Source organism: Myotis daubentonii, chromosome 4 (assembly GCF_963259705.1).
Source record: "Myotis daubentonii chromosome 4, mMyoDau2.1, whole genome shotgun sequence".
NCBI lineage: Eukaryota > Metazoa > Chordata > Mammalia > Chiroptera > Vespertilionidae > Myotis > Myotis daubentonii.
The window spans coordinates 58,391,443-58,679,800 of NC_081843.1; the positions used below are offsets into that span (position 1 = coordinate 58,391,443).

At 38.0% G+C, this 288,358-nt stretch overlaps 1 protein-coding gene and 2 pseudogenes across 1 annotated transcript; all 3 read left to right on the forward strand.

Annotated features, from left to right (window-relative positions):
• The first annotated feature begins 34,430 nt into the window (after positions 1-34,430).
• LOC132234026 (U2 spliceosomal RNA) lies at positions 34,431-34,533 on the forward strand (annotated as a pseudogene).
• Positions 34,534-109,537: 75,004 nt separating this feature from the next.
• On the forward strand, positions 109,538-207,255 carry ST8SIA4 (ST8 alpha-N-acetyl-neuraminide alpha-2,8-sialyltransferase 4). Its single transcript, XM_059694018.1, has 5 exons — positions 109,538-109,992; positions 117,554-117,685; positions 134,461-134,718; positions 158,623-158,916; positions 202,905-207,255. The coding sequence occupies exons 1-5, from the start codon at positions 109,880-109,882 to the stop codon at positions 203,185-203,187; spliced, it is 1,080 nt and encodes a 359-aa protein (XP_059550001.1). The 5' UTR covers positions 109,538-109,879; the 3' UTR covers positions 203,188-207,255.
• A 31,704-nt stretch (positions 207,256-238,959) lies between these two features.
• On the forward strand, positions 238,960-239,175 carry LOC132232408 (probable protein BRICK1; annotated as a pseudogene).
• The last annotated feature ends 49,183 nt before the right edge of the window (positions 239,176-288,358 follow it).

Consider the following 288,358-nt stretch of genomic DNA (forward strand, 5'->3'; position numbering starts at 1 on the left):
GCTGCTCTCAAGGTGAACTCAGCTGAGACAATGCCTTTTGTCTTGCTGTGGAAGAAGGGCCATATTCTCAAAATCTCCCAACCCAGTATCCTTCTAATTTCAACCTGATGTTGGTTTTACAGAAAGAAGGCTTGAAGCAGTGAGACCAGATTGTTTTATTTCTCTCACAACGGGGTTTCTGTGTTTGGCTGTCAGAGTTGAAACTAAGAAAGGTGCATTATAACTCTTTCGCTTTGTCACCCTGAGCTGAGCATAAACCATCATCTGTTTCCAAGAGAGGTCTTCATTTGCTCTGCATGGGTTCTCCTCCTCTTCCACTCTTAGCCTGCGTGAAATCCCTTACTACTTCTTGCTATTTGCCCCCCACTCCAAAAACAAAGTAGTGACCAAAAACTCAAAATAAACCATGACAGTTATTTGTCTCTATAGTTTTAGTTCAAATTCATTGTCTTGGATTTAGTAGTATATTTTAAAATAAAGTCTGTATTTTACAAAAGTTTTGAGTTCACAGCATAATTGGGCAGAAGGTATAGAGAATTTCCATAATATCTTTGCTCTCACATATGCATAGTCTCTCCCGCTATGAACGTCCCCATCAAAGTGGTACACTTCTTATAATAGATCAACCTACATGAACACATCACTCTCACCCAAATACAGGATGTCCCAAAAAATGTATCCACACTTTAATAGCTGATAGCTTAATCTTGAAAATAAAATGTATTTTAATAAACATCGCCTTTATAATTATGCAAAGTGTGTGTGTACATTTTTTGGGACACTGTATACAACATTAGCTTACATTAGAGTTCTCTCTTTGTGTTGTGTAATCTATGAGTTTTGACAAATGTATAATAACATGTATCTACCATTGTAGTATTATGCCGAATAATTCCACTGCAAATAAATGTTCCATGCTCTACCCATTTACCCCTCCTTTCTCCCCAGAACCTGGCAACCACTGATCCTTGACTGCCTCAATAGTTTTGCAGGATGTCATACATTTGAAATTATACACAAACCTTTTTAGATTATCTTCTTTCACTTAGAAATATGCATTTAAGGTTTATCCATGTCTTATCACACACATCTCCTGTTGTGCTATCACAAATTACATCTTTATACATTATCATAGATTTCTAACTATTGGTTTATGTATGTGTCTTTTTTAATTTATAAAAATTACTTTTACTTTTTAGTCTTTATTGTTGAAAGTATTACATATGTCCCCTTTTTCCCCCTCATTGACTTCTTCCAGCCCACCTCCACCCCCTGCCCCAGGCCTTCACTATCCTATTGTCTGTGTCCATCAATGCATATATGCATACAAGTTCTTTGGTTGATCTCTTACCACCCACTCACCTTCCCTTACCTTCCCTCTGAGGTTCAGCAGTCTGTTCCATACTCCTATGTGGCTGGATCTATTTTGTTTATCAGTTTATTTTGTTCATTATATTCCACAATTGAGTGAGATCATGTGATACTTGTCTTTCTCTGACTGGCCTATTTTGCTTAGTGTAATATTCTCCCGGTTCCTCCATGCTGTCTCAAAGGGTAAGAGATCCTTCTTTTTTACTGCTGCATCGTATCCCATGGCGTAAATGTACCACAGCTTTGTTATCTACTCATCTGCCGATGGGCACTTGGGCTGTTTCCAGATCTTAGGTATTGTAAATTGTGCTGCTATGAACTTAGGGATGCATATAGTTTTCTGATTGGTGTTTCAGGATTCTTAGGATATATTTCTTAGGATAAATGCCATTTTAGTTAATAGTGGTCAATGTAGCAAATAAAAGTCATGTTAACTAACTGTATTTTAAACATTATGTTTCTGAAAAGGTAAATGGTCTCATATTCCCACCAAAACTAACTCAATGTTACCTTTTTTTTTAATCCACTTTTAATACAGGAGCTCCCCTTTTCTGTGGTTTCACTTTCTGTGGTTTCAGTACCTGTGGCCAGAAAATATTAAATGGAAAATTTCAGAAATAAATAATTCATAAGTTTAAATTGCTCACCATTTTGAGAAGTATGATTAATCTTTGAGCCTTCCAGCTCTATCCTGCCTGGGAAGTGAATCACCACTTGTCCAGTGTATCCAGGCTGTGTACACTACCCACCAATTAGTCACTTAATAGACATCTTGATTATCCAATCTATTGTCATTGTATCTTAGTACTTGTTCAAGTAATTTTTTTTTCTTTTTTAATTATTGTTTCAAGTATTACATATGTCTCCTTTTTCCCTCATCAACCCCTCCCCAGCCACTCCCACCCCCCCAGGACAAGCCCCCACTGCCCCAGTGTCCATATTCATTGGTTATGCTAATGTGCATGCATACAAGTCCTTTAGTTGATCGCTTACTCCCACCCGGCCTCCCTCCCCTGCCTTCCCTCTGAGGTTTGACAATCTGTTTGATGCTTCTCTGTCTCTGGATCTGTTTTTTGTTCATCAGTTTATGTTGTTCTTTATATTCCACAAATGAGTGAGATCACATGATATTTATCTTTCTCCAACTGGCCTATTTCACTTAGCATAATGCTCTCCAGGTCCATCCATGCTGTTGCAAACCATCAAAAAACTACTAGATGTAATAAATGAATTCAGCAATGTAGCAGGATATAAAATTAAAAACCAGAAATCTATGGCTTTTTTATACACCAATAATGAACTCACAGAAAGAGAAACTAAAAAAACAATCCCATTTACCATTGCACAAAAAAAATTAAAATACCTAGGAATAAACTTAACTAAGAAGGTAAAAGACCTGTACTCTGAAAACTATAGGACATTGAAAAAAGAGATCAAGTAAGTTTTATAGTATCCTAAAGCTACATCATAATGCCTACCTCATTCACCTCACTTTATCTTATCACACAGGCTTTGTATCATCTCACATCATTACCAGAGGTGTGAGTTCAGTACAATAGATATTTTGATAGAAAGATATATCTCACTTACATAACTTAATTGCTCTCTTTGATTGTTAGTTATTGTATTAATTTATTACTGTGCCTAATTTATAAATTAAGCTTTATCTTAGGTATCTATGTATAGAAAAAAAACAGTATAGGTAGGGTTTGGTATTAAGAGCTGTTTCAAGCATATTCTGGGGGTCTTGAAATACATTCCCTGCAGAGGAGGGTTGGGGCTACTTCTATACAAGGTCAGTGTCATTTGTGGCAAAATTTTTTTCTGAGTGCATAAGTACTTATAAATATATATAAAATAGAAATGAATAAAAAGTAAATGTGGTTACAGCTGATTCTTGAATAATGACCTTTTTTGTTCAACATCGCTCTGTTATAACATCGAAGGAAAAAGTCAGTTCCAGGGCCATGGTCTGTGCACAGTTTCTACATTCTCCCCATGAGTGCATTGGTTTTCTCTGAGTACTACAGTTTCCTCCCACATCCCAAAGACATGCATGTTAGATGCCTCGGCATATCCAAGTTGTCCCAGTCTGAGTGAGTGTGGGAGGGGGTGTGAGTGCTCCCCAAGATGCAAGGACATCCTGTCTGTGGTTGGTTCCCAAGTGGTGCCTTGAAGCTGCTGAGATTGACGTTAGCCACATGCGACCCTGAACAGGAATAATTGGGTTGGAAAATACTTGTTTATGTCAATTAGATTTGTTGTACATCGTTTCTCTTAAAGTCAAAGTTATCAAGAACCTATTGATGATGTCAAATGAGAACTTACTGTATGTAGAATACACACCATTTGATTATATTGCTTATCAACTAGAACCAATTTGAATATTTCAGTCACATTTTCTTTACAATTATTTTACTGTTTTAAAATTACAGTAATCGAAATAGTGAATTGCTGAATATCATAAAGCAAAAATTCAAAATAAGTTGCCTTCAGATAAGTTAAAGCAGATTATTTTGAAAAGGCAAATATATTTATAATAGATAGCAGTTACATTGAGACATTTAAAAACAGGGTTCAGACTCAGCCAGTTGTTTTCTGCACGTGTTTGGCACTAAGATAAGTAAACTCAGGAGTGGTGGAATGGCAGAGTTTTGCTAAGATCACCAAGAAGCAGGAGAAACCAATGTGTGAAAAAATAATGTGTAGAAAGGAAAAAGCCAAAAAAAAAGCAGAGAGAAAGTATGTCTGATATTTCTGATTACTTTTCTTCTAAATTCAGTCCATCTTGAACAATGATTTATCCCTAGCCTTGCATTCCAGACAGTAACTTTGTCCATCTAAAAACTCCTATGGTTTTTAAATATGCTTCAGTATATTTCTCTAATATGTAACCAAAAGACTCTTAAAAAAGACACAGTACCTTTCAAAATAATACATTATGACTGGCCTGGCAAACTTGCTTATCTGTGTGCCCTATGATTTGGCCCTGGTATTTCTAGGGCACTCTCCATCTTCCAGGAAGACTGAGCTACTTTGAATGATCAACAGAAAGATAACCTCAAATTTATTCCAAAAACTAAAAAAAAAAAAAAGTTATGATCTAAAATAAAATAATAGCAGGACAATAGGCATTTTGAGTAGCTATAGAATTGCTGATGCAGGCTCAAAGGCTATTTCATTTTTCCCATTAAATTCAGTAATAAAATGATGAGCCAAGGAAAAAGGAGAGCTAAGGAAATACACTCCAAGTACAGTTTTGTTATTACTCTCCCATTGGCTTTATCTCATTAGTAAATCAAGAAGAGTATTGTATTAGCGCCACATCTAAAGGATACATTCCTTTATATAATGTTTTTATTGCTAATATTCTTGAGTTTTCTATGTCATTTCATAGGGTTATAAGATGACCAAGTAAGTGGCAGAAAATTTCATACTGTTACTGATCACAGTATGAAAGAAAACAATAAAAACACCAAGAATACATGGTACTGGATGACATCTTTATAGCATGGCTAATAAAGATGATTTGAAACAGTCATTGACTTTGTCTATGTCCAGAACCTAGAGTAAATATATAATTTAATCTTAGTCTCTGAGTTAAAGGGATTTTTTTTTTAAGTGTCGTGACATTGTGTTGTTAAAGATAAGGCCTTCCCCAGCTTTCAGATTTTAAAGCTCAGTTATTAAATTTGGCTTCATGGTGAAATGTGGTGTGGTAAATGGAAGTGATTGAGAGATTGGGGATGAAAGTTGGATCTCTGGTTACAGAACTGAAAGAAGAAATCAAAGTCTGGAGCAAGACAAAGTTGTGGCATCATGCACTATTCAGTAAACATGACCTTCAAATTGTAACCCCAGCTGTCTGTCCCTGAATATATTTTGTGAGACCCTTTGACTTTATATTAGCACTCAGGTGGAATGATTACCTGGGATTCATATGGAATTTTCAACAGATAAAATAATATATTCAATTATGTTCATCAGCTATTATATATTTAACTAGAGGCCTGGTGCACAAAAATTTGTGCACTCGGGGCGGAGGGGGGGTCCCTCAGCCCGGCCTATGCCCTCTCACAGTCTGGGACCCCTCGGCAGATAACAACCTGCTGGCTTAGGCCTGCTTCTGGGTGGCAGAGGGCAGGCCCAATCCCTAGGTGCAGCCCCTGGTCGGGCTCAGAGCAGGGCCGATTGGGGAGTTGGGGCGCCACTCCCTGTCATGCACAGAGCAGGGCGGATTGGGAGGTTGTGATGCCACCCTCAGTCACACTCAGGGTAGGGCCGATCAGGGGGTTGGGGCACTGCCACTCTCACACCAGGGCAGGGCCGATGGGGAGGTTATGGCTCTACCCCATCACACACAGAGCAGGGCCCATGGCGTGGGGGGGGTTGGGGCGCTGCCCCCTGTCACACACAGAGCCGCAGGGTGATCAGGGGGTTGGGGAGCTCCCCCCTATCAGGCACAGAGCAGGACTGATGAGGGGGTTGGGGCGCCTTCCCCTGTCACGAACAGAGCAGGGCCGATAGGGAGGTTGTGGCCCTGCCCCCTGTCACACACAGAGCCACAGGGCGATGAGGTGGTTTGGGCGCTGGCCCCTGTCACACTGATCCCGGTGCCGGGAGGCCTCTCAGCTCCACTGATCCTGGTGCTGGGAGGCATATTACCCTTTTACTATATAGGATAGAGGCCTGTTTCACGGGTTGGGGCCGGCTGGTTTACCCTGAAGGGTGTCCTCGATCAGGGTGGGGGTCCCCCCTGGGGTGCCTGGCCAGCCTGGGTGAGGGGATTATGGCTGTTTGCAGCTGGTCACACACCCTTCAGGATGGGGGTCCCCACTGGGATGCCTGGCCAGTCTGGGTGAGGGGCTGAGGGCTGTTTTCAGGCTGGCGGGTGACTGAAGCTCCCAACTGCTCCTTTTTTTCTTTTTCTTTTTATTCTGGGCCAGCTTTAGCTCTGAGGCTACAGCTCTTAGGCCTCCGCTGCTGAAAGCAGGTTTCTGGCCTTTGTTTACCTTCTGTATTTGAAACAATGTTGCGATCCTGCTGGCTGAAGCCCGGCGACTAAAGCAGGTTTCTGGGGTTTTGTTTAGCTTCTGTATTTGTAACATAGTTGCTTAGAATTGCAGCTCAGAGGCCGGCAGTGGCAGGCGGGGAACGTTGGAGTCCTCCGTCACTGAAGCAAGCAAGCCTCATGTTCGCTTCCAGCTGCCTGGCTGCCGGCCGCCATCTTGGCTGGCAGTTAATTTGCATATCGCCCTGATTAGCCAATGGGAAGGGTAGCGGTCGTACGATAATTACCATGTTTCTCTTTTATTAGATAGGATACCTATCCAATATAGATTTTTTTTTTATGACAGGAAACCATAAATGTCCAGTCCATAAAGAAAACAAACTGATCTGCTATATAGAAGCACATTTTTGCCTAGTGAATAAATTCTATTCTTAAAGGTACCATAAAAAAAGAGTATTTTACAGAAAATTTTATTCAGTGTTTTAGGGTATTTAAAGAAACAAAAGCATCATAGCTGGAGGATTCCTCTTAATTAAATACAATTTTTGTATATTCTATAAAAATAATTCATCATATTTTACTACCACTAAGATTTATGATCATATTATAGAACGTATCTTGAACCAACCTAAAGCATAATAATAAATAAAATCTGTATGAATACAGGACATATTTGTCACTGAAAAATGTGACAAAGCTTAAGCACTATAGATTGCTTTGAGAACAATTGACTGAGAGGAGAAAAGTGATAGAGGTGATGGACATTTAAAGGCAAAGTATCTTTGTTTTAGTTTGTCTGGTTTGGAGGAGGGAATAAATGATAGACGATATCCCTCCTGGGTGGGTGGATGTGCACTCCAACATGGAAGCTCTCTGAACCCCATCCTGTTGGGGTTTTTATGCAGGCTTCATCATGTAGGCATGATTGATCATTTACGCCATTTTCAGCCCCTCTCCTTTCTTTAGAGAAGTGGGGATGGTGGGGACTGGACATTCCAAGCTTCTAATGATGGCTTGGTCTTTCTGATGACCAGCCCCACTCAGGAGCCATCGAGGAGCTCAACCAGAGTCACTTCCTTAAAACAAAAGGTGCTTCTAGTGCTCTTATTACTTAGAAATTTACAAGTGGGAGATGGGAGTGGGGTGGGGGAAAGAGGACAGAGACATCCTATATAATAAAAGGCTAATATGCAAATAGACCAAACGGCAGAGCAACTGAACAACCAAACAACCGGTTGCAATGATGTGAGCTGACCACCAGGGGACATGTGCAGAATATGGTGGCATTGGCTGCCTTGGATGGTGGAGCAGATGAGCGGAGGCACCGGACCAAGGCCAGAGCCGTCGCTCGCACCACTGCCAGTGCCCGGAACCAGTCCCGATCACTTGGCGCCATCAGTGGGTGAGAGCGGCAGCTGCCTGCCCTGATCTCCCTTGAGAGCCTCTCCACCTCCCCTTGCTCCTGGGGGGTGATCAGGGCAGCAGCCACTGCTTGCTCCTGCTGACAGCGCCGGTCCCGCTCACACCCACTGATGGCACCATGCCATCAGTGGGTGCAAGTGGGGCTGGTGCTGTCAGTGTGTGGGAGCGGCAGCAGTGGGAGCTGGGCTGCCTACAGACAGGGGACTGGGGGCCACAGTGGGAGGGGCCGGGCAGGGGAGCAGAGGATGGGCCAAGACCCACCCCTGTGCCTACTGCAGCCTCGTGGCCCACAGTTCCTTTCAAAGTGCACAAATCCGTGTACTGGGCCTCTGGTATGTATGTATGTATGTGTATATTAATATATATATATATTTCATTTGTACCACATGTTAATGTACTGATAGTGGTGAGGGAGCGGGCAGGCAATTTGATATTTTGGAGCTTACAGTAGAATGTAAAAATACCCTTATTTACCTAAAATACACTGAATGGCCAGATTATTATGACCACCTGACGTTTGTAGGCAAATTAGTTATAATTTCATGCTGAAGTTGCTAGAGGGCCAGGTCATTATAAATAGGGAAGCAGGTTGTTTACCACGACAGTAGAAGTGATTTTTTTCTGAAGATATGGGTAAACAATGCAATTTAACAGCCTTTGAACATGGGATATATAGATAGATAGATATACTGATTGGCCAGATTATTATGACCACCCCATCAGTACTTCATTGGGCCACCTTTTGCCTTCAATACTGCGGCAATTCTTCTTGGTTGAGATGTTGAAAGGCGATGCGAGGAATCTGACACCATGCCTGATGAATAGCACTGTCCAGTTCTGTGAGATTTGATGGTTGTGGAACGAGCTGCCTGATGGCTCTTTTAACTTCATCCCACAAATGCTCAATTGGATTGAGATCTGGTGATTGTGGAGGCCACCTAAGCAAGGTAAAGTCTCCCTCGTGTTCTTGAAATCACTTCTGCACAATACGAGCACCTTGGCATGGCGCATTGTCTTATTGGAAGAAGGCACCTCCATTGGGATACACCATCAACATGATAGGAGGAACCTGATTAGTAATGATACTTAGGTGTGTTGTGCTATTCAGACGTTGTTCCACACGAATTAAAGGTCCAAATCATGTCAGGAAAACATGCCCCAAACCATAACACTGCCCCCACCAACTTGAAGGGTTGTTCTCATGTATGTGGGATGCATGCTTTCATGCTGTTTCCACCAAATTTTCACTCTGCCATCTGCATGATGCAACTGGAAACATGACTCATCGGACCACTTGACTTTTTTTCAATGTCCAACTATCCAATCCTTGTGTTCCTGTGCGAATTGGAGACGTTTTATCTTGGTAACTGCAGACAGCAAAGGTTTCGAACAGGCCTTCAGCTTCCATATCCCATACGATGCAGTGTACGGCTAATTTGCCTACAAACGTTAGGTGGTCATAATAATCTGGCCACTCAGTGTATATTTTAAAATAGATTACGAACAAAATCACAGAAATTCTTTAGTTGTAGTTCGAACCCTACCTCTGCTTCCCAGATGGCTTTACGCATAGACATCTCCTCTACCTTTGAATTTTTGAGTATTTACTGTCTCTATTATTATTTGATAATAATAATATACTGTCTTATGCTGGAAATGATCTTCATAGTGTTTTTGTTTCATTGTCCTTGCTTATACAATGTGATATATTACCTCTGTGTTATCACATGGCTTCATATTTATATCAATTCTTTTTACACATCAAATAGTAATTACTTCATGAATATATAAAATTATTGATTTCCTTTTTTCGACTAAAGTTTTGTCTAAATAAATGAGTCCTGAAGTCCTTTTCCTCTTTAAGTTTCTAAGATATTATAACTTCACAGGAGAACATGTGTAGGTTTTTAAAAATGGCATTTATCCTCATTTTCTAAAGAAGCAATTAACCTTGAAATTATAGTAAATTACACACAAATAAACCAGGGATTTCACATTTGTTGTCTTATTATATTGAGTGAATAACTTGGGATCATTTGTGAATTTACTGCTTTCAGTGGAATACTATATTTTGATAATGTTAATCAGGTTCTGACTCCATAATATCAGTACAATGGGTCTCCTAATATGACTTCCTCCTCTATCAGTAGTTCCATGACCTGGTAAACCTACTATATCAATTTAGATATGTTTCACCCAAACAAAAAACATGTTTTACATAGTATCACAAAAAACCTGGGAAAAGTAATAGACATTTTTAGTGACAAGGAAGGAATTTAAAAAAAGAAAGAGAAAAAGATAGGAAGGAAAGAGTGAATTAAGACTAGATTGAGGGAAGAAAGAAAGGAAGAAAAGAAGGAAGTATTAAAGAAAAAAATTATTAATGACTTGTTAAAGATGATAAGGCAGCCTTTATTCACAGGGACCATCATGATGGGTGTAGGGACCACTGAAATGAGGTTTATGCAATAGGGGAGAGAGAATGGGCTCAACTCTGAATACAACAAGGAAAAGAGGGAATTTATCACTAAGAATCTGCGGTGTGGTAGGGATATACAGTGAATAGAAATTAGTTAAGTGGAAATATCAGGTATTAGAGGGGACTCTGTCTAAAGAGACCCAACAGGACTCTTGCCAAAGGCAGGCCAAGGTGATCAGATATCATCTGGAGATGGTGGAAGATAAGGAACCTGATCAAATGTCAAGGGTGATCAGATGTTCAGTGAGGAATTCTGGCTAAACTCATTTAGTAGGATTCTTGCTAAAACTGGACAATACAGAGGGGCCAAAATTTGAGGCCCTGTTACTGAAGAGCTCAGAAAAACCTGATCAGAATTTGGTCAAGCCTTGAATCTTTATCACAAGAAAAAAGAAGGAAGATATATGGAATCATGAAGGTGTGTAAACTCTCTAGAAGCAATGAGCTGCTTTAAAAGAAAAAAAAAGGGGGGGGGGGGTGACCCTGTGCATTTCTACAGTGCTTGCTAGAACATTTTGGAATGGTTTGAGGCCTTGCCCTGCTGCATCCGGAGCAAGGTTATAGAAATTTCAGTTGAAAAAATAAAAAATAAAATAAAATAAATTTTAAAAAGACCAAATTGAGCAATTTTTAAATTGAGAACATTTGTACTACCATGATTTTGTGATTTCTGTTTTGCTAGCAAAAATTCCCAGTGACCTTGCACCTGCAAAATTGCATGCTGCAAAATATGTTCAGCATGTCATGCTGTGTGCACAAAAAAACAGGTTATGCATTTAAGTAATATTAAGGTTTAAAGATATCATCATTAATACTAGAGGCCCCATGCAAAAATACTACAGGCCTGGTTGGCTATTTGGGGCAATCGGGGCTGCCTCCCCCAGTCCCGCTGATGTGGGCCGGCGTGCCTGGGAGGGACTGTAGGAGGGCTCCAGGGCATGGCAGGCCCTCTCGCCTAGTCCCGATTGGCCAGACCCCAGGAGCAACCTAACCTACCAGTTGGAGCATCTGCCCCGTGGTGGTCAGTGCGCATCATAGCGACTGGTTGAGCGGTCGACCAGATGGTGGACCTATTGGTCAGATATTTAGCATATTATGCTTTTATTATATAGGACTAGAGGCCCAATACACAGAATTCATACAAGAGTAGGCCTTCCTTCCCCTGGCTGCTGGCACCGGCTTCCCTCTGGCACCTGGGACCCAGACTTTCCTCCAACCGCCGGCCAGCACCCAGGACCTGGGCTTCCCTTGCAGCCCAGCTTCATCCAGAAGGTCGTCCGGAAGGACGTCTGTCCAATCAGCATATTATGCTTTTATTATTATAGATTACTACAGGCCCGGTGTATGAAAATTCATGCACTGGAGGGGGGTCCCTCAGCCCAGCCTGCCCCCTCTCACAGTCTGTGAGCCCTCAGGGGCGGGAGGCGACCCGGTGATCAGGGAAAGACGACACCCCATCACCCCTCTGCTGCTGCCACTGCCACAGCGCAAACCTCGGCCAGCCCTGATTACCTGTGCCTCAGGCGGACCTGGGCGGCTGGGGGGCTGAGGGGACTGGGAGACTCCAGAGGCAGGCACCCCGGCAGGGCTGAGGGGACTGGGTGCCACCATCTTGTGGCTGTGGGTGCTGCCATCTTTAAGGGCATGGCAGTCAATTAGCATATTCCCTCCTTATTGGCTGTGGGCGCCACCATTTTGTGACAGCGTGAGGGTCAATTAGCATATTCCCCTTTATTAGATGGGATAACTGTCTTGAAAGGCATAAAAGCTTAACTTGGAGTCCTGGGAGCTGGTAAAGTGCTGTGTGCATGTAATTTTATTTGACAGACTTTCTACCAGTCATTCCTGTCTGCGTACTTGTAAAAAGTATTGAGGAAAATATCCAAAATTTCCTTTGGAGTTTCATTTCCAACCAGAATAAGGCTTTATTTTTCTTAATATGATACATTTATTTCTAGTAGGACCCACGCTAAAGATGCTTCCATGATTTTGAGAGCTGTCTTTTATAATAACTCAGATACTTTGGGAGCTATTTTATTATTGATTCTCTGCCAAGTTTCTTGGAAGTATTAGCATATAGAAGCCCTGGCCTTAGGATTATAAATGGATTATGTGCTCTGTTGTTTGCACTTTTATTTAACTCACTCCACTAATAGGTCACTTCTTAAGCAAACAGTGCCAAACTCACTGTAGATATTACTATCAAGTTTTGCCTTCCCAAAGCTCCCGGAACTGGCCTCTCTGGCTGGAATATTTATAGAATATTACAACATCCCTCTGGATTCTATTTTTCCAGATCTTTAGTAACTAGTGTAATTATTTTTTTGTATAGCAGAGGAATATTCATAACATGTGCAGAATATTTTAAATACAGTACTATCCAGTATGTTTTTGCATATATGTATTTCCTTTCTGCATTTGTTTTCAAGCATTCTTCCTTTCCATTACATCAAAATTGATATTTCTACCTGTGAAATATATAATGATCATATGGTACTGTGCTATTTTATTCATTGATTCCTAGTACAAGTGCTGTTAAGACCTAGAATGAAAAAACAGTGAAAACTCTGCCTCGCTGGGGCACAGATGGAAATGCTTCTTTTTATTTTATTTTAAGGAAATAGGAAGACACGGTTTGCTTTTTTGTTTGTATGACCATGCATAATATATAAAATTAGTAAGAAGTTTGCCTTTATTATAAACTAGGGGCCCGGTGCACGAAATTCGTGCACTGGGTGTGTGTGTGGGGGGGGGAGTGTCCCCTCATCCCAGCCTGCCCCCTCTCACATACTGGGAGCCCTCAGGCATTGACCCCCATCACCCTCCAATCGCAGGATCGGCCCCTCGCCCAGGCCTGACGCCTCTGGCTGAGGTGTCCGGCCCGGGCAGTGGGGACCCGCAGCTGCTGCGGCCCCGTGATCATGGGCTTCGCTTTAGGCCCAGGCAAGGGACCCCTAGCTCCTGGGACTGCCAGCTTTGACCATGCCCAGCTCCCATCGCTGGCTCCACCCCTACTTCCTGCTATCACTGGCCAGGCGGAAAAGGCACCTGATTCTCTGATCATGGCTGGGGGGCAGGGCAAAGGCGGCCCCAGGGCTGCCTTTGCCCTGCCCCCCAGCTCTTAGCTCCCCTCTGGGTTTCCGATCACTGTCAGTGGCAGAGGGCTTCTTCCTGCTTTCCCTTTCGCCTCCCTGCATTGTGCCTACATATGCAAATTAACCGCCATCTTGTTGGCAGTTAACTGCCAATCTTAGTTGGCAGTTAATTTGCATATAGCCCTGATTAGCCAATGAAAAGGGTAGCTCGTACGCCAATTACCATTTTTCTCTTTTATTAGTGTAGATGGCCGTATTCTGAGTCACTATCAGAATGGAAAAGTGGGAGATTTTTGTTTCTAAATCTGCCTTTAGTAAAACTAATGATATGATTCAACAGAATTATGCTCTTATAGATAGAGACTCATGTTGCCTTCTGGTCTAATGCATTTTGTAAGTTTTCAGAGATTATTTTAAACCAATTTTCAGGCTGATGGTTTCTTTTTTAATGTATTTTGTTGTTGTTGTTGATAGTATTACAGATCACTCCCACCCCCCACTCCCCCCACTTCCCCCACTCCACCCAGCCACTACCCCCCCACCCCACCCCCAGTCTTCACTACCATATTTCCCATGTCTGTGGGTTATGTATATAAGTATATAAGTTCTTTGGTTTTATTTCTTCTCACCCCCCACCCCCACATCTGAGGTATGTCAGGCTGATGGTTTTTTAAATGCAATTGTTAAGGAGGAGAATATGCAAAGAACATACATTGTATCCGTTTCACTTCATGCTTTACTTGTTCTTCCTTGAAATACCTTAAATAGTGTGTGTGTGTGTGTGTGTGTGTACATAGTGTGTGTATTTAGTACAGTAATATATATTTATAGTGTATGTATATATATAGTATATAGTATAGAATATATACAGTATATATTATATATATGGTGTACTATATAGTATGTTATATGGTGTATACATATAGTATATAGTAATAGTACACACACAAATACATTGAGGAGGAGAGAAATATTTGAAGGTGTAATGCACATGAGTAGGTGTCATGAGTTGAATTGTATCCCCCACAAAAAAATCATATGTTGAGATCCTAATCCCTAGTACCTCCAAATGTAGCCTTACTTAGAGATCATTATTTAGGGGTGATTAGAATAGTCTTTGTTGTTCATGGACCCAATTCCAACAGCAGTGGGTTGGGGTCGTTCTTCCCACACACAATTAAGGTGTCCTACAATTCAATGCAATTCTGACACTGTCTACCAAGAGACTACAAAAACGAGTCAGAAGTTCACGTTGTCACCTGTGCTCTGACTGACGGACAATGGAGAGGGTTCCCATGACCCCCTCCTTGGACTTCACATGCTAGTTACATGTCCAGGTTGTTACCTGTACTTCTGATCAATAGGCTTTACATCAGAGGTTCCCCTGACTCCCTTCTTCCTTGGGTTCAATTAATTTGCTAGAACAGCTCACATAACTTAGGGAAACATTTTGCTCATTATATCTCTGGTTCATTATGAAAGTGTATAACTCTGGAACAACTAGATGGAACAAATCCATAGAGGAAGGCATGGGAAAAGGATACAGAGCTATTATGCCCTCTCTGGGGGCACCACTCTCCTCAAATCTGCATACGTTCATCAATCCAGAAGCTCTCCTACCCTGTCCTTTGGGGCTTTATGGAAGCTTTATCACATAGCCATAATTTATTAAATCCGTGACCATTGGCGATTGGGGTTGATCCCTAGCTCCTCTCCCCTTCCCAGAGATTGAAGGTACGTGGGTGAGACTGAACATTTCAACCCTCTAATCCTGTGGTTGGCTCCACAGGTAACCGGCCCCCAACCTTACATGAACTTCAAAAGCACTTGATTAATACAATGAAAGACCATTGTTGCTCTCATCACTTAGGGAACACCAGGGTTCTAGGAGCTCTGTGCTAGAAATGGGATGAAGACAGACTATACATCTCTTCTTGTAACTCACAGTATCATAGGAGCCTTAAACCCAGTATAACTAGGGTCCTTATAAGAACAGGACATTTGGGCACAGACATGAATAGAGAGATGATGATGTGAAAAGAAAGGCATAGGGAGAAGATCACCATTTATAAGCCAAAGAGAAAGGTCTGGAACAGATTCTTCCCTTACAACCCTCAGGAGGAACCAACTCTGATGACACCTTGATTTGGGAATTCTAAACTCCAGAACTGTGATACAACAAATTTCTATTGTTTAAGCCACCCACTCTGTGGTCTGTGTTACAGTAACCTTAGGAAAGAAACAAATACAGTATCATCTGGAAATAATGTCACAAACTTTTCACAAATTCTAGGACATTGTAATTCAATAATAGGTAACTATGAATACATCATAAGATTATTGCTATTGAACAATCTTAGAAAATCATTTTCTGACATTTTTACTGTCATCTGAAAGCATGTATTTTAGCATACTGGTAGTTAAAACACAGGCAACCAAATGAAACATAACATTAAACATAAAATGCTAATAGTTTTGCAAGGCATAGTTGAAAATAATTTTATATTTTACATAATTCACCATATATTGTTCAAATTTAGATGGGGGAAGACGGAACTTAGGCTACACCCTATAAGTTAGGCATGGCCATTACCAAAGAACTTTTTGGACAGGCAGGACAGCAGTGTGATTCCATCCGTTGCCACTCCCAGATTGTTGAGTGCTTAGTGAACTTGGGCAGTGACCTGCTGTTCAGACTGAAAGAAGGCCCTGAGTTTCTGCTTTTCTCTATTTGTTTTTAATTCAAACAATAAGGAATGTTTTATCCAGGTATGTAGAGAGAATGATTTACATTTTTATAGACTCGTGTGTTGTTCACCATAAGAACTGTTGAATAGTTAAAACATTATTATCAATATTGTGTTAATATGATTATGGTCTAAATCATACTATTTGATAGAACTTTCTGCAGTGATAGAAATAATCTACATCTGTGATCTCCTGTATGATGGCCACTAAACATATGTGGCTCTTGAACAATTAAAATATGAGTAGTATAGCAAAGGCATTAACTCAAACACACACATATAGGGTTCATTAATGTTTAAAGAGAGAGCCATAATACTCAATGGGGAAAGGATAGTCTTTTCAATAAATGCTATTTAGAAAACTGGATAATCACATATAGGATGAAATTGGTCCCCCATCTTACAATACTACAAATTTTAACACAAAATGAATGAAAAACTTACATTTGAGACCTGAAACCTTAAAACTCCTAGGGGTGGGGGGGAACAAGAGGAAAGCTCCTTGGCATTGTCCTTGACAATACTTTTTTGGCCTTTGACACCAAAAGCACATGCAACAAAGCAAAAATAAATAAATAAGACTTCATCAAACTAAAAAGCTCTGGCAACAAGAACAGTTAGCAAAATGAAAAGGCAACCTACTGAATGGGAGAAGATATTTGCAAACCATATATCTTATAAAGGGCTAATAATATGTATAAGTCAATGGCAAAATAAAAATCTATTAAAAATGGGCAAAAGACCTGAATAGACATTTTCTCAAAGAAGACATAAAAATGGCCAATAGATACATGAAAAGATGCTGAATGTCACTAATCATCAGGGAAATGCAAATCAAAATCACAACGATTTGTCATCTCACAAATGGCTGTTATAAAAAAGACAAGATGTAACAAGTGTTGGCAAAGATATAAAGAAAGAGGAACTCTGTACACTATTGGTGGGAAATTAAATGGTTCAGCCGCTATGGAAAACTGTATGTAATTTCCTCAAAAAATTAAAAATAGAACTACCATTTGACCTAGCAATTCCACTTCTGGGTATTTATCCAAAGAAAATGAAATCATGTTCTCAAAAAGACATCTGTACTCCCATGTTTATTGCAGCCTGATTTACAATAGCCAAGATACAAAACTTAAGTATATGTCTATGAATGAATAGAGAAAATGGTGTATATATGTACAAAGGTATATTATTTGGCTATAAGTGATTTGCATGTCTCTGTAGGTGTTTCAGGGTAGTAACTAACTATATTCTCATTATTACTTTAGGCTCAACTCCATTGGTCTTGGACCGATATGTGCAGCATTCTCATTATAAACTTACTATTCTCTCCCTTCCCTCCTCAACTATGTCCCATGTTTTACCAGTCTATAAGCCATAATCTTACAGAAGCCTGCACACTGATCCAGATGATAAAGTGCAACCAGTGATAATCATAGTACTTTTTCCCAACAGTGTATTTAGCAATACTTTTTCACAATTACAACTGAACTACTTGCTCCTCCTTCATCATTGTTCATACCATTGACAACGTTGATTGAAGAGGAATTAACAGAATACAGAGTATTGTCCCAATAGGTTATTTGCATTTATTTTGCTGAAGTTCTTGTGTTTACTTATCTCCAATCATGGAGATATATACTCATGTGTTCATATATCTTATTTTCCATGAGAGACCAGAAATCTTGATTTTTTAATTCAAACCCTCCAAATTAATCTCTTTAAGTTATTAAGAAATCCAAGGAAAACATGCTGGTGACCTTGATTTGGACAAGTGGCCACCAGTTTGCCACCTATGCCACCTAAGATTCTTCTTTCCAACCCCCACAAATTCCTGATTTCACCAATTGTGTACTTCTGAAGTTTGTGAAATTAGTAACACATTCACAAACTCAATGATGAGTTTATTTAGCTGGTCCTTGACTCAAGGCTACTGTCCAGCACATGCATTCTATTGAAACTTCTTAAACTTTTCTCCTGTGGCAGGTATAATAAGTTCATATAAGTAGCAGTGCTCAAAATGTAAGTGAGGAAAGGGATGAGATGGTGATAGCACTTAGCCAGCAAACATTATTTCTGCAAAAGTCGTAGAAAGTTCTCTTTGTATTTGTACCGACACAAGTTTTTTAAAATATCCCTTATGAATGCCAAAGATTCGATGTGACCATATCACAGCATTGCAGATCATCAGAATACTATGAAAATGGAAAAAATGATGTCACAATATGTAAATTATGTGTAAGTCACTTGTAAAACTGAAGGTCTTAATTAAACTTTAAGACATTTCTATGCTACTGTTTGTCTACTGTCAGAACATCTCTGCTATCCATCCATCCTTTATTCTGTTTTTTACAAGGACAGTCATATAGGCATGTAATGAAACATGCAAATTATAACTTATAAGCAATTTTGGAAGTCATGTTACACAGTCTGTTCTTTATAGCACAGTAAGCTCTGGAATATCTCTCTCTATATCTATAACTTAGAGAAGCGACTGCCACATAGAAAGGTCAGAAAATATCAGTTATGTTTATTATGAGTATACTCATAAATTTTAGGGATGTATTTGATTTGTTAATTTGTCCTTTATATCCCTTTTGAGTGCAATAATAAAACAAAAACAGTGTAGGAAAACTAGCTAGTTAAGTAAATGGAGATTTACTATGTATATTTTTTCTTACGATTAAAGTCCTCCTTGCTGGTAAGAAAGCTTTACATCCATCTTCCTTAGCTTAAGAGCTTTTGGATATAACCATGATTTATGATCTACATTAGAACAGTAGCCAATATCTGAAAACATCTGCACTTGAGCCATCTGTTTATGCCTAAATACCAGATGCTATATATGTTGAAAATTTATATTTACCGAAATTGCTTAATACATGTACTTAGCCTACTTACAACGCTGCAGCTAACAAAAAACATAGACTGGAAATGTTCTTGAGTCATGGATGGATTAAATGCATCCCATAATATCTCTCAGGACATTGAACATAATGCCCTGGCAGGTTAATAGGGAAAATTTAATGGAACTTTATCTAAGCACTTAAAGGTTTGTGGCTGGTGAAAATAATTGAGTTCTATGAATAAGAAAATTTTGCCTCAATAGAGAAAAATAGGGAAGACTGCAGTACCAAAATCCATAGAATTGATAACCCTAATAAATATTTTAATGTGCTGATAGGCATTGTGTGTGTGAAGGGGGGTAAGTACACTGTATTAGACATAATATAAATCGAAAACATTCTCTACCATGGTAATGACAGTGAGTATTCTTATAGAAAAAAAAAGAACTATTTAACTTTCCCTGTTTTCTCTCACCTATCTGACAACAGAGTTCGTTTCAAGTTTATATCATGTTGAGTGATATACAGCAGGTCCTCGAGTTACGTCAGAGATCGGTTCCTATGGTATGACATAATGTGATTTTCACCATAAGTCGGAACCCACCTACATAAGCACCTATGTCACTCACATGGAGCACGTACACAGCAGTAATGAAGTCTAACAGTAAAACAAAATCAAAAGAAAGATAACAATTCCTGACTTCTACTTGTGGTAAATAAATAATAAAAAACATAAAGCACATATGTACATACATCAAAATGACGGAACTTTTTTTTTTATAAATAAGTGGGAGATGGCCACATAACCACGAAATAACATACATTGAGTCTGATGTAACCCAAGGACTGTCTGTATGGTGAAAGGTTATTCATAATTATGTGTATATATATATAAATATATATATATATGTATACTAGGGGCCCGGTGCACGAAATTCGTGCACTGGGTGTGTGTGTGGGGGGGAGTGTCCCTCAGCCCAGCCTGCCCCCTCTCACATACTGGGAGCCCTCAGGAGTTGACCCCCATCACCCTCCAATCGCAGGATCGGCCCCTTGCCCAGGCCTGACGCCTCCGCCAGAGGTGTCAGGCTTGGACAGGGGACCCCCATCTCCCCCTGATCACTGGCTCGGGCCCCCGCCCAGGCCTGAGGCCTCTGGCCCAGGAATCATGCCTGGGCAGGGGACCCCCATCTCCCTCTGATCGCTTGCTCCACCCCCCCGCCCAAGCCTGACGCCTCTGACCCAGGCTTCAGGCCTGGGCAAGGGGACCATCCTATCCCCCCAATCCCCGGCTCTGCCCCCCACCCAGGCCTGATACCTCGGCCAGAGGAGTTGACCCTCATCACCCTCCGATCACCAATCACCGGATCGGCCCCTTGACCAGGCCTGAGGCCTCTGGCAGAGGTGTCAGGCCTGGGCAGGGGACCCCCAGCTCCCCGTGGTTGCAGGCTCCGCCCCTGCCCAGGCCTAACACCTCTGGCCTAGGCGTCCGGCCCGGGCAGCGGGGACCCGCAGCTGCAGCGGCCCCGTGATCGTGGGCTTCGCTTTAGGCCCAGGCAAGGGACCCCTAGCTCCCGGGACTGCCAGCTTCGACCGTGCCCAGCTCCCATCGCTGGCTCCACCCCTACTTCCTGCTATCACTGGCCAGGGCGGCAAAGGCGCCTGATTCTCCAATCATGGCTGGGGGGCAGGGCAAAGGCGGCCCCAGGGCCGCCTTTGCCCTGCCCCCCAGCTCTTAGCTCCCCCCTGGGTTTCCGATCCCTGTCAGTGGCAGGGGGCTTCTTCCTGCTTTCCCTTTCGCCTCCCTGCATTGTGCCTACATATGCAAATTAACCACCATCTTGTTGGCAGTTAACTGCCAATCTTAGTTGGCAGTTAATTTGCATATAGCCCTGATTAGCCAATGAAAAGGGTATCGTCGTACGCCAATTACCATTTTTCTCTTTTATTAGATAGGATGTGTATATATATATATATATTTTTTTTTTTCTATATCTATCTATCTACCTCTCTTGTTGTTGTTCTATGGCATACATGCAGGCATTTCCTGGATTTTAAATGGCTACAAAGTTAAGCTATATTACCTGAAGTGTAATTTCATATTCAAACTATGGCCCTAAAAGATGACTGAACACCACTCTTCCTTCACTTGGCTCATTCTGTGTGTGTGTGTGTGTGTGTGTGTGTGTGCGCGTGCGCGCGTGCGCGCACATGCACACATGTGTGTTATTATGAGCATGTCAGATTAACCTTTTTCTAAATATTCTAGGTTCAAGGGGTTTTTTTTTGTTTTGTTTTTTAAGGTTATGAAATGTTTATTCTGTCATGCTGCCTAAAATACATTGGGAATAGAACAAAATAGAGAGAAATGGTTTAGAAGACCGTTCTAACAGCTATTACTCTATTGGAAATTAGTTTAGAGATATTCTAACACTTTAAATAGACAACGTGAAATAACTTTACATTAGAACAGTGTTAAGTAAAAACAGTGATAGCCTCTTTTTAGACCAGTGGCTTCATTTTTTGAAACCACTGGTATTAAGGAACTCGGTGGGCAATCGCTGGGTTCTTGGCTTTTTATCAAGTCTTTCGTGGCATAGCCTTTGGAGCACATAATGAGGTAGGCAGAGGTGCACTGTTATGGCTGCAGTGTTGGGGCAGAGAGTGAGTGACAGCATATTTCTCTTAAAAATGAAAACAGTGTCATCCTCATGGAGCCGCTGGACTGCACACTGTGGATGGTTAAGCGAGTGTGGGAAGTTCACTTGCAGGTATAATGGATGCCGACCTGAATATGAAATAGTCATTATGTGCCATATTGCTGTGTTTGGACGCACGCTGCAGGCCTGTAGGTGGGTCTGGCCTGCCTTCCCCTCTGACCTGCTTCCTCTCTCAGGAAGCCCGCTGCGCAGTGTCCCTGGGGTATGTTAGCCCCGGAGCCACCTCACTGGCCTGCCTGTTGTCCCCTTTTTCCTCACACAGTGAAGGAGTCACTGTCTGCATCCTACCATCTGCCTCCTACAACACACTTTATGACACAGAAGGAGAATTTTAGTAAGACCTCCAAAGGGTCTGCTGCCAATTGCAGAGGGAAGGTTTCCTGCAAAGGAAGCGCAGGGAAACTCCCCAGAGAAGGAGAAAGCTGTTGAAACCCCACCCCCACCCCACCCCCCAGCGAGAGGCACCAGTGTCATCCCGTTTTATTGTCTACCTGTCACCACGGCCCTCGCCTGATTCTGACAGGCCGCTCTTTTCTCCTGTAGCCAGTGCTGCTTCATGTCATTTTCTTGGTCCAACGTCTTCATTTCTGACTTGTTACAAACCATTAACTAGTTCCAGTTTTCAATGTCCTGGCTACTTTTGACTAGTAAGTCATTTGGCATAACAAGGTTTCCTTGATCTTATTTTTTTTTTATTGCTTAAAGTATTACAAAGAGTATTACATATGTCTCCTTCTTCCCCCCCCCCCTTGGCATTCCCCCGGCCTCGCCTACCCCCCAGTGTCTTATGTCCATTGGTTGTGCTTATCTGCATGCATGCAAGTCCTTCAGTTGATCTCTTACCCCCCCTTCCTGCCCCCCAACCCTCCCCAAGGGTTTTGATTACATAGAATGAGACAAAAATACTGAATATATTTAGAAATATTTCATTTTAATAAAACAATAACAAGAAAGAAATTTGAAAATTACTTTATTTCAAGCCTGTGGGCTAAAAATAAGAAAGGGTAATATATAAACCTGCTAACTTTTATACATTAAACCCATGTTGAGAAAAAGCCAGGGGAAACCACTCTGTCTGAAGGTGCCCCACCCTGGCACATTTTTGACAACCTATTTCTTCCCAAGACACTTCACCTCCAGTTGGGTAGAGAACAAAACAGAAAATGACCAGAAAAGCATGTTTTAAGCCTTTCTTCAGTTGTGTGGCTGAGAAATAAAAGGTGCCAATATTTGACTTTTATATTTCCAGAAAATGATTTTTCCAACTTGAAAGTTATGAATAAAATGAAATAAAAATTATATTTAAATTTTTACAATTTGTTTTCTATTGATTAAAATAAATACAATGAAGGACATGAATGTACATTTATGTTTTATGTAACTATCTCTTAGGACCGTGGTCAGCAAACTGCGGCTCGCGAACCACATGCGGCTCTTTGGCCCCTTGAGTGTGGCTCTTCCACAAAATACCACGTGCGGGCACGCACGTACAGTGCGATTGAAACTTTGTGACCCATGCGCAGAAGTCGGTATTTTGTGGAAGAGCCACACTCAAGGGGCCAAAGAGCCGCATGTAGCTCGCGAGACACAGTTTGCCCACCACTGTCTTAGGAAAGTAAAATTTCTTAAAACCTACATTTCTTGGTGGCACCACAATGAATTTCCTCTGAATCATTAACAAGTAAAGTAGAACTCTTAGCAATCATTCTGTCTCTTAGCTACTTGTACTGTCACTGTGATGGCAGCTGAACTTAACACATCATTTGTTTTCAAAATGATGTCTTTCAGGCAAGAAACTGGCTCAAAGTCTGCTTTTCTGCTGTATTTATGTGTTTGTATTTGTCAAACAATCTCCATTAAGGTGGTTGCTTTGAGTATTTCAAGTGTCAGATTTTAGACATTTATAAATTGACCAAAAATAAAAACTTTTCATTATGTACAGTATGACACAGATAAAAAAATTTATAAACCTGATTTAAAATTCTATATTTTAACATAAGATATATAATGCTTATTTTATATATCAAAGCAGCTCATTACTGAGATATTTCAGGGGAAATAGCAGTGCCATGGTGAGAGATATTTTATTCATATCAGAGACGGAATATGTTACTCCAGATGTCAAAACCTATATGGCACTGTCATCAGCTTTCAAGTGTCAGTAACCAATCTGGGATATTGAGCTAAGTAATGAGATATCTTCTTTGCTGACTTTAGCAAGATTTGTGTATATCTTTGGTAAAGAAATCAAATGATAAAGTGCAAATACAAAAAATACATTGATAACTGGCCCAATTATACAGGCATAGAGGCTTCCATGAGAACTCATTTTTCTGTTTGTCCTTGTAAGTCTAATTTAGGCAATCTCTCAGATGCGTAATGTTGGAAACTTAGTGTTCTGGGGGAATCTGGCCCGATAAGTGAAAGATGGCACAGCAAGTAATAGAGTAAGCGGACCCATTCAGCAAATCCCAAATAGTTTACCTGCTGTGCCTTCATACAATGACATGAAGAGGGTATTTTTCCTTTTTTAGCCCCAGAAAGACAGTCTCATTGGTGGAAGAGAGAACTGGTACTCATATACATGACCTTGGGAAAATGTCCAACAAGAGTTAAATGCACACACACACACACACACAGACCCTGGAGGAATAATCTTTAGTATGAGTTGTCTGAATATATGAGATAGGCCACGTAACTCTTTCAGTGGTTTTAGATATCCTTATTGTACCCAGGATTTGGAAGGTTACTAATTTGACATTACTACAGATGTGGCTCATAGCAACTGTTGAACTTAAGGCTTCAAAGAGATACCTTTATTGTTTGCAAGTAGTTAACTAGAAACAAGGTAGTATGAACACTATTGAAGGCAATGGAGAGCACATTTTTCCAGCTTGTGCAAAAATATCTTAAAGAGCAGCTAGTCTAAGGCAAGTGGATGAATTTGTAAAAGCTGAAAGGAACTTAGATATCAGTGAATCCATCCAGGCTATGCTTATTTAAGAGGCATAGAGGCACGGCCTATGTGGCTCAGTGGTTGAGCATCAACCTATGAACCAGGAGGTCATGGTTTGATTCCCCGTTGGGTCACATGCCTGCGTTACCGGCTCGATCCCCTGTGTGGGGTGTGCAGGAGGCAGCTGATCAATGACTCTCTCATCATTGATATTTCTCTCTCTCTCTCCCTCTCCCTTCCTCTTTGAAATCAACAAAAATGTATTTTTTTAAAAAAGAGGCATAGAGCCCTTACCGGTTTGGCTCAGTGGATAGAGCGCCGGCCTGCGGACTGAAGGGTCCCAGGTTCGATTCTGGTCAAGGGCATGTACCTTGGTTGCGGGCACATTCTCAGTAGGGACTGTGCAGGAGGCAGCTGATCGATGTTTCTCTCTCATCTATGTTTCTAACTCTCTATCCTTCTCCCTTCCTCTCTGTAAAAAATCAATAAAATATATTTTTTAAAAAGAGGCATAGAGATGCCAAACACCTTGCCAAAGGTCACAATTAATCAAGGACAGACTCAACACTAAGAATAAGGTAATCTCTTTCCTTATCGTGTAGTATGCCTTCTTTGCAATTGGATCATCCACAGTACTCTGCGTTGTAAAACTGCCTGAAAGTTTAGATATGTTTCTTTTTCCATCTGTACTATTTGACATGCAGAACTGATTCAGGCTGTATAGGACTTTGAAGTCTTAGTAATTCCCACCTGTAATTATTCTGGAAATTTGTAGATCTAAAAACAGCAGCTGTAGAAATCTGTTGTTGTAATTCAGAAGGTCATGAAGCAATAGTGACTCAGGTAAAGAGGGTTTTTAACATAGCTTTTACTACTTACCTGCTGGGTTGCCTATGGAGACAAGACCCGAGAGGGCGGTTAATTTCTTAGTAGCTAGGCCAAGGAATGCATGAAAATGGTGGTAAGAGTTCATGCACTTTATCTCGTAATTGGAATCTTCCAAGTCACCATAATTTGTTTATTGTTATTTGGTAATAGTTCTTGTCAATATACAATTTGAATATCTAGCAAAATATTGTAAGATTTATATACAATATGTTAGTTTGCCATTATTTTAACTACATTACTACTATTCTTTCTCCTACAGAGGGGGAAAAAATATCATGAAGTCATTTTTTCAGACTCAGTTAAGGTATTAGCAGACAAGTAACTTTGGATTTGCGCTTACTGATATCAAGAGCTATGTGCATAAGGTGGAATGACAAATCTGAAAGTTTGTCTTTTTTGTACCAAAATTTTTGCTTAAAGATTATTTTTCCCTTTTTCTATCACTTCTACTTTTTCTTTTGCTGCCATATCTGTATAGCGTCATATCTGTATAGCCCGTGGTATACAGATACCTATAAATATGATGACAAACACTATATGAATGTGTTTACTGATATGTATTGACAACAAAACTCTTCCTTCACCTGGAAGCTTTTAAATCTCACCTTTTCTTATCATCATCCCCACCATCATTGTCATTAACAGGCATCCACATTCATGGCTAATGTGTTCAGTAACTAACCAGAAAGGGAAGGTCTTAGAGGAAACAAAATATTTTTCTTACAAATAGCTTTTCTGTGAAAATATCTCTGCTTCTTAGGAAACTATAATAATCAAAATCATCTAGTTGACAAAGAGCACTTCAGGGATGGAATGGACAGTGTTTTTGGATAAGCTATTGATAAACAGCTCTGAAATAAGTGTAATACTTTTCTGAAAACTTAAATTAGCATGGTGAGTCCAAACTAGTTACACCTAAATCTTTAGTTCAAATAATCTTTTCATTCACTTAAAGACTCTCTACATAAAGTTTTATACATGAGAAGAAAATATAATCCACTAAATATCCTTTTATTAAATTTGACAAACTAATAAATGAATTTTTATTAAGCCATGTTTATAAATTTGTACTTTAATTATTAAGTTAAAAAACCTGGCCGAAACTGGTTTAGCTCAGTAGATAGAGCGTTGGCCTGCGGACTGAAAGGTCACAGGTTCGATTCCAGTCAAGGGCGTATACCTGGGTTGCGGGCACATCCCCAGTGGGAGATGTGCAGGAGGCGGCTAATCGATGTTTCTCTCCCATCGATGTTTCTAACTCTCTATCTCTCTCCCTTCCTCTCTGTAAAAAATCAATAAAATATATTTAAAAAAAAAAAAAAAAAACCTTGAAGCTGGTTTAGTGTACACAGTATTAATTTATTACCAGAAAAAAAAATCTCCTGTTCTCTCCATTAATCACCATACTACTGTATCCTACCCCTGTATATGACATGTAATCCCAGATTTATTCATACCAATAAGGATAAACTATAAAAATGAGGTCAATAGAAAGTATGGAGTTGAGAAATATAATAAATGAAATGAAAAATTTATTAGAGGATCTCAACAACAGTTTTGGACAGCCAATGAAAGATTCAGAAACTTAAAGATAGGCCAATGGAGATTATCCAGTCTAAGGATAAGAATGACAAAAATGAAGAAAAGGAAGTCGCATATCAAAGACCCATGGTAACCATCAAATATGTCAATTTGCTCATAATGATCACAGAAAGAAATGAGAGAAAAAGAAAATTATTTGAAGAAATAAAGGCTGAAAACATCAGATTTGGTGAAAAGCATTATTATACCTCTACAAGAAGCTCACTAAACTCCCAGAAGGAAAAACTCAGTGGACTGTACCTAGACTCATCAAACTCAAACTGTTAAATGTCAAATCAAAGAGAGAATCACAATCAGCAGGTGAGAAGCAACTCAGTAGCATAAAGAATAGGGCGGGTTGCTGGTGGGAATGCAAAAATGGTATAGGCACTTTGGAAGACAGTGGTTTCTTACAAAACCAAACACATTTTTATCCTATGATCCACCAATTGCATTCTTTGGTATTTACCCAAAGGAGATGAAAACTTATCTATAATAATAAAAGCATAATACAGGCAGTCCTCGGGTTATGTCAGACTTGACGTACGTCATTTCATAGTTACGTCACCATCTCCCATTTATTTTTTTTTTAAAAAGTCTGTCATTTTGACGTATGTACATATGTGCTTTATTATTTATTTACCACAAGTAAAGGTCAGGAATTGTTATCTTTTGAATTTTTTTACTGTTTTACCTCATTACTGCTGTATATATACTCCATGTGCGTGACGTAGGTGCTTATGTAGGTGGGTTCAGACTTACGGCAAAAATAGCGTTACGTTGTGCCATAGGCATGGATCTCCTATGTAACCTGAGGACCTACTGTATGCAAATTAGAATGGACAGCCAGAACAACCTTCTGGAAGTCCTTCCGGATGAAGTCGCGGTGGCAGGGGCCGAGGCAGAGGCAGTTAGGGGCAATCAGGCAGGCAGGTGAGCAGTTAGGGGTGATCAGACAGGCAGGCGAGTGGTTAGGGGTGATTAGGCAGGCAGGCAGTGGTTAGGGGCAATCAGGCAGGCAGGCAGGTGAGCAGTTAGGAGCCAGCAGTCCCCGATTGTGAGAGGGATGTCCAACTACCAGTTTAGGCCTGATCCCGCAGGAATCTCTGCAAATTTGGGCATAAACCGGCAGTTGGACATCCCCCAAGGGGTCCCGGATTGCGAAAGGGTTCAGGCTGGGCTAGGGGACCCCCCCCCCCGCCCCCCATGCATGAATTTCGTGCACCGGGCCTCTAGTATCCACATAAAAACCTGCATACAGTTCTCTATACGAGATTTACTTAAAATTGGCAATACTTGGAAGTAAACAAGATGTCTTTAAGTAGGTGAGTGGATAAATAAACCATAGTACCAGTATACAGACAGCATAATATTATTCAGGACTAAAATTGTATGAGCTTTCAAGCCACAAAAGACATAAAAGAAGTTTATATGACTATTACTAGGTAAAAGAAGCCAATCTGAAAAGGCTATGCTCTATGATTTCAAGTATATGACATTTTGGAAAACGCAAAACTATGGAGACAGTAAAAAGTTCAGTGGTTGACAGTGGTTAGGGGTCAGAGGAGGGATGAATAGGTGGAGCACAGATTTGGGGGATAGTGAAAATTCTCTGTATGACACCATAATGATAGCTTGTTATACATTGTCCAAATCCATAAGAATGTGCAACACTAAGTGTAAACCCTATTTCAAATTATAGATTTTGTATGATTATAATGTGTCAGGGTAGGTTCATCAATCGTAACAAATATACCATTCTAGTAGAAGATAACAGTGGGGAGTCTATACATGTGTGTGGGTAGAGAGTTATCAGAAATTTCTGTATCTTCATCTCATCTTTGCTGTGAACCTAAAAACTGTTTTTTAAAATAAAGTCTTTAGCCCTGATTAGGTACCTCAGTTGGTTAGAACATCACCCTGATACGCTAAGGTTCTGGGTTTAATCCCCAGCCAGGGCATATACAAGAATCAACCAATAAATGCATGAATAAGTGGAACAACAAGTTGATATTTCCTTCTCTCTCTCTCTCTCCCCTCTCTCTCTTTCTCTGTATGTCTGTCTCTCTCTAAAATAAATTTTTAAAATTAAAATAAAAAATAACATCTTTAAAAAATGAATTGGGGAGAGCATAGAGCTATATAGGAACCAAGTTTTTGTATATCACTTACATTAGTGTGTTAGGACTGTCTTAACTAAGTGCCACAGACTGGGTAAGCTTAAACAACAGATATTTATTGTCTTATAGTTCTGGAGGCTAGAAATCCAAAATCTAGGTCTGGGCAGACTTGGTTCCTTCTGAGGGCTGTGCGGGAAGGGTCTGTTCTAGGCCTCTCTCCTTGGCTTATACCTGGTCATCTTCTCCCATGTCTTCATTGTCTTTACATTGTCTTCATTCTATGGACATCTATGTCCAAATTTCTCCTTTTTGTAAGGACATCAGTTATGTTAGTGCAGGGCCTACCTTAATAACCTCATTTTAACTCACTTCTTATCTCCAAAGATAGTGTCATTCTAAAATACTGGGATTTAGGACTTCAACATATGAATTTGAAGGGCTGGGCAGGGATACAATTCAATGCATAACACTATTGAAATTAAATTAGTATGAATCCAAACTGATTGTTGTAAGTTATTAATTGTAACCCCCAGCAATCATTAAGAATATAACTCAAAAATTAAGTAAAACAAAGAGAAGATAATTAAAATGACACACTAGAAAATATCTATAACACAAAACACAGTAAAAAAGGAATAATAGTGGACCAAAAAAAGATAACACATTTGTAAAACAAAGAACAAAATTGCAGACATAATCTACTTTATAAGTTATTAAAGTAATAGATGTAAATAATTATCATTCCAATTAGATTAATTAGCATTTTAATTAAAGGACAGACATTGGCAAAGCAATTAAGAACATGCTCCAGCAATACGCTGTCTGCAAAAGACACAATGCATATTCAAAGACAAAATAAAGGAAAGGGAAAAGATGTACCATATATACATTAACCAAAAGAGAGTTGGAGTGGCTACAATAATATCAGACAAAATAGAGCTAAGACAAGGCAAGTATTTTTACTAGTGAAGAATGGCATTTTATTTTATTTTTTTAATATATTTTATTGATTTTTTTACAGAGAAGAAGGGAGAGAGATGGAGAGTTAGAAACATCGATGAGAGAGAAACATCGATCAGCTGCCTCCTGCACATCTCCTACTGGGGATGTGCCCACAACCCAGGTACATGCCCTTGACCGGAATCGAACCTGTGACCTTTCAGTCCGCAGGCCAGCACTCTATCCACTGAGCCAAACCGGTTTCGGCAAGAATGGCATTTTATGATATAAGCATCACTCTTTCAAGAAAGTATAAGAACTATAATCATATTTATATCTGATAAAGACTCAAAATACTTTAAGTAAAAACAGACAAAATTGAAAAATTAAGTAGACAATTCACTAATAATAGAGACTTCAACGCCTTACTATTAATAATGAATAGGGCAACTAGAAAAAAGATCAACAAGGAAATAAAAGATTTGATCAACAGTTTATACCATCTTCACCTTACAGACATCTATAAAAGATTTTATTCAACAACAGAAGAATATGTATTTTTTAAAGTGAACATGGAATATTATTGTAGATAGACCATATATGAGCCCATAAAACAAATCACAATTAGGTTTAAAAGGATTGAACACATACAAATCATGTTCTCCAATCTCAATGAAATGAATTTAAAAATCAATAAAAGACAAAGAAAAAAAGAATGAAATTTCAAACGATTGAAATCTAGAATACAAGGAAGGACATTATTAGCAACCTTACAGAAATAAAAATGATTATAAAGGAATGCTGTCCACATTGTATGCAAAAAAATTACTTAACCTAGATGACTTTAGTAAATTTCTAGAATTACCTAGAAATATATAGACAACCAAAGCTGACCCAGAAGGAAGTTAAAATTGAATAGACCTACAAGTAAGGAGATTTAAATAGTAATTTTAAAAAAACAACATAACTTGGACTTCTTCAAAAACAAAAGTACAACAAATGATACTACCAAGGAATTAAATTATTGTGAATGGGATAAAATATTTGTAATTCATATATCTGATAAGACATTTTTAAAGAACTCTTTCAATTCAACTATACAATGATAGTAACCCAGTTATAATATATGCAAATGATTTAAATAGACATTTCTCCAAAGAATATAAACTAATGGTCAATAAGATATTTAGAATGCTGATAATGTCATTAGAATACTTCAAGCCAAAACCACAATCTGATACTATTTCACAGCCACCGAAATAGTTACCATTAACAAAACAAAACAAAAAGGCAAATAAATGTTGGCAAGGAAGTGGAGAAATTGGAGCTCTCAAACATTGCTGATAGAAGAGGAAAACAGAGCAGACAGTGTGGAAAACAGTTTGGCAATTTCTCAAAAGTTTATACATAAAATTACCATGGGACCCATCAATTCCACTCCTAAGTATATACCCAAAAGAGTTGAAAACAGGTACTCAAATAGTTGCATGCAAAATGTTCACTACTGCACTACTCACAATAGCCATGCGGTGGAAACTGGAAAAGCCTTTTTTTGAGGAATGACTGAGTGAGGAAATAGGGGAAAGAAAAGTAAAAATCGCCTGGATTATATAGATGTGGTATTCATAACCTGTCTAGAATCCATTTTCCAATAATTAGGAAGTTATCAATTAAAAATCTCTGCAAATGACCCTAGCCTGTTTGGCTCAGTGGATGGAGTGTTGACCTGCAGACTGAATTGTCCCAGGTTCAATTCTAGTCAAGGGCACATATCTCAGTTGCAAAGCCCCAGTAGGGACCATACAGGAGGCAGCTAATTGATGTTATCCCTCTCTTATTGATATTTCTATCTCTCTCTTCCTCTCTCCCTAAAAATCAATAAAAATATATTTTTAAAAATCTCTGCGGATGGAAAGCAGGCATAAACGTTAGAAGAAAAACAATTATTTTTATTTAAAATATTTCAGAAGATTTTTAGTTTGGAAGTGATGTTGACATAATCTGAAGTGCCTATGATTAGCTATGCTTAGCTCTGCAGCAGAGAAAATGAATTCTAATGGTATAGTTTATGGTCTCCATTGAGATAGATCATGGAAATTGAAGGACTTGTCCCACTTGTGAGTTGCAGTGTTTAGAAAAAATAAATAAATGTGGAGTAAGTGATTAATCGTGTGCACATATATATTCTGTTTTTTTCTCATATGTGAATTTTTCTGCCTATTTATGCAACTTTCCCCCAGAAAATTGTGAAAACTATAGTTTTAAAATTCTGTAACTACTCTGTAATTATCTAAGTTAGAAAAGATTGTATTTAACATTATGAAATACTGTGCATAATTATTTAGCAGCTGATTTTTGAGTCATAATCAAGGTCTAATGTAGATAATAGACTTAGAAAGGGTTTTGAAGATGTACAATTTTTAAAGATTTTTAGATTACTTCATATTTAATATTTTCTCATCAAATAAGATAACTATAAAATAAATTCAGGATTAATTTTTTCCCCTCATGACTCTTTGTTTAAAGGCATTAACTTGTTTTAGAGCAGGATGCCACAAGGAATGGAGCTGGCCTAATAATGAATATTCTCATGTAGACATTTACATAGAGGTAATACATATCTTTGGTGGAAAAATATTCAGATTCCAAAATGTTATTAAATTTAGGAAATGGATAAAATAATTTCATAGGCATGAAAGCAGAATTAAGAGCACTATTTTGTTGGTTGGTAACTTTCAAGCATTGCCTCCGTCTTTACCAGGGTAAATATCTAAAATGAAATGCAGTATTGTTAATTGTCATCATAATGTCACTTATTCAGGGCTGGAGAGAGAAATTCATTCTAGGACAACTAAATTGTTCCTCAATTTTGGTTTTCCCAAACAGTTGTAGTTTACATATTTTGCTCTAGTGTAATTATTTATAGCTCCCAACATTACTCTCATGGCTTTGATAATAATAATTTATAAGGTCTCTCTGGGTGTAAATTTACATAACTTAGCAAGGGACTAGTGAGGTTTCTAATGCCAGTGACAAAATATCCATAGACTTTTCACAGAGCTTGGTTCACATTGATTTTTTTTCTCTTATGTTTAAACGCTTCAAATTTACTTAGCTTTGTTTTCAGAACTCTGTTGTCTTCCTTATTATCAGCAAAAATTCCTACAACAAAATAAATAAGTTGCCTAAAAAATGTTTTTAAAAAATAGATTTGATATCATTTGAACAGAGACTGCAAAAGAGGGTCTACAGGAAATCAATGTTTTTAATTTATTTTGCTAACATCAACCCTCTTCTTTTAAGCTTCTGCTTCAGTGATAATGTTTGGAATGAAAAATGAAGGGATGAGTCTAAATCTCTAATTATAGCACTTATTTTCCTTCACTATCAGTTCTGCTTTATTATATAACTTTCTCAATAATATCAGTTAAATTCACTCACCATTCCTTCAGTTCATTTGATAGTAATGTTAAACTAATTTAATTTTTAGGTTATTAACCTCTAAAGTCTATAGTAGGTTTCCCTTTATAAAAAATAAAACATTCCCAATATTCTCTATAACTTGACCACCCAAAATATTTAAGAATTTCAACTAACCCTTATATGAACCTTATTAATCATGAGCCAAACAATACGCCCCCCCTTCCTGTTTATCCATTAAAATTTCCATCATTGACTCCACTCCATAAGACCTTCTCCATGAATACTTCCCAGTACATCTGAGTTAGAAATAACTTCCTCATTTGAATTCAAGTAACAGTTCATTGAACTCATTGTACATGGTGTATAGACATTTAACTTTAGTCATCTATCTTAAAAAATATGTTTTTATTGATTTTAGAGAGAGAGAGAAACATCAGTGAGAGAGAAACATCGATTGGCTGGCTCCTGCAGATCCCCTACTGGGGATCGAACCAGCAACCTGGACATCTGGACCTGTGCCCTGACCAGGAATTGAACTGGCAACCTCTTAGTGCATGGGACAGTACTCAAACACCTGAGTCACACCAGCCAGGGCCATAGTAATCTTTAGATGATTTATTTTTCTTGTTAGATCAAAACCCTTTGTATCATTCTGTTGTTTAGGCTTTCATGGTGCAGTGACAATCACAAGTTAATATTTGGGTACCTCAATACACTTATCAATCTCATTCTAGTATGACATAATCCTTAAATATTGCTTCAGCCCCCTCAGGTGAAAAATTTGCCTATAAGTTTCTGAATGACTTCTGGTTATAATAACAAATTTTGTATCGCTTCTCGGCCTTTTGGCTAAGATCAAGTGTAGTATCTGTTCTTATAAGTTTAATAACAAATTGTGATCTTAGAGCATTAAGTAAAATAAGGGATCTCAAATACATTAAATACAGCAAGAGCTTTTATATTAACTGGGCAAATTATTAAGAATACAAGTACCTGGGCACATTTTCAGAGGTTTCAGGTGAACCAATCTGGAGTAACTACCCAAGTGATTCTAAAGCACACCAAGGTCAAACAGAACCTAAAGTCCAAACAAAATTCAGTATAAGTCCTTGACCCAGTGTTCACACATTAGTTTGTTACCAGTCCCCAGGAGTAGGAGCTCTGGTTTTAGTTGCTGATGTCCTTTTGTAGCTATCATTATACCTGGAGTCCATCTCTTTTCTGTAACCAAATGGCTTTACTTTTCATCTAAAAAGCTTGGACCCTTCCTGGTCACGTTCTTTTAAAGCTATTGCTATAGTGTAGATTCTGTGTAAAAGGAAGTGCTGAATCTCAGCTTTATTTTGAATCAGCCAAATATACAGTGGATTGAGGGACACTTTTCTAGAACCAAAGAATCAATTCAGATAAATTGATAAATACACATTTATATATGTTGTTTATATATATGTTTTATATATATATATATATATATATATGTATATATATATATATGTATATATATATATATATATATATATAGAGAGAGAGAGAGAGAGAGAGAGAGAGAGAGAGAGAGAGAACGAGAGAGAGAACGAGAGAACAAATGGATACAGGAATAGGGAAGAGTTAAAGGAAAATCCCAAATGTGGGAGATAGCTATGATAATTGATGAATAGATTGGAGGCTGATGTTTCTAGAGCTCTAAGAGTAGAAAGTAGTAAGTGGGATTATAGTAGGAGGTGAGTCATTAATCAAAATAGAAAGGATACCACTTCTAGTCTGAACACTTGGCTCTATACCTTTCTCTGTACAGTAATTGTTAGCATATGTGTGTAGCTTTGGATATTGCATAAGTGTCCATAGTCCTTGATGATGTCATCTAGACAATGAAAGTGTTTTATTACAAACATAAAAACAAAGTTCCTTCCAGCTTTTAAATATTGACCACGGTACTTATCTAGACCCACATAGAGAATTAATAATAATTTTCATGTTTATGAAAGTAGTGTGATATTTGGAAATGAAAGGGATCCGATAAGTCATCCATGACTGCATATCAAACCTTGTGACAGTGATGATGAAGGTAAGCCCACACAACAGCCACTTTGCAGGTCTCTTCTCTCTTTGTCACCACCAATGTCCTAGGAGTCCTTAAACATATCATATTAAATGACTAGAGAAAGAAAGTACCATGTAAACAAAAAAGTTTATAAAGGTTATTACAGCATCCATGTCACAGGTATGGTGACATGAAAAACACAACTGATTTCAATATATGTCCATTTTTATTACACATTCAAAATAGAAGTCTTCCAGATAGTAAAATATGTAATATTTGGCCTCTATGACAAAACAATATTCCAAATGGTGTCATTGCAGCATTAAATAAGAAAAATAATGCAAAATGAAAATGTTTACATAAGAAAAATATAGATTTTACATTTGGCAGGGTTTACCAAAGGTGAAAGGATTTTACTGCTAATTTATGTCCTGCATCTAAATTTCTGTTTTATGTTATTGGAAATAATTTGAGAATGGTAGCAGAGGTTCTAATACATGTGTCAACATCAATTTTAATGACTTTTTTTCAAATATTTTAGACAGCACCAAAAATTTACAAGAGTATAAATGTTCTTGAGGGAGTAGGTTTGCATCTTGTTTCACTTTGTAGGGGTAACCTCGAATCTCTTCATGCCGTACTATTTTTTCCTTAGTAATGTGCCTATGAGAGTAGATTTGAAATGCCTTTAGACATAAGACATTTAGTTAAGTAAATTAAAAATAAAGGCCATATGATATTTTTTTAAATTGTTCCCTTGGTGTCACCAAATTTTTCTTTTGTGTATTTGAGTTCTAAAATTTCCATCTTTCATTTTCCTTGTGCTGTTGCACCCAGACTCTTAATGCCCTCTGCTAATTCAATTTCCTGAAACTTCAATTTATAGAGTAAGAATTCCATTTCCAGCCATAGCTTGTATATACTAGTACTGTAAAAGCAAACCTTAAAAGAACAAAAGCCAACAATTTAAATGTTTTAGGATTCATTGATATAATAAATATATGCTTGCAAACTCTAAAAAATATTCTGTAGACTCTAGATGTAAACTTTTTGAAAAATGGGTTAATGAAAAAATTACTCTGAGCTTCTGAACCAATGACCAAAGGGAAATTAAGGTTAATGGTATTCTAGAAATAAAACCATTTGTGTTTGGTTAAGCTATTAATCCTATTATGTGTTTAAATTAGTGATTTGATTCTACTGATTTGACTTTGAAACCAAAGAGGAAACATTAAGAACAGGAGGTGGCAGGGCTGTTTTTGAAATGTGTTCCTGCTAATAAATATTTGCATTGCCCTTAGATTTTTCCCCTTGCATAATATATACCAAAATGTTCAGATTTTCATGCTCAGCTCTGCAAATATTAAAGTGATACTTCAATCACACTGGATTAGGCATGCCATGGTAACCATAACTTCTTTTATAATCCTCAGGTATATATTTTCCAAGTTTTAAATGTTTAAAAACAAAAAATAAGTCGCTATTTTAAGCATTGAAAATGCTTGCCAGGATAACTTCATATTTGTGTTAGAGTGATATGCCATTTGCACATTCCCCCCTTAAAAACTTCTTAATGTTCATTTTATAAACTCTGACAATATTCTTTTAATTTATGACTATATTAATTTTGGTTAGTATGATGTTGTGATCCTTTCTAATATATCAGGTATAAAATAGACTTGCCATGAAAATATTCCTAATGTTATTGGAACTTAACCCTATATTTTAGTGTAATAAAAGAGAAATTTCTAGTTTTATAGTAACTAAATAGGTAGTATGGAATTATTTTAGTGAAGACTAGGTAGAACTGAGAAGTCCGCTGAGTAAAGTAAAAACAGAGTTGTTAATCTGAATAGTCTTTCTATTAATTCCAAATGAAAAAAGAAAAAGGAAAAATAACAAAAAAAATAATGTGGTTTTTATTAAGCAGATAATCAGCCATTGCTTTGATTCACATTCTCTTGATGTTTGATTAACACCAAAATATTTTTATTAATTACCCCAAATAACCATGCTTTTCATAAATTACTGATTTTTTTTCTTTGATGGCATTACAGTTCAAGCTAAAATTGCCATCTTTAATGGCATCACATTTCAAGCTATCTGAAATTATCCTTTTTCAAGTCTCAGAGAAAATGTAGTCTATATTTGATTTCTTCATTCTCTAATTTTAAATACATTGGTAGTAAGGATAAGAATTACCTAATTTTTTTCACTTATTTTTACCAATATTCAATCATAATTCTTATCCTTACTACCAATGTATTTAAACTCAATTTATTACATATAATTGTTTTTATATCAAAAAGTGCAACAAAATGGAAGGACCTGTCACCTCCCATGAACTGTACATCTCTGCTACCCAAGATGATATCCAAGAAAATTCCAAACAGGTAAATAAGCATAAGATGACCATGAATGCCTCAAAATGTCTGAAATATTGGCAAAAATAAACTACATTGATTTATATTTAATAAGGAAATTATTTCTTATCAATACTGTCAAATATTGGCAACAAACGATTATTTATATAACAGTTGTGACTGAATTTTAAGAACAAATATTTTCCTTTTATGTGATTATAAAATTAAAATTACCATGCAGAAAATTAATATCAGCATTAAAATGTCATAGGAACTCATTATTGTCTTGCCAGAACAATGCAGTTTGCATCCTAAACTTACACAATGTATATGCCAATTATATTTCAATTAAGAAAAAGAATGAAAGAATGTAAATTCAACAGTGTTTGGTATACCTTATTTCTCATCTAATTATCTTATGAATATTGCTTTGTATAAAATATATTTTAAACAAAACCCCAATCTATCTTTGTACTGTCTTTACTAGAGTAATAGAATATTTGATGCTAGTAAATATCATACTTAATTAACCTACCCATTTTTTATCACCAGCCTTCATCCTACTATGCTTAACCATGCCATGTTTGTGTTCTTCTTGTCTGCTCCAGTTAAGTTTCAAAATGTCTGTTCAGGGCCACAGCAAAACCCCTTGTTACTTTAACATATAACTTTTTGGCTTATTTTCCACAAAGAATGAGAACATTGTGTGTAAATGTGTACTGATACATCAGGACATTATTTTTTCCAAGGACACTCTTTATGTTTCTAAAACATTGTAACTGCTCTCATTTTAGTATTCAATGTTGAACACAGTATTGGTTCTTTATTTCTAGCAGAACATTTTTTAACTTCAACCTCCAATTTCATTGCTTTTAAAATATATTTTCACTTTTTTTTTCATATGAGTGAACTATTCCCTAGCCCCCACATAGTTTTTATAATTGGGTAGAATGTCTCATTATATATTGTAACCTATTTTCTCTTTGTGAATATCTACTTAAGCATCATTTCCTTAAGATAGTGTCCTCTCTCTACATCTTTTCTAAATCTACAAAAGCAATAAATCCTTTTTCTTTAGCTAACTAAATTTATCATTGATGTCCTGATGTTTTAATTCTGAGTTCGGCTCCAAGTTAAGGAAAATAATAATTGCATTTCATAGTTGGATGGCACTTTGGGATTTCAAAATATTTTCACTGGAACCTTCAAAACAATCTGGAATGTATAAATTAATATCCTTTCTTTTATTGTTTTACCAATGTCATAGCAAAGCCCAGAAAGGTTAGATGACATTTCTGTGGCCTCATCTAGTACAAGTGAGTTATTGTTACTCCACCTCCAGTATGCTTTTCTTCCAACCAAATCTGACAGCTCCTTAAAAAATACACAATATGCAAAGGCTTTGATGTATTTAAACAAGATGCATGTCAAGGTTGCTTCCAACTGTAAGGTTATATAATTACAATCATGTCTAGAGAAAAATGAGAAAAATATGCTGGAACTTATTTAAGTTATTCCTTGTTTACCTTATATAAAGCTAGCCTTTATATAAGATAAACAAGTCTTTATATAAGATTAAACTATAGCTAATCTTTCCTGATTTCCACTTGTACGCATCCGCTTTTCTTCTTTCACCTACGAGCCAAGGGAGAAAACTACGGACATCAAGGGGTCCCCCTCTGCGTGATCACGCTCTGCGCACGGCCATTCTTCCGCAAGCAGGCCTGGTACTCAGTTTTAAACACCAGTCGTGATGTTGAGTGGGAAAGTCTATGGGAACTTGGGTCTGCTTTTCTATAGGGCACACTCCACGGGAATCCAGGGCATGGTTTCTCTGCTACACTGGGATCTGAGACCTTAGGCTGTGTTAAACATTTTCCAACTGTCAGGACAAAGCAACTCATTATATTTGTAAAAGTTTAGGATAAGAGAACATAGGGCAACATGGTTCTCTTTACCTTTGTACAGTTGAGAAAAAGGTCATAATGTTAGAAGTCCATTTGAAACCGGACAGTGAATGGGTCTGGGCTGCCTGTCACTTCCTGAGCCAATTAAGCAGAGACAGGGTTGAATCTTGTATGAGCATTTATTCCAGTAATGGAATATGGGAGAGCAGCGGGTGATCCAGGAAAATCTGCTTCCCCTTTCCCTCTCCCAATAAGCCAGCTGTTTATATTGGTTTGAAGGACATAGACTACATGGGAAAGTAAGAATTACAGGCATGGGGAAGTAGGCAAGGTATAATGGTTACAGGTTACAGGCAATGTGGGCTGGGGGCAAAACGGGTGAGCTCCTCAGTGACTCCATTGTTTCCGTAACAAGGTTGTTAATCTTTCCATGATAACAGGCAATTCTCTGAAAAGGAGAATGGACTGCATTCCAGAGTTTTCTCCCATGTCCCAGGGCCATGCTTGTACATCTCTCAGCCAGGTCAGAATGTGCTTTCTCTAATCAGAACAGAACAATCATTGTTAATAGAGCATGATTAATACTACTTATAACAGTCCGCAATATTTTATTTCTGCCCTAAGTAGTATAAGGACATTGAATTTACCTCGTTTTTAGACTCCATTATTCCCAGAAGATTAATAATAAGCAATATATTTTTGATGGCATCTCCAATTGTATCTTTGCTCATGTGCATGGATTTTCAGATGGATTTTCTTATTGTAATTTTTAAATTAATAGATTTTTGTGTTGTCTATGTGAACAAGAGAGGATGAATAAGCCAATGGGGTTTTGAGTGGTTATAAACAGAAAACACAGATGGCAAAATTTACACAAAGCATAGAGCTACGATAAATTAAATAGCATAGGTCAGACTTTCAAACTAAATAATTTTGTTCCCCAGCTGGTCAATGAAATTTCAAGTCATTACCAACAAAGCAAATTCCACAACCTTTTGTACAGTGCCAACTCTGTAGAAAAATATATTTTAACTAGAGGCCTGGTGCATGAAATTCATGCACTAGAGGGGAGGGTCCCTCAGCCCGGCCTGTGCCCTGTCACATTCCGGGACCCCTCAGGCGATGTCTGCCTGCCAGCTTAGACCTGATTCTCCCAGGGGATCAGGCCTAAGCCGGCAGGCAGACATCCCTCTCACAGTCCGGGCTCTCACAGTCCGGGACCCCTCGCTCCTTACCATGCACCTGCAGTGGAGGCGGGAGAGGCTTCTGGCCAAGCTGTGCTCCCCCTGTGAGAGCGCATTGACCACCAGGGGGCAGTTCCTGCATTGAGCATCTGCCACCTGTGGTCAGTCCGTGCCATAGTGACTGGTTGTTCCACCAGTCATTCCACTGTTTGGTCAATTTGCATATTAGGGTTTTATTATATAGGATGCCACAGTTATAGTTTGATGGTGCTTAAGACATATCTACATTAACATTTTAAAATTTGAGAATTGAGAATCAATTTTGCAGTAACTTGAAATTTTTATTTTGAAGAAAAATTACATAGATGCAATTTCATTCTTAGGCCAAAATCAGGTTATAATTATGACTGTATCTATAATTTTATCTGTAGGTTTTCCAAGCAAGAAGATCATTGGGAATGCTTGTAAGTGTATAATAAATTTACTAGGTGTACCGGTTAATAATGGTGGATTTTTTAATCAAAGGACACATGATAATTTCAAGAGAAACATCAAAAGTGCTTTATTCAAAGTAATGTCCATCGCCAACTACACATTTCCCCCATCTTTCAGTTTATTTGTGGATACTGTCCCAATAGAACTTTTCTTGTTTTGAGGCAAACCATTCAGAGACTCAATTTTCCACTTCTTCATATGTTTTGAAGTGCTGCTCAGGAAGTGCATGTGCGATCAATTGGAACAAGTGGTAATCTGAAGGAGCAAGGTCTGGTGAATACAGCGGGTGGTTTAATACTTCCCAGGCAAGATATTTTAACATGTCTTTAACTGGATTTGAAGTGTGTGATGGTGCGTCATCATGAAGCAAAATTACTTTGCCATGTCTTCTGGCACATTCTGGTAATTTCACGATCAAAGCGTGGTTCAAATTGATTATTTGTTGTCAGTAGCCATCAGTATTAACAGTTTCACCTGGTTTTAGAAGCTCATAATACACCACACCTTCCTGATCCCACCAAACGCAGAGCATTGTCTTCTTTCTGAAGCGATTTGGCCTTGCAGTCGATGTTGATGGTTGACCTGGATCAACCCATGATTTTGTGCATTTGGGATTCTCAAAATAAATCCACTTTTCATATCCAGTTACAATTCGATGCAAAAAATATTTTCTTTCATGCCATTGAAGCAACGTTTTACTGATGACGTTTCAATTTTCTATTTTTCTTTCATTCAGTTGATGTGGCACCCATTTTCCTTCCTTTAAAATTTTCCCATTGCTTTTAAACAATCAGAAATTGTTTGCTGAGCAACGTTTAATCTTTCTGCAAGTTGTTTTTGAGTTTGACATGCATCTTCATCCAATAATGCGTGTAACTTTTTGTCTTCAAACTTTTTCGGTTGACCTGGACATTCGTTGTCTTTCACATCAAAAGCATCACTTTTAAAGTGTTTAAACCAGCGTTCACAAGAGGTATAGAAACCTCAGACATATTCTGCGTCTTAGTCAAAGAGACCTTGAAAAACTGCAACAAACAAAAAAGTACTCCAAACATTGATTTATGACTTACCTTTCCTGAACAAAAATCCTGATGATGTTTTACTCTCTCTAATATTTAAGGTTAATCCTGGGATCAAAGCAAGCCGCATCTACCTCATACTTTTGCAGAGCACAAATGTAAAAATTTAAGAATAGATTGGATGTAGTGGCAATTAATACTGTGTTCTTATTCTATCGTGTTTGACTAATTGGTCAACATTGTTACTTTCTTCACATAATTAATGAAACAGACCTGGAAATTTGTTGAAGCAAGTTTTACAAGGCAGAAAAACATTATGAAATAAAAAGGCCACAGCCAGTACAACCCAGAAACCACCAGAAAAAATAGATATGTGAGTTCCATATTATCTACTACACATGACATTGTTATCTAGGCCTAACGAACAGCTTGGCCATGACCTGGCGCTCAGTCTCTGTACCAGGTTCCAAACTAAACTTTCCTATATACAAGTTAAGTTGCAATTGTACCCCATTCTTTTTCTGCTCTGTTATTTCAAAATAATATTCTTCTGTTTATTAACTTCTGTGTACATCCTAACTATAAGCCCATGCATTTTTATACTTTTGTAAAGGAAAGTGGTATGTCATTTCAAAGTTTACTTGCAGCATATGTATCCATTAACACACATGGACTTTATGAATGCCAATAGGGAAAGTATAATTGTTAGTTCTTTTTTATAGTTGAACAAAATTCATGTTCATGGAGACTAGATATCTTTAATAAAATTTCATTGCTGGCAAGAACTAAACCACAATTCTCACTTTCTTTTTATTGTTCTGTTAATTTTCCTTGCAAAAAAAAGTGTGGCTCTTTTGTACCTGAACATGTATAAAGAATTATATTTCCCAAGACTATAAAAGAAGAATATTTCAATCTATCAGAAAATGTTTTATGTCCCAAAATCTAACAATTTTTAATGATAGGGACCAAAACTTATATATTTAATATGATTTGTCAATGTTAACGCAGATATCTTTAACTGCTCATGTAAAGCAAAGCTCATCACAGAACCCAAAGATGGCTTCTGATACTATGATATATTAAAAACATTCATTTTATTAATACAGTTAAGTTATGTTATTATTTTGTCATTTTTACATAAGTAAATGAATAAAGGACACTTGGAGAAAATAACATAACTGAAGAGAAATACCATTAAACTCTTCAGAATCAGTATCTGTAGGAAAAGGAAAGGACCTGGAAAACAAGCTAACCAAAATTTAAATTGGTGGTTGAAACTGAAAGGAAAAATGAAAAAAAGAAAGGACAAATTAGCAGGTGGAACCGCATACTGTTTTTTCATTAACTATTGTGATTCACAGAGCTCCCTTGATATTTGTCTCAGGAAAATAGCTATTTTGGGCATTCAGTCAGTTGAGTGTTCAGGATATAAATAAAGTACTGAGAGAAGGCAGGGATTGAAACTTAGGCATTTTAAGGTCACTAATCTTACACACTCCCTTCCTCACATATCATCTCTTTCCCCGGGACTGGGACAGAAATCTGAACAGAAATAGTAACTAAGTTCAACAAAGAAAATTGCATACACACATTGTATATAAATATGTGTGTGTATGGCAAGAATGGAGTGGTGGAAAGTTGTGAGAGTCCCTTGAGTTTCCTAGGCTTTTGAATATATTTTTAAACATATTTTGGAGAATTCTATAAATACTCCTGAACAGTATGAAGATGGTTGATGAAGGTGGCTTTCCTCATGGCAGCTTCCTACCAGATGAAGTCTAAAACAAATTCAAGCATGGGAAGGAGGGATGGAGTACCCAGGGGGGCAGGGGGGGGGCGGCGGGGAGAGGGGTAAGGGGCTGGTTACTAAAATGGCAGAGAATCAGGAAGTAGAAAGGAGCAATTTTCTCTTAACATTCTTCAGAGGAACACATAAATAGTCATTCTCATTAAAATATTTTCAAATGGTTTGATTTTTTACAAAATTTTTCAGCTGTTCCATAGTCTCCTAGAAGAATATGCTTGACTGGCATAAGATGGTAGATAATTATTTTTCTTGAAAAAAACTCTATACTACAAAATATTTTTATGAAAAGAAATGATTCTATTCCGGCTAAGTCAAATACGCATCTATATTTTCAAAAATATATACAGTTGTATATTTGGGAAAATGTGCTATTATGTGCTAAAAAATGTGCCTGTGAAGATCTAGAACTTTAGTGACTGTACCATTCTAAATGTCTCCCTATTTTGCTATCCATAATGAATTACAGCTTGAAAAATACTATTTCTCAATGGCAACATCTGGTCAAATTTTGATTCTGAAGAGCATTAAAAACTACAAATTTCAGACATACTATATAAATACAGTATTACAAATATACTTTATAACTACATTACCATTCACACTTCATAGCTAAAGTTAATATTATTAAGTGATTTTATTTTATTTTTTTTAATTAAATCTTTATTGTTCAGATTATTACATTTGTTCCTCTTTTTTTTCCCCCCCATAACTCCCCTCCTCCCAGTTCCCGCCCCACCCTCCGCCCTCACTCCCCACCCACTGTCCTCATCCATAGGTGCACGATTTTTGTCCAGTCTCTTCCCACATCTCCCACACCCCTTTCCCCCCCAAGAATAGTCAGTCCATTCCTTTTCTATGTCCCTGATTCTATTATAATCAACAGTTCATTCTGTTCATCAGATTATTTATTCACTTGATTCTTAGATTCACTTGTTGATAGATGCATATTTGTTGTTCATAATTTGTATCTTTACCTTTTTCTTCCTCTTCCTCTTCTTAAAGGATACCTTTCAGCATTTCATATAATCCTGGTTTGGTGGTGATGAACTACTCCTTTAGCTTTTCCTTATCTGTGAAGCTCTTTATCTGACCTTCAATTCTGAATGATAGCTTTGCTGGATAAAGTAATCTTGGTTGTAGGTTCTTGGTATTCATCACTTTGAATATTTCTTGCCACTCCCTTCTGGCCTGCAAAGTTTCTGTTGAGAAATCAGCTGACAGTCGTATGGGTATTCCCTTGTAGGTAACTGAGTTTCTTTCTCTTGCTGTTTTTAAGATTCTCTCTTTATCTTTTGCTCTTGGCATTTTAATGATGATGTGTCTTGGTGTGGTCCTCTTTGGATTCCTTTTGTTTGGGGTTCTCCGCGCTTCTTGGACCTGTAAGTCCATTTCTTTCACCAGGTGGGGGAAGTTTTCTGTCATTATTTCTTCAAATACGTTTTCAATATCTTGCTCTCTCTCATCTTCTGGCACCCCTATAATTCTGATGTTGGTACGCTTGAAGCTGTCCCAGAGGCTCCTTACACTACCCTCGCATTTTTGGATTCTTTTTTCATTTTGCTTTTCCGGTTGGATGTTTTTTGCCTCCTCGCATTGCAAATCATTGACTTGATTCTTGCGCTCCTCTGGTCTGCTGTCGGGCGTTTGTATAATATTCGTTATTTCAGTCCATGTATGCTTAATTTCTAGTTGGTTCCCCAATATAAGATTGAGGGTCTTATTAGTTTTCGTGTAGATCTCATTAAGTTTATCGGCAGCTTCTAAACAATTCTTGAGAGACCTTAAAAGTGTGGTTCTGAACTCTATATCTTCCATTGACAATTTTGTCCTGTTTCTTTGTCTCCGCATTTTGTTATGCTTCCTTGGTGCACCCCCTAGTGGTCTTTGTTCGCAGTCTTATAGTTAAATCTTGATTGTTGTAGCTAATCCCAGGGAGGGTTTGACCTCCAGGCCAAGTGGCTATGAGAATCAGCTGTGTCAGCAGTGAGAGAACTTCTGTCCTCTAGGGAGGTGCTAATCTAGCCTTTGCCTGAGGCTATCCGGCAAATGCCTCTGTGCAGGGCTTGGGCGGGGCGGGTCGCACAGGATCAACAGGGTGGGCCGGAAAGAGCAGTTATGGCGGCTCTCAGTCCTGTCCCCAGGGGCTCTGCCTGAGTCCCAGCACCCGCTGCAAAGCTTGGAGAGAAAGCTGCACTCGCTCTGACCGAAGCCAGACAGTCCCGCTTCTCCCATTTGAGTCTGGGTCCCTAAAGACTCGCCCGGATCTGGAGCTCAGAGTCTGCGACTCCCTCCCGATTGAAAACAACAACCGCGCCCTCCGCCGCCAGGCTGCTCCGCGCACTCCGCACCTCAGAATTTGACTTCAGCACTGCGCCTCCTCTGAGTGTCCGTATGCGTTTCTCTTTCCTCCTAGTTGTAGGACTTCCACTCAGCCAGCGTTCCTGTGGTTCTGGGTGATGTCCCTTCCGTTTTTTGGTTTCACTTTTGAAGTAGTTGTTCAAAGCAGCAAACTCCGGCGTTAACCTATGCCGCCATCTTGGTTCCTATTAAGTGATTTTAAATATTAGATTACCCCTGAACCTGTCTAAAGAAATTAGAAGGGCTTTTCATTTTTTCTCTGTTTTTTATTTTTCTGTTAAAGACTCAATAGCTTACAATGAGATTTGTGATTTCAGCTTAAATAAGGTTGAACCTGGAAATGTTTGCATTTCTAACATGAGAATTAATCCTAATATATAAAAACCCAGGGTCCGTAATGACCAAAGGCCTGACTGACCAGAAGTCAGTCCTGCAGTCAGTGCTGGGTTGCTGTGGCGACCCAGCACTGTCTGCCGCGGGGGCTGCAGATCAGGCCCGGAGAGAGTCCCGAAGAGAGAGGCAGGGTCTGATCTGCTGCCTCTGTGGCAGCTGTTGATCAGCCGTTGCCTCTCTCTTTCTCTCCAGGCTTCACCAGCAACCACACCTCTGTTTCTCTCCGGGCCTCCGCAGGGGCTGCTGACCAGCTCTGCCTGTCTGATCAGGCTGGGAGATAGGCCCGAAGATACTAACTGGCATAGAAACTGACCAATCAGAACCTAATCTGGGTGAACTGCAAAAGCAGAACCTAAGGTGGGGGCTGAGGAGGGGTTTTAAGGGGAACAGCTGTTTGGTGTAAGGTGTAAGAAAATGGTTCAATTTTTTAATGACCGCTTTGGCAGTATAGTGCATGTGGCTGGCTATCAGTCCAGATATAGTGATTATGTACTTTTGTCTGCCAAGAGCACCTACTCCTGCTGAAAACGGCTTCCCTCCCCCCCTCATTTAAGCAATCCTATCCTATATAATCTATCTATACTAATAAAAGGGTAATATGCTAATTAGACCAGGTCGACTGGCCATCTTCCAGATGTCGGACTTCCTTTCAGACAAAGCCATCGTGGTGGGGGCTGAGACAGAGAGGGCAGTTGGGGGCAAGATCAGGCCGGCAGGGGAGGGCCATTGGGGGCGAGATCAGGCCGACAGGTGAGGGCAGTTAGGGGTGATCAGAGGCGGAAGGTGAGTAGTTAGGAGCCAGCAGTCCCAGATTGCAAGAGGGATGTCCTATTGGAGAGGGTGCAGGCTGGGCTGAGGGAACGCCCCCCACCACATGCACGAATTTCATGCACTGGGCCACTAGTGAAGAAATAAAAAACTCTTAATGATAAACTCCTCCTCCCTGTATTCTTGATAATTTCTTTATAATCTATTTTGTACTTTGCTCTTATTCACTGGGTGGTAAAGTTCTGTGACATTGCTTGAAGAAGTACTCCCAATCTTCCTTTATTCCCTACTCTTTTGTACATGTCATCTCTTCATATATAGTAGCTTTTATGTGCTTCCATTTTACTCCAAAGTTTTAAAATTGTATACAAAATGAATTCTTTGTAAAGAACTTTAAGAGGTACAACAAATTGTGAGTTCCTCTGTTAAATGAGTTTATAAAATATGGACAGAGATATTTTCTTAATCCAGATATCTGAGCCTGTAATAAACTAATAAACAATATGATGTCTAAGATAAATATAGCACATGCCAGTGTGTGAATGATTCACTGGAATTTTCTGTGCAGCTAAAAGCAGGAAATGAGAAGCCTAGTATTGGGGTTTGTAGGCCAGCTATTTTGTTGTTGAATCTGACATTCAACTATCAGAATCAGACACTGAATATGTTTTGCTCAGATAAAATTTATGTGTAAAACAAAGTACTATTGTAAAAAACTTAACATAGTTATTAATTGAAGATAATCAAGAGATGGTTATTTAATTCTACTGAGAATTGTACACTATTCTAGATCAAGTCTACAAATGTAAGGAGAGCCTAAACAACTTATTTCCTCAAGGTAATCTAGTAAAGGCATACATTGTAAATAATCTCTTGTTAGGTTGAGAAAATAGTGCTTGGTTTCAAAATTTAAATTTCATGATAATGCTTCATCTTCAGTAGAATTTGTAAGAGATTAGTAAGTTGGATGACCCTAGAATTTTACAGATTTATCATTGTTAATAATGTAAAATTGCAACCTAACTACCCATTTCTGGTGTACTGCTTTGATTATTTTGAAAAGTACTTGCTTCTTGAAAAGTTTACATAGAGAAGTTTTATTGTTTTTACCAATGCATCGCAGTAGTGATTGTCTACTTTGTTTTCAAAGTAGAGGAAAATAAAGTAAAATGGAAAAACATGATTTTTTCGTATACAATTTTATATTCCCTGAACAATTTCTAACTGTAAATTACAAGAAATACCTTGTATAGGCTGTGACACTCACTTTCTATATCTCAACCTGGGACTCTACCCCTAGGTGGAGCTCTCGTTTCTTGCTGAGCCAGGAATTACTATTATCTGAGTTACTGGGGGACACCACAAAAGAAAGAAAAACCACCACGAGAATGAATAAATAACTGAAGAGAAGGTAGTCTATGGAACTCTAAGCTATTAACATTTTCATATAGTTCCATCAGTGCTACACTCAGCTTATTATTATAAATACATTTCTAATGTATTTCTCCTGTGGTTTTATATAATACCTTTTACAGAGAGACTGATGTAAGAATACATTATTTGTAATTTCATACTCCTGCATACACTATTGGGAAATCTATCCTGAAAAATACAAAAACAGCATTCTAAAAAACTAAATATGCTATAGAATTCAGTGGTTCTCAACCTGTGGGTAGCGAACAAAGAAAATACATCCTGCATATCAGATATTTACATTATGATTCATAATAGTAGCAAAATTACAGTTATGAAGTAGCAACGAGAATAATTTTATGGTTGGGGGGTCACCACAACATGAGGAACTGTATTAAAGGGTCGCGCCATTAGGAAGGTTGAGAACCTCTGCAGATGAAAGTTAAATACACATCAATCTAAAATTGAATCTAATATTGGGTTGTATGTATTATTTCTATTAACATTAAAATGATTTGTAAATATTTTATTGGAGTCATATTATAATATATGCATAATATATTCTTAATACTATATTAGATATATAGATATTTTACATTAGATAACATATTAGGCATTTCTAATATATGTTTTAGATATAGATATGCATGAATATATATTCTGGACATATATAAATTTAGAAGTAAATTAAAGAGATTAAAAAAATATATTTTTGTGGGGTTTTTTTTACTACATTGAAAGAAAATTGATGTATTAGGATCTTGATACTATAAGAATGGTCAAAGGATTAGCATTGGCATCACCTGGCAGAATTGGAATTGAACAATTCCCAGGTTTTCCATGCAACTTAAATATTTTCTCAGCTTGTTTTAAAGTTTATCTATTAACAATAAAATTTACCAAGTCTAATATATTAGTTTTTAAATATATAAAGTTTGTGCCTTTTTTATCAATGTAGTAATTACTTGTCTGTCTAAAAATTTGTTGTGCTACTGGGTTACTTATATCATTTCTAGTATTTTTGTATTCATACCATCCAATTTACTACTAGCTGAGTGTAATTATGCCATTTTTTTCTAATGTAGTTTACCAGAATATGAACACACTGAAGATAAGCTTGGTCAGGCATGTTTATTGAGTACTTCCAGTGTAGTAACCAGAAACAATGACAACAACAAAAGCTAGGCTGAGAGAGTGGCAGAACCCAAGGATAACAGCAGAATAATGAAATATACAACCAGAAAAAGTTCCCAAGAGGATATAGGAGATTGGTCTCAGAAGGAGTTCTTGAACTGCCAAACATAAATACACATACATTTTACATGATGTTTACAGTTTCAACAGTAAGTGAATGGGAGTTCCTAAAAGAGTTAAAGTTGTTCACAGGCGCACACACACACACACACACACACACACACACACACACACACACACAGTTACCATAGAGGAGTCAACAGATTTCGTAGGAAGTGGTAATTTCCAGCTAATCAGAGAAACAGCTAATCTCCTTTATTTTTTCACTCATATTATTCTATCATTGTACAACTACTTTTAAATCCATATCATCAAGCACCTTGCTGGTTACTAGAGAGCCAAGGATGACAAATGTAGGGCCCTGCCATCAAAGGTATTATCTATACTAATGACAGCATAATATGCTAATTAGATGGGACAGCTGAACAACCCTCCAGACGTCCTCTTGGACATCCTTCTGGACAATCTTCTGGATGAAGCCAAGGCTGCGAGGGCCCAGGCAAGCCAGCGCGGCTGCGAGGGCTGACCCCTTGTACGAATTTCGTGCATTGGGGCTCTAGTTGCTTTATAAGAAAGTAGTACACAGTCTTAAGACACATGTTCTGTGGCCTATGTTTCTATGGATAAATCATGTGTCAATTTTTCCAGGAAGCTTGAAACAAAACATTGTCTGTTCCTTTGTTCAATTACATAGTACTGAAAAATATAATAAAAATGTGAATCTTCAGCTGGTCAGTGTGGCTCAGTGATTGAGCATTAACCTATAAACCAGGAGGTCACAGTTGGATGCTGGGTCAAGGCACATGCACAGGTGTAGGCTTGATCCCCAAAAGAACCCACAACCTTGGTGTATCAGGATAATGCTCTAACCAACTGAGTTACCATGGCCTGATTCAAATTTTTAAATGATGTCTCAGGGCAAGGTAAAAGGAAGCTAGGGACAGTCAATGTCCTTTGGAATTTTAGCATTCCTATGAAACAAATATTTCTACCTTTGAAGTCCTGCCTAAAGCTTTCCAAATTAATAGTTTTGAGTTTGACTTTCAGTGCTCTTCATAAATACAGAGTTGGCATCTTTTTAATATTTGTAATGGTACACACCATTTAGTACTCTTCAAGTACTAAATTATTCTTTTCATTCAATTTATCTCATATCTTTAAATGAAGTTATTGCATCTATGAACAATAAAATTACAATACAATTTCCAACTTAAATTTTTATTTCAGATATTTCCAAATCCTTAACTGCTTATTTTGTAGCTTTTCAATATATTTAATGATCTCAGATAAAACATTATTTGTTTCAGTAGAATAATGCTATTATGTGTAAACAAATAATGACATATAAAATATATACTCGCATCTCTCTAAAGCAGTGATTTTCAACATTTTTCATCTCATGGCACACATAAGTTAACTACTAAAATTCTTGGCACACCAAAAAAGGTATAATTTTGATTCACTCACGCTGGTATAATACAGATATAGGTATAATTTTGATTCATTCACACCAGACAGCTATTGTTGTGTTGGCTGGTATCATTTTTTATTTGACAATCTCAGGGAAATGAGGTCAGTGCCCTGACTAAATAGCCAGGAATTGCATGTTTTAAAAATTCTTGTGGAACACTGGTTGAAAATTGCTGCTTTATAGCAATTTATAGAAAGAGAATTATTTAAAATCACCTTGTACATATCCTGATTGTATCAGTCAGTATTCACCCAGGAACCAGAAGGAGATATTAGTAGGGATTTGTTTCAGAGAATTGGTTTACCCAATTATGGGAGTAACTTAAGCAGTCTTTGTAAGGCTGTTGGTTTAGTATCAGATGCTGAAGCTTGAGGTACACAGGACAGGCAATCAGGAAAAGATTGCTGACCAGGCTGGAGCCTATGTGTAGTAGCAGGAGTTCAAAAGGAATGGACTAGAATCTGTGTCTATTACCATGGCCTAGGTGACAGTGCTGTCCTCACGAATTCAGTGTGCTTCTCCAGGGCTTTTCACCTCAAAACGAGCACCTCTGACCCAGTACTTATGATAATGTATAGGTTCTTTTTAATAAGCTTGAATTTTTTTCACTAATTGAAAAATCACAATTTAAATAAAAGAGCAATCAAACAATAGATGTTATTTATTGAAAATACATACACATTTACAAGTGTAAGTGCCAAATCATTTGTACTAAGGGCTGATGTCTCAATTGTCTTTGACAGTAATGGAAACCATCTTTACAACCCAGTTGTAACTACGTATCTAATAAAAGAGAAACATGGTAATTGGCGTACGACCGCTACCCTTCCCATTGGCTAATCAGGGTGATATGCAAATTAACTGTCAGCCAAGATGGCAGCTGGCAGCCAGGCAGCTTGAAACTAACATGAGGCTTGCTTGCTTCAGTGACGGAGGAAACCAACGTTCCCCGCCTGCCTTGCAGGCCTCTGAGCCTGCAGTTTGAAACATTTTAACAAATACAGAAGTTAAAAAAAACCCCAGAAACCAGCTTTCAGCTAGCCGGGATCTCAGACCTGGAGTTGATACAGTTTTGATTGTAGAACATAAACAAACCAGATACCTGCTTTCAGGAGTGGAGGCCTAAGAGCTGGAGCCTCAGAGCTAAAGCTGGCTCAGAATAAAAAAAAAAGAAAGAAAAAAAGGAGCAGTTGGGAGCTTCAGTCACCCGCCAGCCTGAAAACAGCCCTCAGCCCCTCACCCAGACTGGCCAGGCACCCCAGTGGGGACCCCGACCCTGAAGGGTGTGTGACCAGCTGCAAACAGCCATCATCCCCTCACCCAGGCTGGCCAGGCACCCCAGTGGGGACCCCCACCCTGATCCGGGACACCCTTCAGGGCAAACCAGCCAGCCCCCACCCATGCACCAGGCCTCTATCCTATATAGTAAAAGGGTAATATGCCTCCCAGCACCGGGATCAGCGGAGCCGCGAGGTCTCCTGGCACCGGGATCAGCATGACAGGGGGCAGCGCCCAAACCCCCTGATCGCCCTGTGGCTCTGTGTGTGACAGGGGGCGGGGCCACAACCTCCCTATCGGCCTTTCTCTGTTCCTGACAGGGGAAGGCGCCCCAACCCCCAGATTGGCCCTGCTCTGTGCCTGATGGGGGGAGCTCCCCAACCTCCTGATCACCCTGTGGCTCTGTGTGTGACAGGGTATGGCGCCCCAACCCCCCCACCCCACGGGCCCTGCTCTGTGTGTGATGGGGTAGAACCATAACCTCCCCATCGGCCCTGCCCTGAGTGTGAGAGTGGCGGCGCCCCAACCCCCTGATCGGCCCTGCTCTGTGGGTGATAGAGGGCGGCGCCCCAAGCCCCCTATCCTCCCTGCTCTGTGCGTGACAGGGGTGAGCTCCCCAACCCCTGATTGGCCCTGCTCTGTGGGTGACAGGGGGGAGCTCCCCAACCCCCTGATTGGCCCTGCTCTGTGCGTGACAGGGGGCAACGCCCCAACCCCCTGATTGGCCCTGCTCTGTGCATGACAGGGGGCGGCGCCCCAATTCCCCAATCGGCCCTGCTCTGAGCCCGACCAGGGGCTGCACCTAGGGATTGGGCCTGCCCTCTGCCACCCGGGAGCAGGCCTAAGCCAGCAGGTTGTTATCTGCCGAGGGGTCCCAGACTGTGAGAGGGCATAGGCTGGGCTGAGGGACCCCCCCCCCCCGAGTGCACAAATTTTTGTGCACCGGGCCTCTAGTATCTAATATTAGTACAGATTTGTAACTGCAAGAAGTTCTAACTAAACTATGACCAAAATAATGATTCTTAGAAAAAAAAAATCCAAAGTGAATGAAAGTATACATCAGCTCAAATTAACATAATTTTTTTCCCGCTAATGCAACACAATGGGTATTTTAAAATGTTGAATTGGATTTTCAATGACTAGAATAATGCTAAGAATATTCAGAAAAGATGCAATAACTCCCGAATTCTGTAATATTATTAATTTTAGCATTTTATTGAAGTCTTTTTTATTAAATAAATAAAAGAAAAATTACATATACTACAAAATATAACAAAACTAGATGTAAACATTTGAAAGATTTATCTTCATGCAAGTTTACTCTTAAGTAGAATATGCTAAAACAAAAGAAATTTTTTCACATAGCAAAGACTCATGTTTTCTATATGTTTGTCTCTTAATGTACTTATTCATACAGAGATTTTCCTATTCACTCTGTCTATCCTCTCTCCTTCTCCACCACTCTCTCTCTTCCTTCTTCACTCCCTCCATCTCTTTCTTGACTTTCTGGACCAACACAGGAATAAAATATGTAAGACAAATCTCCACTCTGCCGTGTTTGCTCAGAAAACAATGTGCTAAAGGAGATGTGAGAGTTTATGATTTTTATAAAGCCTATCTGTTAATATAAATTTAATCAGCTCAGAGAAAGTTGTTCTTTTGGTAAGTGGTTATTCTGTGTGTTTCTTTTCATTCATGATTTCCCACTATAAATCACCCCATTCTCTTTATTATTATTGAGTTATTCCTCATACTCGCAGCAACCTCAAGACAAAAACCTGGTCATCAAAATCCATAAGGTACAGAGCACTCTGGAAATATATGTGGGTTCCAATTCTTGGGTCAACAGTTTGGGGATGTTACCTTTACTGCTTCATAAAATAAATTTTGAGAACTTGTTTTTCTTACTCCAAAGCAATTTCTATTAAATTTGCACAAGAATCTTCTAGGACAAATAGCATGTCACTTACCCTCTCTTTCTTAGAGAAATAAGATGAAAAGGATGAAGAAATGCACTATAAATATGATCACAGAAGGTAAATGATAAAATCCCTATAAAACTAGATTTAACAAAGCAGCTATTTGCCCACAAACATCTGGCTGGTGAGCCTGCATTCTCTAACATCTATTAAGAAAATTTGTAATGTGTTCTTAATATCCTTTTCACATAAGAAATTTATTGATTTTTTTAAATGTTTTCTACATTGACCAATTTGAACCAAAGCTCTACTTAATATAAAAGGTGGATAATTATAAGTGACTGAATGATAAGCTGAATGACACAGTGGTATTAGTACCTGTTGTAGATTCCTCAAAGTGAGCATGCAAAGCTTTCATGAGTAAACATACTATCATCATGTGACACAAGGTTTCTGCCATTTTACCAAATAAGATAAATTAAACCTCAATCCATTTCTGAGTTAGCAAAGGCAAAATAACTTTTTAAAGTTACCTGTAAAATTGGAACTGTTTGTTCATACACCCCAGCCCAGACACACACGTGCTAGTGTTATATAGAACCACAACCTGAGCCCCAAGGCCTATTATCTTTTGTTTTCATTAAAAATAATGTCCACATCCCCTACCATATTAATTTCCACAGGATAATATTAGTTAAAATTAGGAGTGTTTCTTTCAAAGCATAATCATGTTAAATATTTTAATTACAAACATCCATCAATAGGTAAAATCTAACATTTGAATATTTTCAACTTAACTGTTGAAAATATAGAAGAAAATGTAGAACACTGAAATTAATATCAAAGATTTTGAAAGACATGACATTATGTGAGTGTGGTACTAACAATTAGGAAAAAATGACATTTTAATAGAATTAAAAGAATTGTGAAAATTGAGCATTTTAAAACCTTGTAAATCTTAATAATCTGTGAACTAAATTATAAATCAGAAATTGAATATCTTCCACTTGAATACATTGTCAAAATACCAAAATCTGAAAGTATCTATTGGGAGAATAAGCTCCCTTAAAATCGTCAACTGAAACTGTACAGTGCCTTTATTTTTTTATTTTATGAATACCATGGATAACATTTATGAATAACATTTTCAGGTTTTCATTGTGAAAAAAAATCACTGTAAGATAATGAGTGTAATTTAGGAAAGTATATTCATATTTGCTCACAATGGTATCGATTATCATCTTATTTTCTTTCATTTGGTCCTTCAACTAAAGACAAATGTTTAGTTGCAATATACAAACTGAAAACCATATCAGGGAACTTTTCATAGTCTGTTACGTTAAAATTCCTTAGCCTACCTTGAAAGACTTCCCCCTCAGGTTGCTGGTTTCTCTTGAAACCATGGAACCGGGGGCAACTTAGAGCCTACATTCCTAGGGCAATACCTGGCTGGCGCTCGGTACTGGCTTGCCCTTTAGAAAGGGTTGTACATTGCAGTTAATCTTTAAGAAAGTTCCACTTGTTGAGTTTTGATAGCGTAACAAAGAAAAATATTCATATTTGATAAGGAATTAAAATACTCTTTCCTTTTTCTAATTACATATCTGTGTACAGCTGAATTTTCTTCATATATGTCAGTTAAACCAATATTTCACAAAAGAATAAATGTAAATGTCTTTATAATGTCTATCATGACATTGAAGAGATTTTGAAAAATGTAAAATAAAAAACAGGTGTTCAAAAGAACAAGTAAAGCTTTTGGTAAAGAATATTTGTAGTAAAATCAATTTAAAGAAACTCAATGCAGATTTCCTTTCAAACTGTACAGAGAAAGTGAAGAAAATACAAATTATGCAAATAGAAAAAAACATTTTTCTAATGAATACATTTGTTAAGACAGATAAAATCTTTAAAATTTTCAAACTGTTTGTCAAAAAACATTAAACTAATTTATTTTAATTTACTCAGAATAGCATCTCTGCTTTGATTAGCTTCTGTCTTACTAAAATGAAAGCATTTTCCTAAAAGTAGTCTGATTTCCATGAATCCATGCATATTCATTCCAATTATTACATCTAAGTTTAACATGTTTTACTCCCTAGCAACACGAGCTATTTGTTCACATATACACAAAATTATATTTACTTACCTAAGTACATTTTCCTGCTTGCTGTGTTTAGTTTACTTATTACCTGTCATAATTACTATATCCTGAAACTCATGAAAATCACACATCTGTTTTTGATGTTTTTTATTGTTTTCCAGTGCATCCATCTACTGAGTGTCAGAAGGCTGAATAAAATATGTAAAATAAACAAACAAAAAATGTACTTTTATGGGAAAAAAAGAAACGAAACAAAGGATTTCATAATTCCAACTCTCATATCAAAGTAGCAACTGCTCACCATCTGCCTGTCACAATTTATTTACTGCTGTTATTTGGTGCAGATATTTTGCATATACTGCAAAATTATATCCTTACAATAATATAGTATAACTAGAGGCTAGGTGCATGAAATTTGTGCATGGGGGTGGAGGGTTCCCTCAGCCCAGCCTGCGCCCTCTCTTAGTCTGGGACTCCCTTAGAGGATGTCTGACTGCTGGCTTATGCCTGCTCACCACAGAGGGAGCACCTCTCAGCCAGAAGCCAGGCTTATTGGCTGGCAAGCCCAGCGGCAGTGGCGGGAGCCTCTCCCACCTCAGAGGCAGCACTAAGAAGCAGTGAGCCGGGCTCAAGGCTGAAAAGTGCAGTGGAGATGGTGGGAGCCTCTCCCACCTCCACTGCAGGTGGGCGGTAAGGAGTGAGGGGTCCCAGACTGCAAGAGCCCCGAACTGCGAGAGGCCCAGGAGGATTGGGCCTAAGCCAGCAGTCAGACATCTCCTGAGGGTTCCCAGACTGCGAGAGGGCACAGGCCAGGCTGAGGGGACCCCACCCCCTACACACTCCAGTGCACGAATCTCATGCACCGGGCCTCTAGTATACAATAAAAAGCTTCCAGGATTCAGTTCAAGAAACAGAAACTACTCCACATGTTTCAATGAGAATCAATTTAGTAACAAAAATTAAATCACTTTATAACAACATGCTGGAGAATTAAGTGACATTTGGTTTCAATGTAAATGCAGTTGTAAACTAGCAAAAGGGAATGCTATTATTGCTATTACTACTGCAGCCACCACACACTCATGGAGCTGATGGCTAGACTCTGGAACATGGAAACTGGTCATTGTCAACCTTCATATACGAATGAGCTTGCTAGCTGACACAGGAATAGATAAGAATGGTCTTAGCTTTCTTTTAACTGCCAATTCTAAAATATATAAATATCATATGTATAGTCAGAACACTAAACACAGAGCAATCTGAGGAATATAATGTTTAGCTTTATATACTTGGTGGTGAGTAGGAGAATACAGAAGTGGTGGGAATGCTGAATTATAATGGTCTGTATTGAGCACAATATTATGTATTTCCTTAGGGGACTTTCCTCATCTTAGAGGGCAACATAAACAAGTGCAGCATAAATTCTGGCCACCCGTTAGATATTCAATTTACTTTGTTGAAATAATGGTGTAAAATAAACATCAGGGCTGTATGACAGAGAGCACTTGACCCTGGCATATATACTGCATGTTTGACTTAAGGATTTTTTATACTTCATGCTGAAACGTGCGAGAGAACAGTCTTAGCATATGACGACAAAGAATCAGAGACATCCAATTCTTCAGTGCACCTCAGATATTTAAATAGTAGAACTCACTTCTTTTTGAGGAAAAGCTGAGGTTCAGTTAGTCAAAGAGAGTTTTAAGGGGAAATAATCTATTTAAATTGGGATAGGTAATATCTTTTATTTATCTGAATTTTATTTATGATTTGGCAATGTTTTTACATCCTGTCCTTTATGCAGCCCTGCTACAGTTGTCATCAGGGGATGAAATAATAATTCCCTTATTGTTCTAGAAGGTGTTTCATCTTTTGACTACTTGATTACGTATAATCTACATAGTTTGTGAGTCCATTTAAATGATTGGTACAAAACATAAGGAATAGTCAACTTGTGTGAGGAAAATATCACAAACTACCCAGCAAAAGAAAAAGTAATGTGTAAAGGAAGAAGAAACAGATTGGAATTATATTTCTTATCTGAAATACTGACGACTATGAGATAAAGCAACACTAGGTACAAATTACAAAGAAATAGGACTGCAACCCAATCCTAGACTCAATCTAGCTATTGTCCAACTATCAGAGTTACAAGATTTAGACTGTGTCATCCACATACCTAAACTAAGGAAAATACATGAGAAAGTACTGCAGTCAAAATTTAAATAACTCAGAGGGAAGACTTCATTACAGAGAAAATGAAGCAAGTAAAAAGAAAAAAGGTGAGTAATGAATTTTGCATTATATGTTATTTAATCTAAATGGCTGATAATAATTGCCTTGGAAATTTTCCTATAAATCAGTTTGAAATAATGTCAATGAAACTAACTTGTTTTCCAAAAAGAACCAGACTTGGGTTTATAAAAGACATTACCCTCATATTGTGCAGTGTAATTTACCAGTAATAAGAGCATCCATTTATTAAATCATAGAACTATACCAAAATAGATTAACGTGGGATGTAAATACCATTATATCCAGTTTAAACTCCGAAAAGTTTTGTTACAATCAGGTGGAATAATATGAAATATTGCTATTAAATTACAACCATGGCTCATCATTGCAGGAAAAGTAAATTAGCTCTTATTTTAATCCACCAATGCTCATGTTAGTAACCACCGGAACTTTTAGAGAAGTCTAGTTCCAGAAAAAAGACTCCTATGCAGACCCACAAAAGTCATTTATCCCCTAAATTACATTGAAATGTAAAATATACATAGCAGTTTCTAGATGGCTAAAGACTATGTTTTCATCAGCATAAACTCCATTATTATCAATCATTCTAGATAATACATTGATAATGATAACTAAAGATGTTTGATCAAAATCCAGAATACTCAAAGACAATGGCTAGAGATCAAAGCCCCAACATCAATATTTTTGGGGAAAAAAAAAAAATCCTACTTTTGAAGTGAATCTAATGGTTTCAAGACAGGAAAAGGTTGCTGAAATTTGAAACAGCAGTCTAATTCCTCAGGCTCCTAATTTGTAGTTCTTTAGAGTCCATATTACTATGAGAAAGGAGGAAAAAACTAGACATGATGATAACCTTCAGAGTTCAATAATTTTCAAAAAATTGCTATGAGCCTTCTTTAGCAGACAAAAAAATGAAATTATTTTAATAAGAGGTAACAGAAATTAATACAAAAGAGTAACCTGAGCGTGAATTAGGTGTTATATGACTTGAGTTGGCCCCATTTAGAAGCATGGCTTCAAAGCACACGAAGGGCTCTGATAAAAATCTAGGGAACATAACCATAGTAGTTAAAAAGTGGCACAAAACCTCTGAGAGAAGCAGTGTTTACGTTGTTCTCCTTTATTCAAATGAAATAGGGGTTGAAAATCCCCTAACCTCAACGACAGCCACCAAGATTTTCTGACACATACTGTGAAATGTATGGAGAGTTAAAAAAAAAACAAAACACAAGCGAATCTATGTCACGTCTGTAGCATTTTGGAGATAAGTGGTATAGATAGTCAAGCCAGAGCTGGGAGACCTATATTCAAATCTTGGCTTTACCATTGTTATGGTCAGTTAGACGAACATGAAGAGAGCAAGTGAAAGGATTTAGAAATAAGAGAGGCAGTTAGGGTAGGGTCCATGAGAAAGGAATGCGTACATGATGGGCGGAGCCAGCTCCAAACCACCAGAATGTTTATCTTACAAGCCCAGAGGGCAGCAGACTGTTACCAGAGAAGGGGGAGCACCTGGTGAGCTTTGAAACTGATAGTAGGCAGGGAAGGGGGAAATCAGCCAATTGGGGAAAAAAACACATGAAGGGACATGAAATGAGGGAGGGTCCAATTAGAAAGTAGCATGAACAGACAAAGAAGCTGCCAGCATTTATAAACCCTTAGACAAAGAGACCTCACTGGTTACCCATTTTGGGCCCTCTCCACAGGCAGGAGTTTGTATATGCTTGCAATAAATTTCTACAGTTTTTGTATAAAACATTTTACTCTGCAATTTTTATTCTTCAGACTTCATAGGACAAGAACCTGGAATAAGAACTACAGCTTGCTGTCCCGGGTAACGCTAGAAGAGTGGGCCAGGTACAGACTCACCAGAGCAGAAAGCCCTGGATGCCTAGCAAGGAAAAAAAACTGGGAAAACAAGAGCCTCACCCCCAGGTGACCGTGCCTCCCCTAGTATATTGCTGATTATGTGGCTTGGATCCCCTGACTTCTCAGATCACTAGTTGTGCAGTTTAACCCCCTGACCTTTTCTTCCCTTGAGATAACATCTAGGCCTCAGTTGTATTCTAGCTCCAGGTCCAGAAAAGCAGCAAAACCAGACAAGTGACCCTGGCTGCCTCAGGACCAGCTACACTGACTGATGACCCTCTGCCCTCGCACTGATCCGTCAGTGGAGTCCCCGACCCTGAAAGTGCGCACTGGACAGCTGATGAATTCATCTATTGAGACCCTCCCCTGAAACATCCCCTAAGATTTCCACCTGCAAAAGAGAGATACACTCAGGATGAAAGACCCAGTGTGCGCTCTCTCCAGGGGAGCACGCCCATGCCATTCCCTTCCCTCCTTCTTACCTCTAAGTACTCTGGAGACTTGCAACCAGGGGAGCAATGGGCAGTGGCAGCTCGTCCTAGGCTAACCCCCTGAACCTGTCTCCAAACCCCCCTTTTCTCTGGCTTTCCAGTGAGCCAGAGCAGCCCAGCCCAGGCTCTCCTGCTATTTCTATGTCCTTCTTTATTTCTCTGTCCTAAGTATATTTTTGCTGCAGCCAATAAATTATTACTTACTTTGCTACACTTTGTCTCTTGATGGACATCTTTCCTTCAAGAAGACAAAAACTGAGTTCTCATTGTCTCCCCAGTAACACCCTGGGTAAGGTGTTCAAACTAAGTGAGCTATTTCTCCATTTGGAAATAATAATAATAATAAAGTTGTTAATATTATAATCTAGTTTGGAGAGTATTTGTGACAATTAGTGAGAATGATCATGAAGTGCCCACCACAGTACCTAAATACAGTAGTTTTTAGAAACATGGTTATTTACAGATGTGTTTAAGCCTCTCAAAGTACATATCATTTTTAACTCATTGTTTAATAAATAAAACTTCATTGTCCATTTTCGTAAGGTAATATAGTATTCTGTGTGTATATATACATAAATTATAAATATTACATGAATATAGATATTATATTATATATTGATATACACAAATGTTATAAATGTATGCCAGGAAACTTGTTCACTCACAATGTCCTAAGACTGAGCACTTTTATAAATAATTCCTAAGGTATATCTCATTGATTTTCATTTATGGCCATTCATCTACTGATTTTGTGTCATTAACATTTTCAAACAGAACTACATGAGCAAAATACACGCTTCTAAGTGACATTTTTTCCTGACCATGTTTTCAGAGGACACAGAGAAGTTTGATAATATGACCAGCTCTGAAATGTTTAAGACTTTTAAACTCAGAACTTGTTTGGAAATGACTAGTATGAGTAATTCTTCAATTTACAATGCCCTCTTTTTTATATCCTACTAGTGGCTCGTTGCACGAAGATTCACGCATTAGGCCTTCCTTCCCCTGGCTGCCGGCACTGGTTTTCCTTCGGCACCTGGGACCAAGGCTTTTGGTTTGACCGCAGCAGCAAGGCTTGGCTTCTCGGCTCCAGCTGCTCCCAGACCCTCCTATTTTTTCCAGCTCCTCCAGCGGAGCTCAGGGTGGACTGGAAGCCTGGGTCGGTGACCCAGGCCCCCAGCCCCTCCTTGAGCAGAGCCCAGCCAGGCTGGAGCAGAGTACAGGGCCAGTGGGAAGCTTGGCTTTCTCCATCGCCGGGAGCAACCCAAGCCTCCTGCTCACACCAGCTCGGTGGCTGCCGCCATCTGCCATCTTTAGTCGTCTTTAGTCTTCACTCCATGCCTGTGTATGCAAATTAACTGCCATCTTTGTTGGCTTAATTTGCATAGTTTCTCTGATTGGCTGGTGGGTGTAGCGGAGTGATGGAATGATGGTTAATTTGCATGTTTCTCTTTTATTAGTGTAGATTACTACTGAAGCATTTAAAGTTATGAATATTTTATATATGAACTAGAGGCCCAGTACATGAAATTCATGCACAGATATAGTCCTTAGGCCTGGCCTATGATCAGGGCCATCTTCCCCTGCTGCTAGCAGCCTGCCCTGCTCTTCACCGCCATCCACTCCCAGTTCCCAGTTTTGCCATCAGGAGATCAGAGCCTGAGGACTGGGGGGTGAGACCAAGAGGTAGGCTGTTCCCAACTGCTCACCGGCCCCACTCCCCACCACCACCAGTCACCCTCTGTGTGTGGGGCAATCAATGGGGCAGGAGACTTTGTCTGGCACCACCCACATCTGCTGCCACCCTCCCCCAGTTCCCCATTCCCCATCGGGTGATCGGAGCCTGCCGGCCAGGGGAAGGGACTAAAAGGTTGGCCAGCAGGCCCCGATTGGGCGATCAGGGCCTGCAGGCTGGGGGCAGGTCCTGCATTGAGCATCTGCCCCTGGTGTCAGTGGGTGTCATAGCAACCAGTCGTTCTGCCGTTTGGTCTATTTGCATATTACCCCTTTATTATATAGGATAGAGTGATATTTTATGTACAAAAGGATATAGTTAAATTTCTGATTTAACTTGCCCTGAAGAAGGAATATTTCAATAGAAGGAAAACAGGAAATGGCACCTACATATAAAACAGGAAATCCAAACCTGTCAAAATTACCCCTAATCCACCAGGACACTTGGTTTACCTATGCAACATAGCAGATTCTGATGTCTTAAAACCAAACATTGAAAAATAAACATCTCTTCCCTCAGGTGGTGTTCAATTCTTAGTTTAAGATGTAAATCTATCACAAATCCACCATATCCATGTCCTGTACTGTTCCATCATGCCCTCACACAAAGCATTATATTATTTATCAAACCTTGATGTAAGTACAGAATATATAGATAACAAATATAGTAACCCTAGTGCAAAATTAAATTAGTTCTTTTCTTGATTTATTCTTAGTAAAATGATCCCAATGATCATCTATCTTTTTTTCTTTAGTAACTATAAGTTTAATATGCCATGTTAAAATGTCTTCATGTGAATTACAATAAAGCTAAGAAGTATATAATTTCTGGAACATACCTAAAACCCATATATAAAAGTCTAGACCATCTTTTTTTGGGGGGGGGCGGGGGACTCTCAATCTCCATGATTTCTCAAGTATTATTTAGAGTGACCTTTAGCTATGAGAGATTCACTATGGCTAATTTCTCTTCTCAGAATAAGCAACAACAAAATGTACAAAAGATATGAAATAATGTTTTCAGATATTGCATATAAAACAGAGAAAGTAATAGATGGGTGCTCTTTTATCATCCTAGCTTTCTGCATGGAGACACTTCTAGACCATGTTACAAGAAGGATGGTCCCAAGCAAAGCATGTGAGTATTGCTGAATTAAGGGGAAAGATAGTATAGTCAAAAAGGATGAAACAGCTAAAAATTGCAGGGCAGACAACAGGACCTGGGATAGTTAGGCATTTAAGAAGCTTCAGAAATCTGCATATGGATAAAATTAAGTGATCTAGTCATCCAGTTAGGGTGTCAAATAAAGGACAGCAGGAAGGAAATAATCAGGAACTGAACAGGGAAAAAAAGAAAGAAAAGGAAGGAATATGGGAAAAGGATGGGAAATTCCAAGAGACAAATATTGAGCTTTAAGAAATATTTCCTAAACACTCTCAGTTTGGTGCTGCCCAATTCAAATCCATGCTTGCCCTAGTAAACTCTTAGAAATGTTGATGTGCCTCTGTTTATCATTTATCAAGATACTATCTTTGGGGAAGGGTGTGTTAAATTTTTCTGTGATATTGCAACTTACTGTGTGTTTATAATTGTTTTAAAATTAAAATTTATAATAAGAGCATCTTGTCACTGTAACTCTCCATTTCAACCGTTCGATCCCTTATAAAACATTAGGTTATCTGCCTGTTCTGGAGATCATGCTGACTACACCAAATTTTGCACTTGAGTTTAAAGAAGGCAGGTTTGGCAGTAGTTCCTGTTAGTCTTGCCCATCAAAGTTTGTAATACTTAAGCATGATGTGAAATATTTCTAGAGAAAAAGAGAATTGTATATAAGAGTAAAGATACTATCAAACAGCAAAATATCAATACTACCTTTTCCATTTCTATTTTCTTCATTTTTTTTCTTTAACCGTGTAACCTTATTTACAAATGTGAGTTTTTAAGTGTAGAGTAAAAAAGAGTAACTGCTAAAATATGAATGGTTTATTTTAATATCAATTATTTTTATTTTAAAATCAGAGCCAAATTTTAACATCTTGGTTACAGTACTAATAATGCCCTTCAATTATAAAAGACATTGACTATCTCTCTCAAAATAAAAAATCACATCTAAAACTCAAAGCATTTTTATAACATTTGAAAGATATGTTAAATAACACTTCTTAGATAACAGCTGAGTATGGTTGTACATTTTTTCATTTTGTTTTTTTGCTACAGAACTCTTTTTCAATGGAGCAGGGAATTACAGTGGCCTGAAACTCTTCTGGAATCGGTCCCGTGGCTTTGGAACCTATGATTTTTTAATGTGGCTACAATGGTCAACCAGCCCTAGCTATTATTACTCGTGTCTATATTTATGCTCAGCTGTTTTTTTGTTTTTGTTTTTTGTTTGTTTGTTTGTTTGTTTGTTTTTTAATTAAATCTTTATTGTTCGGATTGTTACATTTGTTCCTTTTTTTTCCCCCCCATAACTCCCCTCCTCCCAGTTCCCGCCCCACCCTCCGCCCTCACTCCCCACCCACTGTCCTCATCCATAGGTGCACGATTTTTGTCCAGTCTCTTCCCACATCTCCCACACCCCTTTCCCCCCCAAGAATAGTCAGTCCATTCCCTTTCTATGTCCCTGATTCTATTATAATCAGCAGTTCATTCTGTTCATCAGATTATTTATTCATTTGATTCTTAGATTCACTTGTTGATAGATGCATATTTGTTGTTCATAATTTGTATCTTTACCTTTTTCTTCCTCTTCCTCTTCTTAAAGGATACCTTTCAGCATTTCATATAATCCTGGTTTGGTGGTGATGAACTACTCCTTTAGCTTTTCCTTATCTGTGAAGCTCTTTATCTGACCTTCAATTCTGAATGATAGCTTTGCTGGATAAAGTAATCTTGGTTGTAGGTTCTTGGTATTCATCACTTTGAATATTCCTTGCCACTCCCTTCTGGCCTGCAAAGTTTCTGTTGAGAAATCAGCTGACTGTCGTATGGGTATTCCCTTGTAGGTAACTGAGTTTCTTTCTCTTGCTGTTTTTAAGAATCTCTCTTTATCTTTTGCTCTTGGCATTTTAATTATGATGTGTCTTGGTGTGGTCCTCTTTGGATTCCTTTTGTTTGGGGTTCTCTGAGCTTCTTGGACCTGTAAGTCCATTTCTTTCACCAGGTGGGGGAAGTTTTCTGTCATTATTTCTTCAAATAGGTTTTCAATATCTTGCTCTCTCTCATCTTCTGGCACCCCTATAATTCTGATGTTGGTACGCTTGAAGCTGTCCCAGAGGCTCCTTACACTATCCTCGCATTTTTGGATTCTTTTTTCATTTTGCTTTTCCGGTTGGATGTTTTTTGCTTCCTCGCATTTCAAATCATTGACTTGATTCTTGCGCTCCTCTGGTCTGCTGTCGGGGGCCTGTATAATATTCGTTATTTCAGTCTGTGTGTGCTTAATTTCTAGTTGGTTCCCCAATATAAGATCGAGGGTCTTATTAGTTTTCGTGTAGATCTCATTAAGTTTATCAGCAGCTTCTAAACAGTTCTTGAGAGACCTTAAAAGTGTGGTTCTGAACTCTATTTCTTCCATTGACAATTTTGTCCTGTTTCTTTGTCTCCGCATTTTGTTATGCTTCCTTGGTGCACCCCCTAGTGGTCTTTGTTCGCAGTCTTATAGTTAAATCTTGATTGTTGTAGCTAATCCCAGGGAGGGTTTGACCTCCAGGCCAAGTGGCTATGAGAATCAGCTGTGTCAGCAGTGAGAGAACTTCTGTCCTCTAGGGAGGTGCTAATCTAGCCTTTGCCTGAGGCTATCCGGCAAATGCCTCTGTGCAGGGCTTGGGCGGGGTGGGTCGCACAGGATCAACAGGGTGGGCTGGAAAGAGCAGTTATGGCGGCTCTCAGTCCTGTCCCCAGGGGCTCTGCCTGAGTCCCAGCACCCGCTGCAAAGCTGGGAGAGAAAGCTGCACTCGCTCTGACCGAAGCCAGACAGTCCCGCTTCTCCCATTTGAGTCTGGGTCCCTAAAGACTCGCCCGGATCTGGAGCTCAGAGTCTGCGACTCCCTCCCGATTGAAAACAACAACCGCGCCCTCCACCTCAGAATTTGACTTCAGCACTGCGCCTCCTCTGAGTGTCCGTATGCGTTTCTCTTTCCTCCTAGTTGTAGGACTTCCACTCAGCCAGCGTTCCTGTGGTTCTGGGTGATGTCCCTTCCGTTTTTTGGTTTCACTTTTGAAGTAGTTGTTCAAAGCAGCAAACTCCGGCGTTAACCTATGCCGCCATCTTGGTTCTCCCTCCATGCTCAGCTGTTAAATGTCTCTTTGAATTAATAATCTGTTAAACCCAAATAATCTTCTTATGTTAAGTTATCCAATAAATTAACAATATTTTATTATAAATTTAAAATAATTTTTACCTTTTATTCAATGAAAAATAATTCTATCTCCTTAGATATAAAATAAGGAGTGCCACAGGTTTTCCTTTCATATCTATACTAATCTCTTTATATTAAACTAGAGGCCAGGTGCACAAATTCATGCACAGGTGGGGTCCAGCTGGCCCACTTCAGTGGAGCCTATCAGGCCAGGCCAGCAGGGGGGGGAGGGGCCACAGGTGGTTGGTGGCCGGCCCCACCCCCGATTGGCATGTTGGGGGCCATTTGGGGGCTTGGCAGGCCAAGGCTGGGGGCGGGGGTAATCGGGGCCTGGGTCAGGCTTGTTGGCTGCCACAATGCACCTCATAGCCACCGGTTGTTCTGCTTGTTCCAGTCATTCTGCCCTTTTGGCTTTTATATATATAGATTTTTTTTTTTAATCCTTTGGAAAAATTCCTATATCCAAAAGACCAACATTTTCTTTGCAAGTTTACTGGAGTGAATGAGTGCTTACCAAAATAAAAAGTACTTGTTCAGGACATTGTAATGGATGACAAGGAACAGCCCAGTGCCACTAAATGTCACCGGCCTAGGCTCAAGATCTGAAAGTGGATATTTTCTTTCTTTTTTTTTTTTGAAAGTGGATATTTTCATATCAAAGATGATTTTATTTGTTGGATAAGGTCTTTTGTACTGTTATTTTTTCTTTTTATTTAACAACTTAATATTTACTGTTATCTCTAGATCAACCAATGATAGCACATCCGTGGTGGATATTTTTTTTAAATTTTCATTTTCAACACCCTAATATTTATTTTTTTCACTGTAGACAGATAAGTTACTAATTTAATGAAATGGATAATAATCACAGAAAAAGCAGAGATGGCACAGCCAAAGCATGGGCCTCAAAGTCTTGGAGCACATTTCACATTCAATTAGATATATATTTGAATTTGAGGCTTGACTAATAAACTCTTCATAGTAAGCTCACAGTATTCTTTAAATCATTATTATTCTTTTCCAAAGTCAGGCCTACATGAAAAATACTGACACTATATTAAATCTCTTAGTTTGAATACTAATTAATTGTGGTTTCTTTATAAAATCACATAATATTCTTCAATGCCAGTGCCTTCATCATAAAGGGACTGTGCTGAATGATACACCCTGCAAGCAGGGCATTGGTGCAATGGCTTTCTACCCTTATCAGAAAGTAATTTAAAATCTCTAGGCTGAAATGATTTCTGGGCAGAATGCTCTTGGTGGTGATATTTGGGAGTGGAGTTCAGGAATGTAACACTAACCTACTTTCTTAGAAAAGGGTATTGAAGAATAATGAAGCAATGCAAAATGTATTTTTCTTAATGAAGTTATAAGGTGAAACTTTGGAATGGAAGTCAGCCTATGAAATAAAATTTTGAATAAAAGTTTAAATTGTAGCCAAAACCGGTTTGGCTCAGTGGATAGAGCGTCGGCCTGCGGACTGAGGGGTCCCAGGTTTGATTCCGGCCAAGGGCATGTACCTGGGTTGCGGGCACATCCCCAGTGGGAGATGTGCAGGAGACGGCTGATCGATGTTTCTCTCCCATCGATGCTTCTAACTCTCTATCTCTCTCCCTTCCTCTCTGTAAAAAATCAATAAAATATATTTAAAAAAAAAAGTTTAAATTGTAAAAGCTATTTATAAATTCAAATAATGAAAAATATATTAATATTCACATAACTTTTGAATTAACATATAAAATTCAATAATATATATACAATTATTTACCCATAATTAAAATGTTTTATAATAATATATTTATATATGAAATGATATTGAAATATGAAATTATATTAGCTATTAGTATAATAAGGGTAGAACTTTGAATATTCCTTCCATTTGACAGTTTGTAAAAATTTGCAATATGTATGTACCATTAAGGCTGTTTCTTCACACTTTAATGTGAATGGGAGATTTAGAAAGTTATGGAATTTATTTTATTACTTATCCTAATAATTTAAAACACCATTTTGCATCAAAGACATCTTAAAGTTTTGATTAGTTGAGGATTTAGACTAACCAAATGTAGTTGTCAGATTAGCACTGTTTATTAGAAACTTGGAGAATGCCTATAAAGATCTTTTAAGTAAAAACAGAATGGTAAAACTAATTGCAATTTCATAAGATTACATAATATCTTCTTGCATATGCATTTATCAATATTACCTTTATACAGAATGTTTATAAAATGGCTTAATTACATATAAGGCAGGAAAAGTTCGAAATTATTTTAATACCAAAATAATTTAAGCACTTTTATTTTCTTTTCTTTATCATTTAAAGTACATCCAACCTCACTTGGAAATTGTAAAAATTGGTCCCCAGACCCAACTATAATAAACTACTTTTTTCCCATGAATGTTTGTTTTTTTAACCTTTATTATTATTGCCAGGTAGTATTCCATTGTGTAAATGTACCATATTTTTTATCAACTCATCTGCTGATGGGCACTTAGGCTGCTTCCACATCTTAGCTATTGTAAATTGTGCTGTTATGAACATAGGGGTGCATATATTATTTCTGATGAGTGTTTCCAGTTTCTTAGGATATATTCCTAGGAGCGGGATCACTGGGTCAAATGGGAGTTCCATTTTTAATTTTTTGAGGAAACTTCATACTGTTTTCCAGAGTGGCTGCACCAGTCTGTATTCTCACCAGCAGTGCATGAGGGTTCCATTTTCTCCACAACCTCGCCAACACTTGTCCTTTGTTCATTTGTTGATGATAGCCATTCTGACAGGTGTGAGGTGGTATTTCATTGTTGTTTTGATCTGCATCTCTCGGATGATTAGTGACTTTGAGCATTTTTTTCTTATGTCTCTTGCCTTTCTGTATGTCCATTTTGGAGGAGTATCTATTTACGTCCTTTGCATTTTTTAATTGGATTGTTTGTCTTCCTTTAATTAATTGTATGAGTTCCCTATATATTTTTGAGATTAACCCCTTATCAGATGTATCAGTGGCAAATATGTTCTCCCATGCAGTGGGCTCTCTTGTTGTTTTGTTGGTGGTTTGTTTTGCAGTGCAGGAGCTTTTTATTTTGATGTAGTCCCATTTGTTTATTTTCTCCTTAGTTTCCATTGTCCTAGGAGATTTATTGGTAAACATATTGCTATGAGAAATGTATGAGATTTTAGTACCTACAGTTTCTTCTAGGACTTTTATGGTTTCCCTTATTACATTTAAGTCTTTTATCCATTTTGAATTTATTCTTGTGTATGGTGTAAGTTGGTAGTCTAGTTTCATTTTTTTTTGCATGTACCTGTCCAATTTTCCCAACACCATTTATTGAAGAGACTGTCTCTGCTCCAAAGTATACTCTTGCCTCCTTTGTCAAATATTAATTGAGCATAGTGGCTTGGATTGATTTCTGGGTTCTCTGTTCTGTTCAATTGATTTATATGCCTGTTCTTGTGATAGTACCAGGCTGTTTTGAGCACAGTGGCTTTGTAGTATGATTTGATATATGGTATTGTGGTTCCTCCAACTTTGTTCTTCTTTCTCAAGATTGCTTGGCTACTTGGGGTCTTTTTTGGTTCTATATAAATTTTTGGAGTGTTTGTTCTAGGTCTGTGAAATATGCCATTGGCATTTAATAGGGATTGCATTGAATCTGTAAATTGTTTTGTGTAATATGGACATTTTAATGATGTTGATTTTACCAATCCATGAACATGGTATATTCTTCCACTTGTTTATGTTTTCGTCTATCTCTTTTTTCAACATCCTATAGGTTTCTTTTTAATTTTCTCTTTCTGAGAGTTCACTATTGGTGTATAAAAATGCTATAGATTTTTAGGTGTTAATTTTGTATCCTACTACATTTCTGAATTCATTTATTAAATCTAGTAATTTTTTATGGAGTCTTTAGGGTTTTCCATGTACAGTATCATGTTATCTGTGAATTATGAGAGTTTTACTTCCTCCTTTCCAATTTGGATGCCTTTTTTTTTTAATATATTTTATTGATTTTTTACAGAGAGGAAGGGAGAGAGATAGAGAGTCAGAAACATCGATGAGAGAGAAACATCGATCAGCTGCCCCCTGCACATCCCCCACTGGGGATATGCCCGCAACCCAGGCACATGCCCTTGACCGGAACCGAACCCGGGACCCCTCAGTCCGCAGGCCGACGCTCTATCCACTGAGCCAAACCGGTTTTGGCAGGGATGCCTTTTTTTGAAATATATTTTATTTATTTATTACAGAGAGGAAGAGAGAGAGATAGAGAGTTAGAAACATCAATGAGAGAGAAACATCGACCAGCTGCCTCCTGCACACCCCCTACTGGGGATATGCCCACAACCAAGGTACATGCCCTTGACCTGAATCGAACCTGGGACCTTTCAGACCACAGGCCGACGCTCTATCCACTGAGCCAAACCAGCCAGGGCTTGGATGCCTTTTATTTTTTCTTTTTGTCTCATCACTATGGCCAGGACTTCCAGTATTATGTTGAACAAGAATAGTGAAAGAGGTCATCCCTATCTTCTTTTTCTTAGGGGAAACCGTTTTAGTATTTTCCTATTTATTGATTATGTTGTTGGCTATATGGTTTGTCATATATGACCTTTATTATTTTGAGGTATGATCCCTCTATTCCCACTTTGCTGAGAGCTTTTATCAAAAAAGGGTGCTGTATTTTGTTGAATGCTTTTTCTAATGTCTTTGATAACCCATTCATTAATATGATTTTTGTATTGCAATCTGCTTTTGTGCTATATCACATTTATTGATTTGCGAATATTGTACCAGCCTTGCATCTTCATGAATAAATGCAACTTGGTCATGATGTATGATATTTTTAATACATTGCTAGATCCAATTTGCTAATATTTTGTTGAGGATTTTTAACATCAATATTCATCAGGGATATTGGCCTGTAGCTCTCTTTCTTTGCCATGTCTTTTTTGGTTTTGGAATTAGAGTAATGCTGACTTCATGGAAAGAGTTTGGAAGTCTTCCTTCCACTTGAACTTTTTGGGATAGTTCAAGAAGAATGGGTGTTAGTTCTTTGAATATTTGGTAAAACTCTTCTGGGAATCTGGACAAGGGCTTTGGTTTGCTGGGAAGTTTTGTTTGTTTTTAAATTTTTTTTTTATTACTACTTCAATTTCATCAGTAGTTATCAGCCTACTCAGGTTTTCTGATTCTTTCTGATTGAGTTTTGGAAGGTTGTGTTTTTCTAAGACTATGTCCATTTGTCCAGGTTGCCCCATTTGTTGGACTAAAGTCATTCATAGTATTTTTTTAATGATTCTTTGTATTTCTGTGGGGTCAGTTGTTACTTCTTTAATTCTGATTTTATTTGGGTCCTCTCTCTTTGTTTCGTAGAAAATCTAGCTTGAGGTTCATCAACCTTGTTTATCCTTTTGAAGAACCAGCTCTTATTTTTATTGATCTTTTGTATTGTTTTTTGTTTGTTTGTTTGTTTGTTTTTTGGTCTCTAGTCATTTATTTATACTCTGATCTTTCTTATTTTCTTCCTTCTACTTATCCTGGGCTTTTATTGCTGTTCTGTTTCTAATTCTTTAAGTTGTAGTGTTAGATAACTTACTACCAGTTTTTCTTCTTTTCTGAGGTAGGCATGTAGTGCTATGAACTTCCCTCTCGGGACTGCTTTCACTGTGTCCCATAGATTTTGGATTGTTGTGTGTTCATTTTCTTTGTTTTCCAGGATGTTTTTAATTTCTTCTTTTATCTCTTCGGTAACCCATTCATTGTTTAAAAGCACACTAGTTAGCCTCCATGTATTTGGTTGTTTTTGAGCATTTTTTATTGTAGCTGATTTCTAATTTCATGCCATTGTGGACTGAGAAGATGCTTGATATGATTTCAATCTCCTTGAATTTGTAGAGACTTAGCTTGTGTCCTAACATATGATCTATCTTTGAAAATGGCCCATGTGCACTTGAGAAGAATGTATATTCTGTAGCTTTGGGGTGGAATGTTCTGAAGATGCCAGTTAGTTCCATCTGTTCTAGAGTTCCATTTACGATTGCTGTTTCCTTGTTGATTTTTTGTCTATAATATTTATCCAGTAATGTCAGTGGGGTATTAAATTCCCCTACTATGATTGTATTGCAGTCAATCTCTCCCTTGATATCCTCCAGAAGTTTGTATTGGGTGCTCCTATATTGGGTGCATATCTATGTCAACATATATATATGCACCCAATACCAAAATCAAAAGTCAAAAAATTAAGTGTCGTTTGCTTCAGCTGAGTTTTAGTGCCCCATGGGGGCTGGCTTAGGACCCCACTCTTCTGTCTGCCAATTCCGGGCTTTCTGTTAGATATTTAGTTGCTAACCACTGCCAGGCACTGTCTTTTGGCGTTTAGCAACCTCCTTGAAGCTCCAAATGATCTGCTGGTCCACTGCTTTTGTCTGTCTCCATAGGCCTTGGCTTCACGCAGGAGGGGCCAATCTGCCCTCTTTACCCGTCTGCCACTGTCAGTCTTAAACACTCAAGAGTCTGTTTCTGACAGGGCTTTAGATGCGGTTGGTGTTGTTTCATTTTCAGGGACTATGGTGGGTGTTTTTTCCTGTCCCAGAACTACTCCTCTGCCAGTGGCCCAAAATGTTATTCTGCCCTTTGCCTGATGGAGGTCCTTGTATGGTCCAATGGAGTCAGATGGGACTCTGGAGTTTTTATCAGTCTGATTCCTGGAATAGTGGGGGGTGGGCTCCCTGAGACTATTCAGACCTGTGAGCTTGGCCTCCGCTTTTGTTTCTTCAGTAAAGCTCAAAATGCCAGGTGTAGCAGGCTGTCTCACAGTGGGCAGGTGCTGTTTTTTATTTTCCTTTACCTGCCCTTTCAGTGTTTGGAGGACGTAGCTTCTCCCAGGGTAAATGGCCATTTAAACCGTATGAATGACCCAACCGGGACTCCTGGCTACTACTGCTTTTTCAGGTTTCCCTGCCCTGCTTCTCTCCCCCACCTGTCCTCAGGCACCTCAAGTCCATGCCTCTCTCACTGAAACATTGCCTGGGGTGTGTAGTTGCAAGTGGAAACTCCTGTGCTCTAGGTTTAGAGATTTTAAAAAGTGTGTGTGGGGGCGGGGGGCGGGTGTCAAAACTTCAGCTTTCTCCCGGACTGGCTCTGTTCTGCTGAGCCTAGACTCCGCTGCTGCCAGCAGTCTTGCTACCTTTCATAGCTGCTTGTATATATGATACGGGCGATGCGGGTACTGCCACAGCAGGCGGGTGTGTGTGCTCCTGGCAACCCCCCTCTCGTGATCTCGCCCTTCCTACTGGTCTCCAGGTGCCTTCTGTTCTTCCTTGTTATAAGTCACCTCCTCAGCTGGACCACAGTTGGAAATTCCAGATGAATGTTCTCCAATTTAGTTGGATTTCCAGTCTGCCCCTTGGACTAGTTACCAACAGCTCTGCATAGTCAGCCGTCATTTTCTCCTCTGCCCAACTATACTAAACTATTAACATGGTCTGAAGCTATATGTTTTTACTCGAAGGATACTATTTGTTTTTATTAAAACTCTAACAGTGATTTCAAAATTGTGTTGATTACACTAACATCTTAGAATTTCAGGGGTGTGTGAAATGCTTTTATGTGATTTGCCCTCTACTCAGAAAAAAAAAAAAAAGGAATTGATTTTACAGTGAAATTAATATGAACTATTTTTCAGAGAATTTATATTGAGTCTTGCAGACCCCTGGTGACCATTTAGTCACATAATGGTGCTATTTACTAAGAGTCATTCAGGGACCTTAAAAAGTCTGCTGAATTATATATAAGTCAATAACTCTGCAATTGACTAACACATATTTGTGTTTAATTTTTTGGTAAATATAAAAACCAAAAAGAGTGCATACTTAGATGTTTAACAAGTTATAACTAATTGTCAAACAACAAAAATTTTAAAAGTTGTTCTTGAACAGCTAATTATTATTTATTTGTATACATTTTCCCTGAGAGACTATTTGCTTCTCAGTCAGTTGCTTTTCTACACCTAGAATCTCTGAACTATCTTTCTCCAATGATCTTCATATATATATATATATATTAAATGTTACAGCAAAAGCAAGCATTTTGTACTAAATAGTACAAAATAGCAAATCCAAACTGGGTGGGGCAAAGTAGCTGCAGTCAATGTTTACAACAATGCTGAAGACTAACTTTCCTCCTCCCTATTTATCTCTGTCATCGGAACCAAACACTGTTCTGTTGGTTAGAAGGGCCAGAAGAATTATCTACTGATTTATATCATCTGTACTAGTAATAAGCTGAGAAATTACACCGCAAAAAGCTTAGATAAGTAAGAGAAGGCTGAATATCTCTTCTCAGTAATGAATAATCTATAAGTTCCCATCCTTCTGAATCATGAAATGCTTATCCAGCAATTCTGCTACAGACACTGTCGGGTTCAGCATTCACCAGGCTCACAGAGACAGGGTCTAATTGGAGAGCCTTTAGCTAACTTCTTCCTTTGCTTCTCCACATTTCATAGACAGTGCTTGAAAACAAACACATACCACAGAAAAACAATCATGCATGTAATCTGATCATTTTAATGTTATTCAAGCTAGCATAACCATATATTGCAGTTTACCAGTTTTTACTTGTTTTTTTCAGAATCCCGTCTTGTCTATTAATTTTCATCCTAGACAAATGTAGCATGGTTTAGATATCTACCCAAAAGACAAAACAATTTTTGGAAATATTTTTATTTTCTTTGAATATGTTGAATATGTGTGTAGAAAAACATACAAATATATTGAAACAAACCAAGTAGCTATTACATATCCAAATGAGGGATCCTTCAAAATTATCCTGTTCTAAAATTGTATTCATAGTGGATTTTAGGTCAAATGATGGACTAAATATATACCGAACTGTCTGTTGCTCAAAATTTGTTAAGATTTTTATGTTTACAATTTCATAAAAATTCCCAAAAAGCATTAACCATAATAATAATAATAAGTATTATCATATGAAAAATTAAGCATTTCTCATGAACCATAGGCAACATAAGTGAGGCTGACAAGTAAACAAGCATATGAATAGCTTATCAACTGACAAGTATACTTTTCTGAAATTTTAAAATAAGATAACAAGTGTTAATAGAATATTAAGAAAGGCAAACATTTATTCACTGCTAGTAATAAATATCATAAATCAGTGTTTTAGAGATATTTCTGGATTTTCTTTTTATGAAATTAGTATATGTTTTGAAGCTTGCCTCTAAGATACAATCCTTAATGGGTTCATGAGGATGTTCTCAGCTTGTTTATACGGCAAAAGTTGGAAAAGACTGAGCCACCATCATAAAGAAAAATATTAATAAAATGTTTTATGTCCATATACAGCAATACTATTTATTATGCTTAAACCATAAAACCGAGTTTTAAAAAATCAGAAAACTATTTAGCACTATTTGGTTCAGATAAGCAAAATTATAAATCAAACTAATATATTTTTCAAGTATATTCTTATTTAAAGGTATACATTAATATATTAATAAGATTTCTTATTTGAGGTATGGGAGAGAATAGTATTGGGGTAGAGGCAAGAAGAGGAAAATAATTAAATGTAATAATAATAACATTTTACATATTTACAATAATGATATGCCATGAGCTAAAGAATTTCATTAACTCAATACTCAATATAAGAACCATAATAAACAAATTAAATATCAATAAATTAAACATTGATGTTTAGTCTATAAAAAGATTTCCAGTATAGGGTATCCACTAAAATATGCACTCATACTCAGGGTAGAGAGAGTAAAAGAGACATAGATAGAGAGATGTAGTATATTTTACATAGCATATGTCTAACATAGCATCTATGATATCCATATCATTTATGTTAAATAAGTGCATTCAAAGATAAAAGGACATTTAAAAAGTTTTTTATAAAATAAAAACAGTTTTTTCTAAAAAACAAAAACAAAACAAACAAAAAACTTATTTCTGGGAATGGGTTTAATTTCTAAAATGGCAGTGTTTGCTTCGAAATTACTAGATTAAGTGTCCTCTTTCTGGGGAATATAAAGACTTAGTATTGATACAACTATTGTTTCAGTTATATAGAAATAAAGTCTAATGTGCTACTGGAATTCAATCTGAGATATAAATTAAGTTAAATAAAGGGAACTCATCTAGGTCTCAAAAGGATTATTATGCAACACATGATTTCACCACACAACAACAACAAAAAAGGAAACAAAACAAGAAACCCTACACATAGAGATAAATTATCTTAAATATTGGTGATATGTAATCTATCTGATAGTTTGAATAGCTGACAGAATGGAATGTCTTAGTAAAGAAGAAATACTAACTCTAAAAGAACCATTTCAGGTTATAAGTTTGGTGACTTTGGGCAAATTGGAAGAGACAGTACTTTGAGGAAACAGGACTGTGAGATCCTCTCCCAGTCATAGAGCAGATAGGATGGCTTGCAGAACTCAGGACCAAGAGACTGCTGAGCCATGAGATGCCCACAAAAGCAGAGCCGGTTCTGTTCCTTTCAGATCCCAATGACACAGCACAGTCAGTTTTTTTTTACAGTAACTATAAAGTGAAGAAGTATTCATGGCAATGTAAGTTCATTTTTCCAACCCCAAAAGAGAAAATATCTGACTATGTGGCGAAAAACTGAGGATCATAGTGGGTGTTTATACAAAAAAGCAAACCTGCATCTCCCTCTATCTTGTGGGGCTCTTGGGCAAGTAGGTGTCATGCGATATCCATCTATACTAATAAAAGCCTAGGTGCCTCAGGACCTCCTGCATGACCTCATCACAAGATGGCTGCCACCAGATGGCCGCCACAAAGATGGCCGCACACACAGCAGAGGTGGGGCCCAGCGGCCACTCCAGGCGGTGAGGCCTGGGTGTCCTGCAGCTCTGCGTGGCATGGAGGTGGCCAGTCCTGGCGTCTATGCTGCCTCATGCGGAGGAGGCAGGTCCCAGCAGAGGCGGCAGGTCGTGGCGGAGAAGGACAGTTGGGGGCGATCAGGCTGGCAGAGGAGGGCAGTTGGGGGCCATCAGGCCAACAAGGGAGCGGTTAGGGGGTGATCAGGCTGGCAGGCAGAAGAGGTTAGGGGCAATCAGGCAGGCAGGCAGACAAGCGGTTAGGAGCCAGTGGTCCCAGATTGTGAGAGGGATGTCCGACTGCCGGTTTAGGCCCTATCCCACAACTGGCAGTCGGACATCCCCCGAGAGGTCCTAGATTGGAGAGGGTGCAGGCCAAGCTGAGGGACACCCCTCCCATGCACTAATTTCATGCAGCAGGCCTCTAGTATCCATATAATTTAGAAGGAGTCTGGAATAAAGAAAAGCAGTGTCTTGTATACCACGTGAAACTTGAGTAAACAAATTAAACAAAAGCAAAATGAAGAAGTAAAATATTTTCTTTCTGTACACCATTAATACCACCATTTTCTTTTGACTATGAAATAGCATGAAAAAGTATCCCCAGGTATTCTATCTCTCCAAAACTTGCGGCTAGGTGTAGGAAAGTAGGCCTGAAGAGACCCCTCCATTGGCTAAGTGTAACAGCACTGAGAGTGACTAGAGGACAAATGTAAGGACAATTCAATTGTTGGTGTGTAAGTCCCTTCCAAGCCTAGAAAAGAGAGAAAAAAATAATGAAGGGAAAATATGGAATTGACTGATTAACCACTAGAAAAGATGAAAAAAGTAGAGAAAAAGAGGGAGGTGGGAAGAGAAAGGAGAGACAAAGACAGAGAGAACTGGTTTGACCTCATGTTGACAATAATTTTCTAATAAAAGCAGAAATTGGGACCCAATACCTAAGTATATTTTGAAAATAAGGTTTTCCTTTGGCAGTCTGTGTTTGCAGACTATGACCTCTACCTGCTCTTCCAGTGAAGACGCCTCAGTACATTAGTGACCATCTTACAAAGTCAGTGTCACTGTATAAAAGCAGCACTAGCACGTTGCACCTAATGCTTTCAGAATATTTGAACAAGAAAAAAATACTAAGAAAAATGCCTAAAAGAAGAAGAATGGGAAAAAGATAGCTCTCCATATTTTAATTTTGGAATAGGGTGACTTGCAAGGTGGTAGAGATGCCATGCATGTCTGCATGAGTAAAAGGAAAAGGGAAAAATTGTATATGATAGCCACTACCTAGACTGCAGTTATTAACCTTTTAGAAGGAGAGGGAATAAAGTAGATGATTTCTCAAAGTACAATCTAGGGCTGTCATTCTATCATACTATGGCTCTTTGATGTCAGAATGCAATCCGGAACTTCTGAAGTATATTAGAAAACCCAGTATAACTTGCTGTCTCCTGGGCCACAAGCCAACATGAGGCTTATGAAAGAAAGTGTCAGGGATGGCATTCACTAAGATGCAAAACTCACCCAAAGAAATGGATGAAGGATACATTAAGAAGGGAAGTAAATAGTGGAGATGTAAGAAACTCAGGCTGAAACAACCTGAATTAAGATGGTGTATAAGGAGTTTGCTTATCTGGGTTTATCCACTTCAGATTACCTGAATTTTGAATGTTAATAGACAAGTACTTTTCAGATACAGTATGAAAAGCTATAGAACTGTGTCTAGAGGAATGTTTTAAAATAGAGTGCTATGAAGAAAAACACTTTATTAAGAATATAAATCCTGGAAATAAAGTGTGTAAGGGGGTGGGGAGAGAGAACGGAAGAGAAAATGCAGACATATATGTGGGGACACTGGCATCACGAATCCTTCAAATGAATGTCTATGAGTACCTACAGTAAACTAGGCATAAGGTAAATATTCTGCAAATAAATTAGTAAACAGGAAAAATTCTTTCTCCTCCAAAAGCATGTATACAATAGTCAATGCTGATCATATGTATCCCCTACTTTCCCCACACCCTGTATTGCAGTGGGGCTGATGCTCACAGAGAGCATTTCCCTGGCTCCCACATCACCAGGCTCCAGTCTAGGTCCTGTTACAGAGAGAGGTGGGGAGAGAGAAGCTAGGATATTCCTTGCCCTCTTTCTCTGGCCATATTTCTAATGGTGGCTGCAACTCTTCAATGGTTCTCACTTCTTCCAGATGGTCCCTCTGCACATGATCCCATATGAGACTGTGGACTCACTACACCATCCTATTCATGCATTTAGCTCTCATCTTGTCATCCTGGATTTGGGGCTCTCCTACCACCACGTTTTTCTTTGGTTCCTCAAGAGTCCAATTGCTACTAATATCATGGTAGCCTTCCTATAGTGTGTGGCTTCTCAGCATTTCAAAAACCTCTATTAAACTATAGAATCTGTTTTCCTGCCTTCACCCCAAATGATCCACCGCCTAATACAGTGGGATTATAGAGGATCTAGGATGATATAGACACATTTATTACTGAGGCCTATCTTATTCTTGGGTCAAAGAAATGTCTTTTAAGTCAACTGGCATTTATGCTGGCACTGATGAGTGGGCATCAGCCAGTTACAAGGAAAGGAAGATTTTAGACCTGGCAATAGCATTCTCAGAGTTGCTGCACACACCCGTGTGTGTGTGTGTGTGTGTGTGTGTGTGTGTGTGTGTGTGTAGTGAGAGCATTTAAGTTCTACTCTCTTAACACATTTTATGTATACAATAGATTATTAAGTATAGTTGACCTATTGTTCATTAGTTGTCTAGAACTTATTCATCTTATAAGTTTGTACTAACATTGCCCATTTTCCCCAGCCCCTAGCAACCAACATTCTATCTACTTTTTGTCTAAGTTCAACCTTTTCACATTCCACATATAAGTGACATGATGCCATATTTGTCTTTCTGTGTGTGGTATATTTCATTTAGAATGATATCCTACAAGTTATTTTGCATTGTCAGAAATGACAGATTTTCCTTTTTTTTTTTTTTTTAAGGCTGAATAATATTTAAATTTAGCTGTCAGGTTCCAAGAGCTGTGGAGATGTTAGGCAAGACTGGAAGAGGAATAGATACAATGCAAGGTAGGCAAGTGAGGAATTTGAATAATGAGAAGGGGGTGAGGCATGGACAGGTAAGGATCTTTGAATTTTTCCTCACTAAGAAAGTGAAGAAAGGTTAATGCTTATTAATCACTATAAAATCTGCTATAATCTTTTCTAATATTCATCTTTCATTTTCTTCCTCCAGATAACTAGATGGCTCACTACATCAACTCATTCAGATATTCAAATATCACCTATTCATTTCTTCATCCTGTTTAAATCTCAAACTCCACCCAGCATGACCTATTTCTCTTCCTGGCTATTTTTCATCTTTGTTTAATTCCTATAATCAGTAATAAGGCAGATTATTTTTACTCTATGTGCTTTGCTGCTCTGTTTCCAAGATCATATCAGTGACATAAAAATATAGTAAAAATTTAATAAATATTTAATTAAGTTTAATTAAATTATCTTCTAATTCTTTTCTTTCTGACAGTAATTTTAATGAGCTATTACCACTAAATACTTATCCTTTGAAACAAACAAAAAACAAAACAAAGCCACAGTTAACTTTAAGTAGAATCTACATTAATTGATTCCATAGAGATATTGCTTCCCTATGAGGTGATCTATAATATGCCAACAGCTTTCCTTGCCAGCCACAGGAATAGTATCTGTCTGTCTGTCTGTCTGTCTGCAGAGGCTGCAGCTCTCCCTAACCTGAAATTCCCTACCTCTGGCCTCTTTGCCATGTTACATGAGGGCCAGAGAAAGAATTTCCCTTGTGTGAGGTTTGTACTAAAAATGGGCTCCCTTTTTATATAGGGCCTTAATGTTTCCTGTGTCATCCCAATAAATATTCCTTGGAAACAATTTTGTGTAATCAGTTTGGCTTGTTCCCAAAATAGACCCAAAGACAGAGATGTGTATGCAGAGATGTTCTACAACAAACTGAATTTTATTTAATATATTATGATCATTTTAATAACTTCAAATATTCTTGCAAAATACTATTTTACTGTTAGACATTATCCTATAACCCGGAAGCATCGGGCCATGTTATCAGGGATGGTGTCTGTGAGGAACACCTGCAGCAGGATTGGGAGAGAGGAGGAAGGAATTGAGTGCAGTAGGAATAGTATCTTCAGACCTCCCCAGAGAGGGTCTGAGATGAGGAGGGCCCTTCAGAGAAGTCCTGAATCAAGGCACAGGGCTGGCCACCTGTAGTCCCACATTAGTCATGTGGGAGCCATGGCCACTCCCCAGGGAGGGATTCTTATATATTGGGTGACTCAACGCCTTTAGTCAAAGGCATTTCTACCAGTTGTCATCACCCAGCACTCCTGGTTTCTAATGGTGCGAGTGTGACGTGGGTGTACACCCAACATCCACCACAAACTTCATACTTATTTATGGGATTAACAAAAGAAGGAAAAAATAGAAAGAAATTAGAGGATTCCTTTCTCAGAGGTAAATAAAAGAATAGGTATAAAATGGAACAGATAGATCGAGAAGTTACAAATATAAGATACCATAATATCTTATTATTTTATCTAGGACATATAAATAATTAGTTAATATTCGTGTGTGATCTTAGAACAAAGCAAAGTCCTTTTCTGTTGAAATAAGGGATTATTAGTATGATATGTTTGAAACAAATACATTTTTCTTCACAGTCATTAGTGAATACTTCACTTGAACTTGTTATTGCTTTATAATCATTATATTCAAAATGACAACATTTAAAAAAAACAATAAGGAAAATAAGAATACATAACCCCATTACCTAGATGATGCTTGCTACCACTGGTTATAATTCTTTCAGAATGCTAACTAGCAGTGTCTATCTGTCTGTTTCTCTCTCTCTTTTTACCAGCACTACATATACATATATATACACATAGGACATTCACCCACACTATTTTTATCGTATCATATATTTTTTGTCATTTTATTTACTACATCATGAACATTTTAAGTACTTCAAATATTCTGATAAAATATGATTCTATTGGTTACACATCATTGTATTACATAGACGCATCTTAATTTCTATGTTCCACAAGATTATCATAATTTATTTAACTGATAAACTACTGCTTTTGATATAGACAGATAACACTATAAACCCTTTTATTTTTTTCTTAAGCCTTGGGCAGGTTTTCCTGAAACTACTGCTTTTGATATAGACAGATAACACTATAAAACCTTTTATTTTTTTCTAAGCCTTGGGCAACTTTTCCTGAAATCCAGTTACTGTGGAATATATGACAACATGTTTTACATGACATGTTTATAATTTCTCAATGTTTCTCAGCATGTTAGGAGGCTTTGAGGCAGTATATATCTTTGAAGGTAATTAACACATTAAAATGTTGAACCACTTAAACATGATTATTTGTATTTCATATTTGGTTGGATCCAATTTTTCATTATTAAAGAAACTCAGCAATTATTACCAAGTTCCCTAAGAGAGAATAGTACTTAAATCTTCCTTCACATAACTGAGAATTATTGGATATAATGTTCCTTTTGCTTAATTTAAATCGTTCATTTAATAAATGCACAATCTTTAAATATTTAATTCTGGGTAACTTGTCAGCACATGTATTGCTATTGAAGTCACCATAACAGGGGGTAATTAAATAAATTGGTGATGCATTAGATAGATTCTTAACATTTTTTACAGTAAACTCGTTTTGTGTAGTAATAAGCTTTGTCATTACAAATGAAATGCACCACCTGGCACAATTAGAGTTTTTCAGTAAGTCTCAGAGTTGTAGTGCAATGTTATAATTTGCATTGTTTAGCTCAAGCAAAATGCTAGCACTTGATTCAAAAATGTCTTTCATACTGGGGTCTAGGCTCATTTAATATATCATATTCTAGTTAGGTGCTATGAACATTTTAAAGATAATACAGGTTGATAAAATTATGGCCAAAGTATCATCTATCTATCTATATATCTATATCTATATCTATATCTATATCTATATCTATATCTATATCTATCTATATCTATGGCTAATTTTCAGGTTTAAGTACTTGAACCATGTAATCCTGTGAAAATTAGAATGCTATATTCTATATTAAAATATAAGCTAATACAATTAATCATGTAATTTATTAAACTATCTAAAGGTAAAATTTTAATAATATTCAACCACAGCATATAAATTATCCTTCTAACATACCATGGACAGATGGGAGGAAATCTTAAAGGAATGGTCTATTCAATGGGCTTTATTAATGTACTTTAGAACAGCTCTTTGCAGGATGAATATAGCACTGTAGCCATTAAACTTAAAACAATGATTATTCCAGTACAATTGTCAAAACTACATATAGTAAATCTCTCAACTATAAAACAGGTTACTAAGCGTATATCAATATCTATCTCCCAAATTTCATTAAAACTGCTGAAAGGAATTTTAAAGATAGGACAGGCTGTTCGAGGGAATAAGGAGGATCCATGGGGAAGGAATGCATATGAGAAGGGCAGAAATAGCTCCAAGCCACCAAAATGCTTATCATACTCTCACAGAGGATTGGGAAAAGTCACAAGATACCAGGAAGAGGGAAAGATTTTCACAGAGGATAGAGGAATGTTGCAAGATAAGGGAGAGAGAAATAGGGGGGCACCACATGGGCTTTGACCTTTGAAACTGATACTATGTAGCAGAATGACCATGAGGAAAGCATTGAGGTCCTAAATTAAGGAAGGGTCCAATTAGAAAGGGTCATGTTCAGACAAGGAGCTACAGCCTTTACTATAAAGCGAAGACAAAGGGACCCAAGACAGATTTTTAGATCCCCCCCCCCCCCATTAGAGAGAGAGAGAGAGAGAGAGAGAGAGAGAGAGAGAGAGCAGGTTTTTCCTATTTTGGGACCGGTTCCCAGAGGGTTCCCCTTTGGGGCCCCCTCCCAGAGAGAGTTTGTATATGCTTACAATAAACTTCCACATTTTTTTTTTAGTATCTTTTAGTCCGCAAGTTTATTCTTCAAACTTCGTAGTGATAACTGAACAGTGAGCCGAGGTGCTTTCCCAGGTTGTGTCTCAGGATACTGAAGAATGGGCTCTGCAGACCAGACGATGTAAGCAAAGTGGAACATTTATTACAAGCAGATTCAGACTCTCTGCAAGGGGAGGGGGACCCAATAATGGGCTGCCCGTTAAAGCCTTATAGTCCAAGGATATATATTTGCTATAAGCCTGCTCTAAGTCTACTGGTGTCGTCACCAGATTGATTCCCTCAGTTGTTCTTGCCCAGCAATGAACCTGAACTTTCCCTGTTTCTGTGAGTTCTTTCTCTGTTCCTATGCTGAACTTTGTTTCTATGCGTTTGTACACTTTGTTGCTACAGGCCCTCCCTTGGTTTCCCATGCCTCCTGCTTTGAGTCTAGAAACGTTTTATTATTTCTGCTTGGTTGGTTCCTGTGGTTAGGCTGCTCAAACTGCCATGTCTGCCCCTGCCTGTGTTTCACCTGCCATTGTTTTCCACTAGACCCCTGCCCTATCTGCCTGTCTCAAGTTAACCTTCTCAATTTTGTCTGCTTCCTCTACTCTGAGCCCTGAGGGGATTAGCAGTAGCTAAGGGGAGAGCCAGTGTGCTTATTAACAACTGCTCTTTTTGTTTGCTGTAGTCTTATGTTGCAAATCTCATGAGGCTGGAAGTTGGGAGTTTCTTCCTAAGTTTGATGACACTCAGCCTGGGGCAGGGTTAATGGCGAGAGTGTGGCTCAGTCTTTCCAAATCCATTTTGATCTGAGTATTTCTTCATTCACCTATGCGCCCCTGGGAGGAAGGAATTCAGGAGCTTAACTATATTGCTATCTTGGTTGAAACCTAAACTTTTTTTTTTTTTAATTTGATGACAGGCATTGTGAATTTTAAATTGTTCGTTACTGAATTTTGTTGTCTGACCTTCAACAAGTTTGGACTTTGTTCTAATAGACTGTTGACTTGCATGAATATCCTTTTGATCAATCTAGAGGAGAAATCAGCAAACGTTCTATAAAAGGCCAGCCCTTATCTCTCTTAAGCTTTGCAAGCTATGTGACCTCTATGTCAACTCATCAACTTTGAGGTTGTAGCACAAAAACCTCCATGGGTAAGTAAATGAACAAGAAGAGATGTATTCCAACAAAACTTTATTTACTGAATCGGGCAGTAGATGAGATTCTGAACCCTAGTCTAGAGTCACCGGTTTTACAAGAGTAGTTCAGCCCAGTTACTACAGCATGACTTTTCTTGTATCTCTACTAAATTCCCCCATATATTTAATGATATTTCTTCAATTTGGTTGCTGAATTTGGAAGGATTCATGACCCTGTTTGAGGTATAACAATTGTTTGGTTTACAAATACCTGGCAATTATTCTTTCCTCTGCACATTTTTTGTTTGCTCGCAGAGTTTCACCCTATCCACACAGATTGGTATTCCACCATAGACTCCAGAGGATGCATATGCAGATGTCCAGAGCTTATTCTCACTGCTTATCAGCTTCAATCATTCTAGTCACCTCAACGCGTAATGTGGAGTGATACTCCAAACTCAACTCCTCAAACAAAAAGTGCACCACGGGTCTTTTGAGTTGGGTTTCCCTGCTCCAGGATTTAGAAATCACCAGCAAGCAAAAAGCCAGAGTGACTGAGAACATTGACCTTTTTTGTTTCTCTTACCTAATAGTTTTGTGTAGACATTTGTTTTGTCTAATTTTCTAGTTGTTTCTAGAGGGAAAGAAGACCTTATTGAGAAGCACAACCTTACTGATATGCACAAGTTTTCTGCCGGGAGCCGGTCCATCCTTGCTGTTTCAAGGGACCTGGCATATATGGCATACGGTTCTTAATATGTTTGCTCACCTTCTTGGCGCTGTGTTTTAACCAAGGTCACCTCTCCGAGAAAGGTTGAATCCCCAGGTAGGGATTTTCCCCTGAAGTTAGGGAGGGAATAAAACCCCTCAACTAAGTGCCAGGCGGGTAATTAATCACTTTAACTACAAACAATCATGCTTAAGCTGCATAATCTTTTCTCCCTGGAATGGAGATAAGAAACGCCCTAACCTTTGTAATAGAGATTGATAGGATTGAATCAACTGGTATAAATACAGATGTAACAAGACAGAAACACTCAGAACTTAGAACACAGAATTCAGAAGACAGAAGAAGACAGAACTCAGAACACAGAACTCAGGAGACAGAACTTAGAAGAGAGCCAAGAAGACAGAACCTACAGACAGAAGAACTTCGCTGGAGAGAACATGGCAAAAGATCCTGGACTGAACCTGACTACAGAAATTGGCAAGAGAACCTGACTAGAACCTAGTACTGAACCTGCCTGGAGAACCTGAGCAGAACCTCTCTGGAGATCAAGACCAGAACTTGGCTGGAGATCCTGGCTAGGCTGCTGATCAACGGAATGCTGTCTCCATGTCATTCCCTCTTCGCCGACTCCGTCTACGCCTTTGGGAACCCCTGGACCCGCTGGGGTTGGACCCCGGCAGTTTTCTACGTATTTTTTTATGAAGCTCTTTTAATAAAATCTCTCTACCAAGACATTTTTTTTTTTCCTGAGGAACACTTTTGGCCACTTTTGATGCAGGTGTCTTACTGTGCATTTTTGCCTTTGCACATGAAAGAATTCAAATTGGAGCCAACATAGAGTTTAAAAAGAAAGATAGTTTATTCGTGAAGCAGTGGGACTGAGAGAAGGCTGCTCCACAGACAGAGCAGCTCTTCCATGAGACTGACTTTTTTTTTTGAGGCTCATTTAATCAAGGGATAGGATGTTCAATAAAGGGAAGAAATGTTCAGGGTTTTTCTCAGAAAGGGTGAATACTTCTAGGAGAGCACCTTGCACCATTTTGTGTCCTTATATGGGCTTTTCATTTCATTTCAATTCATTTCATATCTTAGCAGTTCAGGGTGTGTTAGTCTTACAATTTGCATTTAATAAGGCTAGAGGTTACTGCAAGGTGAAATTAGTCACCATGTTGGATCAAGTTAGTCTTCTGCCATTTCTAAGCCATAAATCCATTGGGGGTTCATCTTATCTCTGTAACCTTTATTGGTTATAGTCATTTTACCAACTACTCTATTTCACTTCTATAAATAAATAAATAAATAAATAAATAAATAAATAAATAAATAAATAAATAAATTTACAGAACAGACAAATTACTATCTTGGTTGAAACCTAAACTTTTGTCTTCCCTACAATCTACAGGAAGTTAAGGGGCTGTAGAGGTTTCTCAGTATTTTAAGATGGTAGAGTCCTACTTTTGAAGTTACCTTAAGAATAGTTTCTCTAGTCCCAAATATTCTTATATATTAAGTTTGTATTTTGCTTCTTTGGAGAATTAAAAACACAATTAATTAAAAAATTATTTTATGTTTAAAATTTCATTGTATATTTTGACTAATTCTCCTAGGTAGAGAGGTGCTAAACAGGAAAACTTAAAAGAAAAGTCACATTTTAACAGTGACTTTAGGAGGTTTTTTTGTTTGTTTGTTTGTTTTTACTTATCTGTCTATTCTATACATATATGTTGTCATTTCCCCCCTAAAACAGATGGTATTAATATTTTTAGTTATTTTAAATTCCTTCTTTCCTTTTCGATTTCATATTGTTGTATGTAGGGATCTCAAATATTAAATAAAGAATGGCTTTCGTTGTCACTTTCTAGAAAGTGATAGCTTGTATGTAATAAATGTGCACTGGCAGTGCCATTATTGAGATAACCTCTCCACTAAGCAAGCTCTGCTGTCCAAGCAAGAGAGTGTCAAACCCTAGATATGACCATGGAGAGATACTAACAATGTGATCATGGTTAAATTTCTAAAATATACTTTTACTTAATTTGAGTATCCAAATTTTATATGAAAGCTGTTTTTAGTCAAGGTTCTCCAGAGAAACAGATCCAATAAGATATATACTGGTATATATATATATATATATATATATATATATATATATATGTACACACACACACACACATATATATATATATATATATATATATATATATATATATATATATAAATAATTAGAGGCCCGGTGCACGACATTCATGCACTGGGGGGGTGTGGGGGTCCCTCAGCCCTACCTGCACCCTCTCCAATCTGGGAGCCCTCAGGGGAGCCCTCTCCAATCCAGGAGTTTCTGTTTGTCTTTACAATCATATGAGCAAATTGTCTGAGACTCCAACCCAGTTTGGTTTGTTGCTCACAGAATAATAGAGGCTTTTTTTTTTCTTAGCTTCATTGGTGGAGATTTCCTGGAAGTTTTAGGATATCTTCCTTTTAATTTTTCCTAGACACTCTGATTTTACTTATGTCTCTCACCTTTGCTTTCCCTCCATCCCCCACCACAACAGTAAGTTGCTCCAGGCTCACTTTGCTCTAGTGCAGCAGTGGGCAAACTACGGCCCACGGGCCGGATCCGGCCCGTTCGGCTGTTCTATCTGGCCGGCGGAGCCGAAAGAGCGGAGGGTTCTCTTGCTCTCCCCTCCGCTCCTTCACCAGCAGCAGTGTTAACATGTATTAGTTCACACAAACACTCCATCCATGCTTTTGTTCCGGCCCTCCGGTCCAGTTTAAGAACCCATTGTGGCCCTCGAGTCAAAAAGTTTGCCCACCCCTGCTCTAGTGCCTAGGAGATCCGTCTGCCATCAGAACTATGATTCCCAGCATTCCTGGTGCTCCCACGCTCTAGATTTTCCCTTCCTGCTCTGTCTCTGTCCCAGGGCCTCCCACTCTGCCATGTCCCCGCAAGCTTCTGGCTCTAATGCTCTGCTCTCTGACTGGTGGCTTGGGGGAGCAACCAAGGTGCCAGTTCTCCCACTTCTGCTATCTGCCTGGGTCCTGTGTATGCATATTAACCCGCCATCTTTGCTGAGTTAATTTGCATATTCACTCCTGATTGGCTGGTGAGTATAGTGAAGGGACGGTCAATTTACATTTTTCTCTTTTATTATATAAGAAGATAGATAGATAGATGATAGATAGATAGATAGATAGATAGATAGATAGATAGATAGATAGATACTAGAGGAGGCCTGATGCACGAAAGTCATGCAAGAGTAGACCTTCCTTCCCCTGGCTGCTGGCACCGGCTTCTCTCTAGCACCCAGGACCCAGGCATCCCTCAGCCCTGGCTTCATCTAGAAGGTTGTCCAGAAGGACATCTGGTCTAATCAGCATATGACACTTTTATTATTATAGATACTAATTAAAGGGTCATATGCTAAGTAGGGCAGACATCTTCTGGATGTCCATTCAGAAAAAGTTATAGCAGCTGCGAGGCCTGGGGCTCAGGCAGCCGTGAGGCCCAGGGCTCAGGCCTTGCAGCCACCAAGGCCGGCAGTGGCAGCAGCAGCAGGGTGATGGAGGCGGCATCTTCCCTGATCAGCCAGGTCACCTCCCACAGAGGGAGGCCAGACTGTGGCTTAGGCCCTCCCACAGAGGGAGGCCAGGTCGCCTCCCACAGAGGGAGGCCAGACTGCAGGGAGCAGGCCTAAGCTGTCAGTAGGACATCCCCTGAGGGCTCCCAGACTGTGAGAGGGGACAGGCCAGGCTGAGGGACCCCCCCATGGATGAATTTTTGTGCATCGAGCCTCTAGTATATATACACACACACACACACACAGACACACACACACACTTGACCTTCACGCTGTTGCAAAGATGGTGGCACCCACAGCCAATAAGGTGGGAATATACTAATTGACCTCCCCGCCCTCAAAGATGGAGGCACCCACAGCCAATAAGGAGGGAAGATGATAATTCACTGCCCCACCCTCAAAGATAGTGGCGCTCACAGCCACAAGATGGCGGTGCCCAGACCCCTAAGCCCTGCTGGGGTGGCAGGCGCCTGCCTCCAGAGTCCCCCAGTCCCCTCAGCTCCCCAGCCACCAAGGGCAGCCCAGGGTGCAGGTAACCAGGGTCGGCTGAGGCTTGCGCTGCCAGCAGTGGTAGCAGCAGAGGTGTGATGGGGTGTCACCTTCCCCTGATTGCCAGGTCGCCTCCCACCCCTGAGGGCTCCTGGACTGTGAGAAGGGGCAGGGCTGAGGGAACCCCCCTCCAGTGCATGAATTTTCATTATATATATGTTATAGAGAAAGAGGGAGATTATAAGGAATTGGCTCACAATTATGGAGGCTGGCAAGTTAAAAATCTGTAGTGTGGACCAGCAGGTCAAGACACAATAGAATTCATAGTGAAGATGAAGTCCAAAGGCAGTCTTCAAAAGAATTCACTACCACTCTGGGGAGCTGATCTTTTTGTTCTAGTTAGGCCTTCAACTGATTTGATGAAACCCACCTACATTATAGAGGGCAATCTGATTCACCCAGAACTCATCAACTTAAATGTTAATCTCATCCCCAAACACCCTATGTATTGACACCTAAAAATTAAACATCATAATAGCATTTATATTAATCCTGTAGACCTTATTAAAATAGTGACAAGAAGATAAACAACTTATAATGAATACGCTTAATAAACTAAAAAAGACATGCTGATTTCATACAATGTAATGGAGTGGAGGTGTTATGAGGAGGAGGAAGTAGAGGTTGTGGAAAATGTATTAGAATATGGAACACTCAAGAAGTTGAGATAAAGAAAAACATGGTATATATTTTTTTGTATTCTATTACTAAATGTCTAGGGTATCTATTATTGTCCCAAAGGCTTTACATACCAATGGTACATAAGGGTAGCTATGATGATTCATGAGTACTAATGGTTTCAGATACTTAAAGGATCATATGTGAAAAACCCACAATTAGTGTGATAATTAATTAGCAGTTTTAATCACACAAGGGATAGGAGATTTTTCAACCGTAGCTTTGGTGTAAACATTATTAAAGAGAAAACAATATTATTCACAGCAATAACTAAATAACTAAACTTTGTTAAAGGAGTCCTTGTTCTGCCTCCCAATCCACAAGAATCAAATTGACTTTTTTTGGGGGGGGAGGGGGGCCTTTTTTTTGAACCTCTCTTACTGGTCCTAAAGCAAGAACCAAATAACTTAGTGTTTCTGACTTTTGTTTTGTGAAGAATTCTTGCCAGCTAACTTATTTTCTTTCTTTTTCTTCTTGCAAAATACTTAGAGTATGTAAAATTACTATTCTCCCTTAATTCTTATCCCCACCCTCAAAACTAAATGCTTTCTCCAGTGACTAGAAATATTTGGTCCAGTTATATAGTTATACTGGGTGAAATAGAGAGTAAAGAAACAGAATCTTGTGCCTTTTAGGTGAAAAATATCACTTTTCCAAGTACTCAAAGGTAATTGAGCCACCTCCATTTTCACAAGGTTTGACACTTTATTTTCAAAGTTTATCTTTAATCTATGAAAAAAATAATAAAATGTTTTTTATTCTGAAAAATATTTTTAATTCTTTCAGAATAAACTGTAAAATATGTGTATAGCTCTCATAGTTTTATATTTGGGAAAAAACAAAGACCTGTATAAACATTAGTGAGTCGATGATGCTAGTATAATATCTACTAGGTCTGTTTTCAGTAATCATCCATTCAGCTGTGCACTTTCAGGCTTTGTATAAGAATCTATCCCATGGCAATATGAAACATTTAGGTAAGTGCTGCTGAACATTATGTGCAACCGGGTGATTATTCATGGATGTTTATATGAATCTTTCATTGCCCATCCAAATAAATGCTACATTGAGCATTCAATATCTTTGGATGTAAAACCTCTCACAAAAATATTCTTTCTTCAAACCATAATGTTATACAGTGTCTTACTATGTGGCTTTTAATATATTAGAGTATCATTCTGCACACATCATCTTTGGGATTTTGTGCTGTGAGCCATGAGATGCTCCTATACAGTGGTGCCCGGATCAATGGACCTGATCTTTATTATCTCACTGCAAAGAGAAAGTCGAAGTGAGGTCCTTGCCACTTATATGACTGTCTCTTATTTTGATTGTTACAATTAGACAATAAATCTCAGTGGCATTAAAGGTGATCTGAAGGTTAAACACTGAAGGATTTCCAAAAATAACAATGAGCTGCTTTAAACCACAAGATTAACAAACAAAACAAAACTATAGAGCTTATTTATTTTTTTATTTTTTATTTTCGTTTAAGTAGGAGGCAGAAGAATTAATTAAATAGCCCATTTTTTTCTAAAGCCTACAGAGATATCAAACTTACTGAAGTCAGCCTTTGTAAGAGGTGTCAGAAATATGTGTTATTTTTGCTATAAAACCCTGAGTTTCTTAAAAGACACACAACATAAATGTAATTCTCATCAAAATGTTAAATAAAACTTTCCAACATGTTTTGCTTGACATAGCCATCATATACATCAACATTGATGACAATACAGAATAAACTTAATAAAACTGAAGCTAACTTACTTATACTCCCAGAAACTATGGTAGAGACAGGAAGAGAGTAAGCCCCTAAAATCTGTATGCATGCAAAATCAAGGTGTGACCAACCAACACAATGTCATTCTCAATCACTTTCTATTGTGGATAATATGATGTGCCATCCAGATTCCCCATATAGGACTAAGACGCTCATTCCCTTTTCCTCTTTTGGGAATTTCAGCAGCTGAGTTCTTCTCAAGAAATTTACTTTACCTGAGAGAACTTCTATACCCAGGTCATGTCCCAACCCAAGTGGGAACCTACCCATCATAAACACAGGAGTATAAAGTCATGGCTCCCTTATCTTAAGGCAAGTCAACTCTAAAGGGCCATCCCAACTCCAGTGCTTTCCATGAAACTATAAAAGTTTATCCCTGTGCCCCGCCAGCATGCCTCAGTGGTTGAGCAACGACCTATGAACTAGGAGGTCATGGTTTGATCCCCAGTCAGGACGCATGCCTGGGTTGCAGGCTCGATCCCCAGTGTGGGGCGCATAGAAGGTCGCCAATCAATGATTCTCTCTCATCATTGACGTTTCTATCTCTCTCTCTCTCCCTTCTTCTCTGAAATCAATAAAAAAATACATTTTTAAGAAGAAAAAGAGTATAATATGCAAATTACCAATAAACATAACATTGAAAACTCTTAAAGACCAGGTCACTAAAGAGGATGTATACATAAGTTCATTCCTATGGAGCTCAAGAGCAAGAGAAACTAAGCTATGGTGAGATAAAGAATCATTGAAAATTATAGATGGAGAATGACTGCAGAAAAGGAAAAAGGGTATTTCTAGGATGATGGCAATGTTCCATGCTCTGATCTGAGTACTGGCTATTGCTTATAGAGTTTACCAAACTCATCAAAGAACAGTACGTTTTGTTACTGGGGACGTTGAGGTATCCCTTCCCCCACTTAGTGCGGGGCGGGGGGGTGGAGTTCTCACAATATCTTGGGAAACAGAATTTTCTGATACTTGCACGGAAGAATGAATGATTTTTATTTTCGTGGAACTACATCTCTGCATTACCAAACTCCCATTTCCCTTAACCAAGTCCTGGAAGAAGAGTAGCTGGGGATTCAGCAGAGCGAAAAACAAAGCCAGTGTCCACAGTTTCCGTTCCATGTTGCAGCCAGGTCCAGTTCAGCATCAGGCTATTTACAGGTCATCAGTCCATTGTGTGTGGGAGCACACATGGCTGTGGGCCACACCGAAGAATGCCAGGAAGCAGGAACAAGAGCCCCACAACACAGGAGGTAATGAAGAAAGCCAACTCCTTTGTTTAGGGGGGTAAACATTTCAAATGGCATGCCCTTGCAGTGGCCATGACAACTCTGGCCAGTGATCTGTTCCAGGTGTGACTGACAGACAAGTACCTTGCCTGCATCACCTCAGCTTTACTGGGCATGTGTCTATCTTCCCTGTCTAGTCCCTTCCCCCAGCGATCTGCAGGGAATAGGCCAGTGGCTCCCTGGGGAGTGTAAAGCTGTAGCTTCCTGGTGAAGCTGTCTAAATGACATACCTATAATATTTGAACTTCCCTTTGCTCCTTTCAACTGTTATCGATAGCTAGGTTAATTACAACAGTATCATTTTCACTGAATGTAAATTATTATATTAATAAAATAAAAAGTAGTCTTATTAAAGTCTGTAGTGGATAAAGAATAAAATAGCTAAAACCACTGTTATACCTTTGTGAACATCTCTAGTCTCATAACTAATTGATCCTTTGTTTAATTAAGCCATTCTGTCTTGATCAAATAAATGTTTGGTTTGATATCCCAGAGCCTATCTTTTGAATACACATTCATTTATTGAGGTGAATAATTAAGGGAAAACTTCCTCTAAGATTGATTCAGGCATATGTGTATCATGTTGGTTTTCTGGGATTATGATGAGGTAAACCCTCTACATTTTTAGAATGGCATGGGGTAAAGGTTGCATTCTGAGAGGGAAACTTTAAAAGGGAAGAGGGGAGAGACAGTGCTATATGAAGGAAATGCCATCGCTACATAGCCATGAATACATAAATGTAACCTGACTGCATGGATAAAAATGCTAAAGAATAAATGTGTCAATCAGAAAGGGTACAAATTAAACCAGGTACTGAAAGGAGTTAAAGCAGAATTAGGTAAACAGGCAAAGGGATGGAAGAAGGAGGAATCATGGAGCTAGCTGAAACAACAACAACAAAAAATGTTTTGTAGAAAAACAGGATGGATAGCAGAAAAATGGGTGTTTTGAAACAAGGATTTTTTCAAGGATGTATAAAACAAAATGTTTCAAAAAGGCCAGGAACCAATCAGAGAGTAGCACAGTTAGACAAAGAGCGGGCCTTCAGCAGATAGAAGGGAAATAGCAGAATGCTTCAGGGGGACAACCTTTTTTAATTCCCTCCCAAGCAGAGATCCTGAGTTTGCAATAAACTCCTGCCTTGTTGAACTCCTCTGGTCTTCGAGTCCGGCTTCATTCTTCAATTCCGTGAGACACGACCCCGGGAAGAATTCCTGCTTACTGGTTCCAGTATCAGTACTAAAGGAAAGAAATGTGAAGATACAAGTTTTGTCAGCTTCTAGTCAAGAACAGTCCTATGGAAAGAGAGCTTTGGCAATCAGCCCTTACATACATTTAGCCCACCGGCTAAACCTTTCTTATGCTGAGATGAATAAAACAAGCTATTAGCTTCCAGCGCTGAATAACCCGTCTGCCCTCTGACACGTGGAGCACTTGTAATGATAAAATCATATATCTGAGTCAGTAAATTTGGTAGCTAGACATTGGATCATGAAAAATTTATCGTACAAGAATTGCCACTTTATACCCTGGCTCGTGTTGCTCAGTGGGTAGAGTGTTGGCCTGTGTACTCAAGGGTCCCAGGTTTGATTCTAGTCAATGGCACATGCCCAGGTTGCTGGCTCGATCCCCAGTAAGGGGTGTGCAGGAGGCAGCCAATCAATGATTCTCTTTCATCATTGATGTTTCTATCTCTCTCTTCCTCTCTAAAATCAATAAAAAATTATATAAAAGAAATGCCACTTTGTGACAGTTTTAGGGATGTGGACTAGCTAACTTTTATTTTCTAATAGTACTGTTCTCTTTTTTGCCTGTTTTAGTTTTCTATGATTTTTACAAAAAATATTCTTGACATTTATTCTGTCTTTAAATATATCCTTTTGGACCCTGCAGACTTTGTTAGCATTTGGATTTCTATCCATGGCAGATAAATGTCTATCAGCCCAGTGTGTATTTATCTTCTGAATATTAGTCTCTTACTCTTTTATCCATTAGACCTTTTATCTTGTGTGAGGTATCAGTGCTACTTTCCAGTGGTAGACCTTATATTTGCTGCTAGTTTTTTTTTTTTTTTCTAAATCTTTGCTTTCTTCTCTTCCTACTAAAAGCTTTACCCAGCCTCATTCATGGACACTTAACATGCAGAGCCCTCCGGAAGGAGGTGCTACATTCCAGTCTCATTGATTTGGGGCTTGGTCACAATACACAAATTAGTCAAAGAAATGTGAGGAATAATAATTATAGAACTATCTGAGAAGAAACTTTAGAAGGCATCAATAGTTTCTGCCAGCTCTCTTTCTGGAGGTCCCAAGTAAGGCCAGCTCTTTGAGGTTAGAATCTGGAATGAGAACACATGTGGAACAGGCATAAGGAAGTTGTCCCACAGCCACTGACAAGTATCAGGAGTGAGAAATGCATGTGTGTGTTATAAGCCACTGTGATTTTGGGGGCCTTATTTTAGTTAATAAAGCTAATGAAATTAATGTACTAGGTTAGGAAATTTAAAAAAAGAAATAGCTTAATAGCAAATTTGAATTGCAAATTTACATCCACTTTTAGATGATCTGTCAAATGAGTGAAAAATATAATGTTTAAACAAGAGTAAAAATAAGATGAAAGTTATTTAAAATTAATACAAAATTAAAAATTTTAAATCCAGAATTACTAAAAAAACATAATTTGTCTGTCTTTTGGCTATAATAATCTAAGATTAAGTTAACTAATCTCATCATTTGATGATCACTCCTGACCATTTGAGGAGAGATCTCCTTATTCAGCAAGGCTTTGCATGTGAAAGTTGATTTTTCTTGACAAGACATGTAAGTCATGGCCAGGAACAGGAACACTGTTCTTCTTGGTTCCCATTGGAGCTTATGCCATCAGTGGTTCTCCATCTGCCACCCCTCATGCTGTCATCTACAGACCACTTAATTACCCGCCAGGAATTAAAGGCCTACTCAACTCATATAATCATTACTTATTTCTCTGCATGATGTTTAGTGACTTCAAATAATCATAATCATGTAGATGATCCAAAATCCTAGTCTCTCTTCAATTGTCTTTTTTATACCTAGCAAAATTTGGTTTCACCTCAATTTAATCTTCCATTAGTTTCTAATTCCCATAGTAATTCTGTATCTTGCACCAGCATTAGGGTTTTTTCCCTCCTCTGAAATCCAAGTTGCAAGTTTCTCACTCTCTGTGCACCTATCACCTTTTCAACTTCTCTAGTAGCCACTTAAATTACTTCATTATATTGAGATTTCATCCTCTTGGGTTGTAGACTTTATGCATCTGTCCTCTTCTGTTTTCACTCCCCTTTTTACTTTTTACCATCTTAGGTTAGGTGGCTCATCATTATTTGCATGATTTTTTAAGCAGTTTAAACTCTTGATTTCTCTCCCTCTCCCATACTTGTCTGGCAAAACCTCAACTCTGGTTGAATGCAAGTATACACATTCTGTGTATACAACCTGAATAACTCAACTAGAAGTACTCATCTAACCATACTGAAAAATCTCTGTTTTAATTCATGAGCTCTAGCCTTAAATAGACAAGTAGCACTTCTCCAAAATAATACTACATGTCCTAAATGATTTTGATTCCCAGGCTTTGGTAAAAATAATTCAGATACTCCCTTTCAACAAATATCTTCTTATATGGTCTCATAGTTTGCTTAATTGGTTATATACAATATAATGGCTTCCATTGAGTTCTTTATTTTCTGCCACTTTTGCCTGGCCAGTCGTTCACTGCCTTGCATTTGCATTTGCTGTACTCTCAGTATCGAATGCTCTTGTACAGTTCTGTGCATTGCTAGCTCCCTCTTATTCTGCACGTCTCTCTTCAAATGTCACCTCCTCCAAGAGCCCTTCCCCGACCTTGCTATTCAAAGAATTTCACTACCTTTAGTTACACTACCCTGTTGAGGCCTTCACAGCACTTATCACAACATGCAATTACCTCCAGGTTTTCCTTCTATTATATATATCTACAGCTAGAAATTAAACTCCTCAAGAGGATGACATTTGTCTACTTTGTACTCTGCTGTATCTTCAATTACAAGTATAATCTCTGACAAAGAGTATATAGTCAAGAAATATTTTTTACTAATTAATAAATTAACACCATATGTAAGTCACTAAATAACACCTTTATTCATTTTTTTAATCTGTAGAGTGAAAAGGTGATAGTACAAGGTTTCCAAAGTGTCTTGTGGGATTCTAGTCCCATCTTTAACTTCTTGACTAGGTTGTGTGCCGGGAGCCGGTCCATCCTTAATGCTTGACACAGTCACTGCAGGGAAGAAACATCTGCACAGCATATGTTTCAAGGGACCTGGCATATATGGCATACTGCTCTTAATATGTTTGCTCACCTTCTTGGCGCTATGTGTTTTAACCAAGGTCACCTCTTCGAGAAAGGTTGTTTCCCCAGGTAGGGATTTTACCCTGATGTTAGGGAGGGAATAAAACCCCTTAACTAAGTGCCAGGCGGGTAGTTAATCACTTTAGCTACGAACAATCACGCTTAAGCTACATAAACTTTACTCCCTGGAATGGAGATAAGAAACGCCCTAACCTTTGGAATAGAGATTGATAGGATTGGAATCAACTGGTATAAATACAGATGTAACAAGACAACAAGACACAGAACCTAGAGACAGAACCTAGCGAGAGAACCTGGCTGAAGAACCTAGAGACAGAACCTGGCTACAGAACCTGGATAGAACATGGCAAGAGATCCTAGACAGAACTTGGCTGGAGAACTGGCTACAAACCTGGCTATGATGATCAACTGAACTCAGCCTCCATGTCATTCATTCTTTGCCGACTCCATCCATACCTTTGGGGACCCCTGGACCTGCTGGGGCTGGACCCCAGCAGTTGTGAATAACTGTACCATAAGATTAATTGGGTACTTCAATCAACTTGAACTTTGAAGTGTCTTTTGCACTAGTTGTACCATTTATCACCAGAGAGTTGATGATATAAGCCCAGTGTTGATGCGTTCTACAGGTGACTTCATCTTTAAAGGGATATCAGTATCCATGTGCAAGAATCATCAACTGCCCAGACACCTCTGTTTACCTTAACAGACATGACAGGTGCCTGTGATACCAAGGACCCACATTCAGATCATCATGGTTCTAAGTTAGTCTCCATAGGAATTCTCCTCATCATAAAAATTATAATAATTCATTCACTTTTGAGAATTCTATGTAAATTTATTCCTCTGTCAAAAAGATTATAAGTGGCGAAATACAATCTACTTTCTTCTTCATATCTTCATTTAACACATATTGTCAAAAGGTAACTAGTTTTACATTTAGGTTACACAAGAGAGGTTAAAATGGCCAAATTTGGATCTTCCCCAAAGGCTTTTAAAATGTATTTCTTTATTTTTCTAATAATAGAAACACAATTGTAACCAACATAAACTTTATAATTTGCATGAGCTGTGAATATCTGAGCATATGTTTAATCATAATACCTATCTTAACTTTAGGTATTTGCATAGTGCAGTTTTCTGGTGAACTGTAGGTAAATATGATTGTGTTTCTGCAGAATACAGATCGATTATTCATATGATGAGGCACAGGTCAGATGTGAATTAGACTCATTATTTTTCCTTTATTTCCACAGGCTCCCTCCAATAAGGATCTATTTATTCATTCTCCCACAGCAGCTTTCTCCTGCTCACAGATTAGGCATCTCTGCACTTAGCTTTCAAAAGTTTAGTTCATAAGGACTTGTTATTTGCTCAACTATTCATTTAACAAGAGCCCAGGTTATCAAATTTTCAATCCATTAAACATAAATCATGAAATCATTGTGTATAGTTTAATAGAATTATTTAATTGTACCAGCTAATAATGACCTGAATATTATTTTTCTTTAAATATTTAAGTGATAAACAAAAAAACCATTTAAAATGTCTGCTTCACAAAGTTCACTTTACACACAACTGTTCAATGTTATAATATATACATCAAAGCAATATTTTCCGGAGATACTTATTATATACTATTATAACTATAAAAGTGATTGCATAGATATGTATTTATCTAAAAAGAGATAGACCTACACAAATAATTTTTTTAGCCTTGAAAAATGTGTAATACTGTTTCCCTTCTGATTCTTTTGTGATAAATTGAAAATAATACAAAAAGAAGGTTGGTTAAGTTAAAAAAGAAATTAAGTGAATGGTTGGATTGGGCAACATGAGAAAAGACAGGTAATAAGAGAGCAGAAAGAAATTGGCTAACACAGATATGAGAGACTTAGAAAGTACCCTAAGGTTAAAAAATTATGACCCAAAGCAATATACTCTCTAGATAGTGACAGAGAGAATTGCTTTGGAAGTGACCACCATTCAATAGGAGAACAGTTTGGGGTAGGTAGTATTTGGGGTAGGTAATAGCTACTCTATTTCTACCAGACAGTTCCTCCCAGCGCCACTGAGCATGGAAACACAGGGAAAGTAGAACACAGAAAATATATCACTAGGTAATAAGGTGATATATTTGAGGACTTCCCAAAACATGTGAGGAATAGTGTATCTGTTTGTTTTCAGGGGTCTTTGCAGAGGGAATAAAACAGCAAGAGTTAGGACTATAAACCAAATAAGATAAGGGTTTAAAAACAATTAAAACATGGACTATAAGCAATTGAAGTCCCATTCCAAATTGGAGTATATTGGACTAGCAGTTGTTAAAAGATATCTCAGAGAACATTTCAAATGGATATTATAAATTGAAGAATATTTGACTAACAGTGTGTAAGAACTGTCTTTTCAAAGACATTTATATTTAAATAGAGCTCAGATACTTAATGCAAACAAAACTGTAAGTGGTGGGGTTAGATAGTGGGGAAGAACTGAGAATGGCAATGATGGGATTTTCCTGTTGTTCCAGAAATTATATTTATAATTGTATATTGTACCTATAGTCAAGATCACCCCTCTGTTATTATTACATTTGCTTATTATGGATGAAAAACAAAACACAAAGTAACAGAAGGACAATGAATATACATACTGAACAAAAATCAGTGAAGCTTTATGCATATTTATATGAGCAAAACGAATTAATTTAGAATAAATTTTTTAAAACTAGGTATTTTGTCCAGAAAAAAAATAAAAAAGACTGAGTTGCCTAGTGATGAACAGCTAAATTTTCATGAACATGTCTCTTGTTTTTCCTGATCATTGACTCATAGGTAATAGGCTTTCATGAATAATTCTCCATATAGTGTAAGGTCATTAACAAGAATTTGAACGAGCCCATCTGCATCTGTGATGATTTTATGTGCCAACTTGATTTGTCCACAGTACCCAAATATTTAGTTAAATGCCAGTCTAGATGTTGGTGTGAAGGTGTTTTTTTAGTACAGAGTAACTTTTAAATCCAAAATTTTTGAGTAAAGCAGTTTATCCTCCATAATCTGATGGGCCTCACCCAGGAAACTGAAGGCTTTAAGAAAATAATAGATTGAGGTTCCCTAAAGAAGAGGGATGTCTGCCTCCAGATGTCCTTGGAGTTGAGCTACAATATTAACTCTTCCTTCTTCCAGTCTACCACCTTATCCTACAATTGGGAAGTGCCAACCTCCACAATTACATGATCAGTTCCTTAAAATAAGTCTCTCTTCTCTGTATTTACACACATCTTATGGTTCTGTTTCTCTGGAGGTTCTGGACTAATACACCAACAATTCCATTGTTAAAATGTCATGGGTACTAACAAGAAACAATTGGAACTTGAAATTAAAATAAAACACATTTATGTTAGCACTCAAAAAATAAAATACTTAGGTGTAAATCTAACTAAACATATGCAAGAGCTATATGATGAATACTGACAAAGTTTGATGAAATGAATCAAAGAATAGCTAAATAAATGAAGAGATTATCCATGTTCATGATAGGAAGGCAATATAGTTAAGATGTCACTTTTTTTCAACTTGATCTACAGATTCAACTATTCCAAGTTATTTTGAAGATATTGACAAACTGATTTTAAAGCTTATATTGAGACAAAAGATACAAAGTAGCCTACATAATATGGAAGGAGAACAGTTGGAGCACTGAAACTACCAGATTTTAACTCTTATTATTAAGTTAAAATAATAAAGACAATGTGATTATTTGTGAAAGAATACACAAATAAATCAGTGGAACAGATAAAGTCACAGAAATAAACCCATTCAAGTGTATTCAACTGATCTTTGAGAAAGAACAAAGGCAGCACAATGCAGATAACATTGTCTTTTTCAACAAATGGTCCATAAACAACTAGATAGCCACATGCAAAAAAACAAAAAACAAAACAAAAAAACCACAAAAAAAAACTTAGACATATAACTTACACTCTTCACAAAAATTAAATCAAAATACATGGTAGACTTAATATAAAATGGGAAATTATAAAACTCCCAGAAGATAACAGGTGAAAAAATCTAGATGACCTTGGGTTGACAATGACTTTTTAGATTCATCAAAGGCAAGATGAATGTAAGGATAATCAATAAACTAGAAGAGTTAATCAAATTTGAAATGTCTGCTCTGTGAAAGATGCTGTCAAAATAATGAGAAGATAAACCATGGGCTGAAAGAAAATATTTGCAAAACATATGTGATAAAGGTCTTTATCCAAATATATACAAAGAACTCTTCAATTCAGCAGTAACAAAATGAAAAACCCAATTTAAATTGGGCAAAAGATCTCAATAGACTTCTCACCAAAGAAGATACACAGATGGCAAATAAGCATATGAAAAGATGTTTCAAACCATATGTCCTCAGGAAAATGCAAATTAAAACAATAATGAGATACCACTAAACACCTATTTAATGGTCAACATTCAAAATACTGAAAATACCAAATGCTGGTGAGGATGTAGAGCAACAAGAACTCTCATTCATTGCTGGTGGGATGGAAAATAGTACAGTTACTTGCAAGACACTACAGGTTTCTTCAAAGTTAACCATAGTCTTACCATCAATCTTACCAGCTACTATACTCATTTGGTATGTACCCAAATGAGTTGATAACTTAAGTCAACACAAAACAACTTCACATGGATGTTTATAGCAGCTCTGTGATTGCCAAAACTCAGAAGTAACCAAGAGTTCCTTCAGTAGGCATTTGGATAAATACTGCAGTATATCCATAATATGGAATATTATTCAGCACTGAAAAAAAGTGAGCGCTTATGCTATGAAAAAAAATACGGAGGAATTTTAAAAGCATATTATTAAGTAAAAGAAGCCAATATAAAAGGGTTACATACTGTATAATTACAACTATATGACTTCTGGAAAAGGCAAAACTGTGGAGACAGTAAAAAGATCAGTGTTTGCTAAGAGTCAGTGGGGAAGGAGGGCAGAGCACAGAGGATATTTAGAACAGTGAAACTACCCTGTATAATACTTTTAAGTTATTACACATCTAGCAAAGTCCATAGGATGAATGTAAAATACCAAGAGTGAACTCTAAAATAAGCTATGGACTGTGGGTGACAATGATATGTCAATGTAGCGTCGTTGATTTTAACAAATGTACTGCTCTCATATGGGATGTTGAGAGTGGGGGAAGCTGTGTATGTTGGAGGTGAGGGTATATGGTAAGTCTCTGTACTTTCTGCTCAATATGCTGTAAATCAAAAACTGTTCTAAAAATAGTTTATTAAGAAAAACTGTCATGGGCCATTAAAAACCCCACTATGAAACTCCAAATGTCTACCCACTTATTCCTAGCTAAAGTTGAGGGCACAGGCCGCAATTAAAACATGATTTACATTAAGTTGAAAGATAAAGCAGCATTTTAAAAGCAGCTGCCATTATTTTCATTATTTATTCATAGGGTGCTGTGTAATTGCAGAATTGTGCTGAATAAAGACAAATGTGTGCTCTTTATTGAAGAACTTAAGTACAAAGATAGAATGGAAATTTAGAAACAACTTGAATTTTTCAGGATCATCAAAACAGCCATTCTAATTCAAAGACGTGAACCCAAAAGACTCTTGTGTGGATATGATTTCTTACACAACATTTATATTTACGGTTCTTATACCTAATTGCCTATTGAGAAGAACCAGGCTGTCCTCGATTTAGACCAAGTGTTGGCCTGTATGCTTTTTATTAACTTGGCAAATACAGATGCATATTTCATGAATTTAATAATATTAGACAAATGACACTAAAATACACTCTAAACACTAAAGTGTTCAAATATGGGAAGTGGAAGCTCTTGAGTCTTACCGATCCATTATCAATCATTCAGAAGTGTTTACCTCAATATAAAAGGTGCCATGCTTAAGGAATTTAGAAATAGCAGCATTATAGAATTCAGGCATTCATCCCCCCCCCCCCCCCCTCCTACTAGAAGTTTACGTTTTCTGTGTTCCTATAACTAGTACTTGGTGTGCTTTTCTTCTGCTGTTGTTGTGTTTGTTTTGTTCTGTTAGGGCCAGGTGAACAGTTTCCCCTAATTTAACTTAAAGCTTCATACAGGAATCAAACCCAATTTCCTCTGGCAGATTTTCTTGTTGCAACTTTCCCATTAGAAGAGACAGCTTGGCATTGTGGAGCTGTAGAATATTCATCCTGAAACCTTTGTCCTACTCCTCTTCCTTTCCACTTTCTATTCCCACAGGACTGAACTACTCCACAGTTCCCCAAAGCACCTGCTCTTTCCTCTGCTTGTTATGTCCTAACCTCCCTCTGTCTGGCTTACTCCTTAGCCTTGCAAACCCCAATTTATCTGTGCCCTCCCTCAGGAAGCTCACCTTCCTTGCTGCCCAAAACTGAAACACTACCTCTGCTTCTACTCAGTAGCTTTCCTAGATGCCATGTACATGCTTCAAATGCTGCTGTTACTCATGGTGCCAGATTGCAACTTATTTGTTTTACAATCTGCCCCCCCCCCTCCCCCACCCCCCGAGTGAGTGAACTTCATGTCTGGCTGGATGCTATATTTTAATCATCTGTATGTTCAGATGTCTTCCATATTGCCTGCCTTTTAGTACTTGCTCAAGATATGTTGGATAAATTTCAGTGATGCACATTACACTATCACCATCAGTGAGTGGCGTTTTATTTAAAATCCAAAATTTATTTGTTCCCTGTTTCAAAATCAAAAGTTCACCTAAGAATTTAGCATCCTAACCAGGCGATGCCCATGTCCTCCCCTTCTAAGTTTCCTTTTTAACTTAAATAAGCATTTTCTTTACTGCAGTTTCTCCAAGTTAAGAAGTCAGTGTGATAGAGATGCATTAATGCAAGGGAGATTTGCCTCAACATCAATAAACTCGAAAGGCTCCCAGCAGACCACTTGTAGTGTCAATAAAGGCTCATAATTACTTGCTCCTTTGAGCATTTTAGACCCAACCCCCTAGTTCCCTAGTTTGTTCTGCTGTGAATAGAGGCTGGTTCTTAACTTCCCAAACCTTAGGCAAAGAATGTCAGACATTGGTGAGGACCTGGTTTCCTATTACGAAAAGCAGCTAGAGGTTATCATTATTTTAAGCCCTCCGGGGACTGGTAACTTATAACTCCTTTTCCTGCTCTCCTCCAGCATAGGATGGGTGGTGGGCCTCACCACTTCTGGTTTGCAGAGGTGTAAACCCCAGGGGCAAGAGTGGATGACTGCTAGAGCTGCTGTAGGCCAGGTACAAAAGGTCACCAGGGTGGAAAGCCCCAGGTGGCTAGCAAAGGACAAAATGTAGGGTGGGACCTCACCCTGGGTGACCTTTCCTCCCCTAGCTTATTGCTGCTGGTCTTGTGGTTTGGAGCCCCTGACCTTTCCCTCTTAGAGATAACATCTAAGCCTCAGTTGTATTTCAGCTCCAGACCCAGATAAGCAACAAAACCAGCACTGCTGAAGTGAGGACCAGCTGCATGGAATAATGCCAATCAATTCGTGGAGACCACAACCCTGAATAGACACACCTGGAAGGGTGCTGAATATTCTGTTAAGATCTTTCCCTGGGACCTCCCCTAAAATCTCTACCTTTAAAACTCCTAGGATGGAGGACCCAGTGCACTCTGCCTCCAGGGAGCCTGCCCATGCCCTCCTCTCCCCCTTTCTGCCCCAGGCACGTTACCATTAGCTTCCTCACTCCCAACTTCCAAGGGCCCGTCCTTTACCTTCATAATTTGTATCCTAAGAATCACTTCTTCTACCTCTGTAATTTACTAAACAAATGTCCTCTTACAGTTTGGGTCTTGCTCTGAATTCTTTCCCAGCCAGAACCCAAGTACCGAGGTTTTAAACCTGGGTTTGGTCTGACCCCACAGGTCAGACACCTGGTGCCCTTCCTGCCACCTGCAGAAGAGCCACTGCTCAACCTGAAGGAACAAAGATTGCAATTGACAAGTTAGGGGTGGGGAGAGGGGAGGGGAAGAACTTGGGATCCTTGCCTGTACATTGGTGAAAATCCTGGGCTCCAGGCACTGTCTCCTGCCAGGGGTGCGGCCCAAAGGACAGTGGAGAAATACTCAGGCTGCGGACTGGAACCGGGGACTGGAAAGATGCCCCTGCATCAGAAGTGAGGAAACAGTTGGAGGGAGGAGAGGGTGAAAATCAGAGGATAAATACTTATTGAAACTTTTGAAGAAGAGCTCCTTCCTTCCTTCTCCCTCCCTCCTTTCTTTCTTCCTCCCTCCTTTCTTTCTTTCTTTCTTTCTTTCTTTCTTTCTTTCTTTCTTTCTTTCTTTCTTTCTTTCTTTCTTTCTTTCTTTCTTTCTCCTTTCTTTCTTTCTTTCTTTCTTTCTTTCTTTCTTTCTTTCTTCTTTCTTTCTTTCTTTCTTTCTTTCTTTCTTTCTTTCTTTCTTTCTTTCTTTCTTTCTTTCTTTCTTTCTTTCTTTCTTTCTTCCTTCCTTCCTTCCTTCCTTCCTTCCTTCCTTCCTTCCTTCCTCCCTCCCTCCCTCCTCCCTCCCTTCCCTTCCTAACTTCGTTCCTGTTTTCCTTCACGTGTGCGGGTGTACTTGTATTTTTTTTTTAAGTTCTTTGGTGATTGCTTTTTCTCAGAATCCTGTTTCTCCTCAATGAAATTTAAGAGGGGTTGACGTTTCCTTGACTTAGGCGAGGAGTTTCCGAATGACAATGAAAGGGAGTCACGTAAATATCCATAACGTGCCCAATGTCATCATTTGTTTCCTACAGGATCCTGAGTGGGGGTCATCCGCCACCCCCCGAGGGGTAATAGGCTGATCCGTGCGTGTGTGTATTTATACTTTCCAGATTGAGCTATGCACGGTTTATAAAACGTCCTCTTTCTACTCTTTCATCCCGACCTCCCCCCGCCCCCCCCCCCCGGGCCCAAGTCACTCTATTTGAGAGGCATGCGGATGCCTAAGTGCGTGCATTTGTGTGTTTTCAAAAGCTTGGAGCATGCGAACCCTTCTTGCAACACACCCCTTCTTTATCTGTACGATTTCGCCACCAGGAAGCCTCTCTAATCTGTCCGCAGCAGAAGCGCCCTCTCCACGCTCGACGGACCGGCGCCCTCAGCGCCTCCCATTCCTGCGAGCTTCGGGGTTGTGGGGCTGCCTGCCTCGCTCTCCCCGCAGTGCAGGAGGGCTGGCTCCCGCGAGTGTGAGTGTGAGTGTGTGTGCGTGTGCATGCACGGCCAGGAGCTTGTTGGCTTCCTCTCCCCGCACAGCGCAGGCAGCGCCTGCAACGCTACTCTCCGAGCAGCCGCCGGCAAGGCGAGGCGGCAGCAGCCTCCGCCTCCTCCGCTGGTGATTGGCTGGTTTTGCTCATCATGTCCCTGCTAGGAAAAGGGAAGGGCCAGTGACGCCCCCGAGCCCAGCTGCAGAAGCGGCCGTCTCCTTCAAAGCACAAGGTGTCTAGTCGTTAAAGAAATCTGAGCCCCAGGGAGGCAGCGCGGAGCGACCCGGCGGGGCTGGCGCGAACCGCAAGGGAGAGCGCAGGGCTGCGCTCCGGCACCGGGGTGAGCGTGGCCGCGGTGGACCCCCGCGACCTGCACCCGAGACCCCGGCTCCACGCTCTCCTCGCGTTTTACAGATAACGCCCCCCACCTCCGGCGACTAAATCTCCCAACACGGAGCTTTTATATCCAGAGAAGGTGCAGGAACCGGGGCAACCACTACTGTCCCAGGCACCCAAGATGCGGTCCGTTAGGAAGAGGTGGACGATCTGCACGATAAGTCTGCTCCTGATCTTTTATAAGACAAAAGAAATAGCAAGAACTGAGGAACACCAGGAGACGCAACTCATCGGGTAAATGCAAAGCTTCATTTCAGGATATGATTATTATTTTTGTTTTTGTTTTTTTTTAAAAAAGTCAAGCCAGGAATGAGATGTGGCTGTAGACAATAGAGTGAAGGCTGGGGTCCTCTGTGTGTTCCTAGGAGCGTGCGTGTGTTTAGTCTCGGGAATTAAATAACAAAGGCAGTTGCCGAGGTGTGCGTGCTTCGCTAGGCGTGTTCCCGGGAAGAGTTCAACTTGCTGTGGGGTGGCCGTGACAGTTGTGTTGGCGGCGGGGCTCGCACGCCAAGGGGGAAGTCACTGCAGAAGTGTCAACAAAGAACGTGTGCCCTTGTCCCTTTAATCCGCGGGCAGAACTCAAGGGAGATGTCTTTATTCGCCATCTGGTTGCCCTCCCTTCTGTATCTTATCGCTGTGGCGATGCCAGGGAAAGCTGGCTTTCCGAAGGGCTGAAGTTACAGCCCGGAAAGCAGGAAATGTGTCTGCACTCGTTACTCTTCTTTGGCGTGGGGTAGGTCTGTATATCTCAGTTTGAATGAGAAACTCCAGTACAACCAAGGATACTTTCTTACTTGCTCTTCTGTTGATAAAACACAGGGGCGTCATGGGTACTGTAGCTTCAAACAGACTATATTTCTGCCCTTTTTTTCTTTCTTTCTTTAAGTTTGTCGAGTTGAGTTCAAAATCTTCCTCCACCCCAGTAAGTTCTCTAAATATCACACTTCCTTCCTCCTTGCCCCTGGCCTCTGTCTCTTTGAAGTTTACCCAGCGGGGTGGCTGCAACTTTGTGTTGCTTTACAAGGCTTGGAAGCGTTTGCTGAGGATATGAACCTGGTTGTCAAAGCACTGTGTTCAAAGTCCTGTTTTCGGAAATCCTCCCTCATCCGGAGGCATCCGCTGTGGGAAACTACACACTGGTCACTGGCAGAGATGCCCGCGTTGCCCGCTCGGTTTTTATTTCCCTCCGCATTTATTAAAACGTAGAATCCTTGTCCCGCTCCCCGTGTGTGTGTGTGTGTGTGTGTGTGTGTGTGTGTGTGTGTGTGTGTGTGTGTGTGGCAGAGGACTGCTAAAACGTGCACAGGCACGCGAACTTCATGCACTCCATTTGTTCCTATTCCTTCTCCCTAAGTAAGGAGCATTTAAGTGAACAAGGCTCAGGCTTACCCTGAGGGAAGTAGTTACTATTTTATAGGAAACTAAGATAGCCAGAAGCACAGCCGAATGGAACTGGAAGATGATGAAAAAGCTAATAAGGAATGGCCTGGATGGTCGCAATGCATCAACAAACCTCTAAGTGGGTCTGTTCCTGCGGGGAGCGGGGGCCACGCTGAACTGTGTGATGAGGTCGTTTGCACATGGAGTGGGTGGGTTGCACATGAGACCGAGCTCAGTTGTCAGGAAAGGAGGACCTCGGGCGGGGGTGGCGGGCTTCCCTGGCCGACCTGCGCTTCCCAGGCAGACAAAGGGGTCTTTCGGAAGGTGGTGAACCAGCGCGTGGGGGCGAGGCGGATGCTGGGGTGTGGGGGAGGCTCTTTGTTCCCTTCTGGGCCGGGCCGGTGGGCTCCGAAGACAAGCCTGAGCCCAGACAAAGCGGCCAAGCCTCGCCGGGACCCAGAGTGCGGGCCCACCGCTGGCGACCCGGGGAGCAGGAGTGGGCGGGGCGGGCGGGGCGAGGGGAGGCGCCACAAGCTGCCCACACGCCCGCCCCGGGCCTCGGGCGGGAAGGAGGCGCGCACCCGGGTCGGGTCCCAATGGGGGAATAACTGACCTAGCACGCTCCTCCTGTCAGGGGCGATGTCGCTCCCGGGGCCCTCCCCGGACCCCGCGGGCCGGTGGGCGCTGCCCTGGACGCTGCGGGGAGGGGGCGGGCCGGCCGGGCGCGGCGGTTAGGTGCTGGGCTGGGTTCACATCGCACCCTTGGCGGGGTGCGCTGCGGTCTCTTCCCGGCTCCCCTGAGAAAGCTGGGACTGGCGCTGGAGTTGATCACTGGGAAGCGAGGTGTACACGAGGTTTCTCCCCTCCTCCCCAGAGCTGGCCGCGAGGGTGGGAGAATGATGAGAAGACGGGAAGCCTTTTGCAGGAATCCGGTCCCTTTAAAAGAGCATCGCTTTTCCTGCTTTCCCGCCACCCTGCTCCTCCTCCTTAATTAAAACCCGCAATTACCGGTGTGCGGGGCGCGGCGCAGTGCCTCGCAGCCATGGGCTTCCCGGAGACCTTGGAGGTGGCGCTGCCAGCGGCAATGCCAGGACAGCCAGGACCTGTAAGCGCTCCCCCTTTCTCTTCAGGATAAAGTGTTCAACAGGAACGCCTGTGGTGTTAGTTCATGACTGCGTTTTCAACTCCCAGACAGTGCTTCAGGTGGAGGGCTGGACGCATCAAAAGATCATTTCCTTGATTCTCTACGCAAGCCATGTGGAGGGGCTAGTTTCCAGAGGAGTAAACTAGAGTGGAGGTTTGGCCCTCGCGCCCAGACCTGTATTCTAAAGTGGGGTAAGGGAGGCAGTGTCTGACCTTTGGGGGGCACTGCGTGCCTTCTGAGTAGGCTGAGTGGATTCAATGAAGGGCATTCCATACTCCTCACATCTTAGGACAGCCCCCTAGATTCTTAATTAGGCTACTTGTTACCATTTTTCAATAGGCAGGCAGTTCCGTTGTCTATTGGACTTCTGCCTTTCTTAACTGCAAGTCCCATCTAGAATCAGTGCAGCGCTGCTCTCATGCACCAGGTTGAGCAGGCATTCCGCGTAGAAGGAGGGAGAACACCAGCACAACTTTCCTACCAACCATCCACATTTTCATCTGTCCACAGGAATACTAGCAGCATGGTTTTTCTAAGGGACTGTTTGAGAATAGATCAAGTAATTATTGGGCATTTAAAACGGAAATCCCCTTCTAGGCAAACCTATTAATAAAGTGGAACTCAAAGGGCATGAAGTGGTCTGTGCTTGATGAACATTTTTTTCTTAATGGGAAAATGACACCTGCCTTGCAATTGGCCCAGGATTTCACTGGCCCTGTGAGTGCTCTCTGGGTGTCATTGGAAACGTGTTACCTTAAGTGTCCTACAGATAACAGTGTGTGTATGCTTATTGAATGCGATAATGTATTTGAGAGTATGACAGAAACTTTAATATCATTAAAATATTTGTTTTGATTGTTATTCTTTAAAATGTGCCACATGCCATTTTCCTGGTTGACCACAAGTGAACTTTAACTTACATTTCTTATCATCTAGAGATCTTTTTAATTTGACTGTGTACCTTGTGTTGTCTTACCAGTATTAGTTCTGAAACTTTTAACTGAATTGACTATGCAGATAAGCATTCCTACTTAGAAAACGATCATTATCAGCAAAGTTCCTTCCAGCGTGTCCTAGGGTAGAACACACTCTTGTAGATCAGGAAACCCAGGGTCTGCATGTCCCTTCACATGTCCCCTTTGGAGCTCTGCTAACAACCATCAAGCAGGGAGTTGAGGTAGGAAGTACATCTCTCATCTTTATTTTTAGTTGTTTGACACTAAGGTAATGAAAACAGAAAACTGACTGCAGTTTGTGTTCAGGCTTACTTGGATGTAAATTCTTTTAAATGATTTTCAAAATTTTATATTAATGAGGAGATTTAACCCAGTCCAAAGGAAACACATTCATTTCAAAGAACAAATCATGAAGAATTTTTCAGTAGAGGTGGGATCTAATTTCATGAAATGAAATTAATATGTGTTATATTCTACAGAATTAATAAATTGTAGTGATGCCTGACAACTCATATTTCAAATAGAAAAATATTCGTAAGTATTAGTAACCTAACTATTGATTAGTTTCTGTCACTAGCATTGCATAGATGAACATCTAGGAGGGCTTCTCTTAGCTTCATACAAGCAGGGAAACTTACATATATTGCTTTATGCTACATTATTTCCTTGATGTGTCTTGTAGTTTTCCTTGTGGAGGAACATGTCGAATCTTACTGTATATAGCCCTATGCCAGTGATGGCGAACCAGGTGACACGCGAACCCCTTTTTTTCTGGTTGATTTTTCTTTGTTAAATGGCATTTAAATATATAAAATAAATATCAAAAATATAAGTCTTTGTTTTACTATGGTTGCAAATATCAAAAAATTTCTATATGTGACACGGCACCAGAGTTAAGTTAGGGTTTTTCAAAATGCTGACACGCCGAGCTCAAAAGGTTCGCCATCACTGCCCTATGCAAATGTTTTCAGCGCAGCTGTTCAGCAATCATGTCTGATATGGAATGAGAAACTAGTAGAGGGGGTGGTTACCTCCTTGCATGCACGGGAAGGAAAAGCCTTTTCTAAGATAGAATGCTACCAAGTCACAAGTGAAAAATCCCTTGGGGCCCATTTAACTTTATACAAAGAAATTTGTTTCAGAGCCTCAGATTGCACTAAGCCAGGCCCTCTCACACAGGAATTTCATTGACTTCAAGAAGTTAACTAGTTGCAGCTGTTTGCATTCAATGATTAAAAACCTGAAATGTGGCTTATCACCAATTTAAATGAAAATAATTCAAATGGAATAGTAACATAGTAGCATTTCATTAATATAAATCTGATTTAAACTTTAAAAACACCCTTTTTAAAATCTGAGAGGTCCTGAAAAGGCTCCACACAGCTACGCACATCATAACAATCATTCTGCCATGTAAAAATGTATCAATAGCAATCTTCCATGGGTATTTTAAAATGTCAGCCTGTGCATATTTTTACTTCTCCCATAAAAGTTTATTGGTGAAAATAATTATCATAATCATAGCAATCTATGGTTGGAAAAAGATGATATTGACAGCCCAGTTATTAACAAGATGAAGATTGGAAAGATTCCTACCCCTGGAAATGGTAAAAGTTTTTGTCATACTCTTAAAGGCATACCTACGAAAGTGTGAAGATTAACTTCTGTGTATATCCACATTTTCATTCATATGTAGTTATTATCATTAGATATATAATGTAAAAACTGACTTCTGGGCCACTGAGTAGTAAATTGCTCCCTATGTTTTCTTGCATCCTAAATGACCGCTATAAAACAGTCACTATTAGCCATATATAGGCATGCCAATGTATCATTTTCATCAGTAAGATAGTTTAAATATTATTTTTTACAGAGTTCTAAATTTTACAGTGAGTAGTTGCAACTCATGCCTTGAGTTGCTTCAAATTGGAAATACATGTTTAAAAAAGAATGCAGACCAAAATACCAAACTATAAACTTCCATTACAGAATTCATCCAACAGCTGTTACACAAGCAGTGTTTCCATTGATAGTAGGAGAGGATTGCCTATGTAATAAACAGATTTAGGCTTTCTGATTGAGCAAATAGTTATGCTATTTTTTAAATTATACTTTTGAGAGTCTTAAAACTTAAAAGGTAATATATAAAGAAATAAATGCAGATGTTGAAAAGGTTATGCCATAAACAGGTGGCTTTCAGATTCTCTAAGTCTGGCTTTACATCTATAAAGTAACAAGAAAATAGTTTAAACAGTGATCTAGACTGCTATTATTGTTCCAATGGCATAAATGTAATCAGAGATACCTGTCACCATCATCATTATTTCCAGCCCCCCTGCTACTACCATGACACATGGGATACTTGATTGACACTACTGATTGAAGGCAGTAGCAGTGTTAATTTCTTTAATGTACAAGAAAATACCAGTAATAATGACTACTCAATGAGTTTTCTCCCCACTAGTCTCTGTCTCCCTACCACCATCAACTATCAGGAAAGTGTCTCTTGTTGAGATGACTCAAAGTAATCTTAGCAAGTAGCATGTTAATAGTGCTTTATAAATTACTTTCACATTCAGAGTCCCACATAATTCTCACAAAGTCATTGCACATTAGATAATTTTATTGCAGTTTCACAAGTTAAGATAAGGATTTAGTGGCCTAGAAAGAAAATATTGTCCAAGGTCATACAGGCTAGCAAGTGATAGAATCACCAACATATCCAGATCACCTGATATCCCAAGGTCTTCTTACTACAAAACAAAAGCTCTTTCCATTATGTGTATATGCCTTCTGTGAAAATAAAATTACAGTCTTGGGAGTCACAAGTATACAGATGCAGAAGAACTGGCAAAACATCCTGTCTCTATTGTCTAAAACAGTGGGGAAGGATGGGCTAAACTGGAACAGGGCTTTGATGAGAATTTATTTTTTTCTTTAAATATCACAAAGACCTTTACTTTTTTTTTTTTCAGGATTCTTTTTTTTTTTTTTAAACCTAGATAGCATTGGCTTTTATTGGTTACCAAGGGTTTATGTTGGTATATAATATCATGTAAGTTTCAGGTGTTCAACATTATAGTTTAACATATGTGTACACTACAGCATGCTCACTACCAAAGGTCTAATTTCCATTTGTCACCATATAATTGACCACTTATACCCATTTCATTTTCCTACTACCCATCCATTCTGCTAACCACCAATGAGTTTGTTTTTACTTTGTTTTGTTTAAATTTTCTTCTTTCCACATATGAGTAAAATCACATGGTATTTTTCTTTCTCCATCTGACTTATTTCACTTAGCATAATACCTTCAGGATCCATTCATGTTGTCTTGAATTTCAAGATTTCATATTTTTCATGGCTAAGTAGTATTCCTGTGTGTGTGTGTGTGTGTGTGTGTGTGTGTGTGTGTGAGAGAGAGAGAGAGAGAGAGAGAGAGAGAGAGAGAGAGAGAGAGAGGCGGGGGAGAGAATATCACATCTTTATCTATTAATCTGTGCATAGACACTTAGGCTGTTTTTATAACTTCTGTATTTTAAATAATGCTACTATAAACATAGAGGTGCATATATCTTTTTAAATTCGTATTTTAATATTCTTTGGATGAATAACTACAAATGGAATAGCTGGATCATATGCTAGTTCTATTTTTAATTTTTGAGAAATCTTCATACTGTTTTTTCATAGTGGCTACACTAATCTACAGTCCCACCAACAGTGTATAAGGGGTCCCTTTTCACAGCATCTTCTCCAACACTTATTTCTTATAATAGCCATTTTTACAGGTGTGAGATGATAGCTCACTGTAGTTCTGATTTTAATTTCCCTAAAAATTAGTAATGTTCAATGTTTTTTTTTTATATGTCTGTTGGCCATCTGAATATCTTCTTTGGAAAATGTCTATTCAGATGCTCTGCCCATTTTCTATTGGGTTGTTTGGGTTTTTTTGTTGTTGTTGAATTGAATGAGTTCTTTATATATTTTGGATATTAACATTTGTATAATTTGAAAATACCTTTTCCCATTCGGTAAGTTGCCTTTTCGTTTTGTTGATCGTTTCCTTTATTGTCAAAGGCTTTTTCTCTACGAAATAGGCTCTATTTCAAAAAGAATAAGTGTAAATGATTGCCCTGATAAAATCATATTCACTTAACCTTTATAATACTCTTTATCATGGTTATTGAACTCTTCTAACTTGTAGAAAAAGTTCTATTTACTATTTGTCACTAGTTATCTAAATCAAATGTATTATGCTACTTAGACAAATGCTTCTTATTTTCACCAAGCTGGCATTTTTATTTTGTTTCAGAGATGGTGAATTGTATTTGAGTCGATCCCTTGTCAATAGTTCTGATAAAATCATTCGAAAGGCTGGCTCTTCAATCTTCCAGCACTCTGTAGAAGGTTGGAAAATCAATTCCTCTTTGGTCCTGGAGATAAGGTGAGTTTCTTTAATTAGGCATAATACATTTCACATCGTGTTCTTGGATATGTTGGGATTGGCAAACTTATAGTGAACATTTAATTTATGGTTTAAGTATGAATACTTTAATATAAGAGTGAACTGAACCAGTTCTACTAAATGTTACTCACTGAAGAATATGAAACCATAAAACTGAAATCATTATGCAGTCAGAAATTTAAGGATGAATATGTGAGTTTGAATATACTTTCTTTATGGTAATGGAATAAGATATTTAAGTGAGTACTAATGTTTAACATACTTTTCTTCACTCAATTACTCAGGATAGCCATATTTTTGTGAATTATCTCTAACTTCCCTGTTAAGTGTTCATACTGATTTTGAGAGTTTTCTCACACTAGATGAAAACAGAACTTATTCAATTCCTATTTTGCTGACAATTATAAATAAATCTGACATTCTATCACTGGGTATTTCTATATGAGCTTCTGTAATAAAAGGCTCAGTAATTATATCTTAAATCAGAAAATAATTTTTCTGGAATACTGATTTATTCTTTGGAATTTTAGGTGAAACAAGCTCTTGAAAACAAACTTGGTGCCTACATATATCCACTATATCTTACTTTCTTCAATTATAATCCTATTATTAATAAGAAAGGTAGGGTCAGCCTTTCCTAATTATGGGGAAGCAAACATAATTTTTCTCTATAGTTTCATTACTGTATTGGTCAGCAGGTTTTAAAAAGAGCATTTTAGTAAATCAGAACTAGTGTATTGATTGATTGATTGATTGATCTTTATTGTTGAGAGTATTACAGATCCCCCCCTCCCTTTTTGCACCCTTGCTTCTCACCATCCGGTTCCCACCCCACCCCAGGCCTTCACCACCCTATTGCCTGTGTTCATGGGCAATATATATACGCATGTAAGTTCTTTGTTTAATCTTCCCACCCCATCTTCCCTCTGAGATTCGTCAGTCTGTTCCATGCCTCTAGTTCTACTTTACTCATCAATTTATTGTGTTCATTAGATTCCACATATAAGTGAGATCATGTGATATTTGTCTTTCTCTGACTGGCTTATTTCACTTAGCATAACCATCTCCAGGTCCCTCCATGCTGTCTCAAAGGTTAATGGATCCTTTTTTTTATAGCTGCACTAGGGACCCAGTGCACGAATGCGTGCACCTTGAAAGGAACTTTGGGCTGCAATGATGCGGTGGGCACAGGGGCGGGTCTCGGCCCATCCTCTGTGCCCCTGCCCGGCCCCTTCCACCGCGGCCTCTGGTCCCCTGTCTGCCAGCAGCCCCGCTCTTGCCTCTGCCACTCCCACATGCTGACAGCACTGGCCCTGCTCACACCTGCTGTTCGCATGGAGTGATTGGGGCCAGCGTCAGCAGCGGGTGTGAGCACCCAGCTGGACCACAATGTGCAGGAGTGAAGAATTTTCAGTAACCACCAGAGGCTTGCCCCTATGACAGTGACTGATGCCCTGCCTTGGTCTAGCGCCCTTGCTCACCTGCTCCACCATCCCCCTGAGGCCCATGCACGCCATGTTCCGTGTGTGCCCCCTGGTGGTCAGCGCATGTCATAGCAACTGGTTGTTCAGTTCCACCTTCAGTCCACTTGTATATTAGGCTTTTATATATATAGACTAGAGGCCCGGTGCACAAAAATTTGTGCACTCTGGGGGGAGGGGGGGTCCCTCAGCCCGGCCTGTGCCCTCTCGCAGTCTGGGACCCCTCGGCAGATAACACCTGCTGGCTTAGGCCTGCTCTCGGGTGGCAGAGGGTAGGCCCAATCCCTAGGTGCAGCACCTGGTTGGGCTCAGAGCAGGGCCGACTGGGGAGTTGGGGCGCCGCCCCCTGTCATGCACAGAGCAGGGCGGATCAGGAGGTTGCGGTGCCACCCCCTGTCACGCACAGAGCAGGGCCAATCAGGCGGTTGCGGCGCTACCCCCTGTAACGCACAGAGTAGGGCTCATCAGGGGGGTTAGGGCTCCGTACCCTGTCACGCACAGAGCAGGGTGGATCAGGGGGTTGGGGCGCCGCCCTCTATCACCCACAGAGCAGGGCCAATCAGGGGGTTGGGGTGCCGCCACTGTCACACTCAGGGCAGGGCCGATGGGGAGGTTATGGCTCTACCCCCATCACACACAGAGCAGGGCCCGTGGGGGGTGGGTGGGTTGGGGCACCGCACCCTGTCACACACAGAGCAGGGCCGATCAGGGGGTTGGGGCGCTGCACCCTGTCACACAGCTGCAGGGCGATCAGGGGGTTGGGGAGCTCCCCCCTATCAGGCACAGAGCAGGGCTGATCAGGGGGTTGGGCACCTTCCCCTGTCACACACAGAGCTGCAGGACGATCAGGGTGTTTGGGCAATGCCCCGTTTCACACTGATCCCGGTGCCCGGAGGCCTCTCAGCTCCGCTGATCCCGATGCTGGGAGGCCTCACGGCTCCGCTGATCCTGGTGCTGGGAGGCATATTACCCTTTTACTATATAGGATAGAGGCCTGGTGCATGGGTGGGGGCCAGCTGGTTTGCCCTGAAGGGTGTCCTGGATCAGGGTGGGGGTCCCCACTGGGGTCCCTGGCCAGCCTGGATAAGGGGATGATGGCTGTTTGCAGCTGCTCACACCCCCTTCAGGGTCGGGGTCACCACTGGGGTGCCTGGCCAGTCTGGGTGAGTGGCTGAGGGCTGTTTTCAGGCTGGCGGGTGACTGAAGCTCCCAACTGCTCCTTTTTTTCTTTTTTCTTTTTTATTCTGGGCCAGCTTTAGCTCTGGCTCCAGCTCTGAGGCCTCTGCTGCTGAAAGCAGGTATCTGGTTTGTTTGGGTTCTATAATTGAAATTCTGTATCAACTGCAGCTCTGAGATCCCGGCGAGCTGAAAACAGGTTTCTGGGGTTTTGTTTAGCTTCTATATTTGTAACTATGTTTCAAACTGCAAGCTCAGAGGTCGGCAAGGCAGGCGGGGAACGTTTGGTTTCCTCCGTCACTGAAGCAAGCAAGCCTCATATTAGTTTCAAGCTGCCTGGCTGCCGGCCGCCATCTTGGCTGGCAGTTAATTTGCATATCTCGTTGATTAGCCAATGGGAAGGGTAGTGGACGTACGCTAATTACCATTTCTCTTTTATTAGATAAGATAGTACTCCATTGTGGAAAGATACCACAAGTTTGTTTTTTGTCCATTCATCTACTCTTAGTACTTGGGCTGTTTCCAGATATTAGCTATGTAATCTAATAAAAGAGAAACATGCAAATTGACTGAATCTCCCCTCTGCTACTCCCCAAGTCATGCCCACCAGCCAATCAGAGCAACTATATGCAAATTAACCCAACCAAGATGGCAGCAGGAAGCCATAGAGCTGGAGCAAGCAGGAGGCTTGGTTTCCCCGGCAATGGAGGAAGCCAAGCTTCCCGCCTGCCCTGGCCAGCTGTGGCCTCTGTTCAAGGCAACAAAGTTTCAATTATAGTAGATAAATAAATCCCAGATACCGGTTTCCAGCCAGCCTCCACTGAGAGCTTGGGTGGCTGGGGGCCATGGCCAGCCTACAAACAGCCATAAGCCCCTCACCCAAGATGGCTACACCCTCATGGAGTGAGGGTCCCCGCTGAGGGGCTTGGCCAGCCTGCAAACAGCCATCAGCCCCTCACCCAGACTAGACAGACACCCCAGCAAGACCCCCCACCCTGAAGGGGGTGTGGCCAGCCTGCAAATGGCCCTCAGCCCCTCACCCAGGCTGGCCAGGCACCCCAGTGGGGACCCCCACACTGAGGGGCTTTGGCCAGCCTGCAAACAGCCATCAACCCCTCACCTAGGCTGGCCAGGCACTCCAGAGGGGACCCCCACACTGAAGAGGCTGTGGCCAGCCTGAAAACAGCCATTAGCCACTCACCGAGGCTGACCAGGCACTCCAGCAGGGACCTCCACCCTGAAGGGGGTGTGGCCAGTCTGAAAACGGCCCTTAGCCCCTCACCCAGGCTGGCCAGGCACCCCAGCAGGACCCCCACCCTGATCCAGGACACCCTTCAAGGCAAACCTGCCGGCCCGCACCCATGCACCAGGCCTCTATCCTATATAATAAAAGAGTAATATGCAAATTGACCCTAACAGCTGAACGACTGGGAATCACTAGTCACTATCACACACACTGACCACCAGGGGGCAGACGTTCAATGCAGGAGCTGCCCCCTGGTGGTCAGTGCACTCCCACAGGGGGAGCTCTGCTCAGCCACAAGCCAGGCTGACGGCTGCCAGTACAGCAGTGGTGTTGGGAGCCTCTCCCACCTCCTCAGCCGCGCTAAGGATGTCCGACTGCAGCTTAGGCCTGCTCCCCGCTGGCAAGTGGACATCCTCCAAGGGCTCCCGGGCTGCCAGAGGGATGTCTGATTGCCAGCTTAGGCTCAATCCCCTTGGGAGCCGGCCTAAGTCAGCAGGTAGTCATCCCCCTAGGGGTCCCAGACTGTGAGAGGGCACAGGGTAGGCTGAGGGACCCCCCCCCAAGTGCACAAATTTTTGTGCACTGTGCCTCTAGTCTATAATAATAAAAGCGTAATATGGTAATTAGACCAGATGTCCTTCCAGACAACCTTCTGGATGAAACCAGGGCTGCAAGGGAGGCCTGGGTCCCGGGTGCCAGAGGAAAGCCGGTGCTGGCAGCTGGGGGAAGGAAGGCCTACTCTTGCACAAATTTCATGCATCGGGCCTCTAGTTGTAAATAATGCTGCTATGAACATAGGGGTGCAAATATTCTTTCTGATTGGTGTTGCAGGATTCTTAGGATATATTCCTAGAAATAGGATCACTGGGTCATATGACAGTTCCATTTTAATTTATTTGCTGTTAATCACTGCCTGAGGACATATTTTCATTGATTTTTAGAGTGGAAGGGTAGAAGGGAGGGAATGTAGGAGGGAGGGAGCAAGGGAGAAAGAAACATCAGTGTGAAAGACACATTGATTGGTCACCTCCCACAGGCATGCTAACCAGGGCAGGGGATTGAACCTGCAACCCAGGTACATGCCTTTGACTGGGGAACTCAAGACCTTTTGGTCTGCAGGCTTATGCTCTAACCATTGAACTTTACTGGCCAGGCCCATTTTTAATATTTTGAGGAAACTCCACACTGTTTTCCATAGTGGTTGTACCAGTCTACATTCTCACAAGGAGTGTACTAGGGTTCCTTTTTCTCCACATTCCCACCAGCACTTGTTGTTTACTGATTTGTTGATGGTAGGTTGTCATTCTGAATGACCATCCTTTACATAATAAAATCATTGGATATTTCTAGTATTGACAAAATGCTAATTATTCATTTATTGGATAGTAATGCAGATTTTTTAAGCGCAGTTAGTGCACTTAAAAGGGTAAGCTGCTGATTTGTTTGGGTTTCTACCTACTCATTTCTTGGATCATACCCACATACTGAATGTTGTAGATTATAAGCAAATTAAAGAAATAATTTTCATACTCATCTTTAGAGTATGGATAGCAATTCATAGAATTAATGACAGCAAAGGCACTCACTTCATGTTAAAATATATTTGACAGAATGTCTGTTAATTAAAGAGATGGGTCAGGCAAATGTAGGAAATGTTAGAATACTTTGTTTTAAAGCTTTGGCAGTGACTGGAAAGGGAAACTGGAATCAACTCACAGCAATGTCAAGTGGTGTTATATTTGGTTGATTTTAGTTTAGTGAGAACGTTATATATTTGTAGGTGGAGTCCAGGAATGTGAAGATAAGTATAGTGTGGAGACAGTGATTATAAATTGGTATATTTTGGGTAGAATGTTGTCAGCATGCAAGATTTATTTCAACCAGGTAGAAAAAAACTTAAAGCCAATATTAAAAATTAGGAGATTCCTTATAAAAGTAAAGATTTTCATTACTCTTGAAAATAAACATTGACAACTCTGGGTTCCACCCAAGCACTATTTGCTTGAGACAACATTAGGCAAATATATGCATATAAATTCTTTGTTTAATCTCTCTAGTTTGACATTTTTACCCATGGAGCATCCTTCTCTCATGATACTTACGTAGTAACTTCCTCATTATCCCAGACCTTTATACCCACATTTGAATTTAAAAACCCTATACATGATGAGATAATTATGAGAAAAACAGCTACAGGATGTGGGACTCAAATGTGGTTGAGTTTAGAACAAAGTAAGGACTCATATTTCTTCGAGGTAGATTGGAAAGAGAGAAATATGGGTCATTATAAAAGGAAATATTTGTAGCATTATTCGTGGTGGCCAAAACTTGGAAACAACTAAAGTATCCCTCAATAAATGATTGGGTAAAGAAGACATGGTACATATATACAGTGGAATACTACTCAGCCATAAGAAAAGATGAAATACTTGCAACAACATGGATCAATCTTTCATGCTTGCGAAATACTAAGTCAGGCAATAAAAACCAAGGACCATATGATTTCACTCATGTGGAATATAAAACTGAAAGCAACAAATGAACAAATAACACAAACAAACAAACAAATAAAACCTGATAGACACAGACAACAGTATGGTGGTTACCAGAGAGGAAGATGGGTAGGGGAAGGTGGGTAGTAGAGAGTAAAGGGGGTCAAATATATGGTGGCTGAAGGAAGGTAATTTGACTTTGGGTGGTAAACATGCAACGCAATAGAATTGTACACTTAAACCTATATAATTTTATTAACCAACTAGAGGCCTGGTGCATGAAAATTCATGCACTGGAGGGGGGGTCCCTCAGCCTAGCCTACCCCCTCTCACAGTCTGGGAGCCCTCAGGGGCAGGAGGTAACCCGGTGATCAGGGTAAGGTGACGCCCCATCACACCTCTGCTGCTGTCATTGCCGGCAGCGCAAGACTCGGCCGGCCCTGGTTACCTGAGCCTCGGCCGGTCCTGGGCGGTTGGGCAGCTGCCATCCGAGGCTTAACTGCACCTTGGGCCGGCCCTGGGCAGCTGGGGGGCTGAGGGGATTGGGTGCTGCCATCTTGTGGCTGTGGGTGCTGCCATCTTTGAGGGCAGGGCAGTCAATTAGCATATTCCCTCCTTATTAGCTGTGGGTGCTGTCATCTTTGAGGGCAGGGCAGTCAATTAGCATATTCCCTCCTTATTGGCTGTGGGCACCACCATCTTTGGGATGACATGAGGGTCAATTAGCATATTTCCTCTTTATTAGGATGTTACCCCAATACATTTAATAATAAATACCTAAATAAATAGGATATATTTGATCTGTAAGGATGTCTCCAAAGAGAATTTTAAAATGGAAAGATTTGAAAAGAAGGGAGACAATTAGGTAAGGGAAAGGTCAGGTAAAGGAAGGTAATGGAAGAAAGCAAAGTAATAACTAATTGGCAATAGTTCAGTTAATGTAACTGGCCATGCCTTCCTAGCATCTGTAGATAAATGAAAATGTAGTTGTGCATGAGGCTACAGAGTTATAGTTTGCTATTATTAAGATATTCAAACTAAATGTATTAAACATAATCTGACCCAAGCAGTTCATTATAGTAATTTTACAAATTAATGAGGGTTGTATCCATATTTTTAGGATAATAGTCTATTTTTAATTATAACACCTGATAATATGTGTAAAATATTAGTATTCTTTTCATATGTTCTTAACAGATAAAGAAATAAACAATAATACAATGAGCAAATATTAACTAATGCATACAAAGTTGTCACATAAAGTGGAATACTACTGAGTGGAATGGAATACTATTATTAGGAAATACTATTCCACACCTACAATGGAATACTATTATTTCTTTACAAGGAAATAATAATTTCTAAAACCATTATTGCACAAAATGCAAACAATTCATTAAAATTATAATTGCCTATAGCAGTAGTGACTAGTGATTATTAATCAGTATGAAACTTGTAATAAAAAATTTAGAATACAAAAATGTCTTATTGTTCACTAACCTTTTTTTTTTTTAAAGTCACACTGGAAGCTAATTTTACAGTGTTTTGAATTAAGTTTTCTATTTTCCTCCCATTATGTAGAACCATATTACTTTGTGTTTGTGAGTGGGTGTGGGCATATTTCATAAGTGTTTTCAAAATTCTTTTTTCAAGTTGTTGATTAAGAAATTACAACTAATAATTTTTTATCTTATGTGATTGAGCCATGCTTACAAACCTTTCTCATTTAAAAAAATCTCATTAAACTTAAAATGCTCTTGTGACATTTCTACTAAATTATCTATTTACATTAAAATGTAAAACAGCTACTGAAAATATTTTCCTTACATTTTCTTTTTTTTAATATTTTTTATTGATTAAGATATTACATATGTGTACCCTCTACCCCCCCCACCCCCCGCTCATCCCCTCACCCCCCCCCCCCCGTTGTCCGTGTCCATTGGTTAGGCCTATATGCTTGCATATAAGTCCTTTGGTTGATCTTTCCCCCTTGCCCCCACCCTCCCCTACCTTCCCTCCAAGGCCCGACAGTCCAATCAATGCCTCTCCGTCTCTGGATCAGTCCTTGTTCATCAGTTTATGTTGTTCATTATATTCCACAAATGAGTGAGATCCTGTGGTATTTATCCGCTCTCCAGTTCCATCCATGCTGTGGCAAATGGTAAGAGTTCCTTTTTCTTCTTCCTCTTCTTAAAGAATACCTTTCAGCATTTCATATAATGCTGGTTTGGTGGTGATGAACTCCTTTAGCTTTTTCTTATCCGTGAAGCTCTTTATCTGACCTTCCATTCTGAATGATAGCTTTGCTGGATAAAGTAATCTTGGTTGCAGGTTCTTGCTATTCATCTCTTTGAATATTTCTTGCCACTCTCTTCTGGTCTGCATGGTTTCTGTTGAGAAATCAGCTGACAGTCGAATGGGTATTCCCTTGTAGGTAACTGACTGTCTTTCTCTTGCTGCTTTTAAGATTCTCTCTTTATCTTTTGCTCTTGGCATTTTAATTATGATGTGTCTTGGTGTGGTCCTCTTTGGAGTCCTTTTGTTTGGGGTTCTCTGCGCTTCCTGGACTTGTAAGTCCATTTCTTTCACCAGGTAGGGGAAGTTTTCTGTCATTATTTCTTCAAAAAGGTTTTCAATATCTTGCCCTCTCTCTCCTTCTGGTATCCCTATAATTCTGATGTTGGTACGCTTGAAGTTGTCCCAGAGGTTCCTTACACTATCTTCATATTTTTTGAATCTCTTTTCTTTTTTCTTTTTCGGTTGGGTATTTTTTGTTTCTTTGTATTTCAAATCTTTGACTTGATTCTTGGGATCCTCTTGTCTGCTGTTGGATCTCTGTAAATTATTCTTTATTTCAGTCAGTGTATGCTTAATTTCTAGTTGGTCCTTTTTCATGTCCTCCATGGTCTCACTATACTCCTTGAGGGATTCATTAAATTTATCGGCGGTTTCCATAAAATTCTTGAAAAACCTTATAAACATGGCCTTGAACTCTATATCCAGTCGTTTGCTTTCCTCCGTTTCTGCCATTTGTGACCTTTTTCTTTGTCTCCGCATTTTGGCTGCTTCCCTGTGTTGATAGAGTGGCCCTGCACGCCAGGTGTCCTGTAGGGCCCAGTGGCTCAGCCTCCCCAGTTACCTGGGGTAGACACTCTTGGTGCACTCTTGGTGCCTTGGTTGTTGTAGGATCACTGGGAGGAATTGACCTCCAGGCCAATTGGCTGTGGGAATCAGCTGTGTCTGGAGTGGGAGAATGGTCCCCCTCTGACCACTGGGTGCAGTGGCTCCTGGATCTAAGGAGGTGCTAATTCAGCCTCTGCTTGAGGCCACACAGCAGGAGCCAAGAAGAGGCTCAGCTGTGAAGCAATGCAAGCCGCTGAGGGGCCTTGGGCCTTCTCTTGGAAGTTCCGGGTCTGCCTGGCTGGGCTGTAGTTAGGTACATTCACATGCAAAAGCCTCTGCCGCAGCCTGGGTGGGGCGGGGTCTCAGGGAGTCAAAGGGCGGTGAAAGCAGCTATGGTGATTCTCCGCGCCCGGAATCGGCGTGTCTCAGTGTCCCGGTAAGGGCTGCAAGCACCTCTGAGGGAAAACCGCCCTCAAGTTCGCCCGCTGCCGCCTGACAGACCAGCCTCTCCCTGTATGAGCCCTGGGTCCCCAGAGACCCGCTGGAACCGGAGTTCAGAGCAGTCGGGAGCTTGTGATTCAAAAAGACAGCCCCGTCCTCAGGCGCCACCCCCTTTCCGCGCGCGCGCGAGCCGCCGCCATACCTCTGCACCTCACCTCCGCAGCTCCTCTGGCTCTCAGCGTGCCTCTCTTTTCTTCTAGTTGTAGAAATTACACTCAGCCAGCCTTCCTGTTGTTCTGGACGATGTTTGCTCTGACCCTTGCGGTATTCTTCAATTGTTGTGTGAGGCGACAATTTCCCGGTGTTTATCTATGCCGCCATCTTAGTTTCTCCCTACATTTTCTTTTTATTACTAATTCTTTCAACCCCATCTGTACTCTGCTACTTTCACAAACATATTAAGTATGCACTCATATATATTCATCAAACAACTCTACCTCTGGGGAGTTACAAAAGAGAGATGGTTTCATGTATTGGTTCATTGTATTTTGGAGATTCACCATGGTTTAGGGAAGTTTATTCACCCTACAGCTAACTTTATAATTAAAATAATTTGCTTAGTTTAAGGCTTGATTTTATTAGTACTGGTTTGTTCTTCATTATTGTAAGCTAAGAAATGGCACCCTTAAGATGTGAGTCAATCTGTGAACATTGTACTGAGATATCATTTGGTTATGTCCAACACTTGTGACTTGCCTTTGCTTTTTCCATGTTTAAGTTGTTTCTTGTCTTTCTTTTTTACTTATTTCTCATATGTTGAATAGAAACCTGAAGAATTATAATGCCAAATATAGATGTACAGAAATGTATGAGCTCAGCTACTCTTCAGGAAAGATTAAGCATGTCATAATTAGTCAGAAAAAAATACTTTCAACTCTTAGCATTACCATATATCAAAGTTTCCAAACAGAAAAGGCTAGCAGAGCAACTAAACATAACCGCAAATTTATATGTGCTTATCTGGAAAAAGAGAATTTTCTGTTGCCTTCATCAGTTTACTTTAGAAAAGGGTCCCCATATATTTTGTTCAGGAAGTGACCAGTAGAACACATCTTGGGTCTCACAGCTTCATAGTGTCAGAGTCAAGCTGCAAAACCAGGCCTAATTGGAAAACGATATTTTACTACTAAAATGTATACTATTAAATGTATCTTTATGAAGTATACAATAGTTTCTATGCACCAAAATAATAAAATACATGTAAGATAATATGAATCCAATATTACCAAATGCTGGGTCAAATAGTAAATGGCCATCTGAGGGGTAAATTAAACCAAGAAATGCTTTTCTTTAAGCAGCTAGAGACAACTCTGCCTTTTTATTTGTTTGTTTTAGGACTTTTTTTTTTTTTTTTTTTTTTTTTTTTTTTTACCATAGAGGACCTTAAGCTCAGAAGCCTGAACAAGCTATAGGTTATGTTCATTTAGAACTCTGAGGCAACGTGCTCATGGAAATAACCTTTTGAGTTAAAAACGTTTGTGTGTTCTCTCTGCTTTTCCTAAGCATAATGAAACACTTGGCACTTCTTAAATTATTATTTTTTTCTTTTTAGTAAACCATGTGAGTAACAACTGATTTAGCAATTTTTGTCTGGAGTTTAAGGTTTGTATGTGTCATAACCTTATTTGCTTCTCAACTTGTGATGCATTCCAACTGTAAGATCTGTCTCACAAGACTTGCTGATGGAGTCAACAATGTCATTTGGATTAAATTTTTGTTGCCATAGCACGTATGTTTGTTGTTGACAAGGAAGCTGCAGAGAAGAAAGAGTGGCACCTGGTGATAGGTTAGCCCTAGTTAACATTTCACAAGTGAAGACAATCTTTAGTAAACTAATTCTCTGAGACTCTGCAGCTGCTATTTGAAGTGATGGCTGTTGTTGAAAGGGAAGTTCTAGTTGAAAATTCAGTTGAAAAGTTTCTGCGTAGAATCTATTTCTGTCAGTTTAACTGTCAGTTTAAGCCAGCGTTGCCTAACAAAAATGACCTTTCTGACTAAGAGTTTAGTCTCACTGAAAGTGAAACAACTATTTTTGGGTTTTTTCAGTCATCGTTAAAACAGTTGCTGAGTTTAGGTGTGTACTTATCTAATGGGATTTCAAAAGTTACTTTATGTTCACAAAATGCCCAAGATATAAAAAGTCTTTTTGTTATTGTTCTGTTAAGTCACACACAGAAAGCACAACCCCCAGCTTTAAATATCTGGTAATAACTTGACTACTTATAGGAAAATTTGTACAGCAGGTCCTAGAATAACGTGGTTTCATTCAACGTCATTCCATTATACATTGATGAGAAAAAAAATCAATTCCTGGTTGGGGCCACTGTTGGTGTGGAGTTTGCATGTTCTCCCCACGTCTGTGTGGGTTTTCTTTGACTCCTTTGGTTTCCTCCCACCGCAGATACATGCATGTTAGGCGAGATGGTATGTCTACACTTTCCCAGTCTGAGTGGGTGTGGGTATGGATGTGAGTGGCCCTGAGCGGGAAGGGTGAACTCTCCAGGGTGGGTGCCCGCCTTGCACTCTGAGCTGCTGGGATAGGCTCCAGCTGCCTGTGACCCTGAACTGGAATAAGCGTGTTGGAAAAGAATTCTCTTACTTATTTTAATTCATCTTTCTTAAATATATATACAGTTCACATTGATTTCAGTGTTTAATATTTAAAATATTTTGGGTTTTTATTTTGAAGTTTGATGATGTTTTTGTGACCAGAAATATCTTGTAGGAACTTCTCTCATATATATCAGTTAGACTATGGCAAAATTGGTTTTGTTATATGTCTTCTCTCTCTTGAAGTCACAGTTTCGAAGAACTTATCCACTCTATTAAATGAGGACTTACTGTAGTGGTTCAGCCTGCATATTAATAAGTAACTTTTGTTGGTTCATGTTTCTTTAGAGCCCAGAAGTTAAACTGAGTTTTCTTTCCATCTCTCTCATTCTGAAGTAGTTTTGTTTAACCTGATCTTTTCATTCATATCAATTATCTTCTGAACAAAATATGTCAGTTATCTTTGATGATACTTAAAGGGTTGTTTCAGTTCCAAGTAAGTTCACTAGTTTTTCATGCTTCCAAGGACATTTAGTTAATTGTATTTAAGTTCTAGTTTTCTTATTTATTTTTTTCTACAGTCCAAACAACAACTAGGCTTAGCAAATCCACAGAACATTTTATAGTCTGTCACATCTAGAATCTAAAACATAGTCCTAGCTGGTTCTTCTCAGTAGAGTGTCGGCCCAAGGATTGAAGGGTTCCTGGTTCAATTCCAGTCAAGGGCATGTACCTTGATTGCAGGCTCAAGCCCTGGCTCCAGTCAGGGCTCTTGCAGGAGGCAGCCAATCCATGTCTCTCTCTCACATCAAGGTTTCTCTCTGTCTCTCCCCCTCCCTTTTACTCTCTCTGAAAATCAATGGAAAAATATCCTCGGGTGAGGATTAACAACAGCAACAACAAAATGCCTATAACCTGCTAAGGAGAAAAAGAAAGAATTAACATTCCTCATTGTTTTAAAAAATAAGCATCGAAATCAAAATATTATTTGCTAAGTAATTATTTTCAGTCTTACTTGTATCCTTCATCAAGAATCTTAGCTCAGATAAAAAGACTGACTAAAAGTTTGGTTCGATATAAGAAAAAGAACAAACTAGAGACCCTCAAGGTCTTTTCCCTTCCCCTTCAGTTTTAAAAACAATACTATGCAATCATTCTGAATTTTGCCTACAAACATATTTTGATTAGCCTATGTGAATTGGTGTCTTTATTCTGTCTTGGAAAATACTTTTACTATTTTTACTGCTGCCAATAAAAAACACACACAACTGTTGAGGCTATATCAGTATTGGAGGAACACACACAATTGTATCATCTGTACTTAATAATTATATATCTCATTAAGCATTCTTTTCTTCCAAGAGTAGGACATTATGATTTTTTTAAAAACGTTTCTGAACTCTAATAATCCACTTTATTATACCAACTTTTCTCTGAATAAATAAATTAAACATGCTCATTGATACTCAGAAATTTAGAAGACTTAATGCTTGAAAATATTTTTACTGCTTTTGATCACATGACAAAGGTTCTGTTATGTGAAAGTCCCTCTCACACCCTCTTGCAATCAGCTGTCAAGCATTTAGCTGTTAATTTTTTTTCACAAGGAAAGGGATTTCCAGGCTCTCAAGAGTCTTCTTTCAAATCTGAACCTGAAATCTATTCACTTCTACTTGCATACTTGTGAGTACATCTTCAGATATCTACTGCAACCCCTTCGAATTATGTTCAAAGGAAAATGATAATATCTCCTTTGGTGATCTGACCACATCCGTGCAGTCTTTATTTTAGAGCCAGTCTTGTCATTTTCACAGGAAATGAACATTTTTGTGTTGAAATACAAATGTCCAAGCATTACTTTTTTTCCTTAAATAAATAAATTGTAACTAATAAGACTGTATAAAAGTTTGAATGGGTTGCAGCTCTTGGTGCTAGTTGTTAACTTTGGTTAAGAATCATATTTACTTAATGAAATGAAAGACTTCTCGATTTTCTACAATTCCTATGCCCTACAGTTGCTAAATTCATTGGGTGTTTTCTTCTCATATAATTTGTACTTTGTTAAGATAAATTATTATAGTGTCTGATAATAATTCTATTAATTTTAAATTTTCATTGTAGTGCATTTATACAGATTTTCCTGTACAAATTCCACTCTTTATGCACCTAATATTCCAAATGTTTGAGAAAATTTTTTCAAAAATCATTTTCTTTTTCAGAGAGATGATAGACATATATATCCCTTATAAAAATCTGGCAAAATAAAGTTTTTAATCCCTGGTTTTCTAATTATACAGCACATTAAATTGGGACTTATTTTCTCCCCTCTTTGCTAGTCATGCTTCTAGCTCTTGTATGATTTGATGAATTGCTCTTTTGGTGGATTGATGGGAGGACACCCATATTTTGTAACAAAGTATATGGATTCTGAGGGAGCTTAAATAGTAACAGCACTAGAGGAAAATATGTCTGTCATATCTTGAATGTTATAATAATGGCATTGTATATCAGCTGCAATAGTCCACTTTATTAAATAATATCTAATTCTCAATCTAGAAAAGAGCTTTCTCAAATTGTTTCTAGCTGGTATATGTTTGGTAGTTAAAGGATAAGCAATCCCAGACTTTGTAGACCAAGTGCATAGTGTCTTTGGCAATATAATTCCCTCAAAAATGTATTACACTCTTTGTAGTTAGTTCCTGGTATAATTAAACCCACCCCAAAATATCTTCTGAACAGGACTCTTCAGTGTTTTGGTTCCCTCAATTTAATGGCAGCTACTCTTACCTCATTTGAATGATTATACTTAGATGGAAAGGCAATATTCCTCTTGCTGCTAGGATGGCTCTAATTTATAGTTGCATCTTTTGCTCACTGGGGTATTAGAAACATTGGGGAGGTCCCAATTACTGGATTTTCACATGGTTTAGATTTTAGTTCATTACCAGAGATTATCCTTTCCATCTTAACTTGCAATTTGGCTACATCATGCCTAACTTTGCCAATCTTTTAGTGCCTTGCTCAAAGGAACAAGCAACATATAAACACTTTTAAACCAATTCTTCAAGATTAACAGGTTTTTACATATAGATTATGACTCCCAAATTATTGCAGATAGCAGTTTTTATCAGGAGCTTTGCTATATTCATGCCAAGGTCACTATCTTTCCAGCCTACTGTATCTATATTTTCATTTTCCATCATCAAACTTACCATATGTATATATGTTTATGTGGCATCTCACATCTTTTATTAATTTCTTCATTAGTTATGGGTTAGGCTAAGCTTTCTTTCAAAAGGCCTTAAAATATAGTGGATTAATTAAACAAATTGAAAATTTATTTTTCTCTCCAATAGCTATGTTCATGATTCACGCGTGTACCATTTAAGAAAACAGACTACATGACCAAACTCAGCTGCACTGGGATTTGAAAACTTAGAAATGTTCTAGTTGACCATCTATGTGCTCAATTAAAACTTAGAGGATTCAAATACTAAAAGGAAGAAGGGGAGAAAGAACGCTAAGGAACAATTAGCTATCACTGCCATGCATGAGTCCAGTGTTTTATTTATCTTTTCATCAAATGTACCCATATTACTTCCTGGATCCTTGCGCTCAGAAGAAAGCTTTTATATACATATAGTGCTATAGTTTTAATTCTTCTTCAAATAATTTTAATATACACATAATTTGGGTAAACGTATATAAGTTCATTGGAGGGTTCAATTATTTTAATAGAGTTTATTAAGGTATAAGTCCAAACAATTTCATGTTATTTCTGTTCACCTTAAGGAGACAATGTTAAACAAAATAGATAACTATAGAACATTAATTAACACTAGTAGAATGTTAATTATGCAAAATCAAGTCATGACAATTGCATTTTATTTATTAAACTAATTTTTCTGTATATTTTGGTAGATGAGGGGCTTTGCCATTCCACAAATAGGTGCAGATACCCTGTTTATCTAGAAAATCATTAAGAAACTATGTGCAAATGATTTTTAAAACAGATACTCTATTTCCTATAGAATCCATTTAAATAATAGGTTGCTTTAATTACCAACTTACAATTTAAGATTAGTAGTTTACCAATTTACATTTCATTATATGGTACTTTGTAAGATATATCACCAGTTCTTTGATATGTTGTCATTAATAGAAAACTTTATATTTCAAATATAGGAAGAACATTCTTCGTTTCCTAGATGCAGAACGAGATGTCTCGGTGGTCAAGAGCAGTTTTAAGCCTGGTGATGTCATCCACTATGTGCTTGACAGGCGCCGGACACTAAATATTTCTCAGGATCTGCATAGCCTGCTCCCTGAAGTGTCACCGATGAAGAACCGCCGATTTAAGACCTGTGCAGTTGTGGGAAACTCTGGCATTCTGCTGGATAGTGAATGTGGAAAGGAGATTGACAGTCACAATTTTGTAATAAGGTGAGCTTTCTTTTTTTCCTAAAGATTTTAATTTATTCAAAGAAGTTTAATTTAGAAGTACAAAGCTGGCAGAAATGTTTAAACCTAACATTAATATTAAGGATTATTGAAAGCCCAAACAAATATTTATCTATTATATGTTTTTCTGTGTCACATCCAAATTTACATTTACCCTGAAATATAAAATTATTATATCATTGAAAGAAAAGATTCATACCAGCAATTTTTTAATCAAATGGCAATTTTATTATATTTAATACTATATAGGAAAATTTTTATTAATATTTATTCTTTATACTTATTAATTTAATATTAAATAATTCATGAGTATGAAAAATTAATTATATGTGTGAATGAATTAATTCACTTAGTTATATTCATAATTCACTTTAAAGGAACTATATTACAATACTTTATTTACAAACATTATGAACATTAATATGCAGTGATGTAATAGATGTAAGTTAAGTTTACTTTATACTGATAATTATTTAGCAGATTTCAAAAACATAATTTAACAAGTTTACATTTGATATATTTGGCCAAATTGTCTTCATTATTCTTTTATGTGGTGTTTGTGTTTGTTAGTATATTTTAAGTTTTGAGTTTTCACACATAATTAAACACTCCTGTTGGTTTGTCATTGATGGTAGACAGATATTTGATGAGTCATGTGCTTGGTTAACTTTTAATTAAATTAAGACAACAACAGTAGACATGGGATTGTGTTGGTATCATAAATATTAGTACTTTTTAATTCCCAGTTTATATATATGAACAGAATTTTTTTGCTTGTTTAGTTTTTTAGGAAATTCACTGAATAAATGAAATATGTATACCAAAATGTGAAACAGAGCAATATAATCCTATATAATAAAAGGCTAATATGCAAACCGACTGAATGGTGGAACAACTGGTTGCTATGACACGCACTGACCACCAGGAGGCAGACACTCAATGCAGGAGCTGTCCCCTGGTGGTCAGTGTGCTCAGCCAGAGCCGGGCTCAAGGCTGTCGGGCACATTGGTGGTGTCAGGAGCCTCTCCCGCTTCCACGTCAGTCAGACATCCTCCGAGGACTCCTGACTGTGAGAGGTCGCAGGCCAGGCTGAGGGACTCCCCACCCTGAGTGCATGAATTTCATGCCCCAGGCCGCTAGTGATAAAAAAGTATGCTGACTTGCCATGTTGACAAATAAACTGAAGCCTTGAATATGCCTTTATTGTGCCTTCCATTTTCCCATTCTTTATTGTTCCCATCTTCCCTTTAGCCTAGACCACTTTCTTCTAAGTGTCCCCTTTTTTCTTTTGTTTCTCAGTTCCTGCCATGCTTGACAAATTCCCTCCTAATTTCCTCTTGGTTCATATTTTTCCCCCTAAAAATATAAGAATAGCAATGAGAGATAGTTAAAATATCCATTTAAATATATCCACATTCATATAAGTAAATCTTTGCTGCTCAAATCACAGTTCTCAACTACCAGCATCGACATCACCTGGAAGCTTGTTAGAAACACAGAATCTCTGAACTTGTACTGGAGCTACTGCGTCCGCATGAGCATTGAGCAGAGTGCTCAGGTGATTTTTATGTGCATTAAGGTTTGGGTTGTACTGAACAGCTCAATATGCCTGGACAATGCTCTAGGCAAGCTGACCTCTCCAACAAATGTACTTATTTGTCCTGTGTCTTAATGATCTAGTCCCAAAATTGGTACATGGTATATGTTATTTATTTATTAAATTAAAGAAGTAATGTAGGATTTGAAAAAATTTTGATTCTTGTTCATGTATTATCTTAGATTTAACAACACTGAATTCCAAATTTAACATGTAAGTAAAGTTCATTTAAACCCTTACAATGAAAAATAGAATACAGGAATATGAAGAGTAGTTTAATAAAATGTCCTAGATATTAAGGATCAGAAAATTGGGTTCCTGACAATTACTAGAAACATAATATTGGACAAATGTCTTAAGATTCTAAACATCATTACTTCCACTCTCTAGTGGTATTAATAACAATATACCTATTATTTCAAAGTGTTTTTCTAAGATTCAGATGGAAAAATATAGTAAATAAATGCATAAACTGTAAAGTTAATAATGATTGATACTAAAGCACATCTTGTTTGAATTGAATGTTGTAGTTAAAAATTAAATTTGTCACTGCATTTCCTAGTAGCAATGTCCATGGACTAGAAATAGAAATTCTCATTGTCTGATATAAACAAAGGACAAACTTTCCCCATATTTATCAGATATGTGTATAGTTGCTGCTGAATAATATGAAATGCAGACACAGGAACACTGCTCAAACAGATAGGAGTATCTATAAAATCCAAATACATAAAATTGGAAATAGTTGTAGTGAATGTATATATTTCTTCAGGAAACTAAAGAAATAAGATACAGGTTTTACTTTATGATGATGTAGCTTCCTAAGAGAAGAGATGATAAGTTTCACAAAAGAAAAAGATGGAGGAATTGACTTGCCTTGATTGATATAATGTGGTTTTATAATTCAATCAAATTTCATTCTCCACTAGTGGATAATTTACAGCAAACTTTAAATCATCCTCTTGATCTTCTATGAATGCCTACTCTCTTATATCAAAATAGACTCTTTTCTGGGAGAGAGAAAAAAATGCCTGCTTTTCTGTGTGTTCACAAAATGGCTTATTCAGCCACTCTCAGAATATGTTTGTTCTTAACTCAAATGTTTTAACTGAAAACAGCTAATTTTCTGGTAGGGATCCAAGTTCAGGGAATTATAAAGATTTTTAAAAATTCTTATTGATTAGAAAAGGTAATTTATACTTTAGGGATAACAACATTGGTTATGTGATATTGCTGCATATATTTTCTACCTTATTTTTACTTAATATATTATTCATATTTTTCAGTGAAATTTTAACATTTCTTTAATTTTCCTTGTGATAGATATTAATTTTAAACTATAGGTAGAAATTAGAATTTTTATTTTATTCTTATTATTTATGATTTGAAAAATTTAATAGTGTGGTGATTATGGGGGTGGAAGGGAATGGATGGAGGTGGTAGAGGACATAGAGGGTATAAAAGGCTATGAAAAAATATAACAGAATAAAATTTAAAAAGTCATCGTCAAACTAAATATGGAATTTCTTATTTCTTGTGATATGAGGTAAGGCTCTAACTTTTTTCTTCCAACCTTGTCACTCACTCCTTGGATAAAGAGATTTTATTTACAGTAGATAATTTTTAAAATGGAAATGACAATGACTGATAAAGTATTTTAAGTTTTGAAACATTTTCTTAAAATGCTTATTCTTCTTTCTAAAACTAGAGTATTATAAACAGATACAGTTACTCTTCTATCAGTCCAGCAAGAACTTTAAAGTCCTGTATATTCAGTACAAAGTTGCAGTGATACTGGAACTCCTGTAAAATACTTTAAAAATGTAAATTGATTAAACTTTTCTAAAAATCAAGTGGATAATTTCAAACAAGTCTTAAAAATAGTATGTTTCTCTACTCAGTATTTTCAGTTCCAAGAACCTATGCAAATGTGTATAACTGTTTAAGTAGAAAGGCATTTTATAGTGCTTGACAAGAAAGGACAAGTAAATCATCATAGACCTGGATGATTAGTCATTCAACACTTGGAAAAGAGGAATCTAAGGCACAGGAACCAGTAAGCACAAAGACAAATGGTTTCCGTGGTCTCTGGATAAAGCAGAGTTTGTGACCATTCTATTATCACATTCATAATGAGCAACAGTGTGAAAGGGGAAATGGCAAGGGATTGGGGCTTAAATAAAGAAGGATTATTACACCATGTTAAAGGATTTACATGGTATTCTGTAGTTCAAGAAAGAACCTTAGAGTTTTTTGGTTTCTTGGCTTGTTTTTGTTGAGGTTTTGTTGCTGTTGCTATAAGCCAGGGAGGAACGAATTTGGAGGCACAGAAGAATGAACATATTTGCAGATGGAAGGACCATGTAATAAATAATCAAAGATAAGAAAGAGCGATCGATAAGGAAACTACTAGAAGAGGCAAAATATGATAAAATCCAAATCAGAGTACTTGGATAGAGTAAGGTGATAAACCAAGCTTATATGGTATGATTGATATTAATGTAAAATATTATAGAGACCATCCTTTCCTGACATCAAATGAGCATTGGTAAATGGGCAATTGATCTGTCCTTCCATAGATTTCAGAGTGTGGCTTCAGTTTTGAGTTTAAGGTATTTGTATCTTTCATCTATCAAACTCATATCTGTAAGTGAACATAGGCCCAAAATATGTACTCCAAAGCCAAATGCAGGTTCCAGTAACCATTGTTTCCAGTGATAGATAGCATTGCTTTGATCTTCCTTATAATTTATTAACTCCTTTGCTCTTTTATTTGCCTATTTTAGGAAGTAGAGATACAGAAATGGAGAGCAGTCTCTACATTGAGATGATCACAGTCTAGTGAAGGCGATAAAATAATGAACTAATAATGTGCAGATTGCTTTATTAGAGTTACGCAGAGAAGTAGGCACTGGTAACAAGGCACGAATGAGACTTAAGGGGATGGCCAAGAATGATTTCCTGAGAGAGACAGCACTTGAGTTGGGTAATGAAGGCCGAAGAGGCAAGTATAGAAAGGAAAAGAAAGCGTGAGACCTAGTCCACACTGAATCTATGATGTGCAAAGGGACCTGGGCCTGGGGACAAGTGGCTTTCCCAGGTCCAGACGTAGTGTCAGCTTGCGGGAATAAAGGGTTGTGTGGACACATGGAAGCAGGCTAGGTTGGAGAGGGAGGCTGGGAGACAGGTTCGTCCTTCCTAAGGGGGTTGGGCTTAATTTTGCATAAGGCCTGTGCAGCCGCTCAGTTTAGGAACGGCGTGACCCAATTTAAACTTCGAAAGACATCTAGGTGATAAATAAATTAGTGGAAGACAAACGTAGTAATACTAAAGAGTTTAAAAGTAAAAATAATGAATGACAAAGTAAGACAGTGACAGTGGGGATCACTTGGAAGCAAATTAGGAAAACCAATGAATGATACATGAATAGTAAAATAAATGGAAAGTGGAAATGATAATGAATATGAGTATGCTTCACTTTAAAATGTAACACTTTGGGGGGGGGGGCAACAGAAAATGAAGACTCCAAATAATATTCCATTATTTGGGTTTAAGGTATTTGTTATTCTTCATCTATCAAACTCATCTGTATGTGAACATAAGCCCCAAATATGTACTCCAAAGCCAAATGCAAAGGTTTCATCTGAGGTACTTAGGATTAGGCTAACAAACTGTATTTTTCCATAGAGAGTTTTGAATGACTTTCCCGAATGTACACAATAAGTTGGAGAAAGAAGCAACAACAGAGCTTTTTTTTTTCCCTCACCTACTCAAAGTCCAACACTTTATTTCCAAATTAAGATTCAAAATACTTATCTTTTTCAATTAGAAATAACAGTCAGCGTTATACTAGATCCACAGATTTTTAGTTTCATGTTTACTCTGAAACATGAAGACCAGTGAGATATTGTCTCAATTAGGGGACATTTCACATTTTGAGGACTTACCACAAAAGAAAGAAAAAGAATGTGTAGGCTAACAAAACCAATTGAACAACAAATAAAACCAGACACACACACACACACAAATATCACAACTATCTTAGGTGATGAATGTGTTAATCTTGTTCTGGCAATCATTTACAGTATATATCCGTATACCAAAACATCATGTTGTACACTTAAACTTACACAATATTATTTGTCAACTATATCACACTAAAACTGGGGGGAAAACAATTTTTAAAAAATCAAAGAAATAAAAAACCAAGCTGACTTTTTAGTGTTGAACAGTTTCTCCAGTTGTGGTCTATGGACCATCTGTGAGAATTTCTTTCTTTTATCACATACTTACTGTGTGTCAAAAGAATGTCTAAGTATTCTAAAGATAGCTAAGTGTGCAGGAGACTCGACCTTTTCTCTCTAGGGAGCTAACACCTCAACCAATCAGGTAGATGTGATTGCAAGTTTCAGCTTTTTCATTATATATTATATTCAATCTTAAGTGATTTGTTTGCTTCTCGAAACCCCAGATTCTTCATGTTTAATATGAAGAAAATAACCCCTACCTTTAATTTTAGAAATTAAATGAGATAATACATGTGAAAGGAGCTATTATAAACCCAAATATAAATTAGTTCTTAAAGAAATATAAAGTTTTCTTTTTCTGATGGCATAGGATTAATATTCATGCTAGGAAAATTGTATCTGTGACCTGGCTACACAGAAAATGTAAATATTTGCAGTTAAATGGCCATTGTTATTAAGCAGTGCATATGCTCCCATGAAGTATAAATGAAATGATACTTATTTGAGAGTTCAGAAACCTGGATCCCCTGCTGGCATTGCCGCTAAATATAGCTGTGCGACTTTGAACAATAAGGTAAACCATTTTGGGTTTCAATTTCCAGATATGCCAAATGCGGCAGTTGAACTAGATGGAGTCATAAATTCCTTTCTGTATCTGAAACTCCATGACTCTATTTTCCTCTGATTCAATAGGTACCTTTGGAATAAGTCCTGTCAACTTGCATTGTTGTTTAGATTGTTTTTCCTTCTGTTTGCCATGTTTTATAAATATATTTCCTCCTCATCAGTCAGCTTGTAGAAATAACATTTCCACTTCTTACTGCATCATCTGATCTGGCTGTTTGTTTCCGTGGGTCCCGGAGTACTGCCTTTTCTCATCATGTTTGCAGGCAACTGGTAAGACTTAAAATCAGGAAAGTATAACTTCTTAGCCAAAGAAAAATAAGGGTAATTTTTAATGATTCATACAGATTATTGAAAGGTCAGGAACTTGGAAAGTCACGGTCTGTTCAAAGTATGTAAAGAAACAGTAAATACAAGTGTTATCACAAGGATAGAGAAGTTATTTCACATCAACATCATTTACTATGTTGTTGACATTTCTCTGGAAGATAAGACCTCCCACTTCCCATATCTACTTCACTGGCAATCTCTGAAATTCTTGGAACCACAGAAAATAATATTTTCAGTATATAATTTGACTCATGCCATTATTGGAAACTTTTTTTAAATAATAGCAGTCAGTATGTTATTAAATATTAACAGTGATTGTCTTTTACAGGGAAACTTATAAGTGCTTTCTGTTGGAAAATTAGTTTAATTTCTGGTTTTGGTATCGATGTTTATGTGTGTGTGTATTTTTTCATGCAGTGAACACAAATAATGCTTTTAAATTGGGAATGATGAACAAAAATAGATACAGAGGCAGAGCAGCATCAAACAGACTGTCAAACTACAGCGGAAAGGCCGGTGAGGGTTGGGGGGAAGGGGTAAGAGATCAACCGAAGGACTTGTATGCATGCATATAAGCATAACCAATGGACACAAGACACTGGGGGTTAGGGGAGGCCGGGGGAAGGTCAAAGGGGGGGGAAGGAGACATATGTAATATTCTTTGAAATACTTTAAGCAATAAAACAAAATTTTTAAAAAAAACCTTAAATTAAAAAAAAGAATTATAAAGTCAAAAAAATAAATTGGGAATGAAAGTAACTTTAATTTTAAAAATTATGTTAAAATCTGGAGTATGGACGAGTAGGATGCTGTACTAGGAGTTAGGAGAATTGGACTCATATTTCAATTCTGACACTACCTGAGTGATCTTAAGCATTATATTTGTTTTTTAACAAATATAAAAAATTCACCGTTGTAGAGTTTTGTAGCCTGTAGTTTTGAGTATTCTCTCTTTAATGTGAGGTGTCTTGTTTATGGTGTGTGTGTGTGTGTGTGTGTGTGTGTGTGTGTGTGTGTGAGAGAGAGAGAGAGAGAGAGAGAGAGAGAGAGAGAGAAAGAGAGAGAGAGAGAGAGAGAGAGAGAGAGAGAGAGAGAGAGAGAGAGACTGTGTATTTTGGATAATCAAAATCACTTGATACCAAAATATTGTACAATAATTTTTGGATTTTTAATGTTTCAGATTTAAAGTTGGGTTCAACTCCCAGCTCTGAAGATTTGTAATCTGAAGCATTTTCCCACCTTATTTGTAAAATATGATTACTGATACTCAATTGTATGGCTATTCTTTAGGTTTGAATAACTTAAATATGTGTAGTATTTGGCATAAGGTAGGTAGTAACTATTAGCTTTCATAATGGTTAGCAAATTATATTGGACTGAACAACACAGCCTTGACACAAAAGCATAATGAGCCTATAAAGAATTGGGAGTAATATTTCTGCTGAGATTCATAAATTGTTTAGGAAAGATGTTCAACATTAGCATCCCAAAATTATTTTTGAGTACTACTTTGATCTTTTACATTAAGTGTATGTCACCTAAATATAATTATTAAAAATAAAAAAAATATTTATTTGAAGTTTAATAATGGAAGTGGTAGTTTCATTAATCTGTCGTTGCATTATTCAACAGATATTTCTTTCTTAAACAAACAATGAGCAAGCAGACACTAAATGCCAAGTTCTGAAGGACCTCAGGAGGGTTTTGGGATACAAAGATAAATTATGTGGTCTATCTCTCTTGGAATTTTCAGTCTGATGGAACAAACAGACATGTGTGAAGAAATAAGAAAATAGTACAATAGCAGTAATAATAAAGCTAGAAACAAAGTATTTCTACCAGGGAGACAGAAGAAATCCTATCTAATAATAGACAAACATGGTAATTGACTATACCTTTGCTATGCCACCCATTTTCTAATCAGTGAGATATGCAAATTAACAGCCAACAAAGATGGTGGTTTATTTGCATACGTAGGCATGATGCGGCGGAGCAAAGACTGAAGGCGGCTCCGGCCAGACCAGCGAAGGCTTGAAGGTGGCTCCGGCCGGATTGAAGGCCTGGGTCCCAGGTGCTGGAGGAAAACCGGTCCCGGCAGCCAGGGGAAGGGAAGGCCTATTGCACAAATCTTTTCGTGCAACAGGCCTCTAAATTATAAAATGAAAGAATTTACGTTTTAAGGCAGTTCCTTTTGGGAGAGGAAAAATAATTTCCTCTTGAGGACTGTCATATTTGTATGCACATACTTGCCTTTATTCTTTGTGCTTATCATCTTAGCAAAGTATAGTGTGGATGTGTTTTTCATGATGCTCTTTAGCCTCAATGATTGAGATCATTAATAAAAATCCTACCCAATTTCTTAACATGCCTTGCCCTTCATTTTAATTTTTAAAATTCTCCAGGCATGATCTTCTATATGTATTTAAGGAAACTATTAATATCTGAGAAGCTTAATTTTGTGCACTTTATATTAAAATATTTTTATCTATTCTTTAATTATCTAAGATATTCTTTAATTTCTTAAGTCTTGGACAATTGTAATGTACAATAGACTTTTAGGAATATTTCAATATTTTATGTGATGTTCAACAAAAGGCAGAACATTTATCTGGATTTAGCTAGAAGTGCAAGTTTCATTTTTACAAACCAAAAACCAAATCTGTAATCCTATCTAATAATAGACAAACATGGTAATTAACCTTACCTTTGCTACCATTGCCATTGGCTAATCAGCACAATATGCAAATTAACCGCCAACAAAGATGGCGGCTAATTTGCATACTGCAGGCAGGGCGGGACAACGGGAGCTGTCATCCAGGCCCCGTGTGCGACCCCAGGAGCCACCAGAAAGCCAGGCTGCAGGCAAGGCGGCCCCCCGGGACCCAGGAGTCGCCTTGCCTGTGGCCCGTGATCATGATCGGAAAGCCGGGCCACAGGCAAGGTGGCACCCCGAGACCCAGGAGCCACCTTGCCTGCCGCCCGTGATCATGATCATGATTGGAAAGCCGGGCTGCAGGCAAGGTGGCCCCCCAGGACCTAGGAGCCCATCAGCGAGGTCTGCAGGCGAAGCAGCGATCAAGCTATGAGGGCGAGGGTGGAAGGAGCTACAGGAGCAGCTCTGGCTGGAGACTGAAGACTCTGGCTGGAGCGAGGAGCAAAGGCTGAAGACTCCAGCCGCAGTGAAGACTGTGTCCAGAGCAAAGATGGAAGGTGGTGGCCAGAGTGAAGGTCTGGGTCCCAGGTGCCAGAGGACAACTGGTGCTGGCAGCCAGGGGAAAGAAGGTCTATTGCATGAATCTTCGTGCAACGGGCCTCCAGTACTTTAATAAAATAAAAGGAGGGAGGGACCCTGACAATTGAAGAATGCTAAACACTGTAGGTTTCCCCCCCACTTGCTATCCTTATCTGCCATCTTTTCTTACGGGTAAATTTTGACTTTTGAGTGTTTTAATAGATCAGGGTGTTTTTTTAAAATCAGATTTTAGAACTTCTCTAGTTTCCTAATTTGTTCTGAATGAGGATGGTTCTGCTTTCAGAAAACACTAGTCGCCTAAAATAGGTATGTCAGTGAAATCGTTTGTATTTCCTGCTTAATTTTAAATCCAGCTTGAAGGGATGATTTAAAAAATGATTTTTGGTCTATTTTAGTTAGCACCTATGGTTAAAATGCAGCTTAACACATGTTTGTTTTCCTTAGTTCAACTCTCAAAACACACACTGTATCGACTTTCTAATGGAACATCTTTAACATATTGAATAGAACTAACATTTAAAAATAAAGATTGAAGTTACTGTCCAGTGAATCAGAAGATTTAGTGCAGAGCTCACAAACTGACAGCCTGGGGGCCCATCCAGGTAGTAGATTTTGTTGTTGTTGTCTGGCATTGATCATCACTGTCCCATGAGAGGCTGCCCCCTTTAAATAGGGAAACAGATAAGCAAAATTACCCATTTTCCAGAGATATGTTACTCTCTGGTCCAGGGGCCTGCATGTTTTCAGACCTGCTCTAGAGCATTAGCGGTACGCCGAGAAGACTAGAGCGATCAAATACCATTGTAAATAGTTCTCATTTCTCATACACAGAATACACAGAGAAACTGTCGTTGATATTACTATGGCTACCTCTACTCATTTCATTAACTATATCAACTCTCTACAAGCAACTAGATATGACAGAATTTAATACATAGTAGAATAACTAAGTATTTTGAACACTACAATGGAAGCAATTAACAAAGAAATCATTGCAATAGATAATAGCCTTTGAGTTTTAACAATAGTTATGACATTTTTTCAGATAAGAGGCTAGAGTGTCCTGAAGGAGGTCATTTCAGGCAAATATATTATCCTATATAATAACAGCCTAATATGCTAAGTGTCCTGTTGACCTGTTGGCCGTTCAACCAATCAAAGTATAATACGCTAATGATATACAGTGGAGCCTTGACTTACGAGTTTAAATCGTTCCAAGACCAAGCTCGTTAAAGAGCTTGTTAACTCAAATTACTCTGTCAACTCAATGTAAAAAATCGGCCGAGAGACAGCTGGTATCTCAAAAAACTCGTTAGTCGGGACACTCGTAAGTCAAGGCCCCACTGTACTAAGGCTACTCAACTGCTTGCTATGTCGTGCAATGACCACAAGGGGGCAGACGCTCCGACCAGTAGGTTAGCTTGCTGCTGGGTTCTGGCCAATCAGGACTGAGCGAGATGGACTGGACACGCCTGAGCCCTCCCACGGTCCCTCCCTGGCTGGCCAACCTTCTGCATCTCTCCTCAGCCCTGATTGTACACTAGTGGGGTCCGTTGGCCTGGCCTGTGCCCTCTTACAATCCAGGACTCCTCGGGGGATGTCAGAGAGCTGGTTTTGGCCCTATCCTGCAGGCCAGGCCGAGGGACCACAATCTTGCACAAATTTGTGCACTGGGCCTCTAGTCATAAATAAAGGGACACAGATAAGTATGTGGAGTAGTCTGATGTCATTCATATGTAACATAAGTAATGGGGGTTGTATAGAGAAAATTCTGGAAAGTACGGGTAGGGACAAGTTATAAAGCTGTGAACTGACATCACTGAAGATTTTTGGTTAGGACAGTAACATTATCAAATGTCCATTTTAATAAGATGATACCATCCTTGAAACAGAATGAAATGTTGGAGTACTTGTATTAAAGAACTGGTTAGAGCAATATTTTCCAAGATGCATAATAAAGATGCATAGTAAGATTATGTGCAAGAAAATTATGTGCAAGAAATCTTTCATTTTCTATTTAATCCATTCTGTTCTTTATCATTTATTTAAAATTGCTGATAAATGACCCCAACTTTAATTAATGCCACCTATGGGTTTAGCTAATAGTTTGAAAAATAATTAAGAAATTATTATAATGATAGTTCAAAGAAATATGGTGTTGCCTATCAATAGAAATAAAGAATATATTCAGGATAAATATATCGATTTGGATAAATATTCTAAGAGGAATTTTTAGCACTTTGTAATAAATCCAATATGGAAGATTAAATAATTATAGATATCAAGACCTTTCAACCAAGTCCAAAATGTGACTTTCTACTGAAAGATGGCATGAGAAAGATTCACTTAGAATAAATATGATGCCTTGGCCTACCTTATGATAACAAAAAATAAAGCATTTATTTTATCCATGATATGATACTTTTCTGAATGCTTGATTGGTATCAGAATGCCTAAGTCTTCTGGGCATTAAACTTACTGTCTTTCCAGAACCAAGTGTCAAATAAATCATATGTACTAAGTTAGAAGTCATTTCTCTACCTTAGATAGTATTTTTTAAAAGGTAAAAAGAAATCCTATATAATAAAAGGCTAATATGCAAATTGTCCCTTCAACCGGGAGTTCGACCATGGGGCAGGGTGGTGGGGCAGGGTGGCTGGCCAACAGCCCATGGCCCCTCCCCCTGGCTGGCCCTGCCCCCAATCACCCCCACCCTGATTGGGGCGGGCTGGCTGGACCCCACCTGTGCACGAATTCGTGCACTGGGCCTCTAGTATATTTACAATTTGACAAACAAGAAAATTAAATGTCAAGGCAATGGTACTGTGTGACCTGTTTTCTGGGTAATCACTAAAAGTTAGAAAACTCAGATGTTTCCTGCAAACAATGTGATGACCCCGTTGTACATAGTTTATTAACTCCATAAATTGGCAAAGAGAAAAAGTTATGGTTTCTCTGCCATGGTCTTCTGGCATGGATGATTAAAGTTTCAGCCATAATATTTCAGGAATTTTGTTTTATTTTTTTTTATTGCACATCAATTTTTAAGAACATAAACCCATGCTGATTCAGTTTTTCCCTCTATAAAACAGTAACCACTAACTACTCAGTAACTACCCAGAAACCACTGATCAATGGAGTAGTCTAGTTCCCTGATTATGACAAGAGAGCCTAAAAAATACATTCTTTCTTGGTTTCCTACCATCTTGCCTTACATATCCCAGTCATGGATTTTGCCAAGACTATGAATAAGAAATTTCTCACCAACAGTCAGAAATGACCCTTCACACCCTTCAGAAAAATTAAAATTATCCTACTTATTTAATTATAAAGGAAGGATTAAGAGGGTATGCTTAGTATTCATTCTATATGCTATTTCAAGGAACATGACATTTATAATAATTCATAATTTATTTTTTTGAAAAGTAAAACAATCACATGCAATTTCTTAATTATAATAAAGGATAAAATGAATAGCTCATATTTAAATTACTTTGAAAATCCATGTAGTATAACAATATGTTTTTCACAATGCTCATAAAGTTTATGAACTTTTATAAATATATTGTGAAGTTCCAGATAGAGAACAGCAGTTAAAGCTTTTACCTTAAAAATCACTTAGTGCACACAACTACACACTGATATCTAGAGGCTATGAGACCTAATTTTTAATGGAGAGAAATATATTTGCAGATTGTTATCCTTCTGATGTCTTATTTTTTCTTCTTGTGCTTCTCCTGTTATTCCTTTTACCCCTCCTCTATTTTTTATTTTCTTGAAAAATATGTGATGACTTGTAAGTCATCACACCACTCAAAATTAATTGGGACCAAAGGAAAAGAATAATAAATGCTAAGTTTGAGCTTGATTAAAAATGTGGACTCATACCCTACCTTGTTTGGCTCAGTGGGTAGAGCATCAGCCCTCAGACTGAAGGGTCTGGGGTTCAATTCTGGTCAAGGATACGTAACTCGGTCGCAGACTCCATCCCTGACCCATGTTGGGGGCTCATGCAGGAGGCAACCAATTGATGTGTCTCTCTCACATTGATGTTTCTCTGTCTCTCCCCTTCCATTCTCTCTAAAAATCAATGGAAAAATATCCTTGGGTAAAGAGTAACAAAAAAATGTGGACTCAGTGGAAAACTGACTACTAGTATAACCACCTTCCCTGATTTCCCCAACTCTTGCCTTTTCATATGCTAGAGTTAATCATGAGAGTCTAAGGCAGAGGCCTCTGGAGACAAATTTGTATCTTTAGCTAAATTCTTGGAATAATTCTTCACTTTTAGGCCTTACTTTTAATCCATTGCTTTATATCAGAGGAGATGCTTGTATTTTTATATCACATTTAAATTCATTGAAGTCACTAACAGTCCCCCAAGTACTCTCTTAATATTTTGAGATAGTTTCAGTATCCTCTCATTATGTTAAGATCTGAGTTCCAATACTAAAGCATATTTCCCCTTTCAGCAATACCACTTGCTCATATGTAGTTTTTCATAATGGGCACTTCTTATAAGAAATAAATCTCCAAAGACAGAGAAAAGATAAGAAAAATAAAAATGTATTTATTTCTAAATTAAACTCAATTGGTAGACTTTACTTCATATTCTCACCTAAGACAATTTCCTTCTTTTAGGGAAGAGAATATAGTATAATAATTTTGCTGTAGAATTTTTATTTGAATTCATGAGTGATTATGGAAGAGTGAGGAAGGATTGAACCTCTATCTTAGCCAACTAGACTTTCACACCAGACTTGTGAATCAATGAAATCAATGAGATGATAAAAGCCACCGCTATATCACATTCAAATGCAACTGAATTTGTGACCGAATTCTCTAAATTTGTTCTGTGGTCTAGTTCTTACTTTTCATTCACAGGGATTAACTGGTGCACAATACTTAAGAGCTTAAAACCTACCTCTACTACTTACAAGCTATGTCAACTTGTACAATTTACCACAACTCAGTTTCTGTCTCATGGGATCATTATGAGAGTTGCATATATCACATACAAAAGAAATAAAACAGTTTCTGTTTTATCATACTAAAAGATCTTTGCTACCTTATATGTAAACTATTTCAAAGTTCTAATTGTAGAGCCTAATTCCCTTGCATACATGTCATATTCTTCTCTTATTGGGGTGATACTGGTTAACAAAACTATACAGGTACACAATTCTACACCATATCATCTGTACACTGTATGGTGTGTTCATCACACCAAATCATTCTTCTTAAGTATACTAGGCCAAATTTATGAGCTCCTAAAGTTTTCACATTGCCTATTATATCAGATTTATTCAAGATGTTATGAAATCAACCATCAAATCAACCATTCTAACCCTAGTTAGTTTCCGGGGTGCCTAAATTCCAAAAAAAATGGTTTATTAAATGGCCTATAAATAATCTTTCTTTCCACACTGTTGCTCAGTAAGTTCTTCCTATTTGACATGCTCTTTAAATTGTTTGATTGCTTTTCTTTTGACTCTCACAATAGGTCGTAAGAGGAAAGAGCATGTAAAAATGATAAACATTAGCTAATATTTATTACTAACTCTAAGCAATCAATTCTGAGGATATTTAGATATTTTGTTCCTTTTTCCTCCCATTATCATTCCAATCAGTGTTAATAGATTCAATTATAGAAAAAGTTTGATCTCAGAGAGGTTATATAACACCTAGTATATGTGAGGTCACATAGATTGGAATGTGAAGACCAATGCCCACATAGCTACTAATTAAAAGATGGCTGAGGGCAGAAACTAAGCTAAATACCTGTTATTCCTTAAAGTGAGCCAAATTTGGATATTTTTAAATGCATATTTAACATTTTATTTGATTAAGCATAATATACCCATTTCTTGGCATCCCTTCCCCTTCAGCCCTCCAAAAAACTGTTATTAAATAATATGTGTGCAGGTGTAGCAGATTTGCCCAGTGATTCCATTTTGGTTTTGACTGAAATGTGGGAATGGCATAGTCTAACATATTCCTGAGTATTCAGATCTTTATATTTTAGAATGAGCTTGATTTTTTTTTCATTCTGTGATTTTCCTAGAAATAATATGACACTGTTCTTCCCAATCTTGCCAGTAATGTAAACAAATCTGGATTTGTGAAAAAGTTCCTTTCCTGTTTAGTCAGTTGTTTTCATGAAATGTGTCCTTAGTATTTATTTCTGTCAAGCTTAGGATTTTATTGATATTTTACCATCAAACATAAAGTGTGATGTGAACATTTTTGTGTTCCCCAACCATACTGAAAATGCAAATCTTCAACATAACATTTCATCTCTATTTCTTACACACTGTGTAAGAAATAGCATGCCAATTCACTTCATATTTCAAAATGACCTAAATTAGAGAGTTTACCCTTTTCCCAACATTTTGAAAAATTTTCCTCAAGAGATCTGAAGTATAAATATTATTTGCATATTTAATATACTCAAAGCCCCTTGTTTAATAACTGCTCAGGATTTGGGGAGTGTTTATGGCTAAGTTGTTTTATATAATATGCTTAAATCCTGGGAGTCTGAGACTGGAACCTGAAACTAAATGGTAAAGTACTCTTTCTCCTACAGGAAATTGGGGTGAATGATGAACATATAAACATTTCCTCTGACTCTGAAAGAAATCACATGTGTAAGTTATGTCATTTAAAACTTCCGTCCTGGAGTGATTCTAAAGTAGCTGTGCTTGTTCTTTTATATATACTACTAGTGGCCCGGTGCACGAAATTCGTGCACGGGAGGGTGTCCCTCAGCCAAGCCTTCACCCTCTCCAATCTCGGATCCTTTGGGGGATGTCGACTACTGGTTTAGGCCTGATCCCAGGATGTCCGACTGCTGGGATTGGGTCTAAACTGGCAGTTGGACATCCCTTTCACAATCCTGGACTGCTGTCTCCTAACCACTCACCTGTGTGCCTGCCTGATTGCCCCTAATTCATGCACGGGAGCGGGGAGTTCCTCAGCCTGGCCTGCACCCTCTCCAATTTGGGACCCCTCAGGGCTGCTGGCACCTAACTGCTCACCTGCCTGATGGCCTGATCCCTCTAACTGCTCTCCCCTGATGGTCTGATACCCTTAACTGCTCTCTCCTGCCTGCCTGATCACCTCTAACCGCCTCTGCCTCAGCCCTGCCACCATGGCTTTGTCCAGAAGGACGTCCGGAACCTCGTCTGGAAGATGTTCAGTCTAATTAGCATATTACCTTTTTATTAGTATAGATGCCACCTTGCCTAAAAATGCAGGTTGTTTGCAGGTTTTCCCATCATGGAAGGAGAGTCCACAGTAGCATCCTGGGTTCTGACCAGGGCTTATGCACTCGTGCTTTATCTCAGCAGATGAGATTCCTAGAAGACTCTTGTTTGTACCTTGAACATTTCTATTGATTTTGCCAAATCATCCTCCAAAAATGTTGAATCACTTTAAACTCCCACCAGCAACCATGCATGTGCCCTCTGTCCTACTTTGATGCCAGTATCATTGATTTCCCCCTAGAAGCTTCCCTCCCCTCAGCCGGGACTGCTTGGCACTTGAGCCAAACTCACTGTTCAGCCCGGGACTTGATTTCCCGAGATAGAATTATGGAGGAGGAAAAATAGTTTTCCTCTACCCTTCTGAGTTCTTAGCGGAGGCCCCTGTAATGAAAGACAGATTACCAAGAGAAAAACCAAAGTTCATTAACATGTGTACCTCATGTATATGTGGGAGATCCCAGGGAAAAATGAATAACTTCCCAAAGTAGCTTAGAATCCAGGTTTAAATACCTTCTTTCTAGGGAAAGGGGGCGGGATATGTAGGCCTCTTAGAGGAGAGTACATGATTTTTAGGAAAGATGTATGGGGGTGGGGGAGATAGTTTGTAACAAAGTTTGGATGTGATGTCAACTTCTAGTCTCCTGTCCTGTGACAGGAGTCAGTCTTCACTGGCTGATGGCACTTTTTCCATCAAGGGAACCTTTTGTGGGGTCCAATTTTAGGCAGATCAGGAGACTTAAGTGAAAACCTCTCCTTGCATTTGCTGTTTTTCAAGCATCTGCAGGTCAAGATCGTCAATATAACAACATGGCATATGTTGGGGTGGTCTGTTCTCTGGTCTTCAGAATAAACCCACAAAAGCTTGTTTCCTCTCTTAGATAATTTGCCACAGTAGCGTTATTCCCTGTAAACAGTATTCTGACCAGTATTCCGATCACTTCCTGGGAGTGATCATAACATACCCTGTGCTTGTAGAAAGGTGTGGGCCATATCACTAAATAATCAGGGTCTGTTTTCTCATCTTGTGGAAAAGGAGATAAAGTTATGATAGTTTATCTCCCTTTCCACAGGTTTCCTGCCGGTTTGTGTCTCTGGTGCAGCCCCAGTGGCCCCAGCGCCTCTGCGGCCTTGGGGTTATGGGCTGCTGGGTGCAGGTCACCCTGAGGGCTGTGTCTCTGCTCCTCCAACCCCAGCGCCAAGGCGGGGCTTGAGGCTGCTGGGTGCTGCACCCCCTGCAGAATGTGTCTCTGCTCCTCTGACCCCAGCACCGAGGCAGGGCTTGGGGCTACTGGCCGCAGGGACCCCTGAGGGCTGTGTCTCTGCTCCCCCAACCCCAGCGCTGAGGCGGGGCTTGGGGCCACTGCCTGCCGGGTCCCCTGAGGGCTGTGTTTCTGTTCCTCCTACCCCAGTGCTGAGGCAGGGGCTTGGAGTGGCTGGGTGCTGGTCCCATTCCGGGTTGTGTCTCTGCTACTCTGACCCCAGCGGCCCCAGCGCCTCTGGGGCCATGGGGCTTGGGGTTGCGGGCTGTGTCTCTGCTCCACAACCCCAGGGCGAGGCCGGGCTTGGGGCGGCTGGGTGCGGCCCCCCTGCGGCCTGTGTCTCTGCTCCCCCAACCCCATGGCTGAGGTGGGGCTTGGGGTTTCTGGATGCGGCCCCCTTGCGGCCTGTGTCTCTGCTCCCCCAACCCCAGCGGAGGTGGGGCTTGGGGTGGCTGGGTGCTAGCCCCCCTGCGGTCTGTGTCTCTGCTCCCCCAACCGCAGCGGAGGCGGGGCTTGGGGCTGCTGGGTGAGGCCCCCCTGCAGCCTGTGTCTCTGCTCCCCCAACCCACCGGCAGCGCTGACCAAACAGGCCCAGAGGCCCTCCACCAGCGGGTTGAGGCAGAACGCCTGCGTCCTCACCAGGCTTCCTCTGCCACTTGGAGCCTATGTATGCAAATTAGCCACCATCTTGGCTGGCAGTTAATTTGCATATCGTGCTAATTAGCCAATGGGAAGGGTAGCGGTTGCACGCCAATTACCATGTTTCTCTTTTATTAGATAGGATGGCCTAGGACCGTGGTTCTCAACCTGTGGGTCGCGACCCCTTTGGCAGTCGAACTTTCACAGGGGTCGCCTAAGACCATCCTGCATATCAGATATTTACATTACAATTCATAAATGTAGCAACATTACAGTTATGAAGTAGCAACGAAAATAATTTTATGGTTGGGTCACCACATGAGGAACTGTATTTAAAGGGCCAGACGGTTGAGAACCACTGGCCTAGGACATATTTCTTAACCACTTTGACCTTAGTTTCTCATCTTCAAAGTGGAGTTAATCCTACTTACCTCAAAGTGTTGGGAAAAGTATTGGTTTCAAGTCAATTGGGGGCCTAATACCCTCACCTTAAGAAAGTCAGAAAGACTGATAGATTGCACGTTTCACCATCTCCTAGCAATTTTGAGGGGGTAACCACAAAACCTAAAACACCCAGGTAACAGAGAGTGTTTATTCTCTTGGTTCTTCAAGCTCAAAAGTAAGATGAGAGTAGATAGGAACCATAAGCTTCCTCTGGGAGCAGAAAAGAGAAGAGGCTATCTCCCTTTCCTGGTTGGTTGACAAATGTGGTTCCATTGGTAACAATGGTTTGGGCTAAGGGATTTTAATGCTAGTACAGAGAAACACACAGTGGAGTTGGTGTTGGTCAAAAGAGACATTAACTAGTAGTGAGGAAGAATATAATTTATTCTGCAGTACACTCAGTTTTGTTTTCTTCTCACTTAATCTATGTTATATGTGTAAAGAAGTAATTAACAACCTTCTATATCACAGTGCATGCTGTTTTACCTCAGTATTGTGGATGACTAGTCCTGTAGGTAGCACAGATGTATAAGATGCACCATGGAATGATTAAAGACGTGGCTAAATCAATGAGAATTATCTTACTGATATTACTAATAATAACCAAAAATATTGTATTTTGGCCAGGTTATATCACTGTAAAAAATTACTATCAAATAGTAAGATAGCTGGAAGAGTTCTGAACATATGGTGCAGTATTTTCAGAGTGAACTCTCAAAAGAACTGTTGAGCTATTGAGAAAAGAACTTCTCAGTTGCTTAGACTGTTGAACTATAACATAAGGAGAGTGCAGGGAATATCAATAAATATAAGAGATATGTCTTCCTAGGGAATTCTGTGATCTTGAGTTATTATACATGAAATAAGCATTTCTTTCCTTATAAATTAAATGAATTAAAATTAAAGTGAACGTTAAAAATTACATAGCCTTGAAATAAACAAAAGTATCTTCAATTCTGCATAGAAGGAATGTTGAAAGGCAATCACATCTAGTGTGAGATCATAGAAGAAATTTCAGAGGTCTAAATTACAAGAGGACCTAGCTGCATCTCTTCAGGATTTTCAGCAATGATGGGAAATAAATAGAAAATTAGGCAGCTTAGAATAAACAGGGAGTTTGGATAATGTATATATATCTTCAGGTTTTTAAAATGTCTGAAACTAGTTGGACAGTTAAAATTTAATTTGGCTAAAGAAATAGAGCTTAAATATATTAAATATTCTTATGCACTTAGTACTTTTGACTCACAAAATCCATCGTTTATAAGTTGTCCACTCTTCAATTTTATGAGATTAAGAATAACATCTAAAATAATGTGTTACTTCATAAATGCTTGCTACACATTCTGGGCACTTTTGAATATTGTGATCCCTATGATTTAAAGAAAGGAAGATGAAGTACATGTGATTGGAAATCTATTCATAATCTTGCTCAATCAGCAGTATTGCTACTAGTATCGGTATGTGGTTCGCAACAAGCCTACTGAATTGCTGGAGTACAACACAGCTGGTTGCTTATTCTGGCTTGCTTAATGCTTGCCCTGATTATGTAGCGTTCAGCTAAATATATGACTAAATATCTGACTCAACCATAGAGTACTTAATTTACTGGCCACATGTGAGCATGATGTTAATCTTTCCTTCCAATGAAAAATTAGACATAGTCACCCCAAGGAAAATGAACCTGTCGAACTCCTGGAGCCAGCATAGATTGTATTTTACTATGTGTCCTTCTGTCATGCTATTTCCATCCCCCGCAAAGCTTGGTTGGGCTGTGCTTAAGACATAAAAACTTTACAATAAAACTCATGTGGATGAATTACTCTTTGATCTCTTTGTTCCCTTTTGTTAGCACCACAGTCATTTAACATTCCTTGATTGCATCAACTATGTTGTTTTGTTTCCTGGATCAACCCTATTCTCCAGAAATGTTCTTCGGTTAGTTTCCTTTGCCTCCAAGGTGGAAAGTACCTGATTTTCAATATCCAACTTTATGGATGAATGTCTTTCTAGCTCTGAAATTATACCTGGCCAGATTATCATGTTTCAGAAAAAGTGGGTGTTAGAAAACTTGGGGTGGAATAGCTTTTAAATATGTGATAAGAAAAAGTAATGAAAAGCATAAAGTAATTAAGTGATTTTTTTTTTCCTGAGAAGATAATTCAGTAGAATGTTATTTTTATTCTCGTAAACTGGGTTGGCTTGGATAATTTTTATAAGTGTAGAGAAAGTGAAGTATAGGTATTGTTTTTCTATAGTGGGAATCCTCTGAAAAGAATTGCTGAGGAATTGTTGTAGCAGGAAGATATATTTGATGCTATCTTTCCTGACAGGAACATGTTAACTGTAATATAGACAAGCATTGCCTATTTTTTATCTATGGAAGTAGAAGTATCTGTAATAAAGATAATAAGAGCACATTTTCCCCCACAGTGTCTAAATTCATCTTATAATCTGCTTGCTTAGAATTTTAGATTATTTTTAAAGCTGGTGTGGAGTACATTTTAGGACCTCAAACTTCACCATGTCCTCGGTCTTCCATGAGTTCCATTGTAAGATGCTCACTTTGGTTTCTGCTCACATGTAGCTGTTCTTTTCCAGGGCAATCCCATCCATAACATTCTGACTGTGGTGGGGATGAATAGTGTCTAATATCAAATAGTGCATGGATCATGGATAGAGACAAAAATACCCTCTCATAATATAGTGGGTGTATTTAAATATGCATAACTTGAAAATATTCTTTCTAAATAATATGACGTATCAATTTTTATTTGTTTTATCTCAGTAGCTCATCTTTGATAACAGACTTTGCTTAATTGTGTAAGATGAAAGATATTTGTTGTGATAGCTAAGTGTTTTTAGAAATCTAAGAAGTAATAATGCATATTAATTAAAAGAGATAAGAAAGGATACATAAGCCAGTATTTTTAATGGCAGAGCACACACTTTACTCTTTAATTAAATTTATCTGGCTTAAGAATTTAATGAATATGGCTAAATGCATAAAGAAGAGAAATGTGAGAAATTTTCATAATGCAGTCAAATCTGTAAAATGCAGAAAGGAGAAACCATTCTATTTTTCCTTCCCTTGAAAGGCTGATATGAGGAGAGAAAAAGAAAAGAAGGAGAATTCTGTGTGTCTGTGTCTATGGGTGTGTGTGTATGCTTGTGTGTGTTTTCATGAAGGTGTACATTGAATAGATTCAAATTATTTTTTTTCCAAATTAGCAAAATCTTGTTTGCTACAAATCTAATTTTTCACTAATCAAAGGTAATTAAAATTTACCTTTCCTAAGAGGTAAAGTACTTTAAAATAAAAGACTATTTTCAAGTAGTCAAAGATCTATGTCACAGAATCAAAATATCATCACAAATTGGTTGAATGCCAAGTTCAAGGTACTTTCCTAAACTTGTAATACAAGAGTGAAATCAGCATACAAGAACAGACCCAGGCGCAGGCACTTTGCAATATCCTGGAACTTCAGATGTGAGAACAGGTCAGCCAATTCTGACCTCCCCCACAGTGGGCAAGTCTTCTGTTAACAGGGAAAACAAGCATTTTGAGTATGTCCTCAGAGAAACAGAAAGGTATTTGTCTCTATAGCAGGGCTTTTCTGCATTATTTAACATCTCAAAAATGCATATTAAATATGATTACTCCATTTTTCTTACCTTTGTTTCCCATTTAGGCCCCTAGAAGGCAATTATAGACATGTTTATGAAAAATGCTATAAGGAATTACAGTTTTCCCTTAACCTTAGAATACAAAAAACCATTGTCACTTACTTATGTTTATAAAGTTGTTGACATGACTTAAGCTTGAGGAGTGGTGCAGATTGGGAGATCAGGTTTTACTTACTTATAGGACAGCATGTGATTAGGTTTCCCACCTGCATGGCGACAGCCAAACTTACCATCATAAATTCACCTATTAGGAATTCACATTGTATGATTTTATGGCGATTACAGCAAAGAGTATCCTTAGACAGCAGGTTGAATTCATGTAAGTGACAATTTGAGCCCTACCCTAGGAGTGCACATCTTTATTGCAGAAAATTCCTGATGCGTGGTGATTTATTGAAAATGTAATTTTCCCAGATTTTTTTTCCTACCTGGTTAAAATAAAAACTATGCTCATTTCTCATTCTTCTTTTCAAGCATATCATTTTAGAAGTAAATGTTTCATATTTATTTCTCACTTTTCCATTAATTTTTCCCTCTTCAGGTGTAATCTAGCCCCTGTGGTGGAGTTTGCTGCAGATGTGGGAACTAAATCAGATTTTATTACCATGAATCCATCAGTTGTGCAAAGAGCATTTGGAGGCTTTCGGAATGAGAGTGACAGAGAAAAATTTGTGCACAGACTTTCCATGCTGAATGACAGTGTCCTTTGGATCCCTGCTTTCATGGTCAAAGGAGGAGAGAAGCACGTGGAGTGGGTTAATGCATTAATACTTAAGAATAAACTGAAAGTGCGAACTGCCTATCCATCATTGAGACTTATTCATGCTGTCAGAGGGTAAGTGTCTGGAAAGGACCAGTCTGTCCTTGGCACAATGGAACACATAACTAAACCTTTTCCCTCGGCAGGTAGGAGCCTCCATAAACTCTCCCAGGGGGTATATGTTTTCATTATTGATAATGGCTACTCAATGTGGTGGTTCCATGGTGTAATGGTTAGCACTCTGGACTCTGATAATGGCTACTCTATTCACCAACTTGACTTTTATTTATATGCTATAATATTTAGTTTATTCTTTTTCTTGAAAAGGCAAATATTTGAACTTGGCACTTACATATGTCTGCTCATGAACAAACTACTGATTTTTATACTTTTCTGTGTTAAAGAATAGTGAGCATTCTTAGTAAAATTGATAAAACTTGGGTAATAAAACAATGGAAGTGCTAAGTGGCTAGTGGTGCTATTGTTGAAGCATACATGTTAAATGTATTTAAGGAGCAGTTAAGACCCATTTGTAGCTAGGAGGCCTACTGGAGATAGAGAAACTGGCTGAAATAATATTCCTTAATGTTTTCCCCCAAAAGTTACAGATTCTATTTTTATGAATTAAGTTAACATTTCCCTTTTATTTATTAACTCAAATGCAGAAGAAAAACCTAAGAAATAGACTCTTGTTTAAAAGTGGCCAATCACCAAAAGGACAAATTTGTGTGATATATATAACACAAAGATAAGCAATAATGTGTGTTTATTGAACTTTTACTGAGTGTCAGGTGCTGTAGATACAAAAATAAAACAGTACTTACCACTGCTTTAAGGAACTCTGGGCTTATGGTGGAATCAGAGGCATGCACAGTTGACTAGGACATAAACAAATGTTAAGGAGGTATGTTGTCAAGAGTGTAGAATTTGTCCCTCAGATTAACAAATAAGTCTTAAAAGTCGGACACTTGAACTAGACCTTAAAAATAGAATAACAATTGTCGGAAGAGAAAAAGAGACAACCAAACAAAGAAATGCTATGGCATCACTAGAGCAAACTGAGGCAGGAAATGATTAAGTACACAGTACACTTGTGGAGTATTGTGGAGCATTGTACTACAGAGTTGGAAAAATTACTTGTGTTCTGGTTGGGAAGAGAATCAATTTTATCCTGCATTAAGCACAGTTAGCTGTGTGCATTTAGGAGAGTAAATCTTGTAACTTCAGACTCTGCATTGGCAAGAAGAGGTGCTAGAGGAATGAAAACCAATTAGGCTTTTTGACTAATTGAACCATAAATTGATAAAAATGTAGGGCAGAATCAGTGGAGATGGAAAGGAAGGGCAAGTCAGGGGACCAACTGAATACAGTGGATAGAAGTCCTAAAAGAAAGTGGTTAACAGCCCCAGAGTTAAAAATAGTTTTCTCCATCTACTATAAGTGGGCCTGGGCTAGTATTTTCCTTTTGTTTTGTTACTGAGATACTCCCCTCAAAGATTTACCATTTCCTTGTTCTGTCTAAAGATAGTTTCTTGGATTGTATTATTCTGTGAACAATTGCATTCTTATATTGGATCATGTTTATTCAACACTTTCTCTTGATGTTTGACACAAAGTTTCAACAAAATGAGATAAAAATATGCCCATTTGGAGGAAAAGTATTTTTTTACGTTACAAAGATTTCTGTTAATTACAATTTGAAAAAAAAAACAATTTTCTTTTTATATAATGTGTTCTTAACAGAATCACTTAATAATGCATTGTGCTAAGACTATATACATTCTTTGAGATGTCAATGTCGAGTATCATTTGATTCAGAGAAAAACTTAAAATATGCTGCTTTACGCATGCACACGCTCTGACACATACAGTCACCACTCATTAAGATTCAAAAACAAATGTTTTGAAGTACTTCCTGAGTATATGAAACTAATTAGAAAATCCATTACTCTGAATTAGTAATTTTTAATCGACTATTTTTACAGCATTTTTAGGTTCACAGCAAAAGCAAGAGAAGGTTACAGAGATTCCCCATATATCCCATGCCTCCCTCTCCAAACACACATAGCTTCCCTCATTATCAACATCTTTCACAGTTATACATTTGTTAAAATTGATGAATTTTCATGGAAAGTTATTATCACCCAATGTCCATAGTTTACACTGCAGTTCACTCCTAGTTTGAACATTCTGTGGGCTTTGGCAGATGTATAATGACATGTCGCCATCAATAGAGTATCACAAAACAGTAGTTTAACTGCCCTAAACAATCCTCTCCGCTCAGCCTATTCACCCCTTCTTCACCATTAATACATGGCAAGCACTGATCTTTTTGTTGTCTCCATAGTTTAGCCTTTTCTAGAATGTTATATGTTGGAATCAGATAGTATGTTGCCCTTTTATATTGGCTTCTTTTACTTAAAATATGCTTTAAAGATTTATCCTTTGTCTTTGCATGGCTTGAAAGCTCATTTCCTTTTAGGGGGGAATAATATTCCATTATCTGGATGCACCAATTTATATATTCACTCATCTGTTGATTCCAAGTTTTGGCCATCATGAATAAAGCTTCTGTAAGCATCTGTATGCAGATTTTTGGGTAGACATAGTTTTCTAGTCATTTGGATAAATGGCAAGGTATGATTGCTGGATCTTGTAATAAAAGTATGTTTAGTTTTGTAAGAAATTTCTAAACTGTCTTCCAAAGTGTCTGTACCATTTTTACATTCCCACCAATAATGAATGTGAATTCCTGTAGCTCCACATCCTCACTGGTATTTTGTTTTCCCAGTGTTCTGGATTTTGGCTATTCTAATAGGAATATAGTGATATTTTGTAGTTATTTTAATTTGCATTTCTCTGATGACATATGATATCCAGTGTCTTTTAATGTGCTTATTTGCCATCTATATCTTTTCTTTAGTGAGATGTCTTTTAAGGTCTTTGACCCATTTCTTAGTCAAGTTGTTAGTTTTCTTGTTGAGTTGTATATATTTAGGATAACTGTTCTTTATCAGATATATATTTTGGACATATTTTCTCCCGGTCTATGACTTGTCTTCTCATTCTCATGACATTGCCTTTTGTAGAATATTATTTATTATTTTTAATGAAATCCAGGTTATCATTTATTTCTTTTATAGATCATGACTTTTGTATTATATCTGAAAAGTCCTTGCCAAACACAAAATTATGTAGATTTTCTTCTATGAGTTATCTTCTAAGAGTTTTATAATTTTGCATTTTACATTTATATCTGTAGTCTATTTTCAGTTAAATTTTTTGAAAGACGTAAGGTCTGTGTGTAGATTCATTGTTTTGTATGACGATGTCCTGTAGTTCCAGCGCCATTTTGTTGAAAATAGTGTTTTTACTCCATTATATTATCTTTGCTTCTTTGTCAAACATTAATTGACTATATTTGTGTGGGTCTGTTTCTGGGCTCTTTACCTATTTTGTTGATCTGTTTGTCTATTTTTCACCAACACCTAGTAGTCCTGATTACTGTAGATTTATAGGAATTCTTGAAGTCAGGTAGTGTCTGCTGACTTTTTCTTATTCATCAATATCCTGTTGACTATTATGGGCTTTTTGCCTTTCTGTAGAATCTTTGGGATTAGTAACTTTGTTCTTTAGATTTTGGTTTATATTTCTCAGTTTACCACCAGTAACAAAACACAAAATAAGAAGCATGGTTCAAATAGGGCATTTTCAATTAATTAGAGTCCAGGTAGGATTATGTATTTATTAGCAACAATGAATTCATATGGGCTTTTTACAGATATGTTAAACTTTTAATAATTAGTTCATCAGACTCTCCTTTTACGTTTTGTACACGTTTCTTCCTTATCTTTATAAGTATAAACTACTTCACTAATTTCTAAGCATTTTATTTCAAAGAGCAAGACCAAACTTCTGACTGCTGGTGGTGATATTAATGGTATGCTTTCTTTTTATTACTGTGCTTTAGGTGTTTTTGACAAGACTTATCTTGAATTCTCCAGAAACAACTTATCTTGCGACTTTCCTGGTCATGTATCTAATTACACATTCCCCCTGAAATGTCAAGTGATTGAGTTCTAAACTGTAGCCCAGGAAATAAAAAGTAGCTGTAGAGATGCCTTTCACATTTCAAATACTTTGGAAATTCAAACACATGGTGTATGTGAAAGGTAATTTCACTTATATAATTAATAACATATTAGTGCATGTAATGTTGCATTTTGTCATAATGTTTGTAGTCTGTGCAGCTACTAAAACGCCCAAAGAAAATAAGGAAGTGATGAAACAAGAGTCACAGGATAAGAAAACAAGAGCAAAATTCCCAAAGTTCTGTTCTTTATGTATCTGTTTTTCATCTCTCTGAAATGGCGTGGTTAATACAATGCAGTAAAATAGTTGAGAGAGTTTCATATCCTCTGCCGATCACTGGAGTTTGTTGTCTCTCATAAAAGGTTTAGAGTACTCTACATACATTTTAAGGTGCATATAATCACCATGTTGAAAAAGCCTTTCCACGTACTGCAGCTACAAGTAGAAAGTTTAAGCTGTTTGGAAAGCAAAGTTTCTTGAACAGAATGGGAATCATTTAAGTAGTTTTCATTTTGTTAAGCTTCATTATGTAAACTTTTTCCTCTCTGAAAATTATGATGGCTTACTAATTTTAAACATCCATTCATTTGCAGGGTTTTTTGAAAAGCTCTAAAAATATAACTATCAATCTTAAAACTCAAAGAGATTCTTACATGATATTTTAATATATGGCCATTCTTCCCAAGCCATATTAAGTGAAGCTGGAGGAAAAAATATAGATATAGTCTAAGTTTTAAAACAGTCAACATAAGGAAAGGGTAATTTAATAGGGACAAATAAAAGATATAATTTCAGCCCTAGCTGGTTTGGCTCAGTGGATAGAGCATTGGCTTGCGGACTGAAGGGTCCCAGGTTCGATTCCAGTCAAGGGCACATGCCTGGGTTGCAGGCTCGATCCCCAGTAAGGGGGCATTCAGGAGGCAGCCAATCAATGATTATCTCTCATCACTCATGTTTCTCTCTCTCCCACTTCCTTCCTCTCTGAAATCAATAAAAATATATTTAAAAAAGATATAATTAAAAATTTAAATGTATCAATTGGTTTGGGATTGCAAGCTTCTCATTGGTATTCTTCAGAAGCCCTACATGTCTACTTATTTTATTTTTTAAAAAATATTTCTTGTAAAGAATGGAACAATTTTCATAATATTTTAAGTGTGAGGAAGGGATTTTGAAACTATAAACTGACTCATTGAAACTTTAAAAATTTTATTATAATATATAAAAATTATCTAACCCATAATATAATATACGATTTTAAATTATTATGTAAAACATTAAAAAATATTTTATAACATATCATGTTAATCAAAAAATATCTATTTTTATAATTAATATTTGATTCATAATAACTAGGTACTGTTGTGTTTTTTTAGGGATGGTTGTATTTAATTTCCTAACTTTTCACACGGTAGCAAGAATAAAACAAACACAAAAAACACGAATAGTTTAAAAAAATAGATCCTCAGTTCCACTATCAATTGCTATAGATAATTACTTAAGAATTCTCCCAGGAACTAGCCTGGCCAATGTGGCTCAATGGTTTAGCAACAACCTATGAACCAGGAGGTAATGGTTTGATTCTGGTCAGGGCCTATGCCTGGGTTGTGGGCTTGATCCCCAGTAGAGGGTGTGCAGAAGGCAGGTGATTCTCATCATTGATGTTTTTATCTCTCTCCCTCTCCCTTCCTCTTTCTGAGATCAATAAAAAGCATATTTAAATTTAAAAAATTCTTCCATGAGATAAATAAATGAGTATATTTTTAAATTATGTTTTACATAACTAAATATTTGTAAATTCTTAGTTGTATATTAGAATCATATGCACACTTATGCAATTTTTTTTGAAGTTTGCACTTTAGGGACTTTGCTCTTATCGTTCTCATCTTCATTCCTCTATTTCTTATTATACTGCTCTTATCTCTATTAAGATATTTATTTTTAAGAGCTTAATTGATTTAAACTTTATATTTGTTTACAATCAGTCCTGGAAAAAATATCTGAACATTTATATTTGGATCCTTTGCCCTCTGGCAATTATTATGACTATTACTAAACTATTTAAAATAAATCAATTATTTTTAATGTATATGACCCATTAGTTTTATTATTTTAATTCTACTGTAACAAAAATAATGTATGTGTCCTATTTTGTCACCATATTCTAACTAATAATTTGTTTTAATATAATTGACTCTACTCATCAAATTAATAAGCTTGTACTTTGTATTAATCAAGACAAACATGATTGAAAATTCACTGGTGATTATTGAGTTTGGTAAAAGTAGATATGTTCTGTGATGTCATTATTATAGTCATTCTAAAGTTATCCAACAATTTTATACGCTAATATCTTCAACAAAATGAATTTTAAGGACAAAATAAATTGAGTGAATATAGATTTTTAAAATTTTGGTACAAGTTCTACTTGTGACATTTGTTCTTTATCTTTTAGTGGAGAATACATATTTATCCTTTTTTAAATATTTGACAAATATTCCAGACGTTTTTTTATTTGAAGGATAATTTAACAGTTATAATAAATGTGCAAGTGTGAGATAAATTGACCACATAACTGCTTTAAATTTTCTTGGAATTAAGAATTTTCATTTGAAATGCTTGATATGCCCCTCATGACCTACAGCAGTGCTTCTCAAATTAGTTTGCAGATATATATTGCAGAGTGTGAGGAAATGTTCTTATTCTCTTTAAAAAATGTTTTTACATTGATCCAAACTGAGAATATTTGCTTACAGAATGTTCAATAATCTTTTAGGAGTTTGATTTCCAAGGATGGTAGACCAAAAAAAAACAAACAAAAACAAAAACAAAAAAAACAAAACAAAACAAAAAGCACCTTTCCTATTCTGACTATAGACAAGACTATTTTCAATCTTGAGTCTCAAATATGTATCTTTTAAAATGTGGATATTGACATAAATAATCATTTGGATTCCTTTGGGCTTACAGTTTTACTGGTTCTGTCCTTTGTTCTTACTAAAGTGCATATTCAAACCACCACAATAAACATTTGTACTTGATTTTCATAAACATCTTCAAAAATGTCTTCTCTATAACCTAAAGAAAGTTCATTTAACTTTTGATCATCACAGTAATAGAGATAGCTCACTAAAATATTCCTACTTTCAAGTAATATCTCTTGGAGTTTAAATATTCTTAATATTTTTAATACCATAATTTAACTAACCCACCCTCATCTGAACGTTTACTGTTGATAGTAAAAGATACACATACTACCAAATGTATATAAATAGATATAGAAAATATAGGCACATATGTTTGTTATGATGCTACATAGTCTATTGATTTTATTCTTTCTTTGGATTTCTGCAATTATGAAACTTTAAAAATCATAACTGTTTATAAATGGAAATTATGGAAAATTATTTCTCAACTAGTATATGTTACATATATGAAAAATAAAAATAGTACATACATATGCTGTATATATACATAATGTATATTTAATATTTAATGTACTATTAATATTTCATATATACTCACAAAGTACATAATATAATGTTATATATATTTATAGAAAATATAAAATATGAATAGTGTGTATATATTCCATACAAGTTGTTTTGTTAGACCTTTTGCACATTAGACACAGTATCAATAATACACTGACTTTCCTTATAATTATGACATATTGTTGATTTATATTCAGTTTGTTATCACTTGGGATTTTCAAAAGTTGAGTTTGTTGTACTTAATATGTAGCAAAAGTCTCATATTTTATATTTATGTTGTTGGTATTTGTTGTGCTATCTTGAACTTATTCCTAGTAATTTCATTTTGTGTTGGGAGGATAAGCATTTTTTTGCACTATTACTGTGACTACATAATTTTTTAGTTATTTCATTTTATTTAGAATATAAGATAAGATTCTAATTAATCTGCATATTTCACAAATAGTATACTTATTTCTTCATTTTTGCCATTAAATAAAATTATGTTGAATAATGGGCTATCACTTAATATACCCTCCTAAATTTCCCAGGGTTTTGCTGGGTTATTGATGTTTTCTTATGGCATGCAGCCAGTAAACTGGCTAATTCACAATTAATGATTAAGGTCATAATTCCTAGCTTGTGGGTATAAATGTAAGCAGAAATAACAAGCCTTAGAGAAATCAAATAAAGTAACATTTCTAGCTCACCTCTTATTTATGTAGCTGTCACTCTGTTGTAAAATATTTCTTTGGTCTAGTATATCTATTAAAAGAAGCATACATTAGTTGCTAAAGTATGTTTTTTATGTGGCTCTTAATAAATAAACAGATTATATTTTTACACATCTCCCAGCATCAACTTCCCCCCCACCCCCAGTTTTAAGATTACAAAATAAATACTATTTCTCAGACTTTAATTACTGCACTTATTTTTCAGATGTGAAAATTTGTCAATTTTAAATGAGTATACAAAAAAGGCTATATAAAATTAGGGTGATCCTCTGCAGACTACCAGTAAATTCATGTGAATGGCGTGTGCTTGCCCAATAATTTGAATCAGACCAGGCTCCAAAAAGAGCCCCCACTAAAAGTGTAGGCTGAAATAGACCATTAGCAGACTTCAGGAAACTTAAGTTCATCACTGTTGTTCAAATGGATTGTGTTAGAATATTGAATCTACTCAGTCACATAAGTAAAAGCAATTTAATAAAACAACTTTGAAAATGGATACATTCACTCCAAATGCCTTCTGGAAATGGCTTATTTGTTCTAAATTTGATCTTATGCCAAACACATTTTCATATGGTTTCTATTTTGACCAATGAGCAACACAGCTGTAATATTTCTTTATAAAACATGTATCCTTCTTTAATGCCTTTGAGCAGATAGATACTGCATTTTGGGTGTTCTAAGCCTCATAATTTTTCATAATGGAATATTTCTTCCCTTACTGGGGACTCTGATATCCACCCTTCTGGCATTGCCCCATTTCCGGATATCTTAAATCTTTTTACTCTCGTGTCACAATATTATTTCCTAGCAGTTCCCATTATTCATATTTCATCCTGGAATGTGAAAATATTCATACCTTATATCTGAGAAGTCATTCACAGGTGTATGGCTTAAACAGGAGCCTGTGAGAAACAGAGTTGCCAGGCTGCCCTTGGCCAGCATGTTCTCTCATTGAGACTAAAAAGGCTCTGCAAATATCTAGAATGTCTTTTGACAAGTGGGGAAGCATTCGTGGCACTCAGTGACATAGGCATATCCTGGTTTTTCTCCTGGGTATACATTTTCTCTCTTCTCCACTCGGATAACTTCTACTCCTTCTTCAAGTCTCCATTGAAAGGTAAGTTCCAGTAGGGCACAATTCCTCACTCTTGTGTCTTTTCTCTGTATTTTCTTCACAGGTAATGAATGTCTCTAATAAAACGTTCATCGAAATGTATGATTATTATTCATTTTGTTCTCTGTTTATATTGTAAATTACTTGAGAGCAAAGATTTATTTATTTATCTCTTTATCTTAGAAGTGTGAAAACCTCATACTCCTTATGGTGAGGGCTGAGGCACAGGTGCAGAGGGGTGGAGAACAGAGTCATGTAAAAGAACAAAGCTGTGTTGAGCTTTGGTTTAGGGTTACTTCTTTAGAACAATCAAAGAAGCAGGGTAGCAAGTAGAATGGAAGAAAAACATTTTTAATCATTCTGGCTACCACCAGAAATCATATTAGCTTATGTTAAAGCAGAGGGAAACCATGCCAGTAAGGAAGGTTTGAATCTCAAATAATGAGAATAGAACCTGGATAGCTTGTCTTCCCAGCAATTTGTTAATTAATCAACTCCTACATATTAAGAACCAACTTGTGTCCAGTATCCACAAAAACCACAAAATTGTGATATCAATGCTTACTAAATTTTACCTGCCTAAGGTGTTGTTAGAATGAAAATATAAGATTAACTTCTGATTAACAAATAAGTGGATCATAATAATAAAGTGTGAAACTTGGGAATATCTATCCTGGCCACCTGAGAAAGTTACCATAGTTTCATTATTTAATACTTAATGTTATCTCTTGAATATTATCTTTTAAATTCTGATATATATGTAAGAGAGAGAGAGAGAGAGAGAGAGAGGAGAAGAGAGAGGGAAATCTATGAATTTTAATAAAGAATTTACTATTCTGCTCTTGAGAAGAAAAAATATTATTTTAAAAACTTTAGCCAGGGAAAAAATGTATTTTCATTATTTCTTTAAGTTCCAAGACTATATTCAGAATAAAGATTTATACTGCTATATTTAAGAGCTACAGGAAAAATTCATGCATTTATTTTTATATGTTATATTTGTTACATGCATTTGGGTTGTTTTTGGTTGTGTTTTGTTTGTTTTTTTGCTTTTTTGCTTTTAAGACCCAATCTTGTAATGACTGGTGGTAGAAAATACATGCATAATCTTAGAAATTCCCCTGTTTCTCTGACCTTTCAGGAAAAAAAGAGGAACACTGATCAATATGCAAAAAATGTACTGAATTAATCTGCATAAAGCTATTCTAACTTAAGTCCAAGTGACTGGGAAATTACTATATTCAGAGATTTCTTATAAACATTAAAATAATTAGTTGTGAATTTAAAATAAAAAGCAAACCTAATGGATTTTTAAGAAGTGAATATCTCTAGATATTGAGTTTGCCAGGAAGGTTATTGAATCAAGTGTCCCATAAATCTTTAAAAATTTACAATTTCTTATCTCCTTGGAATAATTTAGCTCTGGTTTAGCTTGAAGGCAATAGTTTAGATTAGGTGTTTTCAAATGATTGATTATAGGCAATCAGTTAACTCTAGCTTCTAATATGGTTGATCAGATTATCATAGCCTCAGGCTACAACTTCCAAATTATGGCTATAGGTATTTGAAATGCCAACTCAAGATAACATATTAGGAGAGAGTAAAGCAAAAAACTTGGGGTTTTCCCACTAGACTTTTCATGTAGGAAAGAAGTCACTGATAGAGACTTTGGCATATTCATAGGCCTGTGTACCAGACTTCATTACCTAAGCAATGATATTACTATATTTAGTTATATTCCTTGATTAAATTTTCCTGGAGAAAATATGACTGTAATGCTAGCATATCAAGAACTCAGTCACATTCAATTCTACCCTGTTCCACTTTGGTCTTCCAAACCATCACCTAATGACTGTGTTTGGTGGTCAAATGGAATGTGTAGCAGGGAAGATTGGGTTGGCAGTTGCTGTTTTACTATTAGTCTCTTATCAGGAATACACTCATTTTGTTTCAGGCAGTATACATTTTTATGGTCAACACCCAATTGTTTTCAAAACAAAAGTATGGTCCATGGTGCTTGTCTAATTCCTCATTTAAAGCACACTCTTGAAGAAAAGATTGCCATTTGATGTATCTCTAAAGATGGTCAAATCAGTGAAAAAAATCCATTTAACCCTCTGTAAAAAATAAACAAAGTTTTATACGGTAATTGGGAAATCTTAGGTACTTAGTTTGTATAGATTCCTTTGATGAATTATATGAACTATGTTTTCTTAGCCTTTATAACAATTTCAGAGAAATTTTCCAAAATTAATTAGGCTGTAGCACCAAACAACTGAGTTCAGAATTATAGCTTCATTGTTTCAGATATCCAACAATACTTATGCTAGTTAAATTTTAGATGCAATTAAAAGGCTAAAACAATCATGTAACGTCTAAAATGCAAAGAATTCTATATTATACTATTAATATTTTTGATAATTTAGTCTAATAAGAACCAACATTTTTTTTCCTTTGCTCCAGTGGATTTTACTTAAAATTATCACCTGCAGCTAAAATAATCATTTTGGATTTTATTCCATTGATGATCTTACTTCTCTCAGTAGAATTCTGTAAACTTTCTTTTTTATTTATATTTATTTTTATGTCTTTTGTAGAATTAAAATAGCAATTTATTTTAATTCTTCAAATGCAGTTAATAACAAAATAGCAATTAATATCTCAATAAATTATCCTGACATATACTAGGTGTTTTACCTGTGTAAATTAATCTGACTTGTATTACCAATATAGGGTTTTTTTAATTTCAATTCTTTATTGTTTAAAGTATTTCATAAATTTCCTTTCCCCCCATGGATCTCTCCTCCATTGCTTCCACCCCCAGAACATGCCCTCATCCCCCTACTGTCTGTATCCATTGGTTATGCTCATATGCATGCATACAAGTCCTTTGATTGATCTCTTACACACACACACACCCTGCCTTCTATCTTAGGTTGGATGGTCTGATGCTTCTATCTCTGGATCTATTTTTGTTCATCAGTTTATGTTGTTCATTATATTCCACAAATGAGTGAGATCATGTGATATTTATCTTTCTCTGGCTGGCTTATTTTGCTTAGCATAATGCTCTTCAGGTCCATCCATGCTGTTGCAAATGGTAAGAGTTCCTTCTTTTTCACCGCAGTGTAGAATTCCATTATATAGATGTACCACAGTTTTCTAATCCACTAATCTGCTGATGGGCACTTGGGCTGCTTCCAAATCTTAGCTATTGTAAATTGTGCTGCTATGAACATAGCGATGCATATATGCTTTATGCTTGGTGTTTCTGTTTTCTTGAGATATATTCCTAGAAGTAGGAACACTGGGTCAAGTGAGAGTTTCATTTTTAATTTTTTGAGGAAACTCCATACTGTTTTCCACAGTGGCTGCACCAATCTGCATTCCCATCAGCAGTGCAGAAGGGTTCCTTTTTCTCTGCATCCTTGCCATCACTTGTCATTTGTTGATTTGTTGATGATAGCCATTCTGAGAGGTATGAGATGATACCTCATTGTTGTTTTGCTTTGTATCTCTCGGATAATTAGTGACTTTGAGCATGTTTTCATATGTCTCTTGGCCTTCTGTATGTCCTCTTTTGAAAAGTGTTTATTTAGGTCTTCTGCCCATTTTTTGATTGGATTGTTTATCTTCCTTTTGTTAAGTTGTATGAGTTCCCTGTAAATGTTGGAGATTAAACCCTTATCGGAGATAACATTGGCAAATATGTTCTCCCATGCAGTGGGCTTTCTTGTTGTTTTGTTGATGGTTTCTTTGCTGTGCAAAAGCTTTTTATTTTGATGTAGTCCCATTTGTATATTAACTCCTTAGTTTCCATTGTCCTAGGGGCTTTATTGGTGAAGATATTGCTACAACATATGTCTGATATTTTACCGCCTATGGGTTCTAAGATTTTTATGGTTTCCTTTCTTATGTTCAAGTCCTTTACCCATTTTGAGTTTATTTTTGTGTATGGTGTAAGTTGGTGGTCTAGTTTCATTTTTTGTGCATGTATCTTTCCAATTTTCCCAACATCATTTATTGAAGAGACTGTCTTGACTCCATTGTATGCTCTTGCCTCCTTTGTCAAATATGAGATCTGTAAACTTTCTACAGAAATTTATTTTATAGCCGTATATGAAATTTTCACAGTATTACAGATTGACTTACATTAAAATACCTGTTTCTCAGTATTGCTGTAGAAAAGTATATAGTCATTATAAATGTTTGATAGTAGCTATTTTAAAATAATCAAAATTAGAGAAGCAGTGTTTGGATGGGATTGAGCACTTTCCTAAAACTCTCATCTGTGTTTTGCTTGTTACTAGGCATTATTAAAAAAAAAAAAAGAAAAAAGAAAAGAACTTGATACTTTGTAGAATCCATATGTGTTAAGGTCAAATAATCCATCAGCAGGAAGAATCAGTGCTGCTAAGCGCATTTTGTAGTTTATTCAGCTGGCAAATATGTTCTCTTTCTTTTTTTCCCTAGAACAGATGCCTACAACAGAATTGCTATTAGTTTCAAAATCAGTAAGCCGATTATTTTATGGAAAATAATTAACACAGTATATGTTCATACACATATTTTAGTAATGCACGAAGGATGGCATTCCTCTCAGACTGGGTAAATAATAAAACTCAGAATTTTTCATTTAAAAAGTTTATTCTAAAGCAGCAAAGTACTTTAAATCACATAATTCCACAGTTGTAAAATATGAGTAGATGAATTTCTTCACAATCATCCCTTCAACAACCTTAATAGAGTGCATTCTGTGCCAAGAATTGGGGTAGGTCTGAAGTTGCAAACAGATAACAAAAGAATGGGCTTTCTCAAGGATGGGAATCCCCCCCAGAGATTTGCATAAAATAAGGACAAAGTAATTTGAGAATGCAGGCCCAGGGGATTTGGCAAATGCTTGGAATCCCTCTGGTGGGATGTATAAGCAGCGTCACTGAATAGACATGAACAGAAGAGTTTCTAAGCAGGATTAAAGGTCAGCTAAATGTATAGACCAAAATTTACAGTAGTGCCTGTTCATAGCTATATACTGCATAATAGTCCTCTTTTCAGAGAACTACGTGTAATAACTCCAAATCTTTATTATTTGATTTTAAAAAGAAAGAATCCCTAACCAGTTTGGTTCAGTGGATAGAGTGTCGGCCTGCGGACTGAATGGTCCCAGGTTTGATTCCAGTCAAGGGCATGTACCTTGGTTGCGGGCACATCCCCAGTAGGAGGTGTGCAGGAGGCAGCTGATTGATGTTTCTCTCTCATCGATGTTTCCAACTCTCTGTCCCTCTCCCTTCCTCTCTGTAAAAAAATCAATAAAATATATTAAAAAAGATAAAAAAAGAAAGAAAATAATATTAATCAGAGTCCTAACTTACAAAAATCTTCAGGATCCAAACAATGACAATGCTAAAATTTATTCTAGAAAGGTATGGAAGGTGATAAGAGGGAGCATTTATATAACTGCTGAAATGAGTTAGTCATTTAGAACTAACACAAGGTGACAGAACAAATTATGTTCAAATAGGTTTAGGAATCTCTCTTCTTTTTCCACCATGATATATGGTGAATTTGACATTTCCCTTATTCTGGTTTTCTCTTTTAACTTAGTGTGTACTGGAACTAAGTTTTGGCTTACTCACTGCCTGTGGGACACTGAATATGAGAGTGAGGAGGTACTCTGACTTCCAGTAGATTAGAAGGAGGGCAGGTACTTACTGGAGAAAAGAAAAAGGTGACACACTAGACAAACCATCTGCATTTTCTTGGTTCTTTTGCATCTATGTGAATGGTTTTTGGAGATCGGTTTTCTTATATCCTTAAGGAACCTGAGACAGGCATGTGACAAGAGCATATGTAGGCTAACTGGGAAAAAGACTAAAGACAAACTGAGCACTGTTCAAATGGGGTGCTGCCCCTACTGGCCAGGCGATGACAGAGGCATGTGACTTTCTGGAAGTTAGTATGTTAGGAAATGACGGCATTGCACAAGAATTGTGACTCATGATGCAATGAACCCTTTGGGGAATTTGACATCCCCCCCCCATATTCTGGACCTTTTAACACAGAAGTTTGATTGGGGACTTTCTAACCAAGCTGATGGTTGACAATATTAGGGAACATTTTTTCATAGCTTGTTCTTTATTTCATGATAGTAATGCACTGAAAATAGCTTGTATAGTTTCTGAAAATCCCCAATCTTTCACCTTAAAGGAAACTCTAATGTATTCTATATGTTCGTCAAACAACTGCATTCTCTGCTTTGAATTTCTTTAAAAATAGCACTATAATTCTCCCTGAAATATGTGAAAAATTTTGGAAAAAGTGAGGAAATTGATAACTGATTAGAAAAATCCAAACTCGTTTGAAAAACAATGAAGATTCTCATTTTGTACATCAAACAATTTTGCTTTGTCTCACTGATAAACGTAGATTTATATAACACAAGACTATGGATCAAGAATAGTTAAAAAAGATTTTCGGTATAGTGAAAATATTAAAATGATATAATTATTATAAATATATAAATATATGATGCATAGCTAATTTATGTATATCAAAGAGACTTTAGTGACCCTTTGACGACATATCTAATGAAACCCCTCATTTTGCAGAGCAGGATATTGAGGCCCAGAGTTTCATCTAAGACTAGACACTCAGTGGCAGAGCCAAACTTGCTGATCCCAGGATCGGCTCATTTTCCACCAATATCTCTATAGAAGATGTAGCTTTATATTAGTATGACAGTATTTGTGTCATTTCATCATTCCCTTTTCATGTTTATTTTCCAATATAATAAAACCTATTAGTTTATATAGCTTTGCACTCTTTTTCAAATGATATTCAGAAAGTGAATGCATTTCTGTTTATATGTCATCACAGATCTTGAACTCTTTCTAGCTTATGTTTCCTACCCAGAGAGAAAAAGAAGATTATTTTCCAGAGACAAGAAGAGGAAACAACTAAATAAACTGTCTATATAGTTAAGGACTATACTCCAAACTTCAGACACAGTTAGTTGTTATATAATTCTAAAATAGAATTCCTTTTTTTTTTCATTCAACTCTAAAAGAGAGAACAAAAGTCCTAGAGCTAGGTTCTGAAGCATTCCATTAAATTCATGTTCTCTTATCTACTCAGGCTTTCAGCCAACATCTGTAGAGCAAAAGCAGGATCTCTTCTAGAGAATTGATTGTGTGCCATATTATTTGTAAAGCTCAAGCCATGTAAATTTGAAATATTTTATTTTAAATTAAATTTGAAACATAATGCAGAACTTTAAGGTATATATTTAGCTAAAGAAGACATGCAATTTGTATCATAATAAAATATCAATTCTTACACATTCTAAGTTGATGAAAGGTTATAGAAATAAAAAATAATATGTTTTTAGTTCAAGCTTTGTCAACATGATTCAAATAAGTTTGCTGAGAAGTTTAATGTGGATGACACAGTAATAGAATCAGAATGTCACTGTTTCATAATATGCAGAAATTACCTAGTGACAATTTTTTTTCTATTGTACACATTTATTATTCTATGGAAAGCAAATACTGTTGAGGGTATTCCTGAGAAAGGTGGGAATAATTGGGAATCTATTTTAAATAACAAAAATATTGATGACTTGCACTTGAGTCACTTCATTCAGGTCTTTATTTCAAATTTGGATTGAAATAGTAATTGCACTCTTATAGATAAATAAGCAAATGACTTATAGTAGTGTGACTTTTAATATTTAATTAACAAGTTGTTTTCCCTTTTAGTGTTCCCTGAAGTGTTTCAAACATAATAATTTACTAATATTTGGACTAGGATGAGAAAAACATGTAATTTAGATATTATTTTTACTCAAGACAGACTTATAAAATACGTTGTTTTCAGTATCTATTTGGCACTTATCTGATAGCAGTATAAGTAATATCATGTTGGTCTACATTAAAATCCCTGGCTTCTTTCGTTTCTCCTGTAGAAACACCCTATTGCCTTTTCTGTTCCTCTTCCTGGTTGTAGAATAGGGGTAGCAAACTCATGAGTAACAATGTGATGCCAGTTTACGGACCTGTTTAACCACACAGATATTTAAAGATAAAATTTGTGCCCAACATATAAAAACCATGAATTTTCAAATTATATCTCAATTTTTGTTGATTCTTTAGTAAATCAGAAGATCTGGCAATGCTGGAACTTTATCTCTTCTTGATAACTGTGAGCTAGACCTGATTTTTTTTTTCTATAGTGTAAGAATTGTTATTCAGTTTGTCACAACCCACATACTTCCTTTGTCTTTTCCATCCTGACATTCAGCCTGATTCATTTATTTCTGACCACTAGATTTTAGCCATCCTTTTTATTATTCTACCTTTTAGAAGGAGAATGAGGTATAAACATATGGTAATTGATTTCCAGGGGTGGGCAAACTTTTTGACTGGAGGGCCACAGTGGGTTCTTAAACTGGACCGGAGGGCCAGAACAAAAGCATGGATGGAGTGTTTGTATGAACTAATATAAATTCAACGTAAACATCATTACATAAAAGGGTACGGTCTTTTACTTCAATAGTTTTATTCATTTCAAACAGGCCGGATCCGGCCCGCGGGCTGTAGTTTGCCCACGGCTGATTGAGACAGTCTGAGAACTGGAGAAGACTGCACATCATCTAATCAAAGAACTCAATTTCTCTATTATAAATGCCTGAAAGCATTTTACATGAGTAAAAATGTTCCATTTTAATCTAGAAACTTGGTAATTTTGACATTGATTCTCACACTTACATAATTGGAAAAATATGATTTCTTTAACTACTTAACCTAAAAACCAAGATAATATGAGTAAAATAACTTATCCGAGAAAATAAAATTCTATTGTCATTTCCTTTAGTCATAACTAAATATTTAAAAATAAAAATAATTTTTGGTAAATTTTTTTCAGAAAATAAGTAAATTTTAATATTTGATAATACATAATTAAAATATTATAATGAATATATATACATGTTTTATATATGTGCATATGTGTGAATTCCAGTTAATGTGCACCCAATTCTGTATCTCATTCCAGAACTCTTAATGCATTATTTTAGTGAACTAATTGATCTAATTGTTAATACATAGTAAGATTTATTTCCAAATAGGAAAAAATGACGTATATATTCAAAGTAGTTCAGATTTTCAGAAAAAAATTTATTTCATCTGCAACGTTTTATGTTAACTCAGTTATCTATTTCATAGGTGTTTTAGACTAAGAAACTGAAATATTTTTTTCTTCTTCATTCCATAATGAATGGCATCTCATCAGAAAAAGGAATTAGAACCAAATCATTTACAATAGTACTTGAGATCATACATAGTTCATCATTACTCTGTTTCCTAGGAGATTTAATCTTCTATTTGAAGAGAATGATTTTGTCATCTAAAACCTCTTATATTCATCCTCAAGGTTGAACACAGTTCCATCCTAACCACTGCATCTAAAATATTTCACCTCTCTTGCATGAAAATGGCTTGCCCAGTGCCACAGGATTATTAAATACTAGAGGCCCAGTTGGTACACGACATTCGTGCACTGGGGGCCGGGGGTCCCTCAGCCCCACCAGTGCCCGCTCGCAGTCCGGGACCCCTTGGGGATGTCTGCCTTCTTCAGGAAGTGGGCCTAATCCGGCAGTCGGACATCCCCCGTAGGGGTCCTTAGTGCTGCATTGGAAGCAGGACCTCCACAGCGTTCACCAGCCATGAGCCTGGCTTCTGCCTGAGCTGTGCTCCCAAACCACCAGGCGGCAGCTCCTGTGTTGAGTATCTGCCCCCTAGTGGTCAGTGCACATCATAGTGATCAGTCGTTCTGCCATTTGGTCAATTTGCATATTACCCTTTTATTATATAGGATTACAGATGGTGAGTCTGCACCATTTGTTTTCATTATTTTTGTGGGGGCAAAAGAAACAATAAGAAAACAGGCAAATGCAACATTTTTTTAAATATATATTTTATTGATTTTTTTTACAGAGAGGAAGGGAGAGGGATAGTTAGAAAATTGATGAGAGAGAAACATCAATCAGCTGCCTCCTGCACACTCCCCACTGGGTATGTGCCTGCAACCAAGGTACATGCCCTTGACTGGAATAGAACCTGGGACCCTTGAGTCCGCAGGCTGACACTCTACCCACTGAGCCAAACTGGTCAGGGCCAAATACAACATTTGATTTAGAAGAACAAAGAAAGATAAGATATCTAGATGAACATTTAAAAACTTTTAAAAGGTAGCTGTTGCTGCTCAGAGGACTTATATGCCCCATTTATTTTATTTCGTCTGTGAAAAGACTGGCAAAATGTGTGTGTGTGAGAGAGAGAGAGAGAGAGAGAGAGAGAATGTTGTGCTGGAAGAATCACTTGGAATAGTTGTTGAATTCTATCCTCTGAGTTTGGGGTGAGTAGTATATAAAAGAAAAGTAAAATAGGCTATCTTCTAGGATTTGAGAATTACCCTCTAGACAGAATTTGGGGGTAGAAAAGGGTGCCTAAGACTAAGGTATAAATTGGCTTGTTATTTTGTTTGCTGTGTTTTCACCATATTTTGAGAAAGAGTGTGGTATGGAAAATAAGACTGTTGGAATCTATCTATCTATCCATCTATCTATCATCTACCTACCTACCTATCATCTATCTATCTTTTTCTTTCTTTTTTTGTAAGCCAATTCAACACTGGCTCCCCAAGCACCTTTTATACTTATGATGACTCTGATTTTGCAAGTGGAAAGTAGAGCTAATAATCTGAATGGTCTCTTATTTCCCTCAAGTATTGTGAGGTGTGTGTGTGTGTGTGTGAGAGAGAGAGATTTAGCATTAATGAGAAAACTCCCTAGACTTCCTTTAGAGCGCCTATGAATAAAGTCAATAGTGATCATAACTGTCATGGGAATATTACTACCTGGAAATTAGATAGCATGTCTCCAAAGTATTCCATTTTAATGTCAGCATGGAATAGTAGCATTTTTTTCCGATAGATTTTATTCTTTTCCAAGTAACAGTATTATTTCTACCAACTTTAAGTAAACACAGAATCTGGAGATGATAAAATACTTTTCTAATTATATATAGTTCAATTCGATTGTTTTAAATTATTTTTCAGTTTGAAAATATAATTATATCCCTCAGTGAAATGAATAACTTTGATTTGACAGGTTGAAGAAGTCAACATGGGATTTAACATTTGCCATAGAAAAATAAAAGTTTTTAAATTCCAGGTGACACTTAGTAAGGAGCACCATATATTTAACGGGGGGGGGGGGGGGGGAAGCATGTTAACCTTTTGTGCAGTAGGCTTGAGAAGCATTTTTACTTCTCTGTGTTTTCTTTTAGCAGTTAATACAACACACCTAGTGACTAGAATTATACCCAAGAAAGTTATAAAATAAAGTATTGGGCCTTCAGTCATAGTTTACATTTTGGTAATTTAATTATTGATTCTGAAATTAATGTAATGCCAACTAAAATGACATGGCAAATTAATTGCCCTACTAAGATTCCACTTAATGTTTAGGACATTTACCTTGGAGAGCGATTTTTCTTTTTAATTGCAAGTTTCACAGCTTATCAAGTTTAGGACTTTGGTCCAGTTCTTTATTCTCATCGTGCTTTAGTGTTCTGAATTGTAAAACAAAGTTAAGAGTTTCTACTTCACAGGGTTGCTGAGAGAATCATTTGAGTTGTATGTAAACCATATAGAACAGTGCCTGGTACATTTTAAGTGGAAGAGCTTAATGCCACTTGCCATATGGAAAGCAAGAAAGACCCTGGCCACCTGTATTTCTGACCAACTGGCTGTAAATCAAAGGTTTGCACAACCTCTTTCTGGAGTTCGGTGATTTGCTAGAACAAGTCACATAACTCGGGACAGCAATTTATTTGCTATTACTGGCTTATTATAAGGATTGTAACTCAGAAACTGCCAAAGGGAAGAGATACATATGGCAAAGATGTGTTGGGGGAGGAGGGATAAGGGAGATGGCTAGGAGTTTTCAGCACCTTGGTGTGTATACTCACTGGGAAGCTCTGTGGATCTCCTTGTTCAAGAGTTTTTATAACCAAGTTTCCAGTCCCCTCCCCTTTCTGGGGGTCAGGGGTGGGGCTGAAAGTTCTCACCCACTTACTGGTTGGCCTTTCTTATCACCAGCCCCAGGCTTGAGGTTTCTAGAGGCCCCACCTGTGTCACCCCCTCAATATAAACTCCAGGGTAATAATGGAAAGTGACCTTTGATGAATAGCAAAGACACTGCTATCACTCGGGGACTACCAAGGGTCTTAGGGCCTCTGTGCCAGGAAGTAGTGACGAAGACCAAAAGGACCATTTGTTAATAGATCTGAACCTGTGAGTTTCTTTAGAATTTGTGATTGAGAACTTTGTGTGCAAGTTGAAAAGTTAGTATGTCTGGGATGCAAAGTTCAATAGCTATACATGTAAGAATATAAATTGGAAGATTTCCATTTCTTCCTTGTTTTATAGCTTTAAAAAATTAATGCAACCAGGGTGGGTCAATTCCATCAAGAGTGACAACTTGAGAATGAGGAAAAAATATTAAATGTAAAACGAATACTTTTTAAACATTTAGAAATTCAAAACTATCAAATTAAAATACATCACGCAATAATTCCTTGCAGCAATTATGTTTTAATGTCGCCATTAGATGCCAAATTACAGGCGTTTTCACAAATAAGGACTTTTTTCCTGTGTGTGAGATAGATAACCATAAGGTGTCTGTATTTAATATCTAAGTGAGGTTTTAAGAAATGCTAAATCCTACTCTCTTTTCATTCCCTACAAGCTAACAATTGCTCCTTTAGTCATTATATGATTTCATGTTTTATTTTATTCTATTTTTCTGTCACTTTTTACTTCTATTTCTATTAAAAATATACCTCAATGTTATATGCATATATTTTAATTGCATTTTATAGTAATCTTATTTATTATTGTGTTTATACTCATTTGATTAAGAGAATTTCCTAAACTTCAATTTTCTTCAGTAACATCATCTAGCATTCACCTTAAATCAAACATCAGCTGTGTGCCAGGTACTTTGTAGATCTGGGGTGCAAATTTGGATTAAATAGACTTAGTTCTCACCTTCACTGGGATGATTATATCAGTGTAACAAGTGCTGTGACTGGGGAGGAAAGGACAGTGTGGGATAGTCACTTCTAAAAGAAATAAAAATGGGAGATTGATTAAAAGAAAAAGACCTGCTGGATAAATTGATATTCTAGTTAATTTAGGAGTAGGGGGACTGTTTAAGGCAAAGAAAATGACATGTGTCAAGACAGACGACTTTTTGCAAACGTTTCATTGTTTAATTTTAGCTAACACTCATATAACTCTTACTATGTGCCAGCCTTTTTACAAGTTGTTTTCATACTATGTAAACAACCCTGTAAGCTAGTTCTGCTATTACTTTCATTTTTCACATGAGGAAACTGACAGAGGAACTAGTGACGCAACTTGCCAAGTTTATACCACCAGTGAAAAGCAAAGCCCGAGTCCAAGACAAGCAGCTTGAGTCTGTACTCTTCCATAGTGCCTTTCACAATGGAAATGCATCAAAGTAAAAATTTAATTAGTTACACTAGGCATTCATTTTGGAGCCCAATAAAACCAGTAAAATTATTTTGGAGACCAGCTCACAGTAACTGAAATCATAAAAATCACCAAAAATCCAGAGTGCCATTTATAATGAATCATAGTCCACAACAGACTAGGAACTCACTTCACTTCAATAAAGATTTATTGTCTCTCTATCTCTACATGCAACGTTCCCTGCTAGGACCCAGGGACATGAACAAAAATTAGTTTAAGCTTGGAGGTTCTCAATTTTGTCTGTGAGGTGATGCACCAACCAATAAGAAGATAAACAACTTATGGCAAATACAATTGAGCAGACACCTGTCTGATATAAGGGCGAGTTTTTCTTATTTGCCTTTGATTTCAGAGCACAATGTCTAACACATTATGCATGAAATGAATGAATGAATGCAACAATCTATACTAATAAAAGGGTCATATGCTAATTAGATGGGACAGCTTTCGGACATCCTTTTGGACGTCCTTCTGGACAAAGCCAAGGTGGCAGAGGCTGAGGCAGAGGTGGTTATGGGCGATCAAGCCAGCAGGGGAGAGCAGTTAGGGATGACCAGATTGGCAGGGGAGGGCAGCTGGGGGTGACCAGGCTGGCAGGGGAGCAGTTAGGTGGTGATCAGGCTGGCAGGGGAGCAGTTAGGGGGCAATCAGGCTGGCAGACAGAGGCAGTTAGGGGCGATCAGGGCAGCAAGCAGGCGAGTGGTTAGGAGCCAGCAGTCCCGGCTTATGAGAGGGATGTCCTAGGGATCAGGCCTAAACTGGCAGTCAGACATCCCTTGAGGGGTCCGAGATTGGAGAGGGTACAGGCTGGGCTGAGTGTCCCCTGCCCCGTGCATGAATTTCGTGCACCGGGCCTTTAGTGTGCTATAAAGGGAAAAATTGCTTTCATCAGTGTAAACCATGAAATAGTTCATTAAAATAGGCATTTCGAGCCCTGAAGAGTGAATTGGATTTCCCTAATGGAAGATTATAGAGTAGCAGGATAAATGAATCTTGTTTAATATATAAAGGATGAACAAAAGCATTACATTAGATAAATAAATAACTGAGTAAGGACAGAAATAATTACTAAAGAGTTTGGCTAGTGTAAGATTTCAAAAAGCCTTGAAGGATGCACAAAGAACCTTATTCTTTCAAATGTAGAGAATCCTTAGAGGTTTGTGAGCAAGAAGTGGCAAGATCAGAGCTGAACTGTCATAAAATTAGCCTTGTATTGGGTAACTGGAACCTGTAATAATGTTTTAGAGGCTAATTTGTTAAAGTGTGTTCAAATTAACAATGGTCTGAAGCAGGCCAATAAAAACAAGAAGATAAATAAACAGGAAGATGTGGATGTTAGCTAAGCATATACTGAATTTATAGAATGCTGCAATAGGTTTTAATGCTCTAACCTACACTAACTGAAAGAGAGAGGCACACTTCAAAAATAAGGACAATTCCTTCACTTCATTGATGGAAATAGCAAATCTTTATTCTTACTATTATAGTTGCGTGGTCCAAAGCATGATTGAAAATGAAATATCTATGATACCAAAATATCTTCAATAATGAAACATCTGTGATACTAAAATATCCTCAATATGTTTTAAGAATTGGGAAGGCTTCCGTCAGGCGTATGTCCCAGATATACAGTATTACATTTTAGGTCTAATTGCAAAAACTGTGGTGCCCTGACAGAGTCCCCAGAGAAAAAACGAATCCATGTGGAGTTAAGTTTTTTTTTTAAAGGATAAAACTGTGGACTGATTTTATTAAAGTCCTTTCTCTAAGTATAAATGAATAGAGCACATTTAATTTCTCCAGTTATGAAGTCTCTGTTATTGATATTCAGTATGTATTTAGACAAAGTTAAATAGTGTGATGTTCAAATAAAACTAGATTCTGTTGAGAATTCAGAGATGAATTCTAAGTCTTTTCCAGAATCAATATTTTAAACAAAGTTATGATTCCAGTTTCTGAGACCATACTCAAATACAATTCACTTGCATATATAGATTACTGTCATGTCTCAATTCATATGTCACCCATCTATCAAAAAAGAAAAACAACAACAACAACAACAACACACACACACACACACACACACACACACACACACTGTAAAATGTTAGATCAAGAGTCAGATGAGGCGAATTTAAAAAAATAAAATTATTTGTTGGGGCTCCTTCAGAGATAATCAGGTCAAACTATTTAGGAATATGTCGTCTGACAAAGAACTGGACTTGAACTCCAAGGAAAGCTTTAAGTAGTGGAGCAGAAGTAGTGGAGAATGAAGGAAAAATGAATATGATAACACAAGATGGGGAAGAGATGATTTACTAGAGAAGAGTTGTATAAGACTTTTTATCTCTATCTTCTTTAATTGTACTTCAGAAAAATGAGTTTTACTCAAAGAACACTATGTCACTAGCTAGAAACATTGTAATTCTAAAGGACATGTTGAAGCATTTCAGAGCTTAAGGACACAAGTCATTTATTATGTCCATTTTCTGTTCACCGTATGACTTTCCTTTCCCTATTATAGATCTATCACTGTCTATACCCTTTATATTTCAAAGATGTATCGAAGCATCAGGGCAGTAATTGGGAGGAGTCAAGGGAAATGGATCAGAGGAATGTACACCTATTTTTGAAAATTCCTAATCTGTGAGTGGGAAATAGCACAAGGGGGTGGACATCAGGCCTAAAGATGATTGTGCTCTGAGGGGGAGAGAGACAGTGCTGGGAGAGTCCCTGGTTCACAGCTCCCAGACCTCACGGGCTCCCTTGTTTCCTGGGATGAGAAGGCAGAGCAGAGCTATAGGGTGAGTGTGAGCGCATACACTGCTCTTCCTACCTGCAGGATATTCACAGTTCATAGGTAACGATTTGTGTTTGGGGCACAGACTCTGCATCAGAATTCATTGGCATTTCATAGTAAGTCACCTGGCACTGCTTTGATCTTTTCCTGACTGTAATCATTTAGCTAATGAAAATTCCTCTTGGTCTCAGGCTTGTTAGGAACATTTCATAGAAATTTGGGCCTTGGAGAAAACTGAAGTCTTCCCTTGCTCGATTAGGGAGTAGTATTAACTGAGGAAGGTCTTTACCTCTGACTTGAATGGACACCTGTGGACTAAGGATCTCCCACACCCCATCCAAACTGCTGATCCTCCCCTTAGAGTTCTGGAGCTCTCCACTTAGCTTTTCAACAGGCAAACTGCGGGTTTAATCATGAAACACGGCCCTAGATGTCTCTGGTGTCCCACAAGTGAGAAAATCTAGGGCAGAAGCTAGGCTTTGGGCCTGAAAGAAGTTTTGTTTTGGGGGTGGGTTTTTTTTGGCAAAGATGTGTTTCATCTAACACAATTTTTTTTATTCCACTACAAGCAGCTTTCAGTTAGGTTTTCAGAAAGGCATTGATTGCTTTTTGAGGTCTTGGGGTTGGGGGAGGGGGGAAGTGGAGCTTTCCGCTTGCAAAAGGTGTAGCAGGGAGTTGTTCTCTCTGGTGAATGCCCTGGGAAGCTGCTTGCCTGGCCCAAGCAAGGGACCCTGAACGGCTGAGGGAAATACTCCTCATGCCAGCCCCTGTGAACGTACCATCCATCAGCTCATTCGGGTTTTCACAGGGGTTGGTTTGTGCAGGCCACAGTTGGTAATGAACTTGAGAAGTAAAAACTCACCCCTGGAGGAAGCAAGGACTCACCTAGAAGTAATCCACTTTCCAGTGAATGGAAGTAGACTCATGTTTTGTTGTTACAATCACACATTTGCTCTAATTGGTGAGATGTCCCAGAACTGCAAATTCAATGTTTTATTTTTACTTCAGTTTATGCATCTACATATTCTTAGGTACATGGATGTAGATATAGATTTCAGTTTGAAACTTGAATCACTTAACCAGTGTCTACCAAGTGTACACGGTGCTGATGCTGCATATGGCATCTGGGAAAGTGCTACAATGGGCCCAGGAAATCTGTGTTCTTACAAAGCACTTTGCAGTGTCCTAATAGAAGCACAGAAACTGCTGCCGTGGATGTCACTGCTATTTAGGGAGTGACAGAGGTACAACTTGGACTTCTTAGAGTGGCCTGCAGCCACACGTGCAGCTTGTCTCTGAAGCCAAGGAGGTCTGATTAAATTCAGCCCACCCACTGTGAGAAAGCTCTCTGGCATCCCAGCTGCCTTTCAGAATGTGAAATCCAGGATATGACCTGTCAAGATGAGCCACTTCAGCATATTGTGGCAATGCAGCTGTCACTGAGATCCGTCAGCCTCCAGAGGAAGGCATTCAAACTGTTTCCATGGCGGGGTGAATACAAATACACAGCTCCCAGTCACATTTGAATGTGATTTCTTTTCAGCAGGATGGCCTACACTAAATATGCACATTAGTGGAAGTGATCCCATACCTCTTCTCATCTTTGATTGCTGAGCATTTTCTGGCAGCAAACTGGTTCCATATTTCTCTTGATCTGTAGTTGAGAGGGGCATGGGATATTTGGATGCCATACAAATTTACAATATGCATTTTTCCCTTCTCTTTCCTCAATAAAAACAAAATTGCTATAGATCCCCAAAGGTATTTCAGTGAAAAGTTTGGAAACCAGACAGCTCCACAATCCAGGTTTAAAAGATGGATTTCATTTTCATTCCTCGACACTGAACTTATTCTAGATAACATTTTTATCTATGGCACTAACACCAAAACTTATACTAGAATTTGAAAATTTCTAACTTGTGAGATGAATGTCAAGAGAAGATCGGTAAATAAGATTAGTGATTATATAAGCATTTTCCTAATGGGGAATTAACATGTATGACCTCTCAGCTGTGTCCACATAGGTGGCAGTAAATCAATTTTAGAGTAAATTTATTTTTTTAAGTTCCTATTAAACGTTTCTGAAAAATAGGAAACATGTTTGAATTTGGTACATTCTTGATAAAACTGGCGGAAATATGTCTCATAACAAAAATGCCTCATCATAGGCAGAGTTTTGTCAGGAATTATACCAATCTGCATTGTCAACCAACTGACTTCCTTTTAATAGCATAAAGGAAATGAGAGAAACTTTGATTCAGCTAACATTAGAGTTTTAAAAAGTCTTGCTATCCCAAATATTTTTTTTTATTTTAAAGCAATATTATCAACTATATATTCTGAGATTTAGATAATTATTATATACCTATGAGATATTTGTTTGCATATATATATTTGCATAGCAAACTAGAGGTATATATTTACATATGCATTACATTTGTGTAATTACATATGTAAACATAATATGTGACATATAACTATGTATATTATATAGCCAGACTTGATAGTATACTTATATATTCACTTTATTAGTTAGAATGAAATGTCCTCTTTCTCATAACATAATAATTTGTTTCACTTGTTTATCTCTTAATTCCAATAATTCATTAATTTGACAATTATGTTCATGCTTACTATGTAAAATTGTTTAGTAGATATGTGTTTCTAGTTTGTGTGCATATTATTTCAGAACTTGTCTATCCCAAAATACCTGAAAGCCACCACTGAACTTTGAAATAACCTTGAGGCTTTCACACATGTCATTTCTTCACTGCACTGTGACAAATATTTTTCCCCAAACACCTATCATATTCCTCAGATGGCTTAGCAGTCATCACTGGCAGAGTGTGAATAATGTTTTAGGTTGAACAGATGTAAGCAATTTGTAATTTTTCCCCTTTCTAAACCAGCTTTGTTTTGATGAATCAACTGGAAATGGAAACTTACTTAGAACTTGTGTTTGAAAAGGAGCAGTGTTTTCCCACATTGGAATACGTGTATGTAATCAGCTCTGAAATGTGGTAAGAGACAGGAAACAGGGCAACTGGCCAGACTGTGTGAGAATAAAAAGAGGAAGATCATTACTTAGCATTGCAATGTAGTTCCCAGTTTCTTTAGTCTATAGAACCACATCTAGAAATAGTTGCAGGTCTTTCCAAAGCAACCAGACCTCGATCACATTTTGAAAAGAGGGTTTTTGTTTTGTTTTTTTACTAGTGTGTATATCACATTGCCCATGTTTCTTTCTCTCTAGTCAGAATACTCTTCGAAGAAATAGAGTACTAGAAATGCAGAAAGTGTTGATGAAGTGTTGAGAGAAGGAAATCACCTATTCTTGTGGCAAGGATTTGTTTATTCTGCCAAGTTAATCTTATATAAATTATATTTTTGACCTTAATATAGTCAACTTAAATTTAGCCTTACTAGCAATTCAGTTTCAGGGAAAGCTCTCTCAAACTATAAATTAAATACGCTTTTCGTTTAAAGAAATGATTTTAAAAGTCTACCTAAGACAAATTTAATTCCATGGTTATAAAAAGCACATTTATTTATGCATTAATATTCCATTTGTATTCATTCAATATAATTTATTTTCCTTATCATAACCAGTGGCCAGGCCTAAAAGGCCACTTAATGTCCAGAGTTCAGTCACTCCCTGCACTTCCAGAGCCTGTCTCTGCACTGATAATTCTGCTGTTGGAAGAACAATCATAGTGAGTATTTGTAGTTTTCCTTAAGTTAAGGCCTATAAGACCAAACTAATTGACAATTGGTCTAGTTAGATAACTCTGAATTATTTGAACACTTAAGAATTTGGGAACTTTATATTCTACAGACAGAATTTAATAACTCAAACATGAACTATCAAAGACAGCCTTCAGTGCACTTCTTATCCCTGCTCATTACTACATTTCATCACCATTGACAAAGAGGGTTTAATGTTAATATTGTGAAATGAAACGTTATAGGTAGCATTTATAGACCATTCTCACAAAATTTTTTAAACCTGCTCTATTTGAAAATCACAAAATTCCATACACTTCCTTTGGAATGTCAAAATAAATTAAATAGTTCGACTTAAATCTCATCAAAACGATTAGAATATTTATTATGCTGCTTCTACTGGCGCTCCACTTCAGAAAGCCACCTGTTTTACCTTCTTCAGTGAATAATCACAGGTCCTGATAAGGTGGTTAAGGACATGATTTGCTATAGTCATGCAGCAGCCACTTTGAGGAACTTAATAGATATGTCTTCTTATTTACTTACGGAGCTCTACAGAATGGCCTACATTGGTGTTTTTTAGTCTCTTAGATTCTCTAAGTTAACATTCTGCAGATATATAACTCAGTTCCTGAGTTGCTGCTTTTGTTTTCATGCGCTATTGCTAGGCCATGGGCGAAAAGTCTTGTTTTCATGCCCATACAAAATGAAGGATCCCCTGGACAGTTCTTTCAGGATGCCCATGAATTGTAATTATTTGTAGCCTTTTTGGTGTTGCATTTCATTTCTTCTCTTTATCTGAAAGGATGTATATTAAGATAGCAACTGAGACAAAACCATGTGAGAGTCAGTATGAAATTTCTTAATATTTTAACCTAATTATTCTTATTCCAAAATTTAACTGTAATTTATTCTTCAGTAGTGTGTACTCCTTTTCTCAACCTGTATATTCCCAAAATTCATCTCTTGCTCTCTCCTCTCTAGGGATGTTTTGTGCATTCAGTAAGTTTACAAATGAAATTTGAGTCAGCATACAAAACAATAGTACATGAATGTACTAACACAAAAAAACAGATGGTCAAGAATACCATACACATGCTTTGTAAGCCAGCTCCCACAGATTGCCTGTTTTCAGATATTTTCCCCCCAAGTAGAATCAATCATTAGACCAGTGATTTGAGAAGCTTTATTATGGAAATATTCCTCTTGAACAACAACAAAAAGCCATTTCAATTCTTTTCATTTTAAAGAAAGTTATGTTTCACCCTCTTGGTAAGTTTGTTATGAAATCTGAGCTAATTATCTCCATCAACTTACATTCTTATTCAAAGTGTCTGAAAAAAAGTGTTGTTACTCTCATTCCTGAATTTCTGTTATATCAGTACAACTAAAAGAAAACAAATAGTACAAAATAAATGGCTGTCCTAGACCAACTGCCTCTAAATTTATGTGAATTTCATTATTGCTATATTCAGTTGAATTGTATAGTTCACATTCTAGAATCTAGATGGAAACCGAATGGTTATTTCTCTCTGCCTATTAAAATGTAACAAGTTTAAAAGAAGTAACTATAGGTTTTTTGATTGTTTGTTTTGCTTTGTTTTCCTAGGTGATATTTAAGCCCTAGTACTATAATGCAGGCAATACTTCATCAAGTTCTTTAAAAAAAACAAGAACTAAACTAAACTGAACTCGAAGTCATTAGTTGACTGTTAGGTAGCCATGTGCATAGGTAATGTGACTGGCCATTCCTAATATGATTACATCAACATAATATGTTACATTTAATATGTATATAAATTCACAGTGAACTCGAAAAAAGGCAGGGGATGAGGGTTTGATCAGAGGTCAAAGGTGGTCAGATATAAAAAGTAGGGTAATTCCTCCTAAATTAATTTGGCAGGATTCTTGCTAAAACTGGACTCAGCCAGGATAGACACAGAAGGCCGAAGTAGTGGCCTAGTTGACGAGAGAGTACAGAGGAGTCTAAATAAAGTTTGGTCCAGGAAAGAATATTATACCTAGGAGTACAATTGCTGCATCATAAGGTAATTGTAGGTCTAAACTTTTGAGAAATTTCCAGACCTTGTTCCAAAGGGGCTACATCATTTTACTCTCATACACAAGCATCAGCAATATATGAAGGTTTCAGTCGCATGACATTCTCACGAACACTTAATATTATTTATCTTTTTTTATTATAATCATTCTTATTGGTATGAAAAAGCATCTCATTGTGAATTTGACTCACATTTCCTTGATGGCTAATAATGTTGACCATTTTTTTCATGTTCATATTGGCAATTTATATCTTCTTTGGAAAAATGTCTATTCCTTTGCTCATTTTTAAATTAAGTATTTTGGTGTATTTATTATTGAACTATAAAATTTATGTATTTTAGATGCAAGTCCCTTATCAGTTATGTGATTGGCAAATATTTTCACCTATTCTGTGGTGGTTTTTTCTTCCTCTTTCATTTTTATGGTATTCTTTGAAACACAAACATTTTTAATTTTGATGAAGTCCAATTTATTTTTCTTTTATCAATTGTGCTTTTGGTGTCATATTTAAGGAGGCTTTGGCTAAGGTCATGTTACATTATTCCTCTATTTCTAAGAGTTTTAGCTCTTAACTAAATGAGTCTATGGTTCATTTTGAGTTATTTTTTGCAATGGGTATGATGAAGGGGTCCAACTTCATTCTTTCAACATTGCATTTTAACTGAATATTATGATAAACATCAAAATAGGGTCAAGTTTCAGGCAAGGGACAGTTTTTTAAACAATAGTCTGGTTGTGTAGTACTGTTTCACTTTTATATTTTCCCATTGTAAAGAATATTATATTACATAATGCAATTGTCTTTATAGCTATATTTCTGATTGTTTTATTTCTTCAGAAGTACAAGAGCATTCTTTTAAAAAATATCTACTAATGGTCTTCCATTAAGCAACTACTTTATAAATGTGCTTTACATATTAAGTGATTCTGCTTAAAAATATGTTGAAGGGATCAGCATTAGTTATGCTAAAAAAGAGAAAAGGGAGGAAACTTGCATTCATTACATTATATTGGACTTGCATCAAATAAAGATTGACATCTGGAGGGGGAAAATAAGTACTTATCGACATTTAACGCGATGAAAAGTATTATATATCACCTTATAGCCCTTCAAACTTTATATAAAAATTTAAATTTATCCCTTAATTAATCATGTGGAGCAGTTGTATTTCTAGTGACAGGTAACTTTGGAGTATTACACAGATTCCACAGCCTGCATCCCTGGTTTGCCTCAACAATACCCCATTTTTGTTGTTGTTTGTTTGTTTGTTTTTAAGCTAGACTCCCCATTCTATGCTTACCGAATGTCCTTTACTGAGTGATACATTATGCCAAAGACAAGGCAAATGTCTGAATGTCAAGTCACTTCAGCATTACATCCTATATGGCAGGAATAAAAAGACAGAATAATTACCTAAATTTGACTAACCTGCCCACATGCTATTATTTTGATACTTGCTGGGAAAGCTTTAAAAAACACTTTGAACTTGCTTATGGCTCTTTTTTCTTTCATTACTTCTCTGGGCTTTGAGAACTCTGATCTTTGGCTGATACTTGTACACTTTCCTAGCAAGCATTCCACACTACTGAATGGATTAGCGATAACATTTTAGGTCCTTATTCCTTCTGAAATAGATTTTAGTACAATTCCTATCAGGAAGGTTAATGTAACCTGACTTATTAATGTAAACTAAACATATACACTTGAAAATAGCCCAAATCAAGCATAAATAAGATCATCAGACCATTAGAAGAGTTGTTTGCATTTTATTCTTATAGTAAAACGGACTTTTATTGGGAAACTGTTCTTACGTTGGCTGGGGATGTGGAAATGTAATCTCTAAGTGTTTCCTTGGACTAAATGTTTATGTAAAGAAAACATTTGCATGGGTAAAATACCACTATCATTTTCATCTTCCAATATATGACCCATTTTTTTTTTGCCAGGTTTTGGGATTATCTACCCTAGTTGATTTTAATTCTTTTTTTTTTTTTCTGTAGGACTCCATGTCTTATGATAAATGATTTTACTGCTTCCTTTTAATTTTAATAAGAAAAATGTAAGATTTTTCATAATTATTGATTTTCAAAAAGCAATCTAACCTCGTTAGAAAGCTAATACAAAAGGATTAACCTCATTTAACTCCTTCATCATGCTTCAAAGCCATCCAGCTTCTATGCTGCTTATATTTCACCATTTGAATGTCACCACTTCCTCATTCTGACAGTTTACATTATCAATTTCAGTTATCTTTCAGAATTTAATTTGGTTAAAAGAGAAGCTTATTAAAACCTGTGGCTTTACATCCACTTTATATTTTTGCCATAACCTCCATGTACCAGTTCAAGTTTTTAAGCTTTAACTTTAAGAAGTCTCAAAATGGTTAGAATTCATTTATGTACTATAATTATTTTTAAATTCCCCTTCACGTAAATCCAACTAACATGATGTTCTTTTGGTGTAGTCCTTTTAAATTTATTCAGGTTTCTGACATGATAAATAAAGTCTAAAGAATTCCTCTGTTTATTTTTGTTTAATTGTTCTCACGTCTCAACAAAATTCCATTTTCCTATATGGTATCATTCTCTCCCATTGGTTTTATATTTGAAATTATAGTGAATAGGTTTATAATTTTTAGAGAATCAAAAATCAATTTATTATGAATTTGTAAGTCAATTTTATGACCTCTAGTTAAAAGTATAGAAAATTAGAAATGATGTTAAACTGTTCAGCAGGGGTGATTTTATCAAACAGCTCTATAAGGTTACTGAAGGGAAATGCTGCATGTTATTTCAGATCACATATCATAAAAGTATTAGTAGTTAATAACTGCAAGCAAAACATAAAGTTTAGACTACTAATACAACTGGATTAACTTTCATGTTCCTCAATCCAAATTCAGATTACTGTGACCTTTTATAAATGACAGTTTTATATGTGGTAGAAACCATATTAAGAATCTGATTTTATTGGTTAATAATGTGCAACTGACTAAGTTTAAGGGGTTTGCCCAAGATCACATAGTTAGCTAAAGGTACAGCCAAGCCAAAACTGCCACTTTTTTAGGGCTTTCCCACTATTAAATATTGTCACTCAGAGATTTCCAAGCCATGAGGGTGCTCCACTTTTTTAACACTACAAATCTCCAAAATGCCAGCAAGAAGAATTTAAATAAACAGTCATTAGTACATATTTTGTATCCAGCACTGTGCTAAAATACCATGAGATGAAATAGATTTATCTTTCTATTTTATTACATAATTAGAGGCCTGGTGCATGAAATTAATGCACTGGGGAAAGCGGGTTCCTCAGCCTGGCCTGTGCCCTCTCGCAGTCCAAGACCCCTCACTCCTTACCACCCACCTGCTCACTGCTCGTTACCGCTCTGCTTGCTGCTCCTTAGCACTGCCACGGAGGCAGGAGAGGCTCCCGCAACTCGCCACCCTGAGCCCCGCTGCACTCACCAGCCATGAGCCCCGCTTCTGCCTGAGTGGCACGCCCCCTGTGGGAGCACACTGACCACCAGGAGCAGCTCCTGCGTTGAGTGTCTGCCCCCTGGTGGTCAGTGTGCATCATAGCAACCAGTTGTTCTGGTCATTTCACTGTAACAGTTGCTTAGGCTTTTATTATATAGACTAGAGGCCCGGTGCACAAAAATTCATACACTGAGGGCCGGGGTGTCCCTCAGCCCAGCCTGCCCCCTCTCACAGTCCGAGAGTCCTCAGAGGATGTCCTACTGACAGCTTTGGCCCATTACCCCTGGGGGGAGCGGGCCTAAGCTGCAGTCTGGCCTCCCTTTGCGGGAGGCCACCAGGCTGATCAGGGGAAGGTGCCGCCACCATCACCCCACTGCTGCTGCCACTGACACTGCTGGCCGCTGCAACTGCTGGCCCTCGGCCCTTGTAGCCGCCAAGGTGTTTTCATCAACATAGACTCCAGTCCCTTCACCACAAAAGAATGACAACTTTCTTTAGGCATTTTTAAGATGTCTCTTTCATAGGATATGACCTACCTACCTTTCTTTCTTTCTTTCTTTCTTTCTTTCTTTCTTTCTTTCTTTCTTTCTTTCTTTCTTTCTTTCTTTCTTCCTTCCTTCCTTCCTTCCTTCCTTCCTTCCTTCCTTCCTTCCTTCCTTCCTTCCTTCCTTTCTTTCTTTCTTTCTTTCTTTCTTTCTTTCTTTCTTTCTTTCTTTCTTTCTTTTTTTATTTATCCTCCCTGAGGATATCCTCACTGTGGCTGCTGATCAGGCCCTGCCTCTCTCTCCAGGCCTTGCAGCAGCTGCGATGGCTACTGATCAGCCCTCCCCTGGCGCAGGCATGTGGAGGCCCCCACCATGGCCCCACCCCTGACGTTGCAAGTCCCCACCCACCCAAGTTTGCTGTGCACGCAGCCTGCTGATCAGTCATTACTGTGATGAGGTGCCAGACAATTTGCATATTCCTCTATTATTAGTATATATAAATAATGTGAAACTTCTGTATAAGTATGTAGTGAAGTTATCTTTACAGATATGCAAGTTATTCCCCTACCGTCTCTCTTTACAAATAGGGCAAAAATAAACAACTACCTGGAAATTTCTCAAAGGCACTTTTTCTAACTTTGAATTTTCTTGTACAAATCTTATGGAGCTATGGGTCAAGAGGAATATTTTCTATGTCTTTTCTGTAGTCAGTGGTGTACTGGAGCTGGCTTGCAAGAACTGATTATGTCATCTCTTTCCATCTCAGTTTTCACTGATGTCAGGTTAGAAGCCTGAAATTAGCTGTGATGGGAATATTTACACCATGGAAATTGGCCAATGCTGCAGATCTGTAACTGTCTCCCCTAATCAGTGTCTGCTATTAAACATTTACCAACATACCCATGCACAATGCACTGGTTGAGCAAAATTGGGCAAGTTATTTTACTTCTTAAGCTATTAACTGTTCCTTCTGTGAAGTAGGAATGCTAATATATACTATATCATATATAACAGAATTTTATAAGTCCATGTGAAAGTACTTTGAAACTGAGTTTCAAGTAGAATAACTATTGCAGTAATTAGAGTTATATGTTCACTGATAAAATATGAGACACTTGGCAAAACCAACATAGTTTAGGTAGATCAAAAATTTCTTAACACTGCATCTTCACATAAACTGACTATGGACCTGGCTAAATAAAAAGAAAAAGAATGAAATTCCGAGCTAAGGTCAAAGTCTGGATTTCTATAGAGGACATCAAATAATATTAACAGGTACCAAACAGAAAATAGAGATTATTGGGCCTAAGGTATTATTTCTATTCTTTTCCCCATGCCATAATTCCTCTGTGCCTCTGATGAATTAGGCTTAGGAAGGTGGATAAATATTTTCTGTTTGTAGATTGCAAAGGCCTCTGCAGAAAGAATTTTGTTTTCTTTTTATCACCTACATAATACAGACCTCTGTATACAAAAGGCTCACAGATAAGAAATATTGACAGATTGACCTCTTGAGGTTACGCATTCCTGCTTTCATTTTCATGACACTTGAAAATACTTTTTAAATCTGAATGGAAATCCCTACCCTTTGATACAGTGTCACTGCCTTTGGCATTTGCAATGTGGTTAAGTAAGTTATATATTGAAACTACTAAATCCTCTTCTGATTTAAATACTTTTGAGAATGTACTTTGGAAAAGTGGGTCCTGTATATTGGTCAGCTCTTACTTCCCATTGAATAAAACAAAAAACCCAAAAACCTTTGCGTGTAAAACATCACTAACAGCTGACTGTTAATCACCAAAACATGATACAGTTCACATGATACATGTGAACTCAGTGTGGAAACGATTCCCTGGGACTTGCTATTTCAAGCTGAATGATCTTGAAAACTAAAGAAATCAATTCCTTTTTGTTAAAAGTGAAACTATTATAGTCAGATAGATGTGGGCTTAAATCTTGGTTCCATCATCTACAATTTCCACGATCTTAAACTGGTTATATAACCTTCCCAAGCCTGGTTTCCTCATATGTGAAATAATATCAATTCATAGGTTTGTGGTGGGTATTAAGTGAAGAAAAAAACAACAGCATACATAAAGCTCTTCACGCTATCTCTGGCCCATTATGGATACTCCGTAAATTATTATTCTCTTTGCTACTTTTCAATAGATTGCTTGTGTTTTTTACTCTTGCGTTTACTCCTAGCTTGCCACATCACATAAAATATGCCTGTCTTTTTGTTTCCTCACACAAGAAGAAGATATAAGATCCCTGTTTGCTTCCCTGGAATGATATAAGGATTAATTAATTCATGGTGGACTGAATTATTCTCAGGATGTACAGTACTGGAAGTTCTATTTTTTTAAAGTAATGATCACCAACCTTACTTTTGTGGCAAGACAAATCATTTCATAATCTTTAAAAAGAAATATCATTAACTTTACCAAAAGTTTTCAAACAAAAGTAAGTTTTATGCACTTTAAAAAAATGAATTCATGTTATGTTGCATACTTCAGACTGGGGAGACATGAAAGGACTAGTTGAAAGCAAAATACAAGAGATATTCTAGTTTGGCATGCCCAGGATGACTGCTTTAAGTTTTATTTTATATAGCCCAGACACATAGATTACTCCAAAGAATGAACCAGCATATTGACAAACATGTAGAACAGAATCCCTGAAAATTCTTATAAATTATTCAGGTATTATAAAAGAATAAACTTTTGGGAGGTGGGGTGTAGATTTGGGGCAATGAATTATAGAAAGCGAATTCTTTTATGATGGCTCATATGTTCATACATGTTTTAGAACCAGAAGCCATATTATTCCCTTAACAGAATCTTCCTATGGAACCGAGCACAAATCTTAGTTGTGGAAAGTTTAAACATAGGAGGAGAAATCAAGAAGACTCTTTTGAACTCAGAGTGCACTATGCTATGTGCTTCATCTCACATTCCCGACAAAAGAATTCCTGGGCTCACAAATGGAAATTTTGCAAGTAATATAATACCAAGTTAAAAACTGTTGGCACATAAGATTCCATACTTTTTATTCAGATTCATCTATAAAATTTTTATGCTCAGTTGTTGGAAGGATAATAATATTTTATGAAGGAGAATATTTTATTACTTGTAAACATTTAGACTTATTTGTTTAAATAAAAATTATTTGCCAACATGTTGAGTGTGAACTGTCTCCAGTATATTACTTCTAAAATATTGGTTGTTTGAAATAATCATATAATTTGGCTCATCAAGTGGTCATTATCTAATTTCATTATGACATAAAATCTAACATATTGCTGGTTTTAATATCAAGCATTTTTTGAGTAACTTTTTTGCTTTGCAATATATTAAAACCTGAAAAAAAGGTAAAGAGAGCAGCATAAGGAAGAGGAAGCAAAACAAAACTAAAAGTGTCAGGGCATGTTCAGTTTCATGGGGAGAGAAAATTTGAAACAGCAAATAGAGAAAAGCCTAAAGCCATACAATCAAATGTTTCTGTTTCTCAGCTAAGGAAACATGCCCGTTGAGGTTAAATTGCATACCTCCAATTGTCCAGCCAGTATGTAGTTACAGAAGGTGCCAAGAGAGAAGTGGGATATGTGAGTAGGATTGAAGAATGGGTTGTTATGGGATCTGATGAAATTCAACTAATACTACGTACTATTTGTCAAATTTTATACTATGTTCTTCCACACTTACTATCTCGTTTACATGATCATAACAGGCTGGTATGTTCAATATTATTAACCAATGTCCAAGGAAATAAAGTAGTTGTCCCAAGGACTTAAAAGCAATATATCACAGATTCACACCCATGGCATGTTGTGACCATAAACATGGCCTTCTATAGCACACTGATTTGTGGGTAAAGGCATCCTACTAGTAAGTGTTGAGTTTCTCTGAAATAATGGGACTGATATGTTGGAGGAACAGTACGTAAGGCACCTTGCTTAGCAAGAACAGAGCTTTCATACTGGGAAGTAATGAGATGATTGAATCTATTTAAAGAAGAAGAAGAAGAAGAAATATTCCATTTACACATAAAAGTGAGTTGGTTTCATATAGACAGAGTATTACAATATTGAAATAAAGCAGAAAGTAAGGAAGAGAGGGAGTTAATCGTATCTGAAATAAAATATCCTGGCTGATGAAAATTATCCCATGTGTATCTATGAAGGATTATAATACATTTTAATATCCAAAACTGTCAGAGAAACAAAAGGGTGCCTCACATTATAGCAGCTATTATCGCTATGTGATGTATTATAAGTAATATTCTTCTTTTTCATTCATTTCTTTTTTCTTCAAGTTTTCTATATGAAGCCTACACTCTATAAATTAAAAAATAATTTATTTATAAAATTAAATACATACATGGAAACTAGATGATTTCCTGATTTGAAAACATTGATAAATTTTAAGCTACAACAGATAAGATTTTGAGACAAAATTTAGAACAGCTTGTACTGAATTAGAATGTAAATAGTGCATTATTTTATCAATGCAGCTTTTTAGTCAATTTTGTTCTAAATAAGATTAAAAACTTAATATTCTACCTTTTGTATAAACTCCTCACAACAAACTTATAGTTTTTAAATGTCAGCTTGTAAATAAGCAAATACTTTCAAATATGGTTTTTAAAATTGTTCTCTGGGCTTTGGATTATAAAGTTGACCAAAATTATCTGATAATGCTAATAGAATTTTAAAAGAATATTATTTTTGTTATTTTCACATGTGGAATTTGTTTCTGGACAAATGCTGAATCCTGATCATTTAGGTTGGCCTATACAATTTCAAGCACAAAGTTAGATTTATCATAAGCACATAGTAGACTCTTACTGTATTTGATAGCTGTTACGTTTTTTAATTTCACAAAATGTTATTACTATGACTTTAGTTCTTGACCTGCTTTAAGGATTTTTTGTTTTTTTATCTGTTGCATGTTGATATCATTTATTAAGGTCTGTTTTCTTGTGTGTTTTTTTTGTTTGTTTATTTTATTTTATTTTTTTTATATATTTTATTGAGTTTTTACAGAGAGGAAAGGAGAGAGATAGAGAGTTAGAAACATCGATGAGAGAGAAACATCGACCAGCTGCCTCCTGGACACCCCCCACCGGGGATGTGCCCGCAACCAAGGCACATGCCCCTGACCGGAATCGAACCCGGGACCCCTCAGTCCGCAGGCCGACGCTCCATCCACTGAGCCAAACCCGTTTCGGCTGTTTGTTTATTTTAGAATTCAATAGGATAAGTGCGTTTATTTGTGTGTGTGTGTGTGTGTGTGTGTGTGTGTGTGTGTGTGTGTGTGTTTTTAATGTCCTGAAAAATAAGTAATTTATATTTCTTTGGATTATTCAAATTGTTACAAGCCAAACATTACAAAGCTTAATTTCTCCTTCTGTTAGCATTTCTAAAGGAAAGTTTATTAATACCAGTATCTTAATGGCATAGATGAGAATACAGGAAGTTTCTAAAGTATCTCTACCCATTATTTTCAACCCGGTGCACACATTCATGCACTGGTGGGGTCCCTAGGCCTGGCCCTCGGGGATCAGGCCTAAACCAGCTCTCCAACATCCCCCGAGGGGTCCCAGATTGTGAGAGGGTGTTTTTTGAGTGACACACCCCAGAATCAGGCTCCCTCCTCTCTGGTTCTGGTGTGTCACGGAAGAACTGCAGCTGCAAAGTCACCACAGCTTGGCAGCTCCTGTGTTGAGCATCTACCCCCTGGTGGTCAATGCACATCATGGGACCTTATATATATAGACTAGAGGCCCAGTGCATCAAATTCAGGCACTCGGGGGGGGGGGGGAGTGTCCCTCAGCCCAACCTGCGCCCTCTCATAGTCCGGGACTGCTTGGGGGATGTCCGCCTACCAGAAGGATGGGGCCTAAGCTGGCAGGAGGACATCCCTCTTGCAACCTGGGATCTCTCACTCCTTACTGCCCACATGCTCGCTCCTTACCGCTTGGCTTGATGCTTCTTAGCAGCAGGCTCCTTACTCCTTGGCTTACTGCTCCTTAGCACTGCCGTGAACCCGGCTTTTGGCTGAGTGGTGCTCCCCCTGTGGGAGCGCACTGACCACCAGGAGGCATCTCCTACATTGAGAGTCTGCCCCCTATGGTCAGTGCGCATCATAGCAACCGGTCATTCTGGTTGTTCCACTGTAATGGTCGCTTAGGCATTTATTATATAGATAAGTTGCATTGTGATCAGAATTTAGTTTTCAGAACACAATTTTTATTAATATTAATTAATTAATATTCTAGGTATATCCTACCTATTAAAAAGTTAAAACATTAATTTGCTCCATAAATTCCTCACTGAAGTCACAGTGAATTGACGATTATCTCAAGAATTATATTTTTCTATTATGTTTTTCTGGATGTGCTGACCTTCCATAATGCTCATTTGTCTGATCTGCATTTAGATGTCAGGTACTTGAGAGTAAGAGGTCAACCTCACTAACTGTGCTATCTTATAAGGTGCCTGCATCTAAAAATGTTGAGTGATTGTTCACCTCTGACATTATTTTGAAATAGGCCAATAATTTTGCCTTCAGCATTTCTAACATTAGAGTTGCTTATTTGTATTACATATAGGAGTTGCTTTGGTATTTTGTCTATGACCAACCATATTTAAGTGGATTCCTGCATATCTCACCAGAATTAAGGAATGAAAAGCATCTATTTATAATGTACCAAATGGAGTCATATTTAATGTGATCTTTCATTCCTATACAAATAATATAACATTATATTATTGCCTGTTAGTTATTTTTTTCTCATCTTAGAATAAGATTAAAACACATAATTTAGCATGACCTTCATACTGCCAAATTATTCCAAATCATTGGCACTCCCTGATGGAAATAATCAAATTTTTTAAGTGTACAGTTCAACTTTTTTTTTAATGTATTCAAATATATGTACAACCACCAACTGCAGGCTGAACCAGCTTCTTCAATGTATTCAAACTGAAGGCATGGAATCAAGGGCTGGGTTCCCTCATGGTGTTACCAATATGCATTGTATAGTTTTTGCTCATTCAGCTACCTTTGGGTTGTGAAACAATGTTTAGATGTTCTTCTCTGTAAATTCCTTATGAACCTTCTTTATTGAAGGATAAGCTTTCTTAAAACACTTGTAATAACAAAAGGTCAGTGATGCATTTCACATTGCTTAACACGTTCAGCATGTGGCCCTCACCCCAAGAAAAATAAAAATGTAAAAGGTCACTTCTGGCTTAAAGAGGGGTACAAAGAAAAAAAAAAAGGGACGATAATGGCAAAGTGTATTTCCTTTTCCTGTTTGAGATGTTGGAGTGAGGTTTGAAAATCCACTATGTATCTATCAAATAAAGTAAAATAAAATTTTGTGGGTTTTTTTCATATTCAATAGTCTAAATCTATTTGCTCTTCCCTGAAAAGCTTCATGAATTATTTTTTAAATGGAAATAATAATATATAAAATCTAATCCAAGTATTTAAATACAACTGTGACCAAAATCTAATAATTTTCCCCCTTACATTTGGATGGCAGAAATATATTTCCTCAAATAGGAGATATTAATTAAAATACAAATTTTCAAAACAGACAATTTATTATTGGACAACTTTGAAAGTAGGGGGACAACTATACCCTTACTCTTTCAGCAGGTTCCACGTAAGATAATGAATATCTCAAGAACTATTGGAAACCCCCTTCCATACCAGAGGTGCTGATTAACTTCTGAGTTTGCATGCTTTTCAAAGGAACCAAGTGTGGCAACAATGATGGGTCATAACATTTTGGAGTATTTTAGTGCCTTTTAAAATGAAGAGTATAAAATACTTATTAGCACTGACATATATTTTACCAATTTTACAAAATGTTAAACTGCATAAATGGTGAATTAGTTGCAAATGTATGTTTTATGTTGTTCTTCTGTGGGTTGAGGCAATGTTTTTAATTAGCCTTGATAATATATGACTTGGACAATTGAAGTTGAAGAAGTAAATTAGTATAATACAGGTAAAGCATTTATTTATTTGGGTTTTTAAGTTAAATATGAGGTTTTGAAAAACTATAAGCATAGTTTCAAATTCTCTTTATCCAGGAGATTACTTAGTCACTGCCCACTTACTATACCTTTCTCAACATATTTAACACTTTCTGAGAAGATTCCAGTCTGTATATAAATGTTTGCTACTAATTTATTTTAACACAAGATCACACAACAATATCTACCTACATTTCAGGTACCCTGGCTAACTATATGACCTCAAAAATTAGCAATATAATAAAATAAATACATTAGTATTCTAAATGCTTATAAATATATTTCTTCAGTAATCTTTTGTGTATCATTTATAAAGATACTTTTCAAATTTCATGTACTTTAATTCTTCATAGTATATTTGATATAGTCTATGTTGTATGTTTCTCTAAATTATCTTTTCTGTGTGTGTGTGTGTGTGCTGTTGTTTTTTCCAGTTACTGGCTGACAAACAAAGTTCCCATCAAAAGACCCAGTACAGGTCTCCTCATGTATACACTTGCCACAAGATTCTGTGATGAAATTCACCTGTATGGATTCTGGCCTTTCCCTAAGGATTTGAATGGAAAAGCGGTCAAATATCATTACTATGATGACTTAAAATATAGGTACTTTTCTAATGCAAGTCCTCACAGAATGCCATTAGAATTCAAAACCTTAAATGTGCTACACAATAGAGGCGCTCTGAAACTGACAACAGGGAAGTGTGTAAAGCAATAAAGCACATTTGAAAACAGACAAACTGAATATGCACTTCTTTTCTGAAGATGCTTCTTAAGATCTGAAAACAGGATCCAAAACACGACTGGGTTTCAGCATCCACCAATTACCTGAAAGGTGATCAAGGACATTCATGAGAAATCCACTACCAGCCGATGAAATACCTGCGAAGTGCTCTAAAATTTAAGTATGTTGACTTCAAGGGTCCTAGTAAGTGCCACTTCCACGAAGAAGAACACAGTTTGAATGTATAATCAGTAGTGTTTACAAGATCCAGCAATGCACTTGTCCTTAGTTACTGAAACAAAGTGTTCATCACTGCCGGGCTGCCGCTGCGATGCCAAGCACATGAGAGAGGAACAGCGGGAACGTAACTCAGCCCCCGGGGAAATGAACCATCCTTGTCAGCAGATATGAAGATGGAAACTGAGCAGCGAAATACACAAGCTTAAACCACTCAAGTAAATGCCTTCAGTCAGGACTCTGAGTCTGATCATGAATTTCATGTTTCTGTTTTTTTGTCTGGAATCTCTTTTGGTTTGGGGTATTTAGAAATCCTTTCTAAGACAAATATGAACGAGATAAATAACCTCCATGTGGTCATTTTTAAACTTCTTAAATTTTTAAAGAGCAGTCACACAATGACTTTGTAAAAAAGTTTTATTTTGCACAACTCTAAACCTCCAGATGTTTTTCCAGTGGTATAGAAGGTACCAGCTAAACTGTACCATTAAGTAATCTTGAACCATTCTAAAGAAAAGATGTTCTATGTCACCTAAGGTGGTAATATTAGCTAAAAAAAAAAAAAATGTACTTTTGGTACCAAAGATTATACTGATGTTTCTACACGACAAACCATTTTCCTTTCATGGAAATAATATATTACTGTGTTATTCTGTTAATGTGAAAGCTCTCTCTAGATATTTTCAATTTTCAAAACTCAAACTTTATTTTTATTTGAAGGAAGACTTCCATGGTGTTTACATTTCATAATAATTTTGTGGAAGCACTTTGCCCTTTAAGAATAAATGTTTGCCTGTTAGGGATGAAATGTGGCTTCCAGTTATTTGATATATCCCCCTATTCAAATAGAAAGATTGGCTTGCTCTTAATAGCATAAGTTTTCTCAGTGCAGAAATAACTAATGAGTGTTGCTTCCATTACAGAGATGATTCATTTTAATAGGTTTAACAATGGAACTGTATGTCAGTATTTTGCACTTTGAATGAATTAAATTGACCAACATTTTTTTCTGTGGTTAAATTTATTCAATGTTATCATATTAGTATGTTTTCAAAGAAGCACATGAAGTTATTAATAAAGTGAGTTAGGATGTGTGAGCATGTAACAGAATTGACCAGTAGGCCTGTTTACTGGTAACTCATGCTACACTGGTCGGTGATTCTGATGTTAACTTGTTTCTTTTGAAAGCAGAAGTGCTCTGTTTCCACTTCTACTCTTGGTCTGAAACAACTCAGTTGACTTCTTGTTTTTTAGGCAAGGCAGTCTGAAGAAAGAAGAATAGCACGCAGAGTATGTATGCTTTGTTTTTTAGAGAAGACACTCTGAAAAAAAAAAGAATAAATAGCATGGGGAATGTATATGAAATCACGAAAAAAGATATTCTCAGTACAGTTCTTAATATATTAATGATATATGGTATTATTTTTAAAAATATGTTAGAACTGTGTGATATGGGAGACTATATTTTCCGAGAATTCATGTGTCTCTAAGAAAACAAAATAAAATAAAGGAGATGCTTAGCTACAAATGGATAGAACATACGTACTTTTGTCATTAATCTCTTATCTTTAGGAAATTTTAAAAAAAATAGGCACATGTTATGAATGTAAAGTTAAAAATCTGATGGACTTAATAAATCAAAAATAGGTAGGTGGTTTATAGAATCTTAATTTCCACCATTTGTGAATAAGTTGTTTGAGTAGTCCTTAAATGAATTCTATAGAAATTTTGAAGTCAAAATTTGTATGTAAAATTAACCTCAGAACTTATTTAAAGTATGTCCTAAAAAGGATCAGCAAAGTACCTTGCCATTTTTACTGCATTTTAGACAAATGTATTTAAACAATTTTAAGGCCACAGCAAAAGCGTCCCAGCCATTCACTGTTCTGTGCATTGAAGTTTATTTCATAGATGCATTGAGTAGTGCCTTTTTAGCTTCACCTTGCTTTGTTACCCTGTGCTTTCTGTTCTCTAAATACGTTGCCCAGTTCTGAAAATGTTTGGCATATAAAAAAGGGCTTCAGTATCAACTGAGACTACTTTTGTTCATCTCAGGGAGCTTTCAATACTCAAGAATGAATTCAATTAAGGCATCAAGTGTTCAAAGCATACAAACTGTACATGATCATTTCATTCCCTATCGTAAACCTTTCCATCCATGCCTCCCGCTTCAAGATCTACTGTGGCCTTAATGGGGCAAGGAGATGACTGAGAGCTGACAGCAAGAATAAGAAAATAACTGAGATTTAACCAATAAGGGGGCAAAAGGGATCATGATAAGATCTAATTATAAATGCATACTTGAAATACCTGCTTTTTTTCTTTTGTACAATTATATGTTCATGGCTTTAGTTTTTTATTTCTTTGTTATGATTTAACCCAGTTCCTGGCAATGCTCAGGCAGCTGATTGTAAAAGAAAGGTTCCTGTCCTTCAGAGAACATGGTTGTTACTGTGCTGTTGACATGAGTAGGCCATGGAAACCTGTTCATCATTATCACCCAGCTTGTTCTATTATTAATATTAAGTTGCTGGAATAAAAAAAAAAGAATCAGTAACAGATTTTCTGGGCAATTCTAATTAATTATTCAGCCCAAAGGACTGCTGAAATTATTGTGGAAGTTTTTCTATCTGAAGGTGCTGGGCATTCAAATGTATTTATGTATTGTGTATCATATGAAGTGTGTATCAATTGCTAACGGGAATTTCTACATATATGCTTATAGAAGCAATTTATTTCAATGACGCTATGCTTGCATTGGTGGTATAGTGGTGAGCATAGCTGCCTTCTATACGTTATGGGTAGTGTACATACCAACTAGTTATTAAGCTACTACACAGGAAAAGGATGAACAAAATAATTTATTTCTGATTGAGCGAGTCAGTCACAATGCACACAATGTGGTATTTGGTTCATAAAAGAGTTGTTTTCACGTGGTTATTGTTGGAAGTAGCTATAATTGTGGAAGGGGTGTAGGAAGAGTTAAATAGAATTAGTTACCTCTACAGGTGTGAAATTTCCCCAACAGACATTATCCATATACCAATGTTTTAAAGATTGAGTGAGGGGAGGATATTGCTTGTACTAGTATTTAATGAAAGAAAATCCAAATAAAGACCACCTAGAAATAGATATTTTATTATATATGTGCTATAGATATATCTATATAGTACAAATAGACATGTGTGATGCATATATACAATGCTATATATGTGTGTTTGTGTGTATACACACTGAGTCTGAAATATACACACACTAGACTTGTGTTATGCTAACATCTTCAGGGGCCGCACTGTGAAGCACCCTGGAGATAAGACCACTTTAGAATGAAGAAGTCCTTTTGAGACTTCAGTTACTAACCTGCTTTAAGAGGTATCTACTTTATAACTGAATTGTGTGTTGCTCATACCTAGAGTTACAATAAGGGTCTAGTCTGTCGGAACCTTAAATAAAAAGAAAACTTTAAAATTAAAAAAAAAAGTCTTCATGCTGGCAATGTATTTGAATTGCAGTTTTCAGCTTGTGGCTTCAGGCCCTGTGTCTCCCATTTAAGTAGCACCTTTTAATAGACATGGTTTCTTTGTGTAGGCAAAAGCACAAGTGGTTCAAATGTATATAGCAGGAAAAAAAGTTTACAAAGATAGCATTGCTGCACAGAATAATTGCTACTGAATATTTCTTATATAATTTGTGGAAATGAAAGCTGAGGTTTATTCTGTCAAATTCATTCTGTTCAACACTGTTTTCCTATTGTTTATGTAGAGCAATTGGGTGTTACTGTTTTATCATTTGTAATATTGTAAAATAAATTAAATCCTTTTTTTTCAATTTTTCTCTTATTTCTTATATCCAAGCCCTGGTTTTACTTTATACATCAATATAAGGTCATAGTTTAGCTAATGCCTTTGTCTTCCCTGCCTCTCACCTGCAGCCATTGGCAATTTGGCATTTATTTTAATGAGTATGCATGAGACTGAACAAAATCAAAAGCCCATGAACATCAGGAAATTCTTGACAATTTTAAGTGCGGTGCGTTGTGTTTTTAGTTGAAGGAATAGAATGTTACACAAGTTACAGTCATTTCTATTCAGTTTATAGTCCAGCTAACTGCTGTCAACTAGTCACTACAGCTTTACAGCTAGAGAGGTCAAGGGTTTCTTACACACTGCACATTCTTAAGGCTTTTCTTTGGTCTGTGATTTCAAATTTTCGAGTTTGCAGTTCCCTTCCAGGAGATGATTCTGGAAAACTACATGTTTAAATCCTCTCATCTTTGTTTTCAGACTCTGCACTATTTTCTCCAGAGATTATTACATACTGTCACTTTTAGCATTCTGTAATTTTGAAACATTTGCTAGAGACCAACAGTGAATCATGAATCATTAACAATGGTTAATGAATATTGATCTTATTTATATCTGCATAATTACCTTTTAATTCCAAATATCCATACACTCTGGGGTCATTCCTCTCTATTCTGGGGATGTAATCAGATCTTATCATAAATCTATGAGATAGATATTGCGAATATCCCAGTAATACAGATTAGATTAAATGAGAGGTTGGGTGTTTTGAAGGTCACACGGTTCAGAAGTGAGAGAATCAGTATTTGAACCCAAGTGGTCAGTCTGACTTCAGTGTCCACTGTCTTAACCATCACATTTTTTGTTGAAAGTATCACAGATATTCCCTTTTTTCCCCCAGTGAACCCCTCTACCCCTTACCCCTGACTCTCCATTCCACAGGCCATGCTGCCTCTTTTAAACTGGCAAGAAGTGCCCTAGAAAACTTAAGTTTGCAAATAATTTATTTTTTGTAATGAGCACAGCTCAAAAGTATAGGTGTGTACATAGGAGGGATATATAATATAGGCTTTAGGATAGTGTAATAAATGGCCCCTGCCCTACATAGAAGTATTATCTCTAATGACAATATGTGTGCCTTCTAGTTCAGAGGTTTTCCCCCTGTATAGTGCTGCATAAACAATGCCAAATTTTTCTCCAAATTTTTATATATTTTTTTCATACAAGATGGATTACACTTATGTTAGAATCTGACTTTATGTGTTACAAAATATATGATAGCTATTTTAAAGTCTAATTGTGAGGTTCCTCCATAAACATTTTGATTGAATTTGAGTGTTTGATTCATCTCTATTAGCAACTATTTCCAGAAATATCTTAAGTTTGAACTTGTGCAGATAGCTAAGTTCATCCGTTTTATATTAATTAAAAGTAAAACCTAGTTTCTCTCTCTGGCTTGAAATGGAAATAACTTCATCTCCAAATAAAGGGGATTGCTTAAGGATTCCCCCTATATACTAACTTCATTGTGCACAAGCCCATGAAAGTTAAAAAAAAATTTCAGATATAGGAATAAAGTTATTGTTCCATCCATTTAAAAAAGTTTTTGGTCACTTCATTGCTTAAGTTCTGAAATCTCAATAAACAAATTATGTGAAAGAATTGAATGCCAATATAAATATCTCCTCTTTTTTTGCTTTTAGATTGCTGATTTCTAATTCAGTCGCCCAAGTAAAATCTCTCAAGTAGACATGATCTACAAAAATGCCTCAGTGAGTGACAATTCTGTAATATCTCTCCCTTGGAGATTCAAAAAATGCACTAACATAAAAAAAAATCTGAGAAATTTTATAATAAAGATTTTTTTTATTATTTAAAAAGTCATAGATTACACATCACTTCTGTAGAGTATGAAATTATGTTCTACAGACCATACTCGGGCTAGCACTTGCAGATAACAAACAATACAAGGTAATAGGTAAGAGCTGCAGTTTTAGAAAGGCTGATGCTGACTTTATTCAGTGTTATCTTTTCCCATAGACCAAAAATATTGTCTTAATAATATTTTCAAATATAAAAATAATTTAAACTGGCATTTATTCTCTAAACTTTTTATATTAATTTTTACATTAACAATTACTCTCTCTAAACTATTAATCATATCATGGCTAAATTCCTAAGAGCAGTCCCAAAGGTAAACTTTATTGCTCATTATAAGTAATGCACACAAATTAGTTAGCATTAAGACACTAATAGCACAGGAAGGGGAACAAAATGCAATGAGGTGCTAATTTGCATTTCTAGAGCAACTCAGTATATTACCGTAAGCTCTCTCCCTGCTGTCCGTCCAGCCCAGCTTCCTCCAACCTCCCATCACCACACAGATGGGCTGTCTCTGAGCACATCTGCCGGTGCTGCCACAGTGTAAACACACTCAGCTGGTAGCAGATGTTTTCCAGGAGAGATTGCTACCACTGGAGTTGTTCCGCTTTGGATTCTATGTTACTTGATCTCCATGATTGAGCCAAAGGTTATTGTGTTCAAATAGATCATTTGTCTATCAGGTACAGAACAATAGCAGGGTAGTTGCAGGCTCAACTGTTTGACATTAACATGTACATATATGTAGAAATGCTCTGAAGGCTCTCCTAATAAGTCAAAATTTTTCTTTTTTTAAATATGAGCCTTTATAAGACTTTTTTGCTGAGTTCTTCAAAGTTAAAAGAAAAATAAGTAGAGTCTCTGATTTTCTATGGTAATTGTTGCAATGGTTAGTGTTCTTGTGGGTTGTTATGATAAGTGTGTGTATTCATGGTTCTCAGTTTATATCAATAAACTAGGCACTCATTAATGGAGTAATTTTATTTAATTCTATAGACACTGATAGCATGTTTTTCTTATGTAAGTTTATCATTTCACTTAGTATGGATATATTTGAAAATTTATTGATGATATGTAAAATCTACAAATACTTCAGCTTTTAAATGGTTACATTTGTTGGCTTTTATAAAGTAACTAGAGGCCCGGTGCACAAAAATTTGTGCACTCAGGGGGAAAGGGGGGTCCCTCAGCCCGGCCTGTGCCCTCTCACAGTCTGGGACCCCTCGGGAGATAACAACCTGCTGGCTTAGGCCTGCTCCCGAGTGGCAGAGGGCAGGCCCAATCCCTAGGTGCAGCCCCTGGTCGGGCTCAGAACAGGGCCAATTGGGGAGTTGGGGCACTGCCCCCTATCATGCACAGAGCAGGGCGGATTGGGAGGTTTCGATGCCACCCTCAGTCATGCTCAGGGTAGGGACAATCAGGGGGTTGGGGCGCTGCCCCCTGTCACGCACAGAGCAGGGTCGATCAGGGGATTGGGGAGCTCCCCCCTGTCATGCACAGAGCAGGGCCCATCAGGGGGTTGGGGAGCTCCCCCCTGTCACGCACAGAGCAGGGCCCATCAGGGGCGTTGGGGCATTGCCCCCTGTCACACACAGAGCAGGGCGGATCAGGGGGTTGGGGCGCCGCCCTCTATCACCCACAGAGCAGGGCCGATCAGGGGGTTGGGGCGCTGCCACTGTCACACTCAGGGCAGGGCCGATGGGGAGGTTATGGCTCTACCCCATCACACACAGAGTAGGGCCCATGGTCGGGGGGGAGGTTGGGGCGCCCCACCCTGTCACACACAGAGCAAGGCTGATCAGGGGGTTGGGGCGCCACACCCTGTCACACACAGAGCAGGGCCGATCAGGGGGTTGGGGCGCTGCCACTGTCACACTCAAGGCAGGGCCGATGGGGAGGTTATGGCTCTACCCCGTCACACACAGAGCAGGGCCTGTGGGGGGGGGGGGGGGGCGGGTGGTTGGGGCGCTGCACCCTGTCACACACAGAGCCGCAGGGTGATCAGGGGGTTGGGGAGCTCCTGCGTATCAGGCACAGAGCAGGGCTGATCAGGAGGTTGGGGCACCTTCCCCTGTCATGAACAGAGCAGGGCCGATAGGGAGGTTGTGGCCCCACCCCCTGTCACACACAGAGCCGCAGGGCGATCAGGGGGTTTGGGTGCTGCCCCCTGTCACGCTGATCCCGGTGCCAGGAGGCATATTACCCTTTTACTATATAGGATAGAGGCCTGGTCCACGGGTGGGAGCAGGGTGGTTTGCCCTGAAGGGTGTCCTGGATCAGGGTGGGGGTCCCCATTGGGGTGCCTGGCCAGCCTGGGTGAGGGGATGATGGCTGTTTGCAGCTGGTCACACACCCTTCAGGGTGGGGGTCCCCACTGGGGTGCCTGGCCAGTCTGGGTGAGGGGCTGAGGGCTGTTTTCAGGCTGGGACTAAAGCTCCCAACTGCTCCTTTTTTTCTTTTTTCTTTTTTATTCTGGGCCAGCTTTAGCTCTGAGGCTCCAGCTCTTAGGCCTCCGCTCCTGAAAGCAGGTATCTGGTTTGTTTCAGTTCTATAATCCAAACTCTGTATCAACTCCAGCTCTGAGATCCTGGCTCGCTGAAAGCAGGTTTCTGGGGTTTTGTTTAGTTTCAATATTTGTTACAATGTTTCTTAAACTGCAGGCTCAGAGGCCGGCAAGGCAGGCTGGGAACGTTGGAGTCCTCCATCACTGAAGCAAGCAAGCCTCATGTTAGTTTCAAGCTGCCTGGCTGCCAGCCACCATCTTGGCTGGCAGTTAATTTGCATATCTCGCTGATTAGCCAATGGGAAGGGTAGCGGTCGTACGCCAATTACCATGTTTCTCTTTTATTAGATAGGATACTACCTACTAGGCACTCAAATAAACATGAGGAATACCTTTCTACATGGTATGTCTTCAAAATTTAAATAGAAAAGACTTACAAGAAATAATCATATTCTTTGGCGACAAGTATTCTATTCCCAGAGTGCCAGGGAGTTAGGGGACCATAGAGGAGGCCAAGCAGAGGGCACAGGCTGCATTGAACAGGGTTTTCCGTCAGGTGGTAAATACTCCATTAAGACAGAAGACCCAAGGAACAATTTCTTTAGTAATCTAATCAGCAGGGTTTGAAAAACCATTGTTCTAAAAACACTTTTTACCCCTGCTCCCGACCAAACTTTCCCCGAATCACTGTTGAATTACAACTTTAAATAAAACTGAAGTCCACCCTAAACCAAGCACTTACCGCCAAAACCAAGTAACTGCAAACCTATTGAATGCTCTATTGTACAAGACTCTCCGCTTCCAAATATCTGTCTTAACATGTACTTTGTGCTTCCAGCTGAATGAAAGCGCCATAAAAGAAAATGTCTCGTACTTGCTTCCAAGTGATGACTTTAAAAACTGATTTATTTCTGCTACTTCAATACATGTTCCCAGATTATCATAACTTTTAAGTTTGATTTTGGGATGACCCCAGAATTTGAAAATCCACCTGCCCAAACTTTCTAAGATATCAGAATACGAGCCTTCTATTATTCTCATTCAATGTCCACAGCTCTCTTCTGCCAGCTCCTTCTTTTATGATACCTACAATGTGTTTCTGTAGGACTTTCTTTAGTCTTTTATCTCCACAATTCTAGAGATCTTATCTATTCTGATGTTTTGTAAACTGGCAGAGGTATGGATAAGCAGAGATAATAATAAAATTAAGGACTTTATTCATAGAAGAACATGCACATTCACATCACTTTTATAGTTTAGCTTCCCTTAAAAACATAGCTAAAGGCTTTTTAATGCAAATAGTCTACTGGGCAAGTGGTTGCAGGAAGCAGCAGGAAAGAACCAGGAAACCACAGACTGAATGTCTGTGTCCCTCCGAAATTCATATGTTGAAATCTGATTCCTAATGTGATGGTATTTGGAGGTAGGGCCTTTTGGGAGCTAATTAGGTCCTGAGCATGGAGCCCTCCTGAACAGGATTAATGCATTTATAGAAGAGCCTTAGATTGCTGCCTCACCCTCTACTGCACCACATGAGTCCACAGCAGGAAGATGGCTGACGTTGAACTAAGAAGCAGGCTCTCACCAGACACCACATCTGCAGGTGCTTTGATTTGGGACTTAACAGCCTCCAGAAGTTGTTATCAGCCACCTAGTCTATTATGTTTTGTTATAGCAGATTGAATGGACTAAGACTCAGGGAGAGTGCAACAGGAAAGGAGAGAAAGCTTATGTAAAGATATGTTTTCAAATTGACTGCTTCTATGGATACTGGGTGCTCAATCCCACTTGGACTATGTGAGGAAATGTATACTAAGGCTCTTACGATTCAAGAGATATAAAGAGGAAGCAATTATCTATCAGACACTCTTTCTCACTGAGAGTTTTCCTATGAGTCATAAATTTCCAGAACTTCTGAGTTACACATGTGAATACTAAGCTAGCTTACGCAGCTATCCCAGATCATATGCCAGAGACGCAACCGGCAGTATGCAAGAGAGGCAGTGCAACTTGACATGAGGAACTGTCTGCACAGTATTGTTTGCTGAGTCGGCGAGTGGAATTAGAGGTGAGGCAGAGAAAAAATGAGGTAGTGCCCAAGGTGTTTAATATGTAATTCTAGTGCGCCATTTGCATAGGTTAGTGTCCTCTGTTAATTCCAATCTATAACAAACTATCCAAATTGTTAGATTGCTATACATTTTACAAAAGAATTTGTATATGAGGGTTATTTTGCAACTGTAATTCCCTCAACTGTGAATCATTGTGAGTCATAAATTGTTATTCATCATCTCCATTCTTAGAGCCACCTCACTTCAGCTAGTGTGGATTTCTTGCTTATGAGTGACCCAAATCCTTGACGAGTCTGAGCACTTAGTTGTCTTGTCTATGGTGGACCTTGATTGCTGAAATTGTTCACTCAGATTTATTTCTGGGCACTGAAGCACCAAGAGATACTCAATGAATGTTCTGGGTCTCAGAATTACTCTTCCCTTTCTTCATCGTATTTCACCAACTCTAACTCAATTACCCCTCACAGTATGATAACTCCTGTCCTTGCCTATTGGCTCACTGGCATGAGCAGCCCAATTTGATAAGGTAGGAATTTTAGCTTCAAGTTCAGTGAGATCTTTATTATGTCCCCTTGAAAAAACATTCTATCAGGATTTATAATCTAACAGTCTAAATTGTAAGTATAGGAAACAAATTTCCAAAATGGGTTTACAGAAAAAATGGGAGAGAAGCCAATAGTACTTTTATTACCTGGTTATGAGACTAGTATTCTAGATATTAGGAACACAGCATCATGTATTGACTATTATTTTTATGCATATTGCACATCTTAAAGGACAGAATACCAAACCTGCATTGCGCCTTGGCTCTGAGCTGTAATTTTACTGAGTAGTTAAGAAGTTACTTCTTTATCATATTAGGTTAACACTTTGTGGTGATCAGGTGTGCAGTGAGACAAGTAGATTCATTCTATGGTAATGGTAATGCATCCATTGCCTCACCTTGTTTGCCATAGAATTGATTTGTTAGTCTGAGGAAGTTTGCAAGAGCCAGTTCCAGTGAATTAGGGATTCAGTAAGAGCCTGATGGTAAGGTTGGCAGAAGTATTACGTATAGGAAATCAAATCCATATCCAGAACTATGTCAGTTCTGATAAGGTTAAATTGTTGCCTCCTCCAGGGTTGAAAGGATGTAATTCTAAAAGGTCCAGGAATTTCACCTTGTATCATTTCAATGTGCTTCCACATTGTTCAACTTGAATCCATACCATACTGAGGGCCTACACTGGTTGCTGTCATTGACAGGTTGTACATTTAGCCTTGGCAAAACCTAATCGAGCCTTAGGGAGAGGGAACCCACACTGTTGGACCCATAGATAGTTCCATCTTGGCCTCCATGGACAACCTGTTTTGGAACCTCCTGTACAAAACATGGTGCTGGCTGAGAAATGAGCTGACTGGCATCAGTAGGAAGGGCCATCTTGTCCCCCTAAGTGTTTGAAATTCTCTTCTATAATGGAGGCTTTTTGTCTCTGTCAGACCTTAATGTGAGGCACAATAATCCATAAACTTTGTGCCTTCTCCCAAACCAGTTTGCGTATAATACTCCTGATTTCCTTTTTTTCTAGTTCCCAGTCTGTACCTGTATAGGCCCCAATTCAACTAGTCAAATCACTTGCCACTTTGATACAAAGTGAGTGACCAAAGATACTACTCTCAATTCTGCTCACCAGAAGGATTTGCTCTCACCAAGGTCCTATAGGATCACACCTGGATGGGGCTGAAGTACAGCAGGTGAACATTTTCAGCTCACATCAACTTATTAAGTTGACCCATTTGAGAACCAGACCTGAATTATCCCACACTGTCACTTGTTGCTATGGAACCCGCTACAAGGACATAGATGGGAACTGAGGGATAAACAGTGGTCCGATAGAAGTCATTGGCATGGAATTTGGGCCATGTGTTTGTGTAACTTATGTATGCACCCCAGAATGACATAGTCCCAGTGTCACCCAGTGAATTCAGATGGTATACTGGTGCCATATAACAGGAATAGGAGAAGTAGCCATTTTAAGGACAATTGATTTGAATGGCTATTGGTAAGCACCATAAATGATGCCCTAGAAAAATATAATAAATAGCTATTGCTCACTAACAGGCAATTGGAAAGCAATATGATACAGAGAACAAATTGATGCTTGTCAGATGGGAGGGGGCTGTGGGGATGGGTAAAAAGGTGAAGAGATTAAGAAGTACAAATTGGCAGCTACAAAATAGCCATGGGGATGTAAAGTACAGGATAGGGAATAGAGTCAATATTATTGTAATAACTATGTATGGTGTCAAGTGGGTACCAGACTTACCAGTGGATCACTTCATAAGTTATATAAATGCCTAACACTATGCTGTATTCCTGAAGCTAATATAATACTGAATGCCAATTGTAATTTTTTTAAATTTAAATTACAAAAAGAAAAGCAATATGAAAGATAAAGAAAAAAAAACCCTCCTTGGAAGCTCTCCCAGACACATTCTTCCTCTGAAATGGGAAGGCAGAGCAGGCTAAGGACCAATCCCAATACATAATCATCTGAATAGTCCAGCTTCAACGAAGGTGAAACTCTAAACCAAGAAAGCTTAATTTATCAAAATCAGGGCCTTGTTGGGAAGAAAAAATCAGGTACACATAGGTTGACAGCTCCCAAAATACTGAACTCCTAGATTGTCCTAAACTACTTGTAAAGTGTTCAATAGCAACATAAAGCTAATGACTATTGACTTGGGCAATGCAGCTCAAGACATTCCTCCTTTGATAGATTATGGGAAGACATTCAGTCAATAATCAGATTATGTCTATTCAGGAAGGAGCCCAGGGCTATAGACAAAAAGGCTTGGTCTAGTGTTGGCTCCCTCACTTATTTGCTGTGAAATCTCTGATTTTCAAATTATCTGTTAACTGAAGCAAATAAAACCCTCTTAGAGCCTGACATTTAGATATGCTAAGATGTGATCTTTGATAGAAACTAATTTTAATGGTGAGAAGAATTTGTGATGTACTGTGGACTGAGGATATTACAAAAGTTGCAAAAGAACCAGTTTCTCATTACAAATAAATTATAGAAAACTTAACACATATACCTAACTAACTAGAATATAGAATCCTTGATTTTCCATGGTAATTTCATCATAAGTTTATATAATTAAATACTATTTAGTTTATTATGCATGTTTTAAGCTCAATAAAAACAGACTCATAATCTATGTATCATTTTAACACTGGATTTTTCTTTTAGTATATGTATGGCTTATATCAGGGGTGGGCAACCTTTTTGTGAGTGCATGCCAAAACCAGCAAAATCTCTGACTCAAAATTCTTCTGCGTGCCAACCCTAATTTTTTGAGAACATGTTATGCCTACTTGATATCTCTTAAGGTGTATGTATGTGAAGAACCGTGAAGAAATAATAAAATTCATTCAAGCGACAAAAACACACTATATGATGATGAAAAATACATTTATTTTTTAATGTATACATGTACACTGATAGTCCGACAGAAAACTTTATGACTCCGTTTGATATTATCAGTGGGACTTTTGCTGCTGCATCACTGATGACAGCTTTTACATCAAGTTTATATTTCGTGACCTTCAGAGATATGTAGGAGCTACTACTTTCATCCGTCAGGCTACTCCTATTACGAGACTTAACAAAATTCATCACTGAGAACAAAGATTCACAAGCGTATGTGGATGCAACCAAAACACTAGTCGGATCTAGGAAGGCAGGGAGAGTTAAGGCAGAGGCATAGAAATTGCTTTTCCCCTCTCTCATCAATCCATGTCTATGGTCTTTAAGATAACTTCTTATGTAAAATTATTTATTTATCTAAGATGCACCTACACTGAATTTATCTGAAAAATAAAAAAGTCGATATTAAGAAAAAAATTGTAAATGGAAGATTATAAGAGAGGGTTTCGGGTGCCAGCAAAAGTTACTGGTGTGCCATGTTTGGCACGCGTGCCAGGGGTTGCCTACCCCTGGCCTATATTAATGTTGATGCATTAGCAGTACTTGATTTGTTTTCCCTACAATTTAGGTTTTTGTTGTATAAATGTAAATTTTTTAAATAAATGTCTGTTAGAATACTCAGATGAAATAATGATTTCAGACAACATCCGGCCTCCAGCATTCCAGATGCAAAGTCGAAGGTCCTCTGCATGTGTCAAGATGTACCCCAAGGGCATACCTGTATTGTAAGTCAAAAAGTTCTGTTAATTACTGATTGATCATTCAGGTAGACATTTTCCTTACCACAGCATTTAATTCCATTCACTGCAAAAGAAACAGGTTATCTCAAGAATAAGATGCACTCTGAGTGACTAGACCCTGACTGTACTAAATGATAGCTATTATAGATCTAATTGTAGTTTTTCATTACTTTTTCTTATCAACACTCATCAGCAACTTGTATCTTTTTGTCTCTTTAATTGCATTTATTGGCAGTTAAACTTTATGGGCCAAACAGTATGTTCTGGCCATGTTAAAGTTTTTCAGAAACACCCTATTTCTTTTCCCTCTGGTCTAATCGTTTTAGCTAGAACACCTTTCCTGATGCTATCTGGCTAGCATCTATTTAGCAGTTGGGTTTCAACTTACTAGTAAACATCAATCTATATTTCCCATATCAAAGCAAAGTGCAACTTTCTTTATTAAGGTATGTACTTGAAACATCAATGTGAGGAAGACACATCTCCCCAACCAGGGATCAAACCTGCAACCCAGGTTCAAGCCCTTGACTTGAATTTTTATCTACTTTGAAAAACTGGTTAAAGTTTAGGGACAGAGTTTATATGTATTAGTTCTATCTGTTATGATTACAGTGCCTCTTAAAGTACCTAGTACCTAGTAGATCAATGATACTTTCAGTTGAACGTATTATTTAATTTTATGGTATCTCATCGATCCAAAGGTACCCATATTTTAATAGTCTAACATCTCTAAAGTCAGAGTGCTGTTTAAAATTTGTGGTGCTTATAGATTGTTTGCTTTAATTTTAACAAAATAATTGAGCCTTATAACTGAGGATGCATTTGATTTTATAAAAACATGGTAATTTATGATGAAAATGCTTGAAGTTTCAAATTATCTCCACACTGTAGAGTTTGACATTTAATTAATAGTAAATATACTATCAACATGAACATGAATTAATTATTAGCCATCAATTAATGTTGACTAGATACTTTCTGTCACATTTGTAGTCTTAAGAGAAGTTTCTGAACTATTTCTTTCATGCAGCATTAGCTTGTTCTCATACACAAATTGCTGCAACCCAAAATTTGATCAGCAGGATCCTCAAAATACATTGTTGATAAGTATTATATGATATATCATTATGCTATCCACAACGAACATCTATTCAGTTTGAAAGAGGGACAAAGGTTAACTCTAGTGAGTTAGGAAGTAAATTCCTTATAGAACTTAACCCTAAAAGTTTAGTGTCCTTCCATATAGAAAAAAATAAAAAGAAGAACAATTCTGTAGTAAAATAATTGTAAGAAGTAAAATAAGTCTCCAAAGTCAGTTTATATTTTTTTTCTGTCTAATTTATTTCACTTAGCATAATATTCTCAAGATCCATTCTTAAAAAAAAAATTGCGACTCCATCAGGCTGTCTGTCTTCCTATTGAGTAATCTAGCATTGGCCACACACACAAACACTGTGTCCTTTCTGTGTGGAAAGACAGAACACATTACATCATGTATTTCAATCTAAGCTCCTGTATTTGCAATTATGAGTAAAAAAATAGAAACTATCTGCCAATGATGCAGAATGGGTAGCATTTCATCTGAAGAGGAGGTGCTTTGGGCTCATTTGGAAGAGAATAGTGATTCCATATGGACCTCATAGTTGTGCCAAGACACAAGGGCCCCTGGCAGAGCCTTGTTCTAAAGTCCAGAGCCAGGGGTCCTCTAACTATGGCCCACGGGCCACATGCAAATATAAATATTGTATTTGTTCCCGTTTTGTTTTTTTACTTCAAAATAAGATATGTGCAGTGTGCATAGGAATTTGTTCATAGTTTTTTTAAAACTATAGTCCAGCCCTCCCACGGTCTGAGGGACAGTGAACTGGCCCCTTGTTTATAAAGTTTGAGGACCCCTGGTCCAGACCTTCAGGGATCAGCAGGCAGGAAGCTGGTCGCCTTGTTCTAAATTGTCACTGCCAAGCACGTGCTCCCGCCCCTTGGTCCCCAGGCTTTCCTGAAGGATCAGACACCAGATGGGCAGCCCTGACTCTAGTTCTGGGAAGAAGGACTGGACACAGAAACATAGGCTCCCACCCGCTTCTTTACCCCACCTACTTCCCCAAGGGGCCCATCTTGATAGAGATTTTCAGAATGAGAAACATATCTAGATTTTCTGGGTGCAATTTAGACCTCCTTTACATTGCTTTAATTCCAGTGTCCTTCATCAAATGTTCATACTCCTGTAGGTTTTGACAGTATGAATAGTTATGTGACAAAATACAATACAACCCTCTTTCCTGACTCAGGGAGAAAGCTGAAGTCATGGGTATTAGCCGTGTTTTGAACTGAAAAGAGTAACTGTCAAATAAATCTTAGGCTAAAATAAAATTTATGTATTCAAGTAGTGAAAAATTTGGGTGTGAAACTACTAATCTTCTCATCTCACTCAAACATAAAGTCAGTCCTAACAGTGGCCCTACATGATCTGCAACACCGAACCACTCTCAGACGACGATTCCCATCCTACACTCCACTCCAGCCACACTAACCTCCTTGCTATTCTCTGACATATATTCATGCATGGCTCAGGGCCTTTGCTCTGCTGTACTCGCTTCCTAGTGCTCCCTCCACCTCTGCATATGTTCATACCTCGTTTTCTTTTCATCTTCTGTTCTATTTCCTAATATCACATTCTCAGTGGGTCTTTCCAGCTTTGTTTTTCTCCTAACTACTCATCACTACCTGATATCTACATATTTAACTAGTTATTGTCTATTTCCCTTTACTAGAAAGTTAGCTTTGAGAAGGCAGACAGTCTTGCTTCCATTATTCAACCCTCTATTCTCAACATTTAAAGCTGTCTCTGGTACATGGTAGCCCTCAAAAAATAGTTTTTGAGGGAAAGAAACATTCAAAATATATGAAGCCCCAAGGTTACCATGTTATCAAAGTCTGTAATTTTGATTGCCAATGGAAAGATTAAAGTGGGAAAATAGCATTTATTTAATTCAATTTTGTACATCGGAATACAGCGTAACATTGAGTATTGATTTAAAAAATCTAAAGTTGTAAATTTAAAACTGTGGAGCTCGCCTTTCATATTTTCATAAATTTCTCATACCATAATCATAAATTAATTTCTGAGGAATCATTCATTCACTATTTACACTTCTTAAATGGGTTATAAAATACCTCCTCTGTGTCAAACATTGTCAACAACCTCAATTTGGCTTATCATGTGTCACCTTTTAAAACAAACAAAAAAAAACCAATCAGTAAATCTAGACTTTTTCTGATCTTAGCTATAAAACTTCATGATGCAAATAAGACAATTAGGTATGTTACCTTAGCAGTGCGTATGTTTTCTTCATTCCTAATGTCAGATGTGTTTCCATAAGTCTATCTAAGACACAGGGTCTTCTCACTTTTTCAATAGGCCTTCTCCTACAGGGTAGAAGACAGGCAGGCTTCCCAGACCTGGGAGAGGGTGCTGGATCTCACACCAACTTACACATGAATGAAAACCTGTGCCCCCCCCCCCCCCCCCGAAACTTTGGGTGTGTTTCTTTTCTAGTTTTAATTTTATTATTCTAGATTTTAAGTCTCCATTATGAAAAGATCATATATTTTTAAGTAATATGGATAGAAGGATTTTTTTTCCCAACTAGAACCAGCTGTGAACATAGTTTTCAAGGCACCATTGAATTTAAGTTAGAGTGTGTCTTAGAATAGGAGAAGATAAAGTATGAGGAGGAAAAGTAATTTTTTATCTTTTTCAAGAAGCCTGATTTTCTTTGGCCAATGCTTAGTTTCAGGAAGGCTCCCGTAGGTTTTGAGGGGAGGAGGCTAGGGGTTGCCAGTTTCAGGTGAGTGGAAAAAGGTTAAAATTTAATCAAGCTTGTTCAGCTCTCCTTGGCTGGATGCTAAGTGGCTCTGTGGATCATTAAAAAGGAGGGCAGGGGTAGGGTTGAGTGATATTTTACTACAATAAGTAAATGTCTGACAAACATATCAGTATAAAGGTATATTTGTTTCGCCAGTTTACAAAAATTCTTAAAATGTTAAGCTGCACACAATTTCTTTGAGATATTCATTCAGGAGGAACAGATTAAAAAGTATCCACATCAGTTCTTCAACCTTTCTTTGCCTTTGTACATGGAATTCATTCACAGTAAGATGACTGTACAGTAACAGACGTAAAATGTCAAACCTTCCAGTTGAAAAGATAGATATATGGCATTATAATTACTACCAGCTAGACTGAGATGCAGCTCCAGTGTGGGGAGTTAAGAAATCAGTGTGATGCTATTGATGTTCTCGGGTACATCTGATTCAGTCATGTTTTTCTGTTATCTATTGCTTTGGGAGGCGGTTAGTTCCAGGAGCTATGCAGTTTGTGGAATAAAATTAAAATGCCCCCACCTATTTCTAATTAAGATCAAGAGAATTCTTTGTCATGTTGCGTGTATTTAGGCATAAAATTACAATTATTTTGACATTAAATTCTCATTACTGTATTTCTCCAGTGTGATCTTTTTACAGATATTTGTTGAATCCTGACTGACAGCAATTTTTCCTTAAATGCCATTCCCTTGCCTACTTTTTCTTCTTCCCTCTGCCTTCAGCCCCCCCAGCACCAACCTCTTCTGTGTTATGGATTTTGAAATTCATGCAGGAAGGAACTAAAAACAAAATAAAGGGTAAAATTATTTCCCCAGTGGTTTATGTAATATGAAAAGCCAAGACAAGGAACAATTGGTAAAGTCACCGTCACACAAACAGGTTTCTGAGAGCCCATTTCAGGTGTCATGAGGCTGCCATGACAACAGGAAGAGGCATTTGCATTGCTGTGTGGGGAGGAGCCAGGACAGTTCCTTCCTCCATAGCTGCTCTGGTCAGTGCCTGTCAGTGGGGCTGACCCAGAGGTATAAACCCACCTCCCCTCCAACCTGCAGTCAGGTGAGCACTGAAGCTTGTAAGCTCCACAGACGGGTTTGAGTGGCTGAGACCAGCTTCCTACGATGCCACTGAACTTTTCTGCCTTTTGCTTTCCAGAAAAGCTGACATGTACAACCTTGCACAATGGCGCCTGAAAAGAGGCATGCTGGCTTCATTGTCACTTTTAAAAGTCCCTTCTGAAGGAAGTCAGTCCATAAGCCTATTGAAGCTCCCTCTAGGACCATGCTGCAAGGTCAGCATGGCAAACGAGTCCTGCACTGGAGACCTGAGAGAAAGATAAGAATATTTGACTTCAAACCTCCTGGCGATTCTCATTAAAAGATACATCTACCTCAATCTCTTGGAGCCTTTTTTTTAATACCACAATAATAAAAGGGGCAGTGTGAAAAGGCTTCATTTCATCTACCACATTTCCCCCACTGTTCTCAGTCTTTAAATGCACTTAGCAAGTCTAAAGGCAATTGGAAAGTGTGTAGCATATGGTAGCTTTGCAGCCAGGTGACATATTGTTCATTCAAGTTAGAAAATTCAAAATCTAACTCTTTTTTGTTCACTTCTGGGAGGACAGCAAAAGGCAACGGAGTCTTCCAGCCTTAGTCTCTTTCTGTGAAGGGACATGCTCAAGGGTTGCATTGTGTGAAAACGCAGTAAGTGGCAGAATGTCACCTACCCTTTCAAGGCTACACCTCAAATGCACCCCAGAGTTTGGGATCCCGAGTTGGTGATCAGGCCTAAACTGCCAGTCAGACATCCCCCGAGGGTGACAGGATTGGAGAGGATGCAGGGTGGGCTGAGGGGACCTCCCTCCCCCGACCCCGTGCACAGATTTGGTGCACCGGGCCTCTAGTGTTGTCAATGGTTCCTCTCTCAAGGACTTTCTATTCCAGATGTGAATATGAAAGATTGAAAGCACAAGAGTAATGTCATATTAGTAACTGATGTACTAGGGACAAGACTGAACACTGAGGAATGCAGCATTGCAGACAGAGATAAATTTTAAGTCACATAAACCAGGTTTCAAAGTCCTTTTTTGTTAGTGACTATTTAGGTGACTCTTTTTAAGCCTTAGATTCCACATCTGTGAAATAAGTGTTATCAAAGCACATAGCTCACCCTGACATGGCCACTTCAAAACTAAAAATTTGAGAGTTGGTAGGAATCATGGAAGAATTTTTAAGAGGATGATAAGCTGAGATTTTAAGAATGACTAAAATTTCAAATAAAGAGAATGGAAGTGAGGCTTGATTCTAGTTTCAATAAAGAGAACAGGGTAGAGAAGAAAATGTGCTTATGGGAAGAAAATAGTAAGGTGCTTATTGTGGAAGAAAGTATGGGGAAAGACAATGGCAGCTTTTATTAAAACAGCAATGGTAATTAGGCTTATTGCATATGAGGGTAAATCAAAGATAACTCCCATGTTTTCGGTTTGTGAAACAAGATGGAGAGTGATACAATTCATTGAGGCAAAGGACATCAGAAAAGGATCAGATAGGGAGAGTGATAAATCAAGAAATGTGTGTAGGATAAATTAAATTGCTATAGTTTTTTGTTTGTTTGTTTGTTTGTTTGTTTTTAACATAGAGCTATTGAGTCAGTTCAATATATTTAATTTATTTTTCTGGAGCCTAAAGGTTTCAATTAGAGAGGTGATTCATATTAAAGAGAGGAATCTAGAAGCAAATGCATCAATGAAGAGATATTGCTCAAGCCCAGATGATCAGAAAGAACTGGAAGTCAGAAAAATTACATAGGGTACATATATGGAGCTGTAACCACACAGAAACTTTATTTTCTTTAATCTGGCCTTTTTATTTTGATTTTTTTCCTTTGACTCAAATCGGCCTCACCTAGTGCCCTGACTCACCCACCTCCTTCTCTCTTGCTTAATCATTAAGCCCTCGGGACAGTGAGGTACTCATCAACAGTAGTCTTGGGAACAAGATACCGTGTATATTGACTACTGAGACAGAGTTAAACATAATATCGTGGTTTCAGCTATGTTCTAGCTCTGGACCCAGGAAATCAGAACAATTCCACAGACAAATCCTTGCAAAACTGGACAGAGCAACTCCATTGCTGAAGTCATGATCAATTACCCACTACCCTAGCACCAACCAATCAGTAGAAACCAGGACCCAAATTCCATTATTCACCATGATTAATTATTTTTCCTCTATATAATCCATCCCCTGGAAGCCACTGGGGAGCCAGGTCTTTGAGCATGAGCTCACCTGTGGCTCTGGGCATGGTGCCATCTCTTTAATAAATTCTTACTTTCTTTGCTGCAAACTTATGTTCATGTCTTATTGGACTTTGATGAGTCCAGGCAAATGGACCCCCTCAGTCCAGTAGCAGAGCTTGTGGTCTGCTTCTAAAGGAATAGATTAAGAAATTTTCAACTTAGCAGTAAAATGTGAAGCCATAGGAGTATATGAAAAGCATGAGGGACAAAGCACAGAAAGAGAAGAGACACTTGGCAGAGGGTCCATTTAGATAGCAGTAGAGGGCCAGGGAGCTGAAACAGGAAATGAAGAAGGCATGTCGGTGGGAGACAATCTAAATGCAACTTCACAGGAACTGAAGGAAGAATCATAAGAAAGGGCCTGTGAACCATTACAAGCACCACAGAGAAACGAAAGGGAAGAGATATACCCCATCAAAAAGACAATTTTATGACTGAAGACAGGAATTTGCCAGGGATTTGCAAAGTGTGAAGATACTTCTCAAAATACTTGCTGACTGTTTTCCAAAGGATCCAAATCTTTCTCATATTCAATATTTCTTTATCTCTGTGTTCAACATGAGAATAACAGAAAAATAAAATATTCTCTTTTTTAAATATTTTTAAAATATTTATTGATTTTAGGGAGGGAGAGAGAGATAGAAACATCAAAACTAATAAAAGAGAAAAATGGTAATTGGCGTACGAGCTACCCTTTTCATTGGCTAATCAGGGCTATATGCAAATTAACTGCCAACTAAGATTGGCAGTTAACTGCCAACTAAGATTGGCAGTTAACTGCCAACAAGATGGCGGTTAATTTGCATATGTAGGCACAATGCAGGGAGGCGAAAGGGAAAGCAGGAAGAAGCCCCCTGCCACTGACAGTGATTGGAAACCCAGGGGGGCTGAGAATCAGGTGCCTTTTCCGCCCTGGCCAGTGATAGCAGGAAGTAGGGGTGGAGCCAGCGATGGGAGCTGGGCACGGTCGAAGCTGGCAGTCCCAGGAGCTAGGGGTCCCTTGCCTGGGCCTAAAGCGGAGCCCACGATCGCGGGGCCGCTGCAGCTGCGGGTCCCCGCTGCCCGAGCCGGACGCCTCAGCCAGAGGCGTTAGGCCTGGGCAGGGACGGAGCCTGCAACCGCGGGGAGCTGGGGGTCCCCTGCCCAGGCCTGACACCTCTGCCGGAGTCCTCAGGCCTGGTCAAGGGGCCGATCCGGTGATTGGTGATCGGAGGGTGATGAGGGTCAACTCCTCTGGCCGAGGCATCAGGCCTGGGCGGGGGGCTGAGCCGGGGATTGGGGGGATATGATGGTCTCCTTGCCCAGGCCTGAAGCCTGGGTCAGAGGCGTCAGGCTTGGGCAGGGGGTGGAGCAAGCGATCAGAGGGAGATGGGGGTCCCCTGCCCAGGCATGATTCCTGGGCCAGAGGCCTCAGGCCTGGGCGGGGGCCAGAGCCAGTGATCGGGGGGAGATGGGGGTCCCCTGTCCAAGCCTGACACCTCTGGTGGAGGCGTCAGGCCTGGGCAAGGGGTCGATCAGGTGATCAGAGGGTGATGGGGGTCTACGCCTCTAGCTGAGGCATCAGGCCTGGGCAAGGGGCAGAGCCAGCAATCGGAGGGGTTTGGGGGTCCCCTGCCCAGGCCTGATGCCTGGGCCAGAGGCATCAGGCCTGGGCTGGGGGCAGAACCAGTGATGGGGGGAAATGAGGGTCCCCTGCCCAGGCCTGACACCTCTGTCAGAGGCGTCAGGCCTGGGCAAGGGGCCGATCCTGCGATTGGAGGGTGATGGGGGTCAACGCCTGAGGGCTCCCAGTATGTGAGAGGGGGCAGGCTGGGCTGAGGGACACTCCCCCCCCCCCACACCCAGTGCACCAATTTCGTGCACCGGGCCCCTAGTCAATGATAATAGAGAATCATTGATTGGCTGCCTCCTGCATGCCCTCTACTGGGGATCAAGCCTGCAACCCTGGTATGTGCCCCTGACCGGAATCAAACCCAGGACGCTTAAATCCACAGGCCAATGCTCTATCTACTGAGCCAAATTAGCCAGGGAAAACTATTCTCTTTTTAATGCTGCCATTAAAATATATAAATGAAAATGTCATAACCACATATGATATTAGTTACAGATTTTACCAATCTCTGAATTACTTCAAAACTAATAGCACCATTTATTCTAAGGCCAAGGAAATAGCAAGTGACATATGGCATTTGTTCCAGTAAATCAAAGACAAAATGGCCCTATCATTTTATCTGAATAGCACTTAGAATGCCCTCCAATTTGCCTAAAAGAAGATTTTCATTTTCAGCACATTTTTCCACAATTAATAAATTGTAGCAAATAAGTACTGTGATTTGTTAAGTGTAACAACATGTAAAATAATGCTTTCAAACTTATTAAAATCATTCTTTCTCCCTCAAATCAATGCTGACATAGGATTCTGCAGAGGAGACAAAGTTCTTTTGTATTCTAGTACTACATGACTCAGAATAGATATTTCTTCTTTCAGCATCTCTTGTATGAGATGCAAGATATATATATATAATTTATATATATATATAAAATTTAAATGTATATGTGTGTATATAAAATAATATTCAAGCATGAGTTTAAAAAATAGTTTAAGTTATGGGCAGGTGGTAGGGAAAAGCCTGAACTTCATTACTTAGACCATTGCATCAGCCAAAAAATATTACTAACAGGTATGAATCTGAAAAGTACATATGCCACACAAATTGACCTAATTTCCTTATCGCTATGCTTATCTCTGAATGAATGTTGCCAATGGCGGTGGCTGGGTGGGGGGAGGGGGGGAGCGGGGGTTGGACTTTCTTCTACCCTGGAAATTTTTGCAGTATTTTAGAACAGTAAAGACCAATTTAAAAAGAATTCTCTTCGAATTTAGAGAATTTTTTAAATGGTAAGCATGGCCATTGTCATATGCACTTGTAAGTAAATACAACTTTCAGTCTTCAGTTCCCTTGGCCTCTCCTTAGCATGCCCTGCATGCCTCAGCGAACCCACAGAAACAATTCCGCTGGAGAAGTAACTCGAATTGAGAGGCTGTTCCATGCTATGAGAAGTCAAGAGCTTAAATCCTGGCTCTTGCAATGATATTTCCTTAGTTACCAGTATTTAGCAAATTTTAAGATGAATCAATAAAATATTATGTTTGTTGCCAAAATGCAATAATTTTTGTACTGGGTTTTCTTTGATCACCTCCTCTCTAGTCTTCTTAAATCTCCTATTCCCCCATTTCTCTGAGTCTCGTTAGTTTTTGTTATGGTATGTATCTTGCACACTCCCTTTTTCTCTTTTCCATCTTTCCTTTGTAAACAACCGCATTCTGAGCCCTTCCCTTACCATCGCACCTGTCCTCTGAAATTGCATTAGCAATGCCATACACATTTTCAGAAACTTCCTTCATCTAGCATTGTATCCAAGAAACAAAGTCGCAGACCATAACATTAAAATAAATCTTTTCAGATGTTTCAGTTCTAATACTGATTTTTTAGCATATTCTTGCAAATGTTAAAGAAACACCTTCATTACCATGGTACAAATTGCTTCAACAGCAGAAGTCACAGCTTCTAGACTGGAGCTTGAGGAGTCTCTGCCCCTGTTTGGCTCCATCCCATCACCCTTGCCCTGACCTCAGAAAGCCAAGCTGACGTTGCCTGACCAGAAAGCTTTGAGAACAGAAGGGAATTATTCAATGTTTTTCATCAAGGCCACTTAAACATAATTTCTACCTTGGATCAGTGTAGTTCAAGGTTGGAGTTGATGTTTTTATGCTAATTTCCAATTTTTCCTCCATATACACTGTACTCTTTAAACTGTATGAGGTGTAAAGTCTAGGAGAAATAGGAAGAAATTATATTTCATACAGATGACAATAAATGTAAAAGTAACATCACCCTCAAGAGGTGGTCCTAGCATTAATGGACCCTAAATAGATCTGAACACCTCTGAAAATGACGGAGACAAGTAGTAATGAAGCCAAGGTGTGAGTGTTGGACCATACCTTTCCGTCTGAGCCAGGCTAGCAAACATTCCCATGGCACGACCCTCAGAATCCCTGTTGGCAGCAGGACTGAGTGAGATGGCAGATGAGCATGGCCCTTCATGGGCTGCCCACTTTCGCTGTGATGACGGTGAAAATAGACTTGCCAAATCACTTTGAGAGAGTCGTTTAATTCCATCCTGATCAAATTTTACAGGTCGTGATTCAAATTATGCCACGTTGTCGGCTGCAAGACTTCATCAGGAATGAATTTGTTCTGCTTGGCCTCCTTAGTTAGTATTCAAGAAAGACCTCTGTGATTAGCCAAATCAAAACCTTTCAGCGGCAGCCCAGACACATTCAGACGGAATCTCTCAGCTGACTTTCCTAACAAAACATTACCTTCTCTTTAATCAAGGGCTAAAACACATGATTCTCTTTCTCATTTTCAGTAAGTAATCGATCTGTGAGCTAAACGCAGAATCTGGAGGGGCTAAGAACCACACCCCTACCCTCCCTCTTCAGGTGATGGAGTTGCGCCTTCTCCAGGCCACTCCCCCAAGCTCTCAGGTCCTCTCCATGCAGCCTCCCTCTCACAAGGACGCAAAGGAGGCCTTCAGAAGCCTTTTGTGGAGTGGAGGTTGGGCGGAGGGGGGCTGTGGACTGTGGAACCCAGGCAACTCAAATTTGTTGGAACGATGCCAGCAGGAGCACACCAGGGAAGTCTCTGCCTGACCAAACAAAGGCACTTCTACCCCACTTAGCAGCCAGAATCTGCTTTAGGTTAATTGCCCTGCTTTATTGCAGAAAGCTCATTTCCCAGAGCCCCCAAGAGCTATGCTCCCCTCCGCTGTGTACACACTGGGCACAGTTCCCTGGGTCTTGATGGAGATTGTAAATGCCATCGTGCAGTTGCCTCAGCCTTCCCCCCCTCTTTTTTTCTTGTTTTAAGCTCATTGACTGGCATCTCTCCTAGCTTAAGCATGCATACAAGTAGCAAATTCTGATTTCTTGTTTCATGGGTGGTTAGCTGTTTATTGTTACCATTTGCTGGCTGGCTAAGCTCTTTGATGGCTTAAGACAAGTAAGTACCTCCCGTTTATAGCGAGGAGTGCCTCTGATGGCTGGGAGCTGTGTGGGATGCGAGCTTATTTGGAAGTCTGGTGTGTGTTCACGGTTTTGTGTGCCCTTACTTCTGCCTCAAAAGCAGCGATTAATCAAGACATCTGACCAGCCTTCCAGGACAGCTATGGAACATCTTGTTGCCCTGAACCACCTGCCTCTCAGCCCCAACGGGAGTCATATTTACTGATACTGCAGGAGATGCACTTTGGGGGTGACCCCCACACAACTCTACTCATAAATGATTTTCCCCCTAAACATTTATATTTCCTGCCTGATTCTTTTTGCGACAAACTGCCTACTGTTAAGTAGATGCCAAAGGTGAAATCATAGGCCATTAAAATAATAATAATAATAATAATAATAATAATAATAATATAGTTAATAAGTGCTTTTTATTCATTTTTCTTATTTAATCTTCATAATAACCATGACAGATAGAGAGAACTATTCTTATTTTATTAATGAGAAAGTAAGCACGAAGAGGCTAACATACAGCTGGGAAGAGTGCAATGCTATTAGCAGGATTTTTTTCCTTCCTGTAATTTCCACCTTAATCTTGCAAACCCAGAAGTGTGTTCATCATCATCCAATGGGATTTGAGAAAGAAATACCCAGACTCTGGCTTTTGTGCACTCCCAAACCCAAGTCTAGTAATGTAGTATTGAAAATAGCAAATTAGAAATTTACCTTTAAGGGGAAATATGGCAATTAGGATGTAAAGGGACCCGCCCCCCGTCCCCAACCACACACACACACACACACACACAACCCTGCAGACTAGAGAACAATCCTGCCAGTTTAGCTGTCTGTGTATGTGTGGTGGAGTGAGAAATGAAAAAATAAAAAGATGAAAGCAGTCCTGAATTGAGGATCTTGCTACCTTTGAGAGAACCTGGGGAAACGTTAATTGGCAATGATCTTGTGATGCACATGCGACCATGGAGAGCCCAGGTGAGAATCGCATCAGAGGTCACAGGCAAACTTGACTCTGGAAATCAAATTTAAATGAGTAAATGAGTGGTTTTGCACGAACAAGATGTATGTTAGATGCTCACTTCATATTTGTAAAAATTAGAGATGTAGATCTGGAGGGAAAGTAAACTTTAATTTAGAAATCTGGAGTTTGTGGTGGAGCACAGCATCCAGGATGAGACATCTAGAAAGCAAGTGGGAGATGCAGTGATGCAAACTAGGCAATATCTGGACTACAGACATAATTTAAGAGTTAGCATAACGACATGAAATGTGATCATTGCACAGACATTTCATAGAAGCAACAGTTACATCTCAGGCTTTTTTATTCCCAATTTCTTAAATAATTCCTGGCACATTACTGATTGGACTCATTGGTCAAACATGTGAAAAGAATAGTCAGAGACACAGGGAAGGAAGTCAAATACCGATCAAACTCTGAAGTTTTCCAACAGAATTAGCTCAAAAGCCACTTTTAGGAATCTTTTTCCTTTTCTCGTCAGAACTAATTCTTCCCTTTTCTCTACTCTCCTGTCACGTAGTATCTATATTACAGCACTTAATACATTATCTCTTACTTTATGGTTAATTGCTTTAAACCTCTTTCTCCCACACTAAATTCCGAACCCTTAGAGGCCAGCTGTCAAATCTTAGTATCTTCATATCCCACCTTTCACGGAGCACCTGCTTTATAAAGAGTAAGTACTTAATGTAGGCTTATTGCTCTGGCTTGAACTGAGTTAGAAAAAAAATATATACCCTGGTAACCTACTATACACTTTTCTGTAAGTGGTGTACAACGAACTTTAATACAGCGAATATGATTCAGTTTCAAACATTTATCACTGTTTTGCAATTATCAGAAGGTCTAGCAAACAAAACCAGCAATGTGTTTTTTTACCCTATTTATTTGTCAAACCAGAAGCAATTAAAAAAATAGTCCTGTGAGAAAGAACACTTCACCTAACAAAATTGCCTTTGTTTGTTTGAGATTTCAGGTATATTGTGTTTGTGAAGTAATCAGTTTGGATTTAGTCCATCTCTTTGTTAGCTAATAGATTTCTTCTTTCTATTTAATAATTATGGTAAAGACTATCTCGAAATAACCGTGGGCTTATTTTTTTTAAAATGATAGCTCTTAAAGCCTTGCTTTTTACCTTTAAAAAATAAAATAAAATGAAAGTCTGAATTGCTCTCATTGTGTCGCCTAAGCTGTACCATGCATTAGGAAAACATTCTACTGGAAAAAATAGTAAATGACTTTCCTAGCCACATGCCTTCTGTTTAACTAATGACCCGTTCAGAGGCGCCCTGATCAGTTCTTGCTTCTCCAGGCATATAGATGATGTAATGCATGGATGGGAGCTATACTTACAGCACTCTTTTTTTTCTTCTCTCCAGTGATTTACAGAAAATCACCTTTTCAACTTGTCTGCAAAATATTTTATTAATGAGGCTCTCTGAAGTCAAATTATAATCTGTATTAAATGAAAAAGTCCAACAATGTCTATTATTTCCCCCTCTGTATTAGAAAGAGTTTATTTTCTGGTTTGCTGATTTCTCTGTTATTTTGTCCTAGGATACTCATGCTGTTCGAATACAATAACTAAAAAGTAAGTTAGAATTACTGCCTGTGAATGAATAAGTACCTCTTTTGGTGAATCAAGCATTCAAATATATACCGCCATTTTAGAACATAGAAATGACTTTTTAAATGAAAATTATAACTGATCATAGTAAAGCATATGGGTTTTTTTGTAGTGGTGGTAAGAGGGAAAAATCTTAAAATACAGTAATGTCTAACCAGAGAGGGCATTATATTTCTGTAGCTAAATGCTGCAAACTATAGACAATTGAAAGGCTATATAAATAATTACACTTGCTCACAGACCTAATCTTATAAAATCTAATTTTGAATGTTAAACAAAATAATGTAACATCTATCATATTTTTCTATGTTTTGCAGGGAGGAGGGTTATTTGTTGTATGCTTGTCCACAACAGCCCTAAGAAGCTACAAAAGTAAAAGCTGTATCAAGGACATTTCTCCTGCTCACTTATCTTTCTTATGTATTCACCTGTTTCTGAAAAAACTTCATTAATAACCTCTCTGCTCCATCAAAGAACACTTTTCATGATCTTCCTAATGTAAAACAGCATCCTTTCTCTATCACCTTATCTTGCTTTATTTTTCTTCCTACCACCTATCATTATCTGACAGTATATATTTAAAATTTTATTTGTTTATTATTTGATCTCCACTAGAAGGTAACTTATATGAGACTAACAGTTTTTTCTGTCATGGTCACCACTGGATGCCCTTCCTATATATATGGGATTTTGAATGAATAAAACCAATGTGTTACTTTTAACACCAGGAAAAAAAATAAACACCAAAACACAGCTGAAACTTGTAAAGAGAGCTAGAAACAAGGAAGAGAAAAAAGCAGGGGCTATTAATAGAAGCCACGCAGTGAGAATGTGGTTCACCCGGACCTGGTCCACAGACAAACACAGCAGCCTCACCACTGAAGAAGGAACCATGGGCCACACAGATGCCAAGCCACCCTGCAGATTTCCCCAGCCTCTGCTCCACAGGTATGCACATTCACTGGTGCTAGCACCCTAAGTCCCCGCCCACTTCCTCTTCCCTGCACCCTTGGGAGCCCCAGAAACCACCCTGGCAGCTAGTTGAGACCTCTGTGGCTGCACCAGTGTAAGAAGCCACCTAGAACCCCCACTGTCATGTGCACACTTCGGGCTAGCCCCCCAGCTGTGCACTTGCATGCCTTTAGCACGGCCCTCTACGCTGGCCGCCTCTGCATTGCACAGGCCCAGGGGAGACCGTGCAGCCACGGGAAAGCAGGCCAAACGCCAAAACCCCGCAGCTGCTGTGGCCCCAGATCAGGCCCTGTCTTCTGTCACTGGCATATACCACCACACTCAAATGAAGCCACCCCAACTCTCAGCCGTGCACCTGCATACCCCAGCCCAACCAAACCCTGTCAGCCATCAGCCTGCCCTGCAGTGGGCACACATGGGGGAGATTACACAGCCCAAGAGGATTATGCTAAGTGAAGTAAGTCACACAGAGAGGCAAGTACTGTATGATTTCACTGACAAGTAGAATCTAAAGAGTTGAATGCATAGGAACAGGGTGGAGTGGTGGCCACTGGGGGCTGGCCGGTAGAGAAGTGGGGAGTTATTGCTTAAAGGCACAAATTTCCAATTATAATATGAAGATCTACTGTACAGTATAGTGATTATGGTTAATAATACTATATTATAAACTGACAAGTCTAGAAGGGAGATTTTAAATGTTCTCACCACAAAAAAAAATACTATTTGTGTAACATGATGAAGGTGTTAGTTAACAAAATTGGGTACTCATTTTGCAATATATGTGTATCAATTCAATATATATACCTCAAATTTATACAATGTTATATGTGTAATTACACCTCAATGAAACTGAAAAAAGGTGAAAAAATAGCTTTTTCAGGGAAAAATAATACATGCATATTATTATAAATTCAAACAATGTAGAAATTTACAGAGAAAAATCTAATTATGTGGGGATTTCCACCCTGAATATATTTACATAATCTTTTACAATATGTCTACAATCGCAGATGCCAGGTTTTTCGATGAGAAAGGAGTACTATCTGAAAGTGGGAAATGAGGAGAATGTCAAATTCATGTCTCAACAGTGAGAAAAGTGGGTTGTAGGATATCGCAGTCTTCCACCCAAAAGGAAAATCAGTGGTTTAAAGCAGTAGTTCTCAACCTTGGCTGCACATTAGAATCACCTGAGAATCTTTATAAAATCCTGATTTCTGGGGCCCCATCCTCTGGAAATTCTGTTTCTTTGTTATGGGGTGGGGCCACAACATTAGTAACAAAGAAACAGAATTTCTGGAGGATGAGGCCCAGAAATCAGGATTTTAAAAAGATTCCCAGGTGATTCTAATGTGCAGCCAAGGTTGAGAACCACTGGTTTAAAGGGACAGGCATTGCATGTTAAGGAAACAAATGGAGATAACTGTCTCTGTTAGACTGTGATCGTGATTATATGAATGCTAGTTCATCAGAGACTGTAGATTTCAGAAGACATAGAATATTTTTCGGAAACTGGAAAGCTGAAAAAGGATGTGTGTGGTGAAGAGAATATAAAACTGGGTCAGCTGAGAATATGGGAGAAGAGAGATGATCAGAGGGTTCCATCTTGGTCATCAACGAGGAACTTGAGATCTGGCAGATGTGGCTACTGCAAGGCTGGCAGGAAATTCGTCTCTGTAACCTGTTCATAAATCGGTGGACCTGAGGGTCTGTTGGGATCAGCTGCCAGGGTGGTCCTTGTTCCTTCTCTTGTTCATTCAAAATAAGCTTTGAGCACCTACTCTGTGCCAGGAATGATGTGAGTATATAGGGCAGGGGTCCTCAAACTTTTTAAACAGGGGGCCAGTTCACTGTCCCTCAGACCGTTGGAGGGCCGGACTACAGTTTGGAAAAAAAAAACTATGAACAAATTCCTATGCATACTGCACATATCTTATTTTGAAGTAAAAAAACAAAATGGGAACAAATACAATATTTGTATTTGCATGTGGCCTGCGGGCCGTAGTTTGAGGACCCCTGATACAGGGTACGAACTGATAATCAAGGGAATCATTGTCCCTAACCTCAGCTTGAATATAATGGCAAAATAGGATGTGTTTACAAATGCCACTGAAAGCCTGCGAGTGGACCAGCACACAGCAGTCTGTTCCCTAGTAGACAGTTTTCATAAAAGCAGTCCAGTGAATTGGGGACCCAGGAAGGAGCAATGCCATCAGATCACAGTTTTAGATAAAGGAATAAAAAAGCCCAGTATCTCCAAACCAACTCAACGTAATCTGGGCTCATTCCTTTATACAGACATTAGCATTTTTAGAATTTTTAGCAAACACATTCAGAGGTGCACATGCCTTAAAAATTTGAGAAAGGTAAGATACCAAGTTACACACATTACAAACTTCAATCTTTTATGTATGATTATTGAATACTATTTAATATACAAAATACCTTTAATGTAACATGTTATCACACATCCTCATATTTCAGACATGTCACCATTATTTCAGGCATATGTAAGAAAAAAAAAGTCATGGGTGTTTTGACTTGTGATTCATTTCACAAAGACATAAAGCGTGACTTTGCAAAACTATAGCCATCCATCATACCGGACACAAACAGCAGCACGTGGACACAGAGAAGGTGCTCAAGTGCTTCAATACACCTGTTCAACCCAGAATCCCCCAACAACCATCCATGGAAAATTTTCCTTTACCAGGTACTATCTTATTTCTGAAGGTTTCCTTTCTTCCAACGATAAAATTATAATACCCTCTCTAAAAGAATACTCGACAATTTCATACATTTATAGTTTCATCTTAATAGTTTATTCTAAATATTTTTAAAATAGCCTGTTGGACTGAAGACCTGAGATTCTTAAACTTTTACCGACATGGCTTATAGCATAACATAAATCCATAGGTAGTATATAGTTTTTTCACGTTTAGGAGCTGATGGGCTGTGGCTGAATGAGAGTTGTTCCTACACTAAGAAAATGTGATATGCTTGGCAGTGAGAGGATAAAAAGCTTTTGAGTTTATTCCAGGACAGCCCTTTTACAAGCAGTTAGGCTCCAAGCTTTAGGAACATGTCTGTGAGAACAGGCACCTTGGGGAGACAGAGGAATTGCAGATGGAGAATGGCAGGTACATCTTATCATCGCAGAATGAGGTCAATTGTTCACCTTTGTGGACGTCTGACCCTGTGGCATAAACGTGCAAGTGGTCCCTGGGAAAGGCTATCAGCTGGCTCACCATGGGCTGCGTAAATTAGAAACACACTCTTCAGACCGATGAGGATGGAAATAACCAGTAGAGAGCTCTTGTTTGTTTGTTTGTTTGTTTGTTTGTTTGTTTGTTTTAAATCAAATTTCTGATTACTACTTTCTTAGGAGCTTGCCTTTAGGTAATTTGTTTAGAATGAACAGAAAATTTATCTTTGAGCGGAACTGATTTAGATTCACTACCTGGACAGAAGGCTGTTTTTCACCTGCTAGTGGTTATGCAGGCTCGGAATAAGCCATCATTTTAGGGGCCTTTACTGAGCAAAGAGGGTCATTCTTCAATCCACTTGCACATCCTTTAAAAAACTGTCTTTATTCCTAAACTGAAAGTGTGACTTTAGATATAATAATTCCCACAGAAAAGAAATTCTGGAAAGAATTATAGTCAAGGGGAAGAACGAGGTCTTAAAACATCCTTTCAGTCTTTTTCCATAACATTTAATTTTCCAAATAATTACATTATATGCATTTCTCTTTAAAAATATATTGCTGTCATTCAGTAGATCTCCTGAATATTTTCTGAATCACTGTGCATAAAATTATGATATAGAATGGCTTAATTATAAAATTATGTAAAGAAATGATTTAGACCCTAGTCAAAAGTAGTAAAATCATATATAAAAATGTCTCATGTGTAACAATTTCCTGGATGCAGAAAAATTCCCTTTCCCAGAAGTTCTATTCATTATTCAGAAGTTCTATCCATTATTAACTTCCCTCCAGCCTTCAACAAGGAAGTAGATACTTACAATCCACTTAACATTTCAAATTAATTAAAATATTAAAAGCTGGCTAATTTCTGGAGTGTATGCTGATTGTTTATGGAACAAAATATGCAAACTACTTTGCTAAAATGGTTTTGTTTGTATTACACATCTTCATGGTTCATTTACCCCATTTTTCATGTCAGCATTACACTTCCTTTCTTGCTCATACTGTGCCCACCATCTGAATGGTCAGAGTGAAGAGAATGCAGGGCAGTGGGCCAAGCTTTAGAAAATGACTTCATCTTCTACTTACCCAATTCTTCTAAAGCAGGGAAGCATCCAGATGCTCATCAATAACTGAGACAGCCACTGCCTCCCTTACAGAGCCTAATGTGTATGAGTTGAATCAGAAGCAAATTTCCCTCTCAGCCCAACTTGAACATTTTCCTTTAAGAATCCTTCTGGTCGGCTTGTCGCAGCACATGCAAATCATAAAAATCTGAAGCTATCTAATATTGAAAGAATAGTGCCTGCTTAAGAAAACTCATGTTTAAATGTAATCCCCCAGAAGACCGTATTAGTTATACCCCAGTGACTTTCTATTCTTAGGAAATAATATTATTTTTCCAATTAGACTTCATCGGAAAAAAGCTAGAAGATGCTTAAAGACATAAATTTTGGGGAAATGTGTTGAAAATAAATTCTTCTTTTGTTAAATAAGCATTAGCCATTTTTAGGTAAATGTTTGTCTCTGTATATCAGACTTACTACACAATAATGGTGCTAATAGGTATAAAACACCTATTATGTGTCAAGAATAGGATTATATCATTAAATCCTTCTACCCAGCCAATATGTCAAGCAATGATACATGTAATGAAACCAGATTCAGAGAACTTAAGTGACTTGTCCAAGGTTTCACATCAAGTAAGTGATTTAAGCCCACAGAAGTCTGAGGTCAGACTGCACTCAATCATTATAGCACAACTCTCTCAGTGTCTTAATGGAGAAAAACCCTTCAGTTGGCACAAATCTAACTAGAAAACAGTAATACTAAGAGAAAGAGAAATTATTTTTAGGGTGTAAACCCAACCCCAAGTTGCCACTTCCGTATCCAGGAGCAGCTGGTAACTCATCTTTGAATATATATATATATTATATATATATGAAGTTTGTTTGCTTAGGTGGCAGCCATGGAGGGACAAGATGACCCTGTCCTGTGCAGGGGCAAATTCACCAGGACTTGGTGAACCTGGAGTACATTGAGGTCATCACCAACAACATCAAGAAAATCATTCTATATGGCTTGTCGCTCAAGACTCATAACACTAAATGAGAAATTGAAAGCCCTTGAATGGAGAATAGAAGGCATTGAAGCACATGTGACAAAAGGCGAGACCCTCACCTAGAACTGTGCAAGCTGCTGCTGGGAAGGAAGTTGCTTTCCAGAACACACACCTACGTGGGAAAGGTCCCAGCAGCTTTCGACTCCGTTTCTCCTTAAAGAGCTACAGGGCCTATTTCTGTTTTTCTTTCTTCAAAAATGTGGCCTTTGGGCTCTTCCATGTATATCTGGCAGTGGGATTTGACATTTGGGGAGAAGTCCAGGGGAACTCTTGAAAACATTAGGCATTTTACCTTTTCAGTGACATTTTGTAGAACTACTTGTCAATGTATTTGAGGCACTCAGAGCCAAAAGCCTGGGACTCTTTGTTAAAGTCTGTCCCACCTCTCTCTCTCTCGCCTTACAGCTGCCATTGCCTCTGCATTGATGCTATAAGCAGTCTTTGTCTCCTCCCCACATTTGATGAGGGATAGAAGACTGTTCCAGCTGAGAAACTCATGCCCTGGCAAGGTGGATGCCAGAGAATGTTGTTGCTAACCCACCAATTTATTGTCCTTCTGCGGAGGTCAAGGCCAGGCTTCCACTTGGCTTGAAGGGATATTTCCTTCAGTCTCTTGGGGTGTCTGTCTCTCATATTTCCACAATAAATTCCTCAACTTGAAACTAAGACAGGAGAGAGAGAGAGAGAGAGAGAGAGAGAGAGAGAGAGAGAGAGAGAGAGAGAGAGAGAGAGATAGGAAAGTTTGTGTTGAAAGAAGATTAATTTTTACCTGAAAATTTTAATTGCATATGCCACTTAAAGGGTAGGAAATATATAAAGGAGAAAATTGTACTGTGTTTTGGAAACAATCACTTCCAAAAAATATTAAAAAAGAACTTAATGAGTGTATATCCAGTTAACAATGTCCAGCTATACAACTGTCTGTTGTCTTTGAAATAATGAAAACCAAATGCTATCAGCAATATCTACCACTGCGGAAAGCTCGCCTTTTAATGGAAGGACCTATGTGTTGCTTATGCTGGTTAAAGAGTCACAAACATGGAAAGGAATCCCCATGGTGTCTGATCCACTCTTTACATGGACAGGTCAGTATCCACAAGATCTATTGTTAGTCCCAGCTCAAAGCGGCTGCCTGGGGAAGGAAAGAATGCTTTGATAACTCATGTGTCAAAGAAAAAGATTTCACCATGTGAAATATTGATTATAACTTTAAAATAAAATTGGTACTTTCTGAAAGAACCTGGTAAAGATAACAAAGAGAATAACAAAGAAAATTCAAAGGGTACTTTTCACATTGTTTTGAAAAAGGTTGATCTTTAAAAGAAAAATCTTGTGGAAAATATAGGGATTTTACCTTTTAATTCTTATATCAATATAAATTTTTCACTAGTGATGATGATATGCTTTTTTCACATTGCTGTTATTACTTTATATTTTAAAATCAAAGTGTATTCATTGTAATTTTTAGTTAATAAAATGAGTGCATTCTAGCCCTAGCCACCAGACTATTATTCCTCAAGGTACAAACAAGTCTAAGAAAAGTCAATAGTACAAATAGATATTTTACTGTCAAAAATCTATGAGTCCATCTAAGCCTTTCAGTTGTATAGGATATTTATAAAATACTGCAATCCTATCACAACAATTTTTTGGAGCGTTTCTATTCTATTAAGGCAGGGGTGGGGAAGGTCCAACCCTTGGGCCATATAAGACCCGTAAATCATTTGGTCTGGCCCCACCAAGGCATTAGGGGTGAGTTAATTAAATGTTTTAAGATGATAATTTTGTATGGCCCACCAATGATATTATAAACATTCAAATGGCCTTGGGCAGAAAAAAGGTTCCCCACCCCTGTATCAAGGGAAACCATGTCACATTATATAATAAAGACAGTAATCACAAGCAAATTGGGCCATTAGGGGCCCCACAATGATTATATTATTAGGGATATTTTGAGAAATGTTTAAAACATGAAAAAAAATCACCCTGGGTACTGCTTTTGGGAAAATGAGGGTGCAGTAGGAAGAAGGCAAGAAAGTTGATTGAAATGGTAAGGATCAAGTTGCATCTCAGCTAAATTACTATACTGTTCAGAGCAAAGTAAGAACAAAGATGTTTGTGTCAGACTGCCTTGTGTGTTTTTTCTGAACGACTTTTCACTCAGTCCACCTATGTTGAGCATGCACCTGTCACTCTGATGATGTCTCTAAAAAAAGAAAGGTCTAAAATGTGGCTCCTGTTATTTGATAAAGATTCATTGAAGCACTAAAGTGCATAAAGTTTGTCTGAAGATATACATGGTGTTCTAAGAGGAAATATGATGAGATGAACCAAATTATATTGACATAATGCCTGGAAAATAGTAACCAGTCAAAAAATATCAAAGAAAAATCAGTTGATGTAGTGCAGGGACCATGGGGGTCCTGAGACATGGGTTGGATCCTGGATCCTAGTTCCTTCTCTGTTACTTACCTCAGGGTGAGACTGTGAGTGTGGGGCTTGTTTCTCCAAGGGTAAAACAAAGAGTGAGGAGCAGACTTCATTCCTCCCTTTATGGTTCTCAACCTTCCTAATGCTGCGACCCTTTAATACAGTTCCTCATGTTGTGGTGACCCCCAACTATAAAATTATTTTCGTTGCTACTTCATACCTGTAATTTTGCTACTGTTATGAATCGTAATGTAAATTACGCTATATGTGTTTTCCGATGGTCGCGACCCACAGGTTGAGAACCACTTTAGAAGTATTTCTAATGGCTGACTGTAGCTCTCCCGATATTAATTATATAACTTTTGAGAAGGGAGTGTTTCCTAGGCATTCTAGATGCTGCCAAGAGGAAATGATTACTACACATAGGGATCAGAAACCCAGTGAGGAAGGCACCTGGGCTGAGGCTCCAAACTCAAATCCTAAATTTAAATCCTAGTCCTACCACTAGTTGTGTGATGTTGGGCATGCTATTCAGACTGGACCTCGGTAGCTCCTCCATTAAATGTAAATATACCTCTCTCACCAGGTTATTGGACAGATTAAGCGAGCACATCTAAGGTGTTTACAATTGTGCTTGAGGCATAGTACATACTGAAAACAGTAAGGAGCTGGTAAATGGTTCACATTGGTAATATTCTGGAAAACCAAATGGTTGTCTGATTTTAACCTGGTAAGTTTGCAACCATAATTCTATTTTCCCATGAAGTGACACAGTCCCAACTCAACTTTATTCTAATAGGCTGCTCCCTTTATCCTTTAGACAGGGCCATGGATCCAGAAGTATTACACTAGCCCAGTGGTCGGCAAAACACGGCTTGTGAGCCACATGCGGCTCTTTGGCCCCTTGAGTGTGGCTCTTCCACAAAATACCACGTGCGGGTGCGCACGTACAGTGCGATTGAAACTTCGTGGCCCATGCGCAGAAGTCGGTTTTCGGCCTGGGCAAGTCTATTTTGAAGAAGTGGCGTTAGAAGAAGTGGGCGGTGGACATATAGAGAGGATGAATGAAAGGAGGTAGACGAAACAAGTATACAAGACGAGTGTGGATGGGAGACTTGGAAGGGGTCGACCTCAGCGAACTTACCTCAATCAGATTGAGGACGTTTTTAGCAAAGGCCAGCTTAGGGGTACCCTAATTAAGTTAATAACAATGTACCTACCTATATAGTTTAAGTTTAAAAAATTTGGTTCTCAAAAGAAATTTCAATCGTTGTACTGTTGATATTTGGCTCTGTTGACTAATGAGTTTGCCGACCACTGCACTAGCCCATTCATTTAAGGAAAGTCAGTCCGTTTTCTCTTTCTTTTTCTCTTTCCCACCCCTGTTGACATAAATTTGTGTAAAATATCCAAGAAATTAAGACCAAACTGTGAAGATTTTTCTTTGCTTAAGATCTTTACCTAGATATTTCAAAAAACATTATATGAAGGCATGGTATACTCTGGGAGCAGAGAGTGGGTGGGGGAGAAACACTATCAAAACACTTCTCTCTTTTTGACTTGGCCTTTCAGGCTGTTAGTCCTCTTTGTCCTTCAAATCATTTTATACTGCAGAGCCAGACAAATTCAATTATTTTCCTAATGCTGAGCTCTGTGACTAACATCATTCCTTTGGGGTTTGATCAGAAACATTAGACCTGAGTGATGTATAATATGAAATAGGGCATATTTACTAGCTATGACCTTTATCATACATGGTATCAATAAACAATTTACACACAAACACTCAGAGAGAAGGTCAGGTTAAAGATAAAGAAGCTGGCCTCAAAAGAAAGGCCTTTAAGTGACATTTAATTGAATCGACTGCTTTCCCTTAAAAATTATGAACCCTCTACCCTTTTCCCACAGGCCAATACACGTCCTATTCCTAACATTCCAGGATTCTAGCAACAGTACAACTTTGCTTAGCCATGCCTCTAAAATCAATTTTTTATCATGTTGCTAGGTGATAGTGATACTTTCTGTTGTATTAGAAAAAAACCTTTTTGGTTAAGATAATTAGGAGTGGGCAATATATGTAAGTGTACACTGTATTTCAACCTTTAACATTTTTTATTTTCAATGTTTCTTAGAATGCACTATCCATACAACTAAATTACTCATAAACTTAGCTGTTGCACTACACTTAATCATTCGACCTGGAGCTCTCCATGTTTTGGAATAACAAGTATTCACCCCAACTGCTTCACTGTCACTTCACCTCAGTTTGACTTCTTTAACTACCTGACCTTGTTTTGACCCAGGTATTATAAACTTAAATGCTTATAGGAGCCAGGCAAATAAAACTAGTGCCTGAAGCAGTTCTAATATAAATATTGATACATATTAATATATATTTTCATGGAGCCATATCATGCAACAAGAGAATTAATAAATATTCTGCAAATTATAGCCTATATGTTTTTGACAGTTAAAGGGCTATTTCTCTTAAAGCAGTTGATCTGCTTATACATTTGATGAGAATAACTTGGCTCTAGAAGATGATGTTTCAGCTATGACACAATTCTTTCAAACCACTGTTCATGTGGAACTGTGGCCTGGACCAGAGCAAAGCTTATCTGTATGGCCCTTGACTAAGCTTTAGGTCGCTGAACTTTGACCTCATTTGATTCTTGGAATATTCCTTAGCAGAAAAGGGCCCTGTGTGCTTTTCAGGCTGAAAGATTGTGGTTGACCTGTATGGCTGCTCTAAAACTCCATGTCCAGTTCTTATACACACAGTGTGTCCTCCATAGAATAAGGGTGAAATACAGAATCCATAGGAATTCCCAATGCACAGCATCACTTTGGGCCAGAGGCATCTTGGTGAACCACTTTTGAGTGTCTTCATGCTGCTGATTGCCCATGACATTAACCTTGACTTCACAGATTTTATTTCTGCTTCAATATTCTACTCAAACCATTTTTTCATTTATTTTTTTCAGAAAAAAATAAAAATAAAAGTACTATAAATCTTGTTATCGCCCATCTGGACACATAAAAATGATATAAAATACAAATAAAGGCATAATACAAGTAGTCATAGTAATCTTGAAACATATATTAGGGCAACACTAAACATGTATTTTATTCCAATCAAATTTGAATTAAAAACTTAACGTCATAAACCATCCCTTTATGGAAAAATAACAAAAACTTTTGAGACATCCTAGAAGGTGCTTAACTTACTACAGTAGCACCAACTCCTGCTGAACTTCTGCTTAGTTATAATGTGTTTAAGTTGCTGGCCCAGAAAAATGGTCCCCAGCTCCCAGCTTCTGAGGGTCCTGCAGCTGCAAACACAGCACCAGCCTTTCATTCTGATATCCAGCAGAGTCTCTCCCAAGTAAATAATTTTTGCAGGGTCTAGAAATTTACCAAGAAATTTATTTTAAAATGTATTACACAATTAACAGGCCCATGGGAGATACAATGATTTATCAATGAAGATTTAAAGCAATGGCTAGAGAAGTGGTGCTTAGATTGTTGTTTGTTTGTTTAATTGGAGCATGTGAAGTATCTTTATTCTTTCTGTAAGGTCAAAGGGACTTGCCTGGAATAAGTGCCTCCGCACTATTCTGATGTCCTGATCTCAAGCAATTCAGTAAAAAAATGTGCTGGAGAGAGAGGGTGAGCGACCGCTTTCCAGGGGCCCTCTGAAACCCCAGCCTGGTAAAGAAGTAACATGACCTCATAGGCACAAATCCTGGAACACAAAACAAAACTTCTGAAAAAATAAAGGGCTGGCTGTCATGAAAGAAACGAATATTTGCATGTGTAATTTTTGCTGCCCATGAAAACAAAGACCACCAGGAAAACTTTCATGAACTCTGTGCAATTTGGGGTCCTCCTAAAAACCAATGTGCAGAGAGGACAGGGACAGATTGGTAGAAAAAGGCTTTACTATAGGTCTTTTATTTTACTTACCATAGGTCTTGATCCTAAGTATTGGGTACTTCCTCCAGCATTTTTCCTACTTCTTTGTTTTCATATTTTAGTGAGATATTTTTTAAATATATATATATATATATATATATATATATATATATATATATTTCTTTTTTCTTTATTGATTAAGGTATTATATGTGTATCCTCATTCCCCCATTGGCACCCCAGCCCCCCACTCATGCCCTCACCCCCCTGGTGTCTGTGTCCATTGGTTAGGCTTATATGCATGCATACAAGTCCTTTGGTTGATCTCTTTTAATCTATATGGATAACTAGGAGAGAATTTTTATTGAAAGTAAGCTAGTCAATATTTACACTTAAAGTAGACATAGTCCTTGACACAAAAATACACACCTATATCCAATATTTTTGAGCTCTTGCTATATATGTATTTCCTTGCTATGCTAGTCAATGGTAATTCAGAGATTAAAAGAAATTTGTGTTTTCTAGTCCAAGGAGTGCAACAGCCTAACAGAGAAAGCTAAACCATTCAAAGTAAACTAGATTGCAAAAGAACACTCTTTTTCAGACTATAGTCAAATGTCTCATCTACCAAGCCTTAACTGACTCAAATTCAAGTCAATTTGATCACTTCATGCTTAAAAACCCGGTCTCTTCTGCATACCTTCATCCTTGTACTTACCATATTGTGTTGCAAGATTATAGTTATATGTCTATCTCCATAACTAGGTTATAAGCATCTTTAAACCGAAGGGTTTTAAGTTTTGTTTAATTGTGTACCTTTGGTATAAAACACAAAACTTGATTTCAGATGGGCACTCAAATGTGTTCTGAATGAACGTAAGTGTACTATAATCATGTTGTGAACTGTCTTTGAAGAGAGCACAAAAAGACAAAGCATTAATTCCAGCAGAGAGAAGGGCATCATTGAGGAAATGCCCTTTGACTTGGATTTTGAGGGATGAGATAAATTATGCTAGCATACAATCAGACAAAGCTCAACAACTTTCTAGGCTTGAATGCATTCAGCTAAATTGCTTAGGGTCCAAACATAACCTAAAGACAGCTTGTCAAAATAGGCTAGGAATTGCTTAGGGAAATATGTTGAAGCTAAAAGTTGCAGAAGTATTTATTTTTCAAGCAGTGTAAGCAAAACTTTATGTAGAAAAAAACTAAGAGAATTTATTACAATGAACTTTTTTGATGCCCACCATACACCATGCTGTTGCTGGAACTTTTCTCTGGACTTCAGGGCACAACTGGAATTTGCATGAGGATGTGACACAACTGACCCTTTAATAGCTCACTGCTAGTGAGATGACAGGCCTGCAGAAGTGTGTCATATGGTTGACAGGATGTGTCAAGTGGAACTTGTCACTGGTTCTTAAATTTCTCTCCCTTCCTGTCTAAAGAGGACAAATCATCCTTCTAATATTTTCTCAGATATTTCTATGCTGAGAGCCAAATGATGTGTGAGAAAATCTTGCCTAAATGGTTCTCAACATTCCTAATGCCACGACCCTTTAATACAGTTCCTCATGTTGTGGTGACCCCCAACCATAAAATTATTTTCGTTGCTACTTCGTAACTGTAATTTTGCTACTGTTATGAATCGTAATGTAAATATCTGATATGCTATATGTGTTTTCCGATGGTCGCGACCCACAGGTTGAGAACCGCTGCCTAAAAATAGTAAAACAACATTCCAGGACATTATGTTGGGCAATTTGACTTGGAGTGGTCCAAAGAAACTAGATCTGTGAAATAAGGTAAAACAGCAGGTCTAATGCAATTTTGGGATATGTGACCATAGAAATGACCAAGCTTGGTGTATGTCTTAACAAGTAGCAATTCAAATGTCTCTGGGAACTAATCCATGGGAGGAATATTTTGAAAATCATAAATTTAATTGCACTAAAAATATTTCTTTATTTTTCTTTGTTAAAAGAATTAAGATTCATTCCTGTGGTGATAGTTAGTAAACTTGGGTACGTTTACTTGTTTTTCAAGCTGTGCTACATTTTTAAGATTTACATTAGATGAGCCATGGAAAGAGCTCCCATCAATAGAATTTTAGGGTCCACGTGAAGAGAGACTATAATTTCAGTATACTATATGTTTACCAGACCACATCTCAATTATTTCCCCCCAGTTACACTTACAATGTTTTAAAAGGATCAACAGTCAAATGGATTGTGACGTCTGAATATCAAGGCACATGAGGACAGATAAAGTAGTTGAGGATATTAAACCTAGAGAAAAAATGACTATAAAGATCACAACAATAATGAAAGAATTGTCAGTATTAGATGAAGTAAATCTTTTGTTTTGCTCCAGAGGAACTGGCAATGGTGAAAGGGAGAATAGCAGATTCTATTTCAAACTGCAAAGAGCATGAGTGAAGACACCCAATCAACAACAGGATGAATTCTCTGGAAAAGTATCAACAGAGTTGCTTAAAAAGAGATTAAAGATGATCCATCAGGGATGTTATAAGAGATTTGGGCATTAGATGGAAATTTGGACCAAATGACCTTACAATCCCTTCATATTTATAAAATTGACTAACCAGATAATTAGATGGATTACAAAGCCATAATAATAACTGTGGTATGGTGTCAGACACACAGACAATAGTCCAGTGGAATAGAAAAGTTCAGAGACAAAAAGAATATATAGAAACTTAAATTACAGTAAAGGAAAACTACAGGTCAATAAATAAAAGGTAAGTTGTATAGTACATAGTGTTAGATAATCTATCTTATTATGTGGAGAAAAATAAGATTGTTTCCAAAAGAATTAGATACTAAATGTTAAGGGCAGTACTATAAAAATTTCAGTAGGAAATGTTGGAAAGTACCTTCAGTGATAAAAAAGGAATTCTTAAAATTTCAAAAGCACAGACTATAGAGAAAACATCTTGTTTAATTAGATTACAGAAAATCAATAATTTATGTTCAATATGGACTCCAAGGAAATTTAGTATATATAAAACAGAATTAGAAAAGATATTTGAGATCTACAAATAGCAGAGTAACAAAAGAATTCCCAAAAATAAAGTCAGCCCCAATAGAAAAATTGACAAGGAATTGAAACTGACAAAGTGAATAGGAATATTTTTTATAGCAGTGGAAATAAAAATAATGAAGAAACATAAAAAAAGCTAAGAAATATAAAAAAGCTAATAAGCATAAAAAGTGCTCACAATCATTAATAATGAGAGATTTATAAATGTAAAAGTGAGATATGTTATATTTACTAAATGGCAAAAATTAAAATTTGGATAATACAAAGTGTTGGCATAATTATGAACTATATGAATATCCATCTACTACTGCTAGGCACACAGGTTGTAATAATCATTCTGAAGAGATTCTGTCATTTCCTAATAAAATAAAATTATGTATGTCATATTGTCCTGGAATTCCACTCTTTGGTGTATAGTTCTAAAAAATTCTCACACTTCAGAGAGATATATACATCAGTGTTTATTGCAGCAATATTTATAGTTACAGGAAGTTTGAGGAAAATTCAGAATGCATTGCTAAAAGGGTAGAAATAAAAATGAAGTTGATGCACATCATGAAGTATTGTGAATGAAAGATTGAGTGTTTAAGCAATAGATTGGAGGTACATTCAGAAATATGAATGTTCTTAAAAATGTTTAGTAAGAAAAGTAAAGAAAGATAGTAGGTATAGTCATATATAACATAATACCATCTAAGTACATAAAGAATACATGCACATAGCCCAGCTGGAGTGGCTCAGGGGTTGAGCATCAGCCTCTGAACCAGGAGGTCATGGTTCGATTCCCGGCCAGGGCATATGCCCAGATTTCAATCCTCAATCCTCATGCAGGAGGCAACTGATCAATGATTCTCTCTCTCCCTTGCCCTTCCTCTCTAAACGCAATAAAAATATATTTAAAAAATACATGCACACAAAAATAACACACTTTTGCTTGAACATCCATATGCCAAATACACATTAAACATATTAATATATTAACTATTGGAAAAATAGAAATAGATGTGGAATCTATAATAAAAGCATAATATGCAAGTCGGCCAAATGATTGAACAGCAGAATGACTGTCCGGACGACCTTCCAGACAACCATTCTATGACACCCACTGGCGCCAGGCCAGCCAAGGCAGGTGCGATGTGATTCGTTGGGGGCCTGGCCACTGCCCCATGATTGCCCTGCAGAGGGAGGCCCAGGCCACTGACCAGTGGGCTGTGGCAGGTGGGTGAGGCCTCCCTCTACAGGGGTGATCCATCACAGAGCCGTGGCTGGTCGGGCAGGACCTACCTCTTTGGAGTGATCGATCGTGGGGCTCCCGGACTATGAGAAGGCACAGGCTGTTCTGAGGGACCCTCCCAAGTGCATGAATTTTGTGCATTGTGCCTCTAGTCTATATATATAAAAGCCTAAGCGACCAAAGACCAGTCGACCAAATGACCATTACGACCAGTCAACGAAATGACCTGTCAATTGGACGTTATGATGCGCACTGACCACCAGGGGGCAGATGATCAATGCTGGAGCTGCTCCCTGGTGGTCAGTGCACTCCCACAGCTAACCTCCCATGGCCCCTCCCCCCAGCCAGCTGGCCCCGATTGCCCTGATCACCAGCCAGGCTGAGGGACCCCACCCATGCATAAATTTGTGCACCAGGCCTCTAGTCTTACCTAATAGACAAACATGTAAATTGACCATACCTTTGCTATGCTAACCAGCCAATCAGGAGAGTATACAAATTAACCCAACAAAGATGGTAGTTAATTTGCATACGTAGGCTCCAAGCGGCGGAGGGAAGCCTGATGGCCCCAGGGCCAGAGCAGTGAAGCCTGACAGCCCGAGGCCGGAGCAGCAGCCAGAGCGAAGGCCTGGGTCCCGGGTGCCAGAGGCAAACTGGTGCCAGCTGCCAAGGGAAGGGAAGGCCTATTGCACGAATCTTTTCGTGCAACAGGCCTCTAACATGGTAACAAAAGAGAATAAATAAAGAAAACGAGAGAGACTGCATGGACCATGATGATAATGTGCCATGAACTGAATTAGCATAATTAGCTCAACATTATCCATCTGAGCATCAGAATATAAAATAATACAAAACGATATTGTTTTCAGGGGACCTAGAGACTGATATGCTATTGTATATGATACTACACATTTTATCTCTTATTAACTCATATCCTTTACTCAGATCTCCTTGGAAGGTGTAGGACTTCATTTTCCCCTCTTCCCAAGGCAGGTTTCAAGTTTTTGCTTTGTAAGATATAGGTTTCATTAAGGAGTTTCTTCCAGCTTATTATGTACATGCATATATGAAAGAACCGCAAAGGAGAATTATCTCAGACTTTTTCTATTTGAAACAGTTTTCAACTATGTACTAAACTATTTCAATCATTTTTAAAGTTTAATATTTAATGGAAGAAAAGTTTAATTTGAAGATAATATGAAACTGTTCTAATAGCTTATTAAACATAAAGGATAAAAGAACTAGTGAAGCTTTAAAATGGTAATTAAAAGAGCTGATGTGTGTCTAATGCATTTATTCAGTGTCTTCTAGCAATAAGTCATGATGATGTTAAAAATTTTGTCTATATATTCAAGTCATTATTATTGCAGTAATTTCTGTCCCCACCAACTGTCAAAGTCCTGAGCTGTGGCTGCGTTTGAGTCACCAAAAGTAGTAAATGACACACTCAGAATGCAGACACATGCGGACTTTACCTGCTGCAAACCAACCTGCCTCTTTCCAGGGAAATTCAGAGGCGATGTTACTGTCATCGAAGGGAGGTTAGATGTGGCTTCCTGATCAAGGTGAAATAAGAAGTGACAGAAATAATTGAATAGTTTTCTGTGTGTAGAGGATTTACTCTGTTTCCTGGTGCTTTCAAGTTTACGGAGACATTTACATGTATTAGCTAATCACTGCCTCATATATAGCTGCCTGTGAGAAAAGTAGAGTGGTATTATCTTGATTCTATAGAAAACAATCTCTACACAATTTAAGGAGTATAGTTAAATATACATTATTCAATATCTTATCAATTTTAATGCCCTCAAAATAACCAACTGATACTCCAAGTTATGTTTATGTTGGCAATCTTTCTATTCTTCATTGGTTATTAAATGTAAAGTATACATGATTGTCATCAAACATCAAATGTAGTCACTAATTAAATGTATAAGGTTTTACAATAAAAATTAGAAAGAACTTGGAGAATTGAGATCAATAGAAAATTAAATATGACATCCATAAATTAAAATCTAGGACCACTTTTCAAGATGTTATTTATTTCATGAATTGAGGTTCATTTGAAAACTAAAGGAAAACTAACACTCACAATCACATCAAATTTTTGTTTATATTGTGATTCTCCTGACCACCCATAAGATATTTTCATGGAAAATAAATTTGCTATAATTACTATGGCCCTAATTATAGGTCAGAGATAGTTCTGGCTTATGTCTGATATTCTAGTATAATTATTAATAGCACCCTGTTTACCTTACTTGTCCTCTGTTAGAAGATAAATTGCATTGTTGCCCTAATCAGAATTCAACATAAGACAATGGTCATATTTCACTGATAAACATACTGTGTCAGAAAAATGGGGAGGGAGAGATGATAATTGCTCAAAACTATCAAGAGCTAAATTATAGCGAAATTTAATTTTCAACAATTCATGAGATGGTTACTTTATTAGCCATATTAAAAATATGCTTAATGTAATAATTATTAGATAAAATGCTTAATCAACCTTGGGTCAAGTCTGCAACTACAAACAGAAGTAGTGAATTCAGAGCCAAATTTGGTTGACCAAAAGAAAGTTGACAATTATCTCTTTTTCTAACTGTAAAGCTAACCAGTTGTTCAACAAAAGTATGACTCCTGCAACTGCACACCCTGTCCTTTTTTATAGTGACATCAGTTCCACTCTCTTGCTGAATCACCTTTAATTCAAGGTTATCGTTGTAACTTGATCTGTCCCTTATGGCATGATTACTCTTACCAAGAACATCAGCCCTTTCCTCTGATACCAGAAGGATACTTTGATATATATCAATGACAGGAACCTTGCTACTAAGAATTATAAATTGCTATGGCTGGCAAATTAAAGTCAAAATCTAATTGCTTCAATTCGTTGTAAGTGCATTAAATTATTATGAAAGAAACTATATTGAAATCTCCAAGTACCAAGTCTTCTCTTTATATTTAAAGAATAAGTGCTGCTTTTCTTAGCATGCCTTAGGGATATATTTTATTGTGTAGAAATCTATCAGAAGTGACTCAAAAAGGAAAGTTCACCTTTGATTTTTCTGTCCTTAACCTTTAACTAGTATTTGGCCATAATCATGTCAGCTTAGATGGCAATAATGATTTCATTTGTTGTTGAATCTGTATATGATGTTTCCATATTAAAAATCATCTTCATTTTATTCTGATCAAAATTTGAAGAAAAAGAGTCCATGAAGAAGTATTTTTTTAATCCTCATTCTAGTGACAATGAAACATTTACTTCCAACCATATTCATAGCACAGATTCAGACATGGAAAATTCTCTTTTAGGAAGAAAAACTTGAAATAATAAAGTAACAATGTATACTTCCCTTTTCCTTATTTCATACCCCAAACTTCTACTTTCATATCAATTAAAAATAGGATATTTTGCCTGGTTATCATTATTTCCTCAATCTTCAAATCCAAGGTTACAATCCATGTAGAGAGAATCACATTTTAATATTATTAATGAAATCAGTATACTATTATTTTAATAAGAAATTAACAGGATAAAGTATTGTAATCTTTTTATAATTGAGCAAAATTGTAAACTAATATTGCTTTCATTTGCTACTCCTCCATCCAAGTAAAACCACAGAAACCCTATTTCCCTTGCATTTTCAGAATAGGCATAGCTGAACCACATGCCACCAGATCAATTAGAATCTCTGCTTTTCTTCCTCCTGTCCCTTCTTTCTTCCATCAGTGCACAAAGTCTAAACCATGGGATTACCTGACTATTTTTGCACTATGATGGCTGTGCCAGGGTTACATGTTCCTATTAGAAATATCTGTGCACTTAAAGCATGGAACCTACAGTTCACTATCCCATTTAAATCACAAGCGCACAAAACAATATAGTAGAACTGTTAAATTTCACATATCCAAAGAAAATCCTTTCCTAAAAAGTCTTGATTGACAATTTGTTAAAATAAATGTATAAGTCAGAGATTATTTTAATTTTCTGAAATATGTTGTGCCAGGTCCAGCTGGCATGGCTCAGTGTTGAGCATCAGCCTGTAAACCAGAAGGTTACAGTTTGATTCCTGATGTGGGCACATGCCCAGGTTGTGGGCTCAATCCCCACTGTAGGGCTCGCAAGGGGCAGCTGATCAATGATTCTCTCTCACATCGATGTTTCTATCTCTCCCTCTCTCTTCCCCTCTGAAATCAATAAAAATATATTTTTTAAAAAATATATGTTGTGCCACATATTGTGTGTGTGTTACATATTTAGTTTCCTGGAAAATAAATTTGTTTCTCTTGAAAACTCAGCCCTGATTTTTGGAGGAAACTAAATGAAATTCTTCCTTTTTCAAATTTTCATCTAAGCTATATATTCTTGCCTCTAAAGTTTTCAAAAATAACTTGGTTTCCAATAACAATATATAATAGTACTATTAAATTACTAGTATTTATTAAATTATGACCCATTTCCACCTTTGGCATTTAAATTGTCAGATAATTGAGACTATGCAATAAAAGAAAATGAGATACTTGAGACCAATTTGAGTTAATATAAGCAAATTTTCAATACTCACCCTAAAAACCAAAATACTTGTAAGACCTTGCAGGCTCAGTTCTTAATAATCTTACTTAGCTCATTTTCTTAACTATATTCCAGCAATTTTGAATGACATGTTTAGATGCCCCATTAACTTAGTGTTTCATATCAATTAGCATTGCTGTGTTCTAACTTACGTTATTTGTGAATGTATGAGTCCACTGTCTTTTGTGTTTTATATGCTCACGTTACAATATTAATTTGAGTATGTTTTAAATTTTTTATTTAATTAAAGGATCTCTCCTGAAAACAGCATAAATTTGTGCATATTCCATATGCACACAAAACTTAATATACAGGATTTTTAAGGCAGTATGCAAGATAATTATTTCGTACTCAAAGTTTTTGGCAATTTGTTTATATTGTTTTTCTGACTTTTATTAAACTAATTTCCTACAGGCACAAGAAAATGGCAAATATTAACTCAGAAGGTTTTTAAATTGCTATTTTTTTTGTAAAATTATACCTAACATAAGTTATTAAACTCTGAATAAGTATTGAAGCTATAATAAATTATATTATATGAAGGTTAAGCTAAATGTATATTGATCTGAGTACACTAATAAACTTAAAAATGGATAAAAAGAGAAATAGAACAAATAAAGTATAAACAAAACAGAAAATAGAGACTAAGATTAGCAGTGGAGACATGGGAGATGTATTAATATTCTTGAGATCCATGCTATTTTTTAATTGTATAATTTACAAACACATACTAAATTATGCTTTGTCAATTTACAGAAATATATATATATATATATATATATATATATATATATATATATATATTAATTAAACATTTATTAAATGCCATTGGTATGGCAGGCACTTTAGTGGATACTGGACACAAGGGGGAGACAACAGTGTAATGAGATAGAAACCTCAGTAAACATGTGCCTCCATTATTTAGCTTAGAAACATCTGTCTAATGTTTAATGATTCTTTAGGTTACAACCTAACTGCCATTTTTTTCTAGAAACTGTTTTCTGAGTAATACTCCCTCCCCACAACTGTATTGGAAGCCACTGCTAAGCATTTACTTAACTCTGTGTTCTTTCTTGTATTACCACACTTAATTATAAATACTTGTCTTTAAATTTAAATTTGACTCCTTGATTCTAAACTTTGGGAGGTCAGATACAAAGCTGTTTTGTTCAGTTCAGATCCTTGTGCCTAACACAGTGGTTGGCACATGGTATGTCTAATACATACTGGTTGGAAAAAAAAAGAGGGTGGGAAGGAGCTAGAGAGAGGAGAGAGAAATGGGGAAGGGAAAGAAGGAGGGAGGGAGGGAGGGGGGGAGGGAGGGAAGGAGAAAGGGGATTAATTTTACATGGAGAACCTCTCAAGGTCAGTTTTGGATAGACTGCTCAATTTTTCTTCATAAAAGTTTAAAAATAACAATAGTTGAGAGATCAGAAGAAACTGTAATTCAGAAAAAAAATACATCATTCACCTCAAATTTAATATATTTGGATGGGTACTGGAGACACATAGAAACATGAGATCTAATTCTACTTTCAATCTATCAGCAAATACTAGCCAGGACTCTCATCCTTTGAAAAGATTGAAAAAGATTGAGTCACTAAATCATAGCCAAAGATGTCTAGAGTTATCAGTCAAATATTTACCTGAGCAGTCCAAGAAGCAGGAAGATTTCAAAATGTTTTCTACCTAAGGAGACTCTATGCAATATATTTAGAAATATCCATATAATATACTCAATGTTAGAATTTAAAAGGAAATATCTCAAAATTAGTAGAAAAATATTTATGAATTTCTTTGTGCAAAGGTCATTTAAAATTAAAATAACTTTCAGAATTTAGATATAAATAAATGGATGGGGAGGTTGGAAGTAGGGTGAGAAAAAAGCAGAGGGGTTGGAAAGAGCTAGACACATTGGTAGAATAAGAGAGAGTTCATTTTGAATAAAATATAATATTCATGGAAAGTAATACTAAGAAATGGAGGAGCCATATAGTACAAATTTGGGCCTTGGAACCGGACAAACCTAAACTGCAATCCTGGATTATTTAATCTCAGTTTCCTGTAAAACAGTATTTTCTCATAGTGCTGTAAGAATAAATGGGGTATCTGTGTATGTATGTCTGTTTAACATATTTCCTGGCACACAGTCGGTGCTCAAATAAATGTAGCTATTATTATCATATAGATAATAAATATAAGTAGACAGGTGGGAAGTCTTGAATGTAACAATAAGTAATCATCAAGAAAGTATTTAATAATTATTAGTCTAGCAATTCATGAAGTACAACTTTTAATTGTTGGCCTTAAGTCAGGAATTAGCAAACTTCTTTTGCAAGGGAAGATAGTATTTTAAGCTCTGTAGGTTATATGGTCTCTTTCATAACTACTCAACCTGCTGTTGTAGCACAAAAGCAGCCACAGACAATATGTAAGCAAGTGGATGTGGCTATGTTCCAAGAAAGCTTTATTTATAAAAACAAGTGTGGACCAGATAGTTTGTAGACCCCTGTCATAGTACTTCCCATGGAAATGTTCTTCCTCATATGGACAAACCTAGAAGAATGGTATATTATACATTTACCTTTCCATATTCATGTTAAATATGAATATTCTCCTCACTATGTAATTTAAAACTAAGATTTTCATTCTAAAAGTAGAAATGTGCTTATTATTTAAACAAAAAATAACATTATATCTAACACAATGGCTATGCCTTGTCCACAATAAGTGTTCAATAGATGCTCACTGGGTGGATAGATAAAAAATGAATAACAAAAAAATTTAAAACAACTTTATTTTTTGTAAATTTTTTCTCTGAAGCTGTATTTTCAAAGTTTTCTACAATTAACATATATTTATACTTTGAAAAAGTAAAGATAAATGTTAATAAAAAGGGAAAATGAACTGAATCAAGTATAAAATCATATAGTAAAATGTCATGTGCTTATATTTAAATACTAGAGGCCCAATGCATGAAATTCTTGCAAGGGGCTCAGCCCTCGCAGCCCCGGCTGCCTCAGCCAGCCCTCACTGCCTTGGCCGGCCCTCGCAGCCCCGGCTTCATCTGGAAGGTCATCCAGATGGTCGTCCAGAATGTTGTCCAGACAGATATTCAGCTGTTTGGTCTAATTAGCATATTAGTTCTTTATTATATAGCATATACATATTTACATATTACCTCCTAATTATCTTTGTCAAGAATGACATAGTATGTATTAGAATATGTTCTATTTAAAATAGTTTACTAATATTTTTCCTAAATGGCTATAGAAATGTTACATCCCTGGCTTTTATGGCTTTTAAGATTTTGTAACTTTACTGCATTGTCTTCTAGAAATAATTACAATTGAAAAATTGTAACAACTAAGTCAAAAGTTTATACTATATTTTCCAGGTTTTTGAAATATATTGATAGTTGCTTTCTACATATCTTGCCCATTTCATTACTCCCATGACAAAATTTGTAATCCTTTAAAATATTTCCGAATTTAATTCTAAGTGCCTAATAGCTTACAGTTACTTCCACTTGGGCTTCTTTTGTTTGCAAACAGTAATTCTAAATATTATTTTATGTATTGATTAGAAAATATTTTATCTACACTAATAAAAGAGAAAAATGGTAATTGGCGTACGACGATACCCTTTTCATTGGCTAATCAGGGCTATATGCAAATTAACTGCCAACTAAGATTGGCAGTTAACTGCCAACAAGATGGCGGTTAATTTGCATATGTAGGCACAATGCAGGGAGGCAAAACGGAAAGCAGGAAGAAGCCCCCTGCCACTGACAGTGATTGGAAACCCAGGGGGGAGCTAAGAGCTGGGGGGCAGGGCAAAGGCGGCCCTGGGGCCGCCTTTGCCCTGCCCCCCAGCCATGATCGGAAAATCAGGCGCCTTTGCCGCCCTGGCCAGTGATAGCAGGAAGTAGGGGTAGAGCCAGCGATGGGAGCTGGACACGGTCGAAGCTGGCAGTCCTGGGAGCTAGGGGTCCCTTGCCTGGGCCTAAAGCGGAGCCCACGATCGCGGGGCCGCTGCAGCTGCGGGTCCCTGCTGCCTGAGCCGGACGCCTCAGCCAGAGGCGTTAGGCCTGGGCAGGGGCGGAGCCTGCAACCACGGGGAGCTGGGGGTCCCCTGCCCAGGCCTGACACCTCTGCCGGAGGCCTCAGGCCTGGTCAAGGGGCCGATCCGGTGATTGGTGATCGGAGGGTGATGAGGGTCAACTCCTCTGGCCGAGGATCAGGCCTGGGTGGGGGGCGGAGCCGGGGATAGGGGGGATATGATGGTCTCCTTGCCCAGGCCTGAAGTCTGGGTCAGAGGCGTCAGGCTTGGGCGGGGGGTGGAGCAAGCGATCAGAGGAAGATGGGGGTCCCCTGCCCAGGCATGATTCCTGGGCGGGGGCCAGAGCCAGTGATCGGGGGGAGATGGGAGTCCCCTGTCCAAGCCTGACACCTCTGGCGGAGGCGTCAGGCCTGGGCAAGGGGCCGATCAGGTGATCAGAGGGTGATGGGGGTCTACGCCTCTGGCTGAGGCATCAGGCCTGGGCTGGGGCAGAACCAGTGATGGGGGGAAATGAGGGTCCCCTGCCCAGGCCTGACGCCTGGGCCAGAGGCATCAGGCCTGGGCAAGGGGCCGATCCTGCGATTGGAGGGTGATGGGGGTCAACGCCTGAGGGCTCCCAGTATGTGAGAGGGGGCAGGCTGGGCTGAGGGACACTCCCCGCCCCCACACCCAGTGCACGAATTTCGTGCACCAGGCCCCTAGTACAATTATATTTGCATTACTCTTATTTGCATTATGTATGTTTTTGTTTAATCACTTTGTGAATATACTTCGTAAAAAATATTTGCGAATCAAAACTAATTTATCTTTATTAAGCAATGCATAAGCCCAATATATATAAAAATTAAAAATATTAATTTCATCCAGAGGAAAGAAGTATTTTGATATCAACTTGATAAGTTAGTTTAAGCCATAAATAAATAAACTTTGAATCACATTTACATGATAAACTTTTAATCATTAGTCTATGCTCAAACCATATCTTTCTGTATTCAGCTACTAGAACTGGGAAAATAAAAATGTGAAATTAACAATTTACAACATTTGCTAACAAACCTGTTATTTTTACTGCAAGATTGGGTAATCATGCAAATAGGATAACCATTTATGGTGCTAAAAAGATTTGCTTTCAAAACCTAAGATGCTTTTTATAAAAATACTATTATTGCAATTATGGCAGTAAATAGTTCAAAGTGCACTTAATACATTTAGAGATCACCAAATTTTTTGACATTTCTGATCTGATCCACCTCATGTTTATTAGGCTATATGTTGTGGATCGCAACAAATTCAAGACACTTCTGGAAAGCCAAAACCTCTCCTATTAATAATGCAGCTGTTGATCATTAAACTACCACCACTGTGCTATTTTATGATGTGAAAAAATGTTAGAAGTATATTACTATACAACTGCAGGGCTACATTTGGCCATAAGTATATTTTAAGTACTAAAGAGAAATAAAAATAAAACAAGAACTACCATGTTCTTTTTTACTTTTCATGCGGGTAAAAAAAAGGCATCATACATGTTATTGGACTGAACTGACAATATGTTTCTGTGCACATGTGCTAAGTTCATGCATGTCTTTCTGTGCTTGGATATGTATGTGTGTTCATGTGTGTACTCATTTGTGTTTTTTTGTGTGTGAAGATAACCAGACTTCGTGGCTCATAGTTGAAGGTGCTATGACATGTTCAGTGAGTGAAAGGACGTATGCAGGTATGAAGTCAGGGGATGAATATTTTCTTTTTTTTCCATTTTTAAAAAAATATATTTTATTGATTTTTTACAGAGAAGAAGGGAGAGGGATAGAGAGTTAGAAACATCAATGAGAGAAACATTGATCAGCTGCCTCCTGCACACCCCCTATTGGGGATGTGCCCACAACCAAGGCACATGCTTTTGACTGGAGTCGAACCTGGGACCCTTCAGTCCACAGGCCGACGCTCTATCCACTGAGCCAAACCCGTCAGGGCTTGGGTGGATATTTTCTAAGAACAAAATAGAAGTGGCAAAACCTAAGTGTGCAGCACTATCAGTAAGACCCCTAAGGTCTAGACTAGCATAGCGTTTGCTTCTTTCATAGAGATTATATATTTCAACAAATAATTGGTTTTGAGAGATGTCTGTATTAGTTTTTCATTGCTGCATTACAAATCACCACACATCATTTACTGTCTTAAAGCAACACACATTTGTTCTCTAACAGTTGCTGAGCATCCGGAGGCCAGGTGCAGCTGAGATGCATCCTCTGCCCAGAGCCTCACAAAGCGACATTCAAAGTGTATGCCTGGCTGCTTTCCTATCACTAAGCCTGATCAGGGAAGAATTTCTTTCCATGCCAATCCAGGTTGTTGGCAAAATTTATCTCCTTACATTTGTAGGATTGAAGTACCTGTTTTAAAACTGGCTGTTGGCCAGGGTGATGCTCAACTCATAGAAGCCACCCAAAATACCACGCCCCATGGCCTTCCCTAAAGGCAAGTTACAACAGGGCTGCATCTAAACAACTGCAGGGGTCCCTAGCTGGTTTTGCTCAGTGGATAGAGCATCGGCCTGCAGACTGAAGGGTCCCAGGTTTAATTCCGGTCTAGGGCAAGGATTCAATTACGATCAAGGGCAAATGCCCAGGTTTCGGGCTCAATCCCCAGTCGGGGGTGTGCAAGAGGCAGCCCATCAGTGATTCTCTCTCATCATTGATTGTTTTATCTCTCTCTCCCTCTCCCTTCCAACCTGAGATCAATAAAAATATATTTAAAAAAAATAAAAGAACTGCAAGGGAATCTCTAACCTCAGAAAGGATCAGTTGCTCATTTTAAGGGCTTTTATCCGATTAATTAGGCCCACCAAAGGTAGTTTCTTTTGAATAACTAATAATCAACTGATTTGGGACTTTACATCTTCAAGCTCCATTTACCTTTGCCGTACCAGGTAGCCTAATCATAAGAGTGACATCTTACTATATTAGCAGTCCCCGCCCATACTCCAAGGTGGGATTATACAAGTGTGTGCAAGAAGAGGCAGGAATCTTGGGGGCCAGCTTGGAATTTTGTGTGCCACAGTGTCAAACCTATTTTAACATCCTATAAAATTTACCTGTACCCAATTCCTGCCTCCAATTACCAACACAATAATTTGTTTATGAAATGTTAGATCACTTGATCTCTTCAAACTCTCTTTTTTTTGTCTCCATCCTTGAGCTCTCAGGAAATATTATCTTGGAGGATATATCTATCAGCAAAAGAAGGAAATTTTATCTTTTTTCTTTATATGAGCTTAACCTGACTTTCTGAAACTGTCAAAATCATTTTTCTAGTGAAAATTAACCTAAATGTGGGAGTAAGAGTTGAATTGCTTTAAATTTGAAGATGTCAAAGTGAAGGTCGAGTAGATGCCTATCTTGGTTCTTTAATTAGAAGACCTCAGAGTTCTGCATTAAGATTTTAAGAGCAAGGTGAATCACGTCACCTTTCTGCTGTGATCTTTGATGCTTTGTTGCTGACCCGTCACCACAAATTACAGTGATTAGAGACAATTTGGAAAAGAAAGTAAGTCTGGGAGTTTTGAAGAGCACATTGTCTTCCAGGTTTCCCTACCATTCCATTTTTGTCTTGCCTTTCCAACTAATCTGGACTCCTACCATCTATATACTATGTTTGATGAAGGTGATGAGTAGCTGATGTATTTTATTTTATATATATGGTTTTCGCCCTAGCCGACTTGGCTCAGTGGATAGAGCATCAGCCTGTGGACTGAGGGGTCCCAGGTTCAATTCCTGCCAAGAGCACATGTCTGGGTTGCGGGCTTGATCCCCAGTAGGGGGCGTGCAGGAGGCAGCCGATCAATAATTCTCTCTCATCATTGATGTTTCCATCTCTGTCTCCTTCTCCCTTCCTCTCTGAAATAAATAAAGAAATATATTATATATATATATGGTTTTCCTAATCAGAACAAATTTTCTTGCCCATAAGACTCTTATAAGATCATGCAATAAGAACCTTCCCCGGTCCCAGCAACTAGACATATTTTACATATTTTCATTATATATATATATATACATACACACACACACACACACACATATTAGAATAATTATATAAATAAATGTACAAAAAGCCATGCCCTCTAATGGAAAAGTCTAAGGCTAGGACCTATAAAAATTTGCATTCTAGTTCTGTTCTGCCCTGTTTAATTGTGTGACCCCTGTGAATGCCAAAATGAGTTTTGTGCATTTTTCTTTGCAAAATTGACATAATTGTTATTTCCTAACTTAAAGCCAAGTATAAAAAACATATAAAATAAATGGCAAAATGCTCAAGAAACAAAAAAGTGTTGTTTAACTTTAAACAAACAAAAAAAGATGAAAGAATAAGGAACAACTGAAATAATCATATTTAAAATCCATAAAAATATTTGGGGCTTTATCTCAGTTGTTTTCCACAGTTATAATATCTAATTTAAGCCTTGGTTCTCTGCTAATGACATTGGGATAGATGATCAAGATTTCAGGAGGATCTTAATATTGTTAATAAAATACAAATTTTATTCCTCTGAAGACACTTCATTCTATAATGGTGATTCTGCAAATACCGAGGAAACTTATTCTAGCCTCCTGTTCCCCTGAGCCTTTAATTTCCAGATGTGTTACAATACTTACTCTATGTGAAAGCTCATCAGCCAGCTCTGGGGAGCTTTAATTCTCAGGCAGGCACTTCAATAGATAAGTAAGTGGTTAAATAGTAACCAAGTGTGTAGGTCTTTCCAAGACCAGGGAAGACGTTTGTAGTGAGAATGCAGGGCCGTTGAAAAGTATTTAAACCCAAATGATTAGTGGAGTTGTCCAGGCACCAGAGGGACTTCTGTTGAGTGGGTAGGGAAAAGATTGGCCTGCTGTTTTCCACAGATAGTTTGCATTTAAAACATAAAGTAATTACGTGTTTTAATTTTGATTCCCATGGTGCTTCTCCTTTTCAGAGCACAGCAGGGAGGATGAACATAATTGGCATCGTTTGGAAGGTTGAGTGCCTATAGTTGGAGTAAGTCTTTGTTTGTAGTTCCAAACTGACCTTTTTTTTGAAAATTTTGGTTTTAATATGTTACTTATACTTTCATATGCTCCGTTCCTATTCTGATTATTAAGCAGAAAGATGGTGCCGACCTCACCTTTATAAGCAGCCTCAAATCTTCAACGGCTAGGTTAACTGTGTCTGTCACTGAGAGGCTAACTCTGCGTTCACCTGGGAAGCCCTCAACACTGAAAATGGTGTGCTTTTTTGTGTGTATTTGTGTATGTTTATTTGTTTCTTATATGACTTTGGATACAAACAAGACTATGCATTATTGTGCCACGCTCAGCATGGCCAGGGGTGAACCTGAGGTTGGGGTGGGGGGGCAGTGAAGGATTAAAGAAGACAGACAAGAGAATAAAGCTGGGGCTAGGTCAGAGACTGCTCTCGGATGGAGAGACAGTACCACAGCCTGCAAGCGGAGTCTTTATTTTATAGCCAGATTCCACGAGGCAAAGTAAGGGCATGGTCAAGATGTTTACAATGTTCTCTCGGGTTTCAAATCTACTCAATTACATGCACTTGAACTATCAAGCTTTGTTTGGGCAGCACTTGCTACACCTCCCACAAAATACCTCACATAGTCACCTGGGACCACAGGGTTGGACCATAAGGTCAAGCTTACAGCCATGCCCTCTCATTAGTCCGAGGCTTGAACCTGTCCAAATGCTGTAGCCGCTCTTTACACATTATTTTTATAAGTTTTATTTTACTCTAGAACACATTAATATGCATATCCAAGATACTATATGATCCCTTTTATTTCTTAGTTAACTAAGTCTTTGAGTTAAGCTCATCTATCAGGAACAAATGAATAACAGAATAGATCCTTTTTAGTTGATATAATAAGGGTAGAGAAATAGAAAAGAAGATGAGCTTTAAAAAACAAAGTCAGTCTTGATTACCACTGAGAATTCATTTTAAAGCAGTAATATGCTCCCTGTATTTGAGGAGTCGATAATGAATGAGTCCTCTGCATTTTTGTTTCCTGTCCAGCAATACAATATAGCAGCTCTGACCCTGTCCTAAGCTGTATGTTTTGAAGATACAATTATGTACATGGAATGGGTTAGATTTAATGTTTATGTGAGGAAATTCATGTTTGATCTACTAACTCCTAACTATTTTTCTGTTTGCATTGCAGTTATAGGTGTGTTGAACTAAGCAAGTAAAGGTCTATATTCTACTTGACATTTATTTAAGATGCCAAATGAGATTTAAGTGTGTTTGCCATCTATGTTACAGAATGTTATATCAGTCAAAAGAGAGATTGTACAGTCTTTTTGAAACTTCACATATGCTCCCAAATGTGAGAAATTTTGGGGGGATAAATAAGAAGCACATAACCTGCATGAACACTTCTGGGCACTAGGGGGGAAAATGAAGATTGATAAGAAGAAGTATTACAATTTTTTTTTTCATATAAGATTGAATAGGAGAAATCCTATCTAATAAAAGAGAAAAATGGTAATTGGCGTACGAGGATACCCTTTTCATTGGCTAATCAGGGCTATATGCAAATTAACTGCCAACTAAGATTGGCAGTTAACTGCCAACTATGATTGGCAGTTAACTGCCAACAAGATGGCAGTTAATTTGCATATGTAGGCACAATGCAGGGAGGCGAAACGGAAAGCAGGAAGAAGCCCCCTGCCACTGACAGTGATTGGAAACCCAGGGGGGAGCTAAGAGCTGGGGGGCGGGGCAAAGGCGGCCCTGGGGCCGCCTTTGCCCTGCCCCCCAGCCATGATCGGAGAATCAGGTGCCTTTGCTGCCCTGGCCAGTGATAGCAGGAAGTAGGGGTGGAGCCAGCGACGGGAGCTGGGCACGGTCGAAGCTGGCAGTCCCGGGAGCTAGGGGCCCCTTGCCTGGGCCTAAAGCGAAGCCCACGATCACAGGGCCGCTGCAGCTGCGGGTCCCCGCTGCCCGGGCCGGACGCCTCAGCCAGAGGCGTTAGGCCTGGGCAGGGGCGGAGCCTGCAACCGCGGGGAGCTGGGGGTCCCCTGCCCAGGCCTGACACCTCTGCCGGAGGCCTCAGGCCTGGGCAATGGGCCGATCCTGCCATTGGAGGGTGATGGGGGTCAACGCCTGAGGGCTCCCAGTATGTGAGAGGGGGCAGACTGGGCTGAGGGACACCCCCCCCCCCCACACACACACACCCAGTGCACGAATTTCGTGCACCGGGCCCCTAATAAGACTATAAGCAATACATTGAAATGTTAGCATTGTATGTTTGTTAATGCAAAATTGAGTATGCAATCAATTCACCTATTATATTGTTTTCTAAACAACCAGATCAAGAGTATATTATTTAAAGCAAAATGTTCTATGCTGAATACATAAGGGAATTTACCACATCCATTAATACTTCAACCAGGGACTATTCTTCCATTAGTTCACTATCCTGCATAATTAATCTTACATCTTTTACTTCTTTATGAAATATTATATATTGTGACCAAGTGTAATTGAAAATTAAATAGTTAAACACCATAAATTTGTTGCTGGTTTTCTTGTTCCAAGAGGAAATAATCTTAAGAGATATTTTAAATTTGGAAAGCCAAAAAATTACAGAACTTTAGAATATTAGATCCTTACAGAGTGATTATTGACAGATACTTGTAAGATGCCAAAGAGAACTAAAGAGTAGAGTTGATTTAAAAATTAAGAAAATAGAGTTGAAAATCTAACTATCATTCCTTGGGAAGAATATTTCAAGTCTTCTGTGTGAGGAAGTTTCAGATCAAAATTAATCTCAGTTATAATTACTATTTGGTAAGTAAATAGTCAGGTCATCTGAACCATGTAACTCTAAGGAAACCAGAAGTAAATGTGACCAGCATTGTAGTAACATGTTTGAAAGTATGGATTCTGGAGCCAAACTGTCTGGATTTGAATCTTAGCTCTTCTCTTTGCTACATGTATGGCCTTGGGAAAGCTACTTAAGCTCAAAGTGCCTTAGTTTATTCATTTTTAAAATGTGTATCATAATAGAACCTGCTTTACAAAGCTGTGTTAAAGAACTAGATCTAAGAAATTACCCTATTGCATTTTATGGATGCGTTTAAGATAAGAAAATCCTGGGTCAGAGACACAGCACTTATTCATGGCGCCTGCACTTTTTGCTGTACCAAAATCTCACTAGGTGGCATGGAGGGGCTCAGGTAGATACTGCACATATAGTGGTGTTGTGTTATAACGGAGTATCCCTGAGCATAATACACTTCAATTTTTTAAAATCCTCTGCAAGTAAACCTACTTGATCTTTGTCCTGGAGGGAGACACAACATCTATTTTCTAAGGCTATTTTCCTATACAAACATTTTTGAGAAGATAATCAAGATAAAAAAGGCAGTTACTACCTCTGCTAGCAAGAAGCAAAGAAATGCAAGGACACATAAAAGATTGTGTCCTAGAAGTTTACTGTAGTTAATAAATCTAGTATTACTATTATATATGCTTTAAATGATTACTATAGTTATATATTTTATTCCATTTAGCTCTTATTTATGTGATTAATTATAATATCTGACCAACCCAATTAGTGTGAATTATTTTAATGGCAAGTCCCAGACATCCAGACATAGAATTGGGTCCCATAATAAAGCCCTAGTAAGTAATCATTTCATTTACTTTTCCTTTTCTAAACAGGTTTCAACTCAGGTTTAGGAATTTCCCAGTTTTCACTTACTTCCCCCCATGCTGACTTGCACTTTTATATAAGACCTTGTTATTAACAAATTAATTTTGTTTCCTGCATACATATGAGTGAAATTTTGTGTATTATAAAATGATGATGATAATAAAAGAAACTCAGAAAACATAAAAGCCCACATTATTGCTCCTAAATACTTTTTCTTAATACTTTTTTTCCTAAAAATTTCATGAGGAATAGCTTTACACAGTTAAAATACAAATATTGTAGAAAGACAAACTAAGAAATATAACCAACAGAAAAATGATAAACAGTATTATGAGAATAAATGGAGGTGTAAAATTGCAGAAAAAAATTGCAAAAGTGAAAACAAAGTCAATGATAAGATAAAGGCATCTAGCCCTAGCTGGTTCGGCTCAGTGGATAGAGCATCAGCCTACAGACTGAAGGATCCTGGGTTCTATTCCAGTCAAAGGCACATGCCTGGGTTGTGGACTTGATCCCCAGCAAGGGGCGTGCAGGAGGCAGCCAATCAATGATTCTCTCTCATCATTGATGTTTCTCTCTCTCCCTCCCTTTCTCCCTTCCTCTCTCAAATCAATAAAAATATATTTAAAAAAGACAAAGGCATCTATACAACTGGAATAAAATAACTTACATTAGCTAGCTATGAAATATAATTCATTAGGGTTTTTTTATTGTTGTTTTGTTGTTGTTGTTGTTGTAGTAAAACTATTTTTAAAAAATCCAGTATGTATAGCCTACACAGAAAAAATCTGGAGAGGAGAACATCCACTACAGGGTGCTGGTGGTTAAGAGTACAATTAACTCAAAACCCCATTTACAGGCTCACCAAGGGATAATCCTGAGGCTGCCAACAAAATGGTTTGAATTTTCTACCAGAAGACCAGATGCTGCTCTGTTAAAATGTTCAAAAAAATAATGTCTTGTGAATTATCCTGTGACCTGTAGTATCTACTTTCATATGTAGAGTAAAGTAATAGCTAAAGTAAGAATTAAGAATATATATGGTTGTGTGTGTTCCTTTGTGTGTGTGTCCAATTATTGCCAAAAACAATATCTAATAATTGCACAGTTCTGTATCATTTCAATGGTCTTTTTCATTTTAAATCCCAAAACAAGCTTGTTTATTTTGACTATTATTCTGCCTTTATTTTATAAAATAAAACAAAAAAACTGAAGTTCAGAAAAGATAAGAAACCAGTGGCCCTTAACTGTCTTAGAACAAATGAACTGTCAAATTGAAATTTACTAGATTCTAATTTTGGGGGCACAGAAGAAATATTCCTTCCACTGGAAGCTTCTACACTCTATTCAGAACCTGGTAAAAAAGACAAAATCTAGTCAGAAGATGGCTCTTTCTTGGGTAATTTCTAATATCCAAGTTTGTGCATAGTCAGAGCATGTTCAATTGGAGTAATGTAATTTCAATAGACTATTTAGACCCATAATTTTAAAATGGTTTAAATAATATAGCCTCATCCTTTATGGCTGTGAGAGATAAATGATGAATACAATTGACCATAATTATAAGAATTCTAGAAACAGAAAACAAAGAGCATAATGTAACTACAGAGTAATCTATGATAAGGCAATTTATTATTGTTTTTAATTTTTAAGGATAGCATCTTTGTTTATTTTCTCACATCATTTAACTATTATTAAATTCAAATTTATCACTTCTCATCAATGAGATGTACATAGTAAAAAAATCATGTCCCTCTTTTCTCTACAACTTGGCCTACTTAAAAGAAAAATGAAAATTGCTATAAGCACAGAGGTGAACAATGTGTATGAGCATCTTATAAAAACATAAAATATATCCTTCCAGAATTTAGCTCTCAATAAAGTTCTAGTGCTGCTCTCTCAATCATGGGCAGGATATGTTTTATTTAATGACCATATGAGTTGCAAGAAGATTTGAGAGCAACCTTCAAAATGTTTTCCACAGATAGGTGATTTACAAACCTGCTGAAGGAAGAAGAAAATTAGGTAACCATTGTTAAATGCCATCATCTCTGAATAGATATTATCCTCAAGAAGAGGAAATTGAATCTGAGTAGCTTACCCTGAACCCAATTTTGTTTTTCATTACGCAGTTGGCCTTCCTTGAATGAAGAGGACAGAGAAATCTTATCAATACTTCTTGGGTTCTCTACAAGCCAAACTTATGTTTAATTCTGTAAGAAAAAAACTTACACAAATTACTTCTGTGTAAATCATAACTCTTCATTTTTAGTGTAGTTACATGTAGTCAACAGTTAGTGTGAAAGCAGACCCTCAGTAACACATCAGAAATCAGTCACTAGATAAGAAAAGTTGTAAGTATGCAGAGAAAGGCCTGCTGTTTGCTATATATAGTATGATAAGCCCTATGGAGGCTATAGAAAAAAATATTAAGGCATGACTCTTGCCTTCTATGAGGTTACAATTCATCTGAGATGATACCAGTTTATTGAATACTTTTCTCTTCCTGGAGCTGAACTAAGTACTTTGAACTAAGGACTACCTCATTTAGTCCTTCATAATGTCTTGAAATACATACTAATATTCCTATTTTACAAATGAAGCCATCAAATTCCAAGAGGTTAGGTATCTTGCCTATGATGGCATATTGAGTAAGTGGCAGAGTTGGAATTTGAAACTCTGTCTGATTCCAAAATCATGGGTTTTAACACGACACTAAACTACCTTCTCCAGACAATTTGGACAGGATTCCACCAGAAGTTACTGCAGAATGCTTTAAGGCTTTGCTAAAATGGCTGCATATTTATAAAGAATGCATATTTTGTTGAATGTTATTTGAGTTAATTCAATTCTCTCTAGTTAGATACATAGACTTATTGAATTTCAAATAATAAAAATATTAATTAATATCAAATTGTCAAACTCCATATATTTGCACATTGAGTTTTTGTTATATGCTCTGAACTGGCATCCAGTTATTTTTTAAGTTGGGAAGGCTATTTCTTGCTATCAATCAAGTTTTGAATCAACACTATTTCAACATTTCTTTCAATTCATGCATCACTGTCACCACCAAGGTTAGCCAAGGCGTTACCTGTTGCATCGAAAATTTCATCCACAAAAGCCTCTATAATATGGATATTATAAATGAGTTATTATGTATGGAATTATCAATATGACCCTAATCAATACACTTCCTATTGTCAACTTTATTAGACAATTTTTAATGACTTTTTTTCTGGTGAGCTATATATTCAGATTTCTTAATGGCATTAATATGTTATTTGCAACCTTTTGCTAAAGTAATTTCAGGAAAGGAATTATTTTAATTGTATGAATATAGAATATACAAAGGTTTAGATAAATTACAATAGAAAATTTTATTGCACTTATTTTAAAATCATAGCAGTACTGGCCGGTATCTTGACTATGTTTGGCATTTATCTGTCAAGTATAATATTTAGTACTTAAAATTGTATAGTTTGTAATTGCTTTGTGATAAAATGCCAAACTTTTACTAAATCCTTCAGACTCAGTGTGGTGATCCAAAATAAGAGGACTATATTAGTACCAGATATTTGGAGTTTACATTACCCATTCCTATTCAAAATGAGTAATTTATTGTTTTAGTTTAGTTTTGTTTTGCACTGTCTTAAGCTTTTATTTATTTACTCATTCATTAATTCACTTAATTAAATTTATTGGGGTGGCATTTGTTAATAAAATTATATAGGTTTCCGGTATACAATTCTATGATACATCATCTGTATATTGCAATGTATGCCCACCATCCAAAGTTAAATCTTCCATCACAATATATTTGACCCGCTTTACCCTTTATGGTCCCCCAACCCCTTCCCTCTGGTAATTGCCATATTGTTGTCTGTGTCTGGATAAAGAAGATGTGGCACATACTAGTATATACAATGGAATACTACTCAGCCATAAGAAAAGATGAAATATTGCCATTTGGGACAAACATGGATGGATTTTGAGAATATCACATTAAGTGAAATGTCAGACAAAAAAAGTTAAGCATCATATGATTTCATTAATATGTTGTATATAAAACTGAAAGTGAAATTGGTAATTTAAAGAGATCTCAGTTGTGCAAAAAAAAAAAAAAGGAGATGTATGTATTTATGCCAGTTTATGTAGAACTAAAAATCATTAACTGACAGAGAAATGAGACTCCCTTCCACAAAGAATTTAAGGATGTGGCTGAGTCAACAGATTTAAAGCATCGATATAGTCTGGGAGTCATTTAAACTTTTCCTAATCATTGTTTTGGAAGGAGTTAAGAAGCCCAATGCTATCAGTCATTTCTCACCAATATCCTAATCAACCAAAATATATTTGACACACTTAACAATCATGGAAGATCTGTCATGAAGATATAATCACACCTCTTTTTAAGAGAAAAATTATGGAAACATGAGATAACGTTCATTTTTATAATGGAGAGGGCTCTTTTAATTTACTTAAATAGGCTATGGAAAAATTTTATTTAAAATTCATATCTGGGGCAAGTATAGTAATTTCCAGCCAGCATGTTCAGTTATTCAATACAGGCGCTTCATAAATCTGCTCAACAACATAAACACGCTGCCTCGGAGCAATCTCAGGAATTAAATAGCCTGTTTCCTGGTGAGAGAAAAGTATAGAACAAAATTAATGGTACAGCTACTGTCGCTCAATGGGAAGTACCCTCAAGCCTGAGTCACTGCAGAGGAAGAGATGCTGACAGAGCTGATCTTAGTGAGCATGAGTGTGAAAATGCCTGTGAACTCAGGAGAAAGGAGAAGGAGAGTTGATTTGAAAGCATGTTGTTAATTAGCTAACTTAACAGAAATGAAAGTCATGTAAAAAGCTAATTAAGTGAAATTGATGTGCATGATCTCCGTCTTTATTTTGAATACAGGCGAAACAATCTCTGAGCCAGGGAACCCAGCTCCAGAAATATGTTTCCGTGGGATGTCTGCTGATAAAGGGGTTTGATTTCAACTGTCCTTAAAGGTATGTTTTACATTCTCTGCTGGTTTGCCAAGCCCAGCCATCTGGTACCTGGTACTCAAATTTGTCCTCTGACCCAAATGCTATGGGGCTAAGACTAAACCCCAGAAATATGAGTGCTAAAGTAAAAGCCTGGGAAAATATTTTCCCTAAATGCTTAATAAGGTATAGAGGATACAAGACATCAGACATAATGAAAAGGGTATAATGCACTTGTAAACATACCTTTAGTGTGCCACTGCTCCAAATTATGTCCAGGTGTATAGTTCTGGTTTGACATACTGGGGGACATATATATGGAACCAGCAACAGAACTCATTTTCCATTGTGAGGACAGATTCCTCACTCAGTGAAGGGGGGCCTCAATAGTAGTGGCTTGGGGTGCTTGTTACTTATTTGCTAGCAGCAGGAATTAATGTCAGTGGTGACAGGTGATATCAACTACTTTGGAATCTCATAGGATCCTTTGGCACAGAAAGCAGATCCCTCACGGACACTCTCAATTGTAGTGCTATTGAGGCAGCTCCTTGACTATAAGTAGTGGGTTTTAGAGAACAGGGCTAGAGCAGAAGACTACGGAGAGGAAAAGGGTATACACTAATGTGGGTGATGAAAAAAGCTGTTCCTCATTCATGTGGTAACCCTACCCCCAACCAGAGACTTCCCTTAAAATTAAGAGATATTTTGAACAGAGCTAAAGTTCTGATAAAAATGGGTTGTTGTAGGACCAGGAAATACTGTTTGCTTTGTTATTCAGGTCATGAAAATTATAAGAGCTTTACTAGAAAACTCTAAGAGCCTTCCTAGAAGAAAACCAAAAGTGTCTGTTTATTTTCACTTTTACAAAGAAAAGATGATGGGTCTGCGGTTCTAATAGTGTCTTTCAAAACCTAGGCTGATATCCACTTGACACTTGTGGAATGAGCATTGCTTAGTTTGTAAACAAAAAGTTTTGTCTCCTTTACTATTCATGTGCCTTATTCATAGTCATATTATTAATCATATGTCTTTAAGGCCTCAGGTGTGAATTTTAGGAAGTCACTCAGAAGGTTGTGCAAATGTTGACCCTATTTTTCCTGGCCTCACCCCACTCCTGGCATTGGAGGACATTCTTGACATGCTCCTGATTTAATTGGAATGCTTTTGAAATTTTACCATTACGTATGATGTTTGCTATAGGTTTTTGAAAGGTATTCATTATTCAGTTAAGAAAGGTACCTTGCCCTAGCCAGTTTTGCTCAGTGGATAGAGCATCAGCCATGGGCTAAAGCAGAGGTTCTCAACCTTCCTAATGCTGTGACCCTTTAATACAGTTCCTCATGTTTTGGCGACCCCAATTTCATTGTTACAAATTGAACATAATTAAAGCATAGTGATTAATCACAAAACCAATATGTAATTATATATATGTTTTCCGATGATCTTAGGCGACCCCTGTGAAAGGGTCGTTCAACCCCCAAAGGGGTTGCGACCCACAGGTTGAGAACTGCTGGGCTAAAGGGTTCCAGGTTAAATTCCAGTCAAGTGCACATAACCTTGTTGGCAGGCTCAATGCCTGGGCCCCATGCAGGAGCAATTGATGTGTATCTCTCCGATGTTTCCCTCTCTCTGTCTCTCCTCCTCCCTTCTGCTCTTTCTAAAAGTCAATGAAAAATATCCTCAGGTGAGGATTAACGAGAGAGAGAGAAAGAGAGAGAGAGAGAGAGAGAGAGAGAGAGAGAGAGAGAGAGAGAGAGAGAGATCTTGCATTTCTAGGTTGCTACTCACTTTTTAAATTAATATTGAATTTAAACAGTTGCTTTTTCTGCATCATTTGAAATGCTTGTCTTTTTAATCCATTATTCAGTCAGCTCAGTATGTTACATTAATAAATGTCTATGATGTTAATTCATTGTTACATTCCTGAGCTAACCTTCATTTCTATAAATCCCAATTCAAATACCACTTCTGATCTGTCGGCCAAAATAATGTTTTCCTCCCTCCTCTAAATCGCTACAGCACTATATTACCTCCTTATATCCTTTAGCACAGTCTGCCTTGTGTTTACATCTAGATAAGTGCATGTGTCTCTCCTACTTTATTCTTTCTTGTGATTCAAAGAGTGATAGATTAGGAGTCTGAGAAGTTGAAATGGATTCCAGGTTTTACACCTAAAAATATTTTTAAGGCTTAATTTGCTTTTACATAAAATAATGTTCATAGTGCACACCTTGTCTGCCTTATAGAGTGTTTTTTTTAGTATCTAAATGAGATATGTTGCTCATTGTATTATTATTATGTAAATCTGTGAAGCTTCATACATATCACTTTTATTATTAATCATTAAGCTTCAAAGCTTGCAAAATTTTGTTTAATATCGGCTATACTCAGAGATAAAAATTACCTTGAAAAGTTCTTCATATTTCTATTTTAATACCATCCGAGCATGGATAGGTAATAGCAGTAGTCATATTGAAGTATTATCAGTTATCCCTTCATGTGTTATAAATCAGATTGCTTGTGGTTTACCACACAATCTATGAATGCCATATATCTCCTGCAAGAGAGTGCAGGCACAACTAGCACAAAGGGATCATTGTTCTACTTTAATCTCAAAGGTTATTTCTTGATAACCTAGTGAGAAAATAATATTGAAAGGAAGAATTTGGGCAAAGGGTAGAAGGGTTTCCAAATTCTAAAAATCTCCCACTACATATACAAAACAACATTTGGGTATCAGCACATCAAATATAAGTCATGGGTATAGAAAACTCAGCATATTCTGTAGGGGAAGTAAAATAAAAACATCTATTAGGCCCTGACTGGTTTGGCTCAGTGGATAGAGCGTTGGTCTGCGGACTGAAGGGTCCCAGGTTCGATTCCGGTCAAGGGCATGTACCTTGGTTGTGGGCACATCCCCAGTAGGGGGTGTGCAGGAAGCAGCTGATTGATGTTTCTCTCTCATCAATGTTTCTAGCTCTCTATCCCTCTCCCTTCCTCTCTATAATAAGTCAACAAAATATATATAAAAAAACCACACAAAAAACACAAAAAAAACACCTATTAGTTAACTATTGCTATCTAAAAATACCAAAACTTAGTGCCTTACTAGTTATAATTCATTATGAGTCCACAGGTTGATATGAAGCCATACTGATCTCATGGTCATGTGTGTGCAGTTAACTGGGATGTCTTCAGTGGCTGCGGATATAGGGTGATCTTGGCTGGGATGAATTAATTCTCAGGCTGGCTTTCATGATGAAGGTAAAAGACCAAATAGAATTAAACTATAAAACACATCTTGAGGCCTAGGCGTGGACATTTGTACAGCACCACTTCTGCCACCACATTCTATTGGTTAAAGAAAACCACAGGCAACCCAAATTCAGAGTGGAGAACAGACCTGATGGGCACAACTGTGCATTTACATCGCAGTGAGCATGAGCATATGAGGAATCGAGAATCGAGGTTATTTTTGCAATCTACCCTGCCTATCTACGGAGGTGTTAGACATGGTGGTAGAAAAGACAAAGTCAAAATAACTTGGCCTGACTCTCATTTGGTAATGTGGATAGTGACTGCCACAGGGTTCCCATGCCCTCATGCCCTGGAGGAGGTGCCAAGAGGAGGGGCTTTCATTCCAGTATCCAGCTCTTCCTTTACTCCCACATAATGGCGAGGTAAATGTGATTAAAGGTTTTTGCATGCCCTGTGGGAGACAAGGGAGTGATAACAGAGTTGATAATCAAGACCTGCTATGCAGTCATAAAGCAAAGAGAAAGCTAAAGAAGTTGGGGCTAAACATTCTGAATAAAAATCCCATAGATGATATTGCTTACCCACCACTCACTGGTCTGCACCATCGATAAGAAATTAAAGAACTATCAGGCCCTGCCTGAGTGAAAAAGAAATTTCTATGATCTCTGGCTCTAAACCAGCTAAAACACTAGAGACCAACAAAGAATGAAAAGATTAGCATACACATTTTATTGTCACACCCCCCCCCTGCCGCCACAGGTCATGGATGCTGCCCCATAAATGCTGAGGAGGAGACAGACGTCCATCTTGGACTGGAGAAGTATTGGAGTTGGGACCAGAACACTGAAAACTGAACATTTACTCAAGAGAGACAACGAAGTTACCCAAAAAGGAGATCCATAATCAGAAGGGATTGTGATACTATAATTTGGCCACTTAAAAAAAATCTATTACCCAATGATTGGGGAGTTAAGATTAGCTCAGATATATAAAGTATAAAGAGTCAGGTTTTCTTTCCATATCAGAGAAGCAGTAAGGGAAAGTTCTGGATTGTAGAGGCTCTATTCAAGAGAAATGAAACAAAATATATTACTTTTATAAATATTTCACTTAGCATAGCCTCTTTCCAAGGTCTCCGAAGGGGCTCATCCATGTGAGGGACCTAGAACTTTAGCATCATTGGCTTCGCGGTAAATCTTCCTTCTATAGATATATACTGTAGGTTTTTAAAAATATGTGTACCATCATTTTACCTCTCTTTTTCAACAGAAATGTTTCTATAATGGGTTAAGGAGTCCTTGCACCTATTAGGTGGCAAAACAAAGGTATTAAAGAATTTAGAACAGAACATACTCCTGCAGGGGGGAAAAAAAGACTGTTTAATTCTCTTCTGAGTTTAAATAGAAATGATTACTTTATAGGTCTTGACTGAAAATTGCCTAAAGTATATCTTGAAAAAAGCTTTGAAGACTACAAACCCCTGAAGCCATATAAATATGGTGGCTGAAGGCCCCAGGCTAGAGAGGCCCTAGAATACTTTGCAGTTTGTAGAGGTCCCTGCTGGGTCTCCACCCGGTTGCCTCTAAGCTTCTCAGACCTAAACATGATGTTAGCTCAACAAGAAGGGTCTCTAATGTGCATTCCAGATTTCTCCTCACCTCTTCACAACATTTTCCTTGGATTATCAGGACCTAGTGGAATAGTCAAGTTTCTTGTTCTACTTTGATGGGCCCTTATCTGAATTCCTCTTCTTCAAGCTCTGTTCAGTTTTTCATGCTCCTAGTTCCCAAATTGTTTTTACAATAACCTTTGTTTGTGAGCTGAGCTTAATATGCTGAATGTTTATTTCTTCTCTTTGCCATGGGATAGGGTCATTTGTCATTAGCCGTCATCATTCCTACAGAAAGATTATATTGTTTCATTTACACCTATACTAAAATAACTTTTGTGACTCTAGTCTATTATGATCTATTATGAATAAACCACTATTCAACTCTTTGCCTGAGGCACTTGATTTTCTTATTTATATGTAACCAAGAAATGTTTAACCAGTTGATTGAACTTCATTCTATTTGTTTCTCAAAACTTTATAACATATCAAGGTTTTAATCTAGTTTGGCATCCTTACTTTATATTCAAACACTTACATGAAACACTCTGATTTAAATTCAGGATTGTCATTGTCTTTATTTAGTTTCCATTTAAGTAGTTTCCATTTTAGAATCACAGTTTATAATTATGCATGCCAACAATGATATTTTCATATTCTCCTTTTGACTAACTAAACAATTCTTCCTATATATAGTCCATCTTTTTATTGCCTCACACTTCACTGAACTCTGTAAACTACTCAATATTTGAAATGGATTGTACAATATTTACTAAGATATAAACTGAGATTCCAATCTTCCAACACACCATGATGTAACTATAAACGTTTTAGAGATAAGAAGATAGATAGGTGTGTAGGATTTATGGAGTGTTTGATACCACTCCTTTTTAAAGCTGCAATATAAGGAAATCTTCTCATATAATTTCAACATTCTTCTACAGTCAAGACTATATTTAGAAAAACATATAAAAATGGAATCTATCTTATGTAAGAAACCAATTTTCATGTCCTAGCTAGCTGCACTTCATTCTTAATGATGGCTAAGCTAATGTGAACACAGGGCACTTCCATTTCCACGAGATACCCTGTAAAATAGATGTCTTCATGAGCTCCTGTTTATACAGCATTCAGCCTATTTAATGAAGATGCTATGCTTTTGTAAAGCATTTGTAAGTGCTGTGCTAGGCATCCCTGTGACACAAATGAGCCACGTAATTTTCCAGGGATCAAACATCCATTGACTTGGGCCCACCTTCTAGAAATTTAAAGTGTGTCTGCCCAGTCATCAGTTATTGACAACTCCATTTAAAAACACACCAGGCAACATGAATGAGGAGGAATATTTATTAAAATAAATGAAAACCAGTGCATGTTAGATGTTAAAGAAGAGGTAAACTGTTGTGGGGTAGAAAGAAAGTAGAGCATGGGGCTATAGATCTGAATTGTAACAGTGCCACTGACTGACACTTTGGTGTGAGCTGGTTGATTCAGGTTATCCCCCTACGTCTCAGTTTACTTGTCTGTAACTTACTGTGATTCAACTCAGATAACATTGCGAAGATCTATTTCATAAGCTCTAGAACCATGAAATAATTTTTTCTTTCTTATTTCTATTATAATCCTTACCCAAGTATATTCTTCCATTGGTTTTAAGAGAGTGGAAGGGAGGAGGAAGAGAGAGAAACATTGATGTGAGAGAGACACATCAGATTGGTTGCTTCCCATGCATGCCCTAACCAGGGCCAGGGATTGAACCTGCCACCTAGGCATGTGCCCTTGTTTGGAATTGAACTTGGGACCCTTCGGTTCACAGGTCAGTGCTCTATCCACTGAGCCAAACCAGCCAGGGCTGAAATAATTTTTCAAAAAATAAAGGAAAAAGGAAAAGGACCTGAGGATGTATAGAGAAAGTACACAGAAATCAATAGATGCACAGTGCATATTAATGAGACCCTGAGCACTTTGGTAGTAAAAAAAAAAAAAAAAAAAAAAGTTTTATACTGTTTTGAAAATTCTTTCCTTAGTATATTTAACCAGAAAATTCCTTCCAAACTCTCTTTTTGGGTGGCATCTATTAATATGCCAAAGAAATATTATACAAGAAGACACACATTGAAGAGTTGTTAACCTCTAAATTTCCCTAGTTTTAAAATATGTCTCCCTGAAAACTCTTCTCTCTTCAAAAGTGTATTTCCTGACCTTCAAGGTCCTGGTTGAAGGGTTTATCCTATGTGGCACTCCCTCTCTAATTTTCCCTGCACAAAAGCCATTGCCTTGAAGTTGCTCCAGACATCCGGAGGGATGGGCCACAGTCATTCTTCTTGCCTCTGCTCTGGTCTTCTCCCTGAAGTGTGCTCCCTGTCCTCTACTCAGGGCTCACACCATGCCCCAGTCCAGCACATTCTCCCATAGTCCACAGCGTCTACAATTCCACTCAAGCTCTGGTGAGGAGCATAGAGTCTGGGACTCTCCCCTATGACTACCCTCCACCTAGCCAGTGCTGAATCTGAGCTCTGCAAGAGAAAGAACATCCCACTCAAAGGGATATAAAAAGGCAGCTCTTTGGTAACTTTCCACAGGTCAGTACATGGTTAAGCTGCAAACAAGCAGAACAGCTTCAAAAGGAACAGCTATAACTGAAAATGTAACCCATAATCAGTCCTCCTATTTGGTGCAATAGCTACTAATGGATCTATTATCGCAGGCTGAAAAAAGCTCACACTCTGACCCAGGCTGCACAGAACTCATGGCAACTGACTTTATTCTCTCATCCTATCCTGCTGTTTTCTCAACCTTCCTTGAATCCCTTCTCACTCACGTCTACTCTTCCAGAAGACACAGGTTACTGAATATACCTACATGAAGCATCCTATCTCATGTATAGTTAATACTAGCTATAATTTTAATCCCCTTATTCAATAAAATTTAATTTAAGAAAAATACACTAGCCCTGGCTGGTGTTTCCCAATCGTTAGAGTATCAGCCTACACACCTAAGGGACACCAGTTAGATTCCTGATGAAAAGCATGTACCTCATTGTAAATTCGATCCATGGCCCCAGTCAGGGCTCTTGTGGGAGGCAACCAGTCAATGTGTCTCTCTTATAATCATGTTTCTCTCTCTCTCTCTCTCTCTCTCTCTCTCTCTCTCTCTCTCTCTCTCTCTTTCTCTCTCAGAGGGAGGGAGAGAAAAATGAAATACTGAATGCCTTAGGTGTCAAACTACTAATTGCTTAACAAAGGGTTGGACTAAATGGTTTGGAATAGGTATACAGCTGAAAGTTAAGACAAGGTCAATACCATTTGAATCACATGGTGAGTTTCTCCCATAGTCCACAGCGTCTACAATTGGACAAGTGAACAGGAGTAGGAGCTTCAGAGGCAACCAGAATATTCCCTCTCTCTTTCTCTCCTCTCTCTCTCTCTCTCCCTCTCTCTCTCTCTCTCTCACACACACATACACACACACACTTAAAAATCCATATTTTATTAAAAACAAAAACAAATAAATCTAAGAGAATTATAAACATTTCACTGGTCAAACCAAGCCTCAGAATGTCTATCACACTCAAAAGTTCCCTTTGGAGGTGATCTGTACCACACTCAGAATATGCTGAAATATAGCCCTTAATTAGTTCTGTTTTATACCCTGGAACATGCCCTGTGCAGTTGATTGGTCTTAGGATGGGTCTCTTGCCTTCAGGCAGCAAATCTACATGACAAAAGATGAAGAGAGCCAACCAGACGCTATCCTTGAACTGCTGAGATACAATTTGCTGCAGGAGCTGAGACAGGAAGACGACAATGAGCTAGAGTGGGAGCCCTGAGGTCTCACGGGAAGCCAAAGTTTTGAGTAATAAGAAGCTTGAAAGACAAAAGTCATACAGGTTGGAAAGGCAGGAAGTCTGGCCTTAATAAAAGGAGAACAGAAGGTACAAAGGAAAGACACAAATGCAGGAGAAAGGGGCATAAAAAGCAGCCACATCTGCGGGATTCCCATTCCTGAAGGCTTTCAGTGCTAGTCTCTATGAGACCAACTCCACTTCTCATTCTGAAATCCTGGCTGCTATTGTTGCTCTCCATATGCTCTTCCATAACCACCTGCCCCTTACATGTGGTATTTCAAATGAGTTTCTGTTCCATATAAATGATTGAAGCAAACTGAAGAGCATATGTGAAAGAATTCTTGGTTTAAACAAATAGTTCACTAGCAGGTTCTTTGAAAAAAATAGCTTTACTCTGTCATATTTAAGTTTACCTTTTAATTTGTCCAGGAGTAACTACTTAAAATGAGGTAAACCATAATTAAATTAAACTTCATATATATATATATATATGGTCTTTAAGATTGCCTACCAGAATTATGAAGAAGAAAAATGCAGCTCCCGCTCCCAACACTTTCCCCCAAATGTACTGGCCTCTTGCTGATACAAGCTAGACAGCAATAGCTCTAGGCTGGATACATGGGACTAAGATACGTGACTCTTATTTAATGTGTGGATTTTCTCCCTGGTTAATTCAGGAAAAGTCGAAATGACTATTTCCAACATGTCAAACAGGAATGTTAATGTGCTTACCCACTTACTATTGAATAAGTATGTATCTATTTCTAATTTACAAAATATTTCTGAAATACTTTTAGATGAAAATAATTAAGATACTTCCAAATAACCATTATTGAATTTACTAAATTAATCCATTTTTAAAATTTGAGTACTCTTGTAATCTATGAAGCCACAATTACATTCAGAAAATGAGTTGGAAAATTCTCCAGTACTCTTTTTTTTTTCTGAAATGAAAATGTAAATTTGGTAAGGTCACATACCTTGCCAACAGAGAAGAGCCATTGACATGCTGCTCTGAGTCAGCATGGAAATTTGCCTAGAAGCAGGGGTTCTGTACTCCTAATTGACCTGCCAGTTTGAAATCTTTTCTTACCAACTGTGGCTTCCTACAGAGTTGAAAATACTGTCCATCTTGAGCTCTGATAGCATATTTATTCTGAAGCAATATGGTGTTCAAAATAAAACCCTTTCATGAGAGGAAAATATAAATTTTTAATAAAGAAAAAATCAATAGTTTTGTATTCAAAATATTAGATGAAAAACATACTCTTATATTTCTGATTTATTATTGCCAAGGAAATTTTATTAGCTACCTACATTCTTAGAGAGTAAATTTTCATTTCTATGAGAATCATCCACATTTGATCAATTAGTATGATAAATTAACTTGTGAGATTTTTGATGTAGAAAAAAATGTAGGTGGACTATTTTGCTTCTTAATGCATTTCTTCAGGCTGACTCTCTCAGATACCCTGAGCAGTTTCAAAATTGTTCTCATGATATGTCTACCTGCCACGCTTCTAGCTGTTGCAGCAGTCATAATTGGTGGGTGATTATCTGTTTGGGACTCCTCTCTAAGAGCCTCAGTGGTTTCTTCAGCAGAATCTCTTGAAGTCATCAGGAATGAATTTCACACCCTTCATGTCATTTCCTCATTCAAAAATATTATCCATAAAATATCTCAGTTCCATGACATATGTTCACTGTGCCCTACTGTCCACCTGCAAAAACAACTGTGAAATTATATATGATAATTTTTTTTATTTACCAGTTCTGACTCAGAATTATATAAAAATTACTAGAGGCCCAGTGTACAAATTTGTGCACAGGCGGAGTCCCTCTGGGTGGCCAGCAGAGATTGGGCCACCAGTCGGAGCATCTTCCCCCTGGTGGTCAGTGCATGTCATAGCAAGTGCTTGAGCAGCCGTAGCATATCATTAGTATATTACCTTCTGATTGGTTGTTCTGCCATTTGGTCTACTTACATATTACCCTTTTATTGTATAGGATTCCTTAACCTAGCTCTAGTTACTTTCCTTTTATTTCTATAACCTTTACAATGGGTATCATACTTCTTAGTTATAGTGGCACATCCCAAGGTTTAAGCTACAGGTGGGGCAAAGCCGGAGAGAGGCTCCTGTGTAAGAAAAAAATGTGTGAAATGTCTCTGGAGCTCATGGGACCTGGGATCTTCTCCAGGGACAGGAATTAGAATAAGCACTTCTAGGAGTCTATCCCACATGGGACTTTTCCAGCTCCATCCACAGGTTCCATGTTTCCACTATATGATACTAAAGAAAACAAGAGAAGTTGGGAATTTCTGGAGCTCCTCCGAGTGCCTCTGACCCTCATATTTGTCCATGGTGCCAGGCTTAACTTTCAGATGAAACCTAAAGGCTACCTAATGTGTTAAAAAAATGACTACAGTTTAATGCCAATAAGTATATGAATAATGACTAGATAGTAAAAGTCTTTTGTTTCTTCTGATAAGATGGGGGTTAGGGTGAGGGTGGCAAAATTCATTCATTGATTTACTCATTCATTCATCCTTCTGCAGGTAAAACATGTTGATTTTTCATCAAAAATTTCCCTACACACTCTTAGATCAAGTAGTCTGGTGGTATTAACTCCATCCTCAATCTAGTAGTAACCATGGGATTTGTAGCTGACCAATCAGAGTATCCTTGCCTCTGTTCACAGTGCTTGGTTCAAGGCAGAATACATGAGCTACTTAGAGCCAGTAATGCAAAATATTATAATATTTTCTAAGATTATTGAAGAAAAAAAACATTTTCCTTCCTTCCTTTTGTTGTTCTGTGTTTGGATTTGAACCTGTATAGGCATAAGCCTAAACTATTGAGATCCATACTTCTACCCAAAGGTGAGCTTTCTTGAGAATAGAGCTAAGGTTAAGCAAGGCAGAGTCAAGAGTTGAAGAAAAATCAACCTAGATAACATTGTTCAAGGCTCTAGATCCAGCCATGCATAAAGTCAATTCTATCTTTTCACTTTTATATTACATAAACCAATGTTTCCTCAGTGCTTAAAATGGTTTGAATATATATTTTTGAACTTGAAACTTTAAAATTCCAATTAATTCCAGCTACAGGACATATGATTTTTTTAATAAAAGCTAAAAATATGTTAGGTTTTCTTATTACCATGGTTTCTAAACTTTTGCATCAGGAACATTATTATCTGATATCATACTCAGAAATAAAACTGAATTTATAACATATCCAACTACTATTAAAGGGCTCCATTGGACTAATCATGTCTCTAGATGAGTTGATGAGATCCTATTTGTCCCTGGAGGCAGACAGCAACAACAATTAGGCATCTGTGAAAACTAATGCCAAGTAGCCCCAGTAGCTGCAAGACGGCAGATAAACGCCCGCCACCGTATTCATTAGCTACTGCAGTGAGTGCCAAGCCAGAAGGCAGAGAGATGACTGAATAAATCTCCATCATTTTTGGTCTACCCATTACTACATGCAGAAAAGCAAAATAAACAGTGTATCTAGTTTTGGAAAATGTGTCCGTACTTCAGGTTGTATGGAACTGTACTTTGGCAGAAATTGTGTGCATTACTCGGCCTTGAAAGCAGCTGTGTTTGAATGAGATCTAAAAATCCCGTTCAAAGGAGCACTGGGTTGAACACACTTTCCACCCAGATGAACAATTAGCGTTAATGAAAACCTCTAACTCTTCAAATGAAAACTACTGCAAATGTTTAACCACTGGTCTTGACAGGAGATGCTTTGTGGAGTCCACGATGGGGACTTCAATTTGGGAAAAATGTTTAATCATGCCCATAATTATAGATTGGTGACTTAATGTTAGTGTACATAGAGGGAGAGGAGACAAAGTGAAGTCAAAAGTTGGAAAAGAAAAAACATGATTCCAACCCATATTGGTGCCTAACCTGAGAAATAGTTACTACAGGAACCTCAGAGGTAAATGTGTGGGTGTTCGCCAATGTCTGAGCAACACCTGAATCTTGTGGATTGAAAATGACTTGTATATGTCTGCAGGAATAAGAAAAATACTTGCCTCCAGTCCTTAGCCATGAATTAATTCTCTCCAAATTATATTTCTATATTTATATGTTCTCCACCCCCAGCATAAATAGCTCTTAGAGTAAATTCTAATTTAAAAAAATGATCTGGAGTTATAAACAATATGTTCATCTAATAATTAATTTAATTGTATTTCTAATCCAGGAGCACAGTGGGAGGGGGGCTATCAAAGCTTTGCAGGCAATACAAAAATACATGCCCTTAGATCTTAGATGAAGAAGCTCCCAATTAGCTTGAATGCTTGACAGATATGATACTTTCTTGCTTTCTTGGGATGGGCATGATGTATTTAAACACATTCCTTTTAGTACACTGCCTGGCAGGATTATATCATACTTTCTCATGTTCTCTAGTACAGTTTGTCATTTGTCTTGTTATTTTAATCTTTTATTTGATATGGCTTAATATTGGGCTCAGGATATCTTTGGGTTCATTCACAACAGTGTTTTCTAGGAAGCATCATGATCCAAAACACTAACTTGAAGTGAATTGTTATTTTCTACTCTCATTCTAAGTGAACTTCTAAGTCAACTGCTAAATTCTATATCTCACTTAAGAATGTCAATGCCTAGTGTTACAAAAAGAAGGATGGGGACTCATGGAATTAGTCCCACCCTAGAGTTAATTATAACTATACTAGAGGCCCGGTGCATGAATTCATGCACCAGTGGGGTCCCTCGTCCTGGCCTGCAGGATGGGGCAGAAACCGGCTCTCCAACATCCCCTGAGGGGTCCCAGATTGTGAGAGGGCACAGGCCAGGCTAAGGGACCCCACTGGTTCACGAATGGGGTTGGGGAGGGACACGGGAGGTTGGCCAGCTGGGGAGGGACCGTGGGAGGGCTCCAGGGCATATCTGATCCATCTCACTCAGTCCCAATTGGTCGGACCCCAGCAGCAAGCTAACCTACGTAAGGGTCAGAGCGTCTGCCCCCTGGTGATCAGTGCACATCATATCAAGTGGTTGAGTGGCCTTAACATATCATTAGCATATTACACTTTGATTGGTTGAATGGACAACAAGATGACCAGACACTTAGCATATTAGGCTCTTATTATATAGGATTGTACAGAAAGTCAATTTTTTAAAAAGTAAGATATATTGAAAGAAAAATATTAGAAACAATTGAAAAAGAAGTTAAAGACCATTTATTTTCATTTTGTTCAAAAATTTGACTTTGTCTCATATCTAGACATATCTGTATAACCTTTGGAGTATGCCTTTACAACCTAGTTACTTCCAGCATTGATAAAACCAAACAACACTCAAGGCCATTCCGAAAACTGAATTATGAATTTCACAATACTCAGCCACATCTTGAGCCATGCTTAAATGAGTAAAATATTACAAATGTGTCCTTTCTTTCTTTTCTTTCTTTCTTTTTTTTTTTTTTTTGGCCTCACCCAAGAATATGTTTTCATTGATTTTTAGAGAGAGGGGATAGGGGGTGGGAGAGGGGGAGAGACAGAGAGAGAGAGAGAGAGAGAGAGAGAGAGAGAGAGAGAGAGAGAGAATGAATGAGAACATCTATCGGTTGCTTCTGCACACCTTAGGTCAGACCAGCAACAACCTGGGTATATGTCTTGACCAGGAATCAAACCCTTGACCCTTGTGTGAATGGGATGACTGAGCCACATAGGCCAGGGCACAAAATGTGTCCTTTCTAATGTGGAAACCCTTTCAGTCACAGGACTGGCTATTGTTTGTAGCTATTCATTTGCTTGCACAGTCCTTACTCCATTTTTTGTTTTGTTGCATGTCTAATTGTGGGGCTCTCACTGTTATTATCGGTTTCCTAGCTATGAATACAGATGCCACATCAAATGCAACTGTGTTCCATAGATCAAATGTACAACTGGACAGCGATTTGACAAAGTGCTCTATCTTGCTTCTTTTACCCGATTTCCTAATGAAGCAGGATTTTTTGACTAGAACACGCGGTGTTCCCCTGGGCAGAATGATTCCCAGGCTCTTTGTCTGCCCGGCGGAGTCTAAGAATGAATCCACGGACAGATGGTGGTATAGCAAAGGTGGAAATTTATTGAAGAACAAGCACAGACTCCCACGTGGGGAGGGGAAAGAGTCCCATCGAGTCCCTGTTTTCATGGTTTATAAAGGCTGCAGATCTTTGTGCCTTGATAAGCCTTCTGATTGGTCACTCTTCCCTTAGACTGGTTACTATAGTAACTTCTGAGCTCACAGGTCAACCTCACATGGGACTTGTGAGGTTTTACTCCCCTCCTTCCTTATTGTTTTCCTATTCCCTTTGGGCTTTCTTCTTCTCCTTCTGAATGAAGGGCCTCCTTCTCTTTATTTTGTAAATGTAGACCTTCTGCAGTTCCCAGCTCCCTCATTCTATGGAAATGTACCTGTTGCAGCTTTTCAGCTCCCCTATTCTATGGAAATATACCTTCTGCTGCTCTGCAGCCCTGTGCTTCTTCCATGGTCCCCTTAATTTCTAAAATTTCTGAAATTTCCTAAACCTGTCTTTTTCACCCCCCAAAATTCCTGTTTCACTAGCAAAGCCAAGCATATACTGCAAAGGTATAATGAATGCAGACCTCAAGGCCTAACAGTGGACTTTATTATGAATCTTGATTGCTGAGAATTTGGTATTTTATGTTTACAGGTGTGAGTACACAAAACACAGTTTATTCTTGTGTTATTATTTATTAATTATTGTATTATTTTCTTTTTAAAAAAAATATATTTTATTGAATTTTTACAGAAAGGAAAGGAGAGGAATAGAGAGTTAGAAACATCGATGAGAGAGACACATCAATCAGCTGCTTCCTGCACTCCCCCTACTGGGGATGTGCCCGCAACCAAGGGACATGCCCTTGACCGGAATCGAACCTGGGACCCTTCAGTCTGTAGGCTGATGCTCTATCCACTGAGCCATACCAGTTAGGGCAATTATTGTATTCTTTTCAATAGGAACAACTGGAAACCTATTTTGCCCCACCCTCTATATAAGTTCAGTTCATTGTTTCTTCCTTTGTTTCCAATTTATCTCTTCTGTCTTTACATTTTGTTGCCCTTGATGTTTCTATCCCATCTTCTTTTCATGTCTGTTGGATTATTTTGTCCACAAAGGTATTCACTTGTCCAACCTTTCAATCAATTGAGAAGAATCTTACTTATTACCCAGAATAAAAGAGGATGGATAAAATAAAATAAGTTTAGTTTGTAGCAGGAAATAAAACTTAATAAATTGGTCCCAGTGTAAGGCCACAAGGAGCCCCGTCTTCCTCCTAAAACAATCAGTGAAAATTTTTTTAAATGCTAAAGCATATTTTAATGCTTATTTAACTTCAAGGCACTACATTTCCAAGCCCATGTCTAATGTATTAGGTTTATAAATGATCACAAAAGTTTAAGAATTAGCAACTTTAAGGGAAGCACAGAACTAATATTTACTTAACACTCTTTTGTGTGCCAGGCTGTGGGCTAGATACCTCAAAATATTG

What these genes read in the sequence shown, in the direction of transcription:
- ST8SIA4 (XM_059694018.1), top strand. Translation starts at nt 109,880, where the DNA reads ATGCGGTCCGTTAGGAAGAGGTGGACGATCTGCACGATAAGTCTGCTC. An exon ending in CAGGAGACGCAACTCATCGG is followed by an intron (nt 109,993 to 117,553) that starts GTAAATGCAAAG and finishes ATTTTGTTTCAG; the next exon opens with AGATGGTGAATTGTATTTGA. An exon ending in CTTATTCATGCTGTCAGAGG is followed by an intron (nt 158,917 to 202,904) that starts GTAAGTGTCTGG and finishes TGTTTTTTCCAG; the next exon opens with TTACTGGCTGACAAACAAAG.